Genomic DNA, 275,861 nt, shown 5'->3' with positions numbered 1-275,861 from the left:
CCAGTATGGAGAATTTATGTTTGAGCCTCCCAGCTCACAGGTTGCAGTCTAGAGTAGTTAGCACTTTTAGTCTTACTCTACAGATGAGGTAAATGAGCTTTCAGATATAAAGCTCTATTCCCTTTACTTCCTAATGAAGGGCCAACTCCTCACCATTGTTTATGATTTATTCAGGCATTATTTTGCTATGTGGCAGTTCACGGTCAGCTTCTCAGCTCTGAGTAACCTGCCTTTCTCTGGATGACAATATGTATCAAAAGGGCCCCTGCAGCCAGAGATTCCTAACAAGAAATTGGAGAAACCCCCTCTGATACGGAAAGGACATAGCCACTAGCGCACTTCACCTCCTGTCTTGGAGATAGGTCCCCACAGCCTTTTAAATTATGAACCCTCACCAGAAAAACACACCTACACCATTTTACATACAGCTTCAGGAGCTTTGCAGACATTTGAAATCCTGGGTTAAAAGTTCTGCCCCTCCACGAATTTTCTCTTGCAATTCTCCCCAGCAGTATGGCTCTTTTTTTTCTGAGCCCATCACAACCCCAAGTCAGTTTCCACCTCAATGGTAACTCGTCGCAATGCCTTTATTTTATAGGCTTAAGATTTCAGTTAGTGATCGAGTAAGCACTGGGACCCTAGACTTAACTCTTAAGCCAAAAGCCACGCCATACATGTCTCAAATTCCCAGTGGCAGCTGTGGGCCCCGGTAAACACTGCTCATCCTCTCAAGAACCTGCCTGGTGCTAGGAAGGGAACTGAGTATGTTGATCGTGTTCAGAGCTCAAGGGGTATTTTTAAATTATCCACTGGTTTGAAATTATCTGCGATCCACTTGCTGGCTGACACTGCCCGTGAGGAGGAATGGGGGACCCCTGCCAATTCCTGCCTCTCTTTAAGAGACCTTAACCTTCTCTTGCACTCTTTTGAGCACAAAGCTGCCACTTTTGTCCCACCCACCCCCCCAAAATCGAAGCACCCAATCAAGTGCCCCCAGTAAACGGCCAATCCCTTCCTACTTTCTCGGGACCCTCCTCAGCGCCGTGTGCTCCCCGCGGCCCACGAGTGATGCAAACGACCCTATCCTTCCAAGGGGAGGGCAGGCGCTGGAACATGCTGTAAACGACGCCCACTCCCTGCCTTCCAAGCCCCCAAACGGATTCGATTGTTGTTTCGTGGGGCTTTTTTTTTCTTTTCTTCCTCCGAGCCTCCGAAGTGTTCTCCCTTCCCATTGGCCAGAGCTGCCCCTTGACGCCACCCTGGCCTTGCTCGCTGATTGGTCCATTCTGGATGTGCCCAAGCCTTTTTCCCAGGGTGTGGCCCCCCCGCCCCCAACAGGGTTCTGACCCCTGGCTCCTCCCTTCCCTCCCAGCCCCCCTCTCTGTTCCGAATGGTACCGCCCTGGCTCGGCTCCCCCACGGCCCAGGCCCCTGCCCTTAGGGCCCCCGGACGGGGCGGGGCACGCTGGGGACGGGCAGAGGGCGGTGGTGGCGCCTTCCTGCCGAGCCCGAGACCGCCCCCGCCACCCTTCTGCAGCCCTCGTAGGTCCCACTTTCCCCTGGGCAGTTTTCGTCCAGCCTCCGTAGTCCCGTCCCGTCTGTGCGGCCCCCACCGTGGTCTTTAGGTCATCCCGATCGGCAGCGTTAAATCGCTGCCCTCAGCGCTCCACACACGCCCATCCGCCTCCACCCTCGGGTTCTTGCAGCACTCTCTCCCCGTGTCTGCTCACCCTTCCCCTCCCAAGCCCGCTGAAGCCCCGGCCCGCCTTCCTCGCGGACTGTCCATCCCCAGGATCCCCCTCCCTGTGTGTGGCCCTTCCTCCCAGCGGCCTCCCCTTCGCGGCTTCCCCTCCCTTTCGTGGCCAGCGCGGTGGAGCACTCCCGGCCCACCCCCCCCCTTTCTCCGTACCCCGCGCTCCCTTCTTATGTTGTCCCTTCACGTCCCTCGCTAAGTCCCTCCCACCCCAGCCCCCCCGCACCACCCGTACACACGTACCCCTCCCTCCGAGGCGTCCCCCGGCGCCCCTCCCCTCCCCTCGCTTGTCTACGCCCCTCCCAGCCACCCCGTCCTTTTGTCTCCTCTTTGGTCTCTAAGTCCCCCGCCCCTCCCTCACTCCCGCCCTCGCTCCCCGCGAGCACGCTCTTATCTTCCCCGGGTCCCGGCGTCCCGCCCCCTGGCCGCGCCCCGCCGGCCCCCTCCCTCCCGAGGCCCCATCTCCGCCCTCGGCGCTCCGCCCTCCCCCCCGCGGCTCCGGGCCCGCCAGCCTTGCCGACCTCCCGGGTTCCCGGCTCGCTCCTCCCGCCGCCGCCACGGCCGCCACGGCTGCCGCGGCTCCCCGACCCACCCTTCCCGGGCCGGCGGCTTGCGCTCCAGCGCAGTTCCCACCCGCACACACACGCACTCCCTCCGCTCCTCCTCGCCCGGGAGGCCCTGCGGTGGCCCGGCCCCGAGAGGCGCGCAGCCTGCCCTCGGGGGAGCCTCGGCGTCCCGCGGCCACGGGCACCTCGCGGGCAGGCGCACCGCTGCGGAGCGCGAACCCAGGCCGGGTCGCTCCCCTACCCACCCAGCCCGGCCCCCGGCGGCCGCCTGGGACGCAGGCGCCCGTCGGAAGTGTTTGAGGGACCCGGTGGGTCGCGGTGTCTCCCGCAACCGGGGCCTGGCCAGTGCGCTGCAGGGACACGCTGCGACCTGACCGCCTGGGATGACTTTACCCGGAGCTTTCTCCCGGCTCCCGCTGCAAACCTGTGCCTTCAACGCGCACAGCGGGGACTCGGCGGCGGGCGGGATGAAGTGGGAGAGGGACTGTCCTGAAAATACCCTGAGGGACTTTAGCAGGGGACCGTGAGATTCAGAGAGGCAAGGGCCAGTAACACGCCCCGGCCACCCAAGGAGAAAGGGCGAGCCCACGACGTTCGCCTCGGCCCCCGCCTCCCAGTCCCGGGCTGCCCACCTCGCCGCGTAGAGCGATGTTGCCTCTAGCCCTTTGTATCCACCCCACTCGCGTGGACCACTGGAATTAAACCTCAGTCGGGACGGGAGACGCGGCTCAAGAGAACAGAAAACCCAACCACAGGCCAATGGGCACTTAAAAAAAATTCGATTCTGTGATGCCCACGTTGAAGGCGTTTCCTCGCCTGAACCTCTCCCCCCACCCCACTCCCCACTCAGTCTTACCTATTTAGCCACCAGACTGGAAGCTCTTTGAAGGGGGCCCTGGTTATCTCTGTGGCTCCCTCAATGGATCTCTTGTGATCAGCGGACAAGTGGATGTATTTGTTAACTGCCCGCATTTGGGATCTGTCATTATCGTGTGACTTAAGGTTGTAAACTCGGGAGGGACAGGACCGGGTCCGGATTACTAGCTCGTGCCAGGCACAGCATGATGCCCAGAGAGATGGGCCATCAACGTTTTTTGAGACTGATGTAGTTAATTACGCAGGAGGAAGATGCCTACCTCCTCCTGGTCCTGAGAACTTCCAGTTCCAGAGCTGGATGGCCTGAGTAAGGAAGAAAATAAGGAGCGGCCTTAGTTCATTCCCAGTCCCAGGCTGACTTCCTAGGGCCAGACACCGCTACACTTGTTATCAGAACACATTGGGTGATGTGCCTTTCCAAGACTGAGAATGGGTTTGCAGAGAGCCATAAAATTCCCACTTTAACTCCCATCCGTTTGCAGATGGAGTTGGGAGGAGGGAAGTAGCTAGTTTTTTTTTTTTTTTCCTCAGTGTGAAGCTAACTGTCCCATATAAGGATCAAACCTGTAGCTCCTCATCCATTTACCCCAAGGTCAAGCTGAACCCCACTGTGTCAGAGGAAGGAAGCCACAAACAAACCCGGACCCAATCAACAGCAGTCAACCCCAGGGGAGGAGAAATAGTGGAAGCGCTCCTTCCTCTCATTTACGGATGCAAGAGTCACCCTGTATTTGGCAGCAGCTTATTTGTAATGTGGTCACTTTAGAGTCCGTCCAGTTCCCTGCCCACCTCACACCCCCGCCCACAGTCCGACAGGTCCTCTCTGTCCTTCCTCAGACCCACACTGTCTTTACCCAAGCCAGCCTGCTCTGAATGGACACGGTCAGTGATCCAAGCAGAAACTGAAACGGTAACAATCGGACAGTGTCAAGAGAGTCGGACAGAGCTGCCTCGGAGCGCCCGGCCTCCTCCTCTGCCTTGGCACAAATGTTCTTATTGTCCTGGAAAGAAATACGAAATTCCCTCCCCAGCTGTGGAGGGGGGCTGCTCCAGGGCTTAGCCCCCAAGGACAGAGTTGCTAGCCCAGCCCACTCTCTCTGCCCCCTAACTCTTGATAATGGAACAGTCACCAGCTCTCTTCCCCATCCTAGTCAAGACTGGCCCCCTGGACCATTTGTCCCTCTCACCAAGGAGCTTAAGGAAACTGGGGCTGTAGCTATACATGAGATTACTACGCTGTTCCAAAGTTCTCTTTAGGGACCGTTAGCACACCAAAATACATATTTGGAAAATACCCACAATTAACACTGGGAGAAAAACAGTAAACACAGTGTCACTTTGCCAGGCTCAAGAGTTTTGTTTTGTTTAAATGCTAATGGCCTCAAATGGGGAGCAGCATCCATCAGTTAAATAAACAAGCCATTAGACCGAGACTACAAGTGTCAACACATGACTAATCTACTAATTGGGAGAAGGCATCACCAGTCAGAAGCAAAGCATGATGGGGACTGTGGAGCGGGCTGCTAAAGCACACACTACGTGGTTTTGCAGCCAGCCCATGAGACCTGAGTTTGAATCCTGCTTCTCCCAGTTGTTAACCGTGTGGCCTTCAATGAGTCAAGTTGCTAAACCTCTCTGAACTTCTGTGTCCCATTCTGTAAAATGGGGACCAGTACAGTATCTGCGTCACAGGACTGTTGTGGGGATGAACTGAGATAATACAAGTTAAGTTCTGAGCCTGCCACACCATTAAGTGCTCAATGCCTGTTAGCTATTACCGTTAACAATAAAGTACCTAGCACATGGTATACACTCCAAAAGTGGTAACAGTGAAGATGAAAAAGAAATGACTTATGGTTGCTAGATAATAGCCATGAAAGGTGAGCTTGGACCCCTGGTGTCCCCAGAACCTCCCAGATACAGCTGGCAAAGGCATGCTGTTGGTTAATTAATTGTAACTTCTTAAGGCTATCTCCTTAACTTGGGATTAGCGTCAGTCCTTAAGGATCACTGCCCTGTTCCATGGTTGCTGGATTCTAGGGCCTTCTGTCCTGGCATCTGACTGAGAGACTTGAGTTATGCTGGCCTTTCCAGGTGGAGACCAGCCTAGTAGTGTCCTGGGCATCCTTCCCCAGCCAACCAGACCCATCCCATAGAGAGTATTCTAGGCTGTTCTCGGTTGCCTTCTTCCTGTCGTGTGTCAAGACAGGTGGGGACCACAGTACTGACAGGGGCCAGGGTGAGGAGGAAAAGGGTGGGGGTGGGACCACAGGATCCTCAGGAGAAATAACTGTGACCCAGTCAAAGTTGGTGGCCTTTGCTTCTTGCCCCAGCCTCTCCTTTTGAAGCCTGCTATCTTCTCTGTCACCTGCCAAGGAAGTCTGTCCTCAGCCAAATAGAGTCTCCCTCTTCACCTGCCAGCTCCACTGATACCCCATCTCCCTTTGTCCCTTCCTGTTCCAGGAGAGTCTTGCTCTCAATTTGAAAGGTTGGAAAGTACCGCTTTAGAACATGCTCTCTCTTTGCATAGATAAGGAGTTAAGCTAGTAGTGGTTTAACATGCCACCCCCTCCCCAGGTCTTGGAGTTTCTGTAGGAACCTCTTTAATTTGGAAAACAAAGCCTCAAGGTGCCTAGAAAAGAATGCAGACAGATGGCTGGGGATTTCTGGGCCTGCAACAGGCTGAGGTGGCCTGGGCAGGAGACATCTTTTACCCTTCATCGTCCGTGATGCTCTGTTTAGCCTTCTTGTAAATTCTACCTTGAACTCTGGGCCCCGAGTAGACCCACCCAACTCCACCAGGCCCTATCCTCTCCAGTTCTACACCTGGAGTACCTCCCACACCCAAGCAACCACGTTATTCCTCAAGCTCCATGCTCCTTCATCCACACCTCCCAGCTGGAGCCCTGAAATAGGCCCCCTCCAGGCTGGGCACTTCACTAACCAAAAGCAGATCAACCTGATCAATTAAGCCTTCTCCATAACTGTTTATTGAGCGCTAAGGGGTTAATGTGTTGTCCCTCTGGCCACACCCAACCGGACTGCAGTTCTCCAAGCACACTAGTCAGATCTGTGCCAGAGTCCATGCTGTTGGCAACTGTTCTCTGACTCTGGACCCCTGTAACCAGCGCCCTCCTCCCGCCCTGTTCTCTGCAAATCAAATTTTCTTGTTCCAAGGACAAGCCCAGCTGTCCCTCCAACCCCATCACCCCGCACCCCAGCTCCGGAAAGCTGCTCACCTCTGAAAGGTGTCTCAGGTGAAGCCCAGCACTCAGTAGTCTCTCTTCGAGGGCCTCCTTGCACATTCTGCTGGGCAGGCATACAAGTGAGTTGCTGGCTTGCTGTAACTGTGGGATGGATGTAACCTTCTTGTGGACAAGGACTGCTTCTGCTTCATTTTATACTTTGTTTGGGTTTCAAACTTTTCAATCCCCTAGAAAGGACTGGATTGTACAGTAAACCCCCACCACCTAGTTTCCACAGCTATCAAGATTTTGCCTGCTTCATGTTTGTATCCCCCATCCCACTCAAACAGTGCCTAACACTGCCTCGAGCAGCTCTTTCAACAAAGGAGCTGGGGCTTGGTGGGTGGTAAGTGGTGGGCATTTAGGCTTGCAGAGCAGGTTCCTGGGGGTGATGCGGGCTGGGGGAGTGGGTAACTAATATAGAAAGTTGTCCATGCTTGAGCACCTGTTATGAGCCAGGTTATGAATCGGGCTTCCCTTATGGCTCAGCTGGTAAAGAATCCGCCGGCAATGAGGGAGACCTGGGTTTGATCCCTGGGTTGGGAAGATCCCCTGGAGAAGGGAAAGGCTACCCACTCCAGTATTCTGGCCTGGAGAATTCCATGGATTGTATAGTCCATGGGGTGGCAAAGAGTCGGACACAACTGAGCGACTTTCACATGAGCCATGTGCTTTACAGTTGATCTCATTTCACCCTCCCCTTATGGGGCAGGTACTGTTATCCTGATTTTACAGATGAGGCCATGAGACTCAGAGAGGTGAAGAGACTTAACCAGTTCCCCCAGATGGACAACAGCAGAGCCGAGATTCTAATCCAAGCCCTGTGCCCTGCTCGCTATGCTGTTCAGCCTGCCTCAGAGTGCCAGACAGACTGCCACCTGCTCTGCTTCAGCTTTACAGACTACAAGACATGCTTTGTGTGTGTCCTTGTAGAGTAGCGCACACACATGTGCACGCACACAAGCATGCACACCCACACAGCGACCTGCACATTCACAGTAGGATTGTAAAATAACTGCACTGATTTTTGTCTGTGGGATCAATATCCTTACCTTATAAATCACCCTTTAGCCCTGCAAGCATGGAGGAAAGAGAGGGCACCAGGGGGGCAGAGGCCTGAGCAGTGTTTGTGTTCCAGGTGTTGAGGAAATTGGGAGAGCCTCCCCCACCATCTCTTGGAGCTTCGGTGTTCTCAAAAGGGAGATAATTTCTTTCCTCGATCCCACCAGTATAGTGCCGTCTCTTCAGATCTCCACAATGACCTTGAAACCTGTACCTTCCTCTTCAGCCAGACCTTCCTCCCTCAACAAATCTCGCTCTTTGCAGCCTTTGTTCTTTCAAACCACCCTCCCACTACACACGGATTCAGATTCTTCGTGTTCCTGTAGTCAGAGATACCCTCCCCACCTCTTTCCATACCTGAATTCTCCAAGTCAAGGTTCAAGTCTCACCTCCTCCCAGAAGGCTCCCCTGATTCTGACCACCTGTCAGCTTTGTCATCCAGTCTGATTTTGGGGTTTTGTTTGTTTGTTTGTTTGCTAAATCTTGATGTTCTGCCCTCTTGCCTAGTTCTCTCGTTGTTTCCTATCATCTGTTTCCATGCCCACACTGTAAGTCCCTTGAGCTCACAGTTTTGGCTACAGAGAAATAAAGGAAAGTCTTTCAAGAAAGACACGTGGTCAGCTTCCTTTTTCTTCCCTTGGTCCTTGCTTCCTCCACGTTGTCACCTAGGCTTCTAGCTTTGCTGCCACTGGCATCTTTTCTACAAAGATCATGAGGTAAAAAGGAGAGTCACATGTTTACCTTGACCTCTTCTTTTGATTTTTTCCATCTTATCTTTCATTTGCTCAGGGGGGCAGAGGGCTACCTGGGTCTGAAAAGCCTTAAACACAGAAAATTCACCCTGAAGCTACTCTCTGGCTTTGAGGGTCTTTTTTTCCCTAAGCATTTGTGGGAGGGGAAACAAAATCTATTGGGCAGGTTAATACCTGCAACATCACTTCCCATTTCCCTCCCCTTTATCTACTTCGCCTGCCCCTCTCCCCCTCCTTCTCCCCCTAAACTGTCCCAACACACACACAATATTACAGGTAGAAAGAGACAGCTCATTTTCCAGATCTCAGGAACTCCAAGCAAGGAAGGTTGGGACAATGTTCCACAGACTCAGAGACAGGGTCACCTCATGCCACCAAAGGAATTCTTTCCACTTGGAAAGATGCTGAGCACTGAGGGATCACTTTCATCTTTGAGCAAGTTCCCCCTACTGGGCCAGGGAGGGTGGAGAGGCAAGTTTTGATCCCCCTCCCTTTCTCCCAAAACAACCCTGGAAATTTAAGAGTGAAGGTGGTGAGGAATGTCCTAGTCTTGAAAAAGGCCAAAGTTAAATGCCCAGCCTTGCAGTACCTGTCAGTAAAAGCACCAAAATGGGCTGTAACTCTCTTAGTGTGACGCCTCCCTCCTTCCATGCTGAGCCTGAAACTAGGGATGCTTCAACAGTGTTGAAGGATTCTCACGCATTCTCACTTCTCTCCCCAAGGAGGTGCGGCCAGGAAGGCTATTGCTGCTCCATCTTACAGAAAGGGGGAACTGAGGCGCTGAGGGAGACAGGACCAGTCCAATTATCTCGCAGGAAGAAAAATTCCTTTTCAGCTTTGGGGACCCCCTTAATCCTGAGGGAGTCCCCGTCCTCTCCGCTGGGGTTCCCAGCAAGGAGGAGTTCTGACAGAGCTTCCAGGAATGAAGGTGAAGAGAGGATGGTCCATTCCTTCCTGTCGCTCCAATTCCTTTAACCAGACTTCACGGGTGGCATCTTTTCCCTCGATCTTTTCTGGCTCTCCTCCAGCAGCTCTCAACACTCCCCGCGCCTGGTGCCCCGCCCGTTTCCCAAAGGCCTTTCAAGAACCACCCTACACTGGGCTACTCCCTTCCCTCAGCTAACTCGGGGACCCAGGATGGCCTCCGGGCCTGGCCCTACTGATCCAACAGGCTGAGGGCCCCAAAGCACCATGTGGGCTGATAGGAGAGATGTCTCAAGAGAAGCCAGACTCACCCCTGGTTAGAACGCTGGCTCTGAGTATCCTCCGTTGGAGCCCTGGACTTGCCCTTGTCTTCCTAGTGAAAAGGTGCCTGCCTGACTGCCTATGTGGAAAGTGCTGCCCTTAACCTTTGAAGGGAGGACGTTCTATGGATTCACCCCTATTCTGCCCCTGTCCCTTTCCATCAGATGGATCTGTATACTGGGAGATGAGAGTGGACAAAAGTCTCCTTGTGCAGCACAGATCTTAATTTACCCTCTGGCCAGGGCTATGGGGATTGGTCAGTGTGTGAAGTTGGGAGGTCCATTGAGGCCTGGAATAATGAGGCAGGGTTCAGTCTGTGGCCAGCGTTAGGGCCAGGATTAGAAGTCAGAGCAGGTGTCTCCTGTTTAGAGCCTCCTATTAAAGAATGCCTAGTTCTGCTCTCGGAGAAGGCAATGGCACCCCACTCCAGTACTCTTGCCTGGAAAATCCCATGGACGGAGGAGCCTGGTAGGCTACAGTCCATGGGGTCGCTAAGAGTCGGACACGACTGAGCGACTTCACTTTCACTTTTCCCTTTCATGCACTGGAGAAAGAAATGGCAACCCACTCCAGTATTCTTGCCTGGAGAATCCTAGGGATGGCAGAGCCTGGTGAGCTGCCGTCTATGGGGTCGCACAGAGTCGGACACGACTGAAGCGACTTAGCATAGCATAGCATAGCATAGTCCTGCTCTGCCAGCAGCTGGGTTTAACGGGGATCCTTTCCTCGAGGAGGCAGTGAAAAGTCCCTAGAGTTGGCCTCAGGAGGCTTGATTTCTAGTCCTGATTCTGATACCCACTTTCTGTGTGGCTGGCCTTAAACAAGCCACTTCCCTTCTTTAACCTTCAGTTTCTTCATCTAAAAAAAATGGGATCAGTCTTAGTCTCTAGGTTCCATCTAGTTCTGAGGATGTACTACTTCAAGCCTGTGGGAGTATTACAAAAAGCTGTTCTATCAATCTTCTGGGCTTCCCTCACAGCTCAGTGGGTAAAGAATCCACCTGCAATGCAGGAGACCCGGGTTCGATTCCTGGGTTGGGAAGATGCCCTGGAGAAGGAAATAGCAACCCACTCCAGTATTCTTGCCTGGAGAATCCCATGGACAGAGGAGCCTGGTGGACTACAGTCCATGGGGTCACAAGAGTAGGACACAACTTAGCAATTAAACCACCACCATTGATCTTGTAGGGTTGAAAATAAGACAATGAAGGGAAAAAGAATTGGAAGGAATGCAAAATACCAGAGAAAAATGAAATACTATTTTTCTCCCATTAAAAACTTTATGAAAGTACCACATCTCACTGTAGAAATTTTTTAAATACAGGAAACTGTAAAGATCATAAAAAAATTCATAATCCTACCACATAGCCTACCGTTGCTAACATTTCAGTCTTTGTATTTTACAATATATTTTATTTTAAGCAAAGTGGAATCATGCTATATACAATTGGTCTGTAACCTATATTTTTATATAAAATATATATTATATTTTTCAATGTCATTAAATATTTTTTGAAAACATGATTTTTAAAGACTTCATAGTATTCAGTGAATGTGCCGTAATTTATTTACCCATTCTTTTGTTAGGTGTATAGATTGTTTAGCTTTTTCTATTAAATAAATATAATCTCTTATGAACATTCTTTGTGCATATGTGACTTTATGAAAAACTGGATCAAGAGGTATGCATGTTAAAATTTTATGACTGGAACATGTGTAAAAGTTAAATAGTTTAACAAACCCCATGTGCCCATCTCCCCTTTTCAATAATTATCAAGTGATGACCAATATTTTTTCGCCTACACCCTCACTTATTTCTTCCTGCCAATGGAAATTATTTAGAATCAAATCTTGTACATCATGTAATTTTGGTAGGTGTATTTTTAATATTTTGATATACGGAACCATATTGACCTATTAAAAGATTTTACTAGTTTAGGCTCCCACCAGAATGTTCAGACAAGCTTTATTCACAATAACACAGTCACTGCAAACTGGAAACAACCCAAATAACTATCACCAGGTGAATAATTTTTTAATGGTATATTTATTACAATGGAATACCACTCAGCAATGCAAAGGAATAAATTCCAATGGTATTCCAGGTAACAATGTGAATGAACTTCAAAAACATTTATTCTGAGTGAGAGAAATCAGACTAAAATACTATATACTGTATAATGTAATTATATGAAATTCCAGAAAATACAAATAAAACTATAGTGACATAAAGCAGGGGAGAGAGGTATGGGAAGAGATGGACTATAAAAAGCAAAATTTGGGGGGCAATGGATATGTTTTGTATCTTGATTGTGGCACTGGTTTTATGGGTAGGTATATATACTGACAGGGCTTCCCTGATAGCTCAGTTGGTAAAGAATCCACCTGCAATGCAGGAGACTCCAGTTCAATTCCTGGGTCCGGAAGATTCGATGGAGAAGGAATAGGCTACCCACTCCAGTATTCTTGAGATTCCCTAGTGGCTCAGCTGGCAAAGAACCCACCTGCAATGCAGGAGACCTGGATTCGATCCCTGGGTTGGAAAGATCCCCTGGAGAAGAGAAAGGCTACCCACTCCAGGATTCTGGCCTAGAGAATTGCACAGACTGTACAGTCCATGGGGTTGCAAAGAGTTGGACATGACTGAGCGACTCTCAGGGTCAGGATATATACTGAAACTCAATAAATTACACAATTTAAATGGACATTAATTGTAGCTAATTATCCTTCAATCAGGCAGATTTTTAAAAATATGCTTCCCTTAACTCTTACCAGCAGTGTATTATTTAAATAAATATTATTAAAATAAAGTAAAATGTAAACATTTATATGGGTAAAATATTCTGTGTTGATATACCAGGATTTGAATTTGAATTTGCATTTCTTCAGCAATATTAAATATTTTTCCTAGTTTATAGGCCATTAGTATTCTTGTTTTGCAAATTGCCACTTCATGTCCTTTGCCTAGTTTTCTAACTAGGTATTTGTGTTTTTCATGTGGATTTGTAACACTTCTTTATACACCAAAGATTCTTGTGCTCAGTTGCTCAGTCGTGTCTGACTCTTGTGACCCCATGGACTGTAGCCTGCCAGGTTCCTCTGTCCGTGGGATTTCCCAGGCAAGAATACTGGAGTGGGTTGCCATTTCCTTCTCCACCAAAGATTCTTAAGCTTTGTCATGGGGAGGGAGGTGGGAGGGGGTTTCATGATGGGGAACACATGTGAACCCATGGCTGATTCATGTCAATGTATGGCAAAAACCACCACAATAATGTAAAGTAATTAGCCCCCAACTAAAATAAATAAATTTATTAAAAAAAAAAAACTTTGTCATATATTGTAAATGCCTTCTAATTTTGCTTGTGGTGTTGGTAAGTGGTATCTGACTCTTGTCACCCCATGGACTGTAGCCTGCCAGGCTCCTCTGTCCATGGTATTCTCCAGGCAAGAATACTGGAGTATGTTGCCCTTTCCTTATCCAGGGGATCTTCTCGACCCAGGAATTGAACCCAGGTCTCCTGCATTGCAGGCAGATTCTTTACTGACTGAGCCCTTGTGGTGTTATTAGTTTTTTAATACAGAAGTTTTACATTTTTACATAACAAAATCTATATTTTCACATCCTTTATTGTATCTTCGTTTACCTTTATGCCTAGAAAGACTTTCCTTATTCTCAAGACCAGAAGAATATTCCCCCACTTTCTTCTAGGTTTCTTATGGTCTTATTGTTCGCCATTCTTTTCCACTCTGGAGCAGAGTGGGTAGTGCAAGCATTGACTCAGGCAGGAGTCAGATGGAGCTGGAACCAAAATCAACTTACTAGCCCTGTGACCAAAGGCATATTCAGCTTCCTCCACTATAAAGTGAGGATAACAATAGTTTCCAACTTACAGGGTGGTTTTTGGGATTGAATGAAATAATATATGTAAAGAATTTGTAGAGCAATGAGAGTACCATCTCTGGCTGGAAGAATGGAAATGAGACTGGCATCCAAAGAGTCCTTAAAGAACCCCCATCTCAGGATTAGGGGGCAGGTTAGGGAGTGGGGAGAGGCAAAGATGTTGAGGGGAATATGTATAGCAAATTGATAACGCTCAAGCAACATCAGCAACTGTATTTGGACATTTTTTTTTTTTTGAGTTGCTCAGTATACAAGCACTGATGGTTTGAAGCAAATTCTAAGACACATGAAGAGAGATATTCCCTCTCTCTACCCACCGGCAGCTAGGTAGCAGGGATGCAGCCCAGGATCTGCCAGTCAGATGCCTTCTCTCCCTTTGGACTTTGGAACTTGAGCATACAGCACTGCAGGGGAGAACAGCAATTATTCCTGGAGGCCTCAGCACCCAGACATCCAGAAGAGCAGCATGCCTCAGAGGAGACCATGCTGTCACAGCATCCTGAGCAAGCCTGTCCTGTGGCATGATCCCAACTGGGCCTGCCTCACCTGCTTCCTACCCTTTTCCTGAGGCTGGTTCTTTAACATAGTCATGGTGAGATTCCCAACAGCCTTCCAACAAACTCCTTTCCTGCTTCAGCCAGTTCGAAACAGATTCTGTAGTTTGCAACCAAGAACCTGACTCATCAGGCTACTACAATTTAGCTATGAAATTTACATTGGCAGATGGCATAAGGTGCTAACTTCCCCCCCCAAATAATCAGATATCCACAAATCATTTGTTAAATAATCCATTCTCTTCCCACCAATTTGAAATGCCTGAGATTTTTCACTGAGTGAGCCCTTGTCCTTGAAACTCTCTCATTGACTATAACTCCTTGTCTCTCCTAGAACCCCAGAGAGTTTTTCATTCTCTTCTCCCCAAGGGAAGTCTCCTGCTTTAGAACCCCAGACTGCCTGCTTTATACTAAATACTCTGGATATCTAAGAATGTCCCTGTTTTTAAGCTGGAGGACTTACACACGTCTGCTGACTTTAGGTCTCCCCAGAGCAAGCCATCAGTTTGATGATTCCAGCCCCAATTTGGAGAAACTCAGAGGGGTTAGAGGGCCTTACCTAATGAAAAAATAAATGGCCCAAAACAAGCACCAACTCCCCATTCCACAACTCCCCCCCCCAACCACTGGCTCCTTATTCTGTATAATCGTATTCCAGCACAGCCCAGGAGAGAAGGGGACCTGTGGCTATAGCGCTTGCCTCCTGGCCTACTTTCTTGGTGACATCAAAACTGAGGTTGTAGGGAGTTCCCTGGTATCATAGTGGTTAGGATTCTGGGCTTTCTGTGGCTGGGTTTCAATCCGTGGTCAGGAAACTGAGATCCTGCAAGCTGCGACATGTGGCCACAAAAAATAAATAAATAAATAAAAGAAAAAAGCAAAAAAAAACCCAAAACAACCTGAAACTGAGGTTGTAATGCAGTGAAGGTGCCATCTTTGGCTGGAAGGGTGAAAATGGAATTGACATCCAGCAAGTCGAGAGTGGGGAGGCAAAGCTGGTGAGGGGGAAGAAGATAGGGTCCTCTGAGGTAGAGACTTTGTTGACTGACAACATGGTACCACAAGGCCTGAGAATGTCTGGTTGCCAATGAGTGTATGGAAGGACAAATGCTTGTGGAAGGACCAATACATGTCACAGAAAGTAACTAGATCTGAATGTGAGGGGTGGGAAACAGGTGGTTCCTAATTGTCTTCAGCAAAGACACAGTGTTGCTGGGCTGGTCATGGGTAAAGGATAAAGGAGACAGTAGGCCTGGGAGCTTTCATTTATTTTCTTTATTTTCTCTTTCCCAGCTTTATTGAAAATAATTGACACATAACCTGGTAGCTTTTAAAAAGCAACAGGACTCGACACAATGGGCTATTACATGGCCACTAAAATGATGCTTACAAGGACCTTTTTAATAACATGAGGAAATTCTTATAATTTTAAGTAAAAGTAAAAAAAAGGCCAACTATAAAATGGTATATTGAGTTGAATCATAACAGTATGGGAAAACTATGAATTTTTAAAAAGACTAGAAGAAAATGCACCAAAATGTTAACCACAGTTAACTGTCTTCGGATGGTAGTTATTTAACAATGGGACTTCCCTGGTGGCTCAGTGGTAAATAAGGAGACCCAGGTTCCATCCCCGGGTCGGGAAGATCCCCTGGAGAAGGAAATGCAACCCACTCCAGTACTCTTGCCTGGAGAATCCCATGGACTGAGGAGCCTGGCGGGCTATAGTTCATAGGGGTGCAAAGAGTTAGACACGACTGAAGCAACTCAGCACAAACACACAGGAAACTAGATTCCAGGTGCCACAACTAAGACCCAGCACAGCCAAATAAATACATAAGTAAAAATGAATATTAAAAAACAATACTAGGTACAGGCAAGCTATCAAGGACCTATTAAATATCAGGCCTGGGCTTGGCATTCTAGTTAGATAAATTATCACATGTCTTTACACAACAACCCTGTGAGGCATTTACTCCTACTTTACCGGTGAGAAAATTTAGTCTCCCAGAGACTCAAGGCCATACAGCTCAGGAGTAGTATGACAAAATCATTGGCTAAGAATTATGTTTCTGGGCTTCCCTGGTGGCTCAGTGGTAAAGAATCTGCCTGCCAATGCAGGAGACACCAGTTCCATCCCTGGTCTGGGAAGATCCCACATGCCATAGAGCAACTAAGCCCGTGTGCCACAACTATTGCACTCCAGAGCCCAGGAGCCATAACTACTGAGCCCATGTGCTGCAGCTTGCTGAAGCCCACGTGCCCTAGAGCCTGTGCTCTGCAGCAAGAGAAGCCACCACCATGAGAGGCTCACACCACAGAGAGTAGGCCCGTTCGCTGCAATCAGAGAAAAGCCCGTGTAGCAAGGAAGACCTAGCACAGCCAAAAATAAATAAATAAATAAATAAATGAATAAATGTATTTAAAAAATAAAAATTATGTTTCTTATTTTCTCCATTTTCCAATTTTTTTTTTTACAAAGAACATGTGCTTTCTACCTTTCCCCAACTGTCCTTTTCTTCGACTAATTAATCCTTCTTGGATCAGGAACAAAGGGACACATTCTCTCCTGTCCTCAGAATTTGTGATCTCTCTGTCAGTAGAGCAGAAGTTCCTGGTGGGGAGGGACTCGGTCCCCAGCCCTGAACACAGAGGAGCACACAGTTGCTGAAGAGACGTTTGTGGAATAAAGGACTGAATGAAGGAACAAATGAGTAACAGTCATGAAAAAGTTCATCATGCTGATGATGTAAATGCCCTCTGTCTGCAAAGTGCTTGGGGAATGGACAGCCTTTTCACCAGAATGTTGAGGAGGGTGCCATTAGGACCATAGCCTTCCTATGAGACTTGGGTCCCCTTGCCTTGAGCAACCCAGTCAGCTATATCTCAAGTGATATACTTAATCCTGGGAACTCCATGTACAGGGCCCACCACCCAAGGCTTGTAGCTACCATGTCTTTCCTTCCACTAAAACACCCCTTGTATTTTTCAGGCCCCAGATCCTAGTGGGCTGGACCTGGGAAGGGGTCTAAGGTCAGGGAGATACTGGAATCTCAGAGTATTCTAGAAGACCCTGAGAATAACAGGGAGTTGACTGCATTTTGCAAGCTAAAAAAAAAAAGATAAAGGAATTTACATGATGAATATACCAATAAGAAAGGCCCAGGATAGCCAAGGAATGCCAGAACTTCTCAGAGGGATCTGGAATCCCTGCCCAGTGAGCCCAGTGGTGAGGCCCAGAGGGCAGTGAGAGGGGAGGGCAGGCCAAGGCAAATCTCTCTGTGCCCTTGGTCCAGACTTTTAAGTGGGTGGCCACCTCTGAGCCCTGTGGGGCAGGGGGACAGTGAACAGGATACTGACTTCATTTCCTCCTAGCCCATGCTTCCCCGATGGAAAAAAGCGGGCTGAGGAAAGTTTTCATTGAACTGGTAGCACTTTGTAAAATTATAGCCAATTCCCCGTAATCAGCATGAACAAGGGGCCAGCAGTAGGGCCTGCAATTAAATAAAGAAAAATAGCAATGTTTACAATCCAATTTGTTTTAAAACAGAAGATTTACCTTTATAATTATGAACCAGTGCATGTTCCTGCTAGAAGGACCCAACCTGGCTCCAGCCCTTCTGCTCAGAATAATTCCTCCACCTGTACCTACATCCCCCAGACCCCTCCTTGGACTTCAAGGTCAAGTTCAAATCCTTCCTCCAAGAAGCTTTGCAGTTCCTTGGCCACTTCTTCCTCCATACTCCCTCTAGCTCTTTGCTAGCGCTGGGTAGAGCCCCTTTCAGGGTCAGCTCTGACTGTCCCACTGTGAGCCCCTGTCCTTCTAGAGTGGAGGCTCCCAGTAGGGAGGGCACAGCCTTCTCCATCTCAGCGACCCCCTGGACCCAGCATAGTGCCTGGCCCAGTGGATTCCTCACCCAAGCCTCCTTTCCAGTTGCCCGATGGACAATAGTGCCTACCCCGCGGGGTCCCAACGGACTTTCCAGGGGGTGGGGGTAGCTCTGAGGTCTAGAAGATTCCGGATTCCCAGATCCCCTGGGGAGCCCCCCTGCGGATAACAGGGAGTCGCCCTTATTTTGCAATCTAGAAAGGAGTATTTACCAGGCCCAGTTACAGCTGATTTTGTCGCTCCGGGAACGGGAAGCGTCAAGTCCAGCTGCACGGGCAGAGTGAGACAGCGAGGGGAATGAAGGGCTGCCTCCCTAGATCACTGGGCTCTCCAAGTGGGAGACCGGAGAGTTGAGGCTGCCGGAGGAGGAGAGGGAAAGGGAGGGGGAGGCCCGGGGCCGCGCTGCCCTTCCTCCGGCTCCTCCTCCTCTCGCGGTCCCCGCCGGCCTCCCTCTAGGGCTCTTTGTCTGTCGGTCGGTCTGTCTGTCGGCTCGCTCTCGCACTGGCTCTCCAGCCCTCTCGCTCTCTCTCGGCTCGGTTCACGTGACCGACTGCTCTCAACGGCTCCGATCACCTCTTCCTGAGGCAGCACCTTTCGGTTGGTAACTGGAGACACTCGGGGGTTGGGGGCAGGATGGGTTTCCTTCCTCCGCTTTTTCCTCCTCGCCTTCTGGGGCAGCTCCGGCCGCTCCTCTCGGCTCGGCCTCCGGCCCTCCACCCCTCCAGTCTCTCCCAGCCCCCATGGTGCTCCCTCCCGCTCCTCTCCCCTCCCCTCTCGCCCCCGCCTCCCCCCCCCGCCCCGCCACCGCCTTGCCTCCCTCTTTCCCTGATGCCATCCCTCTTTGGGGAGGGGGCTTCTGCGCGGGGGACAGACAAAAGGTCTTGGACGGACTCCGGGGGCACCCCCTCTGCAGCTCCCCACCACGTGGCCCCTCCCTCCGCGGGCGGTGTGCAGCTCCCGCTTCCCCTCCCTAGCAGAGGTCTGGGGAGTTAGGGCCCCCGAGGCATCATCCTTTCCGGGCCTCGTTCGCGCCAATTGCTCTGCCACGGGTGCTGAGCCTCCGGGCGCCTCGAATACCAACGAGTGCACCGGACGCCGGTGGGGGAAGATGCTCCGAGGACCGAGGCTGCGCTCTCGGTTCCCACTCCGGGGAACCGCCAGCCTAACTGGGGAGACTAGGACCCCGCCGTCGGAAGGCTCTTGGTCCTGTGGGGGGTGATGACAAGGTCTCCAACCTCAGGGAGCTAGAGGCTGGTGGGACTCAGTCTCCCTGCCCTTTGCAGTACAAACTCACCAAAAAAAAAAAAAAAAACCCAAAAGGATGGATCCAAAAGTATCATGAAAGTGCCCTGCAAAAGCAGCGCTGGAGCTACATATTCGTGAACTTCTGTCAGAACCAGATTGTGTGTCCCTGCCCATCTTGGCCAGCACGGAGTGAGCCACTGCTCCCCAGCCTACTAGTGCCCGCCTCCAAAATTTGAAATTAAAAGTGAACTCTCTCTCTCATTCCACACCAGGGTAAATTTTTAAACAAAGGCCATTTTTAAATCAGGCAAAACATTTTCAAAGCTGCCTTATTGTAAATACACACTTAGCTGGTGCCTAGAGCCACAGTACTAGCCTGGCCCTAGATACCACTGGCCGGGTTTTAGAGCCCAGGGAGGGAGAGTTCCCCTGAGCCCCCAGGTGACCACTTAAAACCATTTTAGTCAACAAAGCTAAATTCCCTCAGAGGATACTGCCTGGGACCAAGGCCATCCTTGCAGCATCTTAGGTACATCCTTAGTCAATCCTGATAATGATTATCCAAATGCTGGAAAGGGAGGGGGTGCCTGGAGCAATTCCATCTCTCCAGGATCTTAGGGAGTGACTTGAGAAATGCCCCAGGTGTGATAGGTAACAGACAGAACATTACTTACTTGTAACAACACTAAATAAGAATGGTCACCACAGCTACAACTTATTGAGCATTTAAGAAAGCGCCAAGGGCTCCCCTGGTGGCTCAGTGGTAGAAACCCCGTGCCAATGCAGGATACAGGAGTTCGATCCCTGGTCTAGGAAGAGCCCATGTCGAATAGTAACTAAGCCCGTGTGCCACAACTACTGAGCCTGTGCTCTAGAGCCTGCGAGCTGTAACTACTGAGCCCACGTGCCGCAACTAGAGAAAAGCCTGCACAGCAACCAAGACCCAGCACAGCCAAAAGTAAAATAAATAACTTATGTTTAAAAAAAGAAATTGCCAAGTGCGTAGTACACATCATGTGCTGTGCTGTGTTTAGTTGCTCAGTCGTGTCCGACTCATTGCTGCCCCGTGGATTGTAGCCCATCAGGCTCCTCTGTCCATAGGATTCTCCAGGCAAGAATACTGGAGGGGGTTGCCAGGCCCTCCCCCAGGGGATCTTCCCAACCCAGGGATTGAACCCTGGTCTCCCACACTACAGGTGGATTCTTTACCCTCTGAGTTACCAGGGAAGCCCAGTACACATCATATTTAACCCAATAACAGTCTCCTATGGTGGGTACTATTATTATCCTGGTTTAACACATAAGGAAAGTATGGCTCAGAGAAGGTAACTTGAAGAGGCCACACAGCTGGTTAGTGGCAGAACTGGGTTTGGAATCCAGGTCTGGCCAACGCCCAAGTTCAGGCCCTCAACCATTCACTGTACTATCTCACCTCTTTCCCACAGGGAGTGATTCTAAAACTCTCCCAGAAGGAACAGGGCTAATCATGGGCCAGGGCACAATCCTGCTGGAAATTGGCTGGCTACAAAAATGTGGCGGGTTAACGGTGGCCCATAGGTCACCCCACTGCTGTTGCAAATGCCACAGACTCCCAAATAAAAGTCCAGACTCCTAGATTCCTAAACCTAGAATCCGAAGAACACATCCTGCCTGCCCATCCCCACAGAAATCATCCCACTTCCGGTTTCTGCTTTTTCTAGTAGTGGGGAGATTTGCAGGATACCAGGCCTGGAGTGAGCTTCTTGGAGGCAGTGTTATGGTGGGTGGGGGTGGGCATGATAATGGACCCCCACTGCCCTACCCCCAGTCCTCCCTGGAGGGAGGACAAATAGGTCCATTGATTTGAAACTCTCCCAGAGGGCATTAGAGTAATGACTCTGGACTGTGTGATGCCTACACCCCCTTTGACCTCCTGACTGACCCCTGCCCTGGGAGGTTCCAAAGGCCACAAATCTCTGTTGCTTGTGGGCCATGTGGTTTGTGGCTGTTTGTAGTTTTGGCAAGGAGGGGGAAACTACAGGGGTAGGGGACACTGCTTCTCACTGTGCTGGCTTCCCGAGAGAACTAGCGAGGGGCGGGCAGGGCCCCTTCCAAGCCCTGCCAAGACACACTGCAACTACTGATACGGGCTCCATCATTTATTTTTGAAAGCAGCAGGGCTCTTGGCTCATTTGCATAAATGTTTGCACTGCCTGCTATATTTTGGTTCGGGAGAAGGGCACCGGAGTACAGAACATACATAACAGATTTGTAACTGGGCAGCTTGAGCCTGCCCCTGGCGAGGTGAGTTAACCAGCCAGCCCAAGACGGCCCCTCACCCTCTGTGTCTACTTTTGAAAGCCCCTCTAAGTGCACACTCCAGCATCTGGGGTATGTGACAATAGAAAAATCTTACCCCTGAAGGGGTACTTCTAAGCCTGGTGTATAGGTAGATGGGTAGATAAGAGAGCATTTTGACTCGAAAAGAGCTGGGAGTCTGGACTCCTAATTTCTACTGTTCAAGAAAGAGACATTTATTGAATGATGTCCACGTGCCAGGCAATTTATTAGGCACTGAGATAACATAATACATATAAAGACCCTGTCACTGAGACACTCATAGTCCAGCATAGCATGGGTGACAGCAACGTGATTAAAAAAAAAAAAAAAACCCTAAGTGCGTTGTGCCATCAGAGAGAGGATAAGAGAGGATTGCTGAGGCAGCACTCAGCTATGGGAAACATGGAGTCTGGAGAGACTTGTTGGTTGCTTAATCTGAGTCTTAAACATCACCCCTGCCCCCCATCTCCAAGGTGTGTTTTAACCTCTACTACTAATTCCTTGTGTGAGCTCAGCAAAGGTATAAGCTCTCTGGGCTGCCTCAGTTTCCTTATCTTCATAATGGGAGCAATAATCTGTGGAGTGGGCCCCTGCGTGTCCTACCTCCCACCTTGACCCGTCCTATATTCAACCTCGACCCCAGACCGAGAGCATAACTACCAGTTTCATCGACGTGCCACGCAGACCTGTGGCGGAGCCGGAGAGTGGGGACTATTGAGAAGTGATGGGAGTGGGAGCTGTGATGGGAGTGGGAGCTGCGATGGCGTCCAGAGGGTCTGGCCCCAAACGATGGTGCAGGTGTGGGGCGGGGGGCAGTTAATCTCATCTTTACGTAGTTAACCATCTTTCCCTGGTGCCTCCTTTGCCCTGGCGTCTCGAAGCGGGAGCTAAGTAGCAGCATCGGGGAGGAGAGTGGGGCTGCTGGGGAGAAGGCGCCTCAGGAGAGCAGTCGTCTGTTTCAGCTCCCCCACTTCATGCCGTCTAGCCTGAGGATGCAGGTACTGAGGAGAATGTTGTACTTTCCTGCCGTCACCTTGCCACGATTGGGATTGCCTAGGTTTCTCTCTGGAGTCAGGTATTTGCCCATAAATCTGGCTCAACTTGTGAGGGGGGTGTCACACGTTCCGTTAAATTTCCTCCTTGCAGAGTAAAGAAGGACTTCCTTTTATTCGTCCTAAGCGACCCCACCTAGGGCTTCAGGGGGCGCGAGAGCCGGGGGCCCGGCCGGGGCCGAGCCGGCTGCACGGCCCCTCCAGGATTCCGCGTACTCGGCGCGGCGAGGCCGGCTGGAACTTCGGCCTCCGAAGCTGCCGACTCGGCTTCCCTTTAAAATGCAGAAACTCCCGGCCCACACCCCCGCCCCTCGGGCCGCCTCCTCCCTTTCCCCCTCCGCCCCCGCCCCGGCTCAGGCTCCTCCCAGAGCCCTGGGCGCGGGGGCCTCCCTGCCACCTGCCCGCTGCCCAGCCCACATGCAAAGCGTGACCGCCGGGGAAGGCAGGCGAGCGCGCGCCCACACCGGCCCTGCGCCGCGGCGACAGCGACAGCGAGCAGCTCGCCTACTCCGTCCGTCTGCGCTTACCCAGCATGCACTTCCAGGCCCCGAGCTATCTCGGAGCTGCAGCCCCGGGGTCAGAGCGGCCGGAAGAAACAGGAAGTTTGGGACAGTCCTAGTCTTGGGGCCGGGAGTCCTAAACGCTGGGCCCTTTGCTCGGCTCTGCCGCTCCCTTTCCCCGCCCCCTCCCGCTGGCCGACTTCCCTGGGGTCCGTTTCGGGGGCTGGCCTGAACTCCAAAAATCCAGATGTGTTTGGGGGTCATTCAAGGCGCACTCCCAGGGTTCCCTTCGCCATAGCATCTCCAGGCTTTAGGGATCCAAGGGTGGGAGCAGGAGGGAGTGCTCCCGCCCCGCGGATGGGTGGGTGGTGGTAGGCCCCCAGGGTGGTTTGTCTTCTGCCCGCGGAGAGGGAGAAGGACGCTAGTTGGGGTGGAGGTTGAGGGCTGGAGATTAGCCTCCCGCAGCTATCTCTTGGGCAGGTAGGGCAGAGGTTGGAACCAGGGTTATGGTCTCCCCCTCCCCTCCGCCAGTTAGCTTCTCTCTAATCTGCCCTCCGCACCGACTACGGCTGCCCCGTTATCCTTAGCAACCATCTCACTAACGTGCACTGCTGTTCACCAGGGCCGCCTGGGGCCAGGGAGACAGGATGCCTAGCGCAGCCCCATTCCTCGGGCAGAAAAGGCGAAGGGCACGCCCTGTTGAAGGCGCTCTCCATCTACACACCACTTTGGCCAGGCAAGCAAGGCTGGAGTCTCAGTGCCCTTGGTCTCCCACTCAGTCCCCATCCTTGCCCCATCTCCTCACTCAGCTATCCCCACCTGAGCCTCTCCCTGGCCTAGATCTGAGAGGGGTGGGTCACAGTGGCTCCCAGTGGGCGGTACTGACCCTAGCGTGCCACTTGGCCAATCCTTTTCGGGTTGTGCAGATAGGCCATTTGAACGGCCTGCAGTGCTCTTTCTCCTCTCATAGCCTTAGGCTCCCAGCTGGGAACTTCTCTCTCCCAGCTCACTAGGAGTTCCTAGATTTCCTGAGAAGAAAGCTGGCTGGTTAGGAGAACAAGGATGAATATTTTGGAAGTGAAGGTAAAACCTCATTGGATGTAGAATGATTGTGAGACTGTCACTGCAGTTTCTGCCCCAGACACCTCCAGGCAGAATTAATTGGTCTTTCCTCTGGGCTCCCATAGAGTAGGATTTATACCTCTATTATCACACTGTATTGTAACTATTTGTTTACATGTTTCTCCCCCCTGCTAGACTGTGAGCTCCTGGAGGGCAGAAACTATGTCTTATTTATCGCTGCAGCTCCCCACACAGATCCTGGCTCACAAAAAGGCTGTTGAATAAATGAACCAGAAATGGAAGGGATTCAACTAGATGACCTCCAGGATCTTGTTCAGCTCTAATATTCTGTGATGCAATTTAAACCCTCACCCATAGTTACACTCACATACATGTAAACACAGACCAAATTGACAAACACTATCATGCCACAGTCCGGGTGTCAGTGTAAGACCACTCCTTGGAAAGCGAACAGACATTACATGATGCCAAGTAACTGGCCTTTTGAAAGTTGAATCTTCAAACCTAAACATCTGAAGTGTCGACAACCAACATCACAACTGGTTTGGCTGATTTTTTTTTTTCACTGCCCTTCCTGACTTTTTAAGCAGCCACAGCCCTACATGCAGAAACAGTGAACATTTGAGCTGAAAGGGCCCTCTGAGATGCTCTGCTACAAGTCTCTTCATTTTACAGCTGAGAAAGTCCAAAGTCAGACAGGAGCAGAAATGGCAATCCCACATTCGTGCCACTTGGAGCGTGCACATGTATGACACATGTTTGTATGCAGACACGACATGCACAACATGGGTGCATCCCTGAAACATGTGCCATCACTAGCTACACCCAGGTACACCTTCCCCCCAACACCCACCTAGCAAACGAGGATGACCCCACCCCCAAGTGGCTGCTGAGCAAGGAAGGCAGGGCAGGGGTCACCTGGGCCTAGGCAGCCCTCGCCAGAGTTCCAAGAGGACCGAGAAGCCTACAGGTCTGCAGCTGCCATTAGCGTGCCTGGCTCCCCTCGTCTCTCCTCTGTCTGCAGAGGGCGAGGAGAGGAGACATTCCGGGCTCATTCCAGCGAGCCGTGTGCACGCTGCAGGCGTGGTATGCGAGCAAGCAGCGGGCTTCCAGCTGCTGCCTTCGAGGGCTGACAGGCAACCCCCTCCCCCCAGACAAAACTCCTCACCCACTGCTGGCCTCTCTTCACATGGGCATGATTAAGGCAACCAGGACCATCGCAAGCCCTTTTCAAAAGGAGAGAAATTATGGCTTTTTTTCCACCTTGCCTGCCCACCTTTTCTTAGGGGGCTCTCCTCTCAGACCCACCTCCAAGTGGAAGCCCGATCGGACTTAGCCCCCCCCCCCACCCTCGCCTGCCTCTGCTAGCCCCCTTGCAGCAAAGCTCCCTTAACATTCCAGTGGATAGTTTGTGCCCTCATCATTGGTGCCCACTCATTTCCCCCCATCAGGGTCATCTCTCCCACCCCCACCCCACTTAATGTGAGCATCCCTTCCTTGCCTTTGTAGGGTGCTTCAGAGCTTTCAAAGCGTGTTTTATTTGACCTTTACCACCACCCCATAAGGCAAGTATTAGTAGCTTCATCTGACACATCAGGAGACTGAAGCTCAGAGAAGAAAAGCACCTGCCCAAGATCGCACAGCTAATACATGAGGATGGCGCATCTCTGACTATCAAAGGCACGTTTTGCCCACTCTGCCACCCTAATGTCCAGCTCCCTGAGGGGAAGGAGACGCCTTTCTGCTGCTTTTGGACTTCCAGGGTACCCGATGTAGCACAGACTTTGCACACAATGGGTGTTCTGAGGCTTGCGTAGACGACAGACCGATGATGCCAGCAGCTAGAGAATCCTGGAAGCTCCAGGAAGGGAGAGGCTCTTGCAGACCGAGGTGTTGTGTACCACCCAAGTCTTTTCAGCAGCCCCCATCCCTTGCTTCTTCTCACTCCTAACTTGCTCAGAGAGAGCAGTGCTCATGAATAAAGCTAATATTGGAACTAGTCGTATACTAGTTCAAGAGGGACTGTTGTCTGAATTCTTCTCTGCAGGGACGGATTGCGCCAATAGAGTGCCCCAGGCCCCAGCCCTTTTCGTGCGGCAGGCTCATACCGAGGGCGTCCCCCCCCCGCCCCCCGTCTCCCGCCTCCCGCCTCCCCGCCTCCCCGCCTCCCCGCCTCCCCGCCCCCGGCCTTTATGAGTCTCAGCTGATTTCCCTTGAGGGCCGCCCCCCTCGGCAGCTCCCCCCCCGCCCCCACCAATCGGACTCCTTCACTGTACCTGGGCCCCGCCCAGACTGTCCTCAGGGGCGGGGCCAGCCCTAGGGCAAGCTGGGGCAGGAAGTGGTTGCAATTACACACTCCCGCCCCGCACTGGCTGCCACTGCCGGAGCGACAATGCTAACTCGGTCGGCCCCAAACGTCAGGGTAGGAGCTGGAAGAGGGCTCGGCCGGGGGCTCCTGGGCTGGAATGAATCTCCTTTCCTGAAGGAAGGGAGTTTCCAAGGCTGGGCAAGGCTGGAAGCCTCAACTGACTCCTGGTCACATACAGGGTTGAAGGGAGGAGATCGTGGGTCTCTGTACCCATCCCAGCATGGCAACCACTAGGCACAATCGTCCCTTTTAAACCTGGCCACTTGCTAAAAGCAGCTTTCCCCTGCTGTTTGGGCCCCCTGCTTGCAACTGCCAGGACTGACGGCCCTGACCCCTCCTACCAGGGGAGGACAGGCTTTGATCCTCCACTGCTGCAAATCACCAGAGCACAGTGGCTTTATACCCCCTATTCCTCCCTAGTTTCTCGGGCATTCCCATCAGGGGCTGGCTCTTCGCCAGGTGGAGGGTGTGACTGGTGTGGCCAGAGCCATGTGCTAAGTACCACGTAGAGAGAGGGATGGGAGAGTGCGAGAATGTGTGGCTGGGACGGCTTCAGAACAACCTGGAGTGGGCTTTCACTGAGGGCATTTTTAGCTCAGCGAATTGGGGTTGCCTGAGAAGAATGGAGGGAGAACGGGGTCAGTGAAGAGACTGGAGAAATGAAGGGAATATGGCAGCATGGGAGGGAATGGGGGTGAATGAACTAGTTAGGGTTAAAAAAGAAAAGGCCTAAAAACCCAGTGGATGCAATGGGGGCTCCTCTTTCCCCTTCACTAGCATTTTCTCCTGCACGAAGCAGGTTCCTTCTGTATGTCGGCACTCAGTGGCTGCCTTCTCAGCTTCAGAGCCTCCTTTTACATCCTACTGAAAACCTCACGGCATCCTCCTTTCCTTGTTCTATGGAAACTGCTCCTCTTCTCCCAGGCCAGGCTGCCCAGTCTGTTGAGGTAGTTTAGGGCTCATCTGGAAACTACCCAAAGAAGACGGTCTCCCCTCCCCATCCCACCCATCCTGGCAGGAGCCAAAGGCTTTGTGGACCAATTTGAGGGGCTACTGATCAGCAGCCTTTGCCCATGGGGTTCCAGGCTCCCAAGAGACTGGGAAGCTGAGTCACAGGCAACTTCATGCTCTACAGACAACACAGCAAGAGAAAGGGGGAAGAGAAAATGAAAAAGGTGCACAAAGACAAAACCAGGGGTGGGGCAGGTTCATTACCTGGGGAGGTGAGGGGCAGAGGGACTCTTAGCCCTGCCTTAGTCTTGCTTCACTCCTAGATGGAGATCAAAATCAGAAGGTGAATATGAAAGATGATGACAGGACACAGGATCAAATAAAAGAATAAAGATGGAGGTGTTTTGTAAACTAGTAAGTTCTATATAGATATGAGGGATTACTATTATTGTTACTATGCATTATGAATTTTCATTTTGCTCCCATGGATCTGATTTATTCAGTGCTCTCTCCTTAATAGAGGAGCATGACACAGCCAGGTTAGCCTTGAGGCTTTTGTGGCCCTGAGTGAAGGGATGTGTGTGTGTGTGTGTGTGTGTGTGTGTGTGTGTGTGTGTGTGTATGTGAGAAAGAGATTCAGAGACAGAGAGGGAGGGAAATGGGAGGGAGTGATTGGATGGAACTTCTTCCCTCAACATTTGCTCTTAGAAAGCTAGAGTTCTCCTGAACGAGGAGCGATTTGAAGGGGAGAAGACCTCACAAATCACACGGCCAGGGAGAACCAGGAGACACATCTTATTTTGTGTTATGAATGCACCTACTTTTTTAAAGCAATATTTTATTTACTTGTTTATTTGGCTGCAGCGGGTCTTAGTTGTGGCATGTGGGATCTTTAGTTGTAGCCTGCGAACTCTTCATTGTGGCATGTGGGATCTAGTTCCCTGACCAGGGATCAAACCCAGGCCCCCTGCAATGGGAGCCGGGAGTCTTAGCCACTGGACAGCCAGGGAAGTGCCATAGGAGACAAGTCTTGTTCGTCTCTGTACTCTCAACACCCAGAACAAACTCCTTCTGAGTGATGGAAAGGCTGCTGGAAGGAAAGAGTGACGGGTGCACCCATCCTTCTGCCTCCTCTGGTGTCCTAGTGCTGATTGTGGGCAGAAGAGTCTCAGCTTTTAGCTCTAGCCATCACGTCCACCAGCCCTGTCCCCCAAGCGCTGGTATGTTCCTGTGAGTCTGCAACAGTCACTGTACCCCTGATGTCTCTGCCTCAACAGGGGGCTTGGTCTTCAGAGGCCCTGCACCCAGTCAAGGCCACTGGTACTACACATGTCATCGCTCTTTGATGCTTCACAAGACCTTTTCCCAGGCTCTTGCAAAGCGTCAGGACCATTCTGAACATCAATCAAAAAACAAATGGGGTCATGGATGGGGAAGCACTTTGTGACCTGTGAAGCCCTCTACAAATGTAAGAGATTATTGCATTGCATCTCATAAAGAACATTCTGACACTTTGAAAGTTGTAGTTATTTGGATTTTGGCAAACAGGAGTTTACCACATTATAAAATGTGTGTGTGTGTTGGGGGGGGGGCGGTCCGCACAAGTGCATGTTCAGTGATAAGGCCCACAGATAGAAACCTACTTGGCCAAGTAACACAAAGAGTCATTTAGACTGTGTAGAGCCATATTGGTAAGTTCACAAGAATTCCCTGGCCTTCTGTCTTTTTCAGTATACTTCTATATAGGTGCTCTCATCAGATTCTCTGCACAACACTATGGCACTGTTAAGTCCCTCTGACTTGAGTTCAACAGAACAAAGCACACAGTGAGCTCCAAGGAATCTACTTTTGAGACTTGCAGGCTCTGAGAACTTTCCTGGGAGAAATTTTCAGGCAGAGAAAAACATAGTCTATGTAGGTCCTGGCAGGGTGCACGAGACCCATGCCAACCTCTCTCCAAACTCTGACCCCACAGAGTGGCTCTACAATGCCTCCATAACGACCTCCAGACCAAGAAGAAGGCTCTCTTTCAGTCAGTCATTCAATCAACAAACAGTTTTTGAGTGCTTTCCCATCAGTGCCAGGCCTTCTGCTAGACCCTGGGGCAACAAAAATGAAGAAGCCTTCATTGCTCACCATTCACCTCTTGCTTGCAAGCAACATGTTTTGTAGCATCTTTCCCCCTTCAGGCTCTCCTTGCTGTTCATTTTATTCTGCGGAGAGAAGCTAGGGCTAACGGCTTTGAATCCAGCCCTGGTTGTTGGGTCTCTGATTGGGCAACAAGGGGCTCCTCTGGAGAAGGCAGTGTTCAGAACATCAAATGGGCTCTCAGACATGTGGCACAGGTATCAGACCTCCAGAGGAGATGCAAGCCTGATTCTTTTTTTTTTTTTTTTCCTGTCCACAGCCTTGAAGAGTCAGGAGAAAAATCATGCGATTAGCATTGTGTTGGAACAGCATTCTCACCTCAGGTTTCGTCAGAGCAGACGCCCTGGGTCTGGAAGGTCTCTCTGGGAAGTCTGGCTTAGGCTGTCACCTTTTGGTGGGGGCAGTTTTATTTTTAAATTAATTTATTTATTTTAATTGGAGGCTAATTACTTTACAATATTGTGGTGGTTTTTGCCATACTTTCACATGAATCAGCCATCAGTACATGTGTTCCCCACCGTGAACCCCCCTCCCACCTCCCTCCCCATCCCATCCCTCTGGGTCATCCCAGTGCTCCGGCCCTGAGCACTCTGTCTCATGCATCGAACCTGGACTGGCGATCTGTTTCACATATGATAATATACATGTTTCAATGTTATTCTCTCAAATCAACCCACCCTTGCCTTCTCCCAGAGAGTCCAAAAGTCTGTTATTTACATCTGTGTCTCTTTTGCTGTCTCGCATATAGGGTCATCGTTACCATCTTTCTAAATTCCATACATATGTGTTAATATACTGTATTGGTGTTTTTCTTTCTGGCTTACTTCACTCTGTATAATAGGCTCCAGTTTCATCCACCTCATTAGAACTGACTCAAATGTATTCTTTTTAATGGCTGAGTAGTATTCCATTGTGTATATGTACCATAGCTTTCTTATCCATTTGTCTGCTGATGGACATCTAGGTTGCTTCCATGTCCTGGCTATTATAAACAGGGCTGCGATGAACACTGGGGTACACGTGTCTCTTTCAATTCTGGTTTCCTCGGTGTGTATGCCCAGCAGTGGGATTGCTGGGTTGTATGGCAGTTCTATTTCCAGTTTTTTAGGGAATCTCCACACTGTACTCCATAGTGGCTATACTAGTTTGCATTTGGTGGGGGCAGTTAAAGAGCTGTCTCATTGGTCCCCGGTACATGGCCATGTGCACCCTTGGTGGGGAAACTAATTAGTTAACTAGAACATTGAAGCAGAATGATTTTCTGGATTTTGGAATTTGCCAATTTAAACATTTTATTTATTTATTTATTTTTGGCTATTCTGGGTCTTCATTGCTGCGAGGGCTTTTCTTTAGTTGTGGCAAGCGGGGGTTACTCTCTAGTTGTGGTGTGCGGGCTTCTCGTTGCGGTGGCTTCTCTTGTTGTGGAGCACAGGCTCTAGGCTTCAGTAGTTGCAGCACGTGGGCTCAGTAGGGGCGGCTCCCAGGCTCTACTAGTGCACAGGCTCAGTAGTTGTGGTGCATGGCTTACCTACTCCATGGCATGTGGGATCTTCCCAGACCAGGGATCAAACCTGTGTCTCTGGCATTGGCAGGCGAATTTTTTACTACTGAGCCACTAGAGAAACCCGGAATTTGCCAATTTAGTAAAAGTTAATTTTCAACTCCTTTCTTATTTAGCTTCTTGGTGTGGAAAACCTTTCTCACATGTATGAGCCCACTTCCTAGATTGTCAGTAGAGTTTAATGAGCTGCTGCTGCTGCTGCTACTGAGTAGAATCTCTCCATTGACTGGGTGTCTTGCAGGAATTTGCAGTCAGTGAATCCCAAACTGGGGTCCCTGAACCCATTATAGCCTGAGCGAGAATCAATGAATTATGCTGGTATTTCATAAGGTCTAGTGAAACATACCAGCAAGTGGTTGCAGAGGTTAACTACAAAGGCGAGTGTTTTTGGCTTTGGCCAGAATTAAATGACTTTGGTGTGACTAGCTTGGGCTGATCTGAAGTTCTGGCCCAATTTTATATGTATCTGATACATTATTCAATGAAAAATTATTACTTAAAATATATCCCATTTAAGTCGATAATTTTTTAATATTTATTTTTGATTTGATTTATTTATTTGACTGAGCTGAATGGGTCTTAGTTGCGGCATTCGGGATATTTAGTTGCAGCATGAGGACTCTTAGTTGTGGCACGTAGGATCTAGTTCCCTGACCAGGACTCAAACTCATGCTCCCTGCATTGGGAGCATGCAGTCTTAGCCACTGGACCACCAGGGAAGTCCCCAAGGAGATAAATATTTTGAATACAGAGGGTTAAGAACACAGACTCTGAAAACAGACTGCCTGGATTCAGATCCCAACTTCAAAACTTAGTAGATGGGAGTGGATAAACAAATTGGGGTGCATCCATACTATGGAATATTATTCAGTCATAAAAAGGAATGAGGATACGTGCTTCAATGCAGAGGAACCTCAAAAACATGATACTGAAATGAAAGAAGACAGAAACAAAAAGCCACATATTATGTGGTTTCACTTAAATGAAATATTCTGAATAAGTAAATCTGTAGAAACAGAAAGCAGATAGGAAGTAGCCAGAGTCTAGGGGGAGGTCAAAAGGGGAGCAATTGTTTAACAGGTATGGAGTTTCATTTTGGGGTGAGGAAAACGTTTTGGAACTAGGCAGAGGAGGTAGTTGCACAATACTGTGAATGTACTAAATGCCAGGCAATTGCATACTTTATTATTTTTCAGTATTGAATTTATTGTTAATGCCAACATTGATAAATATTTTCTCGATTTCTAATTTTTTAATATGGAATGTTTTTATAGAACATTTGTCTATTCTTTTTTTTACTGAAGTATAGGTAATTTACAGTATTTTGATAGTTTCAAGTGTACACCAAGTATATTGGTTATACACACACACATATATATTCTTTTAAAGATTCTTTTCCATTATTGATTTTTGCAAGATATTAAGTAGTTTCCTGTGCTATACAGTAGGTCCTTGCTGTTTACATATTTTACATATAGTAGTGTGTATGTTAATCCCTAAGTTCTAATTTATTCCCCCCTCCACACTGCATTGCACACATTAGTTAATTTAGGGACTTCCCAGGTGGTCCAGTGATTAAGACTCTGGGCATCCACTGCAGGGGGAGTGGGTTCAATCCTGCCTGGGTGGGGGAATTAAGATCCTGCATGCCATGTGGTGTCGCCAAAAAGTAAAATAAAATGAAGTTGTTACTTTGTTATGTAAATTTGACCTCCATTTAAAAAACTTACTAGGACTTCACCAGTGATCCAGTGGTTAAGATTCTGCCTTCCAATGCAGAGATCACGGGTTTGATCCCTGGTCAAGGAACTAAGGTGCCACATGGCATGAGGGGTGGTCAAAAAATATTTACTAACTGGGCAGCTATGAGCAAGTCACTGAAACTTTATGTGCTTCAATTTCTTCATCTGCTACAGGAGAAAATGATAATATTTACCTTAAGAAGTTATACTGAGTTACTATTTGTAAAATCCTTGCAACAGTGTATAGCACACACTAAGTTACATGTGTTTAAAATGGGGCCTATGAGGGAAAAATTCATAAAACCTTTGGCAGTGAAAATTTTGGGGGGGCCCTGGGTGAAAATGAAAATGGAAAGAGTGCTCAATGTCTTTCAAGGGGTCATCTAAGAATCCTCTGGTTCCAACTTCCTGGTAGCAACTACTGGAAATTCAGAGTATGAGGCTCCACCTCAGACCTATTCAATTAGAGCCCAGGTGGGTGGGTGCCTTGGAATCTGAATTTTGACAGCACCACCCGCAAGACTTGTGTATATTAAACTTGAGAAATTTTGGTGTTGGTATTTTTAAAAATATATATTTATTTATTTGGTGGCACTGGGTCTTAGTTGTGACATGCGGGATTTTATTTTTTAGTTGTGGCACCTGTGATCTTTTATTTATTTGTTTTTTTAGAGACATATTTAGGAATTATATTTGGCATTTCTTTTTTAAATTTATTTGTTTTTTGAATTTTATTTATTTTAATTGGAGGATAATTATTAAAATATAATCAATATTGTGATGACCTCTGCCATACATCAACATGAATGGGCCATAGGCATACATATGACCCCTCCCTCCTGAAACCTCTCCTACCTCCCTCCCCACTCCAGGTTGTCATGGAGCACCCGCTTTGGGTTCTCCGAGTTATACAGCAAACTCCCACTGGCTATTTATGTTACATATGGTAATATGTACATGTTTCAATGCTATTCTCTCAAGTCATCCCACCCTCTCCTTCTCCTCCCATGTCCAAAGGGCTATTCTTTATGTCAGCCTTTTAGATGCAGCATGTGAACTCACAGTTGTGGCATGTGGGATCTAGTTCCCTGACCAGGGATCGAACCCAAGCCTCCTGCATTGGGAGCGTGGAGTCTTAGCCACAGGACCACCAGGACCACCGGAGAAGTCCCGGTATGAGCATTTAAACTGAGTACGTACTGAAGAGAGAACACTGGCTTCCTAGCTTTAAAAAAAAAAAAAAAATCTAAATCCCAGGTCTCAACTTGTCTTTTTTATCTTGTGACTGAATTCCCAAAATGGACAATTCTTCCTCTGAAGCCCCTTGAAGTTTAATGAGCAAGAACAGACACACAAGAATACATATAAACACACAGTCCCGAAATAAGCATGGTATCTTTACCAAGTTATCTATAGTAACAAAACCATGTGCTTACTCTAGTTTGTTAATGTCGGAAGTGCTATGCTGGGCTGTGCGGAGGACATAGTAACACATGGCCCTTGCCCTCCAGATATTTGCAAATTCTAAGAGAGAAGATGGCTACTGAAAAGGTTGGGGTATCCTGGGGGTGGATGATTTTAGAAGTGTGGTGTGCGGGGGGTGGGGGGGCAGGTTGGGGGGTGGGAAATGATAGAGTGTGGGTGAGACTTGAAGGGTCCCATGCCCCCAGTGAACACCTACGGTCAAACAATCCCAAAGTATTCCTGGAGTGCTGCCTCCTCGAATGATGCTGGGCATTGTGGGGGATGCACCTTCTATGCCTATCACAAGGTGCCTGCCCTCAGATGGAGAGGTAGAACTAAGGCACAGAGCACAGAAAAGAGCTAACTGCTAAGCAGGGCTTACCTATGGGGCCACGAGTTCAGAGGCAAAAGCATTCAGAGAAAGCTTCATGGAAGTGGGGCTTGAAGGATTTGGCCAGGTGAAGGGTGTCCTGTAGGCACACAGATAGGGGTGAGAATAGCATGTGTAGCTTCAGCAGGGCACGTCAATCTTGGGTCAGCATCCCCAAGCCAACACAGAATCACCACTACAACCAGAGGAATGCACGGCTCCAGGAACTGGAATTTGGGGAGTTCCCACTGAATGTGGGCCACTGGGCTGAGAACTGTTCCTGAGCTTCTTCAGCCTCTTTGGAGGAAGAGGTAATAGTTTGACTGACTGAAAAGTCTAGCTAAATTTTATTCCATTCTCCTCTTCAAAAATACACCTCTCTTTTTCTCTGTGTTCAGGTTGTGGCTTTTATTTCCAGGCTTGAATTCAGCAGGTGCTCCCAAGTTCTGAACTCTTTAAAAACTCCTCACGTTAAACACAAAAACCAGAAAACTATTACAGGATGTCTACTAGAGGTCAGGCACTTTACGAAGTACTTAACATACAAGAACTCATTTGACTCTTGAAACATTTTCAGTATATATTTATTAGGTCCCATTTTATACATGAGGAAACTGAGGCTCAGAAAGAAGTCGAGTGTCCAAAGTAATATCGCTAGGAAGTGGCAGAGCCGGGATTCAAACCACATCTGTCTAACTTCAGAGACTGTGTGAAACCACTAAATGGGAAGAGAAAGACTAAAAAGGACCAAGATTTAAAACTGAGTCTTTAATTTTTTTTTCCTTTTTTTGGCTGAGCGGCATGCAGGATCTTAGTTCCTAGACCAGGGATCGGACCCATGCCCCCTGTAGTGGAAGCTTGTGACTCTAACCAGTGGACCACCAGAGAATTCTGCTAAAACTGAGTCTTTAATAACTGACTAGAAGGAAAACTAACTCTGGGCCTCAGTTTCCCCACTATAAATAAAGAGGTTTGATTAGATTATCCATTCATTCATTCACTTAACGAACACTTGTTGAGGGCCAACTCCATGCAAGGGTCGACAACATTGGTAAAGGGAGGACGGAGGCTATGATACACAGATGAGAAATACTGGGTTCCTTCATCCAAGGAAGGGAAAAATCTGGTTGGAAAGATAGATAGGCAGAGCATAGAAGGGACCAGTTCAGTACTGTGGGGTCAGGGAGTGGGGGATAAGAGGTGGCAGGAAAGAGCAGGCTTGAGTAATGGTTGAGTGCCATTTCAACAAGCTGAGAAGGGCATAGATAAAGCTGAGGGAACAGTCAAGGAAGCGCTCGTCTTGTCCAAGGAATGCCAAGAGGGCCAGTTTGGTGAGAACAGAAGCCCTGTGAGGGACACGGAAGAAAAGAAGGCTGGAATCAAATCAGGGAGGGCCCTGAAAGTTAGGTGAGGACTCATGGACTTGATTTTGTTGGCAGCCTGCAGTCACAGCCAGTTTTTCAGGAGGGCAGTTGATTTCTTAGAGTTCATTCCACCTCTAACACTGTCTGTTTGATTAAGAACCTTGTTAAGTGCCTAGGAGTCTTCAGGAAGGGAGGAGGCTTGACCTGGAGAGGGCTCTGGGGTGATTTTAGCCCCCTTCCTCATTTCCCCCCCCCCCCGCAGCTATAAAATCCAGAAAGGTTGTTAGTTGTTTACAGAGTTAAGTTTAACCAGACACACTGTCTCCCCATCTAGACCGGGGGCTCTGAGAGGGCAGAGACCAGGCCTTCCTCAGCTGCAGTGAGCTGCTGGAATGCATCTCCAGCAGCAACCTGAGGCAATAAGGTGCATTTGAAATTTATACGAATACCGAATACCGGCAATGAATTGCCCTCTGTGGCCCTACCCAGGAGATAAAGTGAAACAATGGAGAGCACATAGTGTGTGTAACTCACAGTCAGTCTAGTACCAGCCCCATTCTTTCCCCATATTTGCAAGTCTCTTTCTGTACCCTGATCACCGCTGGTCTGCTTTCAAGTAGAGTGACTTAGCATGAGTCCTTTGACAAGCTTGAGACCCTGGATTCCAAACCTGACTTCACCTTCAACTGACTTCACCTTCAACTGCAGGGAATGAAGGGATGACCAGAAGCTGCAAATCTGCTTCATTCTGACACTCTAAAGATCTAAACCACTGGGATTTTATTGTTGTTGTTGTCATAGGACTGGGCTGTTTTACCAGAGATACAAGGCCTGTGATTGCAGAACAAAGCAGAGAATTGAAGCAATTATCCTATGAATTTAGCCAGAGGTTTGGTTTGGGGCCTAAATTACCCTGGGACACCACCCTCCAATGCCCTGTTTTGTCTGGTCAGTTCACGAAGACAGGGCTCAGGCCAGTGTCACCCCTAAATCTCTGTGCCACACCTAGGGGGTCTGGTGGTGCCAATCCTAATAATAACAACTCTTGTATGAGCCTAGTAGTTTACAGTGTACAAAATTCTTTCCCATCCATTATTTCATTTGATGCTCAGGTGTGTGCCTGTGAAGGAGGTATGACAGGTGCATTGATTTCTATATTTTAGAGCATGGGGAAGACCCAAAACACATTACCTGGCACCAGGCTGGCACTGCTTAAATGCTAGGGCTTGCCTGAGGTCCCATTGCTAGCTATCGACAAGACAGAAATGGGATGGGATTCTTAGAACTCTCCAAACAATCCTCTTTCTTACATCAAGCTGCCTCTCTGAGTCCAGATGTTATTGATGGGAGAAACAACTAGAAAAACAAATCTGCCTGAAAAGGAATATTTTGACATGAAATGGAGGCCCCATACCATATTAAAAGGAGCTCCGTATGTGGAAACAGGACTACTGAGGTTGAATCCTGGTTCGGGAACTCACTAACCATGTGACCTTCAGTTAGCTGCTCATAGCCGCTCCTGGCCTCAGTTTCCTCAATTACAAAATCAAGAGCTGTAGTGAGAAACAAATGAAATAACACAACTGAAAGGGCTTTGTAAACACTCCGATGTTGTACAAAGGTAAGGTATTATGATGATGATATTGTGGTTCTAGCCTCAAATAAAATAATCATTAAAATCTACATTCTTTACAAGGCTTCCCACAGCTCTCCCTATCCTGCTCCTTGGTTTCCCATCATCTCCTGTAGGGCAGGAAGTGTGGCCCCCAACAGGAAAGGGCTCAGAAAAGCTAGAGCTTCAGCCAGGAAATAACCATCTTGCCCCAACCTTCATTTCACCAGATAAATGATGCAGCCAAATGGTGAGACACAAATGAGAGGGAATGGAGATGTCCAAAATTCATCTCAGCCTCAAACCAAGACCAAAGTAGCCCTAAGGCCCTAAGGGCCTTAAGAGATGTGCAAATGCAGTAATTACCGGGTTAATTAACATCACTGAAGACGGCCAATGTGAATCAAAGCAGAATTGGTGGGGTTTGCGTTATCAGGCCTGGTAGAGGCAATTTCCCCACTTTAAGAATGCATTCTGAATTCATGTGTTGATTAGCTTAAACAAATCATTTCCAAATCTCCACTTTCCCTTGGTGCAGCTAAGGCCAAGCACTTTTTAATGTATGTGCGTGGGGTGCATGGCAGGGTGGGAGCGGTCAAGTAAAACAGCTAGTGAAGAGGTTCCCCAAGCAAAGTAAAATGGCAAGCAGTCTGTCCTCACTGCTGACAATAGATTTTGAGGTTGCTGAGGACCAGCAAGAGGGGTCGCAGAACGCCAGGCCTCAACAGCAAAACCACTGCAGCCTTCATGGCTTGCCCTCCTCCACAGTACTCATGCGCATCCTTCAAACCAAGTGAGGCAGACATACTAGGCAAGTCTCAATTGCCATCTCTAAAGTCCTTCCAAAGGAGAGAAGACACCCCATAGCTTAGGGATGGAACCTCTGAGCCTAGGACAAAGGCGGGGGGCGGGGAGAAGGAGGAGGAAGACATTAATCCTGCTGGGCTTCCTTTTAGTCCAAATCACCCTCTGGCTTCCTTAGTATAGATAAATATATAATAAATAATATCAATATATCTGCACATAAAGATTTTTTTCAAATTCCTGCTATTCATTTCACATTCCGTTGACAATAATGCCCTGAACCCTCCAGGAACTGCTGGGCACCTCCCCTAATACCCTCTAGGTTGAGGCCATGCCTTTGAAGTCCCCACCAGGGACTCAGGGCTGGAACTGCTAAGAAACACCCAAAGACTGAAAGCAAGAAGGCCGGCAGCTTCAGATCCATCGCAAGCTGATCTCCTCCTCAGAGTTAATGTAAAGTCATCAGAGTTCCAGTGTGGACCGCAGGCTTCTCAGCTCTTCAGTCCTGGGGATGGCCTGGGATGTAAACACGTAGGAGGATTTATTCCTTTAGCCTGGAAAGGAGTCGTTAGGGTAAAGGGTAAGGGTCAAGGGGTTCAGTTTGGTGTCTGAGGAGCCCAGAGAAAGCGGGCAGAAGCTGAATCCTCTTCGAACCAGTTTTTCGGCCCGAGTCGTGCAGGCTTCCCCCTTTACAGACCTTTCGCCCCCTCCTCCTTCCTCCCTCTGGCCTCTCACTCCCGCCCCCCCCATGCCTCCACGCCCAGGCAGGGGGCTGCCCTTTGAGGTCTGCCCAGGGAGGTTTGCAGCCGGGGCGGTTGCCACGAAGGGTGGGACGCCCCGGAGACGCGAAGCGAGGCAGCGAGCCCCGGCATTTTCCCTTCCCCAGCACCTGTCCCACTTCGGCGCCGGGGCTGGGGCTGCACCCGCGGGCGGCCTCGGTGCCCAAGCGTCGGAGCCACGCACCGAGGTCGCCCGGGTTAGGGAAGTGGGGGACCGGGGGAGGGGCGGGGCGTCCGGCGGGGGCGCCCCCCACCCCGCGCACGCAAGACCCTAACCACCACCCGCTTACACAGAGGCTAAACCGAGAGAGAGAGAGTCACACAGAAAGCTAGAGCGAAAACGCTTGCTCTCCGACCCCGAGCGGCGTTGCTCGCCCCCCCTCCTTCCTGGAGCCAAGGGCTGGCCGGGGAAGGTGGCTCCGTTCTTCCCCCGTGGCCAGTGCGGGGTCTGCGGCTGCCTGGCGAGGTTCCGGCTTCCCCGGGGCTGGCAGGGGGAGCCCCGAGAACTGCAGGCCCGCCCCCCCTTCCTCCTCCTCCTTCCCCTCCTCCCCCACGTGTCCTCCTAGAGCCCAGCGGCCTGATCCCAGCACCCCCCGCCACCTCCCTCCTCCTCGCGCTTCGCCCGCTTCCCCGGCAGCGTGGAGAAGAGCAAAGTTGCGACAGCGGGCGAGGGGCTCTGCCCAGGTGAAGGGGGCGCCGTGGGAGGGGGGGGACGGCGCGGCCCTGCGGCGGGGGCGGAGGGGAGATAAAGAAACTTGCTTTCCGCGGCCCCCACCCCGCGCGGGTTCGGATCTTGCGTGGACCCAGCCCTCGTGGCGAGACGCGGCAACGCCGCCGGGACCGAGGCCGGCACCGGGACCAGGACCCGGACCGCGCGCCCGAGTCGGCTCGGCGGGCGCAGGCAGCGGGCCAGGCCGGCACCCAGGCAAGGGCGGGGTGGGTGGCCATACACCGGACCGAACCGGGGACTCCGGTGGCCTGGGCGCGGGCCGAACCCGGACCGGGCCGAGTTGGGTGGCGAAGTAGGACGTGGATTCGGGGGCGGGGCGCGGCGGGAGGGGGAAACCAGGCCCGGCCGGACTGGCCTGGGCGTGGGGGCGGGGGGCGAGTTCGGGGCACTTGCTGGGCTCGGGACCGAGCGGTAGGGCGGGGCGGTGCTAGGGGCTGGGCCCGACTCGCGGGGAGAGGGCGAGGGGAGGGGGGCTGGGGGTGGAGTAGGGGCGTGGAGTTGGGAGCGGGGTCTGGCCTCGGCCGGGGGCGAAGGTAGATCGGCGGGGCCGCCAGCAAAGGGAGAGAGGCCCGTGGTAGCGCGGCGGCGGCGAAGGCCAGCTTCCGCGGAGTTTGTGCCCGGGCTTCCCGGGCTCCGGCCGCCTCACGCGCACAAATGGGGCTAGGGGATTGACTGGTAAGCAACTACGAGTGTTAGACGGTGTTCGGCGGCGATTCCGGGAAAAGCGCGGAGAGACAGTGTCTGCAATTATGCTGCACCCCCCCCCAACCTCTTTAGCATCTGGATTCTGCTCTCAGGGGGCCGCGGACCCTCCCCGCCACAACCTTTTCACTCTCCAGCACTCCCACCGCCTCCCCCGCCTTACTCGGCCATCTGACTCTCCTAGGGGTGTGTGTGTTTGGGGGTGGACGACGGCGGGGGGTGGGTATACTTTTCCTCTCGCGGCGGCAGCCTAGTTCCTATCTTTATTCCTACATGTAGCGTCGCTTCGAGTCGCATGGACATTGGGATAATTTACCCCAACTAACGCCCCCCCTCCCCAAGCGATTTGATGGTTTTTAAGGAAGAGGACGAATCTCTGGATTTCCACGCGTGGGATGAGGTTTGAGGATTGGGATTCACCCCCAGCTCACTTCCACTACCAACCCCTCTTTTCTTGTGAGCCATTTCCACGGGCATCCGAACTCGAGGGGAGGAACGGCAGTATTAATATGCTTCTCTGTCTCTACACAGGGTCGGCGTGGCCAAGGACGGCTGGTCTTGGAGGAAAAGTAGCCGCCAGTCCAACTCGGGTCGCCCCCACTATTACTTAGGTGAGGGGGGGTAACGCTAAGAAGGGGATACTGGTGGGTAAGGGACCAGTATAAGGGAGAGGGCTGGGTAGTCGCCCCCGAGGGACTCCCTTTCTTGGCTGGGAGGGAGACAGGAGCCCCGGCTTCAAGGGAGGGGTTCCGGGGAGGGAGATGGGGGGTGGCGAAGAGGGGGGGCGGGAAGAACGGGGGAGTCACGCCCTGCCAGCAAGGGGAGCCTCCCTCAGGCCCCTGGGAGAAGGGGACTGAATGCGTCTGCTCTGTGCTGCTGGGCAGGGGAAATCTGGGGTCTCCGGATTTGCACACTGGATCCAGCACCGGTGGCCTGAGAAAGTCAGGTCGGGGCATAAGGTGGAGAGCGTTGGAAGAAAGAGAGAAACCCCTGACCGTGGTGCACTGATCTTTTCCCTTCCTCAACCTCCCCCTTGGTGGGGCGTACGGTGGGGGGGCGTGGGGCTCCTGCAGCCCCTCGAATTGAGCACCTCCGCCTCTCCTGGGAGTCTAGCTTTTTGCCCGGCTTGCTGCAGCCACCGCTGCCTCCCTCTCCGGAATCCGCTCGGTCCTCGCAGCGATCCCCTCCTCCTCCCCTCCCCTCCCAGTGTCACCGGGGCTGCTTGGCTCTGCCCCCTTCGCCGCCGCTTGCTCCCTGCTTTCGTCCCTCCCTCTCTTGCTCGCTCCCTCCCTTTGCCTCCTCCTCCCTATTCCTCCCCCCGGGCAGGCGGCATTCTGGGAGTTGTAGTCCCGCAGAGCGGGGGCCGGCGCCACCCGCGAACCCGACCGGACTCCACTTCCCGTCGAGCCCTGCGACCGGCACCCACTCCACCAGGCTTCGCTCGCACACAGACACACACACACACCGCTCTCCCCCTCACTCTTTCGCTCGCCGCGGCTGCTGCCAGTGTGTGGCTCTGTCTCTCCTCCGCTTTGCTGAGCCCTCCCTTCTTCCTCTCAGTTCCTAGAGTCCGACCGCCGCCGAGAGAGAGGAGAAGGAGGTCGGTGGCAATAAGGGGCTGAGGGGGCATCAGATCGGGGCAGAATTAGGCGGGTGGTGGCTCCGAAGGGGTTAGAGGGAGTCCGGGTGGCGGCCTGAGCCTCCCCGCGGAGCCGACTCGGGAACAGGTGCGTCTTTTTTTTCTCTCCCCCAACCCTTCCACCCCTTTTGACTCCCCAGCTTTCTCATATCCCCCACCTGCTCCTTTCTACCTCAAGCCTTTCCCCAACCCTGTCCCTTCTTCGCCCCGCGGCCGCTCTGCTTGCCCCCCGGGGGCGCCGTCCTCTCCGTGTCCCCGGACGTAGCACTCCCTGGAGCTCAATCTGCCCTCGCCCCTCCCTTTGGGACAGCTCCCCTCCACTTCCCACCTTCGTACCCCATCCGTGCCCTACCCTACCCCCTCCTCACCCCTTCTCCCCTTAGCCAGGTGAGACTCGTTCACCACAATCTGAGAGTCTTCTTCCCGGCTGGGCGGGGGTCTCCATGGAAACGGGGGTCGGGTTGATCCTGGGGGGGAAACCATTGGAATTACCCCACTCCTCAGAAAGGGAGATGGAGGCATTGGTCTTGTTAACTACCTGGCCCCAACCCCCTGCTCCGAGGACCCGATGATCCGAAGGGAGGCTGGCCAGCTGGGCAGGGCGAGAAAGGGCTTGTGGTTTTGTTTTTTTTTTGAGGGGGGGGGCTGTCCGTGATGAAGTCCTGAAGAGACCAGGAGAAAATACCCTCCAACCTCAGAGGGGAGGTGCGACGGGTGCTCTGAAGGGTGCTTTCTCCCTGGTGTCGAGGTGCAGGAACCGTAGGGTAAGGGGTACCCCTAGGTGGCGGCGGGGCCTGGGTTCGGGAGTGGGAGTGCTGTGATGGGGGCAGGGGCAATTATCCGAGTCCCTGGAAAAAAGGCGGGGGATGACTTCGGAGCGCCCTGGCTCCGCTGCCCTCGCTCTAGGGGCGGGGGCCGCCGGGCCGGGCGCGGCGGGGAGGGGGCTTAAATTGAAGGAGGATGAGATGGGGGCAATTCATACTGGCCCCGGCAAGCCAGGGGGGAGATCCCGGCATGCAGGCTCTCCACCCGCTTCGCGCCAGGCCTGAAGGCGAGGGGTCTGAAAGCAAAGCCGAGGGCTGCAAGGAGGGAGGCTCCGGTTACGGGGCCGGGTTTCGGGATCAGGGGCAATCCCTCAGCCCTTGGGAAGGAGGGAGAGGGATGGCCACGAACCCCAGGGCTCCCCCACCCCGGGTCCTGAGGGGCGTGAGGAAAGAACAGCAGGCCCGGCAGAGCTGGATTCGAACGGATCGCGGCTGGGGAGTGCGGGGGGGCTTAGTGGTGGGCTTCGGGGGGAGCAGTCCCGCGGCGGGGCGGGCGGGCGGGGCGTGGGGCTCCGGCGGGCGGCGGGGCGGGGCCGGGGCGGCGCTGCTGCCGCCGCCGCCGCTGCCGCCGCCGCTGCTGCTCCTGCTGGGGCCGCCGCCGCCGTTACCGCCGCCGCCGCCGCTTCTGGGCGGGGAACGGAGGCCAAAGGGAGTCCCGTGCCGGGGCAGAGGGCGCCGGCGGCGCGCGGTGGGGAGGGGGCCGGCCTGGGGGCGGGGGCAGGCGGGGGGTGGAGCCCCCGACGGGGGGCGGTAGGAGCCCGGACGAAGACGACGGAGAGCCCCGGGGGCCGGGTGCATGGAGGACGAGGTGCTGGGAGAAGGAAGCGGGGGGTGGGTCCCGCGACGGGCCTCGTGGGCTTGGCTTGTCGAGGTTCTGCTTCGGGACAGAGCTCTGCGGGGGTGCCCAGCGGCCCGGGAAGGGACCAGGAGGTGAACTGGACGATGGAGGGGGCCCTGCTCGTCGGGGTCCCGCCGAGAGGAAGGCTGGGCCAGAGGGACGTCCGGGGCAAGGCTGGGAGCAACCGGCCGCACCTCAGCTGGGGATTTCGAGTTATGGAGGTGGGGGAGATTGTTGTAGGGAAAGAGGTGATCAAGGGGAAGGCGCGAGGCAAGCAGACTGCAAACCCCAGAGGCCGGTGCGGGGGGTGGGGGCTTCTGTTCCACCCTCCCACCCCATCCCCAGTGGAAGCACTCTGTTTTTGTTTTATTGTTTTGAAAATTTTAGACGTTGTCTGAATGAAGCTGTTGATGCGGTGATACTTACTCATTCTTGGTGTCTCCTGTAGTAGACAGTAAGGACAAGCGTATCTTGGTGAGGACGAGGCTAGCCCAGGAGTCTAGCCCAGTTTAGGGGCTCTTTATGCGAGCGTGGGAAGGGAGCCTGGTAACTTCTGCGACAGCCAAATGAATACTCTTTAGGCAGTTGGGCACAGAGGTGGAGTACAATTGAAAAAATGTTTGGTGACACTTCTCGGGTGCATTGGTAGGTTTGCGCTACCCTGGTTAGCCCGTGGGTCTTTCAGCTTAGAAGGTTATTTCTCAAAGTCACTCCGCTGAAACGTGTTTCAGGGGAAGTGAATGCAGGATGCTTTTGGGGTTGGGAGTGGATTAGGTTGATGATAAAATTACAGCACTGGAAGGGACTTTAAAGGCCACTTAATTTTCTGTTTACCTGTCCCGTCCTTGAACGTTGGGAGAGAGGAAGCTTTATTTTGGGAGACAGGGTAGGCAGCACAATGGAGCAGAGTTTAGGGGTACTTAAATTGGATGGTGATGTCACCATGTAGTACTGAAGAGGACAGTTATGTAGGAGAGAAATTTGGAGGATTCCATTGGGGATTAAATGGGGGTAACCTAATCCTAAAAATCACCCAGAGACTCCAAATAGAAGTAAAATGTAGAGTGAAGAACCTGTTAAATATTGATGGAGCAGCAAAGTTACTAGGAAAGCCTGGGGGAGCTAGGAGGAGCAGGAGGCTTGGTTATGGAAGTTAAGAGAATCTGAAGGCTGATGGAGTTGAGGAGGGACATGGCCATCTTGACTAAGCTGTGTGGACATTGCTAGGCAGACTCATCTTTTGACATGGCAAGTGAGGCAGCTGCCCTGGGGGTGGATGTGGGGAACAAGAGACACAGGCCATGGGGCACAGAGCCTTACTTGAACTGGCGTTATTAATAAGAGGGCTGACCCCATCGCTAGGTTTGTAGCAAAGGTAGGTAGGTTTCTTTTATGTTCTGGCCCTGAGAAGTCGCTGATGGAGGAAGTGGGGTGGACTCTGATGTCTGGGTTAAGGAGGGCTGGTTCTTTAGGTCACAAGGAGGAGATGGCAGATTGTTGGGCTAGGGCAGAGGAAAGCTGAGTCCCTGTCAAGTCCCGCAGTTGGAGTCTGGATTGGGCAGGGTGGAAGGCAGTTCCACACGAAATGGTGGCTGTACCAAGGGCACTTGGAAATCTGACTGTTTTGAATTACCAGGAGAGGATAGGGAGGGAAGGAGGATCCCTTTCTTTCTCAGGGGTGTAAACTTTCTTGGGAAGCAAAACGGGTTCCTCCAGACATATCTTTGCCTTATTTGTGCTATAGTTCACTACATGGGGGTTGGGGGAAGGTTCTCAACATGATGAGTCTGGATTATGGGTTTTAGAGAACGTATTCTTTTAGAGGAACAGAATTATAGGAGAAAAGGATTTGAATATTAGAAAGAAGGAAGGCAAAAAGAGAAGTCAGAAGTGGATTGGATAGGCAGTGAAGAGGGAAGAAAGGTGGTTATCACTGGTCCCATTTTAGGGCCAACTAGGAAAAAGTGGAACCTTAAAATCTCCAGGATAATGTTTCCAAAGTAAAGTTTGAAGACCCTTTAAGACTCTTAACTTTCATGCTAGAGTAAGTAAGATTTGGGCAAGAGAGAAGGATATTGTTGTTGTTCAGTTGCTAAGTCATGTCCGACTCTTTGCGACCCATGAGAGAAGGATGATCTTGGGTAAAAGCAGGGCTAGGGAGAAAAACTGATATATGGGAAGAAACATAAATGTATTTACACATAAGGAAATAGGAAGTTTAGAGATACTATACAGACTGAAAAATGCAGAATAGAGAAAGAGGGTGGGATAATGAGCCAGAGGAGGAAGGTGTTTATTCAGATGTCATCTGGAGCTGATGTGAGGAACAGAAAAGCTTGATTTGATCGCTTCTGCCCTAGGAGGGCCCAGGAAGGAGAGGTTAGCTGGGATCCAGGGCTTACAAGTCTGAGCATTAATTACAAAGTCTCAACTAAGGTAAGTATACAGAATGGGGGTAGGAATTCACCATTGTAAGTAGAATGGCCTTGAAAGAAGGAGAAAGAGGGAATACACCAGTTTTTCCAGTCTGCAAGTGGGCGGAATCCTAGATACAGGGAGGTGAATGATGGAAATTCCAGAATGAAACAGGATAAAGAACAGTGGCCTGAGAGCCTTGGGCCAGAATGGGAGGGCGAGGTGGGAGCAAGGAGAAGAGGCGTTAATCTGGGGTTGGACAGCTGGAATGGTTCATTGCTTCTAAGCTGAGCTAAGTTTGAGATGGGCTAGAATGGACTCAGACGGTAGAGAGCTGTTTTCCAGCATCAACCAGCATTCCAGAATTGAGAGAGGAGAAGTTCATGGTTGAGTTTGGTGGGAAAGTGAACACTAGAGTGGAATGGAAAGACTGCTGAGGAAAGTGGAAATTGTTGGGGGTCAATAGACAGGGAAGGGGAGAAGCCACTGATGACTACATAAGGGGGGAAGGAAGACCCTACACCTTTGAGTTTTCAAAAGGAAAGGAAATTTCTTTTAAAGTATTTGTTTATTTATTTGTTTATTTGGCTGTGCCAGATTTTAGCTGAGGTTTTAGCTGTGGCATGCGGGATATTTAGTTGCAGAATATGAACTCTTAGTTGCAGCATCTAGTTATCTGACCAGGCATTGAACCTGGGCCCCCTGCATTGGGAGGGCAGAGTCTTAGCCACTGGACTACCAGGGAAGTCCCAGAGAGGAAATTTCTTAATGCTGACATTCCAGTTGGATGTGAGTCTCTGCTTGCCAGAAGGTTTAGCGTCTGACTGGCCAAAGAGGGAGGGAGGTAATAAGAAGTAATCTACCTTTCATCCAGTAGGATGCTATACAGTATTTTATGTAATCTCACATACAAACTAGGCTTTATTAACGCCAGTTTTTGAATGGTCATCCTTAAAATAACGTAGAACCTGTTCTCTTTCTAAATCATATGCTTTCCTACTGTTCATAACTTAAAAGCACTCTTTTATGATGAAAACTTTCTTTGGTGAACTGAAGTTGAATTCTGGTCAAGAGTAAAATTTAACTTTGTTTCTATCCCCATAATTCAAATATGCTGTTCTGGTCCCCCCCCCTTTTCTTTTTTAAAGCAGAAGCCACCCTTTCCCCATAAAACGTTAAAAAGTGGATTATCGTTTAAAAAGTGGTTGCAGACTGCGTGTCAAGGTCATAGTCTCCCTGGTCAATGAATTGTGATGAATTTGAAGAGAGATGATTTATTCTTTGTAAAATAGGGTAATTTTCAGCTTATTCGAGAGTATGCATCGAAGGATACATCTTCATTTGGATTTTAAGAAGACCTTAGACTAAGTATCCATGAAGAATCGAGAGTACTGAGGGTCAGGCAAAGCTTTGTGTTTCAGGCTTCTTTGACTGTCTGCTAAGAAACAAAATTTGGTTACCTCATTGCTAAGGTATGCCTAGAAATCTTAGTGTTAGTGCCATTTAAGGGTACAGTTAAGTTTTGTTATAATGCTGGTGTCCAGAGACAAGGAGAACAAGCAGGTTTTCATTTTTCCAAGTTCTCTAGAGAAGTACTCTACATGCGACCCTGAACCCAGCGTGAGTGGACGCATCCTATACCTGACCTGAGAGGTGATTAGGTATCTTACCATGATGAAGCTTTACTCAGCAGGACTTGGTGGTATGACACACAAGTTAGTGTGGTCTGGTGGTTCTCAGACGTTAGCCTTCATCAGAATTACCTGGAGGCCTTTGGAGACATACAGCCTTACATTAGAGTCCTCATTCTTCTCTTTCCTAGTTGTGTGAAACTTTCTTGAGCCTCGGTTTTCTCATCTATAAAATGGAGATGATGATCCCAGTCTCACAAGGCTGTGAGGATTACACAAGATGATGTATCTTTAGCGCCTGGTCCATAGCAAGTGCCCAATAAATGGCTTCTAGTATTATAGTATAATCTAGTAGTATAATCTCATATTATAGTATAACTAGTTTTTCTTATCCAGTTGTGTCCTATGACATTATCTTTTTTATTATGCTATTGTAAATGTGGTGGCAGAAAGAAAACTGTCAATAGTTCCTGAGTGTTCCTCTTATATCTTGATGCTCTGTGCTCTTTCTCCATATTCCTGTTGTATTAATACATATTTAGCATTTACGATGTGGTAGGAAGAAATAGCTTGGCTCATTACTGCATTGTTGCATCCACCTTTGAGGTGAAAGTGGCAGCTTCTTTAACAGCTGTGCTGTAACATGGCTCAGTGTTTCAGGGCAGGAACTGAAGGGTGTACATCCAGTCGAAACTTCAGGGCACATTTTGGGCCATGGTTTAAAAATGACCCAACCGTAGTTTACCAGGGTGACATTTTAAAAATCCATTGCTTTCTGAAAAGGGCTGCTGTGTTTAATTATGACTCGTTGGGCTTTCCAGCTGTCTCTGACATCTGGAATTTCTACAAGAGCTGATAGATAGAGCCCAGGTCTGGGATGGCTCTATGACAAGGATGTTCATCAGTGATTGAATGGGAGAGATTAGCGTCTCAAATAGCTCTGCTGCTGCTGCTAAGTCGCTTCAGTCGTGTCCGACTCTGTGCGACCCCATAGACAGCAGCCCACCAGGCTCTGCCATCCCTGGGATTCTCCAGGCAAGAATACTGGAGTGGGTTGCCGTTTCCTTCTCCAGTGCATGAAAGGGAAAAGTGAAAGTGAAGTCGCTCAGTCGTCCGACTCTTAGCGACCCCATGGACTGTAGCCTACCAGGCTCCTCCGTCCATGGGATTTTCCAGGCAAGAGTACTGGAGTGGGGTGCCATTGCCTTCTCCCCTCAAATAGCTCAGGTATCCCAAAACCAAAGTTTTGGGCAGGGAAAATGATGGGCTGTAAAATATAGTCCCTCTCTGCAGCCAGAGTGGACTTTGATGCCAACAATCAACTATGCCAATATAGGGAGAGTGTGATATCAGGCCAATTTAAAACAGTAGATCAGTGAACAAATTAATGATTTCTGTTTGACTTTGGAAATGCATTATTATTCTCTGCCTGTCCCCCTCCCCAGCAGATTTACCTTCCTATTTATATTCTGCTTAGGCAAATATTAAAATGAGTTGTTCCCTGAGCACACATGTAGTATAAGTAGCAGAAGGCAGTCCATAAGTCGGCTGGGTTTAAAAATTAGCTGTGGCTAAGCCACCCTCAGATAATTGGAAGTTGACTTTATTATTTTGCTCCAGTCCAATTTTATTTTATTTCTGTGATTTCTTTATCATGGAAGTAAGGAGAAGAAAGAAGAAAAAGTTTATGAGACAAGCACAGGAAGTAAAAGGAATTCATAGGCCCAATGCTTTTTACATGGGGTTGTTCTTGGTTTCTGTATGGGGTAGTGGGTAGTGGGGATTTCCATTTTACCCATAGTTTAGCAAGTATTTAATTATCAAGTGGATATTGCATGTCTTGTATCGTGCTAGGCAATATTGGGAGGAGCTATTAAAAGAGGTAGAAAATCTTCCTAGCCTTGAAAACTCTATAGATGAAGAGCAGATTGAGCCAATATTGAGAATTTGAAATTCTGTGAGCTAAATGTGTGTATGTATGTGTATACCTTTGGATGAGTAATATCTATAAAATGAGTTAAGCCCTAGTCTGGGGTGAGAGAATAGGGAAAAAAATAGGCTGACGTGGCCTTTCCAAATATTTGTGTAAGAGGTCCAGGAGACTTTTTTTTTTTTAAAGAAAGGCCAAAGCTTGGTGAGGAGGAATCCTCTTTAAGTGAAAAATTCCATATCTTGAATGCTTTATACTGAAATGAAGAACCTGAGAGACACTGTCACAGTTTATTGCAGGGAGGACCCAAAAGCATCACAAAAGGGATTGAAGTCTCAGGTTACATTGATTCAACTTTGGAGTGTGAAAAACACCTGCAATATTCACATGGCCCTGCTGAAGACCAAATTGAGGAAAGCCAGCTCTTTTTTTTTTTTTTTTTGATCTAGTAGAAATGAGAGGTGCTCAAAGGATGACCCTAGTTACTTAGGGTGACATTTTAAGGTGGTTTTGCATTTGGAAAAGGACTGATTAATTTCCTGATATTTAGGTTTTTTTGATATCTGTGACATCTAGAAGTTGCACAAAATCTTGTTCCTAGAGCCTAGGTCCAGTTTAAAGCTATGATGAGATGAGGAATTTTCTTTAAATGGAGTAAAATAATGTCCTTACAGTAGGAAATAAAAGTGAGTACTACTTGAATAATAGGAAAAAAGTATCTTGGCAGTGGGTGGAAAAACTAAAATGATCTGGTGGTATGAAAATGTATGTGAGCAATTAAAACCTTTTACTTTTGCCTACTTCACTGCTGGAATTGATTACCTTTGGTCCGTTCAAGTGCTTTTGTGTTATTCTCAACTTTTGCAGATGACATAGTAACTGGGCCATAGTAAGATGTCTCAGGTGGTTGAAAAGTAGGGGCTGAAAATGCTCTCTGAGATTGTTCCCCCACAGTTGAGGCTTCGGGTAGTAGCGTATAGTCGTCCCTTGGTATCTGCAGGTGAGTGGTTCCAGGAACATCCTCGGATGTCAAAATGGATATCAGATCCTGCAATTCTCAAGTCGCTAATGCAAAATGGCAGAGTAGAAAGAAATTTCCACAGTCACACGAGTTTTGCATCCCTGGATTCAACCAGCCGCGGATGTCGGGATGTTGGAGGAGATCAAGATTGAGACCTCAAGCCCTGGTCACTCCGTTGAGATGAATGTCTAGCCTCCCAAGGTGACTACTTTGGAAGTAATGACATTCATTTGAATGAGTAAGCTCTTATGCGTTTAACAGATAGTTAACATTCCTTTGTATCCAAGTCTCATAAATGTTTATAAGGTGAGGTTTTCAAACATAGAGGTACCTAAGGAGTCTGTGAAGGTGTTTCTGCTAGAGCTGTCTGCAGGCAACGCCTTAGCTTTCTCGGTAAACACAGGAATGAATGTATCTGAGAACAGGATGCCATGTCCCTTATAGGACTGATGCCTTGGAGTAGAACTGGTGGAACTTTTTGGATAGAAAAAAAAAAAACCCAGGGTAACTAGGAAATGCGAGAATACAAGATGGGGATGAACAGGGCAAAGGACCCCTTTCTCATTCCAATTGCCCAGCAGATTATTTTCAGTTGATTTCATCTGTGTGTATGTTTGTGTGTAGTGGTATATGGTGGTAGAGGAACCTGTTTTGCATGAAGGGAAGCAAAGTGATTGGGGCATGTTTAGGGGACTCTTGAGTTTCAAGGAGTGGTCTTTGGTTAATGGTAGGGAAAGATGAGGGGATATAGATTTCGAGGGAAAAGCTGGAGGAGAATATTAGAATATCCTTATATGGAGAATCATTAAATTAGAAGAATGTAAGTTGGAAGAACCTCCTCATTGGGGGTGAGGTTTCACATATTAAGTGGGGGAAATAGGAATGTTAGTCCTACACATGAAAGAAGGCAGAGGGCCAAGGAGGGTAAGACCCATGGTAGGGGTTCCATATCTAAAGCCAGGTGAAGTTATCATTGTTTGGTATGTGTAAACTTTCCTATTGAAAGCAATGATTTTGAGACATTTTGGCATCTCTGTAAAGGCACTCTGGTGACTGGGTGGAAGTCATGGCCTTTTCATGTTCCCTGGGATCTCAATGCCAGTGAGCTCTTGGGTTTCCTTGTGCAGGGGGGCGTATCTTAGATGTCACTTCTCCCAAAGTAGAGAGTGGGGTGGCCTTGCCTTTGCTTCTGTGAAATCAGAAGGCAAATACCTCTCTCTCTGTCTTTCGGGAGCTTTCCCCAGAGTTCTGAATTTCTATTGGAGCAGTAGGTCCCAAAGTTGATTTTCTTTACTTATTAGTCATCACTGACCCAACCCTCCTTCTTTAACTGTCTGCTGGCCACGCCTATCCTCTTGAGGACAGATTCAGGCCCAGGCTTCAAGATGAATATTTTCCGGCTCTTTCATTTTTTTTTTAAGGTTGTAATTGCTTCCAGGTCACAAGGCAGTGTGAACCAAAAGAGTCCTGGGGGAGCACTACTAGATTTAGTTTAACTGAGGCCTTCTTAATCTTGAGTTTCTAATTTACTGTCTTGATGGTAGAGTCCAAGCAGGAGTAAGTGGGCAGGTTTCCTGCTATGTGTAAGGGCCCTGGTTGTGTCACATGCTTTGCCAGCAGCAGTTGTTCTTCATGTAAGGGGTCTTTGACCACAGAAGGAGCTACATGATTCTGGGGAACTTGTCCACTAGACTCACAAACACCCTGTCTGGTCATTTTCAAGGGTAGAAACGAAAAGTTTTTAACAATGTCTACTTTCATTTTAAAAAATGTCAGATAGATGCTCTGTTACCTCCTGTCATGTCCTCCTCTTCCTCCTATGCAGGGTGACCATGCTTTTGCTTGTAGTTGTGAAATCTCCTTGTTTTGGTATCTTCCTTTCAAAACTGAACCAAAAAAGTCTACCCAATCTGTAGGATCTTTGAGATTTTAGTGCTGACTCTCCCCTATTACCAACTCCCCCAGCCCTAACTTGGGCTACAATTTGATGTTCTTCCCCTTTTGAGAAGATATTCTCTCTAAACTTTTCTAAAATGTCTCTCTTCAGTGCTTCCCCACAGTGTTTCAGTTTGGCCCATGATGGTGAAATATTTCAGGTTCCCCTATTTCATTTTTTTCCTTTTTGGTTGTTATTTGCTATGGGCTTCTCTTTTAGGCCATTTATACCTACAATTGTCTTCGAGGGTTTTGTTTTTCTTTCTTCCTTTTGGGTTTTTTTGGGGAAAGCGTTCTACTTCATTACGGTTTTTCTTCTACTCCCTGCTTGCCCTCAGCTTAGCTGCTATTCTCACCATGTTAAGGTCATTGCTCTCCCATTATCCATTTTCTCTTTGATTTCCCCTGTTTCATAGTGTGGTGATCATGACTGGCTACCTGCTTTCTGCTGCCCGCTTGTTGGATTCAGTCCCTCGGATCTTGGTCAGTCCTTCTACTTATGTGTACGTATGCCTGCTAAATCTAGACATTTTTCTTTATTTTTTCAGCACCGCTTAGCACTTCAGGTTGGTGGAGCATGTGTTCTTCTTTGTTCTCACCACAAGTTGGGTGTGCCTTTTGAGTCCCCCCCCCCCACAAAGTGGGGACTGCTTGCCGTGGTCCTGCTGCATTTGATTCTGTGGCCCTGCAGCTGTTCATTTCTTAACAATTACATGGTTGTGACATCTGGGAAAATCCTTTGAGGTATTTCGTATCCTTGTGCCTGTGCTTCCTGGGTCACTTGAGATTACCAGGTTTCTTCCAAGTTCCTTTCAGGAACTTCGCCTTTCACCTTTGATGTGATGGTTGCCATCAGAGAGGGAGTGAGAGACTGATGGAGAATTGTACACCACACATGAATGCAGGCACCATGAGTGAAAGCAAGCTGGGCCCCAAGTGTGTACACCAGTGGAGCCTGCCAGGGGTGACATGTCTGTAAGATTTTCCCTTTGTGCTCACCTCTCCTGAGAAGTTGTGTACCATTGAGTGGTTATTAGCTTGATTGGACTTAGAACAGAACCCTCGGCCTCCTGGATCAGAATCTCCAGGGCTGGGACCTATGAATCTGTATTTTGAACCAGCGCCTTGGTGATTCTGACTTGAAAAATGTTGGTGTGCGTGATCCATCTTGACTCCTCCTGTCGTGTGTGGGCATTGATGCCATCGGTACCTCTTTAGAAGTTACCTTTGCTTACTCTCTTGCGTTCTTGTGTAGACCATTTAGCTTGATGCTCTCTTGACTGCGCTTTCCACCCTTCCCCTCCCCTCCCTACCCCTGCAAAGGCTACTATTAATTAACAGCACAGGTCTTCACACAGGAAGGGGCACACAGGAAGGGGCGCTGCTCTGACAAAATCATAATAGAGGAGTGGGAGGCCGAGATTTAAGCTGATGCTCTATCTTCAGGATTCGTGCAAGTAGCGGTCTCTAGGATCAGGTTTGCCCTCTAGGTAGTCATAAAATATATATTTTATGCTAATTATTTTGGTTTTTACTTGGTTTTCTTGTAGTTATTTGGGGACTTGGGACCATCTAATAACTCCCTTATCTAGGTAATGATATTATATACATTATCCTACATCCAAATGCTAGGATTCTCTCCTCTGATTTCTGTCCCAGGTCCTACAAACTACTAATCCCCTCTAAACAGAAGAAAAATTAACCTAAGGGTGAAAAAGCCATGGTGACTGACATATCCACTGCCTACAAAATTCAGGTAGCCACTAAAACGTGCGTTAAAATTCATGTTAAAATTTTTTCCTATGACAAGAATATCCCATTCCATTGCCTGAGTCTTCTAATGCCTCACAGAGAGAAAAGATGAAAAAAGATGATCAGCCAACAGACTGAGCTGTTATTCCTTAAAGTAGGATATTCCAAGATACTCTAAGAAACAGCCAAAACTTGATTAAACAGGATGTTTAGGGAGTGGGATCCTAGTGAACTGAGGTGTCTTACCCCTTGCTGAAATCTCTCTAAATTTATGTGTGAATTTATGTAACTGTTTTAGAAATGTTAAAGATAATTTTCACGGAAAGGTAAAATCATGAGTCTCTTACAGATTTAAGAATGAACACGTGTTAAAGATTTTATTTTACTCATTAATCAACAAGGGAACCAGACAGATGTTTATAGTCGGTTCAAAGAAAAAGTCCCAAAAGCACAAATTTATGTGGAGTAAAGGAATTGAATTGCAAATGGAGGCAAAACTGGTTTTTCCACAGTGGGGAGGGAAGTCAATCCAAACTGCATGGGACAAGACAGAGTTTGCATATCCATCAGTTACCTGCAATTTACTGAGAGGTGAAAAAGAGCTCAGAGACAATGAACCGGGCTAGAATCAGGAAGCTTTGAAGGGTGTGCTGTGGATAAGGCAGAGCTTTTTTATTAAAGTACAGTTTCTAAAAAATAGTAAGCATGGTGAGTACTTTTTTGGGGGGTTTCTTTTGCCTTTTATAATTTCTCAGGGTCACCACCTCAATTCTCACCCAAGATTCACTTCCACATAATACGAATTTACTAAGTACTTACTATGTATAAGACATTGCAGAAGAACCAGAGACAGAAAAGAAGGTATTTCTTACCTTAAGTAGCTGATTGTCTGTGGGTGGGGGAGAGACACCCGTGCCATATACCCAATTAATCACACATCAGAGGGACTAAGAATCTGTGCTGTGGTAGGTATGGGAATGAAATGTTTAGGGAGGACCAGACAGGGAGGAGTTAACTGACCAAGGACGGGGGCTGGGGAGATGACATGGTGACATTCAAGCTAGGCTTTGACGGGGGACAGAGAGGAAGAGGGGACACAGGAGAGGCCATTTCAGGGTGAGGAACCAGTCTGGAACTGGATGGTCTGTTCAGGGAAGGGTCAGGAATCGAGTGGTGAGGGCACAGGATGTGGCCAGACAGGAGGCTAAAGGCCAGGTCATGGAAGGCCCTGAAGGCTGTGCTAAGAAATGTGGGGTTGATTCTGAAGACAGAGGAAAGCTGTTGAAAGCTCTGGCAGACAGAGGGGGCGATGTGATCGAACTGGTGCTTTAGAAGATGAATTGATTGTAGAATCAAGAGGTTGGAGGCAGAGGGACCAGTTAAGAGGCTATTGTAATATTCTGGGTGAGGGATGATGAGGGACCACATCAGGAGCAGGGGCGAGAGGGCTAGAAGGAGAGGACAGAGACAGCATTATTAAGGCTTGACTCCTGATTGGATGTGGGTAGTGTGGGAGAGGAGGTGAACACTGAAATTTCCAGGCTGGGGGATAGTGGTGCTCTTAACTAAGATAGGAAACATGCTGGGCATGAGGGGTGGGGAGCAGGTTCTTGGTAACAGATAATGAGTTCGGTTTGAGACACATTGAGTTTGAGGGGCTTGGTGGACATCTCATTAACAGCAAGTGGCTGGCAGCTAGAAATTCTGGTCTGGGTCTAAGGAGAAAGGTCAGGGCTAGAGATACAGATTTGGGAGTCATCAGTGCCCAAGGGGTGAGTGGAAACTGGGAGGTCTTGAGTGAAGAGAGAAGGAGGGGTGGGGTGCGCACGCGTGCGCACACATACACACACGCGCGTGCGCACACACACACGCGCGCGTGCGCGCACACACACACATGCACACACACATGCACACACACGGAGGCAGGGCAAGGGGGTTTGGGGAGAGCCAGTGAGAGCCAGACTTGAGCTGGAGAGACAGGGAAGACAGGAGGACAGAGAGGGAGACTGATGGCTGAGGCTGGAGGACTAAGAGTAGAGGGGAGGAGAGGCAGGAGAGGCAATGGCGGGGGAGAAAGGGGAGGAGGAGGAGAGGCAGGAGAGAGTGGCATCTGAGGAGAAAGGGGAAATAAGGAAGGTGAGATAAAGGAGGGAAAGGACTGGGGCAGGAGATGTGGGGGAAGGGGAGAACACTGAAGGAGAGGGGGCCCTGGGGGGTGGGGAGGAGAGAGAGACAGCCGGGAGAATAATGGGGGGAGGGGAATGATGAGGAGGAATAGAGAGAAATGGGAGAGTGGGCTTGAGAGAGGAGGGGCAAGGGAGAGAGAGGAGGTGGATAGGAAGAGAGTGGGAGGAAAGAGGAAGGGGTGGGAGAAGATGGCAGAGGTGAGGAGAGACTTAGCAAGATGAGGGCCAGGTTTCTGGGGTGGCAGGAGAGAAGCCCACAGGCGCAGGGTCTGTAAAGCCAGGTGAGGGGCAAGTATAAAGGAAGGGGTGAAGCAGCAGTGTCCTATGCTATCCTATGCGACAGGGACAGGAGGAGGGGAAAGTCCAAGGAGAAGATGCGGCCCTGCTTTCCTCTCACTGACTGTCTCCCTTGTCTGCTCCCTCTGCGTCAGCCCTGCAGCCTCCGGGCTCTTTTCTGATCTTAGCAGGCACCTCCTGCCTTAAGGACCTGTGCAAGGTGGTTCCCTCTGTGGAATGCACTTCCCCAGATGTTCACATGGCTCGCGTCTTTGCTTCCTTCAGGATGTTTAAATGTCTCCTCAGCAAGGCCTACTCTGATCACCCACTTATAAATTGTAGCCCATTCTGCTCCCTGCCCCCCACTATTGCCTTGCCTCTTAGCCTGTGTTACATCACCTTCTAACATCCTGTAACATAGTCATTTAACATGTTTATTGGCTATCTTATCCCACTAGAATATAAACTCCATGAACACGAGGATTTCTTGTCTTTTTTGATAATTGCTGAATCCTTGGTACCTTGGACAGTGGCAGCACATAGTAGGTACTTGAAAAATATTTTTTGAATAAATAAGTGGTATTGTGTTGAATATGGACAATCCCCAAAAGTTGTATAAAGGATGTGTTATTTCTATATTAGTTGCTCAGTCATGTCTGACTCTGCGATCCCATGGACTGTAGCCCACCAGGCTCCTCTGTCCATGGAATTCTCCAGGCAAGAATACTGGAGTGGGTAGCCATTCCTTTCTCCAGACGATCTTCCCAACCCAGGGTTCAAACCTGGATCTCCTGCATTGCAGGCAGGTTCTTTACCATTTGAGCCACTAGGGAAGCCCATATAAAGGATAAATGAAACAAATCGCCGAGGTAGCTGTATTTTACTATGATTTCCTTCTTTGCACAGTGGAAAACAGCATAAAATTCTGATCACCACAGGGTTTTGTTCAGTTGAGCTTTGATGAATAAGGGGTTTAGCTAATAAGTTAACTCAAATTTGAGGGTCTCAAGACAAGCTCATTGGATAAACATCTTTCTCTTGATGCCTCGATTTCTCTGGAAGGTGAATTGGCTTTGCACTGGTCGTCAGTAGTGAGAGCCCAACACTGGCTGGTGAAGGGGGTGGTAGGTCATAGGGATGACAGACTGATAGGAGAGACAAGGACAGACATGTGCAATTCTTAATGGAGCATTGTTTTCTGTCTGCTTGTTTGTGGTCAGAGCACAAGGAGTATGTTATCTGATTTGAAGGGCGCTTTAAACCAGCTTAGGTATATGCATTATATCTATATGACTCCTAACTTGAAATTAGAATAGTTTTGAAGGGCTTATAAAGCAAGCATGTGCTTCCTCTGGAGAGCTTAAATTGGCAATGTCACTCAAATACTTCAGTACTCGTGGATTAGAGAGTTGACGAGAAAAAGATTCCCCAGTAGTCTTTCAATGCACTATTCATATATGGGAATGACCCTCTAATTGTAGTTGGTTAGGCTAAATGTGTGTAGAAAAATATACTGTCATCTCACTTGTCTGAAATAGATTGAATTTCCTTGAACACTCATGCATATCTGCCTTTCAGATAATTTAAAAATCACTCTAGGTGATTAACAGCATCCTCATCTCCATCCTGAAACCTATGGATTCCTGGAAAGCTGGTGCTCCCTCGTCCCCATTTGGACCTTAATTTTCCACAGCAGTCAGGCTTGTGAGAGAGATGGCTTTAATGTTTTGGCACTCTAATTACCTTTATTTGTTTCAGTGTTTCCGCGTAAAAGGTGGTTAAAGCACCTGTCTGTGTTACAAGTTTTGATTTTTGGGAGTTCTTTTTCCCCAGGGGGAGTGGCCACAGCAGGTCCTAGCTGGTGGTGAGTGGCTGTCATGATCTCTACAGCACCGCTCTACAGCGGCGTGCACAACTGGACCAGTTCTGACCGGATTCGCATGTGTGGCATCAACGAGGAGAGGTGAGGAGGCTGGGAAGGTGGCTGTGGCCGGCTTCCGGTGAACTGTCCCTGCTCCCCAGCAGGGTAGCTGTGAGAGGGCCAGAGGAGGAACCCTGGGAAGGAGACTGTTGGTTGTTTCTGATTTTCCTGAGGTGGGCTGGGGCTGGGGCGGTGAGAGTGGCCTGCTCTGCCATGCCGTCCCTGTTCAGATGAAAGTGAGGAGGCCAACAGATGACCTTTTGCCAACTAGTATTTGTCTACTCATTAAGAACTGTCAGATTGTGGAATAAAGGGATGCTCAGGCAATTGCAGTTTTTATTTGCTGCGTTCATATTCTGTGCTCAAGGATACTTGTAAGATATTTTCGATCCTTAATCTAAGCCTGGAAGAAAGGCGGTTTTATCATTCAGTTTTATACTGGGAATGGTTAGTAGGTATTCTGGCAATCAGCACTTTCTGGCCTCACGAGGCTAGTGATGATTTGCAGTGAGATACTTATGAAGTATCCAAGGACGATCAGACTGCTTAACATAGTTTTCATAGGAAACTGAAAGTTGGTGATGCCTGCTGGATCTGTGTGCATTTTCAATTTTCTGTTTACCAAAATACTGGGTTGACGAAGCTGTGCCATTTCTGATCATACCCCATATGAAGAGCACTCAAAATTGCCTTCAGATTCCACATTTGACTTTTCCTAACTCTTGGCCAAAGAGCTGTGCGTGTTGGTTGCAATGCCTCTCCCATTTTTAGAGAAGGTATGGCTCCCCCATGCTAGCTGGTTTCAATATATTGACTGTTGTAATCCAAATATGTCAAATCAATCACCTAGAACACAGAACAATATGACTTCTCATTGGATTCAAGATCTGGCATTTCCTTGGGGAAATCTTGGAGGTGTGTGCATGGGTGTGTGTGCATGGAGGGGGTGTGGATAATTTTGAAAGGAAAAGGGATGGCTATCTTCCTTCTTCTGCTCTTAACTGGAGAAGTGTGTACTTGTCTGAGGTTCAGGTTAGGAGAATAGATCTTTTTATTTTTTTTGAAGCCATTAGTGTTTGATGGTTTAATGCTCTCTACACAGAGGAATGAGTTAGAGATGGACTTAAAAGGAATTTAATTTTAGAATATACAAGTCAAGTTCAAGGAAAATAAGACGAAATTCTTCTAGGATCTGTGCAAGAAAGATATTTTCCTTTGCATGTGAGGTGTGTCCTTAGATAATAACTAAGAGATGATGTGGGGAAGGCAGAGTGGTGGTATTGATTTGTGTGAGTATTTGTTGGCAACTAGTTATAAGCAGATGAGACTTTGATGTAGAGATCTGGACTAGAGCCTTCAAAAAAATCAATGGACAAGTTACTTGGGTTTACTGTCCATTCTAAATCCCCACTGAAAAAGGACCATGAATTGGAACCAAACTTGATTTTCACTTCTTACAGACCTTTCTTGGGATGTTAGATTACCAAATATGCCATGTGATTAAGATGATCTTTTAAGTGTTGTCACTTTTGACCTTGTCTACCCATTATTGTTACCTTCCTGCTCCAGCCTAGGCCATGCTACAGCTAATTTCCAAAAGGTGATCTCACCTTATTTAAAACCATCTTCCTCATCAGCCCTTTACCACCTGTAGAATTTAGCTATTTGGAGTGTAAAGCTGCATCTGGGGGTTAATTCTGAAAGTTAGGTTTGAGAAGCCCACCCAGCTCCATCAGATATAGTTGGGGACTGTAGAAACAGGGGACCGGGGCTTTCTGCTGGCCTTAGGTGACTGACTCTAGACCAGCCTCCACCTAAATCCCTCTGTTTGCTTGCTTGCTTCCTTTCTTGTACCCATTCATGACTTCATTCACCAAACATTTGTTAAACTCAGTCAGAGCAAACCATTTGTCATGGGACATTGGTGGTAAGTGCTGTCAAGTGGCATGTACAGGTCCTGTGGGAGTCTAGAGGCAAGAATCAAAAACTTCCTGGGGGAAGAAGGGAAGGCTTCCCAGAGGCAGTGACATTTGAGCCAGGGCTTGAGGGGTGAGTAGGAGTTTCAGGTGAGGGCTGGTGTTTGTCACACTGTGTGTTTGTGGGGGACTTTGGCTAGAATAAAGGCAGTCTTGGGGTGTGATGGGATTTGAGGCAGGGAAAGTCTGCAGGAGCTGAGATCCAAGGAGCAAGATATGTGCCATGTAGTTAAGGCCCAACAGGAATGGAAAAAGGTCTGGTTTGACACTGGTGCTAGCCCTTAATAATTAGGCAGACAGCCCTGAAAGGTTATGACTGGCTCTGGTTTAAGTTCAACAAAGCCTTGAGCACAACAGCCTAGGGTCATCTCTGTTGGGAAGAAATGGTGGGATCGATTTTCAGTCCTGATTGAAGCCTGCTTTGACTCTTGTTCTCTTCTCCCCGCCACCTGCACCCTCCTAATCTTGCTCGGTTGACCCGGCTCTTCCCCTGCACCCCTTCCCCTGTCCCACATTCTTCTGTCAATGGAGCAGTTTAACATTTACTTGGCTTTACACACTCCTCTCCTCAGAAGGCTTGAAACGTGGCCACAGGACATTTTCCCAGAGCCTTGGCGGCCGGCTCAGGTGTAGGTATGGCTGGAGTAGCCAGGATAGCTGTTGCTGTGGCCACCTCGAGAGTCTCTGGGCCAGTGGCTCCTCACTTCTCTGGTGGCTGTCTTTGAAGGCTGTCTGCTTTCAGGGTGACTTTATATAGGGTTAAAGCCAAGCAAACAGGACTGAGTATGCAGCTTAGCTCCCCTCTGTATCATCAGCAGGGGGGACATGGAAATAGTGTGTCCTCTCTGCCATACCTTATGAGGGGTTGTCCAAGCGGGGGGTCCCTGCCACTCCTTTTCCCTCACCACCATCGTCCCCGCAGAACCAGCCCTAGAACCCTGTTTCACCCCTGGCCCGAGGCTGGGGATTTGGCTTGCTTTTCTGGGCTCTCAGGGGTTGGTGTCCAAGCATGTTTTCCCTTTCCCTCAGGCTCCCCCTTCCTCCCCTTCCTCGAGACCCCCGACTGTGTCTCCAGCCCTGTCTCTCCTTTTGATCCTTGCTATTTGCCACCAGCAGTCGGTTGCCAGCAGTGAAACCCTCCCACTTCTGCCAGCCTAGCTGCCTTTTAAAGGGAACAAGCCTCTCCCCTCAGTTAGTCCCTTCTGCAGCGCTGAAAAGACGGGGAGAGGCCTGTGGTGACCCCCTTGCTTTTTTTGTTCCTCTTGCCCCAGGTACAGTTTGGGGGTGTGTCAGTGGTTCCCTGTTCCAGTGCAAGGGAAGGAGTTAGTTCTTGTGGGGCTTGGGTGGGGACACCCTGACTGCCCTTTGGTTAGAGTGGCTGGTGAGGCGGGCGCTGGCTTCTTCCCTGGCTGTGGCAGAGCTCAGGAAGAGGCTTTGAAATAGGAGGATGGCAAACCCCAAGGCAGTCTAGCTCCCCGGCGGTGCACAGAGCATCCCTGTGTTTGCACCCTAGGGACCGGATCGTAGTGCTTGTGCTAGAGCTCTGTTGTTGCACCTCAGCCTTCCACTCACCCACTCGCACCCAACCCTGCCCCCCCAGTGTCTTCCCTAGGGCACCAGAGGCACATTTTGTACTTCAGACACCAAGTTTCCTGTGGGCTTTATCCTCTCTCCAACATCACCCTCCCAGGCTGACCTTTTTTCGGGGGAGGGGTCAGGATATACCATTTTCTGTGAAATGGTTGGATGGCATCACTGACTCAATGGGCATGAGTTCGAGCAAACTCCGGGAGCTGGTGAAGGACAGGGAAGCCTGGCATGCTGCGTCCATGGGGTTGCAGAGTCAGACATGTCTGAGCAACCGAACAACAACAAATCCCATTTTCTAAGATTCTTACCCAAATTTTAGAAAAGACTTTTTAGAAGGTGGGAGTACAGTGGAGTTTTCCTCCTTTGGGAACCAGTGCTCCGGCCTTGAGCATTTCCCTCTGCAGTATACCAGCTTGAATTTGGGGTCTGTGGTCTTGAAGGCTTCCTTCCCTTTGGGATAAGAGAAAATGCAGTGATGCTGGGAGGCCAAGGGGAGAGGGGGGAGCTGGTGGGGAATGGGACGCAAGCAAGAGCAGAAAGGTAGGAAGGAGGGTGCTGGCCTGAGCTCACCAGGATCCTAGAGGGAAAGAAGTCATGCCCTTGAAATGCTCCTTGACACCCAGTGACCTGCCTCAAGTCAGTGTCATTATGTGTGCTAATAAATGTGCATCTGCTGTAGGCAAGCCTGTCAGGTGGACAGGTGAGAGTTGGATTTAGAACATGAAACACAATGGAGGTGGTTATTTGTTTTAGGAAAGGGTTACCCTTATGATACCTGCAGCCAGCTTTCCTTACATACTTAAGATAAGACCGCATTTATGAGAAGAGCAGTTTGCGCGCCTTTGAGATTTCCTGTGAGTTGCATCTCTCCCCTCTTGGCACTGCTCAGTACTTTCTGCACAGTCACCTTGATGGATGAGCTCTAGGAACAAGGCAGAGGCGCTGGGGTCCTCCATACTGCTGGTGAGAGCCCTAGAAAACTGGACACAGAGAGGGGAGTCTGGTCAGATCAGGACTTTTCCTTTGTAGAAACTTGAAAAGTTGGGCACAGAGGCTCTGGTTTGCAGCCTGGACCCCACCCCCCACCCCCGCAAGTTTATTGTGATCTCCCCCAAGCCAACAAGGGAAGCGAGACAGGAAGGTTTTCTGTGAACCCAGGCAGGCAGGGGGTGTTCTGGGGCAGGTGGTGGTGGTCTGAAGGCTTGGCCTCATGTCCTTTTTCTGGTTGTGTCTCCCATGCTAGAAGTGCACCTCTTTCTGATGAGGAGTCCACGACAGGTGACTGCCAGCGCTTTGGATCTCAGGAGTTTTGTGTCAGCAGTTTTTCCAAGGTAAGGGGCCATGCGGAGCCACATGCCACCTGTCGAAGGGTGGAGCTGAACCGCCCAGGCATGGTGGCCAGCCTGCCCTCCCCAAACGGGGCCAGGCAGGACCAGGGTGCTTCCCAAGAGTTGCTGCATGTGAGACAGAAATCAGCCTGCTGCACTTTACTTCTGCCAAGTTGCAAAGAGGACCAGCAGTCGCCCCTCCCAGGCCTCAGGAGCCTTGCCCGATCTACAGAGAGCTAGTTAAGACAGGCTTTCTACTCTTTCATTGCAGGTGGAGCTCACGACAGTTGGAAGTGGCAGTAATGCCCGGGGGGCAGACCCAGATGGCAGTGCAACAGAAAAACTCGGGCCCAAGTCAGAAGACAGGCCTGACGACGCCCAGCCCCAGATGGACTATACTGGGAGTGTGGCTGAGGCAGGGGGCCCCTTGATGTCCCTGAGCAGCCCAGGAGACGGGCTCAAGCTTTCTGCTCCCGACGGCCCCGAGGCTGGCAACGACACTGCTGACTGCTCCTGGACTCCCCTTAGCAGCCCAATGAGCAAACAGGTGGACTGCTCGCCAGCTGGGGCCAAGGCTCTGGACTCACGGCATGGCGTCGGGGAGAAGAATACTTTCATTCTGGCAACTCTGGGAACTGGTGTCCCCGTGGAGGGCACCCTGCCTCTGGTGACCACTAACTTCAGTCCGTTGCCAGCCCCCATTTGCCCGCCGGCACCCAGCTCGGCCTCCGTCCCCCCGTCTGTTCCAGACCCATTCCAGGTGCCCCTCTCGGTCCCTGCCCCAGTCCCCCACTCTGGGCTCGTTCCTGTCCAGGTTGCCACTTCAGTCCCAGCTCCTTCCCCTCCCTTAGCGCCAGTCCCAGCTCTGGCCCCAGCACCACCCTCAGTGCCCACGCTCATTTCTGACTCAAACCCCCTTTCGGTCTCAGCCTCGGTCCTGGTGCCTGTGCCCGCTTCTGCGCCCCCGTCAGGCCCCATCCCCATGTCGGCTCCAGCCCCAACACCCCTCTCAGTCCCAGTTTCGGCTCCTCCCTTGGCTCTGATCCAAGCTCCTGTGCCCCCTTCAGCTCCGACCCTGGTCCTTGCGCCTGTCCCCACTCCAGTTCTGGCCCCCATGCCAGCGTCCACCCCTCCGGCAGCTCCTGCCCCTCCAGCGGTGCCAATGCCCACCCCGACCCCGTCCTCCGGCCCGCCTTCTACCCCTACCCTCATCCCTGCCTTTGCTCCCACGCCAGTGCCCGCACCCACCCCCGCCCCGATCTTCACTCCAGCCCCCACGCCCATGCCACCTGCCACACCTACTGCCATTCCCACCTCAGCCCCCATCCCAGCCTCCTTCAGTTTGAGTCGAGTGTGTTTCCCTGCAGCTCAGGCACCAGCTATGCAAAAAGTCCCCCTGTCCTTTCAGCCGGGGACAGTGCTGACCCCAAGCCAGCCGCTGGTATACATCCCGCCTCCAAGCTGTGGGCAGCCACTCAGCGTGGCTACACTGCCAACCACCCTGGGAGTCTCCTCCACACTTACGCTCCCCGTCCTGCCATCCTACCTGCAGGACAGGTGTCTTCCTGGGGTGCTGGCCTCCCCAGAGCTGCGGTCTTACCCGTATGCATTCTCTGTGGCCCGGCCCCTGACATCAGAGTCCAAGCTGGTGTCTCTGGAGGTGAACAGGCTCCCCTGCGCTTCCCCATCGGGCAGCACGAGCACTCAGCCTGCACCCGATGGGGTCCCCGGGCCTTTGGCAGACACATCCCTGTCCACTGCTTCTGCCAAGGTGCTTCCACCACCACAGCCTCTGCTGCCAGCCCCCAGTGGGAGCTCGGCCCCACCGCATCCCAGCAAGATGCCAGGCAGCGTGGAGCAGCAAACAGAAGGGACTTCCGTCACCTTCTCTCCCCTCAAGTCACCTCCACAGCTGGAGCGAGAGATGGCCTCTCCACCTGAATGCAGCGAGATGCCCCTCGACCTCTCCTCCAAGTCCAACCGACAGAAGCTCCCATTGCCGAACCAGCGCAAGACGCCGCCCATGCCCGTGTTGACCCCCGTGCACACCAGCAGCAAGGCCTTGCTCTCCACCGTCCTGTCTAGGTCCCAGCGCACGACCCAAGCTGCCGGCAGCAGTGTCACCTCGTGCCTCGGCTCCACTTCCTCACCCTTTGTCATCTTCCCCGAGATTGTGAGGAACGGGGACCCGAGTACCTGGGTGAAGAACTCCACTGCACTCATTAGCACCATTCCGGGCACCTATGTGGGCGTGGCCAACCCGGTGCCCGCCTCCCTCCTGCTGAACAAAGACCCCAACCTGGGCCTCACCCGAGACGCCCGCCATCTCCCCAAGCAGGAACCCATCTCCATCATCGATCAGGGCGAGCCTAAGAGCACTGGTGCCCCCTGTGGCAAGAAGAGCAGCCAGGCTGGGACTGAGGGACCGCCAAGCACAGTCAAACGTTACACCCCTGCCCGCATCGCCCCTGGGCTGCCAGGGTGCCAAAGCAAGGAGCTGTCGCTCTGGAAGCCCACAGGGCCAGCAAACATTTACCCACGGTGTTCAGTCAACGGGAAACCCACCAGCACCCAGGTCCTGCCTGTTGGCTGGTCACCGTACCACCAGGCATCTCTGCTTTCCATCGGCATCTCCAGTGCCGGGCAGCTGACCCCCAGCCAGGGGGTGCCCATCAGGCCCACCAGCGTCGTTTCTGAGTTTTCTGGTGTGCCATCCCTCGGCCCCAGTGAGGCCATGCATGGGCTTCCTGAGGGGCAGCCGCCACGGCCCGGGGGCCCCTTTGCTCCCGAGCAGGACACAGGCACAAAGAACAAAACCTGCCGCATTGCTGCCAAGCCTTACGAGGAACAAGTGAACCCTGTCCTCCTGACACTCAGCCCTCAGACAGGGACCCTGGCGCTGTCTGTACAGCCTAGCAGTGGGGACCTGCGAGTGACTCAGGGGCCTGGGGAACCAGAGAGCCACCTCTGCCCCGACAGCACTCCTAAGCTGGAAGGCCCCCAGGGGGCTTGTGGCCTGAAGCTGGCCGGAGACACGAAGCCTAAGAACCAAGTGCTGGCCACCTACATGTCCCACGAGCTGGTCCTGGCTACCCCCCAGAACCTGCACAAGATTCCCGAGCTGCCTTTGCTACCTCATGACAGCCGCCCCAAGGAGCTCATCCTGGACGTGGTTCCCAGTGGCGCCAGGGCCTCTAGCACAGAGCTTCCACAGCTCGGAAGCCAGGTGGACCTGGGCCGGGTGAAGATGGAGAAGGTGGATGGTGACGTGGTCTTCAACTTAGCCACCTGCTTCCGGGCCGATGGCCTCCCAGCAGCTACCCCTAGGGGCCAAGCAGAAGTGAGGAGTAAGGCTGGGCAGGCTCGAGTGAAACAGGAGAGTGTAGGTGTCTTTGCTTGTAAGAACAAGTGGCAGCCAGACTCTGTGGTGAGCGATGGTGCGTCCGAATCTCCGCCGCCCAAGAAAATGAAATGTGGCAAAGAGAAGGATGATGAGGAACAGCAGCCACAAGCCAAGGTCCTGGTCCGAAGTTCCCATGGACCCAAGGTGAGTGCTGGGCTGAGTTTGAGGGCAGGGCCAAGACACCAGTGGTCTGCTTTGTCCTGCAGACGTCAACCTCATGCAGTGTTCTTGAGTAAGTCTGTGAAGCAAAGTGATTGCAAGGCTTGTGCCAAGTGAATCATGACCCTTAACCAAGGCACATTCTCCATATAGGATGTTTTAGTGTGGTGGGGACGAAGTTTGCATTTTGTAGGATGTGAGAGATAATCCCTGCAGCTGAGGAAGCCGTTGTCCCAGATGAGGATGGAAAGCAGAAGAGTACGATACGATACAGGGAGTGAAATTAATAACAGGCCCTTTGCTGCATAGCCATTCTTCCTTTTCCTTTTCTAAGATAACTGCTGCCCTTGAGAATTTGGGACCCAGGGAGAGAAGCGGCCCTTGACAGGGTTGCTCCCTGCATCACTGGGTAAACCTGCTTAGCATTAGCTTGGAGTTTTGTGGGGCCAGAGCCAATTCAGCTTCTGGGCTCATCCACCAGTTTCCTATCCCCCTAATGCTTGGGGTGGCAGCTTTGGGTTTCAGCCTGTTGGATATTTGATGTCTGAGGCATCTGGATCTGGGTTCTTAATAGGCTAAGAAAGATGGCAGGGTTCTAGGCAGAAAGTGGGGCTAAGAGGACTTGACCTGAATCCAGTGTTCCTCCAAAAAGTATCTGAAGGCCACTAGTGATCAAGGAGATTCTAGAAGCAGTTGAGAATAGGGCTTATTCAAGATATGGAGCAATTTGAGGTTATGTCAACAAACCTTCAATTTGGATGTTGAATAGATTTCTAGCTAGAGCACCATGAATTTGTCTATGCAGAAGTTCTTAGTTTTTGTTGTTGTTGTTGTTGTTGTTGTTGTTGGACCATAGAGCACTTTGAGAAGCTGATGAGAGCTGCAGACCCTGTCCTCAGAAATATAACCTCGTAATTTTGCCAATAATTTCAAGGGGCTCAAAGACCCAACCCACGTTCCAAAGCCCACCCATGGACTCCAGGTTAAGAACCCTGGGGATAGAGTTTGGGTGGGTTTTTCTCACCCAATGATGATGTATACTCGCCAGAATGGGCAAATTGATAGGGACACGACATAGATGGGTGGTTGCCTAAGGCTGGAGAGAACGAGGAACTGGACACAGCTTAATGAGTCCAGAGTTTCCACTTGGGGTGAGGAAAGAATTTTTGGAACTAGATAGTGATGATCCTTACACGTTTGTGACTGTACTGAAAAACAGTTGAATTACAAAACATTATAAGTATATGATATATCTCAATAAATTATGTCAACAAAGCTGTTGTTAAAAAATTATTATATGAAGTGATATGTGTAGATGCTTAGAACAGTGCCTGGCAGATAGTTAAGTGCTCAGGAAGTGTTGGTGGCTGCTGTTGATATTGTTAGTATTACAAGTAGGATAGATGTGGTCCCCACCCTCCTGGAGCTTATGTCTCGCAGATGACTCACTGGCAGACAGGCACCACCCCTTCCTATATAAGATGAAGAGTTCACGGGGCCCACTGACAGATGCAGAGGGCAGAGAATAAAGTTACAGGGTCAGGAGCCTTGAAGCAGCCCTTGGCAACTGCCTATAATGATTTAGTAAATGTCCATTTTTCTGGAAAGCAAATATCTTGGCTCTTTCTTTTCTTACGTTCCATCTTCGTGAGGAAGAAACCACTGATTAGCAAAACTAAAATCAGGGGTCAGTTCAAAACAGCCCCTTTCAGGGTATGGCCAAGAATCAGGATAGTCTCTGGAGTGTATACAGAAGTAGGAATATGATGTTTTAAGTGTGTGAAACTTATACAATGTTATAAACCAATGTGACCTAAAAAAATAAAATAAAAAAGTTTCTTTTAAAAAGAAACAATACAATCTCCTGTCTCCTACACCACCTGCCCCAAGGCCTGGAGACTCCTAAAGGACCTCTGAATCATCAGCAAAGAAAGTTCTCCTTCAGTCTGGTGCTGGTTGTCTCCTCATCATTTAGAAAATTCTTTAGAAAACCGTTCAACACTCTGTTGACCAGAACATTCATTTTACATGGTCTCCTCACTATCCCAACTTCTTGCCTAAGTCGAAGTGTGCCCTTGCAGAACATGCAGACAGGAATCCCGTCTAGATGTTCTGTTCTACTTGTTTTTGTCTTATCTTAGGAAGTAAAGGTTAATGATCTGTACTTGAAAGAGCCAGCTAAAAATGATACACAGAAATAAATAGGACATGTTTAAATTGATGTGCATTGAACTTTATTCCCCATGACCTGAAGGAGTTGTTTTCTGACTATACCTGAAGGTTACACTTAAAGCAGCAAGTGCCCATCTTCTTTTCTCCCCATGTCTTTCTTTCTCCTTGCACTTTGGTTTGTAGGAACTCGCAGCAAGTGAAGGGAGAAACTGAACTTGAATTTCCAGCTCAGCCCTCCACTGGGTAAGAAGCAGGAGGAGTTGATGGGATAGCAGGATTCCCTGGTCTTTGATAGGGAATGGTGACTTTGTGGAGTCCCCCTGCCAACCCCTGCTGGAAGATGCTCCATCAGTAAGATATCTGCCATCCCCTTAGCTGGAGCTGGACAGTTAGAAACTTCTAGAAGGTGGTGCAGGTCTGCTTAAGGGGAAAACCACTCTGCCTTTCTTCCTGGTGTCATTGTTAAAATGGTTTGCTTATTCCACACTCCCTGGACACTACAATACTGAAAGTCCCTCTCTTGCCCTATTTCTTGCTGGATGGTATGGAGAGATCTCAGTGCTTGTGAGAATATGTGACTGCTAGGCTCAGAGTATCCTGACGGTGCATAAGCACGACCATTGTGACTGTCCCAGGCACCAGGCAGTAGGTATGAGTGGAGCCAAGCATAGTCAGTGGAGACACAAGGACAGAAGGAAGAAGAGGAGAGGAGTGCGAACAAAGGTGAAGAGGCCTATCCTGGGTGCTAGGAGCCCTGGGTCTTGGTCCCAGCTTGGCCATTTTCTTACCACAGGCACACAGCAGCTAACTTGCAGGCTGGCTTGGTTCCTGGTGGCCCCTGAGGCAAGTGGACACCTGGGGCTGCGTTGGCCTGGACAAATCATTTAACCTCTTACCCTGGAGGCTCAGTTTCCTCATCTCTTCACTAAGGGTGATTATTAGCTTTTCCTCACAGGGTTGTTAAGAATAACAGATAGAATGATAGAGAGAGTGTTTGGAAAAGGTGAAAGGGCCACAAAGTGTAAGGGGGCATTGTTGAAAATGCCTGGGCCTTTTCAGTGTCTTTCCTAAGTACGGGGAGATTGGAACAGCTCCCATGGCAGACTTTTCTTCTTGCCTTAGTGGAATCTTTTTTCTAGTATTAATTTACACATGAAAATAGATAATTTTTCTTGAATTGGCCCATGCGAGAATTATTTTCAGTTGTTGGTGTTGATACTATTCACAGTGAAGTTATTTGAACAATGTAGTCACCCAACTTGCAGAAGAGGCATTTTTGTTTTCTGTCAGTCTCTCTGTTGCTGTCCGGATAGAGTATGGGGCCTGACTTTGCACCTTTTCAAATGACTTTGGGTGTTTATTTGGCTTGTGAATGCAGACTCTGGGCCTGTTTAAAATGATGGGATATGGATGTCTATGGGAATTAGCTAGGGCACTGGATTAGGTCCAAAAAGCCTCTGTAGCCCACTGTGGAAGGCAGCAGGCTGCCCCTTCCCCCAGCCCATGCCTGGGCAGCTTGTGTCCATGTTTCAGAATCAGGGCACAGGGCTCAACATTAAGAGCACATTCTTAAGATGGGAAGCTGACCTTGGACATGACTCTATCTATCTCTCCGCAGTGCCGGAAGCCGCCTAGTGACCCCCAGGAACCCACCAAGAAAAGCCCCAGGGGGACTTCAGATTCAGGAAAAGAGCACAATGGAGTCAGGGTAAAGCACAAGCACCGGAAGCCAACAAAGCCGGAGTCCCAGTCTCCAGGAAAACGAGCCGACGGCCATGAGGAAGGTAGGCCCTGTGCGTGTCCTGGCCTTCTTGCTGGGCTGCAGGGGGATCCCTATGGCGGGTTGGGGTGGTGGAGGGGAGGGCCTCTGACACTGACCAGGAAAGTGGGGCTTGCTCACTAGAGGAGGGAGAGAGAATTAACACCTCTGAAAGTGGAAGGAGAAGAGAGACAGGAGCAGGGCTGCTCACCCGGGTTGCTGGAGTAAGGCACACTGTGAAGTGGTGCTTTTCAGACACACGAGAGTCAGTCCAACCCCAGAGTAGCCAGCCTATTAGCCTGTGGTGGGTCTAGGCTCAGAGAAGAAATGGCTTTAATGAGGATTGAGGCCGAAGGGGGATTATTTACACTGTTTCTCTACCTTTGGTATATTTGGAAACTCCCATTATAAACTTTAAAAAATTAACTAGCTAGCATGGCTAGGGAAATCCTCAACCCTTATTATTTAGGGACATACAGGATGTTTGGGGCGGGGAGGTGTGTACATAACCCATGTGCTCTGCCAGTGATAGTTCCTTGGCATCCTCTGCAGAGAGAAGCCCACGTATTCCTGCCCATAGTAGCTTGCGTTCACAGCCTTCCTGTCTGAGATGGCCTTCCCCTTTATAGTCTCTTCTTATATAGCAGCTTTCTGCCATCCTCTGCATCCTGCTCCCATCTTCCTGCCTTGCTCAGTCCTCCAAAATCCCTTATCTTGGACCTATTCCAGCTCAGTTAGAATTTTGTGGTGGTGCAGCAGCCTCACAGTTGTCCAGGTATCCGGGTCTTTCACTCTGTGGTGTGCCGGCCCATTGATGCCATGCACTGCCTTTTTTGGTGTCAGCCAAAATGACCCAACTCCCAGTTTTCAAAAACTACCAGGAAAAGCTCCTTTTCTAAAAGAGATACTTAAATGGTAGCAGCATGTATTTGTGCTCAAACATGTCCAACTCTTTGTGACCCCATGGACTATAGCCCACCAGGCTTCTCTGTCCATGGGATTCTTCAGGCAAGAAAACTGAGTGGGTTGCCATTTTCTTCTCCCAGGGATCTTCCCGACCCAGGGATCGAACCCGCATCTCCTCTATTAGCAGGCAGATTCTTTACCACTGAGCCACCAGGGAAGCCCTGATAGCAGCATAGGGGGAGCTAATAAATGTAATGCAGGCAGAACACAACCCCCCCTTGAGCTTTCCATCTGAGCCTTTCAGGGCAAGGGTGGGGGGCTTTCCTGTGCTGAGACTCTGATTGTGATATTTCTGCCTTCTGCCCTGAAACCGCACACCACTCCAGGTTCCTTAGAGAAGAAAGCAAAAAGCAGTTTCCGTGACTTCATCCCTGTGGTCCTCAGCACCCGGACGCGCAGTCAGTCTGGTGAGTGAATCTGAGGCTGAGGCCCATCTTGGTACTTCTCCGCAGAAAGGTAGAAATCTGGTGGAGCCATTTTGCCATTGGCCTAAGTGGAGAGGTGGGAATTTCATTCATTGTGCCAAGATGCCCAGCTCCCTGCAGAGACAAGAGAGCCTAGGGTAGGAGCTGGGTCATTGCCCACAATTTTAGGACGATTTGCTTAGCTTTTCAGAACAGGGATTTGACACCTCTTATTGGCAGCCAGTGGTGGAAAGAGGAAAAGCCTGTGCCACTCAGGAAAACTGGTTCTACTCCAGGCCTTGGCATCTCTTGATTATTGGGGCCAGTTACCGGCACAGACATTTTAATCTTTGGGCCTCTCTCCTCTTGCCCCATGTGACAAGCATCATCAAAATCGGAAGCAGTCATTGAGTCGTCAGGGCCAGCAGAATCACACTTGGTCCCCTGAATTTGTACTAGTCAACCCCCAGTGTCTAAGAAAGGATGGCTCTTTCCAGGCACTCTTCTTGTCTGCTAGCCTCCAAGTTGGTACTTAGCGCTGGAAATGGTTGCCTGGGTTCACCCAGATTTCCAGGCAAAGTGAATGAAATGGGGAAGCAGGGCACAGTGTAAACTCAGTTATCTGACATTCTATTAAGGAGCACCTCAGCACACGGAGAGCAGGGTGGTAATTGGGGTTCGTAATGACAGCCTGGAGGCCTCGACAAATCCTGAAGTGTCCTCTGAATCATCAAAGAGCCATTACATTACAGCCATTGCCATTTTAGTGTTAAACACAGCATAGTGTATTCGGTTCTTTAGAAATTGGTGATCCCTGGGTGATCTCTATGGTGATTCGTATTAACCAGAATATTAGATTAACTAGAACACTGCGTTCCCTGCCTGGTCTGTATAATGGAAAGTTTGCTGGACATTTGCTGTCTTTAAGTGGTCTGACTGAGGGACTTGAAGCTTTGGTCCAGTGCCACTCTGTTTGCCTCAGACCATTTCTTCTCTTTTTTTGGGCTGCTCCGTGTGGCTTGTGGAATCTGAGTTCCCCAACCAGGGGTTGAACCAAGGCCCTTGGCAGTGAGAGCTTGGAGTCCTAACCACTGGACCACCTGGGAATTCCCTCGAACCATTTCTCTTCTGCTGACCTCACTCGGGTTTGGGGATTGCCGAGTTAATAACTGGGTCTTAAGAGAAAACTGGTGGTGTCTCAGAGCCGCTTCTGAGGACGATGTCAGATCTCCGGGAGCGCTGAGCCGGGCCAACTTAGGACTGTGCTTGTTGTCAGCAGAGTTGAGGGTAGGAGTGGGGAGGAAAATGGCCTCCAGCCGGTGGCAGAAGAGGGCAGGAAAGGTCCCATCGTCCTGGGGTGGTGGTGAGAGGAGAGGAAGTGCCTGCCCAGCGGTGAGGCACAGCTGCAGCGGGGTGGGGGGTGGAGCTGGGGAGAAAGCTCCACCCCTGGACTCGTGGCCGCTCAATAGAAGGTGGGGTCAATGTAAGGGAAGAGGGCCTGGCTCAGGAGCATTTGGGCGGGCCTAAGCCAAGCTGTCACAGGAAAGGGGCTCCTTGCTTCACTTTTCCTGAGAGCCTTCGGAGACAACTCGACTTGCGCAGGGTGGATCTGTCAGCAAGTTTGGGGGTCACATAGTGAGCAGGGGTGGGGCGCCATGTCAGTCTGCCCTCCCTTACCCTCTACTAAACCCCGTGTCCCTCTCCTGCCCTTCACACAACTCTTGGCACCTCGTAAGCACTAAGTAAGAGTTTGTGGAATGAATGAAAGTGGCAGGGCAGCACGGATGAGGAAGGGTGTGTGGTTTGGATGCTCGACAGTTGTGTAATTATTGGACTCTGTAAACCGCTTTGGAGTGACTTATCTCATTTGAGCCTCAGAACAGTCCTGTGAGGTCAGTAAGGCACAGGACAGTATTCTCAATTTATAGACAAGGAGACAGAAGTGAAGGAACTTTCCCAGAGCATACAGCCAATAACTGGCAGAGCCTGAACTCGAACCCAGACCTGCTAGCTCCTAATCCAGGGCACTTGCTTCGACCCCATACTCTTAGTCCGTTGAAGAGATACATGACCGTCCTCTGTACATCCCACCCGCAGGAAGCATCTGTAGCTCCTTTGCTGGTATGGCAGATACTGACATGGGATGCCAGGAAGTCTTCCCCACAGAGGAGGAAGAGGAAGTGACTCCCACCCCGGCCAAGCGTCGAAAGGTGAGAAAGACCCAGCGGGACACCCAGTATCGCAGCCACCATGCCCAAGATAAGACCCTGCTGAGCCAGGGCCGCAGGCACCTATGGCGAGCCCGAGAGATGCCCTGGAGAACAGAGGCTGCCCGGCAAATGTGGGACACCAACGAGGAGGAGGAGGAAGACGAGGAGGAGGGCCTGGTGAAGAGGAAGAAACGGAGACGGCAGAAGAGCCGAAAATACCAGACTGGGGAGTATCTGACGGAGCAGGAGGAAGAGCAGCGGCGGAAAGGGAGAGCAGGTAAGGCTGGCCAGGGGCTTCTGCCCCAGGCAGCTGCTGTCACCCGTCCCCAAACCACAGTGACTCTGGCTTCTAGGGACCCTCAGGCATCATGGGTACTCCCATCCCTGCCTCCTCTCCACCCGCCAAAGGCCTCTGCACCCAGAGAAACCCGGTGCTATGAGCACCAGCTGCCAGAGGGGGTCACTCAAGTCCAGTCCCAAGGTCTTGGCTTGGGGTTGAGATTGAATGAGTTTCCACTGACCTGCCGGTGAGCTGAGGACATGTATGCCCAAGCCCTCTAGTTTTATATATATATATAAAAGTCTGAACGTGTGGGCACGGCCACAGTGATGTCCTTGGTTACCAGGCAGTTCTCTGGTTGGCCTGAGGGAGTCAGGTCTCGTGGGAGGTTGGGTTTTCTCTCCTAGAATCCTAGGTTCGAGAGGAAAGAGGGCATTGGCTGCCTTTCCTGGGATGCCTCCAGCCCCTAAAGTTAAAAAGAAGTACAATGGTTTCCTCAACCCAGTGATGTAAGAAGTTCAAGTAGAAGCAGGCACAACTTGGCTTTCTTGGTTAAAGCCACAGAGGTTATTGAGGCAGAGTGAAGCTTTGATATGACCCAAGGTGGCATCATTTTTGTTGGACCTGAGCTGGAAAAGTGGGTAGCCAGAGGAGAACACCAGGCTCTCTTTGGCCACGTCGGATGCTATGATACGCAATCACGGAGGCACAGACTGTCACCAAGGCCAATACCAGTTTGTTCTGTTAAGTGCTCTTCAGGCCCATTCCTGTAGTGGATTTTTAGATGAGCGAAAAGCACATCTCTGGGTTCAGTGAAAACACTTCTGTCTTTCACTCTCTTTCTCTGACCTCTGCCCTAGAAGCAACAATTGATTGTCTCCTATAATATATTCATCCTGAGCTGCTAGTAAATATCTACAGTCTCGTTATTAGTGAAAACTGAACAACCATGTTGGAGTGGGTAGTAGATTCTGGGTTTGCTATAATGCCAAGAAGGCTAACCTTCATCTCTGGCCCTGTTTAAATAGAGATGTATATTATATCTATCCCCACACTTAAGAGAGTAACTGAGCCAGTTTTTGTCAACTGTGTGAGAGTGGGGCTGACTTTCCCATTTTTCTGCCAGAGCCATGATGGATTGGTCAGGAGTGAGGTGTCAAGCAGTTGGCCTCAGCCACTTGTGTTAGGATAAAGAGAAGCTTTTGTATCACCACTTTCCTGGGGCTCAGATGGTAAAAGCATCTGCCTACAATGCGGGAGACCCAGGTTCGATCCCTCGGTCGGGAAGATCCCCTGGAGAAGGAAATGGCAACCTACTCCAGTACTCTTGCCTGGAAAATCTCATGGATGGAGAAGCCTGGTAGGCTACAATCCATGGGGTCGCAAAGAGTTGGACATGACTGAGCAACTTCACTTCACTTTTGTATCACCACAGCACTCTTGACAGCTTCAACATAACCACCTCCAGGAGCATGGGAGCGCCACTCACAAGGCATTCTGCTGGTTGTGGGGACACCTCCAGTGTTTGGAAACCAAATCATTCTCCCTCCGTGTGTGTGTCTATGGGTTTTGAGTTGAGTCTGTTGGCTTTGGCCTACGATCTTCTCCCGATCTGACACTAACTCTTCTTGAAGGAATTGCCTGACAAACATCTCTCTTCTCCAGAAGCTCCAGTTCCTGTTACTACCCTCTTTCAGGCTGACATCAGACTCAGGCAGAGACCAAACTAGACCAGACAACTCCCGTGTGAGCCTCATGATCTTTCTTTTCGTCTTGGACTTGGGTCTCTCTCTTCTTGATTTGCAGAGGGGATAAGAAGAGCCATTGCCACTCACATACCTGCTACCTTCACTCCCTGTTCCCTTCGGTGCTACCATGAGGGTGCTCCACCAGTGTCGAATAAACTCCAGAGCCTGCCCTGCCCTGAGTACATGGGGAAGGGCCTGCTGCTTTTCCTGCGGCATTGAATGCTGTAATATGGCTTCCCCATGTTTCCTGAGGTCCTCACAAGACCCGCTTCTGTTCCTTCCTCTTTTGCCTCAGCCCAAACTGGTTACATTAAAAGGCCTGGTTGATAATGTGCTGACTTGAAGTGCCATTAGAAGCCATCCAGCACAGCAGTTCTTTTTTTTTTTTTTCAATTTATTTTAATTGGAGGATAAGTACTTTACAATATTGTGGTGGTTTTTGCCATACATTCGCATGATCCAGCAACGGGTGTACACGTGTCCCCATTCCTGAACCCCCTTCCACCTCCCTCCCCATCCCATCCCTCAGGGTCATCCCAGTGCACCAGCCCTGAGCACCCTGTCTCATGCATCGAACCTGGACTGGTGATCTGTTTCACATATGATAATATACATGTTTCAATGCTGTTCTCTCAAATCATCCCACCCTCGCCTTCTCCCACAGAGTCCAAAAGTCTGTTCTTTACATCTGTGTCTCTTTTGCTGTCTCGCATATAGGGTCATCGTTACCATCTTTCTAAATTCCATATATATGTGTTAATATACTGTATTGGTGTTTTTCTTTCTGACTTACTTCACTCTGTATAATGGGCTCCAGTTTCATCCACCTCATTAGAACTGATTCAAATGCATTCTTTTAAATAGCTGGGTAGTATTCCATCATGTATATGTACCAGAGCTTTCTTATCCATTCATCTGCTGATGGACCTCTAGGTTGCTTCCATGTCCTGGCTATTGTAAACAGCAGCACAGCAGTTTTTAGGCAGAGGTGGGGACCCACTGGTGGACTAGGGAGAGGTGGGAGGAAGGGGGACTGTGACAACTGGCCTTTTGAGAGCTGTGTGTAACCTGCGGAGAATTCCTCATGCTGTGACGATGGCTCCTCCATCTAGATCTGCCCTTGGCAATGTCACACGTAGGAGAAGCCAAGGTCAAGGGAGGTGGGTTGAGAACTCTTGGATCTTGCACAACCCCCTCATTTCACAACTTGGAGAAACTGAGGCTGCAGTTACTTCAGAGACATACTGATCTTTCACTGTTCACTAGGCATGGTGGCCAGTCCTGGCAGGGAGATAAAGACTACATGGGAATGGTCCTGCCTAAAAGCTTACACTTACATAACACAGTAATAATGATGCCTTACACTTTATAAAAGGGTGGTGTGGATTCTATCCTCCTCATTTTACAGACATGGAAACTAGGCTCAGGGAGATTATGACCTGCCCTCAGCAACCACACAGCTAGTGGCCATGCCATGTAACAGTCATGTTAAGAGATAAGGATCAACTCAGTCTGTCCCACCCCATCCCATGGGGCTTAGGACTGACCCTGCTGGATGAAGCTCTTGGTAATGGAGTTTCCAGCAGGCCTTTTGGAAATTGGAATGTGCTCTCTTCAGTGAGCTATGACTAGAATTCGAGACGTTGCTCAGTGTGTCCCAGTGACTTGATTTCCAGCCATGGAGGGCAGCGGGTTTCTGTGACTTCCCCCCCAGTTAAGTTGGCCCATGGCAGCTTCTGGTTTCAGGGAGTTTCTGTGATACTTTGATCTTTGTGTGCCTGGAGAGAGACCAACAGGGCAGGCAGGCGGGTAGAGCTAAGGCCGTGAGGGACGCCTTCTCCCATTTACTCGCCCCTAGTATACTACATGCTTCACTTCAGCAGAGCTGCTAACTTTGTTTCATATTGGAGTGGAGAAAGAGACAAAGGGGGGAAATGCTGGGAAAGTTCTGATTTCCTTTTAAATTGACCCTCATCTTTGGGACAGCCAGATGGGCCGCCCCCTGCTAGCAGGGCTGGGAGTTGTCTTCTGCTTGGAGAGGAGGGACATTGATATGGAAGCACAGTGTCTGTTTGAGAAGCCTCTAGTAGAATAGGCAGCCCCGCACCAGATACTGGTAGGGAATAGTTACACAACTTTGTCCTGAGAGTCTAATCCCCAAAGTCCTCTGATTCAGCTTAGAGGAAGGCGCTGCTTTTCTGTGTGCCATTTCCCTGACATCCATTCTTTCCTGCAGATTTAAAGGCCCGTAAGCAGAAGACTTCCTCCCAGAGCCCAGAGCACCGCCTCCGGAACAGGAACCTTCTCTTGCCCAACAAAGCCCAGGGGATCTCAGATTCACCAAATGGTTTCCTCCCAAAAAACCTTGAGGAGCCAGCCTGCCTTGAAAATTCAGAAAAGCCATCAGGAAAACGAAAGTGCAAGACCAAGCACATGGTGACGGTCTCAGAAGATCCAAAGGTATGGTATCAGCCAAGGGAGTTGGGAGTGGAGACTTGGCTAGGGTGACATGTTTCCCATAAGCTCCTTGAAGAACAGTCTTCTGAGTGAGTGAGTAAGTGCATGAACAGAAAAAGTGAAAGTGTGAGTCACTCAGTCGTGTCCAACTCTTTGTGACCTCATGGACTATAGCCCACCAGGCTCCTCTGTCCATGGGATTCTCCAGACAAGAATACTGGAGTGGGTTGCCATGCCCTCCTTCAGGGAATCTTCCCAACCCAGATCTCCCGCACTGCAGGCGGATTCTTTAATGTCTGAGCCACCAGGGAAGCCTGAGTGAGTGCATGGGGGGATTAAATTAACTCATATTTATTACAGTGTTTTAAACTAGTTGTAGAAGGGTTGGGCTGTGGATTTGAAGAATGGGAACTGAAATCAGAGCTAATAATAAGCATCTACAAACTGTAGGGTTTGGCCCAGGATGAATTTGCCTCAACAATCCTTGGATCTCCTTAGAGTTAGGGAAGAGTTAAAGAATATGGCAGAATGTTGGCCTGAATAGCTTGTTAACATCCGATCAAGAAGCTTTTGTCTGGGCTTAACTCACTGGAAACCAATCAGGGAGTTTTCTGAGTCAATCAAGGTAGAAAACAATTTGTAGAAGCAAGGATGTTGATGTCCAGACAAAGGTTGCCTGAGGGTGGGGCTGAAGGAATTCCACTTGGACTGGTCATAGCTGTACTTTCCCAACCCCACTCCTCAGTTTCTGTGCTTCTCATGATTGCCTATCAATCCATAGCCAAGCAAGCGCACTAGAACCCCTGTTCAAAACTGATGTCTCTTTGGATTCTGATGTTCATGGCATTGGTGTTGAGTTCCACATCGTACAATTAAAAAAAAGAAAATCACACGATCCTCATCCTGGAGGTGCGAGGATGTTTGAGAGATGCGAGGCTCAGGTTCAATGTATGCCTGTAATATGTGTTTGTCTTGACAACCAAAAATCAAAAGGTCATATTGGGCTGGTTTAGGTGGTTGTGACTCTTAATGGCTCTTTCCAGCTCCAGAACAGGGTCCCTGAGTGGCACTGGCAAAAGTTAGGAGACCCAAGTGCTCAAGTCCCCTATCCTTGTTCTGGAATCTGATTTCAGTGCAAACAAAGTGCTCAAGCCTATTTCTTTATCTTTAAAAAAAGGAGATAATACTTCCAGTCCTTTCCATCCCACAAGGGTGCTTAGGGGAACAAAGGAGGCAATGGACGTGAAAGGCTTTAATAATGGTCAAGTGCTGTCTCTGAGGTTGGTGTAAACCCTCGAGCTTCAGACTGAGGCAAGAATGAGGGGACAGAGACACAGGAAGGCCAGGTAGCAGGGCCGGCTCCTGGAGACCCCAGAGGGGCCAAGGCAGGAACCAAGGCGTCTGCTTTGTGCCAGGCGCTCTGCTCGCGTGATCACTCAATTCCCACAGCAGCTGTCAGAGGTGGGCCCTCTTGTTCTCATTTTATGGTAAGGAAACCAAGGCTTGGGGAGGTTTAGGGACTTGCTTGAGGTTACTCAGTGGTCCGAGTGACAGACCTGGGGCATGAGGCAGGCCTGGCTGCCCCTGGGGCACCTCCACCCCCTATCCTTTCCATATGCCTCCACCCTGTGAATGGGTGGCTTCTGTCTGCATTCAGGTGACACTGGGGTAGGGCGCGGCTGGGCAGGGAGATGCTGCCACCCGGAGCAGCTCTGGTGGAAGGTGGACATCCTCATCCCCTGCTCTTCCCCACTCACATGACCCCGTCCCACACAAAGGTGACGAGCCACCTGACACTCAGCAGCACACGCTGATGCTTCTGTCTGGTGATTCTGCCTGGCAGTGTGTCCACTGATATGTTCTCCCAGAGAGGTTTTCTGCCTTCCCAGGGCCTCCCTTTCTCCCTCCCACCTTTCTTTCTTTCCCAGTCACTACCACCTGCTCCAGTTGCCCCCATGGCACAGTGCTTTGTAGTGAGAAGCAAGGCAGGGGAGGGTGGGGACGCGCCTGCAACACTGAAGCTGGTGCATCAGCCAAAGGCTTTTTCCCACAGGGGCTTCAAGCCATGGGGGCAGGGCAGGGGGGTCTTGCTCCTCCCTCTCTCTGGCAGCCTCCCTTTTCTCTGCCAGCTCTGGCCCCTCAAAGGGGAGTCACCCTTTGGCTCCTCAATTAGCTTAGCAACAACTTGGGCATTTTACCCAGCATCTTCCAGTATTGCCATTGTACACCTCTGTCCTCCTGGCAAGAAAGCCACATTCTACCCTCATAGCCAGGGCCTTCCTGGTAGCTGGTATACCTCTATGCCCTTTTGGGATGTGGACAGAGAACAGCTCTTTTCTTGCAGTTTACCAGAGGAAACAAATGCCCTGGGTCAGTGTCTTTTCCCAGGTGCCATTTCTTTCCTGGCTTCATGTCTTTCTAGGCAACTCTTTTGGCTGCTCAGGGCTCTATGTATAGCTGGCTTGAATCAAGTCAACAAATGTTTGTTGCAGTGACATGCCCAACCCCGAGTTAAGTGCTGTAAGGAACAAAAGAGATGATGACAATATGAACCCTAACCCCAAGGAGCTTAAAATGTAGCAGGGGAGGCCAGACTTGCCCATGAAACAACAGAAGGAAGTTGACAGTCAGGCATAAGGCATTGGATTATGTGATTCAGACTAGGTGTTCTGGGTGTGTAGAGAAAGAGCAGTGGGGACCACAGTGTTGTAGACGACATAGGATTTAAGGGAGCCCTTGATGCTCTAGTGGATTTGGGTAAGTAGGTATTCATTATCTGTTGTGCTCAGTTGCTCAGTCGTGTCCGACTCTTTGCCACCCTGTGGACTGTAGCCCACCAGGCTCCTCTATTCATGGGATTTTTCCAGGCAAGAATACTGGAGTGGGTAGCCAGGGGAGATCTCCAGGGGATCTTCCCGACCCAGGGATCAAACGTGGGTCTCGTGCATTGGCAGGCAGATTCTTTACCAGTGACCCACCTGGGAAGCCCTCCTAGTTATCTATTGCACTGCTCAACAAACTACCCTAAGATTTAGCAGTTTAACCCAACAATAAGCATGTATTATTTCATAGTTTCTGGGGTCAGGAATTCAGGAGCAGCCTTGCTGTGTCTGACTTGGGGTCTCCCATGCATGAGGTTGCAGTCATGGTGTCAGCCAGGGCTCCATTCATCCAAAGGCTCTACTGGGCCTGGAGGATCTGCTTCTTGAGTGGCTCCCTCACATAGGTGGCAAGTCGAGGCTTGCTGTTGGTGGGGGACCTCCTTTGCTTGCCCCTTGGGCCTCTTAAAGGATACTTGACTGTCCTCAAGACCTGGCAGCTGGCTTCCTCTTGAATGAGCGATTCAAAAGAGAGCAAAGCAGAAGCCACATTATCTTTTAGGCCGTGGCCTTGGAGGTTCACACACCATCATCTCTGCCTTCTCCTGTGCAGAAAGGGCTACACAAGAGCGTGAATATCAGGAGGTGGGGATCATCACAGTCATCTTAGTGTCTGATGGGGGCACATTCTTGTCCTCTGGCCCCCCGGTGATTCATATTCCTTCCACGTGCAAGTCATACCCTCCTCTCCCACAGCTCCCCCAAAGTCTTGTCCACTTATGGCATTAACTCCAAGTTTAGAATCTCATCATCAAACTTAGGTCCAGGTGAACATGAAGCACCTTGGGTCTGGTTCCTTGAGTACAGCTCCTCAAACACAATTCCTCTCTGTCTGAAGTCCCCTCCTCTCATCTGAAAGAGACAAGTAACCTACCCCTATGGACTCAATAAACCATGGTGTGTCAGACACGAGAACCTGTTCTGGACATTCCAGTTCAAAATGGGAGAAGAAAGGAGACAAGCACAGGTCATTCATGAGGAAAGGACTGTAATGTTTCATGAGCACCCACCGTGTGCATTGTTCTGTTGCTGCTCTAGCTCATTATCTCAAAGACCCTGTGGGGGAGAAAGTGAGGCTCTGAGAGGTTGGGTCTTGCCCCAGGTCTTGCCCCAGCTAGTGGCTGGCAGAGGCAAGATTCAAAACCCGGTCTGTTCGATTCGAGAGCCTGAGCACTTTTCACCAGCCCAGGTGGGTACGGGTGTGATCCAGGGGGACAGTGTGCTACGGGGTGGGGAAAGCCTGGTGAGGGTTGGATGTTGGGGGAAGTTTTTTGCAACAGAGTGAAGGCTTCCACAGCTGTGCCTCTTTTGTCACAGCGAGCTGTCTCCACCTCTCTTCACTCTGAGAGTTTGCTTCTGCTTATTTATCGAGGTGACTAGTTAAAAACTTCAACAAATGGGGATCAAGGCAGGTAAAGAAGGCATGCAGAGTGTGTGAGAGAAGCTGGCATATCCCCTCGAGCTCTGCGTGCAATCCCTTCGTTATTGCTTGGCTTTCGGGGTTGAGGTCTTGAGCCATTCTGCATCTGCTCGCTGGGTAGAAATGCAGTGGTGAGTTGTGCTGATCTGTGTCTCTGCTTTCCAGGGCAAAGGGCGTTGGAGCCAGCAGAAGACACGCCCTCCCAAATCTCCCACCCCAGCAAAGCCCACAGAACCATGCACACCCTCTAAGTCCCGAAGTGCTGGCTCAGAGGAGGCCTCCGAGTCGCCCACAGCCCGGCAGATCCCCCCAGAGGCTCGTCGTCTCATAGTGAACAAAAATGCTGGCGAGACCCTCCTACAGCGGGCGGCCCGCCTTGGCTACAAAGTAAGGAACACCTCCTCATATCTACAGGATATCGTTGCCCCAGCATCTGTGGCTAACCTCCCTGTTGGCTCTTCTGTGGCCTGGTCAGGCCTTTGGGGCTTGAGTCCAGGATGGCCCCCTCCTACTGTGTATATGGCCTGTGGTGCTGCCTTGTCCCGACGTGCTGTGTGGGCTTGCAAACCCGATTGGATGTCAATTTATGATGAATAGCATTGAAATGGTAAGACAATATCACCCAGTACCTTCATAGGCCAGAAATGGGATTTGAGGGGTTTTATGTCACCTTGAATTTCCCTGTGCTATGGCTCCCCACTCAGAGAGGAATGGGGGTGATCATCGCTTACTCTTTATATCCCCCTCCAGCTTCCCCTCCTTTTGGCCTCCCAGTAGTGGAGGGGTCGAGTACATTGGAGGGGCAGAGCTGTGCTCACCCTTACCTTATGCTGCTTCCCTATGGACTGGAAAGGAAGCTGGTGTTTGTTGAGCACCTCTTTGGTCATGTTAAGAGCTCTTGTTACTTCATATCCTTTCATCTTCACTGTAAGCCTATGGAGGTAAGTTTTATTAACCCGGTTTTACAGGTGAGAAAATCAAAGGTTAGCCATGTTAAGTGATGTGTCCATAGTCACTCAAGCACTATGTGTATGTGAGTCTGAATTCACACCAGAGTCTTTTTGATTCCCAAGTGCCAGGGTAGGGGCAGAAGCCAGATTCATTCAATGACATTGTTGGACATTTTCATTGATATGAGCGTATTTTGTGGATATGAGCTCCTTGAGCTTATGCCTTTGCCGGCCACACCAGTTATTTCCCCAGGATTTGCTCTGAAGTGTGGAGATGCTGGGCTATAGAGTAGGTCCTCTTTTTTTTTTTTTCTTTTGAGGCTTCCAATACCCATAACTGACTCATTTAAAGACAGCTGCACTCCCAGCCAGGCGGGTTGGCATGAGAGCCACCTTGACACTGTCTCACTGGCAAGCCACCTGTCTGTCTTGAGCACCTAGTGTAGGGGCCTGGATAGCTGCCAAGGGAGATCTGAAGAAAAAATGATGACCAACCCTTGCCCTTTAAGTGAGTTTCTTTTACCTGGAGCCAAAGCAGGCAGCAGGAGACCATAGGTGAACCGATCAGGACAGGGCAAGGACAGGTTGGACAGCCTGTGATGGGAGGAAGGGAAGGAGGAGGCGTCTGAGGCCAGGACGAAGAGGCGGTATCTGCAGTGGTGGGAAGGGTGGGGGGCCTCGTGACCCCCTGGGTAGAGACAATGTGACAGTTCCATGTCCACAAGGCAGCACCCCCATGCAGGCACACATAGGCTCTAGCCAGCCAGCCGGTGTGCTAGCTGTCAGTCAGGATGGCTGAGTCCCATCTCACCAGGGCCTGGGGGAGCTGACGAGAGGCCACTGGTAGCTGCTGTCAGCCTCTTTCCCTCAGAAGAGGGACTGCCTCTCCCTTCTGCCTCAGCTTATCCACCACAGCTGCTTCTCAGCCTGGAGTCTCACTTATCGTCCTGTCATCTCAGCCCAGGGACACTGATCATTACTATGGATGACTGACCACCCTGGATGATACTCAGAACAGTCTTCATTTGACGGGAGGGCTAGAACTGACTGCCCTGGGATACACATCCAGGGATGGTACTTAAACCAGTTCTTTCTTCCTTGTTTTCAAATAACTGCCAGAGGTGGTGTTTGCCAGCACAAGTCTCATTTCTCTGGTCTGGGGCCGTCTTGCAAAGCCCCGGAGGAGGGAACAGCAGTCACACCAGCAGGCCTGAGGGTATGAGCTCCAGGTGGGCAGGTGAGCCTCTCTGAGGGGCTCACACCCACAGCCCACACCCTGGTCAGTGTTGTCAGTCATTAGAAATGTCTCCGCTCTGCTGAGGACACTGCCCAAAGCTGGCACCTCAGGACTGATTTAGTTGACAATAGATTCTGAGATCTGCCCGTCAGTCCCTGGACTAAACAGCACTAAACAGACTCTTCGGACACGTGGAGAGCTTCAAACCTAACCCAGGTGACTGTGAGAGTTCAGCCTCTCTTTGCTCACGGCGCCCTCCCTGTCCCCACAGGACGTTGTCCTCTACTGCCTCCAGAAAGACAGTGAAGATGTGAATCACCGCGACAATGCTGGCTACACAGCCCTGCATGAGGCTTGCTCCCGGGGCTGGACTGACATCCTGAACATCCTGCTGGAACACGGGGCCAACGTGAACTGTAGCGCACAGGATGGCACCAGGCAAGAAGGCTGCCCTCCCGTCTCCCCCACCCCTCTCCCCCGCTCAGCCCCTCCCTCAAGAGAATCCATCCCACTTCAGGCCAGGCTGGATGAGTCCCTGGCTGGCCAGTCCACGTTGCCCACCGATGGGAGGCCGGGGTTCTCTAGGGATCATCCCCGGCACTTGTCTTCAGGCAGAATCTCGGGCTTTAGAAATCGGGAGGCTGATCTTAAGGTAACATCCCAGATTTGATTCTTGATTTGATCTCTGTACACTTAAAAAAGGGATACCTGCTGTGTCTTAAAGAAATTGCACCCATTCTCCTGTGCTGTATCCGAGGTCCTGCTCCCTGGGTGAACCTGACCCCTGAGCTGCATATCAAGTCGGTGGGGGGAGCTTGGGTCAGAGGATGTGGGCTCTGCTGGGCCACCTGCTGGGTGTGCAGAGCAGCTCTGGAGCAGTCATCTGGGTTTTCCATTCATATCCCCCAGAATCTTCTCTAAGTTAGGGGCCCATTCTCCCCTGAGCTCCAGAACTACCAGCAGAGCGCCATTGGGGAACATAAGAGAGAGAACTGGGAGGGAGGAGAAAGAGGTGGGGAGATATGGAGGGCAGTGCAGGCCAGCGGTGGCTCCCTGCCCTCTTATCCACGTTACACTGGGCTCCTCTCACTTTGCTTTCCCTGCCAAGGTGGTCTGAGGCCGAGACACCCAGGTTCCTACTTGGGCCCTGCTGTTCTCACCCTGTGTCACCTTGCAGGCCAGTTCACGATGCAGTGGTCAATGACAACCTGGAGACCATCTGGCTTTTGCTGTCCTATGGGGCCGACCCCACGCTGGCCACCTACTCGGGACAGACAGCCATGAAGCTGGCCAGCAGTGACACCATGAAGCGCTTTCTCAGTGGTGAGTATGACCCAGACTCAAAACCTCCTTACCAGGACTCTGACCCCTGAGCTCCCGAGATGCCCTTCATCTCGCTCACCTCAAGCGGCTCCTGTGAGGGGCATCAGCTCTCCTCATGTGTTTCTTTCTGGCAACTCAGAAATCTCTATGAGCTTTAAAAAGTCATCAGGCAGCTTCCTCTTGTCCCTGTGCTGTGAGTGTCCTCATTGCATGCATCCTCTTCAGGGCCCTGGTTGCCCTTGGGGACCCCTTTTCCCACTCCGTGTATGAGGTAGGCCTCTCTGTGGGACAGTGGCCCCACTAGAAGTTTGAGTTTGGGGCAAAATGTGTGGACTTGTGCTTTGAATGGTCTGCCAGTTGCAAAGAGGTGACACTTAACAGTTTGCTTTTGTTTTTGCACTTGCACTTTATCTCTGTTGGTGATCAAAGTTCAACCCTGGGGACCCCTCCAGATGCTTTATTCCTCACACCTTGTGGTAACTGTGATGTTCCCTGTGCATCCTCCTGTTCTTTGCTCTTCCTCCCTCACTTGCCCCCTCTGAAAAAAGTAGTCTTAAGGCCCATGACAAGCACCACAAGCCAACTTGCATTTGTTTTCTCATTAGTGGATGACAGCTGTTTGTCTGCAGTTAGATAGCTCTATGGAGTTGAGCAGTGGGAGGAGTGGGAGGAGGGAAGTCTGGCTTGGGCATGCTCAGTGGAAATCTCCTCAGACTTGACCTCTGAATAAAGGAACCCCACCTCCTGTGTGATATTACAGCTTGGCTCTTGCTCCAGCGGTGACTTCTTTAGCCTGCCTAAGCGCAGTTGGGTAGACGGAGCAGCTGGAGGTTGTGGCACTGAGCCTCCTCGGAGGCTTCGATGTTGATGGTAGAGCTCCTCTTACCCTGGAAGCTGGCAGGCCCAAGGGTTTGCCCAAGACTGTTTCCTCTCTCCCAGGCTGTGGCCTCAGTTAGTACCCCCACCCCCCACCCCACCATCAGGTACAGTCCTAGGCTCCCAAGCAGGAGCTCATTTGTTTATGGAATACAGGTTAACCAGGCAGCTGATGATGCCTCGAGGAAGAAACAAAGTAGTAGCCTGAGCCGAAGGTCCCCGTGGAAGGAGGACTAGATGGGAAGGGCCTTCTAGATACTGAAGGAAGGGGGAGTGATGGGACGCTGTGAGGGAGGCCCTGACCCCTGCCCGGCCACCCCATCCAGTCCACAGCCAGGCTTCCACCCCACAGCTGGACCCAGCCTCTCTGGCTGGGGCAGGAGGACTGCCTCTTTCCTCTACCAGCTCTGGGGCCCAGGCCCGTCTGTGAGGGCAGAGCCACATGGGGACACTCCTTCAGGCATTTGCTCTGGGCTAGTGGGGACTCTTGTTCAGTTTAGCTGGACCATCACTGGGCTGCGTGGGGCTCGGGGCAGGCCACCCTCTGTGGCTCCTTCCCACATACCGCTCACTGCCTGCACTCTCCTCCACACGAACACGTGTTGTTGTCTGCACTCCACTCAGTTCCCAGGGAAAGCTGGCACACAGGAACATCCAGAGCATCTCAACATGATGAAAGCACCTCATGAAGCACTCCTCTGACCAGCAGGTCTCATCCAGAGGCCTCTTTGGGCTAGAGACCACCCTCCTGAGGGCTTGGGGCCCTCTGGGTGCAAATAAAGCTGTCTCTAACCTCCGTGGTCACAAAGTCTTTTCTTCGCAGACCTCTTCTCCAAAATCCCCAAGGAGTTTGAATGTTGAAACCATTTGAAGTAGTTAAGAAATGAGAAGTAAACACAGTTTTCTCTTTTCTCATGTCTGTTACCTAATCCCAACTACTGGAAAGCCTTCGATGCCTCCTTAAACTAACTCGAGTTCTAGTCTGTGCTGTGGACACAAGAGAAAACTTTCCTGAATTCTGGCACTTCCTAGCCTCTCCAGGCTGAACACCTCCATTCAATTCTTGACATTGTTTCTCAACTTTATGGGCACGGAACTATAACTTCATAATGGGGGCCAGGAGCTGAAAGGAGTGTTAAAACTGGGCCACCTCTTTTCCATGCAAATACTGAGTGCCAATTAAAGGCAGAGCTCTGACTGGCCATTAGGGAAAGTGCTCAAGCTGGTTAGGACTTTGGCAGCTGGGGAAGCAGGCACTGGCAGCAGTCAGTAGGCTCTGGGAGGGGGGACTTGAGCTCAAAGGCTGTTGTGAGGGGATAAGAGGTTAACACTTAGGGTTTTTAAGGTTGAGGAAAAACTCACCTAACAGAACCATTTTGAAGTGAACAATTCAGTGGCATTTCATACATTCACAATGTTGAGTAACCATCACCAGGAGCTTTTCCGATTCCTCCAATGAAGTGTTTCTCTTGTTTCGTATCAGCTCCCTACCTCTCCCCTGCCCTGAATCTCAAGAAACCACTGGGTAGAGTGGCTGCTGGAAGCACCATGAGGTTGAAGGCTGGGGAGGCGGTTCCCTCCTCTGCCCCACCTCCCCAGCCGCCACACCTCAATACATCAGTGTGGACTTCTGGATTTCTTTTTACCTTACCTGTCTGGCTGAGGTAGTTAAAAAGCTCTTTGCTGTTCATCCCCAAGCATTTGCCTGACCAAATTGCCCACAGATTCATTGTCTTCTTCCTCCCCCGGTGGGGATCCCACTGGGCAGCAGATGAAGGCGAGTCCCTGTAGGGTGTCAAGGGCAGAAACGGTGAGCCAGCATCTGGGTTGCGCCTCATGTAGAGCATCCTGCATTTTGTGCAAGTCTCCTGTCCTGGAAAACTCAAGGAATCAAATCCTCATTTAAATACACAGAGGAGTGGTATCCTGTAGTGAATTCTTTTGTAAAGCAGAAGATGCTGGTGATTTGTGTGGGTTGAAAATGTGGATTTTCCTCCATTGCCTTGGCTTAGCATGAAGCCCACGTCTCCCAAGACCCTGAAGGGTATAGTCCTGCTTCTTCATGTGTTCATTCATCTATATGTTTATAGAGCACCTGTTAAGTTTCAGGTACAGTTCTGGGTACTGGAGGTCAGACAGTGAACCCTTTGTCTCTCATCCTTGTCCTTGGAGAACCAAGCCATCCAAACCCTCCAAGAGGCCTTTGGAAGAGCTCCTTCTTGGGCCAGATAACAGGCAGGCATGTGACTGATTTCCCTTTGACCCTTTGAAGAAAAGAATAATATGCAGCCTAGCCAAAGGAAAACAGACTGGTTTTTCATCCTCTGTCAGAAAGAATGTGGGAGCCGGGGGGAGTTGTTGCAGTTTGGGTTGGGGCATTGGAGGAACTCTCAGGACTGCTTTTCCTTCCACCAATGAAAGGGTTAGCAGTTTACCACTTGAGGTCACTGAATCACAGGTTTTTGTTTTTCCTGCCAGAGACCTCAGCCATATGACCCCCTGTCGATGAGTGTTTGTTTTTTGTTTTTCTCCCCTTTCATGTCCCTCAGCTGGTGACTTGGTTGTAGGAGATGGGCAGGGGTACAATGGGACCCTAGGAAATAGAGAAACTTCTATTGCCAGGGCCACAACTCACACTGAATACTTAAAAAAAATTTTTTAATCAAGGCGAAATTCATGTAAGATAAAATTAACCATTTAAAAGTGAACAGTTCAGTGGCATTTAGTGTGTTCACCATGTTGGACAACTACTACCTCTATCTAGCTCCAAAACATTTTCATCCCCCCAAAATGAAACCTCATACCCATTGAGCAGTTGTTCTCCACCCCCAACCCCAGCCCCTGGCAACCATCTATCTACTTTGTCTCTGTGGATTTGCCCATTCTGGACATTTCATATAAAAGGGAATCATACAATATGAGGCCTTTTGAGGCTCACTTCCTCCATGTAGCATCATATTTTCAAGGTCTGTCCACATAGTGGCATCTTTTTAATGGTGAATACTATCCCCTTGTCTGGATAGATCACATTTTCTTTTATCCATTCATCAGTTAAGGGACATTTGGGTTGTGTCCACCTTTTGGCAACTGTGCCTAGTGCTGCTGTGAACACACATGAACAAATATTTAAATACAAGTTTTCAATTCTGTGGGGTATATACCTAGAAGCAGGATTGCTGGGCTGAGGGTACGTTTTGAAGGCAAGGATAAGAGAAAAGAACTCAAAGTTACAGGGAGGACAAGGGAAAATCAAGGAAAAGGAGTCACTCTTCATCCTGACTATACATGAAGACACGTGTAGAAACATGCCTTGAAGCTGCCCTGTCAAGCAGACTTCGACGGTTCCTTTTGTGCACCACTTGTGGGCCAGTTCTGACTTTGGCATCTTTGTCTGTGCCAGTTGACTTTGGGCTATCTCAAAAAGGCACATTCACCTGCAGATGACAGAGATGTGTTGTCAGTGAGGAGAATTAGATGAGTGCCTGGGGGCCTCTGAAGGCAGGTCCGAGAGAGGAGCCCCAGGAGTATGGTGAGCGAGGGCTGCTCTGCTGGAGTCCTCTGGTGACCGCAGACACTTGAATCCTTATGTGCAAGCACGCAGGCTAAGCAAGCCCTTGACTTTATAGTCTTGCCTTGTAGTAGTTTCTCCCCCCACTTACTTCCCCCATGGTGTTTATTATGCTCTTACTGTGCCAGATACCTGGGCTTTGGAACTGGGGAGACAGTGATGAGCAGGACAGATGTAGTCCCTGACTTTTGGGAACTTACAATCTCACTCCTTTATCTCCCAGGACACCTAGTGCAGGGTGAGGCATGGAATATAGTCACCTACCTGACAGACGCCTCTGGAAGAAATTACTTCCAACTCTCAAATGGCACAGAGTACGGAAGAGGAGATAAGCTGGCATCTGGGACCTCAAGAGTTTTTTCATGGAATACTCAAAAGATCTCATATATGTGATGAAAGATTTTCCACTCTGGCTCCTCAGCCATTACTTTGAAAGCTTCTCTCTGACTGTCTTTTCCTCTCAGAAGAAACTCCTCATCTCCTAGGGGGGTGCCAAAAAACAAACTTCTTTCAGTAGCTCACAACAGCTGATGGGCACTTTTGCTGATAGAATGTGTGACCCAAAGGGAAGCTATCCTGAAATGTGGTGGTGCCTTCCATCCAGGAACTTAGCTCTACTTATTTAAGAGTAGCTGCCAACTTCCTCCTGGGATTTGGTTTTCAGGGGGCACCCTCACCCAACCTGTGCCCTTTGGACTCTCTCCTGTCCTCTTGCCCAGGTGTCACTTGAGGGCACCTGGATGGCAACCATACACAGCTAAATCAGCTTACCACCTGTACTACATGGCACATTGGCAACTACTGGGCCATGTGCCCACAGATGACACAGTTGAATTTGTCATGGAATCCTGCTTTTTGTCCACATGGAGCCAAGAGGTGAAACAATTCATCTAGATGATGCTTAGCTAGGAAATGGAGGCTAAGAGGTGGCCTGATGTCAGTTCTCAGAGTGTGTAAGCAAAAGGTGGTTTGAAATGGATTTTTAGGGAGAGGGAATTCGGCAGTCCAGTGGTTAGAACTTGGAGCTTAACCCAACTTAAGTCAGGACCTGGGTTCAATCCCTGGTTGGAGAACTAAGATCCTGTAAGCCACGAACCCAAAAAAAGAAAAAGCACTAAGTCCTAACCCCTTAGCCTCCTTTTTTCCTAGCTTCATCCTTGTTGTAGGTAGCGTGTATCAGTACTTCATTTCTCCTAATGGCGGATTACTATCCCATTGTGTTAATCTTCATTTTGTTTCTCACTTCATCAGTTGAATGACATTTGAGTTGTTTCCATTTTTTGGAGATTGTGAATAGAGCTGCTCTGGAACATTCATGTACAAGTTTTTGTTGCAATACCTGTTCTTAATTCTTTTGGGTATTGCTATGGAAGCAATAGGTTTTCATGAGGATAAACTTGGCCATCCCCCGCCCCATTCCATGTTTTCAAAGACGAGACAGAAGGGATTATGCTTCCTTTATCTTCCTTTGAATTGGCAAGATCACGATTGGATATATGAACATTGTGACCAGCAGGTGATTGAAATCCTGGGATGGTTCTAGGATTCTGCTTGCAGAGTAATAATGCCCTACATCATTTGAAGAAGGGGTCCTAGGCCTAAATGCCTTCAGACTGATCATGTTAGAGAGCAGGCAGGCTGTGTGGGGCCTGCTGAACTGGAGAACGCACATGTCACCTCTCCCTCCAGCCAACTGATGACATGCAGGAATGTGGATGCAGTGTTGCCAGATCTCTTGATTTTTTTTCAAGAAAAGTTGGAAATCCAAATTTTTAAGTGAAATCTCCCAACTTTAAAATGTTAGAAGTTAATTAAATTGTGGAGGTTTAAAACACTGGGCCAAAACCCAGGTGGTCAGTGGGCTAGATTTGGCTCTTGGCACTGGTTTGTAGCCTCTGATGGATAGCACATCTCTCTGGGGTCTCTCCTGGCCCCTTTTGTGGTCCTTCCTTCCCATCGCCCATTCTCCTAATGCCAAATGGATATACTTTGCTTCTAGATTCCTCTTTTAGTCTACCCCCTATTCTCACTGCCTTTTCTTCTTTCATCAGATCACCTCTCAGATCTCCAGGGCCGGGCAGAGGGTGATCCTGGCGTTTCCTGGGACTTCTACAGCAGTTCTGTGTTGGGTAAGCTTTAAGTGGATACTTCCCACCCTGGTCTATGTCTCAGATGTATGGGATCTGCTTTGGGTATCACTGATTCTTCTCAAAGACAGGAGTGACCCAATGGAGGTAGCCCTTCTTCACCTGCTGGTAGCTTACAGACCCTTTCACCCCCCACTCCAGCCCATGCTTCTCCCAGACTCAGAACTTGGTGGCCAAAATCAAGAGATGCCATTGATTTGGACAAAGCCATTTGTCATTAGACCTCTACCACTCCCCACCCTGGGTACTTTTTAAATTCTTTCTCTCCCAAGCTTTCTTTCTCCTCCGTTGCTTTTTCCTAACCCTGCTGGAAGCCCCTATGTGCACTGTCACCTCTTCTGATATTGCTCACACTCAAAAGGGACCTAGCCCCCCATCTGGCAGCTACCATCCCTCCCTACCCTGTACCCAGGATGCACACAGTTTCTGAGAGAGCTGCCAACTCCTGAGTCCTTAGCTCCAGACTGAGCCTTCCTCTGTCAAAATAATAGTGAGCCTTTCTCTGTGGCTGTCATCCAGTGCTCACCCAGATTGAGGAAGGTGCCCACTCCTAAGTTTGGGAGAAGCTGGAGCAGGAGAACAGGCATGCAGCTAGGAAAAGTTAGAGGCCTAGTCCCTGCCACTGAGCTTCGGGGGATCCATGCAGGCAGGCAGGCAGCTTTCAAAGCTGTTGTTTGAAGGGCAAGTATTTTCCTTTGCCTCTGCTGATGGTGTCTTCAGGCTTCTGTCTCCAGCAGTTGGGCAGCACATCCTTCACACCTCCTTGCTTTTTTCCCAGTTGAAAGGTGGAGGAGTATAATGAATTTGTGGCCACTAAGCACTACCTTCCAGGTCTAGAATGTTCACATGCCCTCCCAAGGATCAGAGACATTTGGCCCTAACCAGGGATCTGTATCTTGTTGGAGCATTTCTTTTCTGTGGTATCATGCATGTAGCTGAGTACTAATTCCCTATATGATGTCTTTACAGAGGAAAAAGACGGGTTTGCCTGTGACCTCCTCCATAATCCTCCTGGGAGCTCTGATCAAGAAGGAGATGATGTGGAAGAGGATAATTTTATGTTTGAGCTCTCAGATAAGCCTCTTCTCCCTTGCTACAACCTCCAAGTGTCAGTGTCCCGCGGGTAAGTGTTTGAGTGGTCTTTGGGGACCGAGCGCTAGGATCCTGGGAAGGATGGAGTTCTCCTGCAGGAAGCTGAGACCTGGAGAACAAATGCTAGAGCACAGGAAGGAGAAAATATGACCAAGTCCAGCCTGACTCTCCAGCCCAGATTAGGTATGTTCAGAATAGCTCTAGGTGCATTGACTATGTGTGTTTTCCAAAACCAAAACCTAGATTCACTCTGAAGAATCTTTGTGCTGTTTCTGGGTGTAACAGATGATCTGGGAGATATCTGGGCTGGTGAACTATTAGAATCTCTGAAATATTTTTGTGGTTTCTGGGGACAGCCAGATAGAATATTTGAAATTGAAATTCTTGGAAAAGCCAGGACATGTTTTCCATAGCTGTGGGGCCACTGGGGTCCTTAAGTAATCCACAGGCTGGTTGCTCATTGCCTTAATGTTGGTGAGGTGATGGCGTTGCTGCTGTCCTCTCAGATTATCACACATATTATAACAAGGATCACCCATTTTCAGAGACTAGAATATATGTGGTACTTAGCACTAGAGTGGACCCAATGTCACCTTTATTTGATGATTCAGAAGGAAGCTCAGCAGCCTGCGGGGCCATGGCCATGCTGGTTAGGAAGATACAGAATACATTGGCCTTTTGTTCTTGTGCTAGTGCTAAGTCACTTCAGTTGTGTCCGACTCCGTGCAACCCTCTGGACTGTAACCCACCAGGCTCCTCTGTCCATGGGATTCTCCAGGCAAGGATACTGGAGTAGTTTGTCCATGCCCTCCTCCAGGGTATCTTGGCCTCCATCATTAAGTGTGCTCTTCTTGGTGTCTTCACATATTTCAAAACCTTTGCAAACACTTTTAAGTATACTTTTTCTTTGATATATACTTTGAAAAAGTATACTTTTTCTTTTGAAATATCAGACCCTTTGTTTTTTTTTAAATGAAAGCACATGAAGTGCACATGATGGGGGTCTGTGGACAATGGATTAGGAGCCCTTTGAGGGAGCCCCTCACTTGGTGACTCTAACCACTAGACCACAGTTTCTTTGCATCCCTTCCCCCCTGGGCTGATAAGAATAAAAATAGCCTCTATGATGACACTGGTAGGAAATCAAGTTTCAGGGGCTTTTGGTCCTTATTCTTCTGGGCGTAAGCTGATCCCTGAGGGCGGGGCTGGGCCTCTGGGATATAGTATTGCACAGTTAATTAATTCCTCCAACATATTCAGCACCTCCTTCTCTGAAATAGGATCTTGGGCCCCAGGCGGTAAAAGGACCAGGGTAGTGTGCTTTAGGTGCAGACAGAACAGGGGCAACCAGGGGCTGAGTGTCAGTAAGCAAACTGGGTGGCAGGTGGGTATTTGGTTGAGAGCTTGATCCCAGCAGAGCTGGTTTTCTTGATGCTACATTGTCAAGCACAGCTTCTGAATCTGCCCTTCCACACAAATGCAGCACTGTGTAAGAATTTATGGTCTTAAAAAAGGCGGGGGGTGTTATATAGTGATGACTCTGAGGCCCTGTGGGCTTCAGAAGTGCCTGGTGACTTATGAAAGCAAGACTGAATTCTGATCACCACTGTCAGTGTTCTGAGGGGGTTTTCTTCCATTCTTTGAAAGCGATGTTCAGGGATCTGGCATCTGAACCCCCTTTCTCTTAACCCAGAACACCCCATTTCCTGCTTGTGTGAGATGATAGAGGTCACTGTCATTCGGAAGAAATGCTGCCTTTTAGGATGAGGACTGTGGGTCTGGGGAGAAGTTTTAGGTGCATACAGAACATTCAATTCCAGAATCATGTCTTAAGCAGTTGCACCAGGTCAAACCCAGAGTGCTGGAATATAGCTCTGGCCTTCAAAGACTCTCCAGTCTGGTATAGGGCACAGACAAGTATACCATGAACTCTAATAAAAGACCACATTCCTAAGCAGATTTATTATTGTAAATAATAAAACAGTTCAGAAGGGTGTCAAGGAAAAAATATAAGTTCCAGTCCCCCCCAAGTTCCCCTTCCTGGACCACAGAGAGAACCACAGTTTGCATTTCTTTTATATTCTTTCCGAAATGGGCTCCGTTACCGGGTTATAATAGGGGTACAGACCAAGTGCCAGGAGACTGTGGAAGATGGGATGAGTAACCGGTTACATCAGAGAAAGTCTTCACGGGTGACAGGGTGTCTGCACTGGGCTGCCGAGGAGACGAGGATGGAGGGTGTGGCATGAGCAAAGGCACTGAGACATTCAAGTTCAGAAAACAGGGCTAGTCCTGCATTAAATGGCTGGTACTTGGTGGGGTGGTGGTATACAGCCTGTGTGTGTGTGCGCATCTGTGTGTGAGTAAGAGAGAGAGATTGAGTGGATGGAAGACCAAAGGGGTTGAATGTGGTTTGTTTGGAAGGTCTTGCATAATAATCATGCTAAAGAGTTTGAAGGGTTTTTTTGCTGGAGATACTAGCGATCTATTAAAAGTGGTTTAGTGACCGTGTGAAAGGGTCTGATCTCCTTTTTAGAAAATGAAGAGTAACTGAGGATCCAGTGAGGGTGAGTTGGGGGTGTGGAAGAGTGACTCTTGGCAGAGGGAAACCAGTTAGAAGGCTGATGCAATATAGTCCAGGCTAAAAGTGGCAAAGGCTGGAAGTGGGACAATGGAATGGCGGATCGCGAGGAGAGACAGCCCTGGAAACAGGGGCCACTAACATGGGGACGCAGCATTTCTTCCCGGTTTAGTCAAAGCCAGCGTTTGGCCCTGGGCGGCCTTGCAGCCCCCCTCCCAGCTGTCCCCAGGCTGCCGCCCAGTCGGGTGTGCTCAGCAAAGTCAGACTAGCTGTAGCTGTAACGTGAGCTGCAGCCCTGCAGAAACGATGGTGCTGCCGCTGGAGAAAAAACTTGTCTAATGCATTCCAGAGCCAAAGAGAAATGCCTTTTGGATTACCCGCAGTTTAGGCCTTTCTCCACGGCTCCCCCTCTGCTGGGGAAGATCTTGGAGAAGAAGGAGGCAGGGGAAGCAGGAGTGAGACAAGGAAAGGGAAACCAGACAGGCTGGCAGGGCTTGCTACGGGGCAGAACTGGTCCCCACAGAGGGTAAATTCCAGGTCACCTGGGCTGCGAAGGCTGGGATGCCTGCTCAGAGTTTATGGTTCTGGAAGGCCCACTTCCCTCCTACTCCCACTTTTTGGAAGGGGTCAGTCACGGGTTGAGTGCTTGCCATTGAGCTGAAAGCCCGGGGCCTGCCAGTGTAGGGGACAGGAGAAAATTGTCACCTCTGCGACACCCAAGAAGTCAGGGGCTTAGCAGAGGGGTAGCCAGGCCAGCGCCCAGTGCCCGCACCCCACTCTGTCCCTTCTGCCCCCTCCCCTAACTCCCATTCTTGCCTTTTCCAGGCCCTGCAACTGGTTTCTCTTTACCGACGTCCTGAAGAGGCTGAAGCTTTCCTCGAGGATCTTTCAGGCTCGGTTCCCGCACTTTGAAATCGCCACCTTGCCCAAGGCTGAGTTCTACCGGCAGGTGGCCTCCAGTCAGCTGCTGACCCCCGCCGAGAGGCCTGGAGGCATGGATGGCACCTCCGCCCCAGGCTCCTCTGAGACTGTGGAGCTGGTGCGGTACGAGGTGGAGCTGCTTCGGCTCCTAGGGTCCGAGGTAGAGTTCCAGCCTTGGAACAGTTGACCGGGAAAACAGCCCCTCCCTTTTCTTCTTTCTCCTCCCAAGTTCACCCCTCCCCCACCTCCCATGTTTTTCCCCCACCGAGCACCAGACTGCAGAAAGAGGCAATAATACGGACCAACAAGAAGCCGCCTTATCGATGCCAGCATTAGTGACTGGATTTTTTTTTTTTTTTTTTGGTTACAGTTAGTTCTCATCTCCCTGTCATCGTCATTGTTGTTGTGGTTGGTGATGGGGGTGGAAAGTTGAACTCCACGTCTGAGGACAAGAGGTCCCAGGGGTGGTGGGAGGTGGCGCCAGGGTCCCTTGGACTGGCCTCCTTGTGTGTGACCAAGACCAAACCCGGGGCCCTGGGTGGCCACGGCCTGTCCGGAGGAGAAATGAGAAAAGCCCAAATCTCTGAGCGCCCCCTCTGTTCCCCTGTGTTCTTTTGTCTTCCATAGTATTTATTTTATTAGTATTTAATTTGTATTGTTTCATTGGTTTCTGATAAGTCTGTATCACTGTGATGATTTGAGACAACTTGTTGTATTGAGGGACTTTCTTCACCTCCTTTCTTTGTCTTTCTTGATCAAGCTCTGAAGCTATTTCTTCCCTCTGAAAAAGTTACTCCCAGGTGTTTTTCCACCACTGGGGAGGAGGCAGGGAAGGGTGGGGGCCATTGACTTGTAACTAATGAAGGTGGTTGGTGCTGGCGGAGGTCTGGGGGGTTGAGGGTGAATCCTGAGGCTTTGGTGCTCACCCCTCCCCCAGTCCCACCCCCCAATCCTCCTTCACCCTGCCCTGCCCTTTGCAGCAGCCCTGCTGTTTGGAGATGCTTGTTTACTGGGGAAGGGGAGGATTGTGGGAGTAAGGGGTTAAGTTACTCTAATGGAGAGTTGAGAATGGGTCTTGAAGGATAAGGTTGCCTCCCCCTCACTGTTCCCATTGCCCTCCGAGTGCACAGTATAGGTTTGTTCCCACAGTTTCTTCCCCTGCACCCCTGGCTACCCTACCCCACCTGGGCCTTGCCCTCCCTGGATACTGAGCCTCTCAGCTCCCTCTTGCCCTTGTCCCCATCTTTCCTCCTTGCCTTTGAAGGATCCCTTTCTCTTCTCTCTGTCCTCAGTTCCTTCTCCCTCTGCCCTCCCCCAATTCTCCTTTGGAATCTCCAGAGGGCTCTGGGATTTCCTGCCAGATGTTGAACCCAGGCCTCAGCTGTTTCCTAGGTGAGGGCAGGAGACTGGTCTCCCGCCAGGCCCCACTCCTGCTGGGGGACGTGGGGCTGCGGGTCCGGCCCTACCAGCTCTCCCTCTAAGCGTTGGGTTTGTTGGTGGAGAGAGAGAAGGAGGGGTTTGGGCTGCTTCCTTGCCCCAGCCCCCTCTGTGGCATTGTCTTTCCCACTCTTGTTCTTATTTTTCTATCAATTGCTATTTTTCCGAACAATCCTTGTAGAGAGTATGTACCATCCAAAAGCAGGAGGGCCTCCCTATGGCTGGCTCTGGTTGGAGATGGTACAGTTTTATTGTACAGGTGCTAAAACAACAACAACAAAAGAAGAAAATGGAAAAAAAAAGACAAAAAAAAGGCAAAAAAAAAAAAAAAGCCAGTTTGAGGATGGGACAATCTGTTCTCTGGAGACTCCTGACCCTCGCAGGAGGATTGTTGGTTATTTTCTTTGTATTGTGTTTGTTCTTTGTTCCCAGGGGGAAGTTCTAGGCCCCCTTCTGTAGGACTGCTACCCACCTCCACCATACTGCCCAGTTGGTTTTGAACAGTTGTTCTCCCTTTTTTTAAAAAAAAAAAAAAATATATATATATATATATATATATAAAGTTGAGGGGTTTTTTTGGGTTTAATTTTCTGGTTTTGTTGAGGTTCATGGTATTGTGTGGTTTATTTTATGTTTGCCTTTACTTTTTTGCATTTGGGTCTGTATTTTGGCTGCCCTTTATGTTTCATTTTAAGCAACTGGCTGTGGAGTCAAAAACACTTGCATACTGAAAAACCTGTGTCAGGGCTTCTGTCTCCTGTCTCTTTTCTCTGCTCCCCGTATTGGCTTTTCCATGGTTAAAAAAGATGGGTATCCCTATGAAGTCCGTGGAGAAAGCCCTCACCCTGCTTTGCAGTTTGGGGTCCTTATTGGATAGGCACAGCAAATGAGAACAGGTAGAGTGACCAGTGAGGATTTGGGTCACCTTGACAAGATCTGGAAAGAAAAGGAAAGGCAGGGGCAAATCCTGGGGAGAATTGAGTACCTGCATCAGTTCGGCAGGGTGTGTGGGGGTGCCCCCACACATGTGCACACATTCCTCAATCCCCAGAGGAGTATGGTCAGCGGGGGGGGGGGCCCTCTTTGACGTGGCTGTGAGAGATGATCCTCTTTAACTCAAGGAAATCACCTGCCTGCTAGCACTGTTTCCTGCCCTGAGCCACCTGTGTGAGCAGCAGACTTCATGGTCTTGTCACTCACTGCCCTCATTGTCTTGCTGGTGTCCCCTCTGCCCCCCCTACACAGTGCAGACCTTCCATGGTTCTGCTTTCCTAAGACCCACCTGCTTTGGAGGCAAGATGCCCATCCTAGACTTTACAACTTTTCTCCCTACTTCTGAAAATCAGCAGTAGAAAGTATGATTGTGACTTCTGACTGCTGGCTCCAGAATGAGCCTGTTACTGTTTGAGGGGAAGGGGATGTCTGCAGGCCTGGGATGAAGCCCTTGTAAGCTATGCTCTTAGGATCTCTCACTGTGGCTGCTGTGTCTGGAGAGCTGTGTCATGTATCAGCCAGGGGGTCTGTCTGGCCAACAGGAATCCAGCCATCCTGCCCCAAGAGTGACCCTTGAGTTGCTCAGATGGAGGAGCAGTGTTAATCCTCCCCATTGGCTTTCATTCCCCACCTCCTGATCCTGAACCTGAAGCATCAAGGCTTCCCAAACAACACCTGAGGCCATGTGGTTAATGCGAGGAACCAGCTAAGCCCAGGATGCTTTGGGAGCTCAGCTGGATGGGCAAGGGCACGGGAGGGGGGGTGGTCGGAAGTGATGCCTAGTTGACAAGTAGGAAAATGGGAATTGGGGTGGCTGGGAGGAGCCCTTGAACTAAGGGGACATCTGAGCACAGACTTGGAGACAAGAAGGGTAATATGTGCAGGAAACTACAACCCACTTCAGTATCACTGTGGCTGGAAGGTACAGGTGGGGAAGGAGAGTGTAGGAGCCCTGCTAGCCATGCCAAGGAGTATGGCTTTGACTTTTGCCTGAGGTGATGGGGAACCATGGGAACTCTAAACCAGGTAGTGACTGAGGTTTTTCCTATTTCTTTTAATACATTGGTAAAATATGTTGGAGGTAGGACAGGCAGAGGGAGGGGAAAAGGTGATTGCCTGATTCAGAACAAAGGATGAAGGGAGAGCCTTAGGGGTATAAGGATTTCCATTTAGGGCAGGATGGAGATGCAGTGGGCAAAGTCAGAATGATCCCAAAGGAATAGGTGATGGTCCTTTGCGCCTCCTGGACAGCCCTGGGCGTTTGGGTGTGTGGGCATGCACATACCCCTTTATTTCTCGGGAGAAAGGAAGTGAGTTGAAAGCCACACCAAACAGCAGTTTCTTATTTCCTTGCTTTTGGGCTCCCTTCTCCACACCTTTCCTGGAGCCCTCTCACTGCTCTTCTGCCAGAGTGGGAAGACCAAAAATGGAGGAATGGGCTGTGAATCCCATAAAGCAGGAGGTGAGTGTGCATTCCCAGGTTCGGACTGGGGAGAGGACGATCGCCTCTTATTAAACGATCTAATCCTTTTCAGTGCGGCCTCAGGGAAAGAGCCAGCCCACCACTTCCCACCTAGGCTTGTAGAGGGTGAGAGAGAACCTAGTGTTTCAATCCTTCATTATTCCATCTGCCAAATGGGGCCCAATTTACCGTCAACGGAAGAGAAACATAATGAGTAACCATGGCTGTTTTGCTGAAGTTAGTTCCTTCGACATGCCGAGGTCACGAGCCTACAGTTGATGGTCTTAACAGAGTGCTCCTCTTTGAGGTGCTGGGTTGAGAGGGAGGCTCTCGGAGTCTCCATATTCCGAGAAAGGACGATCCGCTTTCACTGCAGCCCTATTTGGGTTGGGGGAGGGCTGCTAATTGGGCGGCAAACTCCTGCCCCTTGCATACTTTAACCCACGACGGGGAAGACTGCTGGGCATTTTATTGTGTCCCATCCCTGCTAAGACAAGTGCGTGTGTGTGTTTAGGGAGGATGGAGTCCGCCCCAAGGGCAGTCTGCTCCGGCCTTCTGGACCCCGCCACGGGACGGGTCGGGCCCCACGTGTTCCCCTAGACCACAGGTTTCCCCGGCGAGGCGGACTGGCAAGCCGCAGCGTTGGGCAACCTGGCTCTGATGCCTCCCCGGACTCGCGCCGGCCCCCTAGTAGCTCGGGGTCTCACCGCGGGCGGTTGGGGCACTCCGCGGGCAGAAGGCTGTCGCGGGAGCCTCAATTGCTCTCCGATTTCAAGGTTGAAAGCGGAGCTGCGTGCAACTGTAGCTAAAGGCAGGCTGCGGTGGGAGGTGGGCCAGGCCGGGAGAGAGTGGAGGCCAGCAACGGAGGGCCAGGCCCGCCGGGTGCTCACCTGCTACTCCCGGAGGCTGGGGGTGGGGGGCGACGGGGGCGGAGCCAGGGTGAGACTTGCCAATGAGGAGAGGGTATTCATTCGACTGTTCAATTCCCCCTGGAAAGTGGAGGGGGCGGGGACTGGGGGAAAAGTTCCAAGCTCCCGAGCAATGGGAGGCCTGCTTGGGAGCCAGAGCCGCCCAGGGACAGTTTGGGGCGCAGAGTCAGGATAGAGGGACAGGAAGATGCCGGCTGCGGCCGCCTCCGCCAGGAGCGGCAGGCCCCGCCCTGACCGCCTCTCCCTTCCCGGGCACCGCTGGGCCACACGCCCGCCTGCGCCGGCTCCATAACGCCACCTGCTGGACGCCGGCCGCACGCCTGGCGTGCCGAGGCCGAGGCTCTCAAAGGAGCGACCGCGTTGGCCTCCCTGGCCTGGGAGCAGCTGGGGAATGAGTTCACTCACCTCGGATCCAGCGGCTTTGGAGCCGGAGGCAACCGCCTTTTTTTTCTTTTTTTTCTTTTTTACAACAGCCTCTTTCAAAATACATGATGGGGTCAGAGGAACGACGATCGTGAGAATCACTTCTTGTTCCGTCCCTCCCACCGGGCCTGACATTTCCACCACTCAGGTGACATTTCCACCCCAGGGATGAAGAAATAGCGATGAGTCTGTCCCAGGAAGGGGGCAGCAGCGAGGGGCAGGAGTTCAGAGTCGCTCGGGGCACCTAGTGACAGCAAGGCACTGCTGGAAGCAGCCTTGGGCTCCTCGTGGACCCTGTTGTCTTGGGGTGGCCACAGACATGGGCAAGGGAGGCAGCTGCCTGCCATGCTCTATGAGGGGTCGAAAGCCGTGGTAGGCCCCAAGTGTGGGTGTCCTTTCCCCGCCCCTCTGGCCTGCCTTAGTATAGCGCTGAAATCTCCATAATTAGAAACAGGACTCATTCATTCTTTTAACAAACATTTATTGAGCACCTACTGTGTGCCAGGCACTGTGCTAGGCGCTGGGGCTACATCAGTGACTAACACACAGTCCCTGTCCTTGAGGAGCTCACAGTCTATTGGAGGGGAAACATACATAAACATATAGCTAAGGCGCTACCATGTGCTAAGTGCTACAATAAGAGGTATATACAAAGTGCTGTGGGAGCTCAGAGGAGGGAGTAATGCATCAGCTGTTAAGGGTGAGGAGCCAGCCTCGACTCCATCAAACTATTGTAAAGGCAGGGTCGTTGTGTTGTTGCTACATGACCCTGGTCGAAATGAATCTTATCTCCTGAGGCTCTCCTCTAGCCCTCTCCCATAACTACATCAGCACAGGTTAGTTTATCAGCTTAGCTAATTTAACACTTTGAGTAGGAAAGAAACTGGACAGGGAAGTTTCTTGAGAGGCAGGGGATGTTCAAAGTAGTAACAACCCTTGGGTGCTAAGGCCAGGGGTGGGGTGGGGGTACCATGAGGGCACTGAGCCAGGGAGGGCCGGCCCTGGGCAGTGGAGCACCTGGGATGAGTGTCTGTGCAGAGGGGAGGTCGGAGGTCACCTACCTCACTTTGGTCCCCCTCTCTCACCAGCTCAATCAGTAACCGTCCATTGACGCTCATTAGATGCTTCGTAGTGTGCCCTGCTATGGGCGACACAGTCCCACTCCCCGCAGAAGGTAACACACTAACTGGGGAGACTACATAAGTCCAGGTCATTGAACATTTAAGTAACAGTTTGTGATTATTATAGAGGCGATGTCACAGGCTGCTGCTCAGTTACCAAAAGAACGTCACCTGCAACACATTTCAAATGAACTCAACTTAAGGGTAAGCTGGTCTGGGGAGGCAGCATCCATGAACTGAGCCTTGAAGGATGGGTACAATTCGATGAGTACTAGCGGGGTGGGAAGAGCACTGTGGTTGAGCAGAAACAAGAAAAGTAAAAGCACAGAGGTAGGCAACTCCAACAGAAGCATGTGCAAAGGTCAACGAATCCATCCGTTTGACTGGAGCAATACAAGGGGTCAGGGAAGCAGTGGGAGGTGAAAGGGGAAGTAGGCTAGGACGTGATGAAGTGCAAAATACTCCTGGAACAACTGCTCTGAGCCATCAGGTGCTCCTCCATCCCTCCTCCAGGACCCCTGGACTGCCTTGTGAGTCAGACAATAAAGGGTTAATGCCCAGCTGCTAAGAACAGATTGGAGGTAAAGGATTTTGAGTATCACCCCCACTTGTAGGTGGTGAGGAGCCCCAGGAGACTTTTTGGCAGAGGAATAGAGCTGGTGCCCTGGCAGGTTGGAGGGGGTGACTCAGATCACACTGTGGGGCTGCTGATATGTCCAGGGAAGGAGATAAGCTCTGGGAGAGGCTGCACAAGGCTGGAGGCTCTCTGCAAGTGTTGAAGAATGGCTGGATTGGAGAGACATGGCAAACGGCACCAGACTTGAGGCAATGAGGACGGGGCAGGGTCAAGTGAACGTGGCCAGCAGATGGCTCTGAAATGTCAAGCTTAGAAGGTCAGGACAGTAACAGAAATAGGCAAGTCATGACGGCCTTTTTGTCTGGAACGGTTTTATGTGTTGGAAGACTTCCAAAAATCCATTTTTGATAGAGGGACAATTTTTGAGGGCCTGACAAGCATCTAGGTAGAACTATCCAGCAGAAATGTGAGCCAGAAGCCGAGAAGAGTAGGGGCTGCCTCTAGATTACATACCCAACCCAAAGAGCCTCACTGGAGCCAGGATGGCTGAGGCTCGTAGGGGTGCCCACAGTGAATGTAGATGTGGAGCTAGCAAGGGCACAGAGAGGGTGACGGAGGAAGGGGAAGTAGTGTCATGTGCTGTGAGGGCTCACAAGGGGCCAAGAACTATGAAGAAGAAATTTGACATCACCTCCAGGGTATCAGTGACTTCAGATGAAGAGTTCTATGGGGTTCGGGTGAGGGGGGACAAGGCCACTCCTAACCCATGTGGCACCTTTGTGTAAAGTTGTTTTCAAAGGTGACCCTTTCTCAAGATGTTTTACTCTCCACCACCAGGAAGTTGTCATCATAAGCTGATTTTATTAGAAAATGGGACATTAATGCCAAGTGCTGGAAACATGTAAGAAATATACCTGCACAACCATACATGGTTCCCTCCCGGGGTGGAGAAGGGGGAGAACAAGAGGTGACAGAGCATGGTAATTGGCTTGGCAGTGACCAGAAAGAGCGAGAGAGAAGGGCAACCAGAGGAGGTAGTGAAGTCAAGTGGCTGGTTTTGTGTCAAGGACACAGCAAAGGTCCTGAGGCACCAATTCACAGTAACCACATTCACCAGATCCTATCACTGCTTCCGAGGCTGACATAGTAGAGCTCTCAGCCTTGCTCCCAAACCTGGCAGGAGAGACAAAGGCAAATTCACAGAAGAGAGAGGGGAGGGGATCAAGGCCCTCAGTCGAGGGGTGGACTTTAAGAGATAACTGGCTGACCCTCTTCTCAGAAAGAGGAAAGGTGGAAGGAAGAAGGCATGTGGAGGGACAGAAAGGACAGGAGTTCACAGGTTCAGGTTCCATCTTCATGGAGGAGGAGTCAGGGTGAAGTGAGAAGGCTGGCCATCAAGGACCTCGGCCCACTGGAGGAGGTCTGCTGCAGCTGTCAAGGGAGTGGGTAGGTGGGCAGACCTGTGAGGGGAGTAGAAAGCAGGCTGAGCAGCAAGGAGGCACAAGCAGGGATGGAGGCAGACCCCAAGGATGTGGTTACCCAATGTCCCCTGCACCACCTGCCAGCAGTGAAATGGCAGGGGTGAAATTAATCAAGAAGGAAGCCAGGATTTGGGATGCAGAGCAGGGTGGCCGTGAAGGCTGGAATTACAAACCAAGCCCTGGGCACAAACATCCATTAATTTAGTCCCCTTCCCTTGGGGACCTTGTGGCTGGGTCTGACCCTGGAGGGGCACAAAGCACTCTGGGGAGATCAAGGATCCGGCTTGCTGGCAAATGACTGGTGGGCAATGAGGCTGAGCCCAAGAAGACCTCAGTCTAGCCTGCAGGGCTGCTCCACAGGGCTGAATTCCTTCCCTCTCTTCAGGGTTTTCTCCCACATGGCTTTCTCCTTGTACCCTACAACTCTTGTCTTCCCCAACACACACATCCATCAAAGCTCTCCTCCCCAGACTTGCCCCAGCTCTGTGACATCTCTCTGGATTTGGGGGCTCCAACCTGTACCCCATAGTCTCAGAACAACCAAATCTTGGCTTGTACAAAGGGAACTAGAGAATGCTTTCCCTCAAAACAGAAGATTCCCCATCTCTGTGGCTGACCCCCAGAGAGACACACACCCTTGAAGACCTCACAGCTACAACCCCGTCCTTACCAAAGAAATGGAGATATAGACGCACAGGTACACACAAATACATACAGAGATATTCACATACGGGATAGTAAATACTCTGCGGAGGGAACGAAGACGGTGGAATACAGCCAGGTGAAAAGACTCTTCTCATGAAGCTTCTACCTCAGCCCTGGTTACAAATGTCTCAGAAGGTTTGCCTCCATCAGCAAGTCAGCCCATTACCCCAACAAAAGCATATCCCCTAGTACTCTTGAAAGCCATGGTCTGACACCAGGGATGCTCCAACTGGGCCTGTCTTGGCCATGGTGACACCAGGCAGGGGTGGGGCGCGGGGGTCTGGTGTATTGACACCCTGCTGAAATGTTAGGGCCGGTGTGCTACTTCAGTCAGTCTCTCTTAGAGGAAGTCCGTGTACAAATGCTGCTCAACTTTGCCTGGCGGTCACGTTTCCCCCGACCCCCTCCATTTACATGTCATGAGGCTCCAACTTAATGAGGGAATTGGGGTTGAATGGGGAGATGGAGGCTGGGGTTGGGGATCTAGTCAGCAGGCGCCCATGTGTGCTTACATTAGGCTCAGCCATAAACAAGGACCCTGAGCTCGAGGAGAGCTCAAGTTCAGCCACTGGGGTCAGCCCAACAGTGGGGCAGCTGGGAGGAGAGAAAGTCTGGTTTTCCAGGAGGCTCGGGTTGTGGGAAGCCCTTGAAACTATCTGGCTTGGAAGTGGCTGAAGGTGAGCCTGCTCCCTCAGGAGTTCCCTCAGGGTCTCTTCAGGAACCAGCAGGCCCTCCATGGGGGCCCCAGTCATCATGCCCTGCACATAGGATGAGGGCCTCAGTGGCCCCTCCTTGACCCCGGGGGCTGCGGTGGCACCGGAAGTCCTGATGAAGGCCGCAATGACAGTCCCGGGGGCCTGAGAGCTGGGCCCTGCTGGGCCAGCTCCCATGACTGAGGGTGGTGCCGGATTGGTCGGACGGTTGGCCCCGGCCAGAAGCTGGGGGAGTCCACTGAGAATCAGCGGAGCCCCCGGTGCTGCTACCTGGTTCTCTTGGAAACTGGTGTTCAGGGGGAAGGAGGCCTGCAGAGTGAAGGTGTCCTTGAAGGTGGAAGCAGGTGGAACACTCTGGAGAACGAGCTGGGTTGAAGCAGTAGTACTGGCAGGAGGCCCATTGGTCAGCACTGTGGTCAGCGGGATGGTCTGCAGGGTCAAGGCCGAGCCCGACCTGACAGGGGCCACTCCTAGGTGGATGTTGCTGGGCACTGAAGAAGTACTGAGGAGAGACAGAAAGCATGTTTGGTTCAGGGAGGAGGCGTGGAAGGAGGGCACTGGGGGAATGGAACAGAAGGTGTTTCGGCTACTGTTTGTTGGGCCCTTAGCCTGGGTCAGGGATCATTCTAAATGGTTCGCATGTGGGATTTCACTCCATCTTCTGATCAGCCCATGAGTTTAATAAGATTAACAATCTGATTTTCCTGCATGAACAAACAGGCACAGAGAGGTTATGTTACTTGCCCTAGACCACACAGCCAGCAACAGGGACACACCTAGGCTTTCTGCCTCCAGAGATTGTGTTCATCACCGCTGCAGTGTACTGACATCCCTCTTCAGAAGAGCATCCCCATGGCCCACACCAGCAGAGTAACAGGTACACATGTATAACCCAGACAAAGGCCAAACTTGTCAGGGAAAATTGGCGGGACCTTAGTGTGGACAAGTAGTAACAAGAGCTTTCCTGGTGGGCTTGGTAGGGCCTGAGGAAGGCAGAATGGCACCTTTTCTGTTGCCTCTTTTCTGGAGTAGAGGAGACTTGCGGGGATGGGCCCAGGAGTGGAGGTTCTTGGGGAGCACCCTGGGGTAATAGGAGCAGCCCCAGCTGGCAACAGAAGACCCCCCAGGTCAATGGCTGGCTTGGCCATTTGTTACTTTGGTGTGTGACCTCAGTCAAGTCACTTTTCCCTCTTTTAAGCCACGAGTGTCCCATTGGATTCCCAGGGATGCTGTGAGGGTCCCGGGAGACAGAGACAGAGCAGAGCTTTGCAAGAAGCTGAAAATGTCCCCATCCCTAGGGGAAGACTCGGAACGACCTGGGTGCCCTTACCTCACAGCTTTGGTGACTTTGGCCTGGCTCTCTGGCGGAGAGACAAGCATGGCGGAGGTAGTGGGGATCTCTTCGTCTACAGACAGTCCCAATTCCAGACTCGCAGATGGCTGGAGACCAACGTGCTGCACTTTCGGCTTTTCCCAGGAAATGTTGCCCTTGCCCTGCGGGGCAGCTCTGGACGAGACCCGGGAGCTGGCTCTCCGGGAGCTGCCGCCAGAGGAGGTGGAGGGAGCGGAGGCCTGAGGAGATGTGGCTGTGACCTCGCTTCTCTCATCCTCGTCTTCGATCACCACCAGGTCCTTGGGCATCTCCTTAAACTGGTACACCAGCCTCTGCCCTTCCACTTTGGCCAGGATGCCTCGTTGGTAGTAATATCTGGGCAGAGAGCAGGGAGTGTCAGGCACACAGCACCCTCCAGGGCCAGTTGGTGGGGGGATGCAGATGGGAGCCCTGGACAAGGGAAGGGGCACTTTGGACTTAGAAGGCTTTTATGAAGTTTCTGAGATCTCCCTCTGATGACTCAAAGGGTCCACGAAAGGGGATTTCCAATGCTGACCCTCATGCTGCTTTGGGGCAGAGGATGGGGTGAGTGAAGGATGGGAGGGGGTAGAAGATGGGGGTTCAGCCATCCCCCAGCCTGAGAGACCGACTGTGGGTTAAGTCAGACCCGTCTTCCTCGGTCCCTGGCTTGCAGAATGTGAAGGAAGCCCTTCTTGGGGATGGGGAGGCCCTGAAATTCTCTTTCCGCTCTAAAAAGAGAAAAGGCTAGGACAGAAACACAAGAAGAAGGGGACTGTCCCTCCCAGAGAGGACCTGGGAAATGGGCTGAGGGGCAAGCAAATGGGAGAGTCACAGGAATTCACTCCTCAGAAGAGTGTCTAGGTGACCCATGCAGGAGGAGCAAGGTACTTACTCACCACCCACACAGAGCCTGATCTTTTCAAGGAAAGTTAGAGGCCCCTTAGCGAGGGGCTCCTGGGACAGAGGGAGAAGCCTGGGGAGCCCTCTGGGCAGGGGCTCCTACCTGAGTGCCCGGCCCATCGTCTCATAGTTCATGTCAGGCTTGTTCTTCTGCTTCCCCCACAGCTTGGACACTGCTTTAGAATCCACTAGCTTGAAGATGCCTTTCTCTCGCTGGGTCCACTTGATGTACTTGGGGCAGGTGTTCCGGTCTTGCAGAAGTGCGAGGAGGAATTCCCACAGGTAGATGGTGCTGCCTGCAGAGCAGCAGGGTGGTGATGGGATGCCAGACCCCACCCACCCACCCACCCCAGCTGGCTCCCGTCCTACCTCACCCGCCTCCCTGCCGTACCTTTGCCATCCTTCGATTTCTTCCGAATGGGGATGCTGAGGTCAGTGACGGGTGAGGTACTGCGGTTGCCCTTGGTCTTCCGGACTGAGGGTGGGGGGAAGGTGGGAGTGGGCTGAGGCTACAGGGCTGGGCTCCCGAGATGGAGGGCCCAGGCGCTTACCAACTGAGGGACACTCAGTGACAGAGAAGAGACAGGTTGCCTCTGGAGCTGGAGGCCTGGGGTCACGCTCCACAGGCATCGCACTCAGGTAGCTCCACCCACCCAAGGGCCCACCTGCATTTTCAGGCCCCAAACAATGTGGGGCCGTGCAGTGCTTGCCAATGAGTCACCTTTGGAAGCACAGAATCTGCCTCGCCTAATTTTTGAAACAAAATGGCAGTCTGAAGGCGTGACTGTTGTGCAGATAAGTGTGGCACTGGGCTTTGGTTGCCACACTGACACAGCAGTATCGACCAGCTATCATCTGAGTAAATCAATAACATGGGGCTTGGGAAAGCCCAAAGTCCTCTACCATATCGGTCTCGGCTCTGTAAGCTCCAAGAAGGAAGCTAAGAGTAGAGAGTGAGGCAGAAGGCCCCCAGAGGGCCAGAAACTGGCCAGGGGGCCAAGGCTGGTGTCTGAACACTCAGTGCAGGATTCAACCCACTGAGGTCATGGGCTTGCTAATAAGCATTTACATATCTGCTGGGCAGACAGGAGTGGCCTGGAAAATGTCAGGCTTTAGGCAGGCCACCTGATGAGGCCCGGCTTTCCAGAAGGGAGGACTTTCCATCTGTCTCTGCCACACCAGAGAGCTATGCTCTGAACATGTCTGTGAAGCATGGCACTCACCTCTAGCCGTGCTCTCCCTGAGCCCTCTCCTACTGCTCAGCCCCTTGAAGAAACACACACACTCTCTCTCTCTCTCTCCCCCCCCCACCATCTTACTTCTCTTCTTTGATTTTCCAGTCTTCTTGGTGCTCTCTTCTCTGGGGACCTTCTCCTCCAGACAGTTCTCCTCCTGGTCACCAGTGTCACCAGCCCTGTTCAGGGCGTCAGGCTCAGAGACAGGAAACAGGTAGTTGGGCAGTGTCATGGCTGGAGCAGGGTCTGGCTCTGGAAGCATTTCGGAGGTGCTGACTGCAAGAAGAAAGGCCTGAGGTGGCAGGGACCCAGGGCACGGTAGGAGTGTGGTCTCCCCATGCTCAAGACAACAGTGGGTTCCTGGGAGGTGGGGGTGGGGGCGAAGCATCATTCCCCACAGCCCCAGACACAGGACACACCTGAAAATGCCTCCTGTGTCTCACAGCACGAGGAGAGGAAACATCTGCAGAGCTGTGGGCACGAGCTGGCCCCAATCACAGCACACACATGTGTAGCCCGCCGCTGGTGGTGGGAAGTTCCAGGTGACACGCAGGGAAAAAGGCCACCTTCATTTAGTCATCTACTCATTTCATAACCAAAAGGGCCCTTAGACCTCATTTAGCCCTGATGAGGAGACTGAGACCCAGAGATGGCAGGGCATGTGCCCAGGGTCACACAGAAACCTGGTCACACATGCCTGGTACGTGAGGGTACTCAGTAAATATCTGTTGAATCCTGAATGCAAATTAGTGCCAGAGGTGGGATGAGGAATTGGAACCTGCAGCTTCATGGCTTTTTTGCCACCCTGTATCCCAGCACCTCCTTGGGAAGGTCAGTTGGAGCCAGGAATCTTCCTGTAGAGTCATGGCAAATGCCTGGATGCAGGTATTTGCTGGGGGAGGAGCCTGCCTCAGGGGCCATAGCAGGAGGTGGGGGCCAACCTCCTAGAACAGGGAAGGGATGAGGAGGCTCCAGCCCAGTACATTTCTAACTAAGCCGCACCTGGCACAGTCATCCTGGGAGCTCAGCGAGACAGCAGAGCGGCCTGACGTTACCCTGGCCAATAGCATTCTGCCTTAAAAAAGGAAAGTTCTGACACGTGCTACACGTGGACGGACCTTGAGGATATTATGTTAAGTAAAATAAGCCAGTCCCCCCAAAAAACAAATACTGTACACTTCAGCTCATCTGAGGTCCCAAGAGGAGTCAAATTCATTGAGACATAAAGTAGAAGGGTGGTGGCCAGGGGCTGAGGGGAGGGAGAAATGAGGAGTTAAGTGTTTCATGGGAATAGACTTCAGGTTTTGCAAAATGCAGAGAGGATGGTGGTGGCTGCACGACATAACAAATGTACTTAATACCACAGACCTGAACACTGAAAGATGGTTAAGGTGGTTAATTTTATGTTATGTGTAGTTTGTTGTTCAGTCACTCAGTCGTGTCTGACTCTTTGTGACCCCATGGACTATAGCTCACCAGGCTCCTCTGTCCATGGAATTCTCCAGGCAAGAATACTGGAGTGGGTTGCCATTTCCTCCTCCAGGGGATCTTCCTGACCCAGGGATCAAAACCTGTGTATCCTGCATTGGGAGGCAAATTCTTTACCACCAAGCCACCAGGGAAGCCCTATGTGTATTTTACTGTAATTTAAAAATTGGAAAAAATAACCAGTCAACCTGGTTATTTTTATAAACAGTTATAAAAAGTCACTCCATCTTCCTCCTCGTCTGCGGGGCCCATCCTGCCCCATCCCACTCCACTCACAGCTCAAGAGCATGTTAACAAGTATAGGGGTGGTGTGGGTACATCAGCCCACACACACAGGTCCCTGAGAATCCAATACGCAGATGTGATATTTTAAAATGGAATTTTGTGTTGCCGAGAGTTGAGGCGCCACAGTTCAAACTCACAGATCTGCTTGTCATCCAGGATGTCGTTGGGAGACTCGACATTGAGCAAGACTTCAGTGGTTGACACGGTTTGTGAGGTGGTTTCATTGTCATCTGGTGCCAGGTTCCATGGTTGGGAGAGAAGAAAAGTTCCCTCAGGACACAGGGCAGTGGGTGCAGCCAGAACGAGGCTAAGGAGCCCAGGGGCAGCCAGGAAGGTAGCAGCGTGCCTCCCACCCTGATTCTTCACCTTTCTCTACACCCATCCCAGCAGAGCTGGTCTCCCCTTACTGTTCCACCGCATCTCAGGAGATCATGGATCCATTTAGGTGGCTTTCTCCTCTCTACAGTGGTACTACCTTCTGCTTATCCTAGTCACCCCATCTAATTTCCAACTACTGGAGGCCTTGCTCCTGGCTGCATGGGGTCACTAGAAGCCTCTGTGGGCTACTGTTGCCTGAAGAAGCCCTCCCTCCTCCACGCCTTCCCTGCCCAGGAAGGAAACAGACCTGCCAGCAAAAAACTGCCCTCCAAGATCTGATCCTGTGTCATGCACAATGTCCCATCTGTTATGATGCCATTGTGAACGTCATCCAGCTCCAGGCCTGAGTACAGATGCAGTAATTCGGGGTAGGGGACTTGCTCCACAATCACAGCTGGAAACACGGAGGGATCTTCTAGCTACGGAGAAGACAGTGATCTGGTTCAAGGCCCACCCGCTTCTCCCAGGAAGCCCTCCGTACCAGAATCTGGCCATTCTTGCAATTCCTAACTCTTGGATCCCTCAGGGGCTGTCTTTTGTAGGGCATGACATTGCTCTGGGTCCAACCTCACTAGTGGGGTCTTTATTGGTGGAAATGGGTTAGCTCTGTACCACCTTCATTCAACCAAGGGCAGGCAGTTTTAACTGGTTACAGTTATGGGTTAAACTGTGGCCAGGGTTAGTTAGGCTCATTCTGAAACCAGTGGGAAAGGATTTGTCAATGGCAAGGGCAAGGGGCTCAATCTACAGCCAGTTGAGGGACTCAACCTACACTCAGGGTTGGGTACCAGGGTGAAGGGCTCAGATCGTGAACATCTTAGGGCTCAGCTTGTGACGACAAGAGTAGGAATGAAGATGGAAGAACAGAGGAATTAGAGACATAGACAGTTAAGAGCTGGGAATTCCCTGGTGCTCCAGTGATTAAGGATCCACCCTAGTCGGGCAACTAAGCCCTCGAGCTTTAGAGCCCACGCACTGCAATTAAGACCTGATGCAGCCAAATAAATAAAATAAAATTAATTTTTTTTAAAAAAGGTAAGGGCCTGGATGGGGGAGAGGGTTCCGATTTCTGGCTTGATTTGGTGGGCGCATGGGGGTACTGTTGTTGTTAAGGGGGAACCCAGAAGGAAGAGGTGCAGGTTTTTGGAGAAAGATAAGGGAGCAAGTATCTGAATATGCTCAGTTGGAGGTACCACTGAGATATTTAAAATGGATATACCTATCAAGGAGTCAAAAATATGTATCCACGAGCTCATCACTGAGAGTGGGTAAAATCATCAGGATGAGAATTTGACCCCCAGAGGACATAGTTATTCTAAAGTCAAACAAAGGCAAATTTTAAAAATAAGTGTGATTGCAACTGTTGTTTAAAAATTACTTAGAGAAGGAAATGTACTGGAATGTTCATAATAATTATATTTTGGTTGTGGGACTGCAGGTGATTTTTTTTCCCCTTTCTACTTTTCTGTATTTTCTGAATTTTCTTTCATGGGGCTATTAATTCTTTCTTCATGAAAAAGGAATGAGAATGCTCAGTTTTACCTAATGTTCCTGAAGGATCCAGAAGAATAAAAATTGATGAAACTGCCTTTGGGTTTGGCTGCTGGGCAGCTACCTGGCTAGAGCAGTTTCAGGGGAGTGCTGCGGTCTCAGAGAGGACAGATGCAGGGAGACAGACAGGTGGGTACAGTGATTAAGGCCACAGTTTAGAGCTGTTTGTCCAACACGGTAGCCACTAGCCACTGGTGACTAAATGTAAATATAAAGTTTTTCAAGATTAAAATTCAGTCCTTTAGTTGCATCAGCCATAGCTCAAGTGCTCCATAGCCACATGGGCCCATACTGGACAGCACAAATCTAGTGAAGTCGCTCAGTCATATACGACTCTTTGCGATCCCATGGACTGTAGCCTACCAGACTCCTCTATCCATGGAATTTTCCAGGCAAGAGTACTGAAGTGGGTTGCCATTTCCTTCTCCAGGGGATCTTCCTGACTAAGGGATCAAACCCAGGTCTCTCACATTGCAGACAGACGCTTTACCGTCTGAGCCACCAGGGATGCTAAGAGCACTTCTAGAATATCAGAAAACTCTACTGGACCATGCTGATCTAGAGCCAGACTGCCTGGGTTTGAGACCAAATTCTGCTATTTATGAGCAGTGTGATCTTGGGCAAGATACCTTTCTGTGCATCTGTTTCCTCCTTTATAAAACTGGGGTGATCATATTATTGACCACATAGGGTTGTTTAAATGCATCAATGTACATAAAGCACTTAGAACAGAGTCTGGCATACCGTAGGTTCTGATTATGTGCTTTAGGCATCAGGGACTCCGAGGAGACTATTGTTGTAGTGTTAGTCACTCAGTCACGTCCGACTCTGCGACCCCATGGACTGTAGCCCACCAGGTTCCTCTGTCCATGGAATTCTCCAGGCAAGAATACTGGAGTAGGTTGCCATTCGCTTTTCCAAGGGATCTTCCCAACCCAGGGATCAAACCCAGGTCCTGCTTTACAGGTGGATTCTTTACCATCTGAACCACCAGGGAAGCCCCCTAGGAGACTGGTAACATTTAATTTCTTAACCTGGGTGGTGAGTTAATGAGTGTTAATTTTATAGTTATTCTTGAAAATTTTTTTTTTCAGATTCTTTTCAATTATAGGTTATCTGTTTTATATTCAAACTGTATTTTGCAACAAAAAGTGTTTCCTAAAAAGAGTGAGAGAAGGGAGGTGAGAAAGTAAACCCAGATGATGGAGGTTACTCTGGGGAGAAGAACAGAGCTAAGAAGGTGGTATGTTAAAGGAGGCGGGCAGAAGGGAGGGAGGGTTTCTCTTAGGGTTAGGGGGACACGAAGATGTTCTGGGTTGAGGAGAGAGGTCTGGGAGGTGTGAAAGACACAAGAGAGACAGGAGGTGAAGGATGGTGTGAGGTCTGGAAGGCGGCAGGAGAGAAGAGATTAAGCCCCGGGGTAGGTGTTGCCCTTGGAAGGAAGAGGGACACTTCCTTCTCCCAGGCCAGCAGAAAGGAAATAAGAACAGGTGATGTTATTGCTAAGAGGGAGGAAGGGGGTAAAGTGAGGGCGTCCTTGGCTTTGAGCTCCTCTGTGGATTGGAGAAGAGGCTGTCTCAGAGGGTGGAGGGGCAGCTGTGGGTTCAGGAGGTAAGAACAGCTTCTAGGAAGAATAGAAAGAATTGTTGAGTGGTCTAGAAACAAATGAAAGATGACTAGCCACACTGAGAACCCAGGTAAGGTTAGATTTTTCTTCCCTTGTTTCAGGAGTCTAGGCATGCCAGAGGTGTTGGATAAAACCGAGCCACTTTAGGTTAACATCTAGCAGGACAGAAAGCACCATGTGCTCCAAGACCACTAGGGGGCAGCCTTTGGTTGGTCACTAGAGATTGAACAAAGTTTCCTGTCCTCACAGGGATCTGAGAGAGACAGCATCAGAACTAGGCTGGGGTGCCCTTGGAGATGATCCAGCTGGACCTCCTCTTGATGAAGATGGGGAGATGGCAGCTAGGTAGGGCAGGGGACAGGTCTTGCCCAGGAGACACTGTGGCCACACTGGGATCAAAACTCAGGGCTTCGGACCACTAATCTTCCCTTCCTTCTGCAGTACTTGGCTGCCTACTCTTCTCCAGTGTGTGGAAGGAGGGTGCTGGGCAAGGTATGGAGCAGCGGGGGCCTGAATGCCAGAATTCTGTCCTAGTTTTCAATTTCCTCCAACCAGAGGACCCAATTTCCAGTTTATTCTGAATCCTTAGATGGCGGTTGAAAAGACAGTTATGGAAGGGCCCATCAACCATGCTAGGACAGGAGTCTGAAAGTGCCAGGGGAGAGACTGTACCCTGCAGTGCCAGCTGGCAGTTCTCAGTCCTACTGTGTGGTTGTCTCAGCACCTTTCTCACTGTGACATGGGGGGAAGTGGTCAAAGAACACACACGGAGGTCAGTGTACCCGTGTGCACTCAGCCCCCCGTTGCTGACTGACAGATCAGTTAGTGTACATAGCAGCTACTTGGCTGACTTGGGAACTTCGCGTGCCCTGTAATTGCATGTTGGCCAAACCAGCTCACTAAGTGACCGCCTGATGACTACTGCCTGGCCACATGGGACTAGCTGATGGCACAGTCTGCCTGGCTCACAGCCGCCATGCCTTGAACCTAGTTGGTGCTTGATCAGTGTTTGCTGACTGGCTAGCTGGCCAGCTTACTGGCTATCTGCCTGCCTGTCTGTATCTATCTGATCATCTGCACAGGCTGACCAGGCTCTGTTCTCTGGGGCCATACCTGGTGGATGTCATCCATTCCGTTGCTTGCAAACTCAAAGATCAGGTCACTGGGCTGCAGGGCAACAGCCATGCTGTCTTGTCAGAGAGCTGACTGTGGGGCCTGCAGGGCCCACTGGAGCCGCGGTGTTTCCTTGATGAAAAGATGCTGTTCAGATACCTTGAGCCTAGCACCTACTCCTTGAGTCACAGTACAGTAGGGGCTGTAGAGAACTGGAGTAGGCGGTGGCCTAACCCAGGTTCAAGGCTGCATGCTGGGCTGGGCCACGTGCAGGAGCGACCTATGGAGAAAGGAGAGATGGGGGCAGTGAGCCAGTCGCCTTCCTTGGGTCCTGTTCCCAGGACAAACTGCCAGAAGAGGGATGGCAGGAAAAGGGGAAGACAGTGGGAACAGAAGGGCTAAGCCTTGGTGCCAGTCTGGGTCACCAGGACCTATGCCTGAGCGGACCCCAAAGATACGCAGTCTCCCTCACTTCCCGCCCCATGTGGACAAGATGAGACAGAGCGGGACTTTGCGCACTCTCCACCCTGAAGATTAATCCCCAGGGTGTGGCCATAGGGGAAGCCAGGGCAGCCCGAGTGGCCTTGTGGATGGAGCGTGAAGACCCCTACGATTCCCTTGGCTGGGGAAAGGACCCGTGTGAGGGATCTGGGGTGGGGATATCTGGGTGCACAGGATGGTCTTCTAGACTCTGCCTGATTTGGTCCACCTTGGAAGTAGGGGCCGCTTAGTTCTGAAGGGCAGAGTCCACAGAGGAAGTGATCTCTCACTATAAGGGTTGTGTTGTCAGGGCCAGCAATAGCGGATGGCACTCTCAGACTTGGCCACGCCTCCAGAGAGCCTGATGACAGAGGGCGGGGGGGGGGAGGGGCACATGCCCTGCTCTAGTCACCACTCAGCCGCCACCACCCGCTGGGGATGCCGGGGGGGGGGGGGGGGGGCACAATGGCCTCTGTGCTGTATGTGGCTTGGGCTCTTGGTTTAGCTTTGCTTTCAGTTTCAAGAGTGAACTGTCACCCTGGGAGAGCCCCAGCTGGGGGAGGGGCCCACAGGAACCTTCCCCATCCTCCAGGGCCAGCTCAGGGCCCCCTTTTCCAGGAAATCTGTCTGCTGCAGCCCACATGTCTCTCCTCTCCCAGAATGCCTCTGGCACTCACAGTCTGCACCTCAGGCGCTCACATGGCACCGGGCCTCTGATTGTTTCCTGTGCTCCCTGCCCTTCTTAGCGCCCGCCCCGGCCTGCCTCCCAAAGCCCCAGCTCCCCTCCCATGCCCCTCCCACCAACGAATTCTCTGCATCTCCACCCTAACACTCAGGCTTCTCCATCTCCAGGTACCATGGCTCTGGCCCCAAGGGTTCAGCTTTGTGTGGCGTCCACATGTGTGTTGGTGTGGCGGGCCTATGATCGGCTTGGTTCAACCATGAGCACCTGAAGAACTGGCTCCATGCATCAGAGGAGGAGCCACACACTTGACCCCTACCTCCTCGGCACTCCTTTGCCATTGCCAGGGTGGCAAAACCTCCTCCTGGCCCAGAAAGAAATGAGGAACTTCAGAGAGGGGCAAAGGGGAGGAAAGGGAGGCAGACCACGGGTGACCCTCCCAGATGACCACTCTCCCCGACAGGAGACACCCAGGCCTCTCCCACTTCCTTTCCGTTAGCCCACAGAGCTGGCTCCGCCCTCTCCCCACCCCCACACTCACCCCCACACCTTGCCACCCACCCCCAACCAAAAAACTTTGAGAAGTCACTCGACTCAACCTGGCAGGTCTGAGTTTCCCTTCAGGTTAATGAGAGGCCCAGCCCGGCGAGGCTAGGACAGCCTTCCACCACTGGCGCCCACCCCACCCCACCTGCACATGACCCACGTGACCAGGTGTCTGTGGCCTCCCCGAGAAGCCTTCCAGGGCCATTTATGCTTGGAAGGTCTGTCTCCCCCGCCAAAGCGCCAAAGCGCCCCAAGGCCTGAATTCCAAAGCGAAGCTCCGGCCCTCCCACAGGCTGTCTGCCCCCAGGAAGCATTCTCATACTAATCAAATGAAAGGTGATCACTTGCACCTAATCCCACTTGGTCTAAACATGAAACTCCTGTGTCTGCCCCTCTCCCTCCAAGGTCATTCTGCTATGGCCTTTCCCTGCAAGTTTGCTCATCGCTCTGGCTTCTCTTCACAGATCAGTGTTTGTTGTTTGTGAGCTCTCTGCCTGGGGAACTTCTGGGCGCCTTCCTTACCTCCCCCATTAGAAAGTGGCTTCGCTGAGGGCAGGGACGCTGGTGCTGCTCACTGATGAAGCTTAGCGTGTAGTAGATATGTGTTGGTGGAATGAACACATGAATGAATGAATGACACTGGTCAATCGGTACCAGTGAGGTGTGTTCTCTGGGCTGTAAGCATACGCATGCGTATACTGGGTGTGGGGTGGGTGTCCAGTGGTCTAGCTTGCAGGAAAGAGAGAAACGTGTGCCCACTGTGTGTGCTATGTCTGTGTATTTTTGCATGGTAATTTACAACCAGGAGCGGGAGTTGGGGAGGGAGTTCCCTGTGGGTGTGTGAGCACACTGCAGATATATGTATGTGCCGGGTATGGGGACAAGTGCGTGAGAGAGCCTCTGTGTGTCAAAGGGCTTTGGTCCTGGTCGGGCCAGCAGAGCCACAAGCACGGTCGTCAGTTCCTCCTCCTCCAGGCCTGCCTTCGTGAGAATGACAAGCCCGAGCTAATACTAGCTGCTGCAGGCTGGCAGAGGCTGGCTGTGGTGAAGTGGGCTGGGGCAGGGCCTAGCGGCCACCACCGCCCAGCCCCCTGACATGGAAAATTCAAAATCCTCTTGCTTCCCAGGGAGAGCATGCCAGAGCAGAATGTTTATGTGGCTCATGAGTCCTAGGAGTGAGCCCCCAGGGTCCACTTTGCTAGGGCGGGTGTGGTAGGAGAGGGAAGGCAGCTCTGCACTAGATTGGATGGAGCCCTTAGCCATCAATGCAAAGAGAGATTTGAAATTAAAGAAAGGTGAGTCCAGTTGCCTTCTTTAAGTATTAGCATATCTTAGTATCCAAACTCAGGATTCTTCAAGTCTGAAGCTAAGGTGAAGTCAAGGGTAGGAAAACTCTCCCTTTACTCCTATGGAACCTTCCAGTCCAGAAGGTTTCACCCTCCCCTCTTCAGATGTTTGAGGATTTGAAAGTGAGAGGTGGGGAGCAGTCATTTGCATGTTCACTCACTCTCCCCCAAGTCCCTCAAAATAACCTCCCTCTCCCAGGAACCTGAAACCAAAGAAGCCACCAGCACAGAAGGCCCGCCCTGCTGGAAGCCAGAGAGGCCTGCACAGGGGCTCCCCTTTCTGGCGTCCTCAGAGACGCTCTGGGACACAGATTCAGCCGCCTAGAGCCCTGGACGCTGCCTTATCAGTGAGTGGGGGGGCTAGGGAGGTCCACAAGGACCCTGGGCTCACCTGGTAACCCTTAGTAATCAGTGCTGAGATCCTCCCATCCCACCCCTTCATTGCAAAGCTCACAGCTGGCTCCAGTCAAAGTCCACTCCCAGAGTGGCAAGAGCTCCGCTCCCTTTGAGGCCACTGCAGTATCCCTGGCTCCCAGGGCCCGTCCTGCTTGGCTGAAAGCAAAGCCTCTGTGAGAGCATATGGCCCCAGCTACTGAACGTGTGTGTGTGTGTGAACGTGCGTGTGTGCAGGCACACCACAGGAGGGAGCAAGCAAGCGAGGGCGCCCACATCCAGGGCTTGCAAATGCACACCTCTGGCTCTCTGTGGTTGTGACTGCATTTCAAAACCAAAATAGCAAAATAGAAGTGGTTTGGGCTGTTTCTGCGTCATCACAGCTGGGCCCCCTTCAGACCGTCTCTGGGGCTGTCACTGGAACACGTCAAGCGGTGTCCAGCACTCACCCATCGGGGCCTCCTCCACAGGAAACAGCCCTGATGTGAAAGCCACGTCCGCAGTCTCCGTGGAGCAAGTTTAAACCTATAGCCGCTCAGCTGAGCCAATGGCTCTCACAGAATCGCTAATAACACCCATGGCATTTTCACACATGCCAGCAAACATGAGGGCCAGATGGTCAGCCAGGCCCACAGAGCAGCATTCTCACGTTCCTCGTCCTCTCACAGCCAGCCCTCACTCCTGAAATACCCCGTCCTCCCTGAAACCTTTCTGGAATTCTCTGGAAAGGAAGTGACAATTTCCTTCATGCCATTTCCCACTCCCTCAACACCCCTCCCCCACAACCACAAACAAAGTGGAAACTACCCCAGGAATAGCTGTACCCTCCACTTAAAAACAGCCCCTCCTCCAGCTAATAGTCATCAAGCGGCATATTTGCATGCAGCACCACGTGATCAGCAGCATGTGTTTAAGAGACAGAAGGTCAGACCCAGGGGTCCAGCCTGTAGCCATGGACCAAGCAGAAGTAGCCCAAGTGTGGGACTCCCCTACAATCTTGGTCCAACTAGGGCTAGACTCCAATCAGCCGGCCAAACCCCCCTCTTTGAGCAAAATGCTCAGTGAAGGGGCCCTTGCCACAGCAATTTTGTCAGCTTCTTCTCCTCTATTCCTGCCTTCTACCACCCCCTCCATCTGAGATGAAATCAGGAAGAGGGAGGGAAAAAAATAAATGTTTTGCAAGCTCTGTTGATTGGGGTTTCTCTGTGCTCATTTACAAGAAACCCAGTTTCCTTCCTTGGCCCTCGGTCACTGCCTGATTCCTTGTAGGGTTTGTCAGAGCTCTCACAGTGAGGCAGGCCTGGAGCTCTTCTCCCACTGTCCCTGCCCTTTCTCAGCTGCAAGCTTGCCCCTGCCTTCCCAGCCCCACAGCTGGCCCCTTGGAGGGGCCGTTAAGGCTGCAGGCCGCAAGCACAGAGACGCATGCTCCTCTTTCTCCAGGAGACCCATCAGCCCTCTCCCGGCTGCATCCCAACAAGAGGTGGGACTGCAGAGAAGTCAGCCATTTTCTGGGCTGTGCTTTCTGTCATCCTTAAAGTGGGTGAGGGCTGAGGGGAATCCAGGCCTAGCAGGGGCTCACCAGGGTGTCTCGGGTGAATGAAGATGGTGGTGGGAAAGTGCTTTGAAAATTAAAATGCACTCATTCAGATGACAAGTTCCAGGTGACCTCCCAGAGACCAAAGGGGACTGGGGACCCCATTAAGCTCCCGGAAGTGCCCCCATGGCTCTAGAACATAGACAGGGTGGGCTGCAGGGTTCCAGCTGTCACTTTGGAGGGGGCTGACTCCTTTGCTAAGGTTGGGGGCCCTGCAAGGAGGGACAAGCGGCTGTGGTTGGAGGGGTGCTCCCAGTTCCCTGTCCTCACCACCTCCACCCGGCCCCAGCCCTCTGGGTTGTGGTTATGTGGCAAGAAGAGCACTACAGAAGCCCCAGGAGGGGAGGAGAGGTGGGGGAAGGGTTATGTCAAAGGGAACCTATTTTCCCAGCTGCCCTGACTCCCAGGGGCCTGGCTTGAGAAAGCCGAAAGAGCACCCCCTGGAGGTGCCTGCAGCCACCACACCCTCATCTCCAGAGCTCCAGGAACCAGGAGGAGGCAGAGTACTCCCGGGAAGGGAAGAAGAGCAAGTCAGTGATGGGGAGGACAGGCTGCAGGAACAAGGCCAAAGCAAAGTCTGGGGCAGCTCCTGAATCCCAGGGGGGGCGCACTGCCAGCCACAGCCTAGGTGAAGACCCCAGAAGTTTCTGCAAACCGTAAGGGCACAGGCGAGAAGCTTTGCCTTGGGGCTTAGGCAGGTCACCTTCTTCCTCTGTGAAACGGGGACACCCTCCCTAGCACAAAGGGTCATCGTGGAAAGCCAACGAGTTAACATAGGTGAAAGCTCTGTTACGTTCCAAGTGTGTTTTTAGATTTCCTGGTTGGATTTGTGTCTTTCAGGCTGAGGTCATGCATTAAGCATTCATGGTATCTTTACCTAGATGGACAGGAAGAAAGGGAAATGGAGGTGGTGGGATGAAATGGACGCTGAGGGGGACATAACCAACAATTATCAAACATGGTACAGAGCAGAAACAAGTTGGACTACGGGGAGGGGGTGCATGAGATTGGCTGGTGGGGGGGCCACAGGGAAATCAGGAGGATAAGTGCATAGGCCTCGATCCAGAAAGCAACTGGGAGTCACTGTTGATTCTTGAGCAAGGGAGGGGCTCAAAGCAAGCAGTTTTCTAGGAAGATCAGTTTGATCTGACTGAGCGGAAGAGATGGAAGGAGACCAGATGTGTGGCTGGAACCAAGGAGGTGACTCCCAAGGCCACCCTGAAGGAATAAAATGACAGAGGGTGGGGTCATATAGACTTGTAGAGACCCCAAGGTTGCAACCCAGTTCTTCCCATGAGAATGGTAAAAAAGACAGAGATTAAGGCAGGACGTATGGCAAGAACATGAATTCAGTTCGGACATTTTGAAGTCAGGATGATCTTAAAAAAACCAGGATTAACGATGGAACCAAAGACGGCCGAGAGAATCATTTTTGCTAAACACACACATCTACACACATCCCCTGGCAGGAGGAGTTTCCATGAGCCTTCAGCGGCCAGAGAAACAGGCCTGGCCTGGTGAGGCTTGCATTCTGAACACTGTGGCAGGAAGCTACATGTGCTGAATGAAAGATGCTCTGCCACCCCACCCCTGCCCCTAGGAAGGTCTATCTGCTTCCATGGTAGGGGGGCGGGGCACAGACAGACACACTGACCAGAGACTAATTAAATTTACTAGTGGTTTTTTTTTTTAAAAGCTGGGGCAATCTGTGAGTAGGCACCAACAGGATATTAAGTCAGATAACTTTTATAGGAGGGACAGTGTTCTTTGTTGAGGTCCCTGTCAGCACGTGTCCTAGAAACGAAAGCAGAGGCTCCCCCAGTTGGGAGGGGTGGCTCCGGGTTGAGACCTGCTGTTTCTTCCAAATGCCTCCTTCCCCTACGGGCCACTTTCCAGGTGAGCAGAAGCAAGGGGCAGTCCAGCATCCCGCACACAAAGGATAAGGTGGAAAAGGGCCCACAGGTAGGGGTGGACAGGCAGGGAGGGCAGCTTGAGCCCCGATGTCACCATGAGTTCCTGGGGCTCCTCCCCACATGACTGAAAGCCTCTCCTTGATTCAGTCTCAGGATGTGAAAGTTAAAAGGGCCCTGAAAGATCAGCGCATCCATCCTTCCTGTCATCTGGCTGCAGAGTTCTCGAGGAAGAAGTGACTTGCTCAAGGTCACACAGCTAGTTGCTGTGACTCCTAGGTGACCTTTCTTCCTCCCCTCCTCATTGTCTCTGCTGCTGCTGCTAAGTCACTTCAGTTGTGTCCAACTCTGTGTGACCCCATAGACAGCATTGTCTCTAGGCAGCCTCAAAAAAGCCAACCCTTTCCTCTCATGAGGACAGACAGACTCAGGACTGGCAAACAACAATGAGACCACACATGTGCAGAACACATTTAACTTTTGCAATTATTTCCCCACCTCCGTGCCTTTGTTCACACTGTCCCCAGGCCTGATATGCCCTTCCCCAATTTTTGTGGCTCCGATTCCCATCCGGCACTCAAGATCTGAAACAAATGTCACATCCTTTTCAAAGCCTTACCTGCCTTCCCCTCACCTGACAAAGGCTCACCTCCCTCACCTCCTCCTCTTCTTAATGCTTTATGTGCCAAATTCACCCCACCACCTGTTTTTGTGTGGTTGGTGAGCTAAGGACGGTTTTTACATTTTTTTAATGACTGGGGGGGCAAAAGTCAAAGGAAGAATGATATTTCATGCCACAGGAGTATTATATGAAGTTCAAATTTCAGTGTCCACAAAGAAAGTTTTATTGACACGCAGCTACAAGCATTTGTTTACGTATTGTCTGGGTGGGTTTTGCATCATGAGTTGTTGTGACAGAGTTCCCATGGGCCATAAAGCCTACATGATTTACTGTGTGGTCCTTTGAAAGAAAAGTTTGCTGACTCCTGGACTAAAGGCTTCACTCCCCTTCAGAGGGAATACATTCATCAAGTTCCTTTCAGAGAAGAATGTCACAGACTCAGAGGTGCCTGGAGGGAGCCGTAGAACATCAAATACAAACTCTAGATTTTCATCAGAATGTTCTGGCCCACGACGTGACCTTGAGTAAGTCACTTTTGCTTTGTGGATCTCAGTTTCCTCAGCCGCACAACGAGGCGGGGGTGGAGGGAGGTGGGGTGGGGGTTGGCCAGCATGGCCTCAGGCCCTTTCTGGCCCTGTGATTTAGAGACTCAGCAGTGTCCTGCATTTCCAACTCACATACTTTTGAGCAGGCACCATTCTGATCATTTTCTCTCAGAACAAGACCTCACAGAAGGTGTCCCTCCTCAGCTGTGGTTTTCCCTACCATGTGGGCCCCCTCATGTATACCCACCTGCCCCCCCTGGCCCTTCCCTCCTGCTGCCCTTCTCTCTGAATTCTTCTCCCTGAAAATGAGGACAGCCTCCTCTGAGGAAGCACCCCCACCTCCGTGGTCCAGGAGCTTCCACTGCAGGGGTGGGGGTGAGTAGAGGAAGGGAGAAAAGGACTCTCAGCTCTCCTTGGCTCCCAGAGCCCACACCACACAGGCAGGAGACGGGGCCAGCCCTCCCCGCACCCCTGCTCTGCCAGAGGAAACAGCCCCTCTCTGCCACTTCCTGTCCCAGGGGTTTCAGCAGTTTCCCCTTCAGGGCCTGCTGGCCCTCCCAGCCCCGCCCCTGCCCCACACAGGTCAGAGAGTGCAGAGAGGGGAGGGGCCCTGCGAGTGAGTGGGGATGATCCCTCACAGGAAGGCTGAGGAGACAGTTGTCTACACAAGGGGACGCCCCAGCCGCTCTTCTGCCAGCCTGCTTGGGCCAGGGGAGCCAGGACCTGGGTGGGAGGTGGAGTTGCCTCCATAAACCCTCTCCTGTTAGCAGATATGTAGACGTGAGCTCATCACTTCACCTGGTGATCACCTCGGGGAGCAGAGTGCGCCTGCTGGGTAAAAGACTGGGCTGTAAATGCTGAGGTCAATGTCCACCTGGGCTGAGGGCCAGCCCTGGGCGGCTTCACACGGGGAGACGTGTTGAAGCAAGAATGCCTAGGGAAACCAGGCCAACCACAGGGGTTATTTCGGAGGAGCAGGTGACACTGAAATGAATGGCACATCATAACTTTGCATGATTTTGTCCCTAGCACTGAGGGACAGAGGCAACAATGGAGAGCAAAGAATTCTATTACTTGCGAGTTAAGGGTGGTGGCATTTTCTGGGTGATGGAACAGGAAGCTATCACATTCCATAGCCGCTGCTGATTTGGTGTGGTGACTTCTACTTATAAATGCCTCCCAGTTGCCTTTGCAAGGTGGGGCTCCTAGCAGTGGGGCTGGGTGCCCACGAGGGACTGGGGCAGGTGACCCAAGGCCATGGGTCAGAGAAGCAGTAGCCGCCTGAGACTCTGCACGTTTGCCCAGTTGTTAGTTCTCCTGAAGACAGGTTAGAAGTACATGACAATGGTTCTCGAAGCCTCAGTGCTTGGGATGAGGTCCTCATAGTGGATAGATGCAACCACCTCAGCCCCCTGTGGTAATATTGTTCCATGAGGTCAAAGTAGCAATGAGCAAAGCTAAGGGGACCCACAGAAATGATGGCTCTGAGAAGACCAACAAAAGTGGATTGGAAGATGGTCTTGCTACCTCTCTCGGCTCTGAGAGATCATCTTCTTGGGCTTTTGGCCAAGAGTCCCAACCAGGCAGGCCTCCTGTCAAGAGAGAAATCTGGCTTTGCCCTCTGCCCTCTCCCTCTATGCCTCCAGGGCCAAAAAGAGCCAGCACCCCTGCCATAGGACCCATCGCCCATGAGGAGACTGCCTGCTCCGCCCGGCAAGTTGGAGTGAATACTGCTTCACAGCTGGTACGGAAGATGCCAAGGAAGCGTCAGAGACAACATCTGGACGTGCACCTGGGCCCCTGCCAGCCCCTCCCTACATCTGCAGTGCAAACCCAGGGCCAGGGCTTGGTTACAAGCCCGACTCAGAGCTGGTGGCACGTGTTTGGAAAGCACATCTGACTGGGCGGAGGAGGTGGAAGCACTTGAGATCACTGCCAGCTCAGGGCCAGCGCTTGCGGGGTTGGCACCAATCTGAGCTAGGGCTGGGCCCGGGGTGGGCCTGTGGCAGGAGGGGCAGGGGGCGTGGATACGCATTTAAAGCAGGCAAGGTTTTCCTTTTGCACCCTCGGATATCACTCCAGGCTGCCTCCTCTGCTTCTGGGGCAGGGGACCAAAGAGTAATCATTACAGGGAGATAGGACAGCACGGATTTACATCTATTGGGCTTGATGTCACACCAGGCACTTTCCGTAGGCTATGTCTTTTCATTCTTACAACATCCCAAAGTAGCTAGTCAATGGTTTGAAGCCAGGTTTATTTTCAACTACTGTGCTCTTTGAACTTTGTTTTCAGTTACATGTGTTTTGGTAGTAATCCTGTTTTAATAGTTCCATTTTACAAGCAGCACAAGTGAGGCCTAGAAAAGATGAGGTAACATGACCAATGTCACACTGCCTGTCAAGAATGGAGGCAGAACTCAAACCCAGGTCTGTGCGACCTCAATATCTGTGCTCTTCCCACACTGCCCCATGCTGGCGACCATCTGCTCAGAGTCCTAACTCTACACCCAGTGTTGAAGACTCAGAGCCCCTATGAGATCCTTCAACTAAAGCTTCCCATGTTCCAGTCCCCTTCAGGATCCATGTGATAGGTGAAACCTAATTTCCTGGGCAAAGATGCACCAAAATGGAGATGAGTTGAGCCCTTATGGAGGACAAGTACTGTGGAGTAGGAGTGATGAAGTTTCTGGTGATGAAGGAGTCTACCTCTATTCCTGTACCTTAGGAGCCTGTTTCCAGAGGGTTCCTGGCTCCAGACCCGGAGTGGCTTAGGCATGGTCCCTGCCCCATAAATACACACTCGCTCTCTACCTACACATAATTTAAGTCTGGGTTCTTATCTCAGGGTGTTGGTTCACATGTTTACTCAAATATTTATGGAAAGTCAGAGCTGAACACCTCATAGGTGCCAGGTCTGTGGCCTGGGGCCTATCATTGGGCCCACCCTATCCTCTGTGGTAAGGTCTATTCGCATATAAGTCCCTGGTAAGCTGGGTTAGCACATCTGCCTAAACAATATTGCTGGGTTTTTTCCCCCTCAAAACACTTCGATATAGCAAGTGTCTCTTCAAAATTGAGGCTCAGAGGTTGGGGGAAAAGGGCGAGTGACTGCTAATGGGTATAGAGTTTCTTTATGGGGTGATGAAGATAGAACTGCTCAGGCCACACTCCAGGTCTTCTTACTTCTGACTCCAAGGCTCCCTTCCTCCCATCAGCCTCCCCATAACCATGAGCAACCATAACTGCTGAAGTTCGGCGAGTGTGCAAGGCAGCCCTATGCATGAGGCATGGTGGCGGGGTCTTAAGCAACAGGGTAGGAGTAGAAAATGCTCTAGAGCTGGGCCTTTAACTTAGGTCTCCATGAGCATGGCCAGGTCCCTGCCCCTCTCTGAACCCCAGCATCCCCATCTGTTAAGTAAAGTGGGTGAGTTTGGTGATCCTTTACAAAAGGCTCCACCAGCTCTGACCCTTTGCGGTTCTCATTATAAAGCACTACAGGATGGAAGAGACTGGCATGTCGGATACCGGATTTTTCTTGGAGTGCTGCAGGGAGCTGGCTGCAATTAGGTGTTCCAGCTGATGCTCCTCACAGGCATGGTGACAACCAGGACTTTCCCGCGAAAGTCACAAGCTCTCCAAGGATTCCGCAGCTCGGTTTCTCTATGGGGGGATGGGGGTGGCTCGGACCGATTTCACTTCTCCCCACCCCCTGCCCCTGCCCACCGGCAGTGCTAAGTGGTAGAATAACCCTTCATGAGACCCACTGATCACATCCTTTGGAGATGTCGTGAACCAGGTTCTTGGCCGAGCGCCCAGGCCACCCCCAGTTGGCGCGGAGCTTGCCTCCGCGGTGGAGGGAGCGATCGCTGCCGGCCACCAATCTAGTCCCCGCTGGACAGGATGTTTCCACATCAAGCCCCACTTCCTGAAGCTAGGCCTGGGTTCTGGTTTCCCCCTTCTCCTGCCATCTGGTCGCCTGCCCTCTGCCCCTTCCTCTCGCTGGGTGTTTACAGGCTGCCTTATCAGCCCGGGGAATCTGGGCCTCACCCAGTCGGCTGCCCCGCCCCGCCCGGCGCAGCCCGCCCCGCCCAGGGCCCTACCTGCTGTGGTTTCGTCACTCCAGGCCGGCACCCCTCCATCCCCTCCCCACCGCAGGCAGGCAGGGGGTGTGCGGGCCCTGAATATTCATAGCGAGTCATCCACGAGGTCCAGGCTTTCTCTCTCTATTGTCATGGTCTCTATCTGCAGGCTATGGGGAAAGAAATGAGGCCCTCGGGCTGCGGAGGAGGCCAAGTTTGGCCTGGAGAGCCTCCCCCGACAGCTCTCCTGTTCTCAGCCACCCAGAAACGAGCGGGGCGGGGGCTGGGGGCAGCACGAGGGTGGAAGGCTCTGCGGCTGTTTTGTTTCTGTTTTTAACTGACGAGTACTCCATGCTCCAGGTGAGGCGGGGGAGGAGGCGCTTCAGACTGAGTCTGGTGGAGGAGGGAAGGCTGGGGAAACTGCGGGCACAGACTTGAGGGCCTTCTGGGTTCCACCGTTGTCTCCAGCTCACGCTGGGATCTGGTCGCCCACCCAAAGGCTAGGATGAGGCCTGAGCTAACCACTGAGCAAGTCCGATGACTTCCCTTCAGAGTACAATGGCTTAGATTTTTCCATTAAATGAGTTTGAATCAAGGAAGGAGACAGTGGGGGACACTGGGTGAATGAACATGCAGGAGGTGATGGATTTCTTTTCCAGCACTTTGGGCTAAAACCTTGAAACTTCAAGTTCTGACCTGTCCTTATGCAGCTCCCACAGGGACAGAGCCTGCTTGCTAAAGCTGACCAATCCCCATAGCCGGAATCAAAGCCACAACCCAAACCCGGATCCTCCCTCATCTTTCGGGCGCTTCACTGAGAAGTCAATTAAAATACGTTCAGGCGGTAGATTGCGGGCATTCACAGTATAGAAAAAAATGCCATACTTCAAAGAACTTTTATGAAACTGTGTTTTTCTAGGTCTCTGAGATAGAATTTAATAGTTTGGGGCGCTTGGGTGGGAAAGTTTGGAAAAACTCTGCTCAGGCAATTTTGCCATTAATGGGCTATGTAACCACAGGCATGCCATGTCACATGGCTCTCACAGCCCCAGGCTTCCCCCGCCCCCCTCCACCATAGATTTCATGCTACTCAGAGCTTCTCACCAGCTTACTGACCCTAGTAGCAGTCAGGGCTCCACAGGTCATCCCACCTCCCCAGGAACAGCTTCCCACCACTCAAAAATAATAAACCATTTAGTGTTAATGTGTTAATGGGTGATACTGGGTTAATGTGTCACCTCTCTCCTCAACACATTTTCATTTTAAAAGGCCATCTGGAGCTACCCTGCTTTAACCTAAGGAGTGGCTCTGTGGGTTAATAGGGGGGCAGGTGAGTGAGGGAGTGTTTCTTGCTGACTCTGCCTCCTGTCATACCATTAACCCAGGAGCAGGCCTTCCCCATCTCCTCCCCATGCCTGTAGTTTCTGTTGGGAAGCTGTATAGAGGGGATGTGAAAGTCTTTGAAAAGCTAACCAGGCCTGGGGCAGCAGAAAGCCCATTTGACTGGGCATGAGGAAGAGTAAGTTCCAGTCAGGGCCCTGCCTCTGCCGAGCTCCTCCCCCAGCCTCTGAGCTGGCGCCAACTCCTACTCCAGGGCACACATTTAGATCTATGGCTGTGGCCACACCAGCCATGCTCAGCAGGGCTTTACAGTCCAAGCTCATCTGCTTGGTTTCCAAAGGTCTTTCACAGTCTGACCCCACCCTACCTACTCAGCCTCGTTTCCCATGATTTCCCAACTCAAGCCTGGGCTTCAAGCCCAGTGGTCTCCTCATAGTCCCCTGAGGGAACATTCCAGGCTCATTCACGGAGTTTCTCAGGCCTGCCAGGCCCTCGCTGCTCTGTTTTAGTTAATCAAACAGTGCCCATCCAGCAAGGTCCCAACCAAGTTCCCCAAATCCATGGAGCTGGTTTTGCCCTGATAACTAGCGTCCACACCCATGAGGCCCCCTTCTAAACTCCCAGAGCCCTTAAATTCCACCACAAGATCTCTTAATCCCAGGCAATCTCGAATTGCTCTTTAATTATTTAATGTGTATGTCTTATTTCCCCAACAGGCTGTAAAATTCATGGGATCAAGGTCTATTTTATCTTCTCCTGACTCTAACACAGGTCTGGGCATTCATGACCTAAGCCCATGTAAATTCTCAGCCCAAGTGAGATCTCTGGAATAGAGACCCTGAGTCCTGCTAGATCTGAGGGCTTTAGTCTAGAGGTGGGGATGGGAATAGAATTAGGGAGCAAAAGGTCCCCAGGCTCAAATATTACTTGTCTTCTCTTGCTCCAGGCCTCTACTAAGGAAAACACATAGCAGCTCGAGTCATTTATTCCAAACATCATCAAGAAGGCAGTTGATCAATCAGGTCATCATCAAAGCACTCTCTCTTTGTACAAACCACAGTGTTTCTACCCCGTGAATATTGGGTGCTGGTCTGATCACTGAACCCTCAGGAAAGACTTCAAAACACTGGATCAGTTCTAAGAGCTAAAATGATTCACGAGAATGGGATTTAAGGATAACTTTTTTTTAAAGAGGCCTTTTGTTTGCTAGACAGACAAGGTTGAAAAGGGATATGACTGGCATCTAGAAAATGATAATCATGGAACCCTGCACCAAAAATAGGTATAAACGAAGGGCAAATAATAAATGGCCCTATTTTGCAAATGCATGGTAAGGTTAAGGAACTCTTTACTGAAGGATATCAGTGAAAAGATTAGGCATCTTCTAAAAATGACAGTAGCATCAGGCTCATCCATGATTATAAAATAAGATCACAATAGCACAGCTAAACATATCTGTTATAACAATTAATGTAAATAGAATAAATTCAAGTATTAAAAGAATATGATATTATAAATAATCCATAAGGATATATTGCACAGCATAGGGAATACAGCCAGTATCTTATAATAACTCTAAATAGCATATAACCTTTAAAAATTGTGAATCACTATGTTGTACACCTGAAACTTATATGCAACCCACTCCAGTATTCTTGCCTGGAAAATTCCATGGACACAGGAGCCTGGCAGGCTGCAGTCCATGGGGTGCGCAAGAGTCAGACACAACTTAGTGACTAAACAACGACAATATATCAATTAAAAATTATATTGACAATCTGATTCTAAAATTCATATGGAATCGCAAGTGACTTAAAATAGGCAAAACAACTTTGGTTTCTTTGTTCTTTTTTTTTTTTTTTGGCTGTGCCATGCAGAATGTGGAATCCTAATTCCTCAACCAAGGATCGAACTCACGTTCCCTCCATTGAAAGCTCGGAGTCTTAACCACTGGACTGCCAGGGAAGTCCCAAAAACAACTTGGATAAAGAACAAAGTTGGGGGACTAATACTATCTGATTTCAAGAATGATTATAAAGCTACAGGAATCAAAACAATTGGTACTGGAATAATAATAAAAAAAAATAGATCAGTCAACAGAACAGAATATAGAGTCCAGAAATAAGCTCACGTAAGCTGGATGAAAGGACAACTGTAATAGACTAATGATAGCTTTTTCAACAAGTGGTGCTGGAATAACTGGATACCCATATTTTAAAAGAAATCAAATGCATTTGTATGGCTCACCATAGAGAAAAATTAACTTGAAATTGATCAAAGACCAAAATGTAAAACCTAAATAAATAAAACTTCTAAAAGAAACTGTAAGACAAAATATTTGTGACCTAGGGCTAAGTAAAGCATTCCAAGATACAACACCAAAAGCAAGATCCATAAAAGTAAAAATTAATTGATTGGACGTTATCAAAATTAAAAACTTCTGCTCTTCACTGTGAAGTGAATGAAAAGATAAGGCACATAGTCAGACAAAACTCTTTGCAAAGCATGTATCTGATAAAGGTCTCCTAACTAGAATATATAAAGAATTCTCAAAATTCAACTGCAAGAAAACAAAAAAGTCAATTAAAAACAGGCAAAAAATTGAATAGATACATCACCGAAGTAGATATATAGATGACAAATAACAACATGAAAAGATGTTCTACATCATCAGTTATTAGGGAAATACAAATTAAAACCATAACGAGATACCACTGCACACCTATTAGAATGACTAAAATTTTACGACTGCCCACACCAAGTGTTAGCACGGATGTGAAGCAAGTGGAACTCTAATAAATTGCTGATGGGAATGTAAAATGGTACGATGACTTTGGAAAACAGATTGATAGTTTCTTAAAAAGTTGAACCTACAACTACTATATGATCCAGCCATTCCACTCCTAGGTATTTCACCAATTGAAAAAGACACATATAGCCATAGAAAGATTTGTACAAAGATGTTCACTGCAGCTTTGCTTGTAATAGCTAAAAACTAGAAAAAAATCAAAACAACCACCAAATGTCCATCAACTGATGAACAGATCAACAGTATATGGTATTATCCATACAATGGAATTCTACTTAGCAATAAAAAGGAATGAAATATTGATGTAGAAAACAACATGGATGGAACTTAAAATAAATGTGCTGGATGAAACAAGCCAAACAAGGAGAGAATACATTCTATATGATTCCACTTATATAAAACTCTAGAAAATGCAAACTATTACAATGAGTACTGAATAAGCCCTAGAACTCAAATGCACAGTGTAGTAAATGTAAACAACAATATTGTATTAACAATCAAACTTGGTAAGAGACTAGAACTTAATCATTCCAATCACTAAACAGAGAGGATAATTATGCAACGATAGAACTGCTAATTATCATGATATATAATCATATCAAATTACCATGTTGTACACCTTAACTTTACACAATGTTATATGTCAAATACAGACAGTCCCCAGCTTAATGATGGTTCACTCAAGACTTTTCAACTTTACAATGGCGTAAAAACGTTACACATTCAGTAGAAACCCTACTTCAAATTTTGAATTTTGATCTTCTGTGATCACAAGGGTAAACAACCAATACACTTACAACCATTCTGTACCCAGACAACCATTCTGTTTTTCACTTTCAGTACAGTATTCAATACATTACATGAGATACTCAACACTAATACTCTGGTCACCTGATGCGAAGAGCCAACTCATTGGAAGAGACCCTGATGCCGGGAAAGATTGTGAGCAGGAGGAGAAGGGGGTGACAGAAGATGAGATGGTTGGATAGCATCACCAACTCAGTGGACATGAATCTGAGCAAACTCTGTCATGAATCTGACAAACTCTATCTAGTGATAGACAGAGGAGCCTGGCATGCTGCAGTCAATGGGGTCATGAAGAGTCGGACACCTAGTGACTCAATGACAACAACAGTATTCAATAAATTACATGAGATAGTCAACACTTTGTCATAAAATAAGCTTTGTGTTAGATGATTTTGCCCAACTGTAATTTAATGTAAGTGTTCTGAGCACATTTAATATAAGCTAGGCTAAGCTATGGCACTCAGTAGGTTAGGTGTATTAGATGTATTTTCAACTTCCGATTGGTTTATCAGGATGTAACTTTATCATAAATTAAAGAAGATCCATACATTTCAGTTAAAAAATGCATACTAATTGACAGTCACAGAAAGTAGATAAGTAGTTGCTCAAGATGAGAAAGAGGGATCACAAAGGGGCTCAAGGAAACTCTCGGGGGTGATTAGTTTCATGAGTATATACATATGTCAAATATTATCAAATCGTACACTTTAAATATGTGCAGTTTATTGTGTGTCAACATTGCCTCAATAAAACTGTAAAAGAGAAAGAAAAATGTCCTCAGATTGGGTAAAATAACAACAGCAGCATTTACTATGTAATTTTAGCAAATAATATTATTGCATAATTTAACTATGCAGTAATATCACCGTATGACAGCAGTGAAGACAAAAGAAGCAAGAATACATATGCTTTCCTGGAAAACACATTCCTTGGTGCCACACGTGGAGACGAAATTCTGAACCTGGGAGGTTACTGAGTGTGCTGACTCGAATGTGTTTTGTTGTTTTATCTTTGGCTCACTCCCATGCCTACTTCATTGTCCCACTAAGCCTGGACGGCCCCTAGAGCTCAGCCACTGTGCTCTCTTTCCTCTTTTGAAAGGCCATGTGCCCTCTCACCTCCGGGAAGCCTTCCCCAATTAAGCTAAGGAGGGAGAAGAAAGATCTTCCTCTAGGTATGCCCTCCTTGAACCCTTTATCACCTATTCTCCAAACCTTAAGTGCCACAGGCTGGTTGGCACTTCAGCTCTTGCCTGCTGTGAAGCTAAGTGCATGTGTATGACCAGAGCTCCAGAATCGGATTTAGATTTTAGTCCCCACAGGGGCCTGGGCCTACTGTGTTTTTTTTAGGATCAGGGTGGCGCCAAGAAAGTGGTCACCTAATGAGACAGGTGTTTTGTGTGCATGGAGCTAAACTAGCTTCTCTGGGGGCATTATGGAAAAAAAGGCATTATCTGCTAAATCTATGTCTTAAGTACCTCCTTGTTATCAGGTCATCAGGAATCTGGGGAGGTTAAGACTAATTGCCCACTCTCCCATCCCTCAAGGCCTAGGGGCAGGGACCAAGGGACAGAGTGAAGTGGCTCAGGGGTGGTTCAAGGGTGGTCTAGGGCCTCCTTCCCCTGTGGGTGGCCACAGGCGACTCAAGCAAACACAACCCATTTGCAAGCAGATAGAACCTCCAAGTTACTTTCTGGGAGGCCTTTGGAATGGGAATGGCCTCCCAGCCCCCCAGGAGCTCTTCTGGGCAAAGGCAGGGTCCCAGCCCCAACCCAAGGCTTCTGTTCTAGTGAAAGAAGGGAGAAAGTGAGCAGTAGTTGGCCAGTGGGCTCCCAGAATTCTACACTCAGTAGGGTAAGAACAACAAACTAATGATTGCTAAATTCTTGCCAGGAGTGGAACATGAGGCCTCCTCTCAAAGGAACAAATTCACTCTTATCTGCAGCAAATGAACATAGAGATGAACATGGTGACGAGATAAAGATGGCAAAGTTAATAAAAATGTTCAAGACTTGATTTCTGCTCTTTACTACAGCACTGCCTGTAGTAAAGAGAAAGATTTTATTCTGATTTTTTTTTAATCAGAAAGATTTTACTACACACACATACCTACCTACTCATTTTCTTCCACATCCCTCTTTATCTCGTGTGATGGCTGCTGCTGCTAAGTCGCTTCAGTCGTGTCCGACTCTGTGCGACCCCATAGACGGCAGCCCACCTGGCTCCCCTGTCCCTGGGATTCTCCAGGCAAGAACACTGGAGTGGGTTGCCATTTCCTTCTCCAATGCGTGAAAGTGAAAAGTGAAAGTGAAGTCGCTCAGTCGTGTCCGACTCTTAGCGACCCCATGGACTGCAGCCCACCAGGCTCCTCCGTCCATGGGATTTTCCAGGCAAGAGTACTGGAGTGGGGTGCCATTGCCTTGTGTGATGGCAGAGTTAACAAAAAGTTAGCAGAAAGATGTAGAAAATCTCCCTCTAGCTTTTATGAATGAGCATCGCGTTCCCTGCCAGCACTGCCAGAGAAGCAGTTGATCCCTGGAGCCTGGTAAAGTCAAGGGTGTGGGAGGAGGAAACGGTAAGAACAACAACAACAGTAATAATAGCCACAGAATAATAGCAGCTCACACTTACCAGGTGGTCTCCGTGTGCCAGGCATCATGCACAGTGCTTTACAGGCATTATTTCATTCAACCCTCACTCCAGCTCTGGGAGGCGGGCACTGAGACTTAGAGTGATTACGTGATCAGTCCATAGTCACACAGCCAGTAAGTGACAGGTCTGGGATAAGAATGCAGAGAGCCTGTGCTCTTACTCCTCGGGACAATACCACATAATAGCAAGAACAACAGTTCTTGAGAAGAATATAGGGCTTGATTGGAAGAGGAAGGGAGCTTTGGGAAGGGCAGGTGAAGTGAGAAGTGGGAAATGGCAGCATTGGGACTCGAGAAGATGGGAACCTAGGGCAAAGCTTCCTCAGTCTGGGCAAGTTGTTTGGCCTCTTTCTTCTTGTTGGTCTGGCTGAGAAATGTTCTGGCACTTTCCCTGGCCGACCCTCCTGCATCTGCCAGGGAAAGTGCCGCTCCCTGCTGCTTGACCCTCCTCATCACCCTGGGTGAGGAGGCTGGGTGGGGTCTCTGCCAAGAAACTCACCTTAGGACACAGTTTCCCCGGATGAGAAGTCAAGGAACTCTGGTGTGTCTTTGTGGTTTTGCAATGTGCTGGGGAGGGCGCATGCCCAGAGGGCAGAGAGAGGAAGACTGATACCTGGGGTGGGGAGGGGGTGGTATACGGGTGTCCAGGTGTTTTCATCCAGTTAAATCCAACAAGGATCAAGTCTCCCTGTCGCGTCCAGCCAGGAGAGATGCAAAAGTCACAGAACAACTACAAGGCTAGTCCTTGCCCTTGCCCAGGGGGTCCGGACAGAAACATGTTGGACTCTCTAGACCTTTTACCTCTTGGCTGGCTGAGAAAATGAAAATCTCCAACCTCTACCTGAACCTCTGGGCTGCCTGAGAAATCGCAGCATGCTGGGGAAAGTGAGACTCAAGCAGTCGGTGCTGGTTGTGCAGACCTGTGGTAGGGCAGTCATCCTGTCCCTTTGGTGTCCTCTGCCTCTCTTTTCCTCCTCTCTCCCCTCCAGGGCCTGTGCGTGGTGGGGGGACGGGATGGGGGGAAGTTCAAAATGAAATCCTCTCCGCCTGGGAAAGCCTGGCCACCCTTTGTGTCTCATCCATCCACACTGGGCCCTCCACTTTGTGTATCTGCCGGCGTGGAGCTTGGGCTTTGCACCGAGCCATCCATACTGGCTGTCCTGATCTTTATGTGACACGCATTTGCCAAATGATTACCAAGGCTTCGAGGGTCAGTATGTAGTCAGGGAAGAGAAAGGTCGCTTTTCTCCTTTTTCTGCCTAGCCAGATCTCCCCCACACCGCCCCACCCCTTCAAGGTCTAGCTCAGAGCCGAGGCCGGGCCGCACAAAGCCTGTCCTCCCTCTTCCTCCAGCTGCTGCTGATCTCTGAGCCTGGCCGCCTCTGGCCCCTGCTCCAATGAACACAATTTAGCACCTGACCAGCCACAGTCCTGGCAGCTTGTCCTCACCTCTGATTGTTTTCAGTGTCTTAGTCATCTCCCACCACCCCCTTCCCTTGTCTCCCCCACAGTGCCTAGCAAGGGTTGGGCACACAGTAGGTGTTAATAAATGTCTGTTGAATTGAAACTCAGCAGCTCCTATGAGGTCAGAACCGTCCTAAGCACCCCGACCAGCAGTTCCTTGGCAACCAGCGATGGGGTCCGAGCTACAGGGCACGAGCAGAGAGGCCGCTATTACAGGCCACGCAAGACTCAGCGGCTGGAGATTTGCAGGCAGGTTGGTGTTGATGAGAAAAGCCCTTGACCCCCAGGAAAGCACCCATGGGATTCTGGGTACCTTGCATGAGTTTCTTTTCTCCCCTGCAGAACTAGTTTTCAGTCTGAGAACCACAAAGGGAATAAATTGGCAGTGAAGCCAGAAACCTCTTTGCAGCTTAGAAATCCTGGAGAAAACCAAGTCTGGGTTGGGGTCAGGCCCAAGCCTGAGGGGAAAAGGCTGCCCAAGGCCCTTCTGAGCTCGGTGGGGGACCTCAGGGTGGGGGCTGGGGCCATGGCAAGTAGGGGGGTTAGTGCGGCATCTGGGGGTGGCCCTAAGTAATGCCATCCTGTCCTGGAACCCAACAAATCACAGCACTAGATGCTTGCCACCTGTGGTCCACACAGGAATTGGGTCTCCCTGTCCCTCTTGTTCACCCAAATCTCAGGCAGGCCTCTGTCCAGGGGTAGAATCCTGACCAGAGCCCAGCCTGGGTCCCCAGACATGGAGAAGCCTCCAAGTCTGGGGTACCTGGCTCCCCACACTGGCTTTGAATCATGGTTATTTATATAGGTGATCTAGCCATCCTCTCTGGTCCTCTCCCACATCCCCCACCCCAACTCTGGCCCACACCGGAAGGTACACACAGTTCACAGTGGTGTCTTCTTCACCTCTGCATTCCCCTCACTGCCCCTTTGCTGATTCCTCATAGCTCAGTTGGTAAAGAATCCACCTGCAATGCAGGAGACCCCGGTTTGATTCCTGGGTTGGGAAGATCCCCTGAAGAAGAAATAGGCTACTCACTCCAGTATTCTTGGGCTTCCCTTGTGGCTCAGCTGGTAAAGAATCCAGCTGCAATGCGGGAGACCTGGGTTCAATCCCTGGGTTAGGAAGACCCCCTGAAGAAGGGAAAGGCTACCACTCCAGTATTCTGGCCTGGAGAATTCCATGGACTGTATAGTCCATGGGGTTGCAAAGAGTCAGACATGACTGAGGGACTTTCACTTTCACTTTTCACTTTCAGTGCTGGGACTGGTTCTCAGCAAATGCTTGCTGAGTTAAATCTGAGTTTTAGGCCCCATATTAGATAATACCATGAGGCTAGCTTGTGCTTATGGTTCTAAATAAACAGCTTATGTGTACTGACGTATTTGATCCTTGGCAAAACCTTATGAGGTAGGTCTGATTTGACAGATGAGGAAACTGAGGCATACAATTCACGGGGGTCATACAGTTAGTAAATAACAGAGCTGGGATTTAGACGCAGACAGTCTGGCTCTAGGGATTGGAGGCAAAATGAAAATGTTGAGGGGAGAGAAGGGGGTTGGCAAGGACCAAGGCCAGACTTCTGCACAGGGATTTCCCTGGGAAAGCAATCCCCTCAGCCTGCGTCTGGCTGGGCCTCTCAGGGAGGCCCTGAATTTTGCAGGCTAGGAACATTTTGGACATCCCATTAATCAGGCCCATGAATGAGAGGTCACAGCACCCTCATTTTGAGATTCCAATACAGGACAGAGGAGACAGAAGCCCACCACTTAGCTCCAGGCACGGAGAGGACTGCTTTCAGGCCTCCAGTTTGTCCAGGGGTGGGCGCCAGTTCCTGAGCAACGGCGGAGCAAACAGTGCAGCAGTGGGAGGAATGCCAGACATAGTTGCAAACAAGCCACTCCTTCGGCTCACAGGCTCACAGCTAGAGGCTGGGTGAGGGTGGCAACGTGGAGCCTGCTCAACGCCCACCCCCCCACCCCCCACCCCTCCCCACCTCTGGCTTTGAACCCAGAGACAACCACTTGTAAGGCAGCCTCTTCCCCACACTGACCAGGAGAGGAAGTCCTCCAGGATAGTTAAGTCCTTCACTTCACTCAACAGAGCTCCCCTTCAGGCTGTTACTGCCGAGGGTCCGCTGAATTAATAGTTGAGAAAGCACCTTCTAACCGGTAAAACCCTACTGTTAACTGTGAGGAGGAATTTGCATTCTCTTCGTGCAAACGGGACCCTGGGTATTTTCAGTCCCAACGTGTCCTGTCTCCCTAAAGTAGAAAGCCAGAACTGATCCCTTCACCATCCCCCCCCAACCTGGCACTAGGGCCAGGGGTCAGCTCGCTGGGGGTGAGTCCTTCATGGGCGTGCCCACCAGCTGTTGGGGCCGAGCAGCGGTGGCTCAGGCTCTGGGGTGGTGACTTCACTTCCGCTCCGACCTCCCCAGCACTCCTCCCCTATGAGGCCCCACCAGGCCAAAATCGAGAAGTCCAAGGTTAACTGTTCCTCCCCACTTTAGAGCTAATTAAAATGATTAGCCACAATGAAGTGTCAAACATTAACCAGAAGAAGCTTCAGGACCAGACAGGCCTCTATCTCGGGCAGAGACGAGGGTCAGGACCATCAAATCCCACGGCTGGGATGTGGGGGAGGAGGGAGTGGGGGAGGTAGGGGTTGGGGGCGCGGGCGTCGAGGGAGAACCTGGCCGAGGCGCGGAGGGGATTAGGGGGTTAGGAGGTGACCCTGGTCAGGAAGGCCGGGCAGGGAGGGCAGGGAGATAGAGTTAGGTAGGGTGCGATGGAGGGACAGGCAATCCGAAAAGCAGCCGCCTCAGCAGTCTCCCAAAGCAAGGCGCGGTCAGCAGGGGACCCGGCGCTGCGCGGCTGCGGAGTCCGCGAGCGGGCGGCAGAGGAGGGAACACAGAGGCGGGAGAGCCCGGGAGAGCGGGAACGCGGGAGCGGGAAGGCTGGCGGCCGGCTCACACGGAAACTCAGGCCCCTGCCAAGAGGTCTCTATTTTGGCGATCCAATTATCCAAGTTATAGGTGTGTGTGTATGTGTGTGCGTGTGTGTGTGTGTGTGTGTGTGTGTGTGTGTACGCCCGCGTGTGTGTGTAGAGAGAGAGAAAAAGAGAGAATGTGTGTTACCCTAAGGCGCCTGGTCCCAGAAGCCCTAGGGGCCGCCAGATCAATCTAGCAGCCCAGCCACAAGGAGGCCGACCGCCTGCCCTCGGGCACCGAGCTGCTGGGGTGGGCTGTCACAACCGGCCCTATCACGGACCCCGGGCTGCCCGGGGAGCGGCCAAACCCGCCCCACCCCGACAGGGGAAATCGACTGGGCTTCTAACATGGGACCGGCAGCCCGGGTTCCCCAAAGCACACGCGGTGGGGCGAGGCAAGGGCGGGACGCAATACGCCGCAGCTCTCCCACCCTTCCCTGGGCCCCCCAGTCCCTAATGCCCCGGGGCCCCGGCGTCCCTGTTCCCGCTCTCCGGCAAACTTTCCGAGGGCCCCGAAGGCTTGGAGAACCGGCGCCATCGACGTACCTTAGACTGCCGGGGCTCCGTCGCGGGGCCGGGGTCGACCGCCGCGGTCCCCTCCCCACTCAGAGAGCCAAGACGCGGGGTCCCCAGCCCGGCCGGCCCGCCTTCTCCCCCTCGGAAGCCGGGCCGGGCGAGTGGCGCCGGGACTTCGGCGCCGGCGAAAGGAGAAGTGGAAGTTGAGCGCGGCGCCGGGTCGGTCCCCGCGGCCGCCGGGGCCACCGTTCCCCTCCTTCCTCCCCTCCCTTCTCTCCTCCCTGCCCGCCGGCCCCCGCGGCCCCGCGCCCGTGACTCACCTCGGCGCCGGGGCAGGCTGGTCCGGGCGGGCGAGGCGCAGGGCTCTCCCACACGTCGCGCCGCCAATGGCAAGTTGGAGGGCGAGATGCAAATACCAGGTGAGACGACGGCGCCCCTTATAAAACGACTTCGGGGGGCGGGGTGGAGTGCCCGGGGAGCCCGGACGCCAGGCCGAGGGAGTGGGCGGCGGGAGCGCCCGCGGAGGGGGCGCGATCCAACGGAGACCTGCGCCGAGACAACCGAACGAAAGGGGAAATTGCGCTAGAGACACACACGTCCCCGCAGGCGGCGGCTGGGGCGGGCGCGAAGGAGGCAGGGCGGGAGGGAGGGAAGAGCCGGAGGGAGGGACCGACGGGAGGGACGGCGGGCGGGCGGGGTGGGGGAGGGCGAGAGGGAGGGACGAGGCGTCTTGGTGGAAACAGCGCCCCTCCATCCCCGGCCCGCCGCGGTCGCCAGCACGGCAGGGGGAGCCGTGCCAGGGGCCCGCGCGGCCTCTCCTTCCCCTCCCGGCTCGCTGGCCCCCGGGGGACGGCGAGAACCCGGCTCCCGCGGAGCTCACGTCGCGCGCCCAGCGCCCCCCACGTGGCGCGTCCCGGGGCCCGCAGCTCCGGCCAGGATACCCCACACCGTGTCTCATAGAAAAACAAACAAACAAACAAACAAACAAAAAAACCCACTCCATTCCCGGGGGACTCCGGATGGCTATATCCGGCCCCCTCGGTTCCTCGCGCTTACCGGCTTTGGCCCCAGCCCCGCGCTCCCGATTGTTATTAAGCGCCTGCCGTGCGGCGGACCTGCGCGAGGGCGGGCCGAGCGGGTGGGTGAGGCCGGGAGATGCCCGGAGGATCCAGTTCGGAGACGATATGCCAGACACCGCGGAATCCCGGGCCAAATGCCTCGTGCACTTGGCGCGACTAGAGAGTTTTGGGGATTTCTTAGGGAGGTCGAGCCTAGGGCTCCGGATGAGGGAGGCCAGGAGGATATGAATGCGGGGAAGGATTGTGGGGAGAGGGGCTGGTGCAGCAGGTGCAAATGTACCCAGAATTAGGGTACTGCAGAAAAGCTCATGCCCCCTTCTGTCCAGAGCCAGGCCTCTCTGCTTGAGGTATCTATTTGAACCCCAGCCCATTCTACCTCCCCCTTTCCTGTCCTCACGTGCCTCAGCATCCATCCCATCCCCCACGCCACCCCTCCCCCACCCATCCCACCCCTCCCCCACGCACCGCACCCAAGCCACCCCTCCCCCACCTAGGAGGCCCTAGGAGAGGGTTGACTGGGAATTGTCACTTCTGGCTCTACACGGTCTGGAGGAGGGGCCCTGCCAGGCCTCAGCCAGCATCTCTCCTCCGCAGAGAGCAGCAAAGCGGAAAGGGCCCCAGGGGAGGGGGGCCCTCTGTGGGGGTGGGGGTGGACTAAGGACCTGAGGTCCAGGGGCCTGCTCAGCCACCAGCATGTCCGCTTCCCCAGCCTTGGGAAAGGAGAGTCCCTGGCACATGACTGGGGAACAGGAGTGGTGGGTGACACTAGAGAAGGTAGCTGTGGATTACCGGTTTCCAGGGAAAGACCTAGGGCCTGGACTGGGGCACCCGAACACTTTGAGACCTCTTGGCCACCTAAAGCTAAGTCCCTGAAAGAAGTGCCCAGAGCAAATTTCCACTCCTTTTCTCTGGTAAATGAACACACATTCCCCAGGAGATTCTGGGTCTGAAGACGCAATTTTCCTGCCAGTGAGGCTCCCCTCTCAAAATTATGGTAGGTCCCAGCCATCCCTAAGGGGCCTTTATTTTGACCTTCACACACACACATACACACGCGCACACGCTTTCCCATTTTGCTAAGAGTTCAGTGGTCTCTAACATGAGAGAGACCTAGGTTCCTATTCCAGCTTCACCACTTCCCGACTGTATGCGTCTTTGGGCAAGTCGCTTAAACTCTTGGAGCCTGACTTTCCTTATTTTTAAATTGAGGATAATAATCTATCTCCCAAGGCTGTGGGGAGGCTTGAATGAGATTGTCTATGGCAATGCCGGGTGCTTAGTAAGCCCTCAATAAATGTTAGCTGCCTTTAGCATCATCTCCGTCTCATCTCGTTTTTCTCAACCCAGCTCTTGGGAGAGAGTGTGCAGGGCTGGAAGCTACTGAGAATGGTGGCTGCCTCCTATGAGTGTTTGTGGTTTAAACCAAGCTCGAGGCCTCAAGGTTTGGAAGTGCTAGAGGAGAGGTCTTCCTCTTGGGCAGGGCAGGGAGAGAGGAGGGCATGGGCACTGTGAGGACCTGCTCACAGCCCTGATGCCTCCCAGTGACCCTTAGCCCATGGCTTGTGGGAATCCCAGAAGTTCCCACCATCCGCGGCCACTAGGAACTAACCACAGCCCCGTGACCTGGGAGGTGCAAACCCCACCCCCTTGATGGGAACCTGGTGCTGACCTCGCCTGAGGGAACCCTAGGCCACCTGAATGACCTTCCTGACTCCAGGTCAGCCAGGCTGCCGTTCCAATGACCTTGCTGCTCCCCAGTCCTTGACGTTGGGTGAGCCCCAGCCAGGTGGGGCCAGCGGCTAAGATCACCACTCCTGACGACAGCCACCCTGTCTCTGCCAACAGCTCATTCCCCGACTTGGCAGGAATTCCCTGTAGATGCCCAGGCTGTGCCATCCAGCGTGCCTTCTCAGCCTCTCTCCTTCCAGCCCTGTTTCCCCCCACTCTCCAGCCCCAGTTTGGTCCTCTCGGGCCTCAGCACCAGGGTCCCCTGGGGAGAGGTGGGACCACCTAGCTGCCCAGAGCCTGTGTAGGGCCACCTCCCCACTTCTGCACTCCACTTGCCTTTCCGCCTTGGCCCCTTTCTCAGCCCCTCTATGTCGCCTCTTTTAAGCAGTGCGTGATGGCCTATGTTCTCCTGCAAATCACCCCAGGTGCTCTGGGGACAAGGTGGCCGGCTAGTCCCCCCCCTCTCCACCCCACCCCCACCCCCCGCCTCCCTTAATCCCTCAGCCTCAACAACTTCTATTCAAACCTGTGGCCAGAACGAAATACCACAGTGCCGCAGCCTCTGTGGCCATGGCCCTTACTTTCCATCACAGACACATGCTAGGAAGGTCAACTGTCCATCAGACTTTCAGAATGTGAACCATATTCAAAAGGCAGGAGAGAAGTTATGGTTTAAGAGGAACCCTCTCCCCTGTAAAGCTGAGATGTCCCCTCTAATCCTTTCTATACAGCCAGCAGTCATTCCTCTGTTCAGTAACTTCAGATTCGCCTCTATTGGATTGACCTGATGAGGCCCTAGATAGATGCTAATGACGGACAGATTGTGGTTGGGCCTCATAAGGAGTATTTTTCCTCAAAAGATTGTTGAGTAGCTGCAAAAGAGAAGAATTCCTTGGGATAGCTTATACTGAACTGCTCCTTGTCTGGCTCACACTAGGGGGGAACCGGGCTGAGGGGCCTAGGCCAAAGCACAGGCATGCAGGTGGAAGGATATAGTTGGGAGCAACTTCACAGATCATGTTCTGGCCAGCTACCTTCCTTGGCTGGGGCTCTGGGAAAGCCTCTCTCAGTCCTACCCCTCCCTGACCCCTGCTCTCATTAAAATGGAGAGCTTTACCTTTCCCCTCCAGACCTTTACTGGGACAGGCCCTGGCATCCTGAGAGCCCCTACAACATTTCAGAGGAGTGCTGGGTTTCACTTCTTAGGCCAGACAGCAGCTCAGGGGCCTGCCTGGAGGGAGATGACAGTCCCACATAGGAGGTGCCACGGGCCCTGAGCGAGTGCTCTGTGTGTCCGCTCTGGGCCCAGGGGCTGCTGGGAGGCACTGTCTCCACTGCTCACACAGCAAGGGGAGCCGGCCTAGTATTCGGGGAAAACAGATTCTGTGCCTCTGGGTTGGCGGAGATCTGGAGGGTGGGTGGAGGGGGAGGGACCCAATCCTGTTGGTTCATTTGCAAAAAAACAAGGAAGAACTGGCTTCAGGCAGAGTTCAGTAACTGAGGGCAAGGCCTCTGGAGTCTCTAATCCCACTGGTCCCTAGCCCCTATCTTGGGGCCTAGGCTCAGCCTGGAAAAGTCCCTTGGAGAAAAGCCGAGAACAGGCGCCTGCTCTGGGGCACCTATCAGAAGCAGCACAGTATCCAGAATTTTTTGGCAATCATCCAGTGGAACCAGCATTAACCCCTCAACCCCCGACATCTGCTGCCCCAGCACCCATCTTGTGTGGCGGGCCACCTTGCTTTGCCCACAGCCCTGCGCAGATTCCAAGTTACACTCTGAAGATGCCGCCCCTCAGTGCTGCAGGAAACACCAGTGGGCCTAGGGAGGCCTTGGCCCAAGGAGCTGCTGCTAGGGACCAGGGAGTGAGACAGAGGTGCAGATGGATGCCAGCCTGTAGAGGCCTTGCCACTGATTTCTGTGGCCCTTGAGTGTGTGGGGTGTGGGAGGGAGACAGGGTCACAAGCAGCCACAGAGCTGGGCATTCCCTCCTCAGATGGAGAGGAGGCTCAGGAGAGAGGAGGGAACCCCAGTCAGGTTACATGGGGTGCTGGTATTATATATGGCAAATGGCGCCCCCTGGAGTTGTGCAGGGAGAGGGCAGTAAGGACCGACACAGGAGAGCACAGGGCAGGGGTGCTTGAATTCCGGGGAGAGAAAGGGAAAGCCTTGTTCTAGAACACCAAGTGGGGACACTGGGCCTGACTCCAGATCCTCGGAACTGGGCATGCAAGGGAGTGATGGGGAGAAGCTATGAGGGGGGTTTAGCTCCCAGTGTCGCCCACTGCACATCCTGCCAAGGGGTGGTTCTGGGCTGAGGCTTGTAACAGGATGTAGAGGATTCTGCCCTTTCAAGGTCGCCCCATCCCACAGGGAGGCGAGGACAAGCCTGAGCCACACGCTGGATGCTAGACAGAGGCCCGTGAGGCCTACAGGCACTCCTCAGTTCACCCACTCTGCCCCCAGGACAGGGGGCGAGGGTAGTTGTTGTTGTTGTTGTTGTTGAATTCAGAAAAATGCAACATTTAATGTCTATAAAGGTGCAGTATGAGTCATTTCACGGAATGTCTAGGCCCCTTCGCTGGCAGCAAACAAACTTTCCAGCCCTCTTTTGAGGAAGCCATCCAACTGGGCTGCTGCTGCTGGTTTCTGTGTGAGAGTGTGTGAGTGTGCGTGTGGGTCTGTATGTGGGATGGGTCTCTGGAGGGCCTTGCCTGCCTATGTGTGAGTCCGTGTGTCCCTCAGAGTAAGGGTGTAACTGGGGCTGGTGTGTGTGTGTACACATGTACATACACACGCGCTCAACTCTTGGGTGTGTCAAGTCCCCTCGTGCACGCGTGTGTGTTTGTGGAGGGAGTGTGCATGTGTGTGTCTGCAAGGCAGTGTGGTGTGTGAGCCTGTGTATCTGAGGGTGTCCACGTGTACATTTTTTCCTCATCGCTGCCAAATTATCTTCCCATCTCTCCCCTCACGAAGCGAAGGGCTGGCTGAGGGAAGCTAGCAGTCGAAGGGAAGGGGGGGAGGCGCGGAGGGGAGAGGGGTTGGAGGGAAACCAAAGCAATTCCTCTCGTTGGAGGAAAGTGTCAGCCAAGGATGAAACTGAAACCGAGGCGGCAGCTCGAAGCGGCAGCACCCTGGGATGGTCCCGGGTCCCACGCTCCCCCTTCTCCAGCCAGCCGTGGAGATTAGTCAGCCTGGAATTCCCATTCCTGCAGCCCAGGCTTGGGGTTGAGGCCGTGGTTGGCACGTGACCCCATTAGCACCCATTATCACATTAACGCAAATTAGTATATCAGATCCTCTCCCAGTCACCTAGTGGGGCTCATGGCCAGGCTGGAAGGAGAGGCCCCACTAGCTCGGGGAGGAGAAGCCAGTATGTGGGCATCAAGGGAGGGGGCAGGCTAAGGACTGCGGCAGGTCAGACAGAGGGACAGGGGACATCAAGCTTGGACAATACGATCATTTTCCTAGGTCGTGCTCTGGGAGGAGACACCTTGGGGAGGGGGTTCGTAGAAAGGAGGGGGTTTCCAGGAATAGCTGGGCACCGCCCTTTAGGAAGGAGGCCCGGGCTCTGAGGTCTGGGCGGGAGACAGACGGTATTTCTCCTGGCACACAGTGAAACCTGGGAACGTTTAGGATCCTTTGGGTTTTTTTTTTCTCCCTTTCCTTTTCTTTATGGAAAATCCTTAGATAACTTTCTCAAATGGTTTTGGACATCCTGAAAGCAGGGGAGCTGTACTGATAGAGGACAAGACGCACCTAGAACCCTAGTGCAGGGCACGGTGTGTACATCTTTGTACCAATAAGGGAGACATACTCTACCCACGCATTTATATGTAAAGTTGTATCCTGGGAAAAGTCAGCCACTGGAGCCTCTGGAAAGGGTGAGGCTTGCGCCCCCAACGGCTGTTTTTTTCAGCTTAAAGGTGTCTGGCCACAGGTTATTTTTGTGCCCTGATACTCTCAATATGTTAACTAACCAGCCACCACATAACCATGAAGCAACATGGGAAGGTTAGCAGCATCATGACTTCTAGAGCTCAGGGCCTGCACGGAGGCAGGGCACAAAGCTCTATCAACCGAGGCCGAGGCTGCAAGTCTGAGCTCCAGATGGGCCTCTTGGCCTTTTTTCTTACATAGCTGCTGAATCCCGGATTGACAAGCACGGAATCCCTAACCGTCGCCCTCCATCCAGCCCAAGGCCGAGCCCGTGTCCCTCCTCCAGCACGAGCTAGTCTCAGACTGCTCCCCAGCCCTGGCCACAGCCTGTCCTTCTGCAGAAGACGCATCCTTGGTCTCATGGGAGCCAGGCTGGAGAATGGCTGTTCAGGGAAACCCACTCCTAACGCCCGAGACGCGACTCAGAGTTTCCATTCTACTGCCCGCGGGTCAAGAGCGCCGTCCCTGGAGAGCAAACGCTGCCCCTAAACCACGATCTCTTGGCTGGAGGCGAGTCTCCCCAAGCTCTGCAGGGCCCAGGAGGTGGCCCGAGGGACCCTGAAGAAGCGCGCACCAGGCAGCCCCACGCCTGGACGCTAGCGCTGCTGGTCGGCTCTCCGGACTCGGCCGCCGCCCGGGTGGGAGCGCCGGGCCCGAGGGACAGTGGGGTCGCGGCGGCCTCTGCAGCCTTCCCCTCGCCCCGCACCCCTGGGCTCCCCGCAGGGCCCCGAGCTCTCCACCCCGAACCCAGCAGTGCGCCCAGGGCGCCTCTGCAGCGCCACCTGCAGGCGGAACGCGCGCCACGTCTCAGGCCGAGGCGGGAACGGGAGGCCGAGCGGGCGGAGGAGGAGAGGGGAGAGGTCTCCTCCGCGGCCCAGAGCGCTCCCCACTCGCCCGCTGCCTCCTGGCGCCGCCCTGCCTCAAGCGGCCTGGCCAGCGCCTAGCCCCGTCCCGCGCCCCGCCCGGCGCTCGGACCTTCCACTCCTGCGGCCTCCTGCCCCAGGCGCCTCTTCTCGCGAAGCAGTGAAGTCACACCGAGTGCGATCCGCTGACTCATGAGAATCCTCCCCCGTCCCCGGCACACCCCTTGAAACTTCCCCGCCATCCCTTCTTTCCCGCACCTCCCTCCCTTCCTTGCGCCCCGTCGGGCGAGCAGGGGCGGCTCCAGACTCCCAGGGAAGGGCCTGTTGGGGTAGCAGGGCGAGGAAAGGCGGGCGGGAGTCCGCGTGAAGACCTCTGCGCTCGGCCCATCCCCGCCCCGCTCTTCTGGGGCGCACGGGGGCTGCCCCGGAGGGAAGTGCGCTTTTGCAACTGTGGGCACAACTCCCATCCGAGTATCCTTTTGGAATTATCCACCTCACTCAGGAGGCCTCGGGGCTTCAGGACAGGCTGGGGAGTTCGCTTGGAAGCTGAAATCTCTTTGGAACCTCCTGTTCCCGTGAACAGGCCCACACAAGGGCTGGCGCCACCAAGGGGACAAACGCGGAGCGCTCTGAGCCTTGAGCTGCCCTCGACCTGGGCATTAGTGAAGCCGCTCAGTCGTGTCCGACTCTATGACCCCATGGACTGTAGCCTGCCAGGTTCCTTCGTCCATTAAGCTGATCAAATGCCTGAGAGGTCGCTGTGGCCTTCCTCCTATGACTTGGTACTGGCGCAGGCCAGGCTGAGTTGGGGGTAACTCTGAGGCCAAGGATTCCCTGTTTTCACCACCAGTCTTTGCCCCTGCACTGTGCCACTAGTTTGAAGACTCCCACTGGAGTGGGAGACCAGAAATTAGTTTCAACAAAGGTGGCAGAGGACCTCAGGCCTGGGCCAGGGAAGGCTTCAAGTTGGCAGGGCTCTGCAGCCTGCTCTGAAACACCTAAAGCTCCCCTTTCCCTCTGGAGGGACAGAGATCCTTAAGCATTACTTGCATGTGTACGTAGGTACATGCTAAGTTGCCTCAGTAGTGCCCAACTCTTTGCGACCCTAGTGGACTATAGGCCGCCAGACTCCTCTATCCATGGGATTCTCCAGGCAAGAACACTGGAGTGGGTTGCTGTGCCCTCCTCCAGGGGATCTTCCCAACCCAGGAATTGAACCTGCATCTCTTAAGTCTACAGCATTGGCAGGCGGGTTCTTTACTACTAGCACCAACTGGGAAGCCCTAAGCATCCTTTCCCACCCAGCAAATCACAGTGCTGATTTTCTTTCTTACACTGTATGCAGTTTCCTTTTGTCTCTACAGTAAGGGTTGGGTGGTGAAGCTTGCAAGCTTCTTGGCCCACTTGTCGCTGCATTTGGGGGCAGGACTTTGCCAAGGCCATGGCTGATGTGGAAACGGCGATGTACTAAATGGCAAAGGGGGCCTGCGAACTAGTCTCAAGACTTGAGGTTTATGTGGTATGAAGGGGGTTTTATGCGCTCATTATCTCAGCCTCAAGTTGAACGCTGCCTGGTTAAGGTGGCTCTTCACCAGCTAGCTCTGCAGGGTGTGTTTGTTGGGGATTGGGAGCCACTGAATGGTTGGGTAGGAACATAGTGCTAGGATCATGGCTGAGAACAGTCTCACCATAAAGCCTTCCTGGGGCAGTTTTGGGCTTGAAGCCAGCCTTTTTTAGGGGCTAAAGGATGCCACCTTTCATGAAGCAGTTTTAAGGCTGTCAAACTCTCCATGGAGAGCAAATCAGGCAAGGAGCAATTTCTAGGGGCCTAGGCCTAAGTGTAACTTGCTATGTCAATTACATGTAACTTGCTAAGTCATAAGCCTCAAACTAAAACAACCACAAAAACAATCTGTTGAGTCAAAGGGATAACAGAAGCAATGTGGGGAAACATCTGCCAAGGGTTTGGGGTCCCATTAGCATCTGCTGTAGACCCTAGAGATGAAAGACAAGTGAGTCCGTGGAGAGCTGAAGGAAGTCCTGGGTGAGCATCTGAGAGACTTTTCCATACACAGGAGGTTAGAGCTAAGGGTGGAGGGATGATCTGTTTCCCTTCATTTTACACATGAGGCTGTGGAGAGTTTAAGTAAACAGACTCATGTTCAATTCCTAGAGATGAGAGAAGATACAAGAAGAGAATGGACGAAGAACCATGACTCGGTCAGTGGAGGAAAAGCTTGGACTACATGGAAGCAGAACAGTAATCTGAGGAGTGATGAAGATATGATGTGAATTCACACACCGTACTCCCAGCACCTCTGTTGCACTGATGGTTTCCGATGACCTGTCTGTCTGCCACTAGGTTATAAAGCCACTGAGGGCAGGGACTGTATATTACCCATCATCTTATCTCTGGGGCCTGTTGTCCCACAGCATGCAGTAAGTTATGCCGTATGTTTGCTAGCTGACCAATAAATCCATTTACAAATATATGTGTGTATTCATAAATTCAACACCCACATTGGGTGCTCCTCCAGAAGCATTTCTGTGTTGCACTGCAAATGCCACGAGAGCACAGGCGGGAACCTGCCCGGGAGCCAGGCACCTCTGTCCACACACCGTATGTGACTCCTGGGCTTCTCCAACTGACACAGACCTTGGAGACTCCACCGGGACCAGGAAAGATCTTCAAGGAAGTATGAGACTAGGCAAAACTCACACAGTGGGCCTCCTGAAGGTATTTTGGCTACCACCAAATTGTCAACACCTACCAGCCAAAGGCTGCAGTGAGGGAGGGTATGCGCCCTGGGGAACTGTGGGGAGTCTCAGGAAGAGGGTGCTGGGAAGGACTAGTAGAATTCAGGCCAGGCTGGGTGATTTGGGGGAGGGATTAAGGAAGCCAGGCTTTACTCTGAATTGGATGCTGTCAGAAGTGTCTTACTGAATAAATCATATCCAATAGGAGGGCAGACTGGAGTGCGGCTCAATCTGTAATTGGTAAGGAAGCAGTAGTCACTTAGATTAGCCAGAATGGAGGGTGGTGTTTGCTCATTTCTGTGGTTTGGGCCATGTTTGGCTTTTTTTTTTTTTTTTGCCCCTGTTCACACATGATTCTGGAGTAGTCTTGTTTTTGGCTCCGTCCACCATGGTCAGGGTGGCCTCATATGCTGCTAATGTCCCGTGAACCTGTTTACATTCAACAGCACACCCAGGCCCAGTGGGGGGTTTTTAGTGACACCAAGGCCTTGCTGACAGTCCCAGGCCAGCTTCCAGGTGTCAGGGGCTGCGTTTCTCTTTCTCAAAATGTTCATTTTGAGATGATTCCTGTTTTCCAACCAGGAATTGGCAGTCCAGTATTTAAATATTCAGACCCTCCCTGTACTCTGACCCAGTCACACCCATCTGTAGAACCAGCCAGGCAGGGGAACGTCATCACTGGCCTGGGCTGTGTGTCTCTGTGTGTGGTTTTGTTTACATGTGTCTGTGCCCGCCAGAAATTCTCTGATAAGATGAGAAAGAGGCCAGAGGCGGTCTTACTTCACCTCTGGGGCCGGCAGGACTTTCCCTCTGCCCAGAGCACAGGGCACTGGGATGGAGCCCCAGCAATCTCTTGGGCAGCAAGGGTGCCAGGCTTCAGGTGGAGTCAGGGAATGGCAGAGGGGATATTGTGGCAGCCAAACTTGTGAGGAGTGAGGAGCAGGAACGGGAAGGGGCAGTGGTGGAAGGGAGGGGAGAATTCCTTTGTATAAACGGGTCTCTAGAGGAGCTGCTGGTTTTCCTTCAAGGAAGCAGCCTGTGCTAGATCACTGTGGGTTCCCCACCCCCATCCCTTTCTGCCCTAAGCCTCTTGTCTCCAAAACAGGCCGTTGATTAGAACAAGAAGAAAGTCCCACATGTTGACCTCATCCTTCACTAAGAGGCTTACTCTGACCCCTTTCCAATCAAACACACTCCCTCCCCTCAGGTCCATCTTTCTAGCTCAAGTACGAGGACATCTCTCACCATGTGTGTCCTACAGGTGGCCGGGCAAACATCAGCACCATCCTGAAGTGGGGCCGAGTTACCACCAGGTATCATTTGTAAAATGGCAAAGAGAAGTGAGGCTGAGGTCAAGTGGGTGAGCCCCAAAAGCTTGATATTTTGGCAGAGCCCCAACTTCACAGGGTGTGACCAACCCTGTACTGTGCTGTGCTGTGGCCCAGCTAATCACAGGCCAGCTACTGAGGGCCAAACCTCAGCTGGCACTGCTTGTCTGTAGTCAGAAATTGGTCCTTGGATTTGTTCCTTGTGATCCTTGGGGGCACAGACAGATGAAACACAACCTGGGCTAAGTGGCAGTGGGTGAAGTAACGGAGGTCAGATAACCTGGATTACAGAGAACTGAGGCCCCAAGGCAGAGGCTCGCTTTTACAATAAGCCCCGTTATCTAGCATCATCCAGCAACCAAGGACTTGGTCAGCACTTTGCCAGAGTTTTGGGGGGGATAGGGAACGTTGTGCCCATCCTGAGGAAAAAGTCTCTGCTCTGGGAGAGCTTACAGCCAATTTAGGGAGTGAACACTAATAATGAGGAGACTACTTAAAGGACAATCAAGTTCAAAGGCAGTAAGTGCAACTGAAGTTCAGAGATGAAATCACGTGTGGGCACTAGTCCAGCTGGTACTACGTCACCACGGTGGGATTTCACCCGGGCCTTGAAAGATGAGCAGGATTTGGATACATAGAAGAGAACAGGGGCGGTGTTTCAGATGTGAAGAGCACAAACAAAAGTTTAAAAGTGGAGATAAACCAGATGTTTATGTGTGTGTGCGCATGCACGTGCAAAGGTGGTCCGCAGGGCAGAGGGGTCCGAGGTCAGGACTTGATGTGACTAATGACAGGGAGTCAGTGTATGTTGGTCCACAGGCGGTAGGGTGGGGGGACGTGGACCAAGTGATGCTTTAGGAAGCGATCCAGCAGCAGCGATTGACAAAGGACAGGTGCTCTGGCTGATCTCCATTCTTGGCGTGTCTACAGGGATTTTTGTATCTTCCTGTGGACACAACTGACTATATTATGCTTCTGGATTCATGTGTCTGCTTTCCTCACTGCCACCAGCAGCTCCTTAAGAGAAGTAGCCATGTTTTCTCCATCTTCCTATTCTGCCATCTACATGGCTCCTAGTAGATACTCAATGAACCTGAATAGAAGAACAGATCCTTTCATTTTAGTTAACTGAATTATTATGGCATTCCATGCAAGGATGACAACTGTCAAAGAATTAGACTAAACTGCACCTAACAGTGAAACAAGGCAAATCACAATTTGATCTTTTAAAAAAATGATTTGTGAAATGCTTCAGGATCTTAGTGTCTTGGTACCATCTCTGTAAGCAGCAATTACTATATAATAAGTCCTGTTTCACAGAATACTAGATGAGTTTTCTACCTGTGGATTTAGATATGTCATGCCTCAGATCATATTTCACTAAACGTGTATATATATATATATATATATATATATATATATGGTAAGAAGCTGTTCTAGTGCAGTAACTCTTTAAGTGGACATGTGTCCCGTTCTAGTGTCCAGAAGCGATTTCACTGTAGCTGCTACTCCCTTTAAGCAAACCCAGTATTGATAACAAAATCCAGCCTGGTAATTATTTTCTCTTTAGAAAAAGATTCCCAATAGGATTCTTGAAAGTAGTAAAACTTTCCTCTTAATAGAAATTAAGATTTGATTTTTAAAAGTTAAGTAATTTGAAATGTCAAAGATGAGTTGATTTATGAAACTTTGACTTCTCTTCCCAGGAAATCATCTATAAGGTGAGGCATGCCTATAAGCCTTTTTGAGATAAAAGGGGATAGAGGAGGGCAATTTCTAGTTTGGGGGACAGTGAGTGGAGGAGTCGAAGACCAAGATTCCTCCATGAGTCAGACTCCAAGCTTAGCCCTGAAGCACCAGTCTCCGAACCTCTGTTTCCATTTGCAGTAAATGTCTTTTCTGCCCTCCCCTCTCACAACCAATTCAGTTCTGGGCTGGGGGGTACACAGGGGAGGTGTCCCAGGTAGAGCAGAGTGGAGTCCACATGTTTATGTGTGTGCTCATTCAATGTTTCACTGCTGCTGCGTCGCTTCAGTCGTGTCCGACTCTGTGCGACCCCATAGACGGCAGCCCACCAGGCTCGGCCGTCCCTGGGATTCTCCAGGCAAGAACACTGGAGTGGGTTGCCATTTCCTTCTCCAGTGCATGAAAGGGAAAAGTGAAAGTGAAGTCGCTCAGTCATGTCTGACTCTTCGCGACCCCATGGACTGCAACCTACCAGGCTCTTCTGTCCATGGGATTTTCCAGGCAAGAGTACTGGAGTAGGGTGCCATTGCCTTCTCCCAATGTTTCACTAAGCACCTACTATGAGCCAGACCCTGTGCCCAGCTCTGGAGAGAGAACCGTGAGAAGACAGGAAAGCCAGAGTTCTGGCTTCCAGGAAGCTGCAGAGCAGCAGGGGGACATGTAAGCAAGGAACAGGCTTGGGAGGATCAGGAAAGTCTTCAGAGATGGCGATTTTCCCCAGAAGAGGGGAGAGGGGTCAAGTTCTGTGGGCAGAGGCCACAGCAGGTCTGTACAGAGAGGTCTGGAGGGCGAAGGAGAAGTTCAGGGAACTGAAAGAAGCTGAGAATGTGAAGCAGGGAGTAGGAGGCCAAGGAAGATGGTCTATTTGGGAATGGCTCCAACTGGCCTGCTCTCTCATTTGCACAGCTTTCCTCCCTTCACCCACATGCTCCCTTTCAAAGAGAAGAGAATTTAATTTAGAAGAATCAGGTTTTATTTAGTGATGTGAACATTAAGAATTTGCCTACATGGTTGAAATATTCACAAAGGACTAGATCGTTCATACCCATACATACAGAGGAAGTCTTCTGAATAAAAAAAAATGCTCCTTTACCCATCTAAGCTGTTCTCAGGGACAGCCAAGGGCCTGCCTGCTACCCAGGGCAAGGGCTTCAGTCTTCATGAATGTTGAAGAGCTTGGCTACTTCATTGAGATCTTCATGTTGCTCACCATCCTTAATAATCTGAGGGACAGAGGAACAAGGAGTCTAACTCACTCCATGTGTGTGCGGGCCAGGCCAGCCCCCATTCCACACCGGGAGGGAGTTATGGGAATGGCTTTCTGCAAAGCCCAAGTGAGCACGTGCCAATGCCCAGGCCACTCAATTTGTCCCGAGTGAAAAAGAAACATTCCTTTAAAAAAAAGAAGAAAGAAAGAAACATTCCTGAGCCAAGGTGACACCTTGTTCTGCTCAGGCCCAGTCTGACTTGGGAGGACAGTGAATGGCAGGGCACCTGACGAAGTCACAGGAGCAGCTTCCACCCACACCCTTATCTCCCTCTTAGAGCTCCGCTGGCACCTACCTTCCGTGCTATTGGCATCCGGTTGAAGATGTTCCACAGCACGATCCCCACCACCACTTTGTCCCTGAGGTAGAATATGACACCTTTGCCATAGTCCTCCCCTTGGGTGGGGACCTGGGGGACTGCAGGGTTGCTGGGAGGAACAGGGACGTCCGAGGCCTCAGACTCTGTCTCGCTCTCTGATCGGATACCAGTGCCTGTGGCCAACCCCCCAAACAAACAAGCAAAGTCAAAACAAAACAAAGTCATTTTTTATGCACTTGGAAATTCTAGAAGGCAAGTATCTTTCAACACGTGCTTCAGGCTGCTTCTAGATGATTTGCTTTTCTATGACGCCTCAGTAAACACTGGTCTTCTCCAGCCCCTCTCCATTGACAGAGCCAACAAAAGCTCTTCCTTGCCAGATGCTGGGCACTGGGTCAGTCCAACCTCAAACTTCCTATCTCATTTTAAATTGACTCTATGGATATTTCCTGGTATCTTTTTCAAATTACAGAAGACTTGCTCTTGTTCTCTGAGAAACATCCTAGAGCTATGGTCAGTACAATAGCCACTAGTCACATATAGTTATCCTAATTAAAATTAATTCACAATTGAAGTTTAATTTTCATTAATTGAACAAAAAATGTAAAATACAGTTCCTCATTTGCCAAACCAGTTCATTTGTGAAACCCAACGCTCCCTGGCGGTCTAGTGGTTAGGATTCGGTGCTCTCACCACTGAGGCTTGCTCGGGTTTGATTCCCGGTCAGGGAAGCCTTTCTTCTTGAGCTTCCCAGGTGGTGCTAGTGGTAAAGAACCTGCCTCCCAGTGTGGGAGACATAAGAGATGTGGGTTCGATCCCTGGGTCAGGAAGATCCCCTGGAGGAGGAAATGGCAATCTATTCCAGTATTCTTGCCTGGGAAATTCCTAGGATATGAATGAAGCGATGTAGCACGTTTGCACTAACCACATTTCAAGCGCTGAAGAGCCATATGTGGTGAGTGGCTAATGTTTCGGACAGAGACAGAACACTGCCATTATGGCAGAAAGTTCTCTTCGCAGCACTAGAGACACTCTGGCCAGAGCAGAAGGCGCTTCCAAATGGAAAAAGCGCGGTGCCAGTGTTTCCTCCTGGGTGGGGTGGTGGCAGCAGCCTGGGGAGAGGGTACTTTGTCTTCTGAGAACCAGGCTTCAGGTAATACTGCCCAGTGGACAGAGCAGTGACCTGGAGTTTATACGTCCCTGGGTCCTCCTCCGGGGATCCATTTCCCAGGAGAGGTCCAAATTAAGGAGTAATAATGTAATCTACTTAGATTATACATGAACAAGACCCTAATATCCATATAATGTCTTGCTTTCTCCTTCTTAAAGAGCAATCTGTCCTTAAAATGCCTCTGATAGGAGGACACAGAGGTTAAATAACTTCAGCCAAGGTCACGAAGGGAGAGAGAAGAGGCCTGGGAGTTAATGAAAGAGATGTGTGTGGGAGAGATGTTCATTTCAAGAGAGATGTTCTTTGCCTCCTGTCTAAAGAAAACCTGGTGTTCAGATCTGACAACTGGAACTAGAGGCAGTTCAGGAACTACCTGGGCTTCCCAGGTGGCCCTGTAAAGAATCTGTCTGCCCATACAGGAGATATGGGTTCAATCCCTGGGTCAGGAAGATCCCCTGGAGGAGGGCATGGCAACCCACTCCAATATTCTTGCCTGGGAAATCCCAGGAGCCTGGTGGGCTACATACAGTCCATGGGGTCATGAAGAACCAGACATGACTGAGCAACTGAGTATGGAAGAACTACTCTGTGCAGCTCTTCACTGTCCAAGGTACAAGGAAGGGAGCAGGTCCCACATTAAGGTTCTCGGGCCTAGTTCTTGGGATCAGCAGGAAAAAACAAAAAAAAAAAAGGGCGCTGAAGTACAAGTTTTCTTCATCACACCAGTCTTCCTAGTCCATCCAGAAAAACTAGACTTCCAGAGTCATTGAGTTACCTACCGTCCAGAGTCTAGGATAACACCCACTATATCCATCTATGCTCTGACCAGGATACCTGATTTCACCAGCTCTCAGACCACTAAAGAGTAAGGACTTCGGGTCTGGTCTATTTTAAAGCACACCATGAAGAGCGGCTTTCACAGACAGTTCCCTCTGGCCAATACAGAAAGCCCTTGTTCGGGAGGATTTGGACCACGGCTTCTCAACACTCTTCACGAGAAGAGGCTGGGCTTCCTTACCTGACTGCTCTGTGGCAGATTTGGGGTTGTCCTGTGCAGTTGCTTTTGCAAAAACACCGACTGTGGGCAAGCTACTGTCCACCAGACCAATCGCTTCATAGCCAACATCGGGGCCCAAATCACTCCTGAGGAAGGAGAGAGAAGGTGTTCTGTCAGAGGACTGTCAAGAATGGTGTGGCAGAATGTTTTCTCTAAGACAACAATCGTTCTTTTGTGCCAACCAAAGAACCTGGTGGCAAGAGAAATCCCAATGTGATCTCTCGCCTGCTAGGGCATCTGGGGACAACTGTGAGAAAGCACGATTATCCCGAACAGTTTTTATTTTTCCTTAACAAACCACTATGCATATCGCAGATCCATACTGCGATTATACATTTAAAAATTTTATCATGTGTTTATACCATACACCACAACTGGGGCGGGACAGCATCCTCACATTTACTATTCACTACTTCCCTTTACCTCTTTTCAAAGCTGCCTTTTTGAAACTTTAGAGTGCTCCATATTTATGGAACTCAGAATGTGAGATATTTTGTGGTTTTATTAACTGATAAACTTCCTTACCTTACTTTGTATTGTATTATTTCCTCTTAGCTTTCATTTTTTCAAAGCTGAAATGCTTTCTATACAGAGGCACCTTGGCTCACTTGGTCATCTTATTTTCTTTGTTCTTCTTGGAAACTTTTCCTATCATCATTATGCTAGGAAGTTCACGGAATATTGGTGGCAAAGGCATGCCATTGTTTTGTAATCATCTCAGCGACTTGAGCTGTTTTGTTTCTGGGGCCCTATATTTTGCTATCTTCTTGGCCACAGAAGCTCATTGGACTGGTATCTTCAGGGAACAGTCTACAATGACTTCTTGGATTCTGTTCTTGGAAACTGATAATTGTAGAGCTATTCTTTTCCAAAGTGTATTATCTTACACATGTTGACCCCGAGATCCATTATTTGTTTTGCTGCCCACTCATGAAACTGTGTGTGATCATCCTGAAATGTACTCCCATCAGCTGAGAATTTTCTCAACAGAAACGGCTTAGAGGTTTCTGAAACCTTGAAGGTTTTTTTTTTTTTTATGTATCCCATCTTTCAAATCAACAAGATGAGAGTGGGCCAAACAGGGCCAGCTCTAGCACTCAGGAATAGCCATTGCTAACTTTTCACTCTCCAGAAAGCTGCGGGTTACATGAGTGGGCTGTCTTTGTCAGTAGGTTGGGCTCCTGAGAGTCAGCAGCAAAGAACAAAGAAAATATACTGCTGTCTGTATCTAAGAGCATACTTCTGTCCTACCTACTGTAGCTCCAACTGTGAGCTATTTTAGCAGAAGTTCTAGTGCCATCTCCATTTATTCACCTGTTCAAACTTAGGTCAAATGGAACTTTTACCCGAAGATGGCTCAGGGGTAGAATGCACGGACATGAGATGCAATTTTTTTACCCTCTGTATGAAGCTAACTGGCCCACCAGGAAACCAAACCATATGACTCTGGCTCCACTAATTCTGTGTTCTAACCAACTGAGTCCTCAAGGCACATCCTCAAGGCACAAAACTATTACCAGAACATCGATTGATGCCAGTACGGCTTAGCAGCTCCAGTCATATTCTCTCCAGCCAGTCTTCCGCTCACAACAGCGTGATCATGGTGCTCTACTCGCCTCCTGCCCAACTTTATATCGTAGAAACATGCGGCATCTCCTGCCTTTGGAGACAAATATGTTACATGAGTACATGATAAAAAAAAAAGCAAGTTAAGGACAGAACATAAACTTTGGGGGTTCAATAAAATGCTTGTGATGTTAACTAACATTTTCCATCCACAGGTCAGAATCATACCTACAGTATCAAAAACAGGTACGCTTCCACTTTTAAAAAAACATCAGATGCTTCCCCAAAGCTAACCTCAGTCCTGCATGCTCCAACTTACACTTATTTCTTCTCGTTCTGCCCTTTAGCAGTAACAGGGTATTTAATAACCAGGATTTGCAGAATATTTTTTCCTGTGTGGAAACCAGTTTTTAGATGTGACTGCCTCTTACCTAGAAATCTTTTCCAAGGTGAGATTTTTTTTTTGGTCATTCAATATTCATTCATTCATTCAGCAAGATTTCCAGAGTATTTGCTCTATACAGAGCATCATACTGTCTGGGCTGCAGAGACATGCCTGAAACAGACCCTGCCCACGAGGAGTGTACAAGCGCTGAGGAAGGTGTGGCACTGTTGCACATGATGGTGTGCCATACAAGAGGAATGCAGTGAGTGAGTTCAGTGTTTCAAGCAGAGAGAGAACCCCCCCTAGCTGGAGGTGAACAAGGCCAGCTTCACGGAGGATGTGGTGGCATGTGAGCTCTCTCACTCTTTGTTCATCTTTGTGGCTATTCAGACACCCCGAAAGCAACCTAAAAATCCAACACATGAGCAGTGGCGAGATAAACTCTGAGATCCACCAGATGGAGTATTATACAGTCATTACACTGTTCACAGAATTGGAAGCCATGTGGAAAAAACTTACATTTGAACGTTAAATGAAAGAGAAAAGAATACAAAGGTTTATACATAGTATGCTTGCCATGACTGTCTACAACAAAGAAAAACACCTATGTGCAAAGAAATGAAGGGAAGGAAATACACCCAAATATCCGTGGTGGCTGCAGAGGACTCCCTTTCTCCTTTTTGGCTGCTTTCCATACAGAGCATGTATTGCTTTTGTACCAATTGTGAAAAAATCCAGTACACTGTATCTTTAAAAAAAAAAAGCTTTAAGGGAAAAACACCCTTCAAAGTTCCTATGTCCTTGGTTGCAGAGTCCATAATCAAACACAATACACTTGTTATGATCTAACAATAGGGAAATTACCTCATGGTTCCTACATACTATAGTCTTGTTTGTGTTGTAACAGATTTTTAAAAACATCTAAAAATAGTACTCAAGGAAAATGAAAATGGAGTAATTTTCCTTTCCAGAGAATGTTACAAAACTGGACTCGTGTTCAGGCAAAGGGAACAGCAGATCAGTCTGAAAGCTGAACACACGCCCTTCAAGGGGATGCTGATGGCTGCTGCCAACAGCGGAACCGGGAGAGGCCTACTTCTGTGGCCATGCACACCATTCACTTCCTTTTCCAGAAGCCAGTGGCGTGAGGCCAGACCTGATCCTGTAAACCAAACAGTTCACAAACTTCTGCTGTCTACCCTCAGCTTCCAAACACAGAGACCCTATTTGAGCAAGCTGAATCTCTGCGCAACACCGGGCAGACCTGCGCCCAGGCCCGAGCCAACGCAGTGCGTCTGGTAAGGCCATCACTGCACACTTACCACCCAGATGTTAGAGCGGGCCTGGAGCTCTGCGTTTACCCGGAAGCCGCCAAAATCAGAGTCTATCTCTAATCCACCAGTCTTGGCCAACTCAACATTGGGCTCCAGGCCCACGGCTGCCACTATGTGGTCAGTTTCTACCTGAGGACAGAAAGAATTCAGTCAATGATCACAGTTTCCTCATATACCTATGGTTGGGGCAACTGTACATCATGTCATTAAAAATTGGGACTTGACCAAAAAAATCACTGATTAACTCTGATAAAAAGGTTTTAAGTTCCATTTCAAAAAGTGTCACCCCTGCACACATACATACCCCCTTCCATCTGAACAGAAATCTGCCACCCTAGAAGGTCTCAAAAATGTGTGACACACACAGGAAGGGTCTATGGTAAATGGTTCCCAGGTGTCTATGCCGGTTCCCATCATTCTTATTTTAGTAGAGGACAGTTCATTCAGAAAATCACGACAGGTTAAATGGCAACTGCCAAGACAACTAATCTATGGGTATCAAACGAAGGAGTAAGAATGAGGAAACAGGGCAGGGCAGGGCAGGGTTGGAAGGTCTTCTGGCAGCCTGTCTTCCCCTCCTTACCTTCCGGCCATCTTTCAGCTTGATGAGTAACCTGCCACCGCTGACTCCAACTGATTGCACAATAGCACTGGGCAGCACCTTAACCCCCTCTGTGAAGGCAAACGAGACCTGAGGCTGAGCCTGTGAGCCCACCACCTTCACAACAACAGACGAGAGGCATCCCCCACAAAACCAGGACTCGTCAGCACACAGGCAGCCTTGGAGAGCCACAGGTACCCACACCCACAGTTGATTTCCGGCACTTCCAGGAATCTGCTGCATCAGATTCATAACACCTACATGAAGCCAGCTGACAGGAGAATGGTGGAAACTTTTCACCTGGCAGCTGGTAAGGCTTATGTACAGGGGGTTCCCAAAGAAGCAAACTCTGCCAGTTCTAACTAACTCCAGGCAAGAGTGGGAGCATATGGAAAGAGTGTCTCTACCTTGTTGGACTTTTTCCATGGTCCAGTTGCTGAGGTATTCGGGGAGGACCTTCCCCATATTTCCTTTCTCAGGGAAAAGCTGAATCACTTCTGTGCCTGAGCCTCGAGCTGGGAAGAAGAAACAGAGTAGGTAAAGCGGAGGCAAAGGCCAATCCCAGGAAGAGAAGTAAAGGGGCCAGCAGTAGCCATCTACTGCAACCAGGGCAAGGCCGTGACCTGGGCCGAAGCACCCATTTCTGGGCCACTAGGGCACAAGGGCATCCACACGGCAAACACAACAGGTGCCAGAACTTGTCCCTGGATTCAGCGACATACAGTGAACTCAATGCACTTACACCTAGGCTTACACAAGCGCCTTCCAAGCTCTGAATAGTATGCACCCTCCTGAGCAGATGCTCTGATTTCACACAGCTGAAAAATCGTGCTAAGAAAAGAAAAATGATTGCCGTGAAACATTCCAACTGGAACTCACAGATCAGTCAAGCTGCGAACCATCATGTGTCGGAAGAAGTCTTTGACTTTTACAGGGAGCAGCAGTTCAAAGATATACGCAGTTCTGTAGTCTACACTGCCCCTACCATCTTAATAACTTACTTTCCTTAATATTTTATTTCTAAGGAGTTCTGGCCTAGAGGTGAGAGGAAAGGAAAGAAAGCGGCACTGCTCAGCTGCTTGGATGACAGCCTTTCAATCACTAAGGTGACCCATATCAGAGCTAAGCTCCGTGATTAGTTTTTCATCACGTAAACCTTAATCGACCCCTTTCTACTGATGCTGGCAAATGCATCTCTGAAAAGCATGTGCTATAAGACCAGAGAAGGAAAATGGAGGTCACCCCCCAATACTCACCCTTTCTGCCAAGAGCACAGGCCAGTTCACTACCAAGAAAGCCCCCACCAATAATCGTAATCGACTTGACTTCCCGGGAAATCTTCTCTAAGGTTCTAAAGTCTTCGATCTGTAGAATCACACCAGTTTAATCCATTGATTTCCCAAAGGGGTATACAATGACAATACCAGGAAATATTTTCTGATAAATCTTTGACAACAGTAATTTGCACGTAAAATCTTCTCCTTGTATGAAGTGGCTCAATTACAGTTTCTCTTTTATTGATGCAAATTTCTTTCTCCAATGTAACACTCCATTAACAGTAGTTCTCAACTGGGGATAGGGATGCCCCCTCTCCCCCAGGGAACGACACTGTCTATGACATTTTTGGCTGTCACAGTTAGGGTGGGGAGGTACTATTTGAAGCTAGTGGGTGGAGTCCACGGACACTGCTAAACACCCTACAATGCACAAGACAAGCCCTCATCACAAACAGTTATCCAGTCCAAAATGCCAAGAGTGCCAAGGCTGACAAACCTTGTTGCATTAAGAACTTAAAGGATAGTACAAATCTTTTCAAATACCTATAGCAGTGGCTGAAAATTTTCAGTTTTCATAAGTAGAACATGGTGTTAAGAAGCAACTCCTTCCTCTTTTTCACTTACTCTTAACTTTTCTCCCCAAAGTCTCCACAATAGCATTTGCAGTGAAAAATGCCAAGAGGCTCTAAGGAGTTCCAATGACTCAAATGCATCAGAAAAAAAAAAGAAAAAACAACAGTGGAAGGGAAATCGGAAGGAACTATAACAAGCAATAAAAAACGCTAAATGTATTTTTCACCTAGGAGCTCAAAATTCTTGAGTGAGGTATTTGAGGTGCAGAGAGAGGAAGTGATTTGCTCAAGGCCAGATAATAAGTCTGTAGAAGAGCCATAGATAGAATCCGGATCTCCCAATTCCCAGGTGGGTACTTGGGGCCACAAGATTATGCTACCTCTTCAAAACCGACAAAAGCACTAAAGCTGACAATTACCTTTCTGAAAAGTGTTGTTCTACTCTTCACCTCTGCTCCAGCCCTATCAATGGCAGAGAGACTTCTTGGAGTGCCTCCTGGAAATCAGAGGAGAAAAACCCTTTAGCCCAACAAGCAGGAGCTGGCCCAACAGCAGCATCAACTCACTACAAGGCTTTGTTTTCCTTCCACTCATCCCCACAGCAGGCTTTTATCAATTTCCTTTGAAAAGCAGATTTGAGAGTCTCTCTTCAAAGGGCCCACCCTCCCTGTAGATGGCCAGAAGGCCTCACTTTTTGTTCCCATTCTCTTCTACTTTTTCATGAAGATTCACCAGAAAGTCATGTTTGTTGAAGCAACTGCTTCAAACTCCTCTCTTGATTTCTGGTTGAAAGTGGCAATGAAGCCGTGAGGTTATATCACTTTCAGGGCAGAGGGCAAAGGCTAAGAAGGGAAAGGAAAAAAAAAAAGGCAATCCTTTTCAATAGCCATCCTGCCTTTAGCAGAGGGAACAGTAAGGACTGTCCAGAGGGGCTACTGCTCAGCTGCTTGTAGTTAGCTAGCCACGCTTTGCACCAAGGGAAGACATCCACTTCAGAGTCTGGGTCTCAGTTTTCCTAGTAATGTCTTTACACTAAAACTTGAGGAAGCTCTATTGGGGAATGAAGCTATCTCCAGAAGTACTCACCTGTTGCAATCAAGCACTTTTCATAGGTTATTTGAGAGCCATCATTAAGTTTTGCCACATTGCCTCTCACATCCAGCTGTACTACCTGGTCCCGCCAAACATACACACACAGAAAGGGATAAATTCACTTTAAAAAATTTTTATTGAGATATCACTCATACAACATACAATTCACCATTTTTAAGTGTACAATTCAGTGAGTTTTAGTATATTCACAAGGTTGTGTGACCATCATCACTATATAATTCTGGAACACTTCCATCACCCTCTAAAAACACCCTGTAGCTGGCAGTCATCAGCCCAATGAGAAGAGTTACTTCTTGACCTAAGGTGATCCTTAAGAAACCTAATCACTGGTACCAATCTCTTCAAAGAGTCATAATTTCCTAAGTGGCCAACATCACAGTAAGTTCCTAGTGTCCCAAAGCTCATGCCCAATTTGTGGGAATGGAGAATGGGGACAGACTTTTCTGCCTGGCTCTTTGGAACCCTTCTTAAAAAAAAAAAAAGTGATAGTGCTGGGTCCTGGTTGTGGCCTCCAAACTCTTAGTTGTGGCACATAGGATCTAGTTCCCTGATCAGGGATTGAACCCAGGCCCCTTGCATTGGGAGCACGGTCTTAGCCACTGGACCACCAGGGAAGTCCAGGGACCCTTACTTCTTTGTTAACAACTCTCTCATATCCTTAACATTCTTGTAGGATGCTTTCTCCCAATTTCTAGCTTTCACTAAAACTGAGCTCCCCCTGCCCGCAGAGGACAGCTCATATGTAGATTGCTCACTCACCCACACTCTTCCCCATCACGAGGAGAGGATTATAGTTGCTGATGGTTCCAAGTTACTCTTGCACCCTCATCCCCTCTGAAGGACATTGACCTATATCCCCTACAACTCAAGTGTTATCTGGCCTGCTGTTGGTCACCCCTCAGTCACTGAAGTCCTTGGCACTTGGCTCATATTTTTCCTCTAAGCCACAGCCAAATCCTCTCTCTTAAACTTCTGCATCAAATATCTTACTCTTTGGTCACAGTCTGCCATCCTTCCAGCCTTCTCTCAATCCCACTGGCACCTTTCCTTGCTTCTGATTTTCTCCATTTACCCAGTGGGCTGTTCCATCCCATCTAATCTGGGCCAATGGTAGATCTCTCAAACAGTGCTCTTGCCAGCATCCCTCATTTCCATGCACCCTGCTCCTTATGATGAAGAGCTTGAGTTTTGCAGTCAGTGAGACTAGGGTTTCTGGCTCCACGCCATTCCTTACGAGCAGTGAGACCATTTATTCAAGACATATTTATTAAACACCTAGTATGTGTGCTCAAATGGTAAGGAATCTGTCTGCAATGTGGGAGACATGGGTTCGATCCCTGGGCCGGGAAGTTCCCCTGGAAAAGAGTGGCAACCCACTCCAGTATTCTTGCCTGGAAAATTCCACGGACAGAGGAGCCTGATTGGCTATATAGTCCATGGTGTCACGAAGAGTCGGACATGACTGAGTGACTAGCACTTTCACGTGTCAGGTGCTGTGCTAAGTGCTGGGGACACAATGTTGAAAAAAACAGATACCTGGCTGCCTTCAGAGTGCAGCAGCCAAGACAGATAATTTAATAAGCACTATAATCAAGCGTGAGAAATGCTCTAATAAGGACAGTGCAGGTAGTGCTAGAAACATATGACAGGTACACTGAGTCAAGCTGTCCAGGGGGCCATGATATAAACAGACGGGATGGGTGAGTAGCCACTTTAGCCACCTTTAATTTGTCCTGGGTAAGCTCCCTCTTCAATCCAACCCTTTGACTCAAACCTCTCAGATAACCCACCTGGTATCCTAGTTTACTGCAAACACAAGTGAAGACATTAGATGCGAGCTTCCTCAGCTTCCCATAATGGTTCCCACCTCCTAACCTCTGAATACAGACTTCACTTCCTCTCTTACAGTTACTGGGATGAGGTGGCCTTTCTGTCCCATTTCTATTCCTGCCTCTTATCCCTTCCTTTCTCTCCTGTTAGTCAGCCGCTTATTCCCCCATCTCTCTCGTGACCTCTTCTACCTTAGCCCACTGACACATTTAAGTCAGCCCCATCCTAAATGTCCCACTTTTGATTCTATGTATGTCCTCCTCCAGCTGCTGCCCAATGCCATCTCCGTTTTGTCATTTAAACTTTCTGAACGAGTAGTTTCTCCTCTTTTCTAACTTCACAATGATATCTGAACAGCTAATGTAATGGGTCATTTTAGAATTCCTTTGTTAGCAGATTCTTTTGCTGTGGTAGTACTCTAGCTCACATCCTCCTTCTTGAAACTCCCCAACCCTGGCCCTCGCCCTGGGCTCGCTTCATCCTGCCCTTTTAATACTTCTTTCCTAGTCTCCTTTTAGGACACTTTTTCTTAAGCCTGTTTTCTGAAATTTGGGTTCCGCAGGGCTCCATCTTTGCTTCACTCCTCTTCTGACATGACTACCTCAGTTCTTCGTGGGGGAGGGGGCTCAACTACTCTCATGGTCTCAATTCTGACTCGTATGCAGACGATTCCCCAATCCATATCAGAGCCTAGAACTCTCCTCTGAACATTACAGTCATGTATCCAACACTGCCCTTAGGGCATATCCACACAGATATTCCAGTTCATACTTAACAGTCCAAAATGAAATGTCATGTTCCCCTTAAACTAGGTCTTCCTCTTGCAATGTCTCTCTCACCTGGGGGTGTACTACCATCTGCCACACAAACTGAAAATCAGAAAGTCATCTTCGCCTCTCTCCTCTCTTATGTTCCTCCTCTAATCGGTCACCACCACAACCCACCAAGTTTGACTTTCTGCTTTCAGTCTGTTCCCTACTCTTCATCACCTTTCTGTCAGGAAGCTATACAATGATGGTATTAAGAGCTTGGGCTCCGGAATCAGAATTCTCCAATCAGAGAGATCTGGGGCTCAAATGCTGCCTCTACTACTTATTAACTATGTAATCTCAAGCAAGATACTTCACCTCTTTTAAATCTCCATTTCTTTCTCTGTAAAATGGAAATATTAATAGTACCCACCTCAGAAGATTATGTGAAGGGTAACATGATGTAATTAAACACACATAAAGCATTTTAATACTGTGATTACTTCTTAATCATCATCAGCACTACTGCCCTTATGTGGACTCCCACCATCTCTCACGTGGATTATTAAAAAAGTCTTTGAAATGGTCTCTTTCTAGTCTTGTTTCCCTGAAATCCATTCTCCTCACAGCCAACCGAGTGATTAATTAAAATTCAACCCAACTGCTTTATATTCTTGTCTAAAACTCAACAGCTCCTCAGGGTCAATGCCATAAAACTCAAGATCTTTCACACGAAAGAGCTTGACCATCAGGCCCCTGCCTAACTTCCTGCTTTCTCATCTCCTGTCACTCCTTAACTTTCTGCTCTATCAGTCCTGAGCTGCTTGTGTTTCCCTGCATGAAACATGCTTTTTCACCCCCTTGTGCCTTTGCTTATGTTATTCTTTTTCACTTGAATGCTCTTCATTTTTCTCTAATCTGGAGAATGCTTCTTCATTCCATCACATTCCTTATTCTACAAGACTGCCTTCTCCAGGAAGCTTTTCCTGAAACCATCATTATCGTGGGCACACTTCCCAGTAATTCCCACAATATACCGAATTTCTTTCTTATTCCAAATCTATCTTATGATTATCTGCTCACATTTTTGCCTAATACTGTTAGTCCCTAGAAGACAGGGCCTATGTGCTACACATAGGGGATACTTAATACATAAAGTCTTCTTACCAGCTTATCTACCAACCCATATCCATCTTCTCCACCTAACATCCCTGCACAGGAGAAATGAGCCTGTCCTTATCAAAGGTCAGTGCCTCCACTCAAGCTCTGGATCCCATCTCTTCTGGGCTTTGCTCCTTCTGATAGCCCTTCCTTCTCTACTGGAACATTGCCAGTAGTTTACAGACACACTCTAGACCTCCCTCCTGTTAACAAACACAAAACAAAATACAAGCAAACAAAATCCTCCCTGAACCCTAAATGCCCTCCAGTCACTGCCCACCCCCGTATTCAGGCACTCACTTTTGTAAAGTCCAATAATATTTTCCATGCTGATGTCATGCCTGAATTATTTTCACTATCCTGAATAATACACATTTGTCAATCTCCTGTCATCAATAATCCCAAAGAAATGTTAGTGTGGAAAAACAGTAAGAAGGAGGAAAGGCAGAGGAGCCAATCAGGAGAAGGAACAGCCTCAGAGTCATGGTCCCCAATGATCTGACTTCCCTGGGAAGGTTTAGCTAGCCTGCTACTCTAGGCTAGAGACAGTGATTTCCCCAGGGAGACACACTAATTAGTACAGACTGGCAATATTAAACCTTAAAATGACTTGCTCTTTCTTTGCTGAACTACAGTGACAGACAGACAGAAGTGGTAGTGTGAATGCAAGTCACCATCCTTGCTGCCCCTGTGGGCACATAGGTGGAGCTTGACTAAGAAAGCAGCCTACTAGCTCACCTTCTTCCCAGTGAGGACGGCCACACCACCATTTTCAACATGAGGCAGGTCCTGAGCAGAGACGTAAAAAGAAGGTGGCTGGAAATATATACTGTACAGAGAAAAGGGAGAAAAAGTTTTAAGTACGTGGAATGGCTATCAACTTCCCCCAGAGGTTCAGAAAAATTGGTTCCACCACGGAAAGCTTTCAGGAATATTTTCTTAAGTAGGTGTCCAAGGGCACTAAATCTTGGTCATGGGAACAATCTGGATACATTTTTGGCTCCAACAGCTTTGCAGGAGGGATGGTTCTGGTATCTAGGGGGTAGAAGTCAGGGATGCTGTGAAACATCCAACAGTACGCAGACCAGGCCCCTAAAGCAAAAAATTATCCAACCCTCAATGTCAATAGTGCCGAGGTTGAGAAATCGTCCTCTGTATTTAGGTTCCTTTCAAAGTCAGGACAAGAGGAGTGGCCGAGGAGCTGGTACTCACATCCACCCACACAAGCTGTCCAGGATGGCACTGATCACTGGACAATTTGGTCTAGCTCCTGCAATGATCTCACCCCAAACAGTAGATACCGTCTATGTGGGATTAATTAAGGGATGGATAACCTGGAGAATCCCATGGACAGAGGAGACTGGTGGGCTGTAGTCCAAGGGGTTGCAAAGAGTTGGACACAACTAAGCAACTAAGCATACACACATAATTGGAAGTATGCATCCTGCTTGATAACAGGACATGATACAAGTGAGGGAGGCAGGTAGATTTATAAAATTTAGTCCAGTGTCAAAGGGATCCACTAACAAAGGAAAAAATTGATACCCAAGAACATGGTACTGAACTCAGGAGGTCCAAGGAGCCTTTTAAAGGATAGGGCTTCTTGACCTGTATTCCTAAGTCTCTCATGCAAAGATTTTAATAAAGAGGTTCTTCCTTAGTGTTCCCACTGTATCCCTGCAATTCTGAATGTCTCCTGGGGCGTCAAAGAAAGTGCCATAGAAGAGTGTCTTTTGTTCTGCTTTTATGGGACATGCCTAGGCAAGTGTGAAGACGTGACAACACAGGCTGAGCTGTTCTTCGAAGTCTAATACAAGGTCCTGGGAACAGGGGCATTAGTACTTCAGAGGCCAACATTATAACTTCAGTTATTGGTAGCACTGGTTATCAGAATCCAGGACTCTTGCCACTACAGCCTGATGTTCGCTCTAAGCTGTACACTCGCTCTAAGTGTGTACTATACCAGACTCCAGAGTGCTGCCAAGTCACCTGTCTTATGTGCTGTGTTCAGTTCCTGCTAAATCCTGTCCTACTCTCTGTGCTGAAGAGACAGTACAACCAGCTGAAGTTGCTGGTTGGGCCCATCTTACATAAGTGAACAGACCTTCGCTCTTTTCCATTCCATTGTTTGAATCGCAGTGTCTTTGTGACATTCGGGTCATCTGAAAACCACAGTTCTTTTGAAAGAGGAGGTCTCATGTAAGGCAGCTCAGGATCTTCAGATACGATCAGTACCTTTGGACACAAAATAATGATACTTATCACAGCCAAGTTGTTTCAGAGGCAAATGTCAAAGTGCTCGCGTTGACTAAGTGCTTGTGGACCACACCTTCCATGTTAAGCAAGACAGTGTGTGCCTTACCCTGGCTCCAGGATCCCGAGCCCGGATGGATCTGGCTGCAGCAAAAGCAGCAGTGCCTCCACCGATGAGCAGGAATGGAACGTGACTTGGTATCCTAATTTGGGGTTCTGGCTCTCTTTCTGGAGCTATAAGCAAAAGATCAGATAAGGTGAATATTTTTTCAGTCTCAGATGACTCCTTGCCACTATTTAAAAAAAAAATCACCTTGCACTTGACTCAATCCTTTATATAAAAAGCTAGCAAAACACTGCAACTACATTAATCTTAACAAATGTCACATCTTCTGAAATGACAGGAAAAGGAAGCATCCCTGTCATAAGTGAAGAATACTCAAAAAAAGAGGTGAATGATGTGGCCAATGTCATTGGCTCACTAAGCTTCTCAGAACTAGAACCTAGCTTCAATGTTTAGCTATTTCTCAAATATACTAGAAAGTATATATTAGAAGGCTTATGCCCTGCCCATTTAACTTCTTAATGGTCAGCAGGAAAATACCAAGTTCAGTTTCACCTTTTGTTAGTAATAATGGGGGAAAACTGAGAAGATCAATTGGGGATTATAAAACAATATTCAAGAATAAGGAGGTGTTATGGAGGAAAGCGATGGAAATGGCCTACCTGGAGTTGTGGGGTTTATTAAAGGACTAAAACATTCCTGAGAAATCAAGCCAGAAGTGTGGCTTAGAAATGATGGAAATGATGGCTAGTGCTACGTGCTTTAGGCAAACAGATACATCCTGAACAACTCCGAACTCCAAAGACTCACAAGGGGAACAAAACAGACCAAAAGAATATCCTCATTGGGGGAAAAAAGGCTTTCATCTCTTTTCCAATAAGTATCTTTGCCAAGCTTGAATTTTTTATTTAAAGCTTGCCTTTTAAGAGTTTAATATAAAGGAAAACAACCAATCACTGATCACTAAGTTTATTCTCAAACCTAAATTACAGTCAAACACTTGTAATACCATAGTTTCTGGAAGTTTACAATCTCACAGTATCATCATGTCAACAAGATACCTGCAAAGCACAGCAAATTGTCTATAACTTTCCCTTTATATATTGGGTCTCAAATCATACTCACCAGATGATGTGGCTCTTTTCTGTTTCTCTTCTGGTGTCAGCCCTAACCCTGAAATTCTTTCATTGTATCTTTTTTTGTCATCTTTTATTGTCTTGTAGGCCTGTAGACCCAAACATGGAGAAAATTTATTTCATCACACAGCTAGCTAGCACACATCATAAGTAACATTCATTATCTTTCAATTAAATGAGAAGCTTTTGTCTATATGAAGTTAGTTCTTCTGTGTTAGAATCACTAAGGCAAAATTTTCTTAAGAAATAAAAAAAAAAATTTAGTGTGCACACACTTGGTGTGGAAATAATACAGGTAAGCAGATGAAAATGTTCCAGTTTGAGATTTCCTTAGGCTCTATGTGAAGAATTTTCCTCATGTTTAATTCTGAAGGTACAGCTGAAGAAAAGAGAAAAATACTTTATACTGGAAGAATAAAGTGCTGCTGCTGCTGCTGCTAAGTCGCTTCAGTCGTGTCCGACTCTGTGTGACCCCATAGTCGGCAGCCCACCAGGCTCCGCCGTCCCTGGGATTCTCCAGGCAAGAATACTGGAGTGGGTTGCCATTTCCTTCTCCAGTGCATGAATGAGAAAAGTGAAAGTGAAGTCGCTCAGTCGTGTCCGACTCTTAGAGACCCATGGACTGTAGCCTACCAGGCTCCTCCGTCCATGGGATTTTCCAGGCAAGAGAACTGGAGTGGGGTGCCATTGCCTTCTTCGGAATAAAGTGCTAGGAAGAGCTAAACTTTATAAAAGAGGTTTTGGACTCTGCTGGATACTAGCTGTGAAACCAATCTATAGGGTCCTGGGTAGGAAGCTGGGCCATAAGTTCTCTTGGAAGATGTCCCAAGTTATCTAAGTATCACAGGACTTAGATAACCCCCTGAAGCGTGACCACCAGTATGCCTAGTCTCATAGAGTAACCCATCTTTCCCTCAAAGGCCTATTCTTTAATGACACTCAGATTCTTAATGGGCAAACATCTCACTTAAACAACTACTGTATTTAAAATATACTATCTTCTCTATCCTTTCAAATTGAAGGGCTAGTTTTTTTTAAACACAGCATTAGAATTGACTAGTTTTCTTTTTTTAATTCAGCATCAGAATTTATTGAAGATCTTTTAAAAAGCAGTAGGCAAGAATGACTTGTTTTCATTACAACACTTTTGCTCTTTTTGTACCCCACAGGGTCAACAAGACAGGAATTTAAGTGACCATATGTCAGCTGAAATCCCACATTATTAATTAATTGGAGGAAAAAGTAAGGATAATCAGAGGAAGTAGCATAAAACATGTTTTAAGAATACTATGAGCCCCTTACAGAGCAAGCCACTAGGCAATATGCTGCATTAAGGAACCTGAACTCTCAGACTTGCACTTGACATTTATCAGCCTAGAAACATCTAACATACAACATGAATGGACTAGAAAATTAAGTGCTGTATGTTAAAAGATAATGGTTATTCCTTGAATTTACCACTAAATTAATCAAATTCATAAACTGAATTCAAGTAACACTAATTTCAGGAAGAGTTGTTTTTTTTTTAAATCTTGGCAGGAGATATTATATACAAGCCCAGCTTTTACTCATTCCTTAAAAAAATATTTAAGAAAGGGATTTCTACCTAAAAAGATGGCTTAAGCTGGTCACTATGAGTGAACAGAGAAATAAACTGGGGTCATGTTCACACTGAGACAGATATCCAATAACAGCCTAGGCCCTCTCACACTTCCTATTGGCTTCACACATCAGGGAAGAGGAGACCAAGAAATACCTTGAGGTTTACTGAGGAAAGAACAAGAAAGAGGTTTGTCATATATTTATATATTTAGCTTTTAAGTAAATGTTCTGATATAAAAATAAGTTACAGACATACTAAATAAAAATTAACTTTCCCCCCAAGTGTCTCTGTCTCCCCAGTTTGCAGATTTCCAGTTGGTGACATGAATACATGTCAGGTTAAAAAAAACTACAAAATTCTGAAATAGTTAGCAGACAACTGTTCTAAACAGATGAATATAATGCCATCTATTCCACTTAAAGGAATATGAAAGGTAACAGTTCATTTTCTGAGTGAGGCAATGTGGTCCTCTCAGTTGAACAATGGCTCAAATACTAAATCTCATTAAATATTCTAAAGGCCACTTTAGCTCTGCATGTGTGTCTGCGTGCACGCTCAGCAGTGTCCACCTCTTTGCAACCCCATGGACTGTATGTAGCTCACCAGGCTCTTCTGCTCACTGACAAATCTAAGTCACCTCAGATCATGTTTTAAATGATTTAAAATGTAATCTAAAACAAAACACAATAGTTTGATAAGTTGCAGGTAGACAAAAGCTTATCATTTAACCTAAAACCACCATAATACAGCAGCTTTATTACCAGTGTTGGATAAACACAGAGGGCAATGAGGCATTTAACTGAATGGCTTGAGAGGAACTTGTGCTTCACAGACATTTCTAAGACAAGAGGAAGCAACAGTATGAGTGGCCCTGTCCTATAGCCTGGCATTAAGAGATTCGCCTGGCCAGCTCTGTGGAGGCCATCCAACTCTGGTACAGCAACATGAACCAGAGGTTTAATGGGTTTCAAATGTTACAAACATATCAGATACAAACACTTTAAATCTATTTCTGAATGAATGGGGTGGAACTGATGGGAAAAGTTGAGAGAGCTATGAAATGGAAAAGTTAAGGTTTAGAGGGTAGTAGCTAAATAATGAAAGAGAGGCATTTAAGAAAGCAGTTGACACAAATGCATTAGCTTGTACCAGTTCAGCCACTAGTTTGACCAAATTACAGATTACAAAAGGGACACTGCCAAATGAATTGAGTTGAAATAGAGGCTGGGGGTGAGTGTGGAGAACACTGCAATTTCTATGGCTTTTTGGACCTCCTCAGAAGCATTCAATAAAATGCCCTTTCACAATAAAAGTAGGGTTAATTTACTGTTTCCCACAAAACACAGAAATTATATTTTACCTAAAATGATTCAAAATGGATGGTGTTCAAGTCACCTTTACTTGCTTACTCAATGTTTACTCTTTGAGACGATCTTGTTAGGTATGCAGCACTAAAGCACAATATAATTTAGCATCATAAAAAAAAGAATTATGAAATTGGCAAAAGTGTCAAAGACAGGGTTGATGATGAGCATTTATAGCAATCATTAAATGTATGGCTTTAGGTATTTCCAGTAAGACTTTAATAGTTTGAAGAATGAGATTTGAGGACTCCCTAGTGACTGACAATGTCCCTTTAATAAATACCTAGAAAGCACATGCTGTGAATGTTTCATCGTGTTGTAATGGATCAAGTTTTCATTAGTGCCATGGCCTCACCCACCCTACCCCCAAAATACATTTGAGTGTAAGTATCTTACATAATAAACTCCTGCCCCAGTGACTGTTGCTCCTACAATTAAGAAGTATACTAGGCTGCTGCCATCTTTCCCAGAAGCACCTGTAGATGCTAGTGATCTAGAAGGGGGTCCTAGGTGATGACACTGCACAACTGTAGATAAAGATGAGGCCAAGAAAGAAACAAAGGGAAATAGAAAAAGCACTGAGGATTAATGAAGAAACATTCAATATAAAGGCAGGGAAGCGTTTTTGGTTACCCTGTGCTAAAAAGAAAAACAAATGCTGTTCCAGGATTGGAGGAGAATGTATATTTCCTCAAAGTCTGTCACCAGACAGAGCTCACCTAGTTCTTACTCTGATTCGACTCACAGCTGGCAAGAGCTATCTACTTTCCTTGTGCATTTGGAGTTAGGTCAGAGAATGATCATCTAAATGACTTCAAATGATTTTCATGTCCCCCCCCCCCTTTTTTAACGCAGTGATCGAGTAACAAAGATAAGTTCACCCTCTTACCAATGTAGAAAGAACTAAAATTGTAATGCTGTCCAACCATTTGCTCTCAATAAGTAAAATCAACAGCTTCCTTCAATCAAGGGCGTTACCAGGTGTTATCTAAGTTGGTTCACTCAACCTTACATGATCCAGCTTTGGACTGATCTGCTTAGTCACAGTAAACTCTGCCAAGTTAAAAAAAAATGCCCACAGAATAATTCCTCTGTCACCAGCTAAGCTGATCACAGTTCATTTAAGGGGATATTATTGTGGTAACACTACATAACAGTTTAAAGCACATTTCTCACCTCACACAAACTCCATCCTAAACCTGGAGATACTAGACCTACTTCTATAATTTAGTCTTTGGATGAGGCTTCAGGATAAGTTTTCCTTTCAGGAATGCTGAACTGAAGGTTATTCTTTTTAAATGTTTATTATCCCAAGCCAAGGAAAAATACAATATTTGGCAAATGGGTCAAAATCAAATATTGTGCTAAGGAGCTGCAATGAATTTTGACCTTATTCATAGGTTAGTACATTATATCCAAGAGAAAATGTACAATTCTGTAGATTAGTCAAATCTAAGAAAACGCAGCTTTCAAGTAAAGAGTAAAAAGACAAGTGCAAAGAGCAAAGATCATCAACAAGAGATTAAATTTCAGTCATTCCCAAATTGGTTCTCACAGACTATTAGACAGTAGGCACTCTAAAGAAGGCTCTTTGGAAATTCTTCCAAAAAGAGAAAGGAGAATTAGTTGTAAAAGTCTTAAAGCAGAGTAGTACTGAGTCTATTAATGGGAGCTGTTTGGCAGCTTCTTTACACAAGCTGCTTTTCTACTTACATATGCACCAGCTCCTATTGTTGATAAGCCCACAATAAGGACTAATACAGAATTATCGATTTTGCCCCCTGATGGACCAGAGCTAGCCATTTGTCTTGTCATCTGGAGTTCTAGAGGAACATGCCATCGCTGGAACAAGTTGCCTAAGGAACACAATTTATTAAGACACACACACATACAAAAATAAAATAGTTAATACATGTTTATGACTAAACGTCAATGCATTGCACAAGTAAAGACTTAAATGCACATTGGGCTGTGTCATATTCACTGTCAAATGACCAAGGGGGGAAAAAACTTAAAACTGTACACACAAATACAACAGATATCAGAATGCACACTCTAAAGTTGTTGGAGTTTTACAAGTACAATTTAATGCTGTCCAGGGAGGAATTTAGAGCTTCCAGAAAAGGTAATGAAAAACATGGGAAGTTCATCAAATACTTCTCTCTTCACATCTTCACCGTAAATGAATCAAACACAGAGAGATGACTGAATAGACAGATATAACAAGCTAACTACAGGGTATCTGGGACATTCTAACAATCACTTAAGGAGTAATTTAAATGGCTGGCTCAAACCTTGCACAAATAGACTCTAGCAACACAATCTAACCAGAATAGAGTTTAGTCTTGTGTGAAAGGTAATGTGTCCTAGAAGACAGAAATGCTAAATCTCAGAAGAAAACCAGAAAAAAAAAATTAGGTAAATTTATCTCCCCCAAAGAACTGAAGAATTTTGGATTATATTTTTTAGAATGACAAAAATTAAAATATCCACGGACTACTTGGCTCTTAGTCCTCCAAAATAATACAAAGATTATGTTGATGTAGAAACTCGGAATGACTATTAAGAATCTGAGGATCATAACAACGCTCACACATGGAAATGTCAGAGTTTCAAAGACTTCTTTCTCCAGGAGGATGCTGGCATTTTCAGATGAAGGAAGGTCCCAGCACCTTCCCTGCTTGTGATAGTCTTCATGTTGACTACTGATCTAGAACAGGGGTTTGCAAATTTTTTCTATAAAGAACCAGATAGAAAATGTTTTCAGCTTTTCAGGCCACACAGTCTCTGTTGTACCTACTTAATTCTGCTGATGTTGTGCCAAAGCAACCACAACATAAAAATGAATGGGTGTGATTGTGTCCCAAAAAAACTTTGTTAGTGGACACTGAAATGTGAATTTTAAATAATTTTCAAAAAATGGTCTGTTGAAAAAATTTTTGAGCCATCTTAAAAACGTAACAATCAATTTTAGCTCAAGGGGCATAGGAAAGCATGTGGGTTTGGCCTATGGGCTCTAGTTTGCCAATCCTGATCTAGAGCAGTGGTTCTAAAACTTGAGTGGGCATCAGAGTCCCCCAGAGGGTTTATTAAAGCATGGAAGGCCAGATCTACACCACCCCCACCCCAGAGTCTCTGAGCTGGAGGATCTGGGATAGGGCTCAAGAAATAGCATTTCTAATGAGTTCCCAGGTGATACTGATGCTGCCAGTCTACATTTTGAGAATCACTGGTCTAGAGGCAAGTAGGTATGTTCTGATCTGACCAAGCTTTAAAAGACAAACAGAACAGCGCTAGTAGCTGGTCCATATGTACTTGCAGAAATTCAAAATAGGGAGCTTTTCAGCAGCTTTCACAATTACAGGGCTCAGAGGGGTATAAACATGTCCAAAACGCAGCTGCATTCTCTTACCTGAAATCCTTTGGAACATGGGCATCCCAGAGCTTAGAATTATTAGGTGGTAAGTATATAATGCATATACCATATAGTAAGTAACACCCAGTACAGTAAGGGGCAGCAACCCAGTTACACGCATTAATGTTTCTATGATCGATCACAATGAAGAAAATAAACAAAAGATTCTAAGTTAACTTCTCTCCAGTTCAGATTCCAAAAACTTGACAAATGAGTTCCAAAAACTTGATATTTTTAGTCCTATTTTCATTTCTAAATTATAGATAAGAAACTATGGATCTATATTCTTAGAACTGGAAATGTATTTTTCTTACTGTTTTTATTTCTTACCTGTTTTAGAATCTTTCATCACTGCATGAAATAAAATGGCTTATATTTGGGAACAACAACAAATAATGAAAATAAAAACATGGGCAAGGGTTAAGAAGCTCATCTCAATCTGGGCAAGCTTTTTATTTTCAGAAGTCCGTAAAAATGATGAAGCATCAGAAATAGAAACTGACAAAGCTCAGAGCTTAGAAAATGAAACTGGGTAGAAAAAGTTCCACATGGTTAGATATAGTACATTGAATTTAGTTGTCTCTTACCTCTGTCCCAAGTTTTTTTTAACTGAAAATAAAGGTTTTTAAAATTCCATTTATTCCTCTAGAAGATCTTAAATCTAAAAACCATAACAACTTTGTTTTAATATAATAATTTAAGTTCAGCAGTTTTTGCCTCAATTTGCAAAAAAAAAAAAAAGACATTTAAAAGTAAACTGACTTTTAAAAAAGGAAATGGGTCTACATTTACACTATTGCTTGAAAAGAAATATAACACAATACAGTCATTAACAAACCAACTTTTTACATATCTAGTGACTTTAATTTTGTAAAAGGTGATAATATGTTATGGATGTTCATATTTCCCTCCAATTTTCTTTTACCTATAAAATTATTCCCACATCTTTCCTACAACAGCCTCAGAATTTTAGGAAATCTTACATAAAGACTGAAACATGCCTTTTCACTTGTCTCACTAATGTGGGAAAGCCCCCTTACTCCTTGACTTCTCATTGCACTAATCTACTTATTTTAGATTTTCTGCAGTCAGACCACATGTACCAAAGTAGAGCTTTCTTCCTCACCCTTATGATTTTTTTAAACTGATCATTTATACATAATAATATGATTGCCATTTTTGTGATAATTAGAACCTCTACCGTGTCATATAATTATCATTTCTTTGTAGTTGTTGGAATAATTAAGATCTAGTTTCTTAGCAAGTCTGATATTATAATACAATATTATTGTCATATTCATTATATCATGCAAGGATTCAATTCCTGTAGGAGTTTGCTCAATAAATATTTCATGAATTAATGAATAAGATAAAGAAATAGAAATTCATCCCAGTTCTACTGATAAGGACTGAACATTTTGAAGAAATTTTTGCAAAGAAATTTTGAATACCACAGGCTAGCGTTAGAATAGTACCTAAACCAGCAAATTCACTGCTGTAGGTTTCATAATCTCCTATTTTTCCATACACCCAGAAGCTGTTTTCCACAAATGCTGCTGCTAAGTTGCTTCAGTTGTGTCCGACTTTGTGCGACCCCATAGACGGCAGCCCACCAGGCTCCGCCATTCCTGGGATTCTCCAGGCAAGAATACTGGAGTGGGTTGCCATTTCCTTCTTCAGTGCATGAACGGGAAAAATGAAAGTGAAGTCCATCAGTCGTGTCCGACTCTTAGCGACCCCATGGACTGCAGACTACCAGGCTCCTCCGTCCATGGGATTTTCCAGGCAAGAGTACTGGAGTAGGGTGCCATGTATTTCCACAAATACATCCACACAATTGAGGCACCCAGAAATCTCAAGTTGTTAGGAGGTCAAATATGCTCTTGAATCTTGTTTTCTGACCATCAAACTTATTCTTTTGACATGTCTAAAACACAAGCCTAGGTGATCTGTCCATTGCAGCTAAATGCCTCTTGTGTGAAACACTCCTAAGAAAGCCACTAGAAGAAAAATGATTTTGATGACACACAAAAAATCTAACTCTATTCTGCAAAGTTAAGTCCTTCACAGTACTAGGGTTCAGTCACTGAGAATTTACCACGTACCAGACCGTGCAAAATGCTGAGGACACAAAACTAAATGTGACACAATTCCTGTCCTTGGGTAGTGTATAGTTTAGGAGGAGAGAATGGCTGTAACTATTCTGAATATCAGAAAAATGGGCTTGAGACAAATTACACGAGATTCAAGGTTGCTCAGTTTCACTTTTTAATCCTTAGGTCAGTGGAACAGAAGGGAGTCATTATTCATTCAGAACAGCAGTTTCCAAACTTGCCAGATCATTCGAATTACATCAGCAGCCTTGTTAAATATAAATTCCCACGGCTCTCTGCCAAAGATTCCCATTTGGTACAGTTGGGGTTGGCCCTCCACTTTAACTTATTCGACCAGGCAAGTTTTGGAAACATGAAAGTTACAATATACAGCAACTCCCTGAAAATATTAGCAAATGTCTAGAAGGTTGACTTGCTAAAATTTTCTTCTGGAAAGTTCTGTCCCAGCAAAAAGAGTGGGTAAAGGCTTGTCTTCTAGGCTTCAAAAAAGTGTCATTTGGCAGTGTCCAGGAAGTCTGGATTACTGCCCACAAGGAGTCCAGTTTCTTTTTTAAGATGGTGAAAAGGGTTCTGACAGAGCAAAATGTTCAAACATTTGACCCTCAGGTCAGGGGTCAGTGATGAGTTTGATCACATCGATAGCACAATGTTTGATAACCAAATAAAAAACTATAGAACAGAAAACATCTATTACCTACCTAACCCTTATGCTCATCAATTCTGAATGCCGACACAAAGTGGTTACTATAAATTACCTTCAATCATTTCTGGAAAGAGGCAGAGCATCCAAATATAGTAAATAACCAGATAGCAGCAATTATCATTTTAAGGCAAAAGGCAATATATAATGCAAATGAACTCGACAATAGTGACAGATATGGATGAGATGTTCCAAGGTAGGTTTAAAGTTTGCTATAATCCTGCCAAAGAACTAGTGGGGAGGGAGGGGAAAAAAGGAAGAGGAAATGGCCCATCTACAAACAATGCCTCTCCCTGATCTATGTAAAAACATACATACAAAGAATTCATATTAAGAGCAAGTAGTCATCAAGCCACAAAACAAGGTTGTTTCCTAAAATCACAGAATCATTTCTTTTTGAAATTGTAACCCCAACCCCACCCATCGCTAAAGATAATGTTATCCTCTGGTGCTTGGCCAAAGGACAAATAACTGAATACAAAGAGATGGATGGATCTGTCGAGAAGTCAGAATATACCCGACAACAGATTGCCTTAAAACAGTCATGCAATTGAAAAGAACATTTTTAGTGAGTATTTTTCAGTAGTTCTAATATCACCAACCATCTCAAATGTCTCTTAAATCAATTCACCTTTGCAAATCCACACTTAATTGATGAGAACATTTGTTCAGACTTCAGAATGCTGGCAAAAGTTGTGAGTTTTAGGTAAAGTAAGTACACAAAGTTTGAAAGCCCAGTGTGGATGAAAATCGTCAGCTTACCTAAATTTCTGTAAATTTCTGTCCAACTTACATACAGCATCCTCAATTCAACGCACAAAACCCATACAGATGACACCATAGACAGGATGTTAGTTTTTCAAACCTAATCTAGTTTTTCAAACCTCTGCTAAAGCAGAAGTGTTTAAGCTTCAAGATCAACACGCCTTAGGGCATACCTCAGGTACACCCATCAGGAAACATTTTCCTGAGGGATAGCAACTGGAAAAACTATTCAAATGTAAGTTTATAAAGATTCTCACAATCTAAGGGAAATACTTTCCACTTTTTAAAAAGCACCCGGCAAGCAGTTCCACGTTGAAAAGGCCTCAAGGCAGTTCTACATTGACACTGCAAATATGAATATCCTTGGGCGACCATTCAAGATTATTGATGAAAAAAAAAATAAACCAACAAAACCAAGCACCTTATACTGGTGGATAATTCTTTACCCCCCTGAAGTTGTGCAGGTTGAAAATTGGCAGGTTCAAGACATGTTTAGATAAACTCAAGGATATCTGATGCCCAATGGGCTTAAAGGGGAACCAGATTTATCCTTAACCTTTTGAAATCAAACTTTAGGAAACAGTGTGGATTTGGGGCAAGAGGATTAGGGACCTAGAGACCGGCAAACTATCCTCTGCTCTACCTATTAATTAGGTATATGACCTTGAGCAAGTAATTTCACCTCTCTGTGCCTCGGTTTATTATCTATAAAACGAGTGGGTTGAATTTTACCATGAAATCCCTTCCAGCTCTAAAATTTGCTGAAACAAGTTCATGGGTGGTGGGCAAATACAATGAGTTCTGCAAACTGTTTCTTCGAAACATTAGAGACCATCAAGAATTACACTGACCAGGCAACTCAAATTAATTCTGGGCCAACTCTTTCTGGTGGCTGGCACACAGCGGACAGACTTCTTACTTGCATTGCACTATTTCTGTTTCCCAAGGGACTCAAATTTGTGAATCTTATCTGGGGTTTGGAAGGTAAGCAGGTTATATGCTCATTTACAGAAGAACTGAGGCGTGGGGGCTTGTGTCCTGCTTCAAGTCTCACAATCGATAAATGACTACGTCTACTTGACCTCATTGCTCTAAAAAGGTGAACTGGGGGTGGCCGGGAGGTGGCACTGGACAATACAAGACAGCCAGCACTTGTTATCCCTGAACAGCAAACCCTCACAGGAAGAGGCCTCAAGCCGACTACCGGGCTCAGATCCTTTGAAGGTCAGGTCCGCACGGCTTGCGAAACTCACGGTTTGGATTCCGCCAACTCGGAATTCACACGATTGATCGTGAGAGTGTTTAGTTTTTTTTCCCCAGGGATGGGGGTGGGGTGGGGAGAATCCCTGAGCGGCATAGGGAGCCTGTGGAACCCAGGCCCGTGGTCTTCAAGGTGGGGGTTGCCCGGGATGGGTCAGTCACCTGGGAGCCGGTTCCTCTGCCTCGGGCCTCGGACGCACACTGTCCGCACCAAGGGCGCCAGCTTCGGCTTCAAAGCACCCGCTGCCAGGCCTCCACACCGGAACATTTCGGCAACCGCTACCCTGGACCTCCTCCTCCTCTCCTTTCTTCTTACGCACGTACCAACGGGTCAAACACCCTGGGCCCTGACCCGTTCCCCCAGCTCCCTTCACACGCACTCTACGCAGGCTCCTCCTCCCAGCTCCGGGTGTGCATTGGACAGCTAAGCCGGCCTGCCAGAGCTGGAGAAAGGGAAGCGCGACAGGAGGCCTACTGCGCAGGCGTGGCGCTCCGCGCAGCATTGCCATTGGCCCGCACGGGGAGAAGCTAGGCGCAGGCGCTTAGCTGTCCGAACACTTGGCAAGACCCCAGGCGGCGTTGCTTGCAAGTTTCCAAGGGCTGGAGGCACCGCGTTCCGCTAAGCGAGATCAGAAAGCTGTCTGAGGAGGGACCGGTGAGGCCGCTTTGCTGGGCGGTGGTGGCCGGTGCTGCCGCTGTGTCCATGGCGGGAACCTGTAACGGCACCTCGCAGAGCATGGCCCCAGCACAGTTTGTTCTTCTGTTTAAGCCACTGAACTAGGTCCTAAGCCTTCCGGATTCTCTGACGGTAGTCCACTTCCAGTCTTTCCGGAGGTCCAGCCGGGGCACCTGTCTATGCAGATTCGGAGTGGACTTCCTTCTTTTACAAGTTGCTGGCGCTTTCCCACCTAGCCCTTATGTCCTGGAGGAGGAATCATTACGGGATCTTTTTCCCAAATCTGTCGTCGTGCAGTTCTGTGTCTTAGACGCTGTCCCAGGTGCTGCGGATAGTCTCCTGCTATTATGGCTTCCGTGCTTGAGAGCAGGATGCTGGCAAAGAGTTCGTGTTTCACAAACTTTCTACGAGAGAGAGAGAAACTTTCTGTGAGAGAAATCCTAAGCAGGATTTTAAGAATTATGGGAAGAGTAGGATGAGGGACTGAGTGTAAATAGGTGTTTTGACTCCACCAAATGTAAACTAAATTAAAAATACATTTTTGGCAGTATGCAAAACATATGCCTTTTTCAAAGTTTTGAGTTACATTTGTTTAATTGGCATATAATTGGAAATATAATTGCTTTACAATATAAATAAATATAATGAATTTAATAATGAAATATTATAAATAATAATGAAATATAAATTAAATTTATTATATGAATATGACATTGGAATATAATTGCTTTACAGTGTTGTTAGTTTCTGCTGTACAACTTAAATCAGATTATATATATATATCCGCCCTCTTGAGCCTCCCTCCCCACCCCTTTGAGTTACATGTTCATTTAACAAGTATTTATTGAGCACTTGCCACTTGGACTGTGCCATGAAAGGAGCTCTGGGGGATATGAAAAGTACAGGAAGTGGTCACTGTCTAGTTGGGAGATGAGATATATTGGTCATTTAAATAATAACATCTGATGTAGTGCCAGAGCAAGAGAAAATAGTACGGAATGGAATAGCTAAGGAAGGACTTCATGTAAAAAGTGTTACTTGAGCTCTGTCTTGAAGAATGAATAGTAAAATTAACATAGACAGTGGAGAAGAAGGAATGATGTTTCAGATGGTGAATACTTTGGACCAAAAGTAATATTTTCAGTGGTTAAGCATCATTGAATTTGGATCCAGTCTGCTCCAGGTTGAATCCTGGCTCTGCCACTTGGGGCAAGTCACTTATGCCTCACTTTCCTCATCTACCAATCTCATAGGGTTGTTGTGAAGATTAAATGAGCTAATATTTGTAAAGTATCTTAGAGGAAGCACCATGCTGTTTAAAATGCTTGGAAGAATAAAACAAACAAAACCCTCCACATTTTCATGGGACAATGGCAGCAAGTATGTACTAGGAAGTAAATAAGGACAGGTGAATGTGGTGGGGCCAGATTCAAACAGGCAAAAAAGTTTGGCCCTAATATTGTACGTGATGAAGTTATTATTTTTAGTGGAATTAGGGATCGAGAATGAAATTACAACTTCGTTTTAGGAAGTTTAACCCGGGAAACAATATTTATTGGGAGAAAATGATTCAGGGTCCCCATACTCATTAAGAATAGATTAATGTCCAGAAGTGCAGGTAATAGTTGACTTTTAAAGTAGGGCTGTTTGAGGGAGATAAATATTGAAAATATCAATTCCACAATAAGGTAAAAAATTTATATTTATTTCATATTTAAAGACCTTGCAGACATTGACATTTATTACTATTTCTAAAAGTCAGTAATGAGTAATGAACAAGGATTGATTAAATAGAAAGTTAATCCTATCTGGTGAAAGAAACTTTGGAAAACACTCAAAATCTTGACAATCAGGTACCTATGAAAACAATTGAGTGTATTTGAAAGGCAATCATTTAATGATGCAACATTAACACAAAAAAGACATTGTGCAGGGCTTCCCTGGTGGCTCAGTGGTAAAGAATCTGCCTGCCAATGCAGGAGACAGAGGTTTGATCCCTGATCCAGGAAGAGCCCACATGCCGTGGAGCAGCTAAGCCGTGTGCCACAACTATTGAGCCTGTGCTCTAGAGCCCACGAGCCACAACTACTGAGCCCATGTACTACAACTGCTGAAGCCCACATGCCCTAGAGCCTTGTTCTGCAACAAGCGAAACCACAGCCATAAGAAACCCGCACACCACAGCTAGAGAGTAGCCCCCACTCACAACTAGAGAAAAGCCCAGGCAGCAACCAAGATCCAGCACAGCCAAAAATAAAATTATCTTTAAAAAGTCATTGTACAGCATAGTTATTAATACTTTTGCAATAGGTGCAATGAGGTACTTTTCTTGGCCTCTTAATAAAAAATGATATTTTATCATTTTGGCGGGGGCAAAAACAATGTACACATATTGAGTAACTCCAAAAATATGAGTGAAAGTTCCTCAAAATCTCACTCCACAGACTTTTTATTAGGGCACAGGCCCATTTTGATATACCACATTCCCAGAAATCAATGTTTGTACCTCACAAATAGAATGAGAGCTCTCAGACTCAGTGACAAGTTTTTGCTGGAAGCATGCGTCTAAATAATCTTATGTGGATGTAATATTTTTTATATCTCTCAGAAAGTTAACATTAATTGTGGCTATAAAGAGTAAAACTTACTTTCACCCTTACCTCCTGGATATATTTGTGTGTGTGTGTGCGCACGTGTGCGCTCAATTGTGTCTGACTCTTTGTGACCCCATGGACTGCACCCCACCAGACTCCTCTGTCCATGGGATTTTCCAGGCAGGAATACTGGAATGGGTTGCCATTTCTTTCTCCAGGGGATCTTCCCGACCCAGGGATGGATGCCAGGTCTCCTGCATTGGCAGGTGGATTCTTTTACCACTGTACCACCTGGGAAGCCTAGTTAATAGTTATCTCTCTCTCTCTTTTTTAAATAGCTACTCTTCTGTAGATAATGATCACCAGGAGTATTAGCTTCAAACACAGAGGAGAATTATTTGGCAAACTATTTAGACATCAACCAATCAAAAACAAAAAACAATGAGGATTGCTATTCGCACTATACAATGATAATAGGTATTCATAATGATGACCTTGGATTAGTCAATGAAGATTAAATCCTTCTCAAAATGGTTTTAATATTGAATAGTATAATCTAGGGTTTTAGAAATGGGTGACCCACATATATGCTAAAAGAGTTAGCTATAAATATAAATATATCTGCTAACTCAGCTTAAAAAGTTTACTAACTAGAAGACTCCATTTTCCAAGCCATTTTAAGTAACGTAGAAATGGCTGAGCAGTCACATTCCAATTTGCTTACAGATGTGTCACTGATGCTCTGAATTGTTTTCCTTATGGTGGGAATGGATTTAGTCCTGTTTGTCTCTTCTGCAGCTCAGCCTCACACCCAAATAAGATGGCAACTCACGTGTGCTGCTGGAATCTCTGACCTTGATGGCATTAGCAAATAACTCCAAAGTCGGTGCTCTTGGTATGTGTCATTAATACCTCAGCATATGAAATATGCAGGAGGAGGGATAAAGTCTTAAAAAGAAATGTAAATGGGCACATTTTATCGTATGTAAGTTGTACCTCAGTAGAGTTGATTTCAAACAAATTCTGAACCTGAAAATCACTTTTGGCAGAGGGAATTGGTCTTGACTGAAATGTGTGATGCTTATTAAGCCTTGGGAAGCTGCCCCCTAATACCGTAAGAAAGTTCTGTTCATTTATCATCTTCCAAGCATAATCTAGGCTTCTGGCAAATTAGACCCAACCACTTTGTTCTACATTCAGTTGCAGAGGGGTGAACGCTCCTAGAGGTTTCCACTTCCTTTTGAAACTCCACCATTCTGCAAGGATTTGTGATTGTATGGAGGGCCCAGGAGTGCAAGACACTGTGAGGTTTACGCCGTGTCCCAGGATCCCTCCACCTGGACCTGTCATGGTTAGCCCCGGAAACAAAGTCCCCTCTTGCTGAAGCTGCCAGCACTAGCTTCCCCCTTCTCTTACCCCACACACCGGCCCTCTACCGCGGCGGGCCTTCCCCATTGGCCAGCCAAACACAACCGACTGCAGCAGCCAATGGGAGCCACTCTCCTGAACATTCAGAGGATGGGTGCTCGTGGTGTGATGAGGGGAGGTTGGCGCCTGGCACGCGCCCCCCTACATCTGGCAAGTCTATGACAGAAACAGTAACTCGCCCTACACACACACACCCGTGCCCCTGCCTTCCTCCTCTCAACTGCGCGGGCCCCCACAGCCCACGGCGTGTCTTGGCAGCGCCCTTCCCGGCTCCCCGGGGCGCGCGAGCGCACCTGCTTTCTCAATAAGACAGAACATCCCTTTATTTTAAGGCTTGGGAGGGGGCCGCGGAGGCGGGGTGCAGCTGCCCGCCGCTAGAGAGGTGAAAGAGGTGTCTCCGCCCCACATCCCATCCCCGCCGAGTAGTGTCACTCCGGAGCCCGAAGTGCTCTAGAGACGCCTGAGGGTGCAGCTCTCTTTGTCCTCCCCAGCTGTGCTCCCAGCCCGCTGACCCCGAGCGCTCTGACAAAGTGGGAGTGGGGAGCCCGGAAGCTATAAAATAAATGGGGGCAAGGAGAAAGGAAGACCATCCCGAGGTGGTGTGTGCGGATCTCCCCACCCACCCTCTCCTCCTTAGGCTTCCTCCCTCCGGTGTGTCCCTGGGGTTCCAGCAGGGGAGGGTTTATGCAAAGGCGCGGTGGCGGCAGAGGCGGCCTGGGGAGCGCCGTAGGATCGCACGCCCGAGGGCACAGGCTCAAGGAGAAGGTTTGCCCGCTCTCCTCCATTTCTCCTCCCCTCCCTGGCTTTTGTGTCGCTGTCTCTGAGCTGCTAGGAGGGTGCGCTGGAGGAGGGGGGCTGGGGTGAGAGGCACCCCCTTCACGCGCGCGCGCGCGCACACACGTTACCGGCGCACGCACACACGCGCGGGCACACACTCACAGACACGCACGCACACACATACACACGCACAAAGCTCGCTCGCCTCGAGCGCACTAACGTGGCCGTTTTCTTTGTGTGGAGCCCTCGAGGGGGGTTGGGGCCCCGGTCTGGTCCGGGGGAGATGGCGCAGCCCATCCTGGGCCATGGGAACCTGCAGCCCACCTCGGCCGCTGGCCTGGCCTCCCTGGAGCTGGACTCGTCGCTGGACCAGTACGTGCAGATTCGCATCTTCAAAATCATCGTGATCGGGGACTCCAACGTGGGCAAGACCTGCCTGACCTTCCGCTTCTGCGGGGGTACCTTCCCGGACAAGACTGAAGCCACCATCGGCGTTGATTTCAGGGAGAAGACAGTGGAAATCGAGGGCGAGAAGATCAAGGTGATTCAGACGGTCATGTCCAGAAAGGGAGGGATCTGGGAGGGGGTCTTGCCAGAGGAATTGCTCTCGTGGTTGTAAATGTCCATCGTGTGGCAGTGTCGCCGCTTGCTGAGCCTAAGACCCTCCGCAAGTCCTCATCCCCTTTGGCCTCTCTCAGTGGCCCAGTTCCCACCTCACACCCCCCCCCCTTTTTTTTGAGGGCTGGAGGGAGTGGTTGCATTCATGCCCTTTGCCCTTGCCTGACAGCTCCTGCCAGGAAAAGCCGGTTCAAACCCATCCTCGACCCTGAGCCGGGAGCAGCGGCACCTGTGGGCAGAGGGAGGTATGAGGGATCTCCGTCCTGGTCTGTGGAATGGATCCCAAAGCACTTCACGTATCTTGAGGTTTCTTCTACCTCGTGAGTGCCAATAGGATGCACAAACCTGTTTTGGCTAAGCCCTCAGGCCTTGGCAGTGGGCAGGTGGGGGGACAGAAATCCATAGAGAATGAAAAGTGCTGTATTTTAAATTAAAATTTATAGTCGAGGTTAGGGCTGGTTTGGAATAGGAATGGTGTGCAGTGGTTCTGGCACAAAGCTATGAGCCCTTTTAAAGAAACTGACACAGGGTTACCTGCCGGCCCTTCATGACAGATAAAACTAGTTCTTTTGGAAGAGCACCCCTCAAATGATAGCTTCTTTATTTGTCTGGGGTACCTAATGCCTGTTACTCATTCTGTTGGTATTGTCTTCAGTGGGCCTTTGTAAAGATGCAGAGCGACTTATCTGAGGGCTAAGGAAAGTGTCTTGGTGCCCCCCTCTCATTAGTTTGTCAATAAGTACAGATATTCTTGTCTCACCATCTGTGTTCACTTTCAGATCAGAAAAGATAGAAACTCAAGAGGACAGGAATATTTCAATGTGCAAAAGATGGAGGGAGGGAGGACATGGCAAGGGCAGCTTCATGTGTCAGGGGAGCAGAGGGGGCAGGGTTATGGGCAGAAATGGCACCTCAAAAGGCACTGGGCAGTAAAGACCAACTCCTCTGAGCCACAGCTGGCCTTTTCTCAAGCCTATGGTCAGACACTGTCGGTGAAGTTAACCCTCCCTTTCCATTGGGCAAACGGCCCAAATGACCCCAGGACCTCTCTTCTGAGTGATGTAGAGAGAAGGGCTGAGTAACTAGGGATGGTGATGAAATGCTCTAAACTGTACAAGATTCCTGACTCCTTCGTTATTAAAATGACCAGGTTTTAAAATGGCTTCAGAGACTGGTCCAAGGCACTTGATGTCAGGAAGATGGGCACCTCAGTACTGATAAGGGGGTGCTCTTGAGAACAACTGACCCCAGGATCAGGGAAGATAGGGCACTGTTTTGAAATAAGGATCTTTTTTGCCCCTCTCATTTTGCCAGGCCGGTGGGGGAGGGGGGCAGATTGCTACATTTCCTTTTAAAAGTCCAAGTAGGTATCTGTCTCCATCCTTTCCTAGGGCTCTTATGTCAATGTCTGCTTGGCTAGGACTTCTTTAATGTAAGGTTGTAAGACTCTGGAATTTCTAAAACATGCCTTTTAAAATCCAAAATAGGAATATACTTACGGATGTGCTCTTAAAGCCTCAAAACCTTTCGAATTTAATGCTATCGCTTGTTTAACATCATGTCGCTTTGAGCCAAAGAGTCGTTTACGTTTAAGAGAGGGGGAAAGAAGTCCACTTGAAATTTAGATGAAGGAAAAAGGAAGTGTTTGGGAGTCTAGGAAAGGAGAAGAGGGGAGAGGAGAGGAGGAAGCCAGCAAGTGGAAGGTGAAAACGAGTGGAAGAGGGTCACTGCCCAATGGCCTTGGGGGAAATTTTGCAAAGATTCCTTCCCTTCTAACATCCAGTACTTAGTCAAACTGGATTTTACAGTGTCCGCCAAAGATTCCGGACCTTTTCCCAGAGGGCAGAGCCTGTGACAGTGTGACTCACAAGAGATGGAGCCCAGCACAGCACCACGTGCAGATAAGTGCTTAATACAGGCTTTTTTGGGAAGGTGATATTTTCAAGAGGGCGAAACCTTGTGACACTGCTCATGGGAGAGCGCTCTGAGTACAGATTCTGAAGGGGCTCAGGGTAGGGTGTGGGAGCAGCGAGATGGGGACCCTGCCTCCAGCAAGGCTGCTGCAAGCCCAGGGCCCAAGCCGGCAGGTGAGATCGGAGTGTCTTTGGGGAGATGGCAAAGCATGGCAGCTAGCACAGGCACTCCAGGGGAGACAGTTTTGCCCCATACTCTGGCTGGCCTGAAGCGGCTCAAGGAACGGGTACCAAACCCATGCTAGGAGGTGACTGTCAAAGGCTTCTCTTTTTGGGAGAGAGAGAAAAGTCCCCAAGCTGAGGCAGCCCTAGACCACAGGTTCAGCAGGAGAAGGCTGTCAGGCTCTAAAATGGCAGTGCTGGGACTTCCCTGGTGGTCCAATGGTTAAGACTGCACTCACAATGCAGGGGGCCCAGGTTCAGCCCCTGGTGGGGGAACTAAGATCCTGCATGGCATAAGGCATGGCCAAAAAACAAACAAACTACAACACCAAACAAAATGCCAGTGCCATCTGCAGGGCCTTGAAGCCCCATTTGGTACCGGCAATCTATGTGTCTGCCACCCCCTCACGACATTTATAATCCAGTATTTCCTGATTCACAAGAACATCAAGAAAAGCCTGCAGCAAGTCAGCAATAATCATAATAACAACAACAGCAACTTCTATTTATTGAAGAAACAAAGAGCCCAGGCTGGGCACTCTCCATGCACTATCTTATTTGATCTTCTCAGCAGCCCTATGAAATTAGGACCATTATTACTGTTCTTATTTTATAGATAAGGAGACCAAAGTTAGAGAGATGAAATAATTTGCCCCAAGACACATGGATCTGAGCTTCGGTCTTGACCCTGGAGCCCCAGCACTGCGCCATCTCACTGCCCTGCCTTCCTTGTGATAGGGCCGGCATTCAACCTCAATTTAGAGCCCACGCGTTTTGTCACTGCTCTCTCTTCCAGTCGGGCAGTATCTGGCTGGGACGGATTGTGCGCAGGGGGAGGTGGCATGCCAGGCAGCCAGGCTTATGGGCTCCCGGGGGCCCAGGGTTTCAGCCCCTGGACCCATGAGCCTTCAAGAACGCCCCCTTCAGCTGCACTGCAGACATTGTGCTGAGTACCTAGGTTTTGCTTTCTGCCCCTTGACTGTCTTACCTTGAGTGTAAGAATCAGAGAATGTTCAGAGATGGAAGAGACCTTAGAGCATCTCTAATCCAACTTCCTTGTTTTACAGAGAGGAGATTCAGGCTGAGAGAGGGAAAGTGACTTGCCCAAGATCACCCAGGGCCCGGCCTACAACTCAGGTCTCCTAATTCCCTTGTTGGTGCTCTTTCCACACACTGTGCTGCCTGGCTTAGAAGAGTCCGTAAATCCCCACACTGGGCCAGCCCCATGGTCCATCCAACCCACAAAGTTACCTGGGACAGGGACATGGTGAGACATCATAGGGGAAAACTGACAGGCCTTTGCGACATCAGCCCAGGAAGGATGGAGGCCTCCCCCAACCCCCAAGGGAAGGGTGGAACTTCCTTGAATGAACATTAAGTGTCTGTTGTCTTACAGGTTTAGCTAAATCATATTGAGCCTGTCTCAGTCTAAAAGCATTGGAAAATGCTGAACAGGACTGGGTGTTTGGGGTAGGGAGGTAGTAGAAGGGAGGCTCAGTTCTAATTTTTCAGCCCCTCTTTGTAGCTTTTCGTGGAAGCATCTTCTCCTGTCCAGTTGGGTTCCTCCTACACGCCAGGCACACCCTCTGCCCTAGCCTCTGGACCAGGCATCCTGCGGTCAGCCGTGTCTGGGGGCAGGTGCCGCTCAAGACTGTGGATTTCTCTTCCTCTGCACTCACTTGGAAAAACACCCTTGTGTGTGTTACATTACCGAGTGGATGGAGGCTGAACTAAGTGTTCCCTCAGAAGCTGCCTGCAGTCAGAATGACATCATGTCTTCCTTAGGGCTTCTGAGCTTCCATCTTCTGCCAGTTAGCTTAATGGTTAATTAGCCATCAGTTTGGTTGTTTCTCTGTCTCCACTGCTGCCTCTCTTGCTGTGTGTGAGTTTCTCTTTGTCTCTCAGTCCTCCTTTGCCATTCTCTGTGTCAGCCTGGCATGTGAAGCTGGGTGTATCTTAGATGCAGATGGGATGGTCCAGCTCGCTGAAGAAAGACTTGTCTTAAACTTTCCCCGTGACCCCCTTGGGCATCCTCCAAAGATTACAGATATACTTTCTCCCTTTCTCCATTTCTACCCTCCCCCACCGGCCTCCAACAAAAGGATATTCATACCTCATACCTCATGTGTAGAAAGATACCAGATGTCTTCTCTAGGGAAAAGAAATAACCCAAGTCACCTGAGAGCACATGCAGGGGGTGAGGGACTTGCTCAAGCAGCTGTAGCCCCGGGAAAATGGTTTAGAAGGCTAGAGGTATCTTTGGCAGCTCCCCTGTGCCCCTCGATGCTCCTCCAGTGTCCCCGTCACTTTGGGCCCGACCCCAGCCACCAGGGCATGTTGCTGGCCTTCCTCTCTCTTCCCCCTCCCCACTGGTTGCCTCTGCCTTGGCTCTAGCTCATCATCAAGAAGCCAAGCTGAAAAAAAAAAGAAGCAGCCAAGCTGTCTCATCTTGCTTTCCAAGATGAGAACCAATGGATTAAAGGAGCCATGCTACTAGGACAGAGCTTATGGGCCCCCTGGGACAATGGCAACAACTAATATTTGCAGAACACTTTGTGTTGTGCAAAAGTTCTTTCTCGCATGTTATTTCCTTTGCCTAGTCATTGACTCAGTTAGTGAGAGGAGGGGCTGGAACTGGCATCTTCCAATTCCACATCCACTGCTGCATTTCCAAGGGTAGCCACTCAATGAGCTATCTGGCCAAACTTGGTGGTGGGGGTTTTGGGCCAGGAATGAAGAGGGACTGTATTGGGCACTGTGTCCTGTACTTATGAGGATGCTAATCCTCACAGCATCTCTACAAGATTGCTGTGTTTATCCTTAGTCTCCAGAGGAGGACACTGAAGATAAAGTAACTTGCCTGAGGACACCTAACTAGTAGGACGTGATTGGGCTGGGATTTGCACCCTCATTGGTTTGACTCCACTAAACCCCACTGGTCCTTGGAGAGAAAAAAAGGGTCCTGGGGGCATGTGTGTGGCTTAGGGGCAGGCGCCAGCGCTGGCCACCGTGTGGATGCTGTGCCCACGGGGGGAGGGGAGGACTGGATGAGGGAACACCAGCTGCCAAAGGGGGAGGAGCTGCTTTCACTGTCCAACAGAGGCTGGGGGTTTATGATGGTGCCACGAAGGACAGGGACACCAAACCCCGAAACAAAACGAGGTCATTCCTGTTCCAGAGAGCCTGACTGCCACGCTCTCCCTTTGTGATGGCTCTTGAAGCCACAGCACCGGCTCTTGTGATTTTCTGCTGTCAGCAGTCTGCTTCCTGGCTCCCCTCTCACCACCGAGAGGGGTTGAAATTCCAAGCCCCCCAAATCAAAGGTTCAAGTCTCCACAGGCTTGGGTGGCGTGCATCATTCTGAAGCCCTACCTTAGAAAAGCCAAACAGCCAACCTACTCAGCCCCAAACACCTCACACACTCCCACCCATGTTCCTGCTAGTGGCAGGTATTTTTAGAGTCCTGAGCTCATGGTGTTAAAGCATCTGCCACACGCCTGAGGGCTGGTAGGGATTCAGCTTTATTCAGAGGCAAGAGTTACGACTACTGGAGGGTAGGGGTGGGGAAACCAGGAGCCAAGTGGTAAGGATATTCTCTGGCGATACTTGCCCTCTTTCCACTGACCTCCATTCCTCCCCCGGCCTGCTCTCCTCTTTCTTCCTGCTCAGAGCATCAGAGAGGTGGAAGAAATGAGAATCCCTTCTGTCTTTGCTTGCCGAAGCAAATCAGCCTTTGAGGACTTACGTTTTTCTGGGTAACCAAAGTCGAATGTTGTCTCTGAAATCCTTGGCAGATACCTAGGATGTCAGATGGATTGTAGTTTTGGTGACTCAGGCCAATACTGCTTTTTGATCAAGATGACAATGACAAGCATGATGATGAGGGGCCTGATGCAGGAAAAAACTGCTTACAGTCTATCTAGAGGGATGCCAAGAACACTGATGAAACGACTAGAGAACAAGTATGCGTGTGTGCTCAGTCACTTCAGTCATGTCCAACTCTTTGTGACCCCATAGATTGCACCCTGCCAGGCTCCTCTGTCCATGGAATCCTCCAGGCAAGAATACCGGAATGGGTTGCCATTTCCTTCTCCAGGGGATCTTCCCGACCCAGGGAATGAACCCAACCAAGTCTCCTGCATTCTTTACCACTGAGGTGGATTCTTTATCACTGAGCCACCTGGGAAGACCAGAGAACAAGTAAATATATTCTAAATGGTGTGGTAGAGACTCAAGTACAATAAACATTCCTAAGGAAGGAGAACTGAAAAATTGGAGAAGGTTTTAGGAAGAAGGTGTAGTATGAGCTGAGCCTGGAACAATGGGTAGGATTTGGATAGAGCAGTTTGGGGGCAACCACTTATATAGGGGAAGGTGGACTAGTAGGACCGAAGGTACAGAGGACAGAATGAACCAGGTGTAGCTGAGTAGCTGGAAACTAGGTTGGGTGAGGTTGAATTATGGCAGACAGAAACGTTTCTATTTTGATGCCATATGCAGTAGAGGGCTGTTGGAATTGGCTGAAGAGGAGGATGACACGCTGATACAAGCAGGGATTTAGGAAGGCTGATTTGAAAGCAGTATGCAAGAGCCACTGGGGTGAAGGCATGTAGAATCCAAAAGCCTTTGCTGTAGTCCAGAAATGAAAGGAGAATCTGACCAAAATACATGGAAATCTGAATAGAAGAAGGTGATGACTTGAAGATCGTGCCAAAGGAACACGGCACCCATCTTCATAAAGGAGATGAAGGAAAGCCTGGGCGATGAAAATTGATGCTCAGAATGATGACTCTAATGCCCTGTAAGATGTTTACCCAGCAAAAAGATTTAATTATATTTACTAGATTATACTTACTGACCGCTAATTCCAAATAAAGGCTATACTTCAAGAACCGTAGCAGTCAATTAGTGACTATAAGCACATTCTCTTTCATAACTTAGAATTGTACAAGGCCTTGGGACAATTGTTCTCAGCATTATTTCCCTTGTCTAAGACTTTGGATATATAAAGGAAACTAGGTTGGGCTGAATGTGTGTAGACTCCGGAGCATCCCGTGGGAACTGTATCTTTATGTATGTTGCTAATTGGCCTTTATCCCAAAAGCTAAGATGCAGAAGAAAATTCCAATGAGCTAATTTACCTTTTACATAAGAAAGAAGTGAATTTAAAATAAATTGAGCCACAAAGTGAGATTTTAACACTGACTTTATTTTCTTTAAAAAGTCATACAAAAAAATTAAAAACCCCAAAGTGATGTATGCTTACTGTAGAAAATTTGGAAAATACAAAAAAGGAAATAAATATCACCCAAAATCCCACTGTCGGATTTGGCTATAAATAGCTATTAATATTCTAGTTTTGTACACTTCTGATCTTTCCTATGCATATGTCTATGTTTAATTTTTTTAAATATTGGGACCATAGTGTACAAAATATTTTGTATCCTCCTTCTTAAGCTTGTATTTTGTGAGCCTTTTTACACCATTTATTCTTTTTTTTTTTTTGGCCATGCTGTGCAGCTTGTGGGATCTTAGTTCCCTGACCAGGGATCAAACCTGGGGGCTTGGCAGTGAAAGTGCACAGTCCTAACCACTGGACTGCGAGGGAATTCCCACACACGATTTATTCTTTGAAAAGAATATTTTAATGGCTGCATAATAGCCCATTGTGTAGATGGGCCTCCCTTGTGGCTCAGCTGGTGAAGAGCCCACCTGTATAGATACACACATGCATTTTAGCTGTTTCTCTCCTAGTGAACATTTAGGTTGTTTCCTGTTTTTAAAAAATTGATTAAGATCTTTGTACAGAATTTTGACCACATATCTCTCTCTCTTTTTGCTTTCCCCCCTAGTTTTATTGAGCTGTAATTGAGGTACATCACTGTATAAGGTTAAGGTATACAGCATAATAGTTTTAGTTACCTATGTTGTGAAATGATTACCGCAGTAACTTTAGTGAACACCCATCATCTCATACGGATACAATAAAAAGAAAAAGTTTTTCCTTGTGATGAGAATTTTCAGGTTTATTCTCTTAACTTTCATATATATCATATAGCAGTGGTAACTATGGGCATCATGCTGTATATTATATCTCAACTATTTATTTACACTATCTGCTATTTCTTTTGTATAGATTTCTGGATGGGATTCTAAGCTCTAAGAATTTTGTACATTTTTAAGCTTTTGATAATATTGCCAAATTGCCTTCCAGGAAAGTTGACCAATTTACGCTCCAGGTTTTCAACTAAAAACCTTAAGATTTTCAACTCAAAATCTTAAGAAAGACTTAATAAACTTCTCTCTCTACTTTGAAAAAGACCATTCTGCCAGTTTGTCAAAGAACCACTTCCTGTGTCAGGGCTTGTCACCTCATTTTTATAATGCCACAGAACCATGTTTTCTCCTATCTCTATTTCATGTTTCCTTTTCTGACTCCAAATATCGGTCTTTTGTATTGTCCAGGTTCAGGTGTGGGACACAGCGGGTCAGGAACGCTTCCGCAAGAGCATGGTGGAGCACTACTACCGCAACGTGCATGCCGTGGTCTTTGTCTACGACGTCACGAAGATGACATCCTTCACCAACCTCAAAATGTGGATCCAAGAATGCAATGGGCATGCTGTGCCCCCACTAGTCCCGAAAGTGCTTGTGGGCAACAAGTGTGACTTGAGGGAACAGATCCAGGTGCCCTCCAACTTAGCCCTGAAATTTGCTGATGCCCACAACATGCTCTTATTTGAGACGTCGGCCAAGGACCCCAAAGAGAGCCAGAACGTGGAGTCAATTTTCATGTGCCTGGCTTGCCGATTGAAGGCTCAGAAATCCCTGCTCTATCGTGATACTGAGAGGCAGCAGGGAAAGGTGCAGAAACTGGAGTTCCCACAGGAAGCTAACAGTAAAACTTCCTGTCCCTGTTGAAACCAAATGGTGTAAATACAAGAGCAATTATCACTGGAGGGTTTTTTTCTTTCCCTTTTTTCCGTGCCTGCGTAACACTGACACCTGCTTGTTTCCATACAAATTGATATTAAAATAAAATTTGTATAGATTATCACATGCCTTCATGTCTTGCTTTCTTCCAAGAAGACATTTCTGACTGTGATGAGCAGAAGAGGCAGCTCACCCTACTAGATAGGCACCCTTTCTATCAGTCTTCTATGCCGCCTGAAATGCTCATCCTTTGAGTCACATCTTCAGGACGAATTCATTCTCTCATACGGTGTCATCAGTGGGCAGAAGCACCCAGAGGGGGTGGAATACAGGCCAGGTATGTGGTTCTTGACAGCCAATGCAGGGGGAGGGATAGAGATGTTCTAAAAGGAGACGTTGACTCATCACTACTTCCTAGGTTCCCTGGATGTCGAGACTAGGCTGCTCTCCTTTTATTTCCCAAAATTTAAAAATACAAAGTGTAGGTTTCCCAACAGGCCCAGTTCTTTCTCATGCCCTTAGCTCCTGTTCCCCGTTTTTCACTGAGCAGCCCCAAGTACCAAAAGTATTTCTTTCCCCCTGCCCTTTCTTGAAGAGGGCAGGGTTCAAGTTAACACCGATCTATGATGCCCCCAGCTCTTTTCTGGGTGCTCTGGAAGAAATATAGCAAGAGGATCCATCTTCTATGTCTAAGGACCCTCTCTGATCTAGTTGGGAGAACAAGGTACACGCTAAAACTACTTGGGAACAAAAATTAGTCCAGAGTATTACCAAGTGTAAGACTGTGCTATGGAAATTGAGAGCATTATATATTAAACATCATGGAGGGGTCACCAAAAAAAATCAATGAACTTATTTTGGTTGTTTAAGAAAGTGTAATGTTTGGATTGGTAAAGAAGAGGGGAAGGGGCAGAAGTAGGGAGGCAGGAATGAGCCTGTGGCTTGAGCAGGAGGGCAACTAGGAGTCTGGCCTACTGACAGCTGAGCAGCCCTCATGGAGAGCCAAGGTTGGAGAGGCCCATGCCCCAGGCAGGGCAGTTTATTGCTTTTTGAGCCAACGGGAACTTTTGGTCTCTCTCCGGCAGAAGTCCTATAGGTATTTCTTGTATGTCTGGTCCTATGGATGTGACAGCTCCTCGTCCAATGGCTAAAATAACTAAGAGTCGCTCTGAAGGCATATCCACAACAACCCCAGGGAGACTTTTTGGCTTAGGCGTGCTGCCGAAGGCAGCTTTCTTGTTGGAAGCCCAAGAGGAGGGGAGAGAGTTGAAGACAGACAGCCACTGAGCACTGTCCTCTGGTAGGCAAATGCAGCTCTGCCCTCTGCCCCGACAGCAAAGGGCCACAGACGTGTTTCCCAACCAAACAGCCTGTCTGGTCCTGCCTCTTTCACTGGCTAATTCCCCAGCTAGCCCAATTCCCACTTGACCTCAGGCTCAGCCCAGCTCCCACTCTGGTTCTCATGACTTGGTTTCTGCCTGGATTCTGGTTTTTGGAATCTCCCCAGTAATCCTGGTTAAGGCTGTGTTTTCTGTCCAGTTGTTGCCACCTAACGTTCTGCCCCTGAATCTCACCTGAGGAGCTGGGGTCCTGTTGTCTATGGGTGAACTGCCTGCTGAACCCTCGTCACTGTGCTGCTCCCCAGTGGAACACCTCAGGACCTTGTCTCAGACTTCAGACGCCAATTCCTCATCCAGGATACGGACGACTGCTGTGATGTCTTTTGGCTCTTGTGACCTGGCTGCAGGATCAGGCTACCTCTCGGTGGCTGCGAGGACACTTATCCATTCACCCTAATGGGTGCATTTTAGTCTGAGTCCTGGCCCACCTCAATCACGCCCCTTTCTGCTTTAACAAGGTCAAGATGACAACATTCCAAAACCTCTCTCACCATCAAGCTTGCCTCTCTTAGACCCGACACCTTTCCAGCGCTCAACAAACGTTTACTGAGTACCTACTATGTGCTTCTGTTCTCAGCCCTGGGGATACATAGGTGAACGAAATAAAATCCTTCTTTCATAAAGGAGACAGACACTAAACAAGAAATGAGATATATAAATGAGATCATTTGACAGAGTGATAAGGACTCTAAGGGCAATAAAACGGGGTAAATGGACAGAAAGTGTGGGAGTTGGGGGAGGGCAACATATTAGAGTGCTTACAAGAGGCATCTTTGAAGAGAGGACATCTGAGATGAAACCTAAATGAAAGAAAGCAACCAGCCATGAGTGAAGAGAACCTCAAGCAGAGGAAACAGCTAATTCCAAGGCCCTGAGGCAGGAGTCAGTGAAAGTGAAAGTGTTAGTCGCTCAGTCGTTTCTGACTTTGCAACCCCATGGACTGTAGCCTGCCAGGCTCCTCTGTCCATGGGGTTCTCCAGGCAAGAATAGTGAAGTGGGTAGCCATTCCCTTCTCCGGGAGGATCTTCCTAACCCAGGGATCAAACCTGGGTCTCCTGCATTGCAGGCAGATTCTTTACTGTCTGAATTACTTTGTGCATTTGAGGAACAGAAAGGAGGCGGGTGTGGCTGCCACTTTCACACTGGTTGGGCCTGAACTTAAAAGCCAGACTCTGAAAACTGCTCCCAGACATTTACCTTTTGGTCCCTCCAAGGCTCTGGGAGTTTCGCTGCCAGAAGCAGGCCCTCTCCACTCCTACCTGCCTGTATCCTCTGCAGCTCACCTTCCCCATCCCTGCCCTTCACACAGGATGACGTTGCTCTGGCTTGGAGACCTGGAGACAGCCAAGAAGTCCAGGGGCTCCCCACAGTGGCCCCAGGAATCCTGAGAAGCCCCAGGCTCCACCCAGTCTTCCAGCCCCAGAACTTCCTGCTGGCAGCAGCTGGCCGACCTGGTCTCCCATAGATTGAACAAGAGGACGTGTGAATGGGCTGTTACCAGGGTGCACCCAGAGGAAAGGGGATGCAGGAATCCAGAGAATGGTGATACCCTTGTTGCTGTGAGGGTGATAAGAAGCAGGGGGCTTCAAGGGATGCAGGCTTCTCGTTCAGCCCCAGTGAGGTTCTGAAACAATCCATGACGGCCAGCATCTCCCCTCTACAGTTCCCCTTCATTTTCCAGACCTGTACCCTTGAGTCCTCACCTGTGCTACAGAGACAGGACCTGGAGAAGTCACTGCCAACATTTCAGTACCGACTGGATGCCAGGCGCTGTGGTGAAACACTTTATATTCTTTCACTAGCTCATTTAATGTTCCTTCAACCCTATGAGATAGGGATAATACCTTCCATTTTACAGATAAGAATATGGGTGCTGACCTGTCCAAGGTAGTAATGTCTTACTTCATGTCTAGCCTCTTTCTACGATATTACACCATCTTTCAAGTCCCTTCCAAGCTCCAGGATTTCTCCCCTTGTGGGGATGGAAGGTTCCCTTCAGTCAGTCCCCCAACCCAGAGGAGGCTTGAACAGGAGGCCACTCAGTATCCAGGAGGCCAGAGAGGGACTTCCCTCCCTGAATGAGACACCCCTGACCAGATCCTCCAGGAAACCTGAGTGCCAGACAGAAGTGTCAGCTCCGGGCCAAAGGAGTCCCTAAGATGCCCTTGGCTTGGACAGTAGCTGGGAACCACACAGCTGGCCGGACTCTGCAGCTCAGCCCTTGGGTCTGTAGGATCTTGTCACTGGGACCCCCAGGACCACTCCCCTGCCAATATCTGAGCATGTGCTCAGCTCCCGACTCAGCTTGAGGACTGCTCTGGCTGAGCTCAGTGTGACTGAGAACTCTGTCAGGAAGACCCTTCAGTCAGAGAGATAGAAGCTGCTCTGAGCACCACCATCTGGAGCCGTGCTGGGGAGGAAACCCGGCCCCCAAGTGTAGCCGCTTTCAGCCCACCCTGCCTGTGTGCAGAGTGGGGACAGAGAGCTTGGAGACAAGATGAAAGCTCCCTGGGAAGCAAGGCTCAGGTTCTTCTGTCACTGTGAGTGGCAAATGCAGTGGCTATTCTCTGATCACATCTGAGGGTATAGGGACGTTCCTGCTGGTCCAGTGGCTAAGACTCCACGCTCCCAATGCAGGGGGCCAAGGTTCAATTCCTGGTCAGGGAATTTGAGCCCACATGCCGCAACTAAGGGTTTGAACTCCACAACTAACAGATCCTGTGTGCTGCAACAAAGATTGAAGATCCCGCGTGCGGTAACTGACTTGGTGCAGTCAAATAAATAAATATAAAAAAATCCCTCAGAGGGGACAAAGTTGCTACCTTAACTTTAGAGACCACCCTCCACATCTCCTCAGTGGGAGGGGCCTTGCTCCCTCAGGAAGGGCTGGTCCAGGCCTTAGTGCTTTACACCTACTTCTGACTCTATGACTGCTCACGGCCTTACGGGCTGTTGCTGCAGTAGCAGGACTGAGATGGGAACATCAGAGATTGCCCTGGATTAGTAGGTCCCCAGTGCTGGTTCAGAGCTGACTGCATGAAATCCCTTGGCAACATGTTACCGTATGGATTCCTGGGGCACCAGCCTAGACATTCTGATGTATTAGATCTGGGGACCACGCCCAGGAATTTTTTTTTTTTAATATGCACAGTTGATTCTGATGTGCCTCCAGGTCTCTGTGTCTCTCTCCCCCCCCCCCCCGGCAGGCATCCTGATAACCCTTAAGTCTAAAACTAACCTTTCCTGAGCCATGCCTTCGAAATTAGTGATCTAGGTAATCACGGAATCCAGCCTGGTGAAATGGATCCTTTCCTAGGATAAATGAAACTGTTCCAGACATAGCAAATGTCCTTGGGCTGTTCATCTGAAATAGAAGACAAGAGCCTCTTAACCATGAGAGGAAAGCGAAGAACTAATTTGGAGCATTAACAGCTCAACACTATGAGGACCACTCTGGACGCAAGACTGATAATTCAATAGAGATTGTATGTTTGCTGTGTGCCCTCTGCTGGTAAAATTAGTGAAGGCTGGAAAGTGTTTGCTGTGCTGTGCTTAGTCACGTCCAACTCTTTGCAACCCCATGGATTGTACCCCGCCGGGCTCCTCTGTCCATGGGATTCTCCAGGCAAGAATACTGGAGTGGGTTGCCATGCCCTCCTTCAGGGAATCTTTCCAACCCAGAGACCAAACCCAGGTCCTCGTCATTGCAGGTGGATTCTTTAACGTCTGTTGGGTGCTGACCATGTCCTGGTGTGGAAGCCCCATACAGAAGGAGTGAATTCTGGTCCCAGTGTGGGCACTCGGACACCTGGAACTAGATAGGCTACTAACTAAAAAAAAAATTTGAGGTATAATAATGATACATAAAAACTGAACATATTGACTTTATATAATTCGATCAGTTTGGACATAGGCACATACTCAGTGAAACCATCATCACAATCAAGGTAATAAATATATCCACCACTTTTTTTATTTTGAACTAATCTTCCCTCGTAGCTCAGTCAGTAAAGAATCTGCCTGCAATGCAGGAGACCTGGGTTTGATTCCTGGGTCGGGAAGATCCCCTGGAGAAGGAAATGGCAACCCACTCTAGTATTCTTGCCTGGAGAATCCCATGGACAGAGGAGCCTTGCAGGTTACAGTCCATAGGGTCCCAAGAGTCAGACACAACTTAGCGATTAAACCACCACCACCACCATCAGTTTTTGTGTCAAGAACACTTCCTCCAGTACTTTAAATTTGTAAAGAGAGTCAGTTCAGTTCAGTTCAGTCACTCAGTCATATCTGACTCTTTGCCACCCCAGGGACTGCAGCACGCCAGGTTTCCCTGTCCATCACCAACTCTCGAAGCCCACCCAAACTCATGTCCGTTGAGTCGGTGATGCCATCCAACCATCTCATCCTCTGTCGTCCCCTTCTCCTCCTGCCTTCAGTCTTTCCCAGCATCAGAGTCTTTTCCAGTAAGTCAGCTCTTCTCTTCAGGTGGCCAAAGCATTGGAGCTTCAGCTTCAGCATCATTCCTTCCAATGAATATTCAGGACTGATCTCCTTTAAGATGGACTGATTTGATCTCCTTGCAGTCCAAGGGACTCTCAAGAGTCTTCTCCAACACCACAGTTGAAAAGCATCAATTCTTCAGCACTCAGCTTACTTTATACTCCAACTCTCACATCCATACATGACTACCAGAAAAACCATAGCCTTGACTGGACGAACCTTTGTTGGAAAGATAAGGTCTCTGCTTTTTAATATGCTGTCTAGGTTGGTCATAACTTTCCTTCCAAGGAGTAAGCATCTTTTAATTTCATGGCTGCAGTCACCATCTGCAGTGATTTTGGAGCCCAAAAAAATAAAGTCCGCCACTGTTTCCACTGTTTCCCCATCTATTTGCCATGAAGTGATGGGACCGGATGCCATGATCTTAGTTTTCTGAATGTTGAGCTTTAAGCCAACTTTTTCACTCTCCTCTTTCACTTTCATCAAGAGGCTCTATAGTTCTTCACTTTCTGCCATAAGGGTGGTGCCATCTGCATATCTGAGGTTAATGATACTTCTCCTGGCAATCTTGATTCCAGCTTGTGCTTCCTCCAGCCGAGCGTTTCTCATGATGTACTCTGCATATAAGTTAAATAACCAGCATGACAACATACAGCCTTGATGTACTCCTTTTCTTATTTGGAACCAGTCTGTTGTTCCATGTCCAGGTAGATACACTGGAGGAAATGGAGGGCAGGAAAGGAGGAGATAAGGGGCAAACAGAGTTGTTCCCAGATCTACTGAAAATATCCCTAACTTCTGAGAAAGCAAGGACTTTTTAATCATTTCAAAGCTTTACTAAAGGCAAGGCTGAATCTGCCTGCAATGCAGGAGACCTGGGTTTGATTCCTGGGTCAGGAACATCCCCTGGAGAAGGAAATGGCAACCCACTCTAGTATTTTTGCCTGGAGAATCCCATGGAAAGAAGAGCCTGGCAGGCTACAGTCCATGGGGTCACAAGAGTCAGACATGACTTAGTGACTAACCACCAAAGGAAAGGCTACTTTACTGCTGGTATTTATAATGACACTTTTTCATAAAATTACTAGTATTAGATAAGCAGCCGAGATCCCTGGAAATGAATTCCTGGTAGTAATTTAAAAGTTTCCTGTAAACATGGGATTCTTTTAGCACAAAAGAAATGTTTTCCTCCAAAGCAGATTGGATTCTGCACTCCTTTTTTAATGAGTCAGTGTCTTATCATTGTCATGACAGGAAAAGCCAGAACTACCCTCATTTCCAATATTAGAGAATTATAGCACGTGTAACTGAAGCTCTGTGATAAGATGTTATCCACCTCACAGTTTGGAGGAATGTATTGCCAGACCTGGGAACTATAAGCCAAAGTTACAGATCACCACAGTGCTGATGGATTGCTTCTAAAGCTGTCAATGAGAAGATTCCACTGATGTGTATTCCCACGGTCTCCTTCCAGCAGTAGTAATAGTATAACAGCAATGAGAGCAGTCATGGCAGGGGCAGCAGCAGGAACAGCACTAACATTCACAGTATTAGGGTAAGCAGCTGCATTTACTGAGGGCCTACTGTTTTCCAGGCTAGTGCCAAATTATTTATTTCTATATATGCCTTGCATATGCGCGCGTGCGTGCGCGCACGCACACACACACACACATACACACCTTTCACTGATTAGGAAGCTGAGGCATGACAAGTTTGGGTAATTCACTGGAGGCCACACAGCTGGCTAGGTTCAAATCCAGGATTTAAATCTAGGACTATCTTATTGCAAGGCTGAACTCCCTTCACACCACCATATAGTCCAGTGGTATGGATAAATAGATATTTTTCAGTATGAAGGATTAAAAACAGTAGAAGAGGAGCACAGTAGGCTCTCCAAGTTGGTTGATGAAAGCAAGATTTTCCAGGTGGTCGAATACCAAAGAGACAGAAGTGAGGTTGTAGAATGATCTCAAAATCAGAGAATCGAGGTGTGTGAGTATGAGTATGAGGAGAACCATGGTGTGATCAAGTACAAGGCAGTTTAATTTAGGGGAAATGCCCTAATACTATTTATAAAAGACAATTATGACCCAGACCTAGGAGTGTTCATACATGTTCCCTAAAAATAGAAGTCTGGTGAGTTTGAGACACCGAAATCTAATGGTATGCCTACCTTCAGTACTGTATGCTTCAACAGTGATTCTAGAGAAAGAATCATTGGGCACTAGGTTAGGGAAAAAAGGTACTAGGCTAGGAAAAGGTACTAGGTACTGGATTAGGAAAAGAAAGTTGACCAAAATGATTGTAAAAGTGGTGTTGGAAGGTGGAAGTGAAAAATAGTGGGGAAGATTAGGGCCATTCAATCTGAATAAAAGAAGGTAGAAATAAAATCAGGAAGGCTAGTAATAGACTAACAATAATAATAACAATGATGACTTACATTCTTGGATGCCAATCACTACTCTAAGTGCTATATACACATATTAACTCGTTTAATTCCCTTAACTCTAGGAGTAGGTAGTGTTACTTGCATTTTACAAATGAGGAAACTGAAGCACAGAGCCCAAAGTCAAAAATCTAGTCGCTGGCTGGGCAGGAACTCCAACCTAGGCAGTCTGCTGCAGGCCCTGGGCTCTTAGCCACCCCACCAAACTGCCCCTTTAAGGTACAGGGAGGTTTTACTGTGGAGTTCGGGATTGAAGCTCATGATCTTAGTATCAAGGAAAATCTCTTGAAGCTGTTTAAGTAAGAAGTAAACTTTACAGAACAAGAAACTCAACAGATAAAAATCAGCTAAAGATAGTAACAGTTTCAAGAACACACTTTCTGAATTCACTTTCTTCTAAGAACAAATTACATATAGGTATAACCAAAATAGAATAATAAAATCCAGGAACTTCAGAACAAATTACTACCCACATTTTACAAATAGTGCATCTGAGGTCAGGGATACAGCCATTCCTCTGGTATCCTCCCATCACTAGCCACTCCTCGGTCTCCTCTGCCGATTCCTTCTCATCTCTCTGCTTTATCTGTGGACCTTGTCCATTCTCTACCTCTACTCTGTCCCTTGGAGATCTCACTCTTAAGACTTGAAAGATTTAAATGTTACTGATAGCCTGGACCTCTCCCCTAAACTCCAAGCTCACACATGAGAATGTCCATGACATCCCCAACTGGATATCTAATGGGCATCTCAAATTCAAACATGCCCCAAATCAAAGTCCTTACCTTCCATCCCAAATCTGCTCCTCTTTTAGCCTTCTCCATTTCAGTTAATATCAACATCCTCTTCCCAGTTGCTTAGGCTACTGATCGTGCTGTTCCCCAAACACTTTCTCTCACACCTCACATCCAAAACCATCAACAAATTCTGTTGGCTCAACTTTCACTATCTAGCCCCAGTTGAACCACTTACAAACCTGCACTCTTACCATCCTAACCCAAATCCCTGTTATCTCCCACCTGGATTATTACAAGAGCTTCCAAGCTGATCTCCCTGATTCTGCCCTTGGGCCCCACGTCCTGTTCTCAAGTCAGCAGTAGAGTGATCCTGTTGGCTGTACTTAAGAATTTTTGTTTTTCATTGAGGTATAAAACAGTCCTGTATTCAACTGGAGAGGGTGTGGGGAAGGGGAAGCCCTCTTACGCTGTTGGTGGGAATGTGAACTAACAACCAATATGGAGATTCCTTAAAAAACCAAAAACAGAGTTACCATATGATCTAGTAATCCCACTCCAGGGCATATATCTGGAGAACAGTCTAACTCAAAAAGATACATGAACCCCAATGTTCATAGCAGCACTATTTACAATAGTCAAGACATGGAAGCAACCTAAATGTCTATTGACGGATGAATGGATAATGTGGGGTACACACCCACACACAGACACACATACACAAACTTGGATACGAAGCAGCCATAAAAAAATTGAAATGATGACATTTGCAGCAACATGGATTAATCATACTAAATGAAGTAAGTTGGACAGAGAAAGACAAATATCATATCACTTATATGTGGAATCTTAAATGATACAAATGAATTTATTTACAAAATAGAAATAGACTCACAGACATAGAAAACAAATTATGGTTATCAAAGGGGAAAGGAGGGATGAATTTGGAATTTGAGATTACAGATACACACTACTGACAAACAAGGATTAAAATAGACAAAGATTTACTGTATAGCACAGGAAACTATATCCTGTAATATCCTGTAATAACCTATAAAGCAAAAGAATATTAAAAAGAATATGCACATAAACATATATATATATATATATATATATATATGTATACACACAAAACTGAATCACTTTGCTTGATCACCTACACTTTTTTATACAGTTCAGTTCAGCCGCTCAGTAGTGTTTGACTCTTTGCGACCCCATGAACTGCAGCACGCCAGGCTTCCCTGTCCATCACCAACTCCTGGAGCTTGCTCAAACTCGAGTCGGTGATTCCATCCAACCATCTCTTCCTCTGTCGTCGCCTTCTCCTCCTGCCTTCAATTTTTCCCAGCATTAGGGTGTTTTCTAATGAGTCATTTTTTCCCATCAGGTGGCCAAGCATTGGAGCTTCAGCTTCAGCATCATTCCTTCCAATGAATATTCAGGACTGAGTTCCTTCAGGATGGACTGGTTGGATCTCCTTGCAGTCCAGGGGACTCTCAAGAGTCTTCTCCAACACCACAGTTCAAAAGCATCAATTCTTCGGCACTCAGCTTTCTTTATGGTCCAACTCTCACATCCATACATGACTACTGGAAAAACCATAGCTTTGACTAGATGGACATTTGTTGGCAAAGTAATGTTTCTGCTTTTTAATATGCTAAGTTTGTCAAAGCTTTTCTTCCAAGAAGCAAGCATCTTTTAATTTCATGGCTGCAGTCCCCATCTGCATTGATTTTGGAGCCCAGAAAACAAAGTCTGTCACTGTTTCCATTGTTTCCCCATTTATTTGCCATGAAGTGATGAGACCGGATGCCATGATCTTAGTTTTCTGAATGTTGAGTTTTAAACCAGCTTTTTCATATTTTTTTAAAAAATAAAAAACAAAAAAACAAAACAAAAACACTCCTTTGTTCAAAATCCACTGATGGCTTCCTACCCCAGAATAAAAATCAAATCTTCACAATTGCCTGTAAGGCCCTATAGTGCAAGGTCCACATCACCTCTCGGGCCCCATCTCCTACTACTGTTCTCCCTCCCCTCAACTCTACTGCAGCCCCATCAGTCTTCCTTGAGCCAGGCATGATCTCGCTTCAGGGCCCTTCTTTTTCTTCCTCTCATCATTATGCTAGCTATATGTTTTTACTGGGTTTACATTAGGTTAAGGAGGTTTCCCTCATATTCCTAGTTTGCTAAAGTTTTTTTTTTTTTTAGAAGATTCATGTACCATAGAATTAACCATTCTAAAGTGAACAATTCAGTGGCTTTCAGTACACTGACAATGTTGTGCAACCCTCATCTCTATTACCTGAACACTGTCATCACCCTGAAAAGAAAATCCTGTTAACCATTGAGCAGTTCCTCCCGCTTCCCTCCTCCTCATAGCTCCTGGAAAACACCAATCTGCTTTGTTTCTCCGGATTTGCCTCTTTTGTATGTATTTCATGTAATTACATAATATGACCTTCTATGATTTTTCTACTTAGCATCATGTGTTTTGATGTAGCATGTATCATTACTTCATTCCTTTTTATGGCTAGATAATAGTCCATTGTATGAATATACAAGGGCTTCCCTCACAGCTCAGTTGGTAAAGAATCTGCCTGCAGTGCAGGAGACCTGGGTTCGATTCCTGGGTCGGGAAGACCCCCTGGAAAAGGAAATGGCAACCCACTCCAGTATTCTTGCCTGGAGAATCCCATGGACAGAGGATCCTGGTAGGCTACAGTCCATGAGGTTGAAGAGTTGGACACGACTTAGCTACTAAACCACCACCGTGAATATATTAGAATTTATCCTTTCATCTGATGACATCTGGCCAGTTTCCCTCTTTGGGTTATTGTGAATAGTGCTATGAACATGCATGTATGACTGAGTCACTGTTTTTGAGTCTTTTGGGTATACAACCAGGAGTGGACTTACTAGGTTGTACAGTAATTCTGTTTAGCTTTTTGAGCAACCACCAAACTGTTTTCCACAGCGCCCAAATTGTTTTGCATTACATCAGCAACGAGTGAGGATTCGTTTCCTCTTTGCTGTCCTCTCTCTGGAATGCTCTTCTGATAGATACCTAAGTGGCTCACTTCCTCACCTCCACATCTTTAACTCAGTTGTCACCCTGTCATGGAGGCCTATCTAGGCCACCAATTTTAAAATTGCAACCTCCCAACTACTAATCCATACTATCCTCCTGTTCGTTTCTTGAGTACTGTTCATTATCTAACATACCTATATACTTCTCTTATTTTCCATTGTCTGTCTTCCAACACTGAAAAATAAACTCCACAGGGGCAGAGATTTCAGTCTATTTTACCAGCACCTAGAATAGTGTCAGGCACATAGTAAGTGATCAGTAAACATTTGCTAAACCAATCAATGAGGCCCAAAGAGGTGTTTTGGCAAAGTTTGAGAAAAGAGTAAGAAACTCAGTCTTTGTAGTTCAATTCATTTTTCTAATAGTGATAAATTGAAACTGAGTCAATTACACCTTTATTCAGCTGTAACCAAGAAACACTCATGTGAGATGGCTATTTCTGAATCAGGTGAAAGAACTATTGAGAATAGCCTCAAAGTAAAAGGATCAGACTGTCAAGCTAAAACTCATTCAGTTCAATTCAGTCGCTCAGTCATGTCCGACTCCCCGTGACCCCATGAACCGCAGCACGCCAGGCCTCCCTGTCCATCACCAACCCCCGGAGTTTACCCAAACTCATGTCCATTGAGTCAGTGATGCCATCCAACCATCTTATCCTCTGTCATCCCCTTCTCTTCCTGCCCTCAATCTTTCCCAGCATCAGGGTCTTTTCAAATGAGTAGTCAGCTCTTCACATCAGGTGGCCAAAGTATTGGAGTTTCAGCTTCAACATCAGTCCTTCCAGTGAACACCCAGGACTGATTTCCTTTAGGATGGACTGGTTGGATCTCCTTGCAGTCCAAGGGACTCTCAAGAGTCTTCTCCAACACCACAGTTCAAAAGCATCAATTCTTCAGCGTTCAGCTTTCTTTATGGTCCAACTCTCACATCCATACATGACTACTGGAAAAACCATAGCCTTGACTAGACGGACCTTTGTTGACAAAGTAATGTCTCTGCTTTTTAACATGCTACCTAGGTTGGTCATAAAACTCATTAGCATCAATTAAAACCCAATTGACTATAATAAGCAAGCTTAGTACTGAGATGTTTTATTTAAATGAAATAACAAAAGGATGCTATAGGACACAGAATTTTAAGGGCATTATACTTTAAGAAAATGAACTTAATATATGTTGTGGAAATAGAATCCTATGGAAGAACACAAAGATGCACCCCTGCATAAAATAATTGCTATAGCAAGAATGTGGTTTTCATATTTGTGAACTATGAGAGGCAGAGAAAATCTATATAAAAAGAGAACCTACATTAAAACCACGTTATTCCTGGGCAAAAGTTTAAAACTTGGTGTAATTAACACTTATAAATTATGCACTTGAAAATAAACTGGTAAATTTTATGTTATATAATTTTACCATGATTTTTGAAAAGTTAAAAAAAAATGAGTAGAAACATGGCAAATGAAAACATATCTTAAGATACAGATATGGAACTAAAGACTAGAATATCACCAAGTCCACCTAGAAACAAGCAACTTTTGGCAATTTTTGAAAGTCATTTACAGCAGAAATCAGTCTGGAAAATTAAAAATAGTAAGTTCAAGTCTTTTGACTATGAGTTACAAGGAGTAGACTACACAACAAGTGATCATTGAAATTGGCTTTCAAAATGTTTCTGCTATAGGTTGAGTATTTGTGTCCCCCTTTTACCAGCCAAATTCATATGTTGAAACCTAATCCCCAGTTGTGATGGTATTGGAAGTGGGACCTCATTAGGTAATTAGGTCTAGAGGGTAGAGCCCACGTGAATCAGATTAATGCCCTTGTAATAGAGGCCCCAGAGAACTCTTGTCCTTTCCACGTGAGGACACAGTAAGCAGACAACTGTCTGTGAACCAGGAAGGGGTCAACAGACACTGAATCTGCCAGCACCTTGTTCATGGACTTCCAACCTCCAGAATAATGAGAAGTAAATTTCTATTGTTCACAAGCCACCCAGTCTATGGTATTGTTATAGCAGTCCAAACAAAGTTTCAAAGTACAGTTCAAGAAGTTCTAATGTTAAGAGGGAAAATAAAACTCACTCATGATTGAGTCAAACAACTTCTGAGCCTGCCCACCTTTGTGGTTATTAACATTATAAAGGGACTCCTGCCAGTCTTTAAAGTTCTAAAAATTACAGAAGTATACATGGATGGATGATGGATGCGTGTGGGTGCTTGTGTGCGGCTCTTTGCAACCCCATGGACTGTAGCCCACACCCCGCCAGGCTCCTCTGTCCGTGGGATTCTCCAGGCAAGAATACTGGAGTGAGTTGCCATTTCTTCCTCTAGGGGGTCTTCCTGACCCAGGGACTGAAACCGCACCTCCTGCATTGGCAGGTGGCTTCTTTACCACTGAGCTATCTGGGAATCCCTAAAGTATACATAGTGAGCTTTTAACTGTGCTGAAGGATAAACTACAAGATGGATTCAACAAAGCACTCAGTCTGTAGGCCAAGTAATCAGGCTTCTATGTAAGAAGCAAAGAAATGCTCCTAGATGTATGGCAAAATCTACAGCTTTTATTCGAAGTTCTTTATTAGAAAATAATTCGAGGCACTTTCACAATACAAATTTTATTAAAAAAATAAGTAATAACATCAAAACTGTTCTGTTCAGCAAATCTATATTCAATGTAACCAAAATAAACAAACACCAAATTAAAAAAAATATACATCTATATATATGGGCAAGAAACAAGTGCCTTTTTTGGTCCCAATATTTTCTGAATATATTATCTTTATCCAAAGGAATTACATTAATGGTTAAGAAGATAGTATGCATTAGATGTACAGAAATGCAACGTTAAAACTCACTTTAAGGTCTGTAGGAAGTGTTCTTTGCCAATTCTTCATGCCTTTGAACTCACAATCATTAAGATAACGATAGATCCAAGATAGACAGTGGATGTAATAACGTCTAGTGGTCTGAATAATTACCAAATTAAGAAGCTGCCAATAGGTAGCTACATAAAATTTGTACGGAATTCAAAGGATTTTTTTGAGTCATTAATGAAAGATAATGAACACAAAACAAGTTTTAAAGAGAAGAAAGAAAAGAGGATATAACAAAACAGACATTAATAAATTTGGCAAAGACAACATAAAACCAAGATAAAAAAATTAAATTAGACTAAAAAAATTTTAAAAAATTGAATATTAGTATTGCTGAAAGCGTCTATGATTAACACTGGAAAAAACTTTAAACAACAGTAAAAATAACTATTTTGAAACTGTAACCTCAGAAACTTGTTTTCCAAGAACATGAAAGTAAAAGTAACCTTGGTTCCCTATATAACCAGTTTTTATATTCCCTGGACTGCATGCACGCTAGAGGAAGATAAAAGGGCAGCAGCCAGAATGATTAAACTTCAACTTGGATGTTGAAGCATTGATCTGATGGGCTTTTCTTGGTCAGAATCGACCCATAAGCTTAAGATCAAGAACCAAAGCCCCCAGCAGAAAGTTGTGCTTTGGTGGGCCTTGAGGTCATCTCTGGCCAAATTAGCATCAGTCTTATGGGAGGCCAGTCATGAAGGAAGGGACTCTCCCTAAGATTTGATTTCTTAAGGCCAAAATCTAGAGGAGGTCTCACAGTCAAATAATTCACATTCCTTGGAAAGAGAGGACAGGCATCAGACGTGTCCATCGAAGGGGGACACTGACCAGGAATACCCTGGACTTTATTTGAAATTTCTGTGTTGCTTCTGCATCTGAAAAATATGAAAAAATAGAACAATGACAGACAAGGAATGAAGAAAAAGATAACTACCTAACCTAAAAATGTAATGTAATCTCCTAAGAGACTAACTAAGAAACCGGACAAAACAGACAAAAAAGATGAACAGTCACATCATTTGGAATGCAGTATTCTGAAAGCAACTATAGCGGAGAAAAACACGCATTATTTTAAGCAAAGCAAGAAAAGACCACAGCAACAAGTTATTTTTGAAGAAAGCCAACAGGAAAAAAGCATAAGTTAAGGTATGTTAACCTGACACAAAGATAAGGTGGAATAAGATTCTAGTGCCATCTGACAGCTGAAAAGAACTGAATAAGAGAACTAGTGTCATGAACTTGGCTGTTTAATTGCTTTTGTATCAGAAAACACTTCAGAACTTTGAACTTAGGAAATTCCAACTTGTCTTGCACCAGGTTGCACGAGCTCCATAGAGCAGGAATCTATTTCAACAAGAGGCTTTAAAAACAAAAACAAAAACAAAATACTTTAATATTTTTCATTTCTATTAGTGATACATTCAATAAATGCAATAGTGCTAAAATCCATCAAAGAAAATTGCACTGAATATTAAACTTACGTAGAAACGGGTTCAAAAGCTGAGGTACTTTCAGGAACTGAAATTAGAAAGAGTTTTACATTTAAAATAGAATATATGAGGAATGAGAAGGGGAAAGGGAGGGAAAGGATAAATTAGGAGTTCGGGATTAGCAAATATAAACTACTACATATAAAATAGATAAAGAACAAGGTTCCAACTGTATAGCACTGGGAATATATTTAATATCTTGCAATAAACTGTAATGAAAAGAATCTCTCTCTCTATATATAACTAAATCACTGTGTTGCATACCAGAGACTAACGTTAACATTGTAAATCAACTATGCTTCAATACAAAATAAAATGTTTTTAAAGAATGTATGAGGAATGAAACTATTATTTTAATATGTAAGAGCCCGTACTGTGGTTGATCAAAAACACTGGAATAAATATCAGAAATCTAAAGTAACACAATTATATATACGTACCATTCTCTATTATAACTTGGCAAGTGTGAGTTTTACGTTGACTTAAGTGCTTAGCCATACGATCTAGAGCAGAAGAATCAGCTAGGAAATCACATTTAAGGCACACTAGAGTAATGCCCCTATGAAAAAAAGTAAGACAGAAAGAAAAGGTTTTTGTCTTTTAAAAAAATCCATACACAAATTCAATTATTATTTTTCCACGTAATAACTTGATTAGTTTTTTTGTGTGTTGTGACCAGCATTTCCAAATTTTGTTACATAAGCCTGATATATATGAAATGGTATAACTGTCTCTAGAAAATGGCACAGCCATGTCTAAATTACGCGAACATTTAGTGCTCTATATGCTGTTCCCTCTCCTTGCTGTTGTTTAGTCGTTCAGTTGTATCCAATTCTTTGCAACCCTATGGACTGTAGCCCGCCAGGCTCCTCTGTCCATGGGATTTCCCAGGCAAGAATACTGGAGTGGGTTGCCATTTCCTTCTCCAGTTCCCTCTCACCTTCTCCAGTTCCCTCTCACGTGGTTTCTAAAAGCTATGAGTGAAGAGAGAACTAAAACTCAATCAGGACTCCACTAACAACTTGTATAACTTGTGCTAGGCACAATCTTTCTCTGCCTTTGCCCATCAGCAAAGCAAGATTCATCCATTCAATAAACATTTGCTGAGAACCTTCTTTACATACTCTGTACTACTAGTATGTATTTGTGCTACAAATATAAGAGTGAACAAAAAAGGATACTCTGTGAAGCCTACAATCTAATGTCCTATTTAAATGATGATAAAATCAGAGAGGAAATGAGGTCTTAAAATAAATTATGTAAACATAAATAAATCATGCAATTATTATTATCAGCTTATTAACGAAGCATAAATATACTTATGCAATTCATTTTAAATTTAAATACTTTAAAATTAAGTACTTTACCTGTATAGGAATAAATTCATAGCATAGCTTAGACTAACTTCTCCCTTGCAGCTCTACAGCTCTACTCTTAACAGCCTATTGTATATTTACACTGAGTTGTCACATCAGAAATGATCTTCATGAAACTAAAGTCGTGTACTTTCCTCCTTACCTGTGAAAAGTCATTCCTCTTGACTGGTCTCCTTAACGGTGCCATGCCCCTGACACAAATGCTCAAAACTAGCTATTTCTGACTCTTTTTTCCTTAAGACAGTCACTATTTGAAAAATTTTATAATATTCAATATTAGCAATTTATTGAGCACTTACTCTGTGTAGGCTGAGGGTTTTAGATATATCATCTCACCTATATCGTGTAACAACTCAGAGGTAGGTGCTGTAATTTTAACTTTTTTTTATAGAGGACAGGTTCAGGTTTAGTAACTTACCAAGGTCAGGACCAGGTCTGAAACTGAACCTTTTGATTCTAGAGCCCATATTCTTAAATGTGGCATGACACCACTTCACCACTGCAACCCAGATTATCTTATTAAATCTGTCTTAACTACTGCAATTGTCTTAATCAGTCTATGTGCCTCATGTGGGCTTCCCAGGTGGTAAAGAATCTGCCTGGCAAGGCAGGAGACACAGGAGACTCGGGTTTGATCCCTGGGTGGGAAAGATTCATGGAGAAGGGAATGGCAACCCATTCCAGTATTCCTGCCTGGAAAATTCCATGGACAGAGGAGCCTGGCAGGCCACAGTCCATGGGGTTGTAAAGAGTTGGACACAACTGAGCGACTAAGCATGCACGCATGCATGCACGTGCCTCATGTAGCTACAACTCACCTTGTATACCCCTCCAAATTGATCTTCCTTTAGTATCCTTGATTCTACATGAATCACCAATGGCTTTCCCAACATCTTCATATTAAGTCCAAATTCCCTAGGCTTTTCCAAGGATTCCACAATCTGGATCTAAGTTCAAACCTATTCCCAGACTCTAAACTTAGTACTATGATACATGAACTTCATGCTTCATCCCAACTGTACTACTTGTCATTCACTGTATCTTTTGCTTTTTTCCTTTTTAAATTTTCATTCATGCTGTTTTTCTAACTAAAATGCCCCATGCCTCTTCTTATAAGTAGAAACCTCTCTTTCTCTTCAATTTAGTAACTCTCATTGCACTTATTACAAACCTCCCTGTATTAATTTCTGTAGTTACTTATGTTCACATCTTATGAATTGTACATTACTTGCAGGTTGGTACCAAGCCTATTTCATCACTGTCATCTTCACAGAATTTGCTACCTTGTGTTATACATGATAGATGTACAATGAATTTAAAAATGAACACTGCATTTTAATAAAATAACAATTATAAATTTACTATTCTTAAAACTTTAAGTATGAAAACTCCCATACACAGAAAATCACCAATTTTCTGTTTAAATTTGAGACAACCCAATGTGAGAAAAAAAGTTGTAAAATTAATCTAAGAACCAAGCACACAACTCAGTTTGACAATAGTGAGATAAAAATCAAATTAAATTCTCTTTAGAATAAATCCTTTTCATTATTATAAAAATTTTTAGTAAATGTTAATATCTAGATAAAGTTTATTAGTATTTTATAATTCCTTCAATTTATCAATAGTTTTAAAATTGTACTGATATATTTAAAAAAACGGAATAAAACTTTCTTCTTCCTATGAGCTATTATTGGTCTATCATCTACATACTCCACATATGTCACTTTCAATATTAATTTACTCAATAAATATTTACAGAATGCCTACCATATGCCAGGCCACTACTGAATGCCCAGCAAATGTCTGGCATAGCTAAATATCCAAATCATACACATTCTAGTGAGAAGACACAGACAGTAAACAAGAAGGTGAAATATACAATCTATTGAACAGTAAAAAGTTGCCATGAAGTAAAAGCAAAGCAAGAAAGGCAGACAGGGAGTGTCAGAAGTGGGGCTGGAGAAAGGATGGTATTTTAAATGGTGTGGTCAAGGAAAAGCCTCACTCACTGGAGTAGAGACCTAAAGGAGGAGACAGACCTAGCTACCCATGCAGATATCTGGGGAAGAGCAAATGAGGCAGAAGAGATCAAAATATAAGATCCTGAGTCACAGCATCCCCTCTTCTCCTTTTCCACTAACCCAAAGCATTAAAACAAGTGTTGGCTAAACTTAAGTCTGTGTCTTAGCCTGATGCTATTAATATAAAGATCTTGACATTGGTATCTCAAATAGCAATGATAGCATGAACAAAATAATTAACCAAAGGAAAATGGAGTGAAAAGGAATTAGAAGAATGTGAAAAAATGGTCCTTAGTGAATTCTGAGCTAAGTGTGTGTGGTAGAACCAACATTAATTATCGATCCTTTCAGAAATGTTCACAATTCCTCTGAATAGTAAACAAGTTGTGTATTTTTATTTCAAAAATATAAGTGTGCTAGTCACTTTGTCAACTATCTTAAAAGTCTTTTAAATATTCAAATATTGCTAGAGAGCCTTATTTTTTGGTTTTATAATGCAAATTCATGAAAATTTCATCTTAATGCCTAGTATCACTGAAACAAAGTTTAGCTGGAGAATATTAGGTAATCCCCTCTTTGATCTAAGGATATAATGAACAGAACTCTATTATGTCCAGTAGAATCATTTCATTTTCCAAACTAGGCACTCCAGCATCAGGTTAAAAAGTTACTATAGAGAGAATAAAAGAAAGATTAGTTACCTGAGAGCTCTAGAACGCCTCTTAAAAATACAAAACCGTTTAGCTGGCTGGCTGCTGTGAGAGCTGGAAAGACAAGAGACAAATGAGATTTTATTATACAGTAAGTCACTAATTAATTTTATGACAATTTTTCAAGCCTATGCTTAGTTTCTTAGTTTTGAATAAAAGACCACAATTTAAATTATAAAATTCTATTAGCATCTGTTTAATTCAAGATTTTTATCTTACATTTCATGTTATCACTGTATTTTCTAACAACATATTTCCCTGAGAATAATCTTAAATGATTATACCTCACTGCTATAAAAAAAATAACTTGAGTTAAACATGCAAAGAGCATCAAATTAATTTTTTCACTTATTAAGAGTTGAGAACAATTTAAAAGTTATTTGCTAATGATGTATTTTGCTGTAATATAAATTGTTATAAACAATGATTATTTATTATTTTCTAATTTTAATATACTTAGCCTGGGGAAGAATATGAATGACCCTGGAAGAAACTGTTTCTTAGGCCAAGTGACATTACCATCAGTAAAATGAAACACGTAAAGAATCTTCTGCAATTACTGGAAGAGCTTTTAAAGAATATGAATTAAAGGAAGCAGAACTCGAGTTAAAACAATTACTTCCTCTATGCACAGAACAGAACAGAAAACCACTAACCAAATTCTGCAGCCAATGCTAACAGCTTCTATACTGCCTTTTAAGTTGATAAGGAAAGCTTTCCTGTATTAGAAAGTCAGGCAGAATTAGCCAGGATCCTTGGTGGCTCAGAAGGTAAAGAATCTGTCTGCTAATGCAGGAGATCTGGGTTCGATCCCTGGGTTGGAAAGATCCCCCGGAGAAGGGAGTGGCTACCCACTCTAGTATTTTTGCCTGGAGAATTCCATGGAGAGAGGAGCCTGGCCGACTACAATCCATGGGGTTGCAAAGAGTCGGACATGCCTAAGCGACTAACACTTTCAGTTTCTTTCGGCGTAGCACAGTACTATTCAAAGTGTGGTACATAGGACCAGCAGCATCTGCATTACCTGGGAGCGTATTAGAAATACTGAATACAAAGTCTCTGCTCCCACTGCAGACCTACTGAATTAATCTCTGGTGGTGGTGCCCAGAAATCAGTTTCAACAAGTTTTTCAGATGATTCTTACACAAACTAAAGTTTGAAAAGTACTAGCTCTAGCTTGCACTGACAGACCCAAACTAGGCAACATATCAATTCAATGGATATCTTTAGGCACATGGTAACTATCCATCAACATACCATGTACACATGGGAAAAGAATGACTACCTATCCCCCCAAGAAAAAGTCCTCAGAATAGGTGCCATGGTGAATACAAAGAACCACTCTCAAGTAGGTACGACAGATACATATTGAATATGAGGCAGAATAGCTGAATAGTACAAAACTCAAAAAACAATTGATTCCTATGAGGGACCACAGTGGTCAGATACTTCACAGGAGGCAAAATGAGAGCGAAGGAGAGGTGCATGCCAAAGAATAACAAAGAATAAGGAAAAGTCACTCTATGGAATATGGGACAAACTATACACTGGGGAAGATCAATTATTTTGAGAGGCTTGACTTCTGTCTGGTATGGTTACAGAGTCGGTATGGGCTGAGAATAAAGGTACTTGACCTCTGAGAAAATGAAGCTTCTGTATGTACAGAGCTCAACCTTATGATAAAAGTCCACACTGAGTCGGAGTGAGGGTATCCAATCAGGGAGAGGTACTTGAGGCAACCAAGGAAGCAAGGCATGAATGAAGTAGGGGAAACACAGAGAGACCTACAAAGTCCTTAGAAGAGCAGAAGTGGAGGATTTCAGTGCTATATGAGCCGAACAATGAGTAAGTGTGCCTGATGATGATGCAGTGCAGGCTTGGGGCTCACTGGAAATTAGAAAAAGATTATGAAGGAAGCCTAGGGGCAATTGGGGATATTTTTGGGGTAGAATGGGGCTAGAGGTCCCATAAGACAGTTGAGGAGCCTATGGAAAATGGGAGAGGACAGAATGATCCATGCACTTAAGGAACACCAAAGATAATTTCCAATTTAATCTTCTATAAATTCAGGGAAGAATTACAGCCCTGTTGGAGCAGCCATGTGTTTGGCACAGAATAAGATATCAGCATTCCCCCCCAGCAGTATACTGACAGAAAGGTTGGCTGGAGTCTGGTTTGGAACAACTGAGGCATAGGTGCAGAACCACTGCAGTAGTTGTGAGGCAGAGTGGTAAATTACAGAAAAGATAGATTTTTCAGGAAGCCATGATGAATGGTGCCAGATCAAGAGAACACCATAGGCTTCAGAAACTTAAAGTGCATTATTTCCAGGTGATGCTCCACATTTATGCAAATGATGCATTGAGACAGACTGAGCTTAAAGGGGAGGGGGTAATAATAGCTTGGATCCTAGACAGACAAAAATGTTTGACTTATTTGTGTCCCGTGATCTATCAAATAGTTTGAGATGAAGAGTTGGATCTCAGGAAAACTCAGCATTGAAATTGGAGGATTTACAGTTGAAAGGTAAAATATAAAACTCTCAGAGTGGTTAAGGTACCAAGAAAAGAAATGGAAAGAGGCAAAAAGAGCTGAAGAAAGAAAAGGTAATGAAATAGAGGAGGAGCAAAAAAGAAAAAAATTGTGGTAATCGTTTAGGAGAACTTGAGAAGAGTTTCAAAAGTGAGCAATCAAAAGTATCAAATACTCTTAAAGAAGTCATAGAAGAGTAAGAATGAAAAGCAGTGAATACATTTAGTGATTAGGACATGACTGATAATCTTGAAAGGGGCAGCTTGAACTGATTAAGATGGGGGTGATACTCATTACAAAGGGTAAAGAAATGACAAATAAGATAGAAAAGAATACTTTTTACAAATGTTGACAGTGAAAGGAAGACAAGAAAATATGCAAATGAAAGGCAACTCTCCTTCATACTAAAAAAAAATCTGTAAGTGCATAAAATTATGGAGGAACTGGAGAAGATAAGGGGCAAAATTAACTTTGAAAAAGTGGACATGTCTTTTTCTGAGATTAATGTCTGGATGAAGGGAAAAAAATCTGAGGTAGAAAAGGTTAACCTTGGGAAAAATGAAAAAGATGACCTCTGAGTAATTAGTGGGCAAGGTTAACAACTGAAAGACTAGAATAAAATCCTGAAGGTACTGAAAAGCATCTACACAGATGTTGTAGACAAAAACAAATAAGTATTCTTAAGAAAAGACAGGACCACATTAAAATTAAAGATCATAAATTCAAAGCTGATTAAAATCAAGCAGAGTCTAGAACTGAGCAAAGAGAAAGATCAAAAAGGGTAAGAGAGTCAAGGATAGCAAGGTAAGCATGGCTGAAGATGTGAAGGATTCTAGAACAAAAAACAAAGCAAGATTCACAACAGATGACTTTGAGGCTGAAGTTAACTATAAGATTGGATTTGGTGATACTGGACTGAAAAGAGGAGCCAAGACTAAAAGTCTTGGAGTAATGAGATTTCAAAATGAATGAATACTGTATATGACAAGGTAACATTGGATGGTGGCATTATTTAATGCCTTAGAGGTGGATGTGAAGTGTTGGCAATAAAATCAAGGTATGATGAAGTCGGGCTGGGGAATCATCAAGAGGAAAAAAACACTGAGAGTTAACTGCTGAAGGCATTAAAAAACGTGGGCAAATCCTTGAAAGTGGTAGCTAACTATGACCATAAAGTAACACAGAGGCAGAATAAAGGTACTTGACCTTTATTATAAGAGCCAAGAAACCACTTTTATTGGTTATTTCTTATTTCTGACTGAAAATAATTGGACCTACCTCCATTTGAATAATCAACTTAGCATATTTATATCTGAACAATTTTTATTTAGAAAAATCCATACTGAAGGAATAAAGTACTAATAAGATTCAAACGAAAGTAAGGTGGGCTTTGAAGTCTCTCTCTAGCATAGAGTACATGGTAGGTGCTCAAATAATGTAAAACAATTGATATATGAAAAAGAACTCCAACAGTAATGTCATGACTGGACTATTCCTGCAGTCTCATTTCACATTTCATCAAATGAATGCAAAGATGGAGGCGTTGAAAGACAAATGGACAGACAGGTGGGGGAGAGGGAGAGGGAGAGATAAAGAACACAAGAGAGTGAGCCATGTGAGCACCGATGATGTTCCTAGCATTTCTGACAAAGCTGAAGTCTCTAAAAGAGATTGCTTTGAAGTGGGGAACACCACATAGTTACATGCACTTATTTGATAAGATATTTTGGAACATTTGAAATTTTATGGACCACTTTTTGAAAGACTTAGAAAAATAACTTCTCTACCAAACCTATTATAATTTCATCAGCTTAACTGTTCCTAAAAATTTTGTCCCACTAATTTCATGAGATATTATGCTGGAAAACAGTATTAGGTAATATCCTAGAAGTTCCCTGTTGCTAGATCTTTCTGGATCCTTGATGTGACAAACTGGCTTTGTTTTCAAAAACCAAGTTATCTTGAATGGTAGTTTTGACTGGCCGTGTACATGTTTAACTCACCTCAGCATATGATTTACAAAGGCTTTGTTACAGTTAGTGCTGTATTTGCAAAAATTACAGTGCGCAAATAATGAAAAGTGGCTTGCAAAATCTTTTATTTTGGAATGACATTCAATGCACTTGTATATTCCCCGATGACACCTTATGGAGACAGAAAAAAAATGATAAAAATATATTGTAAAACCAAAAAGTAAGGTAAAGACTTATTCATGTTTTATTAATTGGAGCCAAGACATTTAAATTAAATCTTTAAATAGAGACTTGAAATTTGAAAATCTGCTTTGAAACAATAAGCTAGAGTAAGTAAAAACTAATATCAGTTAATGTTTCCTTGGAATAAAAAGGATCACATAAACCAATTCAACTATCACAAGATATAAGCACAAATTATAATATTAGTGTAGAAGATGGCAATTATAAAATAAGCACAGTAATTCAAGTTCTGTTCAGCAGTAGTAAAAAGTATCTTTTTACTATTTTCTTGGCCTTTATGCCAGATAAGTGATTATCATGTAAATGTGCATTATCTGGTGATATGGTAAGCTATATTAAAATAACCTTGAATATTTAATATTGAAATAGGAATATATATCAGGAATAAAAGATATTACCTTAAGTTCTTCAAAGCTATGCTGAGTTTACTCTTCCTGTTGCGTTTTTTCTTTGGCTTGTAAGAGGTTTTTGCTCTGTTTTTAGATGCACCTCTGCCTTGCTTACTTGTATTCAGTTTACTTCCAGCTACAGTTGCACGAAACTTTCTTGTCTTATATTCACTTGCATTAGATTTTGGAGAACTTCCAGCAGTTGTACTTTTAGACACTGAAGGTGAGACCTGAAGAGAAGTGCTTGGAGAACTACTGGAAGATAGAATACTCTTGGAAGTTGATGGTCTTGAATGAAGAGATCCAATTGAAGCTCGGATAGTGACCTATAAAAATAAAGGTAATATATACTTTTAGAAAATTAATCATCACACTAGTATTAAAAAATCACACTTTATTCAAAGCATAATTGGTTTTTGACAAGGGTGCCAAAATAATTCAAGGTGAGGGGGAGGAAACAATAGTCTTACCAACAAATGGTGCTAGGACAGCTGGTATCTACCTGCAAAAGAATGAATTTGGATCCTACCTCATACTAAATAAAAAATTAATTCAAAATGTATCAAAGACCAGATTGTAAGAGATAAAACTATAAAACTCTTAGAAGAAAACACAGGAGTAAATCTTCATGACCTTGGGTTAGGCAATGATTTCTTAGGTATGATACTGAAAGCACAAGAAACCAAAGAAAGAACAGATAAATGGACTTCATAAAAATGAAAACTTTTGCGGTTCAAAGGACATTGTTAAGAAAGTGAAAAGATGACCACAGAATGAGAGAAAATATTTGAAAATCATATCTCTAATAAGCGACATGTATACAGCATAACTTACAACTCAGTAAAAGACAACCCAATTAACAAATGGGCAAATGATCTGAATAGGCACTTCTTCAAAGAAGATATACATGTGAAATAAGCATGTGAAAAGATGCTCAACATCATTAGTCAGTAAGGAAATGCAAATCAAAACTCCAGTAATACATCACTTTAGACTAACTAAATGGCTATAATGAAAAAGACAGGTAGCAACATGTGCTGACAGGATGTGGAGAAATTTCAGCCTTCATATATTGCTGGTGGGAATGTACAATGGTACAGTAGCTTTGGAAAACAGTTTGGAAGTTCTTTAAAATGTTAAACGTAAGAATTATTATATAACCCTTAAGTGTTCCACTTCTAGCAATTCCACTCAAAGGAAATGTGCATACAAAAATTTGCACATGAAATTTCCTGAGAGCATTATTCATTATAGCCAAAAAGTAGAAACAACCCAAATGCTCGCCAATTGATGAGTGAATAAATAAATAAAATGTTATATTCATACAATGGAATAATATTCAGCCATAAAGGTACTGATACGTAAGTACTAATACAGCCTTAAAAGAGAATGAAGCACTGATACAAGCTACAGGATGAACCTGATGGATGAACCTCAGAAACATTATACTAAGTGAAAGAAATCAGCCATAAAGGACCACATATTGTAGATATTATATGATTCCATTTATATGAAATGTCCAGAACAGGAAAATTCATAGGGATAGAAAACAGGTTAAAGTTTGTCTGTTGTTGTGGAGGGGAAATTGGGAGTGACTACTAATGGATATGGGGTGACAAAATGTTCTCAAATAGATTGTAGTGATGTTTTCACAACTCTGTGAATATGCTAAAAACCAATGAATTGTATACTTTAAATGGGTAAATGGTATGCATGGTATATGAATTACATGTTAATAAAGCTGTTACCGGGAAAAAAAACCACCGCCATACAAAAAGTTAAATATCTAAGGATAAACTACAATCAAAGAAGTCTCCCATTTATTCTGAATTGTTGTTGTTGTTCAGTCACTGAATCATTTCCGACTGTTAGCGACCCCATAGACTGCAGCATGCCCGGCTTCCCTGTCCTTCACTATCTCTTGGAGTTTGCCCAAACTCATGTCCAGTGATTTAATGATGCCATTCAACCATCTCGTCCTCTGTAGCCCCCTTCTCCTGCCCTCAATCTTCCCCAGCATCAGAGTTTTTTCCAATGAGTCAGCTCTTATTCTATAAATAGTCATACCAATTAAATGAAATTCACCTCAGTATTGATTTACTGTTGTAATACTAGTTTTGTATTGATGGCATTTATATGTTAACAGAAATATTAATAGGTCAAAAGAGCTCATCCTATGGCTATTTTATGTTCTGATATAACTGAATAGCTATATTTGCAAATATAGAGGTCAAAATTTAAATCGCAAATCCTGAGATAACTCTGGAAAGGCCTGCATTACTCCTTGGTAACTATAAAACAGATCTCCAGAATCACCATGTCACACTATGTCACACTTGAAACATATAATATTGTACATCAATTATACTTCAATTAAAAAAAAGAACCTACACCCCTCTAAAAACAAATGAACAGATCTCTAGTAAATGTGACCTGCTCTCTCTGGGAGTTCACTGAGCAGGATTTATGGTTCCAAAGGTTACTGTGGTGGTTACAGCAATTCATCATACAGCATGGAGAGTTTAATTAATACTCAGAATTTTCTTAGAGGGAGCTAATAAAAGATTTATCATTTAATATTCAGAAAAATAAATGTTTGATTATACCCACAGTGAAAAAGTCACCTATTAACATTTTCTTTAATAACTTGATTATACTACTGCCATGTACTTAAGGAACAACAAATGAGTAATGCCTATGAAATACTTGTGGCTTAGTATCATACAAAAAGTGCTGAAATAGGAGTCAAAAAACCTGAGGTTAACTTTCAATACTACCTCTTCCTAGCCATGTGACCTTGAGTAGGTAATTTATCCTCTCTAAGCCTCCTCATCTGTAATATGGGAATACCACCTGCCTTCTCTACCTCACTGGTTTGTTACAGGGATTAAATAATAGAATGTATGAAAAAGCACACTGAAAACTTAATTCTGAAGTGCTAACAAGTGGGACACTGAAGAATTGATGCTTTTGAACTGTGGTGTTGGAGAAGACTCTTGAGAGTCCCTTGGACTGCAAGGAAATCCAACCAGTCAATCCTAAAGGAAATAAGTCCTGAACATTCATTGGAAGGACTGATGCTGAAGCTGAAGCTCCAATACTTTGGCCACCTGATGTGAAGAACTGACTCATTGGAAAAGACCCTGATGCTGGGAAAGACTGAAGGCGGGAGGAGAAGGGGACGACAGAGGATGAGATGATTGGATGGCATCACTGACGAGTTTGAGCAGGCTCCGGGAGTTGGTGATGGACAGGAAAGCCTGGTGTGCTGTAGTCCATGGGTTCGCAAAGACTTGTACACTACTGAGCGACTGAACTGAACAAGACACTTAGGATCATTTTTAGTAATATTATACTATACTAATTATTACTATTATTATTAATAAGGGAAGATATGAGAGAGGATTGCACTGCTTATACTAATATTAGAATTCTGCATGTCTTCTTCCAGCATGGAATGAATGGCCTACAGGGAAAGATACTGCATAGCTTCTCTCCCTCTAGAGCTTCAGAGCACTGCTTTCCATTATTTTAATGAACTCAAATAGCAGACACACTCACATTCAAAGGTTAGTACTCAAAATACGTAACTGTTCGGGAATTATTTCACTTTGGATTATGTATCTCTCCACTGGAGCAAACAGTCAAAAGGTGACTTTATATAAAGAAGTGAGAGAAAACAGATGTACATAAGGCAAATAGGGAAAATGAAATTTGTAGTCAGATGTATGTTTGCTCACTTAACACAGCAATGTTAATGAAGAGAACTTGCTTCTCTAAGAGTAGTTTCAGTAATACTAACTTCAACAAACCAAGGCATTATAACAGATGTTGGAGACACAAAGATAAATTAAACATGATTCCTCACCAGCTGAAGCAGACATATAAGCTGCCAACTGGAAAAGCTCAAAAACAGACTATAGAATATTGAAACAACACAGTTGACTCAGTCTACAGTTAATCTAGTTGCACTCACTACAAAGGAATATGCTCCAATATAGCACATTTCAATCAACTCAAAAAACAATGGGTAGAAAATTTTCTTTCTAAGCATAAGAATGTTAAAACCTAAAAAAAAAAAATTGATGACAACCAGAAATCAATTTTTAATATTATAAAGGGTTTATTTCTATTGTCATATAATGTTAGAATACAACCTATTTAAAATTCACTTTTTTGGGGGATGCAGACATAGAGAACAGACTTGTGGACACGGGAGAAAGGAGAGGGTGGGACAAATGGAGAGAACAGCATCTGTGGCTGATTCATGTTGATGTATGGCAGAAACCAACACAATATTGTAAAGCAATTATCCTTCAATTAAAAATAAATAAGCCAAAAATAAAAATTATAAAAAAGGAAAAATACCAGAGGAGAAAAAACACAACTCACTTTTGTACCAGGAGGCAATCCTTCTAGCTCTTTAGGCTTTACAAATGTCCGATGTTCAGTCTTATGATCCAGTTTCTCCTTGTAGGTCAAAAACTGTAGTCTGCACTGTGTACAACGATGAATTCCTTTCTTCTGTTTATAGAAAGTATTAGAAATAATATTAGAAAGAATAATTTCTACCACCACAAATCCCAGGATCAGAAATTGCTCTTAATTCTAGGAGCTTAAGAATTTAAAAGCCATAATTTTACCACATCGTATCATAAATAATACCAAAACATTTCATTTTTAAAAAGTACTTCTTGCATTAGTATTTGGGTTTCAAAGTATTTGTTATCATACAGGTAATCAATATGATAATTATATCAATTAGATTACAATGGGACAAGTCCTATGCTATTTGTAGTAGGAGTTTATTTAAACATAAATGTTTCACATATATATATAAACTATTCAAACATATGATACTGTGAAAATGAACTATATTACATTTTATTTTTGGAAAGATCAATAATTTGTTATTTCCATTTGTTTCGCAAGTTGGTAAAATAAATTGAACTTTCTAAAATTAAGCAAATTTAACCAGATAACTCCCCAAAGAGTTACGTTATAGAAATGGTTGTATAAAGCAATGTTTGTCCAACAGAACTTTAAACAGTGATGATGTTTTATAGCTGCACTGTCTGAAGTGGTATCCACTGCCACATGTGGTTATTGAGCACTTGAAATGTGGCAAGTGCAACAGAGAATGGAGTTTTAAATTTTATTAAATTTTAAGTTTAAACTAATTTAAATTTAAATAGACGCACGTAGTTAGTGACCATGATATTGGACAGCATGGCTATAGAAGCATAAATCAGAACAACTGATCTGAATCTACTATTTGAGAACTCCTTGACCATGTTCCTTCTCAAAGCTGGTCCTTTTATTATTTTACCAATAGGAAACAGGACCCAAGAGAGATGTAAGGCACTTCCTCATAGCGATTTAGTGGTTTTTCTACTACATATCAGCAACTGCAATTTTTATGTACATGCACTCGTCCATTAAAAGATGCATTTTATATTTATTTGTAAATTTGGAACAACACACAAATACAAAAGAATGTTTTCTCTAGAAGTGTGTTTCCACAGGCTCATCATTTCCACTTAAAACACAAGTAACCATTTAGGAAAATCCAATGAGATCACGTATATGAAAATATCTAGACGTTACTGGTGCATAACAGACATTGGAGAAGTACAAATTCTTTACTAAGTTCAAAGCACTATATAACTATAATGCATTTGTATTACTATTTTGGTTTCATCTTATTTAGAAGTACGGTTAATTGGATCGTATCATAGGTACAGCCAACATAAACAAATTCACCTGTAAGTGCTCAAGAGAGGGGAAAGAGGGAAAAAAAACTCAGTCAAGAAGCGGATGCCAAGACATGACAGAAAATTGCTCAGATATAGCTGCTGGAAATCTCTTCTCTGCTGGTACTTATATCTTATCTAATTTCATGATTTCAAGTAGCATTCATCCAACTGCCTACTCAACATCACTATTTGATATCTAGCACGCATTTCATTCACATGGACAAAATTAAACTCCAGATTTCCCCCCATCCACCCTGCAAAAAATCTGTTCCTTCCCTAGTCTCTCCAATATCTCAATATATGGGAACGTCACTCTTGCAGCTGCTCAGGATGAAAGAAATTGGTCACTCAACTCTTTCTCTCATGCCCCACACCCACCCCATTGATAAAACCATAATCTTTCCACTTTTCATCACCTCCTACCACTGCCACCAGATCAGTCCAAGTCACTCACCTGGACTCTCATGATAGTCTCCTACCTTCTCCTGGTTTCTACTCTTTTCTCCCAACAATTTCTTCTCTCCATGGCTGCCAGAATGTTCTCTCACATGGTTATACACTCCAACGGCTTCCCGTAACACTCCCAAATCCTGACTGTGGCTTCCAAGGACCTACAATATCTTCCCCACATTCTCTCGCTACAACCTCATTTCCTACTACTCTTCCTCTCACTAGTTTACCATGTGCCAGACACACTGGCCTCCTTGCTGCTCCTTGAACATCTAGATATATGCTCACCTCACTGCCAACTGTTTCCTCTGCCTGCAACATTCACTTCCAGATGGCCACATGGCTTACTCCCTTATTTCCTCTGGAGAGACTTCTTTGACCACCCCGTATATATATTAAAAAAAAAGAACCAGAAACTGCTCTTTCACCTCTTAAGCCCTGGCATTCCCTCGCCTCCTGTATTTCCTTCCTATGGTACTTATCACGTGCTTGAATACAGATACATTCAGACAAAATACGCATTCTCATTCTGTCTCTCTCTCTTTCCCCCGCATAATGCAAATTTCAGAAGGTACAAACTGTTTTGCTCACTTCTGTAAAACAGTCCCTGGCATATATTAGGCACTAAATAAATATCTGTTAATAAACAGTGAGGCAAGCAGCAAGAGAATGACAGTACATACAAGAAGCAAGCACAATTAAACTAGTTCAAAATATCTGTCATTCCATTCATTGAGCATTTCCCCAGAGCCCTGAGATGAGGACATTAATCGACGATTCCCTTAGTTGGACTCAAGTCTTTCATATCTCTTACTACATGTATGCTTGTGATGTGCTAAGAATAATACAGTACATTTTTAAAATAATATGATGTTCAACCAAAAAATGGTGACCTATCCCAAGGATAGAGAAAAAACTGTATTGGACTTTTTCACAAAGATATTATATTGTCTGGGTGATCTGAGGGTCTTCAAGGCTAATTCTGACTATCTGTAATACGTGCCTTTAGATCTAATGCCAGTAAAGAATGACTCTGCAGTAAAAGTTTGGGCCATAGGTCAATTTTTGGCTTTTCCAATTATTAGAGAATGTGACACTGGGCAAATTAACTTACTCTCTATAAAGCTTTGTTTCCTTATATGTGAAATGGAAATGATCACATACCTGCTTCATAAAGTGGTTGTGAGGATTAAACAAGATAATCCCAGTAAAAGCACTAGTGACTGTCACACAGCAAATGATAAGTATATGTTAACTGCTTGTTATTACTATGAAGATCTAATGAGGCTATTTAACACAAGTGAAATCCTTCATTATTTCTTAAAAGTTGTATGAACTATTGCTAGCTCTAAAATCACTCAATAGATAATAACATATTCTTTTAAGGGAAAGGTTACAACCAAAGTCTTCAAAAAGAACAGAATGACCCACATTTATGTAAAGAATTCAAAAATTATTGCCTAAAATTGCCCTGCTACTGCTGCTAAGTCGCTTCAGTCGTGTCCGACTCTGTGTGACCCCATAGACGGCAACCCACCAGGCTCCACCATCCCTGGGATTCTCCAGGCAAGAATACTGGAGTGGGTTGCCATTTCCCTCTCCAGTGCATGAACAGGAAAAGTGAAAGTGAAGTCGCTCAGTCATGTCTGACTCTTAGCGACCCCATGGACTACAGCCTACCAGGCTCCTCCGTCCATGGGATTTTCCAGGCAAGAGTACTGGAGTGGGTGCCATTGCCTTCTCCTAAAACTGCCCTAATAGCATCTTAATTACAAGCTTATAAACTTGCTCAGCTATAATTTTCAAGTCTTTTATGAACAATTATAGAAACTGCAAATACTTTGAAGGATATCTGATGATCCTTCTTATTAAATAGATTCTTTCCTCTACTGACTGCTGACTGCCTACCTGGTAGGTAAGCCAAACTTACAAAACAAATGGGCACCCATGGTGTGTCAGTACTCCCTGGTTTGATGACTCAGTAGAAGGACTTATAGGGCTTAAAAGTTTACACTCACAGCTATGATTTATTACAGTGACAGGATATAGAACAGGATTAATACAGGAAAAAAGTGCATGAGGTGAATCTGGTGGATACTGATACCAGTTTCCAAGTGCCCTCTCCCAATGGAGTTGCACAGGACACACTCATCAATCCCCCAGCAACCAACTGTAACAACAAGTGAGAAGTTTTTTGGGTTTTGTTTTGTTTTCTAAGGAAGATATTTTGAGTCTAAAAGCCCAGGTTTTTTATGAGCTTCAGTCACCAAATCTTCAGACTCCCAGAAGAAAAGCAGGAGTTCATCACAATTATATTCTCGCACAAATGATCTAGAAAAGCTGGTACGACATGGATCAAGGTTTCAGGCATGTAAAACACTTATCAGTTAATAACAAAGGCTCAGTTTCCAGGAGTTAGCCAAGGGCCGGTTATACAAGTAGGCCCTTCTGAAAATGTGGATGATTTGAGCAACTCAGACTTGCTGGGTTAACACTTTCCTATATATGTGGCAAGTTAAGACACAACTCACAGTATGAAGACTGATTACAGATTAGGTTAAACCACTTGGGAGACACAGTCCACATAGCAGGCCCATCCATCTCTTTACCTTTCTAAGCATCTATTACTCTTTCCACATCCACACCTCACTCTGGAGCTTAGTAAAGCACAAGAAAAAGTTATGTTAAAAGTTTCACAATAAAATAAAGCTACTGCTTTATATCTCCTTGTTGTTGAGTCTCTAAGTTGTTTCTGACTCCTTGAGACCCCATGGACTGCAGCACCCCAGGCTTTTGTGTCCTTCACTATCTCCCAGAATATGCTCAAACTTATGTTCGTTGAGTTTTTCTTTAAAAATCAAAGGTCAAAAGATAAAATACAGAGCACCAAGATCAGTGTTTCACAAGCTCTATTCCTCAAGAGATGTTAAAATGTATTGTGCAAATAAAGGATTTAATGGTTAAATAAGTTTTGGAAACAATATATACCATATTCTTTGCTTGGAAATTTATGATCTTTTAAGTATTGTTTAGCACATGAAAAGCTCTGAAAAATTCTATTAAAAATAAAAAGCTATTTTGTAAGTTCAGCCATTTACTGAATTTCTTTTTCCAGGAACAACTTTAGAGTAGACCATCTATTTGATATCTGATGAAACACTGCTGGAGAAACTCGAATAGAAAGATTTTGCTATAGGTTTGTAACAGTGAGGTGACATACCAGGAGAAAAACAAAAAACAAACAAAAAAACACACCAAGCATGTTGACACAACAAAGGTGATCCTGAATGTATTTGGATACTCTACTTTTATGATTTTTTTCTCAATTAACACCTATAAGTTGATTTCATGATCATCTAATGACTGGAACTGAAAGCAACATTAGCACAAGTGCTGAATAAAATGGCCATGATAATGCATTTGATAATAAGAAAATGTGATGAGCTGATCAGTGAGAAGACAAAACTTGATTACATAATCAGATTCAGTAAATTCACTGACTTCTGATTTCGTCAAATGTGTGACTGCTCTTTCAAACACTTAAGAATAGGCTCACTGTTTTATCCAAGTTTTCAGCCCACATAAAGGATGGTCTAATTGCATCAGGAAAAGAACCAACAAGCATAAAATGAAAATTTAAGGGAAAGGAGCAAGCACTAGTACCAATATCCCAGAAATTACAAAACAGAACTGTCCAAAGTCATCCAAGAAACAAGTTACAACCTAAACACAGTTCTTTGTCATAGTTCACATCTACAAATGTGTCACTGCTGTTTCCTTTGTCACTGGCTGCTACAAGAGACCATCCTGGATCACTGATGACAACCACATGTCTTCTCATAATAAAAAATGGGTTAGAAAGTGGAAATAAAGTTTGAAAAGAGGAAAACAAAAGATTGTGAATCCTCAATCTTATCTTCCTCAGTTAAAAACTTATCCTTTTCCTTGATCTTGATTGTGCTGTGCTTAGTCGCCCAGTCATGTCCGACTCTTTGCAACCCCATGGACTATAGCCCGCCAGGCTCCTCTGTCCATGGGATTCTCCAGGCAAGAATACTGGAGTGGGCTGCCATGCCCTCTGATCTTCCCAACCCAGGGATCAAACCCAGGTCTCCCGCATTGCAGGTGGTGTCTTTACCATCTGAGCAACCAGGGACACCTGTGATCTTGATTAACTACTTTTAAAATCATTCCTATTCTCACCACTCTTAAACCCTTGAAATATCCAACATAAATATTCCACTCATCTTTTCTCTTCCCCTTCACTTTAGGATGCTTATTTCTACTTACCTTTTAGAAATTTCACTATTAGTGAGCCTCATCACCACCAGGAAGCATACAAGGAAAAGAAGTGGAAGCTTCACAAGTATTTCAGCATAATTGTAAATTAATTGTGTTATTTGGAACAACTTTGCTTTCCTTCTGTTTCCTTGGTGGCTCAGATGGTAAAGAATCTTCCTGCAATTCAGGAGACCTGAGTTTGATCCCTGGGTCGGGAAGATTCCCTGGTGAAGGGAATGGCTACCCACTCCAGTATTCTTGCCTGGAGAATCCCATGGACAGAGGAGCCTGGCAGCCTCTATAGTCCATGGGGTCGCAAAGAGTTGGACACCTGAGCAACTAACACTTTCACTTCACTTTCACTTGCTTTCCTTCTAGAACGAATCTAACCAACGTTCTAAGTTTTAGATATATAACCTTTTCACTAAGGCAAAATGAACAAATAAGAACTGCTGCATCTTACCTGATGCTTCATGTAATGATTCATGTAGGGAGTTGCCATTCTACTGACTTTGAGGCAAAATGGACACAGCAAGTTCTTAGTATTTTCATGGGACAATCTAAAATGAGTTTCTACTTCAGAAAATGATGATGATCTATACTGGCAAACCTAGAAATATAAAGAAGAGTTAATTTAACTTGAAAAATTATAAACGATATGCAATTATATAAAAGTAGGAACAATAACTCATTTGTTTATAGAGTAATATTATGTACTACAAATTCAGCTCTGCTGCCTATACAACCATGGATCCTGATACTACAAGTAATACAGATGATCTCTGAAACAGAAAAGTTGTCTTGCAAAGTTTAGGGATATATTTCTAAACATCCACAGCTTCCCTTCTTCTTTTCAAATCTACTATCCCGAGCTTGACTTGAATTTTCAAGCTCTGACACCCCTTGATCTATAAAGTTTTTCCTGTTACATGAAATGGAGCATTCTCTTCTTTGGATTTTAAATAGCAGACAGGTTATAACACAGGCAATTTATCTTTATCTTGCTATCTTATTGGGAACCACTTCAAATTTTGGAAAAATACCGGCCTAAAAGCCTTTACTTGAGTTCTCAAAATTAACAGTAATTCCTATTTCTCTAGTATGTCTATAGTCTTCCTTACAGGGTAAGAAAGCCTGCATGTTTGTCTTTCTCCAGCAGGGCTTTTTGTCTGTCTAGTACAGGGGTCAGCAAACTATGGCCCACAGACCAAATCCAACCCACCACCACACATACATGGGTTAAACCAAGAGTTTCAAATACTAAAGAGGTTCTTCATTTTGGTAACTTATTTTTATTTAAATGGTTTAAAAAATCAAAAGAACAGTACTATTTCATGAAAATTAAACAAATACCTAGATACACAATAAAATGTCTGTGTACCTGGCAAATATATGGCATTTCACCAGGTTTGTGAGTGTCCTTCATATGTTGCAGAAGAATATGTTCCGTTTCAAATGATAATTCACAGATTTTACAAATAGCTGAAAAGTGGAAAAACACAGATTACACATTTTTAAGGATGTATATAAATCAAAGATTCAATCTGTACATCCATAGCAACAGCAACAACAAATAATAATAATAGTGTTGATGGTAGTTCCAACAATTCTATAGTTGTTAACTTTGTGATGCTGTTCTAAGGACTTATTATTAGTTTGCTTTATTCTCATACCATCACTGAGAGCAGTACTGTTAACCTTATCCCCTTTTTTCAGATAAGGGACCTGAGGCCCAGAAAGATTAAGTAACTTGCCTGTCATCTCACAGCTGTTTTAAGAGGCAGAGCTGAGATTTGAATTCAAGCTGTCTAACTCCAGACTCTGTGATTTTAACTATCGCAATAGGCAGTTACTTTTCTTATTAGAATACGCAATAGGCAGTTACTTTTCTTATTAGAATACAAATGAAAACCACCTATTTCATATTTGCAAACTAAGGGATCTGAGTTTTCTAATTTGCTGCCTATGTACAATGCATGAGTTACACCAAGGATATTTCAATTTACAAGGACTTCAACTTTAGTAAGTAATTGTAGTGAAAAGTTTATACAAGTTAAAATATGCTTTCAAGCTTCCCCCAAATTACAAAATCTATTTCTTATTCTTATTTTTCCATCAGAATTCTTAAGGATGCCTGATAGGTTAGCTAATCAAAATCATTCATGTTCAGGAGTTTAATAAAACTGTGACTTACTAGAAAACTCAACGGGAGTATGTGTACTCTCAATGTGACACTGCAGTTGGAATGGTGTCGGGTACTGACGGTAGCAGTGCTGGCAGGTGGTGTGGTTTTCCCAACTCTCACTGTTCTGCTTCTCAAGTTCCAAATGATGCTTCATGTGGTTCATAAATCTACACATGATAGTCAACAGGTGCAAATATTCAAATGTATAACCAAAGACAAATCTCACAAATAAATATCTGAACTTACATGTTAAAAATGCAGGTGCATTACTCAAAATAACACCTCCAAAGCCATCAATTCTCTCGATTTTTTTTTCACACTTGCAATTCAAATTATTTGCTCTTTTACAACTTATAATCCCAAAAGCTTTACAATGTAACATTTTCTTAACTTGTTTTTTGATATAATGCGTTAGTAGTTCAATCAAGAGAGATAACATATGATTTAGCTCTTCCTTGAAGCTGGAACTCCGGCAATTTGTTTCCTCTAGAGCTGCTGGATATTTTCTACACTTTATAACATCTGACTCTGATCTCTGTTAATTTGTAAGGGACCTTGGTTTTTGATCTCCCACATTTACATTCCACTGATTTGTGAGAGGCTTCCTGGACTGCAGTCCCGTCGGCTTGGCCATGGTGGGTTTGCTTCGGAGCCTGACACCAGTGCTTTCACAACCATCCTGTTGTTTCCACCGGTAAACTGCAGGGACACACTCATGTTCACCATGAGCTAGTAATAACTTGCACTTATTTCTGGTGGGCCACACCGTAAGTTGGGGAGGGACAGAGCTCTCAGGTGGCACCGTGATTATCCTTCCAGCCTTGTAATAAGATCTTCCTTTGGAAGATGTCAGAGGGCTCTATGGACTCACTTGGAGTCCTCTTGAAAAGTGTGCACTTCAAATAATCACTTTTGTTAAGTGCATCAGTAAACAGTTTGCATCTTTTGTTTTAAAATAATCCATCAATATAGTTAACACCACTAATTAGCTTCTTCACTGTTATTTCAGATTAAAACATTTTTTGTAAAGAAAAACAGGCTTCTTTTCTGTACATGAAATACTATCTACATTTTAAAATAAATACTTCAAGGAAGGAAACTTTACCACCAAAAGCAGCTACAGAATCATGAGAGAAATCTCTTGATGGCCTCGGCAATATACAATAGCTTTCAGCTGCTTAGAAGACAAATTATTAGTATTTTTATTTGTGTCTTGGTTTCTAAATGCATGTAACAACAATTTTAACATCTAAAATTACAAGAAACTTTTTATTTAATGACATGCTCACTGTTAGCACAAATGGTTCTTTCTAACTTGCAGACTGTTCCCTCTGTAGCACCTACTGTCCATTTTTCAGTTCTACATTCTGCTCTGTCAGATTCCCTAAAAGGTTTCTTATGAGAAGTAACTATGACCTACAATGGCACAGAGTACAATATAAACAGGCTTATCTATTTCAAAGGGCTTACTGAAATGTTTTATTGAATTTCAAAGTAAAGTTATTTAATCAAAATTACAATCTTTAGTCTGGGTCAAATATTAACAGCTGGTCACCGAGTCCCCAAAGGAAATAATCATGAAATGAAGTAATAATGTCTGTAACCTAGACAATAATCATTATGGAGGTTTTAACATTTATCTCTTCACATCTACAAAACATCACTTCTGTTTAGAGTTGCTCATGCTTTGCTTTGAAGTATCGTTCTTTCCTCCTTTCATTTTAACATCATCTCTATTTAAATCTTTTTAAAAATCCTAGTCTTGCCTAAGAATTTACATTTAAAGGTTATTAGCCATTAACTTTTCAGCTCATAACTTCAGTAAAATTTATTTGTATAAATAATGTTGGGAAGTCTCTGATGGTCCAGTGATTAGGACTCTGCACTTTCACTGCAGGGGGCACAGGTTCAATACTTGATCAGGGAACTAAGCTCTTGCATGTCTCATGGCACACCCAGTGGGAAAAAAATGTTAACCAACTAGCTACCCCTTAGTTATTACCCTGCCCTCATCAGCAGCTCACACTTCTTAAACCAGCAGATGGAGATAGGAAAAAAAGAAAACCCCTCGGGAGTCTATTCTCAGAATAAAATAGCTCTAACTGATTTTGGTGATACTCATTGTAGGAAAAAATATCCTACAGTTTTTTGACAGGGCTGAGAGGAGAAATCTTGAGCTATTAGCATCTACCATCCTTTAAAACCATCAATTTGCCGTCTTAGTTTTTATCATTAAGGTAAAATGTTATTTAATACATATAGCATCTTTGGTTATCCAACGTTTACTGGTTCGGTTTCATTTACTAAAAGTATGTCCAAAATGCCACAACATTCCTAGGTTTTACAAAATATGCTTAGTTAAAAATTTCTAGATATTCTGATAATCTAGAAATCTGTAGTCAGTCTTTTGAAATGAAAACAAAAAAACAAAGAAAACTTCATGTTAATATTAAATGGGCTAATCTCATTAAAGAAAAGCCTAAAAGCTAATGATGGAAGAACTTCTAATATCAGATGCATAATATTTCAGCTTTGCAGGTGGCGCTAGTGGTAAAGAATCCACCTGCCAGAGCAGGAGGTGCAAGAGACACAGGTTCAGTCCCTGGGTTGGGAAGATCCCCTGCAGAAGGAAATGGCAATCCACTCCAGTATTCTTGCCTGGGAAATCCCATGGACAGAGGAGACTGGCAGGCTACAGTCCATGGGGCTGCAAAGAGCCAGACATGACTGAGCATACACATACACACACACATAACAAGGAGCTTAACTAGTGAACCACTTTTCTATGCATTTTGCCAAATCTACTAACATTATTTTCTAATGTATTTTACTGTAAGAGTGATAATATGGAAGCAGGTCACAAAGTTCTATCATAACATTGTTTCAGTGTTATATCTCAAACCACAACTTCTCTTCTATTAAGCTACTGGGACCCTTAACAACTGATGGCTGGTAGGGCTTGATAAAAGGAGGTAAGGAAGTGTGAAAACTCATATGAATAATATATGTCAAAGGTCTCTCAAAACTATGAAGTGCTATCATAAATGTAGTATTTACAATTGTTTTAGGCTTCTATTACAGTGTATTCCAGTGTTTTTATAAGTACTTCATTTTGGACCCAAGAATTCACCAGAAAATAAAATAAATGCTGGGGTTAGAAATTATCTACCTATAGAATAGTTAGGGATGCTAGTTATAAATGATGGTTTTCAAGGGTAAATATTTTTAAAAGTTTAAATGCTTGTGTGTCACAATAAAGGTACAGACATATATATACATGTATGCATCTCACCTAATGGAAGTGCACTGATGTCTGCAATTCACTCTGAAAAGTGTAAAAAATCAGATGGGTCTATGGATAAATAGATATGTAGCAATGTACGAATAGTAAAATGTTAATGGTAGAATTGAGGTGGTAAATATACAGGTATGTTCACTAAAATGTTTTCAATTTTGCCATTTGAATTTTTTTATAATAAAACATTGGAAAAATGTCAGGCTATATAGCCAATTAAAAAATACTAATCAATATTAGTATTGATAGAGTGTTACTGTCTCACTTAGGATAACAGATATGTAATATGCCATATAACTCAAAAATTGTACAAGTTTCTAAAATTTAAAGCATACATGTATAACTTCAGAATTCTATTGAGAGTTAAATCTCTACTTTGAAAATGTGTTAAATTATAAAATCAAAGCAGACATGCTGCTTAGAACTAGTACTTTTTTAAAGAAGATTAAAAAATCACTTTTTCTCAAGGCAAATATACTAAAAATTATAAATATGAATTGTAAAATTAGAATATTAAATAAGACAGACATGGAGAGGTCAAATTGGATCAAGTGGTTCTTCCTGTGATAGGAAAAGTAAGACCAGAAGCAGTTAAAAAATAAAAATATCTCATGGAAATTCCTAGTTCAATGATAAAGAGAGAGAATTCCCCCAGCTTAAAATAAATTTTGTCCTTTCTTAAGCTATCTGAAAGAAATACAACTAGATGGATCTAAGTGTCAAACTCCTAAACACGTAAGAAAGGATGAGCTTTTCAACATGAAAATCTGATTTTATTCTTAGTAAAAATTGCTTATATAAGATGGCCCAGAAAAGGAAATACAACATTTACATCTGTAGCACTCAATTTTCAAATCGAAATAGAAATAAATATTTACATACCTAATATTATTTTTAAGAACTTTCAAACAACTGAAGCATTTAAAGGTTGTGTAAGTCTTCTCGTCATCATACAAAGTTCCTTCATGTCTTCCATAGTAAAAGTCACTAACTAACATAATCAATTTTCCTTTCTCTGCATCAGTCGTATTTTTATTTTCAGTGCTTGAAAGCTCTACTTTAATCATTTCCAAAAATGTATCTACCATGTCTGGACAGCAAATCTGAAAGAGAAAAAAAGCCTCATTTACATTTCTTTTAAAAGTGAGATACAGGCTCAATCATGTGGAAATATAGTCTCCCATTGTTTTAATCACAAACAAACAAACAATAAATAAAAGCTACAAGCTAGAGAATGTTTGCCACTTTCCCTAGGTGCAGAAGTATATATAACATGCTATGATTGCTGCATAACAACAAATGAAAAATAAGAACATTCCCATGTGCCTGTATATGCAGAAAGAAAAATCAAAAAAGATACAAAACAAGTTAATAATATTTCCTTTGTGAGTTGTACTGGGAACTAGGCAAACAGGAGTGGGGATGATGTTTTTCACTGTATTCCCTCTTATGCTTTTTTAATCATGTGACCATATTAGTCCCAAATTAAATAAAGATAACAAACTCATTCTTTTCTCTCTCCATTTATTATACAAAACATAAAAACACCAAGGGTCTCCACACAATATTACATAAATAGAAAACCTGAAAGCATTGTAGAAGTTACCTCTTACTTTTAAAACCAAAGGCCAAAGTCCAGTTAACAGAAGTCATACTCAGGGAGTTAGGAACAGTGATAGAGACCAAATACAGTTCTGCCCAAGAATAAAGAGACTGTATTTGGAATTCTAGGATGTCTCTTTTCTTTCTACATTTTTTGGTAAAATGTTGAATTTGAACAAAAAAAAAAAATGCCAATCTTTGAAACAGTGAGCAACAACTTTCCCTACATAGCTTCCTTTGCCTTGCTTTCTTCTCAATTGTCTTTCCTGCATTATTTTCTACACTGCCATTTTTTTTGCTTCCTTCCCTGCTTCCTGCCATTTATACTGGGCATACAAAAAGAATACAGACTATCTTTTCACAGACACATAGAACAGTGCAGTATCTACTAAAATATTTTGAAAATATTTTCATTAGCACTTTGAAAATTACCTAAAACTTAATTTCAAGAGCTTCTTACACCTCAATATAAAGCTAGAATTAATTTATAACACTACACAAACTGTAATCTGTGAGTTAAAGCTATCATTTCATATGAAATGCTCCACCATAAAGAGTTTACGTCTGAGTGCTCAAAGTTAAAATGCAAGGCTAAGATTTTCATTGAGTAATGTGACATACATGTAACACCGTGGACAAAAAATAATGTAAAAAAAAGGAATTAAATTACATGAAAGATTAAGCATCAATAAAAAGACCTGCTTTATAGGAAGTTTGAAGAATGGCATGATCTAATCAATAAAATATTCTGATTAATATAATATTTCATTAAAAATTAAACTATAATATGTAGTGTATATAAACTTAATTTTTAAAATTTAATTATTTGGAAGGATTTTTAAATCTCTTTTAAAGGTATCATTATGAATATCAATTTTTACTTAAGTTATATGAAAATACCAGTGAGTAGATTTCTTATCTAAATATCTGGACAAATTAGCATTTACTATACATCAATTCTTAATATTTTAATACTAATATTTTCAGAGATTTGTGAATATTTTTAAAAATCAAATTTTAAAAAAGTTTTACCTTCATGTGATATTTCAAAGGATCCAAAAGATTTAACTGAACATTGCACTTCGGACAAGCTCTTACAAAAAATGTTCCAGTTTTATTGGGAGTTGATGAGGTATATGTACCTAAAATAAAGGAGTTTTATGACTCAAATTCTTCTTTTTTAACTTAAATCCAACCAGTAACAGCAGTTTTAAAATTCATCACAATTTCTGAAATTTATGTATAAATAATACAGCTTCTTTTTTAATGCTCCAGATTCATATTTACCTTTTGACAGCATGACATAGGAAGATGCCACTGAAGGAGGGTTAATTAAAGACAATGAAGCACAAGGATTTATTCCAGATATACTTTCGCTGGTCTTTGGTTTTTTTGGATTAACACTGTTTATTTTATAAATATCAGAATGTTTTATTTTAGGCAGAGTTTCATCTATACCTACAATGATTAAAATAGTGGGAAAGATATTTGAAATTGTTTTAGTACAGAATACTGCTTACAAATGCTACTAAAATGGCCTTAAACTTAAAATTAAGTAAGAATACTTTGGAGATAAAGGTAATATAATTGAACTATGATATCATACAACTGAAAATAAAGAATGATCAAAATTTATATGATCAATAGGTAGAAACTGCACAACAGTCATTATGGACTACAGTTTGAACAATTCGTGAGATAAACTTTTTATGCAAAATAATTCTAAAAATGCTTTCAAATAAAGAAACTTATGTTCTAATCTAAAAACACAGAGAAATTCCTTAAGATACTTAGAAAAAGCCCCAAGGTATCTAATGGAAAACTGAGTTGATTCTTTTCCCACGTAACAACCTGATGGGTAGTTTACACTATCTATATAATTCCTACGGGCAAAGTAGAACCAACTAATCTTGAATATCTTGAATGTCAATACCTCACTTATTCATATAAAAAGGTTTGGAGTTAGTATGATGGCTTTCAAACTATGTTTCCGAGCCTAATGGTTCCATTTTAGGGAATACAGTGGGCACAGATGGAGACACTGTCCTCGTATTTTTTTAAATTAAATTTTTACGTAAATTTTTTGTTTGAATAGAGATTTCATTGCTAAGAATAGCTTTGAGTTTGAAAACCATAACCTTAAAGGTTAAAGAATTATGCGATTGAGGGTATTTGCAAAAGTGGGGCTATTTAGGCTGTAACCAGATCCAGAAAAAGTCCCTTTTGAAAATAACAGGTAATTGGGCTTCCCAGGTGGAGCAGTAGTAAAGAATTCGCCTGCCAATGCAGGAGACACAGGTTCGATCCTTGGGTGGGGAAGATCTCTTGGGGTAGGAAGTGGCAATTCACTCCAGTATTCTTGCCTGGAAAATTCCATGGACAGAGGAGCTGGGCGGGCTACAGTCCATGGGGTCACAAAGAGTCAGACATGACTGAGCATACACACACATACTTTGTGATAAAGATTCTAAACCTGCATGTAACTTAATGCTTCCAACTCTATACCAATAGGAGAAACAGAATAGATAATATGCCAGGAAAAGAATATTGCATTAGTGGGTTCCTCTGTCAAAGCTGCGTTTCATTCTTTGAGATAACACAGAAATGATTCTTTCCCATCTTCAAACACATGATTACTGACAGTTTCATTGCAGGTACTTAGAACTGGTTTCTGTGTAATCACACTAGCATTCTTCTCAGATGCTCAGGTTAACTGAACAACCAATGAGCGCTGCTATTTGGACCAGGTAACCAGTTATCCAACAGGCTGTTTTATACATAATATTTACAGCATGCATAAATTGCCAAGTTAAATAAGATCCCTCTGAGCTCAAGTTTTCAATTCTGATTCAACTTACTTATCTCTGTTGGCTTTGGCTTGTGCTGTTCACTATCTTCAACAGAACCAATAAAAATACTATTCTCCTTCTTTGAAATCAAGTTCAAATCCAGCCCTCTCCAAGAACCTATGGTCATCCTAGACAGGGGTCCATTAAGCATGATTCTGAACACATAGTACATATTATCATAATTATCATTCCAAGGCAGGAGACAGATGGGCTCCAGGCTAGGCATTTGTAACTGGCCCCCTGTTCACACTTCCTGGGGTGAGAAGATGATGCACTCCAGGCTGGACATTCATTACTAGCCCTTGTTTACATTTCCTGAAGCAAGAGACAAACGGGCTCCGGGACCACATATTTATAACCGGACTCCTATCTATACTTTGAAATCTAAACCATGATACAAAAACCAGCAACAGCAAGAGGGTAAATAACCAGACACTGGGCATTTTTATGGCAGGGACAGAGTGGAACTAAACCCCGTTAAAAGATCAGGATGTCATATATTTCCCACCCTCCAGGCAAGGGAGACATCTCACATGTACAGAAAGGCTCCGTGGGGGTCAAAAAGGAGAGGGCACTACCCCACGGTATGTGACGCTAAGGGCCTCTAGGCCAGAATCATCTTGGGAAAAAGTTGTTAATGTATGTTGAGGAGGGCCCTAGGGTAGGTCAGGTGTGGAAAAAGAAACCAGATAATTGGCTAAAGGTAAACAAAGACCCAGAAGAACTAACCTATATAAATGATTTAACCTCCTCTTCACTGCGCGCCTCCTCCCTACAGGGACATGCTCACACTCTTTCTCTCTGGGTGTGCATCTCTGCCTTGCTTTCTATGTGCTCTCAGACTTGTTGCTATGCCGTCTCTAATAATAAACTTCGTACTTGCATATTTTTGCCTCTGTGATAAATGCATTTTTCATTGGGGGACAAAGATCCAGGGAAAAATAGCTTCTAGCCTCTAGCCCTTGCTGGTCTGGTGGCTAGGATTCCTGGCTTTCAATCCAGGATACCCAGGTTCAATTACTGGGCAGGGAATTCCAATCTCACTTCATGTCACCACTCACTGCTGTCCCACTGAGATCAATTCTAACAATGTTTATTGTCTTTTAAAGCTTTAATGCATTTCTCACTTTTCACTTATCTCATCTGAGCCTCAAAAAAGCCCCGAGGTAAGTAGAACAAGAATCAAAATTATATAGCTAAATGGTTGATTTTAGGTCTGGAGAATGAGTGCATTATGTGAGAAAATAAAAATATCTATTTTAATAATATGAGAGAATTGAGGTGTGAAGACATTGGTTAGGTGACTTAATAAAATCTACAAAAATACAGAGGCTCAAGCCTCTATCTTTCTAATCAACTATAACCCATTTACCATCAGGGTAAAGTTCCACTCTTGCAGTATGATAACTTAGAGAGAGAGAGAGAGTAGAAGCTTTAAAAATTCATTTTTTTTTTCTATGATTAAAGACTATGGTGCTTCATAAAATCAAAATTTAGACATCTATTTCATCTCCTTATTTATTTTGGTTCTTGACTATTTTACTAACTAGATAAGTGATGCCTACATAAGTGAATATCAAACCGAGTATTGTCAAGGGAAAATATTTTTGGCACACATATTACTATAAATTCTTTCTATGTTGATTTGGTAAATACATACTAATTTGTTTGTAAACAATTTAAACAGTCACAAAAACTTCTGTGTACCTTTCTCCATTTAGTGATATACATCTAATTTGCTAACATAGAAACAATAACTGCTTTGATAACAGGGAATTTTTCAACTAGATAAAACTCCTTTGTGGCACACTATTTCATTTCAGGTTAATGAAGAACTTTGTTATCGTATATTATCGAAGAACTGTAATTCTTCTTTAATTGAAATCAACTATAACCATGTGCTTTTTCTCACACTAATGGTCTTCCAAGTAATTAACACTTTTTTAAAAAAATTATAGTATTAGGGTATCAGTGACTTCCCTGACTCACAGAAATTATACTAAGATTTTTCAGTGCATGGCTGGCTCCAAGTGACAAAGTGCTCAAAGAATATATGTTAGCCGACTTAATAAAAAGAAAGAAAATATTCTATCATTAAATATGATTTTATAGAAAATCACTCAAGAAAGGCATTTAGGAACAATTAGTGTCCCTTTTGCATGCATATGTGCTCAGTCACATCAGACTCTTTGTGACCGTATGGACTGCAGCCGGCCAGGCTCCTCTGTCCAATGGATTCTCCAGGCAAGAATACTGGAGTGGGTTGCCATTTCCTCCTCCAGGGCATCTTCCTGACCCAGGTACTGAACCCGTGTCTCCTGTGACTCCTGAACTGCAGGAAGATTCTTTACCCACTGAGCCACCTGGGAAGCCCTAGACTCCATCTTACAATATGTGAAAAATGTAACTTGAGGATATAGGCTTCAAAATAGAAATTCACTGTATATGTATATTCATCAAGCATCTTTTTTACTATGTTTACAAAAAGTGCCAAAACCAAACCTTCTATGTAAATTGTTGATCCATCTTGGGACAGTGGTATTGTATTCTGAGTCAAGCAGAATGGTAAGTCTGAAGAATCATCTGATTCAACTTGTGATGAATTCTTTGTAAAATCCTGCAATAAGTTATAATTATTTTTTGACAAAGCTTTATAAAGGTAAATTTAACTGTACATCAATACTGTAAATATACACTTAATGATTCAATTACTAATAAGTTATAAAACAGAGATAATTATTACTTGCTGACAAAATTAGCATCTACTGAGTAAAGAGTACAAGAGAACTCTCTGGATTATATTTGTAATTTTTCTGGAAGTTAAGTTAGTTTTAGATAAACAGTTAAAATGAAAAAATAATAGCATTACTAGCAAAGTAAAGGTTATATATTGGTACAACTTTTCTGCAAGAAAATTTTGGCAGTGAGGGCTTTATAAGAGTTTATATCCTTTGAGCCAATCATTCTAAATATTTCATTTCCAAGCATTTATGTATGCTAAGAAAATGAAAATTTTAGTGGATAATTATTTATAATTGCAAAAATTGAACACCTGTATGTCTAACAATGGTGGAATGGTTACATAAATTAAATAAACTATCATGCAATATTATGATTTTCAGAAATAGCCAATGACAAAGAGAAGTGTTTCCAATATAAAGTTTGGTCAAAAAAAAAAAAGTACAGATACCTGTATTTAAAATATAGTCCTGATTAACAGACTCTATATATCATATTAACCGTCCACAAAAAACAAAATTCTCTTGTTTCTTCTAAACTTCTCCCCACCGAACACCAAACCCCATACATATTACCTTTATCATGGGAATATAAGGATCTTGCTTGCGTGTTTTGTGCTTACAAGTTGAGCGAAAATCAGGTATTAGGAATTTTACTTTGCTACTAAATTTTCTGTTGACAAAGACTAACTGTTAAGAAGTTATGGAGACATATCGAAGCTACACAAACCATTCCATTCCTAGAATTTGAGGCATAACATGCAGATTTTTGCATTTCAGCCTTAAAACCTATTATATAAAATCAATAATAGCTATATTACTTAATTGTAACCAAGCACAATCTTACTACAAGGTATTTTCTCCAAATATTTAGACTTAAAAATGGAAAATGTTCACTAGCAACTCCACAACTAGTTCTTTTTAACAGAAGTTCTTCCAAAGTTCATACTTTAAGTCCTTTCTTAGGTGATAATTCTGGTCAATTAAGTATCACCATTTCAGAGAGCATATACATTCTTAAAACAAACAAATAACTTGTTAAAATAATTCTCCAATTGGGATTTTTTAACATCTCATAAAGTAGTTCAGAAAGATACCAAATACATCAGTGAGTACAAAAGGTGATGGACTTGGATTCAGAAGACCTGTCCACTTATTTAACTGTAGAACCTTTGGCAAGTCACTTCTGAGATTCAAGTTACTCTTCTACAACTGAAATAAAGTCACCAATTGTTGTCTATTTAAAATATACTTGCCTCTTTCACAGTACAGATGGTCCCAGACTTACAATGGTTCAACCTACGATTTTTCACATTATGATGCTGTGAAAGTGATAAGCATTCAGCAGAAATCGTACTTCGAATTTTGATCTTTTCTCAGGCTAGTGAGATGTGGTTCAATACTGGGCAGTGGCAGCAAGCCACAGCTCCCAGTCAGCCACGTGATCATGAGGGCAAACAATCAATATACTTAAAACCATTTTGTTTTTCACTTTCAGTACAGTACTCAAAAAATTACATGAGATATTTAATACATTATTATAACAGGCTTTGTGTCAGATGATTTTGCCCAACTGTAGACAAATGTAAGTGTTCTGAGCAGATTTAACATAGGCTAGGCTTGGTAGGTTAAGTGTATTAAATGCATTTTCAACTTGTGATGGGTTTATTAGGATGTATCCCCATCATAAGTCAAGGAAGATCTGTACTACAAGTATTCTATTAAGCAGTTGTCATAGCAGTACTAATGAAGACCTAAAATGATCTCTCATATTTATATAAATATTTACTTTTATTTATACAAATAAATAGGCAAATTAAAGTTAAGTATGGTTAAGTAAGGTTCCCAATACAACCCAGCTTGTTATTGATGAAGCTGGATTTAGAACTCAGGTTATCCTTACTACAAAGTCTGTGCCTTAAACCGTATCACACTTACTTTCTTTCTTATTTTTTAATGTAGGTAAATATAAAATACTTTTTATTATTTAAACATTCTTTAAAATAATTGGCTCCTGAAAGCAAAAATAACAACAACATATTGAACGGTTTATAATATATCACACTTACTTTTTTTCACATTTACTTTAAAAAGAATAATAATCTCCCTGCCTGCCCCAAAGAGTTACTGAGGTTAAAGACAGGTTTAAAAATTTCAGAGAAAATTCCCTTACACAGGATTCTCAATTCATTTGAGAATATATGTCATCCTCAACTGTAGCTACATAATCACCTGGAGGGGCAATTTTTTTTTTAATCTATTATGCCCAGGTCTCACTCCAGCTGACAAAAATCCCTATTTTTAAAAAGCTCACTAGAATTGGGAACCTGATTAAGGCACTCTGATTAAACACCTGTGTCCACAGAAACAAAAAATGCTGAGTTTGGATGAGCTCTAGTTTCTAACTTTTGTAACACAAAAGATACCCATGTCTTATTATTCTTCCTCCCTGGGTCCAACAAAAGAATGATTTTCATATACCTGCATTTGTGCTTTTTTACAGATTTTTTTGACATGGACTATTTTTAAAGTCTTTATTGAATTTGTTACAATATTGTTTCTGTTTTATGTTTTGGTTTTCTGGCCTGGAGTCATATGGGGATCTTGGCTTCCCGAGCAGGGATCAAACCAGCACCTTCCAAATTGGAAGGCAAAGTCTCAACCACTGGGCTGCCAGGGAAGTCCCCATCTGCATTTAAATAACAATGTTTCCTTATTTTTTGTGTGTGTGTGGTTTGTTTTTCCTTGTTTTTTCCTCTTTTTCTGGCCTTGTTGTGCAGCTTATGGGATCTTAGTTCCCTGACCAGGGATTGAACCCGAGCTCATGGCAGTGAAAGCGCCAAGTCCTAACCACTGGACTGCCAGGGAATTACTTGGTTTGTTTTCCCTAAATGCCAAACTGCTTTTTATAGCATGAGAAAATTACTGAGTTCATCTGATTCTAGCTAAAATCAAATAATTTTTTTCATTTCTTGTAGCCTGCAATCTTTAGGTACACCTATTTTTAAGAACAGTCTGTGGAGGGACTTCCCTGGTGGTTCAGTGATTAAATTTGTCCTTCCAATGAAGAGGGTACGGGTTTGATTCCTGGTCCGGGAGCTAAGATCCCACAAGCCTCTCTGCCAAAACCGAGGCTTTGGCCCAAAATAAAACAGAAACAATTCTGTAACAAATTCAAATGGTCCACATTTAAAAAAAAAAAAGAACAGCTTGTGCATACTTAGAGGATCCAAGTTTGAGATCCAGTGGTCTGGGTAAAGGTTCTCATTTTAGAAATGAAGAAAGTGAGGCTCACAGAGGTTATAACAATAGGAACAAAGACAGAATCAGCATTAGAGTTTCATTCTCAATCTAGGTTCCTTGAGGAATATTAGCCCAGGGCTCATATTATTACTGATATAATTTCAGAATGAAGATATTAGTTTTCAAAAAATGAATTTTTTTGCTTGAAAGGCCAAATTTAATCATTGGCAAGAATACTATCAGTTTTCTTCCATGAGAGGCAGGCTTTGTGTATTTCTGAGAACTGGAACACTGTGTGTGCCAAACAGATCCTAAAGGTGGCCTCCATGATTTCCTCCTGATATTTACACTTGTCTAATTTCCCCTTGAGTGTGGGTGGGACCTGTGGTTGCTTCTAACCAAGAGAATTTGGAAAATGCAACAGGATGTACATGATTATGTTATAAAGCCCATCTTTCCCTTGCTGGCTTTGAGGAAGCAACCAAGTCCTGCTGGGAAGGCCTACATAGCAAGAAACTGAGGACAGTCTCCAGTTGACAGCAGCAAAAACTGATGCCTTCAGTATGACAACCCACAAAGAACTGGATACTGCCAACAACCATGTAAGCCTGGAAGCAGTATTAAATGATACTCCAGCTCTCTCTACCTGATACACTGATTGCAGCCTGGCCCACCAGAGGACCAAGTTAGGCCATACCCTAACTCCTGACTCACAGAAACCATGAAATAATAAGTATATATTGCTTTAAGCTGCTAAGTTTGTGGTACTATTGTCATGAAGCAATAAATAACTCTATGGTGCTTTGTCAGTCATCCTTTCAAGTAAAAATGGCATTCTATTTAAAAAAAACCCAGCCAGTTCAGTTTGTGATTCATTCTCACAAATGCTTTTCCTCATGGGAAACTTCATACTGCAGATATAGAAATGCTTTATGCATACTACCCATTTCATCACACAGAATATTTAAAAAAAGAAGTGTATTCAAAGGTCGAAAGTTAATAAAATTAGAAACAATTTATTGCATATTCACAGATATTCTTAAGTGAAAGTGAAATTTTTCTATCGTGAGTACTTGGTGATCACCAATCCAAAAACTACTAGTACAGCTGGGTACCACTGCCTTGATTCATATTAAGCCACCAGCAGTTTCAGGTCCATTGCCTTTGCACCACTAGTGCAAATGTTGACAGAGTAAAAAGGGCAAAGGTCTTAGTGTTACTAAGACAACGGTTTTGACCTCACAGGCCCCCTGAAAGAGTCTCAGGGAACCCCAGTGGTCTGTGAAATACACCACTGCTCTAAGATAATGCTTCTGTTTTTAAAAGCATATACTTAAAAGTACATATGAAAGTAAAAGTGTTAGTTGCTCAGTTGGGTCTGACCCTTTGCAACCCCATGAACTGTATCCCACCAGGCTCCTCTGTCCACAGAATTCTCTAGGCAAGAATAGTGGAGTTGGTTGCCATTCCCTTCTCCAGGGGATCTTTCTAACCAAGGGATGGAACTCGGGTCTCCTGCATTGCAGGCAAATTTTTTACTGTCTGGGCCACCAGTATATACTTAAATGTACGTATGGATGTGCATATTTTAAAAACTTTGGGTTAACCTGGATTGAAATCCCAGATCCATCATTACTGGCCATGTGGCCTAGAGTGAATCATTTAGACTCTCTGAGCCTCAGTTTCAACTATAAAATGGGGGAAATAACTGTGCTTACCTCATAGAGAAGTCATAAGAATTAAAACAGATTAATTTATATACAGCATTTAGAACTAAGACTTAACCATACTAACAGACTAACAAATGTTAAATATTACCATTATCGATTATTTCAATTAAAAGTTTTAAAAACGAAACTATGAAAGTATGTTTTCAAAATAAACAGCAATAATGACCTTGGAAAAATCTTCCCAATTAAGAATACCCAGTTCAGCTTACTATCTTAAGAATTTTGCCATTATGCAGTATTCATTACTGATTATACTTTTAAATCACTTTTGAATAGCATAGTTTTCAATATCATACCAATTAAGCATACTATGTGATTTACTGACAGGCTAAATAGTTCCTGCTGCTATTATTTTGGGTATTGGTTGCACTATCATAAAAATGGTGACATTTTCTGATAGTGATTATGTTTCTACTGGGATGACAACTAGCTATGATAGTCCACAATTCTAACTCGGTATTATAATATCTAGTGTGTCCCTATGCTACTTGTGTAGTTTAAAAGACACTTACAGGTTTAGACACGTTCTGAACCGTATCAGAGCTACATGAAGATCTAGACTCAGGATGAAATCCAGGAAAGGCAGCCTCTGGACTTGATGTCGGGTCTTCGTCGTCTTCACCTAAAGGCATGAAAGCATCAGCAACACTTGTATTTTTTTTCTTTTTTTTAAAAAATTAGTTTATTTATCTATTTTTTAACTTTACAATATTATATTTGTTTTGCCATACATTGACATGAATCCACCATGGGTGTACATGTGTTCCCCTTCCAGAAACCCCCTCACACTTCCCTCCCCATCCCATCCCTCCGGGTCATCCCGATGCACCAGCCCCAAGCACCCTGTATCATGCATCGAACCTGGACTGGCGATTCATTTCACATATGATAATTTACATGCTTCAATGCCATTCTCCCATATCATCCCGCCCTCGCCCTCTCCCATAGAGTCCATAATACTGTTCTATTTATCTGTGTCTCTTTTGATGTTTCGCATACAGGGTTATCTTTACCAATTAACTAAATACCATATATACACAAATACTGACTATTTTTTTACACAACCAATTCTACCACGATATTTTACTTTAAAGTAATACAGTAATACTATACCTTGACTGACTGTCTCATTCTTTATTTCCTTTGAAAATAAGCTAGGATTATCCCTGTTCAAAATATCTATGAAAATTATATTTATTTAAAATTTTTTTATTTCAGTGAAAGTATATATTATGATAATAGAAGAATTTTCCCAAAAAAGTCCATATATAAGCAATACTTGAAGCATATTGCTTTCTTTTAATGGTGACAGGGTTGTATACAGACTTGGGTTACTGTGACTTGAAATCAAGCCCTTTCCCAATCTCCATGTCACATTCACACCCCTAAAAGCCTGGAAGTTTCATCATGGGCAAGCTGACGGATTATCTGTACCACTGCTCTTGACTACTGACAGGGATACCATCAGAGACTAAATTGAATCTAGTTTATAAAAGTGTCTCATATCTACTCACTACACCAAAAGTCAATTTGAGCCTGACATGATCTTCTGGATCAGTCTAAGATTGCTCACTGTTGTATGCATGTGAACCCGTAACTTCTAGGTTATTGACGAATCAAATGAAAATTTGGAAGAATAGAGATTTACCTAAAATTGCTAGTCAAGAGAAGGTACAAAGCAGAAAAAAAAATCCCGTAAGACATCAAAAAATTTCCCTTTTCCACTCCTAGTAGAAAATAACTAGATCTCATAAAATAATTGCATAAAGAGTCACACAAAAGTAGGGCTGTTTTATCATATGAAGTGCTCTATGACTAAGCACTACAAAAGTCTTTTAGAAGAAAAATCTGTTCATTCAAATAAGCTGGTATTGCTTTCATTTAGAAATTCAAGATACGTATTTATCCAAGCCATTAAAGAATTTCTATAGTACTTTTTGGTGACTGTAGTCCATCAAACACAAGTTTTTATTCCCCCTCTTATAGTAGTTTCTTTTAAAATATTTAGCTCATGTTCCATATGCTAAAATATTTTATGACTCACACGTAAGACATGAATAGAATCATTTAAATTCTGGGTTATTTAGGAAAGAAATTTCACTGGGATCAAATTTTTTGACAGAATCACTACTAATACACATTATTTTAGTTGAGTAACAGTTATCTCTAATTGATATATATCCAATGTCAATAAGATGATTTGAATAACTTTTAAATATGGTTAATACTTCAGTATAAAAATCATGACAGTGACTAGGAAACATTAAGATAACTTAATATTCTGCTCCTCTATCAGCAGCAAATATACCAACATGCCTACTTCATTGAAGTGGCACTCCACTTAGCATCTCTCAGTTTGCCACAGGAAGTGATACTGAGAATTAAACTAAATTATTCTACCTTTGATAACTGAATTGAAGTGCTATTCCAAGTTTAGAGACAGAGAAGCAAGAACTAGGCTTTCAGAAAATTAAAAATCTTTCTCTAAACCACACTAATCTGCACAGCCATAGTAAGAAAATATTGGTATGCTGGCTACATTCTTCGGTAAATCCTCCTGGCTTAACAGAAGTAAATATAATGAGAAAGAATCTGTTTCTTCATTTGCCACTGAAACTAAATATGTTGTTCCTCTGAATTTTACACAATTCTAATTGGACTTTTTGTTGTTGTTGTTAGTTTTAGCATTAGCCACTCAGTTGTGTCCGACTCTTTGTGGTGACCCCATGGACTCTGTTTGGACTTCCCTGGTGGCTCAGATGGTAAAGCATCTGCCTACAATGTGGGAGACCCGGTTTCAATCCCTGGGTCAGGAAAATCTGCAGAAGGAAATGGCAACCCACTCCAGTATTCTTGCCTGGAAAATTCCATGGACGAAGGAACGTGGTAGGCTACAGTCCATGGGGGTCACAAGAGTCAGACACGACTGAGCGACTTCACTCACTCACTCATGGACTGTATCCCACCAGGCTCCTCTTTCCATGGAATTCTCTGGGCAGGAATACTGGAGTAGTGGATTGCCATTCCCTTCTCCAGGGAATCTTCCTGACCCAAGGATCAAATCCAGGTTTATTGCATTGCAGGCAGATTCTTTACTTTCTGAGCCATCATGGAAATGATTGGACATTTAACAAGTATCATTAATATCTTCACTTTTACATTATAACAACGTTAAATCTAATTAATAGAAATCCACAAAGGTATCTGACATTCTCCCAGAAAGCCATGAGGATTACGTGTGCTGACTGCCTGCATCATCCTAGTATACTGGCTGAAAATCAAGCCACTGTATATTCTTCATGAATATAATCAGGACTTGCTAAAAGATGGGTGTGGCCAGAAGCTACTGTTCATGTTGATATACAAACCAGAGCCTTTTTATTTTGTAGACATGAATCAAGAAGACACTGATGAGGCAGTTGACTGAGTGTCATAAACTCCATCAGAGACTAACACAAACTTATTTACTAGTCTGATGTTTTAAACAAAGCATTCCAACACTTCCTTTTCTAGGTACATTTGGGCTTAAGGAAGAAAAAGAAAAATTAACAAATAAACAGGTAAATAGATGACTTGGCTCCTATAAAATTATGATTTCTAATCTCAACAGGTCTACAATGCTGTTAGGCAATCTTAACGTTTTAGGCAACTCAGTTAACATTTTCCTTTTCTCTCATATGATATTTTTTTCCTCTCACACCACCTTATTCAAGTTCCTAACCACATTCTCCTTCTGATTCTCACAAATTCTTACTGACCGCTATACTCTCCTCTCATGTCCAGCATCTTATAGTATAACAAGGACATATAAGACAGTCCCACATTCTCCACTAGAAACAACATCTCTTAAAACTTTGCTTCACTGAAAGTAAATGCGTACTTGAAATGGATGATTTTGAACCTGGTATCGCTCCAATAAAGATCAGCTCATCATCGTCTTCCTCCTGCGTTTCTGTTTTCTTCTGCCACGGTTCCAACTCTTCTTCTTCACATTCCATAAACAGCTCTGCCATTTTGGAACTATCTAATTTTCAAAAAGAGAGAATCAAATTTTATTTTTCTAAATATTTTCTTGTAATCCATAGTATGATATTTAATATGAACTTTACTAAGTCTAATAGTAATTACTGAACTGACATTTTTAAGTCAGAAATGGTAACAAAAGTATGAAACTCAGAACCCAATCTCTAAGATCTAAACTAGTAAAATTAAGCTAGCTAGGAAGACAGTGGATGACAGTAGTTATTTGCTGCTGCTGCTGCTAAGTCGCTTTAGTCGTGTCCGACTCTGTGCGACCCCATAGACGGCAGCCCACCAGGCTCCGCCGTCCCTGGGATTCTCCAGGCAAGAATACTGGAGTGGGTTGCCATTTCCTTCTCCAGTGCATGAAAGGGAAAAGTGAAAGTGAAGTCGCTCAGTCGTGTCCGACTCTTAGCGACCCCATGGACTGTAGCCTACCAGGCTCCTCCGTCCATGGGATTTTCCAGGCAAGAGTACTGGAGTGGGGTGCCATTGCCTTCTCCGACAGTAGTTATTTAGTGGCTAATAAATTTTAGGAACAATCAAATCCAATCAAAGTGAGTTTTAATTTTATTGCTAGAATACAATTATATTCACAAAAAGATTGTACCTAACTCTTATCTGAAAAAAACCCCAGACACTTCTGTATCATAATAACAAAAGGGAGATAAACTGAGAGTAAGAAGCAACAGGTGAGAGAGATACTAGGAAAACTGAACCAGATTCAGGGATACTAAGCACAGGGCAACAAAGGGATGAAGTGCTGGAACAAAAATAGGATAATTAAGTGAGGCTTATTCCATCCCAATGCAGCATTTCTCACTTGAAGAAACTAAGTAAAGAACATACTGTGGGTACCACCAGTCTGTAAGTGCTGACCAATCACAAAGACCTACCAGGAAGCACCTTAGTGTCTCATTTTTAAATATTGGACAGATACCCAATAAGCACCAGAAATATGATTAAAATCTCTAATGTGAAAGACCAAAGCAATAAAACAGATCAAAAGATATTAAAACACAGGTAATACTGATGACAAGAAAAAATATTAGAGACTATAATTAGCATTTTAAAGATGTAAGACAGGAATGCTATAAAAATTAATATTCACAAAGCTAAAAGATTAAAAACAAAATAGCCAAAATTCAGTGAAGAAAAATAAAGTGCCAAAATTGAGTAAATATACCATGCCATGGGAAGAAAAATAAAGTGCCAAAATTGAGTAAATATCCCATGCTGTCAGCGCATGCACACATGGTGCAGTGCTAAGTTGCTTCAATCATGTCTGACTCTTTGTGACCCTATGGACAGTAGCCTCCCAGGTTCCTCTGTGCCAGGGATGCTCCTGGCAAGAATACTGGAGGGGGTTGCCTGGCCCTCCTCCAGGAGATCTCTCCAGCAGCTCCCACAGTGTAGGCGGATTGTTCACTGCTGAGCCACCTGGGAAGCCCCAAATATCACATAAATGGAACTAAAACACAAAAAAATATACCTATACTAAATAGAAAAGAAAAGTTTGTGATAAATCAATTTCAAAACTACAACTCCCCTAATAGAAGTCCCAGAAGAAAAAAAAAAAAAAAACAGAGAAAAAGGACAGGGAATATAATAAAAGGAAAAATACAAGAAAAAATTCCCAGTTCTAAAGAACATAAATTCTCCAGATAAAAGGACCCACTAGCACCTAGCACAACGATCAAGAAAAAAATCTACAGTAGGTGGACAAGTCATGAAATTTCAAAATGCTGGAGTTAAACAGAATATCCTAAAATCTGAGAGAGGAGCAAGTTAGAAAAATTTCAAAAATCTTAGTGAAAATAATTTTTCAATTTAGCATTCTATACCTAGACACAATTTTTGTCAAGCATTAAATTATATATTGTTTCATCAACAATTAAAAATAAAAGAATAAAGACCAGTAACCAGGAGTCACTCCGCTCCGTCCCGGCAGGAAGCGACATGTTGGTGTCTCAGGTCTTGCTGAGGCAGCACGGGATTCCCGTAATGAACCTGTTGGACAGCAAGGCCTACTACTTCAGCCCGTTGCTGTCCGTGTGGAACCTGGTCTCGGACAAACAGGACTCACTGGGCCAGTGCGCAGACTTCAGAAGCTGCCTGCTGGCCCAGGACGCCATGTTGTACTCCCGATCGTTAGCCACAAGCCAGGGCCGCGCCTCCACCTGCTGGGGAGTCAGGCGGCCTAGCTCTTCTCCGTGCCTTACATGGGGCTGCAAGAAACCACCCTAGCCTACCTGGACAGTCCAGTCGCAGCGGTGTTAATTCTCCATTTTTCACGAGTACCAACCGCCACTGGCTCTGCTATGCGCAGTATGTCTTCTCATGTTGTACCGCCTGTACACGAGGTTCCCGCTCTCGTGCGTTACATTCTCTCGCCATATCTCCTCTCTCGCAGTACCCCTCCCCCCTCTTGCGGTACCCCCTCTGGCAATAGCACCACTGGCTCCACTATGTGCAGGATGTCCTCTCACCGATACTGCCTCTACACGCGGTACCCGCTCTCATGCCGTATGTCCTCTCTCGTGGTATCTCCTCTCGTGGTACACTCCTCTTTCGTGTTACCGCCACTGGCTCCGCTACGCACACTATGGCCTCTCATACAGTACCTCCTGTACACGTGGTACCTGCTCTCGCACGGTACGTCCTCTCGTGCGGTACGTCCTCTCGCGTGGTACGTCCTCTCGTGGTATCTCCTCTCTCGTGGTACCCCCTCTCGCCAGCAGTACCTCGTGAACAAAGGGTTTGAATACTGACTCCCGGAAATAGTGCAAGGACTTACTAGGGGTGGATCACACCTCCACTGGAAGTCAGTGGGAGTACACAGAACTTCTGCTTCCAGCACCTATTCACCGAGTGCCAGGAGCAGCTCAACCTCCTTACGGACAACTAGCCTGCTCCCCACTTCCCCCCCACACACCGAGGGCAAGGCTGCACTGGCCACCAATGCCACAGGAGGTGGGCTGTCCTGCACAGAGCTCCTGTCCTAGGCAGCTCTGCCCACAACTCTTCCCTCCTTCCAGGGCTTGGAGTGGAGTTGGGTCTCTGCCCTGCTGCCCCCAGACCAGTGATGCAAGCCCAGGCCTGCTGTCTCCAGCACAGCCCCAGGCAGACCCAGTGCAGACACCATCAGCGGTGCCAGGCTGCTTCAGCTATGATGAATGAGCCATTTGTGAAGAAAAAAAAAAACAAACCCGAGACATTAGAGGATTATGTAGACTACCCTGAAACCTATGTGAAAGAAAAGCCTATTCCAGCACACAGGCTATTTTTGTACTAGAATCTGCTAGCCTGTAATACGGTCAACAATCAGGATTTCCCCATATAATCAGGATTTCCCTATAAGGCACTTGGACAATGGGCTTCCCTGGTGGCTCAGATGCTAAAAAATCTGCCTACAATGTGGGAGGCCTGGGTTCAATTCCTGGGTTGGGAAGATCCCCTGGAGGAGGGCATGGCAACCCACTCCAGTATTCTTGCCTGGAGAATCCTCAGGGATAGAGGAGCCTGGTGAGCTACAGTCTATGGGGTCGCCAAGAGTTGGACCAGACTGAGCAACTAAGCACAGCAGTTGGACATTGGTCACTTGTAAGAAATTTAAACTCTAATTATGACAGCTTCATTGAAAAATAACTGTACTGAAATTAACTCGTCCATCTTCATTTGGTTTTAGTTTTAAGTGTTTGTAAAAAGAGACTGTTTGGGGGGGGATGGGGCAGAGGGTGGGTGATTTCTTTTGTAAGTGTAAAATAAATGGACATGCATTAGATAGCAAAAAAAAAAAAGAATAAAGGCCAGCAACATCACTCAAAATTTACCTCCCATTCACCCTTATTTTCTTGCTGCTGCTGCTAAGTCACTTCAGTCATGTCCAACTCTGTGCGACCCCATAGACAGCAGCCCACCAGGCTCCGCCATCCTTGGGATTCTCCAGGCAAGAATACTGGAGTGGGTTGCCATTTCCTTCTCCAACGCATGAAAGGGAAAAGTGAAAGTGAAGTCACTCAGTCGTGTCCGACTCTTATCGATCCCATGGACCGTAGCCTACCAAGCTCTTCCATCCATGGGATTTTCCAGGCAAGAGTACTGGAGTGGGGTACCATTGCCTTCTCCGAGGAAGACCATATCAAAATATGAGACTTAAGGAGGAAGACAACGGAATGCAGAAAACATGACATTCAACACAATATAAAGACAAAAGAAAGTCCCAGGGCAATAGCTTTTTAAAGTCTAGAGAGCAACCAGCCAGAGTAGAACTGAACATTACTCCCAGGAAGAATGTCTCTAGGAGACCAAACACAAGCGCGCGCGCGCACACACACACACACACACACACACACACACACACACACACACACACACTCGTTAGATTATCTGACAAGTTTTACCGTGTAGAAAATCAAGTTAAGAGGTGACAGAAGGGTGTGAGAGGACTTGGCTATAGGTTCTAGTAAAATTTAGTGAATTTTAAAAACCAAAAAAAATTTAATTTGCTGGATACATCAGCAAACAATGTTTGTTATGTGGTCATCAAAATAAAAACATCAAATATGATTTAACTAGAAATTAAGAAATAACTACATTGGGAGATGCTTAGGGGGTGGTTAAGTGTAAGAAAATTAAAATCCTGCTCTTCCTTGATGGAAAAATCATTAGATAATGGCAAAAACTGAAGATTCAAGAAACAGTGGTATTTTAAAATTTTAGAAACATGGAAGCAATTATTTTTAACAACTAAACTATTGAAAGTGGATGTTGTGAAAAAATGAAAACAACAAGGAGTACAGAGGCCCAAAATGTATGCACACCTCCTCTATTGCTTGCTCTGTCACTCTTAGCTAGATATATGGAGTGAGATGTGGATGGGGTGACAACTTTGAAAAAATAAAAACAAAACTAATAACTCCAGGGTTCTGACTTAGATGATGATATCCTTTTTTTAAATTAGATAATGCTCTTTAAAATTTATCTTTCATTTATTTTTTAATCTAATTGATTTTATTTATTTGGCTGCCCTGGGTCTTCATTGTTGCACACAGGCTTTCTCTAGTTGTGGTGAGCGGGCTTCTCATTTTGGTGGCTTCACTTGTGGCAGTGCATGGGCTTTAGAGGGCCCAGGCTTCAACAGTTTGGGTGAGCCGGCTTAGCTGTCCCCATTTGCCTGGACCAGGGATTGAACCTGTGTCCCCTGCATTGGCAAGTAGATTCTTAACTGCTGGACCACCAGGGAAGTCCCTTGCTGTTTCTTTTTTTAAATTTATTTATTTTTAATTGAAGGATAATTGGTTTACAATATTGGTTTCTTTTCTGCCATACATCACTGTACATGTCTAACTCCAAAGTGAGCTCCTTGAGAGTAAAGAACATAATTTCTTCTTCCTTTACATTTCCTCCTACACACAGCAGTCTACTGGATATGCAGTAAGCACTTAACATATGGTAATATAAGGGCTAAGAAACTAGGCAAAGTCAGGGAATGCCAAATTAAAAAAATGAGAGACCCATATATACTGATAATAAAAAATTATATCTGTGTTACTACCATGGTCTTAATATGTAGATACATAGGCCTTCCACATTCTTTTTAACTGGGTATTGACACCATCACTATATTCAAGATAGATTGCTGAGTAAAAAGTTTTAATGGCACGTAATAGTATATATCACTTCAGTTCAGTTCAGTCACTCAGTCGTGTCCGACTCTTTTGTGACTCCATGAGCTGCAGCACACCAGGCCTCCCTGTCCAACACCAACTCCCGGAGCCTACCCAAACTCATGTCCATTGAGTCGGTGATGCCATCCAACCATCTCATGATCTTACTTAGAAATAATTTATATTTTTGTCTACACATAGAAAAAAGTTTGTGATTAGGTATACCAAACATATAATAGTTAACTCTGGAGTTGAGGAAGAAACACCTCATTTCTATTTTACTGACATTTTTATTGTATGTTGTTCTTTTTTTACTATAGTATTACTACAATCCTGGAGGAGGAAATGGCAACCCACTCCAGTATTCTTGCCTGCGGAGTCCCATGGACAGGGGAGCCTGGCAGGCTACAGTCCTTGCAGTCACAAAGAGTTGGACACAACTTAGAAACTACACAGATTACTACAATAAATTTAAAAGGTTTTTTTTGTGTTTTTTTTTTTAATATGCCCACCTCTGTCTCTCTCACATATTCTCATGAAGCAAGGTTATCAATACAAGAGCCAAGTACGCTAGTATCACTTGCAGCAGCAATACTTACTTTTTGGTTGAAAAGACGTGTCGTCGTCCATCAAGTTGCAGAGTCACCTAAGCACTAACAAATGACATCAATCAATTTTATGAGTTACTTTAAGTAACACCAAATATATTGAAATATGATATTTGGGTTTCAAAAATCTTTGGGTCTAATTTCAATTTCCAGAAACTCACCATGTGACTCCAGACAAGGTAGCAAGTTAGGTCTTAGTTTTCTGCCCTATAAAGTAAAGATACTTACTATTAGGGTGGATTTGTTAAATGTTCACACATTAAATATTTTTCTCTATAAAAAGTTTACCTTTTGAGTTTGATATATACATACTACTCACTTTACATAACTGGTTCATTCCTGAATGATGAAAAATTTTTAAATAAAATCCTGAATGTAAATAGCATTTATTACTTGAAGAAATCTGATAAATTATTTAATTACAAATAATTCTTGAAAGGCATCCTATAAAAATGAGTAATCACCCTATAATACATGTTTTAGTAAATTTGAGTTTGAAATGTTAAGTAACATTAATTTTTAACTGTTATTCTTCACATTTCAGAAATAATATTATTTTAAAAATGCATTCAAAAGAAATTTTTAGGCTTTTTTTTGGTTTCTTACCAACGCTAACTAAAAGGAACAGAAAATTAGTTGGACACATTTTATCATAGGTTAATTCATTAAAAAATAATTACTCATTGCCTTCTGCACTCAATGTAATGTGCTCAATTCTAGGGAAAAAATTGATAGATAAATCATAGTACTTACTTTCACAAGTTTATGATCTAATGTCTATGTTTCTTTGGGCTTTTTAAAACATTTAAACATTTTCAAAAAACATTTAAATTGCTTTTTAAAAACAATAACTTCTGTTCTGAATTCTCATGCACATACCATATTTTTTTACATGCAAGGTAAGTATGCTTAAAAAACTTTCAGCTATTTAAAAAAGTTAAAACTTAAACATCAATAATCTAAAGTATTAAGATAAACAGTTAACTGAGTCTCTACATATTTCTTTATCCTCAGACTAGCAAAAGCAAGCTTTCTTGCTTCTTCCAATTCCAAATCATTTCCTTTAATCATTAGATCAAAGGAAAAAAAAAACTAACTCCAGAAGAAGTTACTGGTAGAAATGTCTGAATTACCATTATAAAATTCTCTAGTGAATTCTGTACTTAAATATCCCTAGTTCTGAAGTTTGGCTACTGAAACCTCTGAACTGAATTATTTGAATAGTTACTGCTTGTCCCTGAACTAGAATTAAGGTTAATGCATATGTCAAGTAGATAGATTCATGACAATTCTTGCTCGGCATTAAGGACCTACTGCTATGAAGAATAGAGAGTATTTTTTAAGAGTCACCACTGTACAGCCTTTGAAATTCATATAGAATCCTTTTATTAAATGATCATAAACAATACTGTTTGGTACAAAAGGCCTACATTAGTACTAAATATACAAGTAGTCTATATAAACAAGTCACATCTACTGCCTATGACTACAGAGATAGCTTTTGAGGCCAATGGCAGCCACCAAGGAGCCTCAATTAGTACATTCATAAACACTCTCGGATGCCATTAGAATCATAACTTTAGTCTAAAGCTACGTTACCCAATAAAGCAGTTAAGCCTCCCCAAAACGATCACCACAAAAAACTCTCAGATCATTACTTCAGAGCTTTGGTGGGAAGGCAAAGACTTCTATGAGAAATTAAGTCATTTGTTAAAGAAATGGAATATCTAGCAAAATATGTAAGGAGTATCTTAGCATTCCTATAATAGTAACTCCAAAGGGTCTCCAGGTTCTGCAACTCAGAGTTGACACCAAAGTAAGTAGAAGAGAGCTCTCCACCTCAGCTACTGACTCAGGTAGGAATACTATGCCCAAATTTAATACACTGATCTTATGCGGGGGAAAATGAATTTCAAGTAACTGACCAATGAAAGACCTCTTGGAGCATAATCCATTCAGTTTTTGGAGACTGCATGTGTAAATAATTATAACTACTATATATATATATATACGTATATATATATATATATCTTGTTTCAGCTTTTATACATCTAAAATTCAGCTATCTTTTAAGAGTTAATTCTACAAAAAATTTTTTAAAAATCTGTGGATTAAAAGAATTACAATAGTACATTGTATGTTATGTGCATTTTACAAGATGAAATACTTGAAAATATTAAGATGCCATTTCACACTCACTAGGATGGTTGTAACTAAAAAAACAGATTAATAACAAGTGTTGGCCAGCATACGGAGAAACTGGAACCTTCATATACTGCTGGTAAGAATATAAAAGGGTGCAGACACTGTGGAAAACACTTTGGCAGTCACAAACTTAAGATTTAAAATTAACATTTGTTCTTGTTTCCTTAGCTAAGTCGTGTCCAACTCTTTGCAATCCCATGGACTGCAGCACACCAGACTTCCCTGTCCTTCACTATCTCCCGGAGTTTGCTCAAATCCTTGTCCACTGAGTCAGTGATGCTATCTAACCATCTCATCCTCTGTTGCCCTCTTCTCCCTTTTCCCCCTGAACATTATGAAAAGGCAAAAAGTTAACACATAACCCAGCAATTCCACTCCTAACAAGAGAGAATTGAACACGTTTGTCCACACAAAAACCTGTAGATGAACATTCATAGCAGTACTATTGATAATAGCAAAAATGTGAATGACACAAATGGCTGATTGATGGAGAAACAAAATGTGATATACCTATACAAGGGAATAATATGGTCATAGAAAGAATGAAGTACTGGTACATACTACAAAATGGATGGATGGATCTTGAGATTATACTAACTGAAAGAAGCTAGTGAGAAAGACTACATATTGTATGATTTCATTTATATGAAATCTCCAGAAATGGCAAATTCACAAAAACAGAAAGTGGAGTAGTGGTTGCTTACAGCTTGGAGGATTTGGGGGTAAATGAGTGACTCCTAATGGATATGAGGTTTCTTCACAGGGTGATGAAAATGTTTTAAAATTGATTGTGGTGATAATTGCACAGCACTGTGGATGTACTAAAATCACTGAGTTGTACACTTCAAATGGGTGAATTGTACATTATGTGAATTATAGCTGAATAAAGCTGTTAAGCATATAATAAGCTGATAGGATATAAGCCTGGTAGTGATGGAGATCACTACATGGAGAAAGACTACCTAAGAAAGACACCAACAAAGAATAGCAAAGCCATAAGATTACAGAGTAGAGAAAAAGAAGGTAGAACAGGGAGACATTCAAGTTCTGATGTGATACGTGTATATATTGCAAAATGATCACCACAGTAAGTCTAATTAACATCTATCACTACAGTTGTTGTGAGTGTGTGTGTGATGAGATCTTTTAAGAGCTACTCTCTTGCAGTAGCGCGTGTACTCAGTTGTGTCTGATTCTTTTCAACCCCATGGACTGTAGCCCGCCAGGCTCCTCTGTCACGGAGTTTTTCAGGCAAGAATACTGGAATGGGTTGCCACTTCCTACTCTAGGGGATCTTCTCCACCCACTGATTGAACCTGCATCTCCTTCATTGGCAGGCGGATTCTTTTACCACCGAGAAGCCCCCTGCTCTCTTAGCAACTTTCAAATACCCAGCACAGTCTTATTAATTGTAGTCACACCACACTATATTACATCCCCAAGATTTATTCTGTAATTAGAAGTTTGTACCTTTTGACCACCTTCACCCAATTTTGTCCTCCCCTCCCCCAATCTGTGTTGTGTATCTATGAAGTGTGTGTATGTTTTAAAAATTCCACACACAAGGGAGATCACAAGTTATTTGTCTTTCTTCATCTGACTTAGCATAATGCCCTAAAGGTCCATTCATGTTGTCACAAATGGCAGGATTTCCTTCATTTTAATAGCCGAATAATATTCCATGGAATAATGTGGAATAATATTCCATATTTTCTCTATTGATTCATCCAAAGATGGACACTTAGATTTTTCCATGTCTTGGTTATTACAATAATAACATTATAATAATGCTGCAGTGAACATGAGGGTGCAGATATCTTTTTGAGTTAGTGTTTTTGTGTCCTCTGGGTAAACACCCAGAAGTTGAATTGTTTTATTATATCAGTACTCATGTTTTTGTCTATATTTACTACTACATTGTCATCAAGTACTATTACTTTTACTGCTGGTACCTAATAAAAGAACAGAGAGAAAGAATATCTAAATGATGTATTTTTACTAAATAAAGAGAAAAATAACAGTTTGTACAGAGAAATGAAGGTATTGAAAGAGTTTAAATAGAAAAATCTTGCTACTGCCTAGATAGATATGAATTATGGGTGTGAAAAACTCAATTAGTCAGTGACTTTTCTTCACCAAAGTGTATTATTCAATGTTGTAAGGTTGATTTGAATAGCATTGATTTTGTAGTCCTGATTATTTTATGACTGTACAAGAATTCTACGAATATTTAAATATTTTAAGTAAGAGGGTATCTGTGAAAATGTTTTCTTTATAATAGGAATTAATTGGTACTGTACTCAAATCCAAGAAAAACTGTATTATACCTTGGTTTATTAGACAACTTCACTGGCACCTAAAAACAGTTCAAACTCTCAAACCAGGTCTTGGGAACAAATCATATATAATTTAGAAGAAAAACATAGACTCATCATCTTGTCTTTGTCCAAGAAGTTTTTATATTGTGGAAATTATTTCTTGAAAGCCTGAATACAGGTGTATTTTGAGTCTATGTACATTTCGAGCAGATCTTTAATAACTTTACTATTTCTTTCCTAATTTAAGCTTTCAACTTTTGTCTCAGTTGACTTTCATAATTCATCTATATGTAGAAAACAGCTACTTGACATTAAGATTTAAAATCATTAGCATAATATTTTGCAAAGCTTGTCTACATTTTAAAACATTTTAACATTAGCTTTTGAGATGGACCACCATTTTAATAAAATATACTTTCTGCAAAGTAATTTTTATATCATATTTGAGTAAAGACTTTATCTATAAGGAGATGTTTTTATTGCAATTCATATGTAAAAGATACAACCCGGAGAAAAAAACTAATATATAGTAGACCTTTCAAAGCCAAATTATGTAACAAATACTTCACTGAAGTTTCATAAGGTATTCTATAATCACTAATTTATAAAGTAACCTCAGGAAGTATATATTGTTAATTCACATTTTATAGGAGTAAAACTAAACCACTAGGGAAAATATCAAGTAAAGATATGGAGCACAATTATGGGAACACTAGACATAGGAGCTGAACAACTGAGTGGGAATTTGAAGTCTACCACTTTCTGGTTGCCAAACCTATAGGATATTTAATTGGTCTCTTTGAACTTAGTTTTTCTATCTGTAAAATGAAAACAGTAATATCTTCCTTGCAGCACTACTGGAAGATTAAATAAAGCACATGAAAAATTATTATACAGTAATTTGCCTTATTTTGCTCAACATTTCCTTCTTTACTAAAAGTCATACAAGTTGATGAATATAAGCACTAAAAAGAAAAAAAAAATTCTAGTTCATGTATAGAACTGTTAAAATATCACAAATAAAGAACGCCAGATTAGTAGTTCTCAAACTTTTTATCTCAGGCCCACTCTTCATTCTTAAAACTTACTGACGACTCCAGTGAGCTTTTTGTTTATGTGGATTTTATCTATTTATACTTACCATATTAGAAATTGAAACTAAGGAAAAAATTAAATATATATTAACTTATTTAAAGTAATAAAAAGCCCATCACATGCCCATATAAATACTTTTAATTAAAATAACTATTTCCAAAAACAAAAAATCTAATAATGACACTGATTTACATTTTTGCAAATGTCTTTAGGATCTGTCCTAATAAAAGACAATTGGATACTTATAGCAATTTCTGAAATGTATTTTTTGTTTTTCTAAGAACATACAAAGGAGTATACCATCTTATTAATACTTATCTAATAAAACTGGCTTCACTATTTTTTATTCTTATGCAATTATTTCTAAAATGACTTAAAATACAAAAGATGAAAGAAAAATAGTCTATTGGACCCAGATGGTATACAGGGATGGCTACTTTTCTTGACATATGGTTATTAAAAACACTTCTTAAAAGAAAACTGCTTTGCAAGGAATGAATTAAAAAGGCCTAGATATGTTTTTGATACAAATCATGGAGAAAACCAAGTCCTTCTTGAGTCACTATTTAAAACAACCTGACTGAAAATCATGTATACTTTAAGTCCTTCTCTGAAGCAAAAAGAAAAATATTCAGGGTTACATATTTTGTGAATATGTGAAATACTTCTGACCTTCAAAAAAGCACTTTTGAAATAAAACATGTTTTCAATATAAATATCCAATAAATATCTTATCTGTCACTAAAACTATGGGTTATTTTCTATTTACAAAAATTGCTAATCATTATTTTCCCTCTATAATAACAACAGAAATATTTGGGTATGGTTCTAAATGTCCTCTTGAATAAAGAAAACAAATTGAAGAGGAGGTACAGAAATATCTATTCATTCCCCTTACTCTCTTTTTCCACTAAAAAAGCTGCTGCCAAGGAGTAAAACCCTGGGCTGAAAAAATTAGATTGGACTAGAAAACGGAACTGATGAAAGTGGGTTGAAAAGGAGAAGCTGAAATTTGGACCCCTTCAACATAGAACTTTTTCAAATTTTCCACATACTTGGAAATAATATTATTTTAATACTAAAAAGTTGAAAAGATATGAATTCTTTTTTTAAAATTTTTACTGAAGTATAGCTGATTTACAATGTTGTTTTGACATGAAGTCTTAAATATTTTAAATATAAAAGAAAAGAAAATGGAAAAATGCTACCTATATGTTTTAGGTGAGTCTACTTGCTTTTCCTCTTTAACCACTTCACTCTCACAAAAAGCGGATCATAATATAGTGGACTGAGCATTAGCTAAGGAGTCAGAAGACTTAGGTTCAAGAATTGGTTCTATCACTCTTAACCACAGCACTAAAGGTAAAATCTCCTTGAGGTTGTTTCCTCAACTTCAAAACAGTTCTATCAACACCCCGCAGCCCACCTCAAAAGAGATGAGAGCAATGAAATGTATAAATGCAAGATACAACTGTAGTGGGATTTGTACCAATGTTAACACATCAAGGGCACACAGCCTTAATTTTATAAGCAAATGGGTGTCTTCATAGGCTTAGTAAAGTTTCTGCTTAAGGAGACAGTTTGAATTTTCACTGTAACCCCCCAAAGCAGGACACATCACAAATGCTAAGACGAGGATTTTGTGGTTAAAATTCTATTTCTCGGTTTTAATTTTATGTTTAATGGCACTAAAAGACATTAAAAATCACTGTTCAAACCTGAAAATAATAAAAGCAAAATTTAAGCTCACAGATTAAAAAATACCAAACAAACCTAAAAAATCCTTGCAAACAAAGAGAACTCCTTAGATGTAGAAGAAGCTAGTTCACTTGACACTTTCTTCTCTGATCTCTCCTTTTAAAATAGCATTAAAACTTGAGATAAGTTAAGAGGAACTCCCTCCGTGTCTAGAGAAAGATAAAACCTCAGAATGAGATAATTTTTTCCGTCTCATTAAGTAAAACCTGCAACGATCACAGTTAAAAAATTGTGTCTCTAACTCCACGTTTCTCCTCAGGGCTCTTCTGCTCTAGACAATAACGGAATGGAGCACGATTTCTATGACGGAGGAGAGAGGTCCCTTTGGCAAGAACAAGGGTGTGAGCACTGAATGACCAGTAACCTGGTGGGGAGGGGGGTAGTCAGCACAGCAAGGAGGGGCCCAAGGGGGCCAGGAGCCAGAAAGTTCGGGACCCTCTCTCCCCTCTATTCCCGAGACTGAAGAGCCTTGAGGGTGGGCGGGTCTCGCCAAACATCGGCATCATATGTACAAAAGACCAAAGGGAGTTGCCTCCAGAAAGAAAAGCCAAAACCCGGCTGGGACAGACCGACACTTAGGCCCCCGAAGGTGAGGAGGGAGCAGCAGCAACCCGCGCGGCTCCGACCTGAGGGTGGCCAAACGCTGTCGGCCTGAGGGTGGCCAAACGCTACCGCCAAGCAGCTACCTTTCCGAGATGCCTTCCCCGCGGGGCTGGCGCAAGATGGTGGCCCACCCGCCACGGCGCCAAGTCCGTCCCCTCCCCCGCACCCTGGGCCATCCTGGCGACCTATGCCAGCATCCAGACCCTTGACCCAGTCCTCACAGCCGGGCCATCTCAACTGCCCTCAGAGCAAAGTGGCCACAGCCTCGCGGGAGAGCCCCTGCCTGCTTCCGCGCGGCGCAGGCGGGGGACACTTACCGCGAGCGGGGCAGGTCAGCCTGACTGGGTCTCGGAGGAGGAGAAAGAGGAGGAGGGAAGGGAGGAGCGCGAAAACATTAGGCGGCGACTGCAGCCACAGCGACGGCCCACGGCGACTCTCAGAGCGGAATGAGTGCCTCAGAAGAGGGCAGAAGTATATAACTAAGCGCGCTGCCTCATGGGTAGACGCCAGCTTCTCCCCCTGCCCCCCCGCAAACATCCGGGTTTCTTTTCTAATTGACCAGGGAGGGCGGGCGCAGACATGTGCAAGGCTTTACATATTCTCGAAGTCAGCGGTGCACTGCTTGTGGGTCGTGGGCTATGGGTCACAAGCCGTGAGTCAGGGCGAAGGTCTGGGGCTGAAGCAGATCACCTCGGTCAGCCACTGTCCAACCCGCGTTGCAAACCGGAAATCAGGGCTGCACATCAAATCTGAGCACGTGGAAACGTGAATTCTAGGTCTTCACCGTGTGTGGAGCTGGACGCTCCAGGTTGAAAAATACTGTACCCAAGAGGTGAAGACATAAACCAGATGAGTAAAAGGAATAATTATTTAAATAATTGACTAATTTAACTAAATTTGTTTTTAAAATATGATTTTGGTTGCATCTCTCAGTTATTCCTAACTCTGTCATATAGATGTCTATGATAATTAAAATGTTAAGAAGAACACTTGCCAAGATTCTGCTTGCAAAAACATATTCTAAACAATGTATAACAGTATAGAAAGTTTCCTTTCCCAGTTTTCCTCATAAGGTCTATGGCACTAGTGGTCATCCTCACAAGAGTTGCTGCTAAGTCGCTTCAGTCGTGTCCGACTCTGTGCGACCCCATAGATGGCAGCCCACCAGGCTCCGCCGTCCCTGGGAGTCTCCAGGCAAGAATACTGGAATGGGTTGCCATTTCCTTCTCCAGTGCATGAAAGGGAAAAGTGAAAGTGAAGTCGCTCGGTCGTGTCCGACTCTTAGCAACCCCATGGACTGGAGCCTACCAGGCTCCTCCGTCCATGGGATTTTCCAGGCAAGAGTACTGGAGTGGGGTGCCATTGCCTTCTCCGTTGCATTAGTTGCCAGTACCCAAAACAATATCTGATATACAGCTGGACTAAGGTGACAGCAGGTGGGTATCACAAGAGTTATCAAGACTTAAAACCTTGCCTCCATAGTTCAGGAATTACTATGCATGTAAGTTCAATAAACCACTGAACTGTGCCAACTTTTCTATTTGAGCAGATGTCTTCTTTCTCACCTATACTGCTCTTTGCTACTGGTTCTGATAATAAGCTTTACAAGGAAAGACAGAAAATAATCAAAATAATGAGCATGGAAAGTTTAAAGCTCCAAAATCTTAAAGTATTCATAGGTTGTTCCCCACCTCTTTTTTTTTTTACTTTAAATTTATTTTTTAATTGAAGGATAATTGCTTTACAGAATTTTTTGGTTTCTGCCAAATATCAACGTGAATTAGCCATGGGCTTCCCTGGTGACTCAGCTGGTAAAGAATGCACCTTCAATGTGGGGACCTGGATTCAACCCCTGGGTTGGGAAGATAGCCTGGAGAGGGGAAAGGCCAGCCACTCCGCCTGGAGAATTCCATGGACTGTATAGTCCATAGGGTCTCAAAGAGTCGGACAGGACTGAGCTACTTTCACTTCACTCCCTGGTGACTCAAACAGTAAACAATCTGCCTGCAATGCAGGAGACCTGGAAGATCCCCTGGAGAAGGGAATGGCAATTCACACCAGTATTCTTTCCTGGAGAATTCCCATGAACAGAGGAGCCTGGCAGGCTCCTGTAGACTGGCGGGCTACAGTCCTTGGGGTGGCAGAGTCAAACATGACTGAGTAACACTTTCACTTTCATACAGGTGGCCCCTCCCTCTTGATGGGCTGATAAAGCTCAGTGCCCTCTCCTTTGTTGTCAGGAGGAAATTTAAAACTAGGAAGTTTATAGTCATGGCACCTTCTCTTTCAGTGCAGGTGGGAAATTTCAAACTCACAACTCTCCAGCCCTCTGCCTCTTCCTTTGGTGCAAGAGGGAAATTTAAAACTTGCAAATCTACAGCTAATGAGTCCCACCCCTTAGAGACTGCTGCTGCTAAGTCGCTTCAGTCGTGTCCGACTCTGTGCGACCCCATAGACGGCAGCCCACCAGGCTCCGCCATCCCTGGGAGTCTCCAGGCAAGAATACTGGAATGGGTTGCCATTTCCTTCTCCAGTGCATGAAAGGGAAAAGTGAAAGTGAAGTCGCTCAGTCGTGTCCGACTCTTAGCGACCCCATGGACTGTAGCCTACCAGGCTCCTCCGTCCATGGGATTTTCCAGGCAAGAGTACTGGAGTGGGGTGCCATCGCCTTCTCCCCCTTAGAGACAATAAAGGCCTAATGCACTCACTCTGCTTCTCTCTCAAGACAGTCCTGACCATTTTGGCCCCTGTGTTTTCCGTGAGGGTCCCCTGAATAATGAAATTTCTCTCGAATTCTGTATAAGTGTCTGAGCCTGCACATCTAAACTAAAATTAGGAGGAGGGAGAGTCAGTCTGCCTCAGAGGGATGAACCAAACCAAAATTCTAATCCAATTTATTCTTTATTTTATTGAAAAATATAATAGCAAAGAAGACTGGAAAACTCTGGTCAGCAAATTTTCTTTCAAAAGGAAATGTACATAAGAAGCCAAATTACAATAAA

The 275,861-nt window shown here is 46.3% G+C and overlaps 5 protein-coding genes across 22 annotated transcripts; 2 read left to right on the top strand and 3 right to left on the bottom strand.

Moving 5' to 3' along the window:
• The first annotated feature begins 39,587 nt into the window (after positions 1 to 39,587).
• BCORL1 (BCL6 corepressor like 1) lies at positions 39,588 to 99,185 on the top strand. Of its 3 annotated transcripts, XM_081566619.1 has the most exons (15): positions 39,588 to 39,887; positions 41,167 to 41,246; positions 58,916 to 59,045; positions 63,813 to 63,900; positions 64,169 to 67,444; positions 71,250 to 71,415; positions 72,683 to 72,763; positions 74,858 to 75,247; positions 79,235 to 79,458; positions 83,920 to 84,141; positions 86,213 to 86,379; positions 87,119 to 87,264; positions 93,760 to 93,837; positions 94,825 to 94,978; positions 98,354 to 99,185. In XM_081566619.1, exons 3-15 carry the CDS (start codon positions 58,960 to 58,962, stop codon positions 98,634 to 98,636), a joined length of 5,361 nt encoding a protein of 1,786 aa, XP_081422745.1. In that variant the 5' UTR covers positions 39,588 to 39,887; positions 41,167 to 41,246; positions 58,916 to 58,959; the 3' UTR covers positions 98,637 to 99,185. The 3 variants fall into 3 exon arrangements, with proteins under 3 accessions (XP_081422745.1, XP_081422746.1, XP_081422747.1); XM_081566620.1 differs by lacking the exons at positions 39,588 to 39,887; positions 41,167 to 41,246 and adding an exon at positions 42,060 to 42,235; XM_081566621.1 differs by lacking the exons at positions 39,588 to 39,887; positions 41,167 to 41,246 and adding an exon at positions 43,841 to 43,906.
• Positions 99,186 to 104,157: 4,972 nt separating this feature from the next.
• ELF4 (E74 like ETS transcription factor 4) lies at positions 104,158 to 143,584 on the bottom strand. 3 transcript variants are annotated; one of them, XM_081566622.1, is made up of 9 exons: positions 143,315 to 143,584; positions 118,222 to 118,501; positions 114,178 to 114,349; positions 113,690 to 113,782; positions 111,864 to 112,055; positions 110,936 to 111,019; positions 110,648 to 110,840; positions 109,621 to 109,998; positions 104,158 to 108,792 (listed from the first exon to the last, which is right to left on the bottom strand). In XM_081566622.1, the coding sequence occupies exons 2-9, from the start codon at positions 118,291 to 118,293 to the stop codon at positions 107,988 to 107,990; spliced, it is 1,989 nt and encodes a 662-aa protein (XP_081422748.1). In that variant the 5' UTR covers positions 118,294 to 118,501; positions 143,315 to 143,584; the 3' UTR covers positions 104,158 to 107,987. The 3 variants fall into 3 exon arrangements, with proteins under 3 accessions (XP_081422748.1, XP_081422751.1, XP_081422750.1); XM_081566625.1 differs by lacking the exon at positions 143,315 to 143,584 and adding an exon at positions 143,025 to 143,299; XM_081566624.1 differs by lacking the exon at positions 143,315 to 143,584 and adding an exon at positions 130,440 to 130,687.
• Positions 143,585 to 157,386: 13,802 nt separating this feature from the next.
• AIFM1 (apoptosis inducing factor mitochondria associated 1) lies at positions 157,387 to 185,891 on the bottom strand. Of its 3 annotated transcripts, none has more exons than XM_081566616.1 (16): positions 185,671 to 185,891; positions 178,968 to 179,110; positions 174,277 to 174,376; positions 173,197 to 173,321; positions 172,939 to 173,069; positions 171,573 to 171,663; positions 167,068 to 167,152; positions 166,401 to 166,477; positions 165,389 to 165,497; positions 164,540 to 164,647; positions 164,115 to 164,203; positions 163,520 to 163,660; positions 161,764 to 161,906; positions 160,208 to 160,332; positions 157,995 to 158,191; positions 157,387 to 157,654 (listed from the first exon to the last, which is right to left on the bottom strand). In XM_081566616.1, exons 1-16 carry the CDS (start codon positions 185,774 to 185,776, stop codon positions 157,583 to 157,585), a joined length of 1,842 nt encoding a protein of 613 aa, XP_081422742.1. In that variant the 5' UTR covers positions 185,777 to 185,891; the 3' UTR covers positions 157,387 to 157,582. The 3 variants fall into 3 exon arrangements, with proteins under 3 accessions (XP_081422742.1, XP_081422743.1, XP_081422744.1); XM_081566617.1 differs by lacking the exon at positions 178,968 to 179,110 and adding an exon at positions 177,651 to 177,781; XM_081566618.1 differs by lacking the exons at positions 165,389 to 165,497; positions 166,401 to 166,477; positions 167,068 to 167,152; ... (3 more) ...; positions 174,277 to 174,376; positions 178,968 to 179,110.
• Positions 185,892 to 190,900: 5,009 nt separating this feature from the next.
• RAB33A (RAB33A, member RAS oncogene family) lies at positions 190,901 to 200,798 on the top strand. 2 transcript variants are annotated; one of them, XM_081566615.1, is made up of 3 exons: positions 190,901 to 190,971; positions 191,227 to 191,524; positions 200,202 to 200,795. In XM_081566615.1, exons 2-3 carry the CDS (start codon positions 191,267 to 191,269, stop codon positions 200,655 to 200,657), a joined length of 714 nt encoding a protein of 237 aa, XP_081422741.1. In that variant the 5' UTR covers positions 190,901 to 190,971; positions 191,227 to 191,266; the 3' UTR covers positions 200,658 to 200,795. The 2 variants fall into 2 exon arrangements, with proteins under 2 accessions (XP_081422741.1, XP_081422740.1); XM_081566614.1 differs by lacking the exon at positions 190,901 to 190,971 and having other exon boundaries at positions 191,122 to 191,524; positions 200,202 to 200,798.
• A 14,642-nt stretch (positions 200,799 to 215,440) lies between these two features.
• On the bottom strand, positions 215,441 to 273,591 carry ZNF280C (zinc finger protein 280C). Of its 11 annotated transcripts, none has more exons than XM_081566602.1 (20): positions 273,177 to 273,591; positions 265,042 to 265,087; positions 264,872 to 264,925; positions 261,246 to 261,347; positions 258,464 to 258,607; positions 255,096 to 255,205; positions 249,375 to 249,489; positions 245,311 to 245,481; positions 245,056 to 245,165; positions 243,304 to 243,524; positions 239,136 to 239,293; positions 238,323 to 238,423; positions 237,405 to 237,551; positions 230,847 to 230,978; positions 226,464 to 226,780; positions 225,853 to 225,993; positions 221,309 to 221,371; positions 217,648 to 217,766; positions 217,199 to 217,235; positions 215,441 to 217,077 (listed from the first exon to the last, which is right to left on the bottom strand). In XM_081566602.1, exons 3-20 carry the CDS (start codon positions 264,900 to 264,902, stop codon positions 217,062 to 217,064), a joined length of 2,235 nt encoding a protein of 744 aa, XP_081422728.1. In that variant the 5' UTR covers positions 264,903 to 264,925; positions 265,042 to 265,087; positions 273,177 to 273,591; the 3' UTR covers positions 215,441 to 217,061. The 11 variants fall into 11 exon arrangements, with proteins under 11 accessions (XP_081422728.1, XP_081422729.1, XP_081422735.1 ...); XM_081566603.1 differs by having other exon boundaries at positions 264,872 to 264,918; XM_081566609.1 differs by having other exon boundaries at positions 260,856 to 261,347; positions 273,177 to 273,518.
• Between the last annotated feature and the right edge of the window lie 2,270 nt (positions 273,592 to 275,861).

This window comes from Giraffa tippelskirchi, chromosome X (assembly GCF_054371585.1).
Source record: "Giraffa tippelskirchi isolate mGirTip1 chromosome X, T2T-mGirTip1v1.2.pri, whole genome shotgun sequence".
In the NCBI taxonomy this organism is placed as follows: domain Eukaryota; kingdom Metazoa; phylum Chordata; class Mammalia; order Artiodactyla; family Giraffidae; genus Giraffa; species Giraffa tippelskirchi.
Note: the sequence above shows the minus strand (reverse complement) of the source record. Positions and strands in the feature narration are given on the sequence as shown.

What these genes read in the sequence shown, in the direction of transcription:
- ZNF280C (XM_081566602.1), bottom strand. Translation starts at nt 264,902, where the DNA reads ATGGACGACGACACGTCTTTTCAACCAAAAA. An exon ending in GTTCTTAAAAATAATATTAG is followed by an intron (nt 239,294 to 243,303) that starts GTATGTAAATAT and finishes TATCATGTGTAG; the next exon opens with ATTTATGAACCACATGAAGC. An exon ending in AGGCGTTCTAGAGCTCTCAG is followed by an intron (nt 217,767 to 221,308) that starts GTAACTAATCTT and finishes TTTTTTTCATAG; the next exon opens with GGGCATTACTCTAGTGTGCC.
- ELF4 (XM_081566622.1), bottom strand. Translation starts at nt 118,293, where the DNA reads ATGGCTGTTGCCCTGCAGCCCAGTGACCTGATCTTTGAGTTTGCAAGC. An exon ending in GAAATCGAAGGATGGCAAAG is followed by an intron (nt 110,841 to 110,935) that starts GTACGGCAGGGA and finishes GCTGCTCTGCAG; the next exon opens with GCAGCACCATCTACCTGTGG. An exon ending in AAAGTCACCAAAGCTGTGAG is followed by an intron (nt 108,793 to 109,620) that starts GTAAGGGCACCC and finishes GTCTCTCCTCAG; the next exon opens with TACTTCTTCAGTGCCCAGCA.
- BCORL1 (XM_081566619.1), top strand. Translation starts at nt 58,960, where the DNA reads ATGATCTCTACAGCACCGCTCTACAGCGGCGTGCACAACTGGACCAGT. An exon ending in TGTGGCATCAACGAGGAGAG is followed by an intron (nt 59,046 to 63,812) that starts GTGAGGAGGCTG and finishes CTCCCATGCTAG; the next exon opens with AAGTGCACCTCTTTCTGATG. An exon ending in CTACAGCAGTTCTGTGTTGG is followed by an intron (nt 93,838 to 94,824) that starts GTAAGCTTTAAG and finishes ATGTCTTTACAG; the next exon opens with AGGAAAAAGACGGGTTTGCC.
- AIFM1 (XM_081566616.1), bottom strand. Translation starts at nt 185,776, where the DNA reads ATGTTCCGGTGTGGAGGCCTGGCAGCGGGTGCTTTGAAGCCGAAGCTG. An exon ending in CCGTCCTCACTGGGAAGAAG is followed by an intron (nt 167,153 to 171,572) that starts GTGAGCTAGTAG and finishes TGGCGGGACCAG; the next exon opens with GTAGTACAGCTGGATGTGAG. An exon ending in ATCTGCCACAGAGCAGTCAG is followed by an intron (nt 158,192 to 160,207) that starts GTAAGGAAGCCC and finishes GGTTGGCCACAG; the next exon opens with GCACTGGTATCCGATCAGAG.
- RAB33A (XM_081566614.1), top strand. Translation starts at nt 191,267, where the DNA reads ATGGCGCAGCCCATCCTGGGCCATGGGAACCTGCAGCCCACCTCGGCC. An exon ending in TCGAGGGCGAGAAGATCAAG is followed by an intron (nt 191,525 to 200,201) that starts GTGATTCAGACG and finishes TGTATTGTCCAG; the next exon opens with GTTCAGGTGTGGGACACAGC.